We start from the raw sequence: 288358 nt of genomic DNA on the forward strand, positions 1-288358 counted from the left end.
TGTGTATCTTTGCAAGGGTAAAAAAGGGCTGTATCGTCGGCGAATAGTCGAGGTATGCCTTTCAATTTTAATTTGCCAATATCGTTAACGAAGATTAGAAACAACAATGGCCCAATAATGCTGCCCTGTGGAACTCCTGTGCTAATTGAACAACATGAACTATTCGCCTCCCGGATTGACACAAACTGCTTTCTATTGGATAAAAAGCTACGTAAAATGTCGTTGGCAACCCCTCTAATACCACATCGTTCCAGTTTAAGCAAAAGAATACTATGGTTCAAGGTATCGAAAGCTTTACTCAAATCTAAGAACAGTGACCCAACAATTTGTTTAGAATCTACAAAGAAGATTCTACAAAGTTTCTTGTGATCAATAATTTTCTTTGTGAGCAATTGTTTACGTCTTATTCCGTGTAATTTTATGGTGGAGACAATTTGTAGGTGATCGCTAATATCAGTGAAAATGGTGTCATTCCGTAAACAGGAAGCATCACTTGATTTACATATAAAGTGATCAAGTATATTATTACTGTATGGTCGAGTAGCAAAGGTATTAGTGCAGACGAAACCGTATGATGCAAGGAGATTGCGATATCGAAGAACAACGTTATTATGTGAGAGATTTACGGGTACATTCATTTCTCCTATCACATAGCAGTGTTTGTTATTTTTACAGTTTGATGGCCAAGACTCTAGAAGATCATGGAATTTGGCATAATCAAATGAAGGTGATCTGTAAACACATATTAAGTCAAAATAATGTGTTTCAATATGGAGCTTCAGCGGCGTAGCCAGGAGGGGGGGGGGGGGGTTTGGGGGTTAAACCCCTCCCCCCCAAACCAAAATTAATTTGATTGAAAAAAAATTGATGCTGACGAATTTAATTTAATATTCCACAAAATACTTTTGGAAAAATATTCTCTGATCACTACAATGAGAACTGTGTTTAAAGCGTCTTGGGAACTTTTGGAAAATTGTGGGAAGGGGATCTTGTAACTTATCTTTTATCCAAAATCCCATAGTTGTCAAATTACTTCAATGTAAAATAAAATAACTGTCTGAATTATTATGAGCTCATTTTTGGAAAGATGCTTCAAAATATGGATTAGAGACAATTTTTTGAATGGGAATCTAAATTTGAATAGGTTGATTGCATATAAAACATAAGCTTGTTTACCGAAAACTTACATACATTTCAACATTTGCTGAAAATGTATTTTTTTAGATTGTGTAGAGTTTAGACAACAATTCAATATGGTTAACAACAAGAATAACATTTCAGGAACTAGTTGAAAGCTGATGTAATTTTGTTTCTAGCAGGTCAGGATCGGTTTTATGAGCATTGGATTTTTGTTGTATTATCAACTATATGAATAGCCTCTTAGCAGGATGCAATGAATGGCGTACTAAAATTTTGTGTGCTACGTACTAGTACTGCAAGTTGTGAGGTTGACTAATGAAGAAAAGTAAAATTAATGCTCGATACATTTTTAACGGTTACGATCACATTCATTCGAAACTGCCAAATTTCGATGTTAAGTATCATTGAAGAATTTCAAAACGTAAAACTGTTCATCTGCTGATAGAATAATTTTGACGGTTAATCCTCCTAGAAGTTATTATAGACAAGAATTACTCTTCAACCAAATTTGGGTCGAGACTTAATGTCTCCAGCAAAGTTTTCGAAAGTGCTATTTCAAACAACTTTGTCAAAGACAAAAATATCCCACATATTCAGAGTATCGAAATACAGTAGTGGAAAACCTATACAACAAGCTATTCTGAAATTACTGTATTTGATAAATCTCTTCTGCGGTAATTAAATAATAAATTCACATTGCGTTCAAGGTGCCTTTGAAGCTTACAAAAAAATAAGGGAACTGGATTTAAAACAAATAATTCCCAGATATTAAAAGGACTCAAAAACACAAAGAGTGATTCCATTTTCAGGAGCTAGCATCAATTCGGCGCTAGCTTAGTCCGCCCACCAAGTTAGTGTCGGATTCTGATGAGATGAAGTCGAAACGCAAGTTTCAGTTCCATCCATCCATAATTTAGTTATAGGTTTTGTGTTCTCAACTCGCAATGATTGTTTCAAACAATTTTATCCGTAGCGCAGAAAAAAATAGTTTTCACCTAAATTTTTCTTCACTAAGAAGAAATATAGCAGGCCCAGTCCATTTAAATCCCTATATGTTGAATTCATGTAGCCTTCATATTTTCAACAAAATTGTTTGAAATGACATTATCAAAAACTTTGCTGAAGGCACCATGTCTCTTAATATTTTTGAAAAATTAATTCACCATAATTACCTCTATGAGAATTAATCACTAAAATTTCTATATCAAAGCAGGCACTGTTTTATGTTGATAACTTCCTGAAGTTGTCAAACCTTCAAAGTCAAGGATTATTATATTAGATGATCTTGAACGTTGAAATTTTTTAGATCATTTGTCCCACTTTAAAAGATCGCAATTTTTGACTTCATTGACATATTATACAAGAAAATAATCTATAGAGGTTTGAAAACTGTTCCATGTTGATCCTTCTTGTTTGTAGACTGGAATGACATCTGTTAGACTACTTATGTTTTTGAGTTTTCAATAATTTATCAAACTCATATTAAATTTTAGCATTTTTTCAAAAAATTTGCGATTTTCATCAAAACCCCCTCCAAACCAAATTTCTGGCTACGCCACTGTGGAGCTTAACATGAATTCTGTGTAAGCCGTAAGGTTTGTGTGCAACATGGGTCATAATATTGCACATGAAGGTCAAAAAGTTGATTCAAATTATTGAGATGTATGCAAGAGGAACATGGCGGCCTTTTACACTGTTTTCGTTTGGCTTCAGGATGCAGTCATTTCTGCAATGACAGGTACTAACGTCTTAGGCCGGACTAAACTCAGGCCTAAAATCAAAGATAGTACCGTGTGGCGGTACCAACTAGATTCAAGCTTACCGCTATTAGTAAGTTATTCCAAATCAGTCTACCTGAACAGTCCGTATTTAGTAATGAAGGTCGCTATTGGTCTTGATCGCTCGGAGATTTCGATCTGGTAGTATGTTTCCTTTATATTATTTTCGAAAAATGCGCAGCTCCATTCACAGATCCCAATAATTCGTCGACGAGAGGCAAGGGATGAGTTTCTGGAAGTACCGCTTGATTCGCTTGTCTCATATCAATGCAGAGGTGAATTTCTCCCGAGTCTTTCATAATTGGAACCATGGGGGAGACCCAAGGAGATGGCCCCTTTACTTGCTCGATAATGTCTTGTTCAAGCATTGAGCGAAGTTTTTTCTCAATTTCCTCCTCCATTGCAATAGGAGGTCGACGATATGCACCGGTTTAACATTTTCAACATACCACATATCTTCATCGATTCTGTTGAAGCGTACGAAAGCAGACTTCGATCTATGTCCGTCGACATTTCTTGGACTTCCACCCGCTTCCTTAAGTTGTTCCCAAACTACTTTAGTTAGAATATTGGCATCTGCTCCAGAATCGATATTCATCTATACCTCTACCCCACCGATTCTGAAAACAAATACATTCCTACCCATCGCGTAAAAATATAATCCTTTCCTTGTTCTTTGTCAGATTCGTCTGCCACTGCTCGGATCCGCTTCATCTTGGGTCCAGAAATTTCAGAATCTTGACAACGTTTCTGAGCCTGACCGCCAGAGCAATATCTTTTCGCCCAGTGACCTTCTTTCTCACAATTTGAGCATTTAGTTTGTTTCGCTGGGCATTCACTGATCCCCTGTATGTGTCCTCGTCGCCCGCAGCTATAGCATATGAAACGATCCGGACAGGCAGTTCTTCAGAAACGCAACCTTGAGCAATACGATCAGCAATCAGCTCGTCGATGACAATCGGTGCATAGCTACATCTAGCAATCTGCTTGCGGAGGCGTATCACAAAATCGGCAAACCGTTCTTCTTTTCCTTGTACGAGTTGATGAAACAAGTGACGGTCGTAGGTTTTACGGCGAACTGGTTCGAAGTAGCTGTCGAGACATCTGATTGCCACATCATACACAGGTGGGTCAACTGTAACATGTGAGACTTCATCGACTCCCGGAAGATGTCGCAGTAGTTCTTGCAAACTCCTAAATAAGCCAAGTGAGCTAGTTTGTCACGCTGAGATTCGATGCGATGAGCCGCAAAAAATGATTCCAGGTCATGCTTCCAAACCTCCCATTCCGCTGTCAGCTGACTTCTTTCAATCAAGGCGTCAAAATTCTGCAAAATTTTAGTTAGCCTATTTTATAAATTCACTACTTCATATTATCACAAATTTTTTTTTTTGAATTTTCTTTTCTTTTTTTTTTGTTTTTGTTGACCTTCATCCCAGCATTCTTCTCTAAAATAAAATAATTCAACTAGAACCTTTTCTGCAACAAATAATCTATGATTTAGAACATAAAAGAAAACCTCGTGATCAGAACCCGCGTCCGACCAGCATCGGGAAGTTCATTTATTCTCCGAATGAAGCCCTCTACTTCACCTCGCGGTATTGGTACACAACCACATCCAAAAATATGTACATACATCCTGTGGCACACATTCAATGATGCAAAGTCAGCAAGTTGTAGTCAGCATATACGTGTACACCCAGGTTTTTTACGCGGTTTTTTGCACGTTTTTTACGGTTTTTACGCGAATTTTCCAATTAACGTGTTTTTTTATGCAGATTTTCCTATTAACGCGGTTTTTTTTAAGCGGATTTTCCAATCAACGCGATTTTTGCAAAAATATTCAAAGTTCTTTTCAATGCAAAAGACTTAGACTATTTTCTGAAAAAAAAAAATTCTGAGTACTTTTAAACGTAAAGAACTTAGAAGAATTTTGGCAGTTTTTATTTTGCGCGGATTTCGCATTAACACAGTTTCTGCAAAAAATATTCTAAGTCCTTTTGAATGCAAAAGACTTAGAAGATTTTCGAAAAGATGGAAGAGACGGGTCTGGAAGATTCCTTACGGCCCGCACCCCAACAATATGGGTATTTTCGGAAGAAGAGTAGGTCCCAGAAATTGATTTTTGACGTCATTTTGAAATCAAAGATGGCGACTTCCGGTTTGGCGAAATTCGCCATAACTCAATCAATATGGGTATTTTCGGAATGGACTTGAAGAGTAGGTGCCAGAAATTGATTCTTGACGCCATTTTGAAATCAAAGATGGCGACTTCCAGTTTAGCGAAATTGATTTTTAACGTCATTTTAAAATCAAAGATACAATATGGGTACTGTCGGAATGGTCTTGAAGAGTAGGTACCAGAAATTTATGTGTGGCGCCATTTTGAAATCCAAGGTGGCGACTTCCGGTTTCGCGATATTCGCTATAACCTAATCAATATGGATATTTTCGGAATGGTCTTGATGAGTAGTAGACAAAGATCGACGTTTGACGCCATTTTGAATTTCAAGATGGCGACTTCCGGGTTAGCCACATTCACTTAACCCAGTCAATATGAGCGTTTTTGGAATGATCTTAACGAGTAGGTTCCAAAAATTGATTTTTGACGCCATTTTTAAATCCAAGATGGCGATTTCCGATTTCGCGAAATTCGCTATAACCCAATCAATATTGAGATTTTTAAAAGTTGAAGTTGTAGTACAAATAGTTTTAATTAAACAGTTGAATTTACTTAAATTTAAGCAATATGTTTAATTTGAATAAATTCAAACACCCAACCCACACCACATACGTCTCTTTCTTCTCTCTCTTCCATTCTCACCGCAATTCCTGGATGAACACATAAACATATTTTGCATTTTGCTGGTTTATGATTAGATCTTATATTTGAGGGTGATTTAGATGATTGCCCAAATTTTTCATGCGGGCATTTCGGTAAACCGAAAGTCGCCATCTAGAATTTTAAAATAACGCCAACCGTTTGTCTGCTACACGTCAAAACTATTCCGAAAATACTCATGTTGATTGAGTTGTAGAGAATCTCGCTAAGCCGGAAGTCGCCATTTATGATTTGAAAAAGGCCAAGCGCAAAAACGTGAGTGAATGGTCTGTCCATGCTGAGGCAGGTTTGGCGCAGCGACTGGAAACCGCGTAAGGGGTAAACCCAGCCACCCCGAAGCAAGGCAGAAGAGCGAGTGTATAGGCGTATATGTGAACTGCCTCATGCCAAGATGGGAGGGTCGTAGCGTAGTATGTTGGGACTTAGCTATCGATGCCTCGTGGCGTGGCAGAGGAGTGAAAGGGTGAGCATCCAAGTCAGTCTCACACGGTATGTTAAGGGTGAGCACAAAAGTCAGCCTCACATGGTATGGTAGAGGCTAGCACAAAAGTAAGCCTAGCAAGGAATGAAAAAGGTGAGCACACAAGTCAGCCTCGCAAGGAACGAAAAAGGTGAGCACAAAAGTCAGCCTCATGTGGAGTGTTAGAGAGTGAATCAAGGTGCGATAGAGAGAGCACCCAAGTAAGCCTCATATAGGACGTATGAATGCGTGAGCGAGAGTGAATGAGTACATCAAGTACAGCCATCCCCCCAGAAGTAATACCGAGAGGTAGTCCCTGGGGGGAACGATGGCGGAGCCGAATGGAGTTTAGTCGTTATTAATGGCAGCGTCACCATTCGAGCCCGACTCGCCCCCAGTACACCCCGTGTGGTAGCTTGGACCCTACTAATAGCACGTGTACTGGGATAGTATGTAAATGTCTTCTCCATCGTAAAAAGAAGAACCGTCTCTTCCATCTTTCCGAAAATCTTCTAAGTCTTTTGCATTCAAAAGGACTTAGAATATTTTTTGCAAAAACCGAGTTAATTGCGGAATCCGCGCAAAAAAAAACTTCCAAACATATTCTTTTGCTGAGAGTTTTTTTTCGCGTATTTTCGAATTAACGCGGTTTTAATGTAGAATACATTTAAGCTTTCAATATAGGGGTCCCGTTTCAAAATATCGGCTGCGGTGCCGCGTCAGATTTTGAACGTTAATAACTTTTATCATACTTAACAGAATGATTTGATTTTTAGGCCAATTTGTTGAAAATATGTTCCTCTATGCTGTATTAAAATTTTAAGTATGTATAACATGCACTAATAACAAAAAATGTGTTTTGAAAAATCTTTCGAAAACGACTCGGAAAAGTGAAAATTTTCAGCCCATCCCGCACAGAGCCGTCAATATGGTGGACCAACCGAACAAAAAAATAATGAAGTTTATATATACACGCCAAAAAATAATGAAATTTAAACGACATGTAAATCAATACGAATGTAAACATACAACGATTGAATCAAAAATTTGATTGAAAATTGCGTTAAAATCAATTGGAGCATCAAACAGCATACAATTTTACACTTTCATTCGTGTAATATTACATGCCATTCATTTTACAGCAGTATTCGAGTTAAAATACATTGAAGTGCATTGGTTTTCCGTTCATAGAAACTGTAATTTTCGATCCACGTGTAAAATTATAATAAAATTCGTTGAAAAAAGCACGACATGTCGCGTGTATTTGTGGTGAAACTTAATTTTACATTTATATTCATGCTCCAAATATGTGCATGAAAATAAACTTAAAATCACAAAATATTTTTTTCTGTGTAGGTCCACTACATGTTTGTTCCTATGATTATTCGTGTTGAGTTGCTTGACAAGAGCAGTTGGTAGGGGAAAGACGGCATATTCCTTTGGTTAGGCCATTAGAGGCCGGACGGAACGGAAAGGCTCATGCACAGCACGAGAACGAGCGAGAAAGCGATAGTAGTGCATATTAGCGCGATTATATAAATATCTGTCGGTCGGTTTTTCTCATCATTCGTATTCGTTCAAGTACTAGCAAGCAGCCAGTCCACCGGAGGAAAGCAGTTGGCAATGACGAAGGTCCGAAAAAGTGCCCCAGCTACAGGAACTGTCGCCATGCTAGTATTTCGCCCTAACTAAAGGGCAACGTTCAATTACTAGCAAGCAGCCAGTCCACCGAAGGAAAGCAGTTGGCAATGACGACAGTCCGAAAAAGTGCCCCAGCTACTGGTGACCTATCGCAACCAACTACCGATCAGGAACTGTCGCCCTGCAAGAATATCGCCCCAACTAAAGGGCAACAGAGCAACTAATCTGTAGGCTATCGTTCCAGCGTCTGGTTCGTGAGATTGTACAGGACTGCAAAGTCGAGCTACGCTTACAAAGCTCAGTCGTAATGATGCCCCGAGAAGCCAACGATGCCTACTTGGTCGGTTTGTTCGAGGATGCAAAATAGTGCGCCAAGCGCATAACTTTCAGGCCAAATACATTAAACTGGCTCACCGTGTCCGCGGAGAGTGCGTTTGAATTATGCTCCCGCAATAAAACAATAAACGGTTCTTTACAGGACCAATTAATTGTGTTCTAATAAGAGTTAAACTGAAATTTACATTTTATGGTGCATAACAAATAATTTTCTGAAAGCTATATAAGAAATACGATGTGTGGAAAGAAAGAAAGAGAATTTAAATTATCCTCTCTCGCTCATTTTCGTGCACTGCTTTTCCATTCCTTTCTGCTGCTAATACCATCATAATAAAAAAGAATGTGCGTATTCTCCCACCATCCCATGGCTAGTATCAGCGCTAACAAATAAGACAAAAGAATTTAAATTTGTGAAAATCTTTTCCTTCCTTCTTTTCAAATCTGCAACATTTTTTGCAAATATTGTTGGAATGTTTTTATTGAAAAACTGAACTGAAGTTTGCTAGCACTGGCCACTAGATTGAAGGCGATGGAAAGACAGAATATTCGTTTTAGTTATGCTAGTATTGGTAGCCGAACGGAAAAGAAAGGCACAGGAATGGCACGAAAACGAGCGAGAGAGCGATAGTAGTGCTTTCTCGTGTGTTCATATATGAATATTGGTCGGTCGGTTTTTCTCATCATTCGTATTCGTTCTACTAGCAAGCAGCCTAGTACTAGCAAGCAGCCAGTCCACCGGAGGAAAGCAGTTGGCAATGATGACGGTCCGAAAAAGTACCCCAGCAACTGGTGGCCCATCGCAACCAACTACCGATCAGGAACTGTCGCCATGCCAGTATTTCGCCCCAACTAAAGGGCAACGGAGCAACTAATCCGCTGGCTAACATTCCAGCGTCTGGTTCGTAAAGTTGTGTATTTAGGGTTACCAAATGGACTAAGAGCAAATTAAGGACATCCCTGCCAAATCTATTCGGAATTTGAGCCTGAATCATTTGTCACTTGAGCCAGAATACTGAAAAAAGGGATTCTGGCTTATTTTCCAGCAGTTGATCTGGGACAAATTTATATGGTGTAGTGCCAATATTGAACGAAGATAACCACTTTGGCCAAACCTCATATCGAGCTATCCAACAAATTCTGGTTACTGAGTAAAAGAACTTTTGGTTGGAATGAGTCGCAGGGAGTATTCATTAACAAAAACAATCGCTGGAAGTATTTGAAATTGACAATCGAAATTGATTCTCTTGGAATAAAGTTGATCTGAATAATTTAATACATTTAATCATGACGTTTTTTGATCTCGCAAAAATTTGAAAAATTGAGTAAATCGCGAAATATTTATTTGTCAATCGAAAGCACATTTTTTGCCATTTATTGTTTGAAAACAATTTATTTTATATATTGACCATGTTGGCGCTTGAGGTAATCTATTCGACTGGTCCAATTTTTGATGACGGATTTCAAGTGGTATCTGGCTAATTAGGCGAGTAATGCTGGTTTCTGATGCTTGGGAATGTCACCGCCGCTATCTTTTCTTCAATGTGTGCTGGATGTGGTCGATTTGTTCGCTACTCATCCAATAACGAGAATTGCAACTTTTACTCTTTGATTGTATGGCGAATAGTGGAGTCAGTTGGCCGATTTTGTAGACCATATTATTGTCGGAGTACACGAAACACATTTCTCACAGATCGCTGATTTTCGAAATATAGTTGAATAATTTGAAAACGGTGAGCATACTGTGGTGGCACACAATACTAAACTACAATAACATGGCATGCCCTGTTAAAAAAAACATCAAGTTGAACCACCTTGTATATGCCAAGGTTTGAGACTAAAAATAAGGACATTTGAATTAAAATAAGGACGCTTTCCAAAAACCTCGAAAATAAGGACATGTCCTTTAAAATAAGGACGGTTGGTAACCCTAGTGTATTACTTCAAAGTCGAGCTACGCTTACTAAACTCAGCCGTAATAAAGCCAGTGATGCCTACTTGGTCGGTTTGTTTGAGGATACAAAATAAATTCTCCCCAGTAGATCAGCAGGAACTATGAAACATTCGCAATAAAATCATAATGCATGATCAGAATCGTCTCATTCCTTCATATTTCACTATTTCTAATTCTTTACATGTGTTGCTATTAGGGTTCGCAGTACCGACCCTTTTTGGCGAGAACCGGTACTACGGTACTGAAGTCCTCAGTACCGGTAGTACCGGTAAAGTACCGGTACTCGAATATTTTTTTAAAAAATTCGAAAAAAGCTTCAAACTGAAATTGAATGCTCAAACTGCTGATCTTATTCTCAGATGATTGATTTGCGCTGATCAAAAAACATGTTTATTGTTTTTAATTGCTTCGGAATGGCAAGACTGATTTCACAGAAGATAGTTTTCGTATAGAGCACCTTCTTTTATTTCGAAATCTCTGCCACTTTGAAATCAATAACTGCTAATTGGTGCGACTTTCGTCGACTTGAACAGATGGTAAAAGTATGAAACCCTATTAACAACAGTAAATCAAAGCGAGAATGGCAGTAAATCCGAGCAGGTTAATCGCATTTCCTCTCTTGCTTTTCTGAAAATTGGTTTCGACGTTTATGTCGTTTGCCTACTATTCTCTAATGCGTATCAAGGCTTCTTGCTTTCCTGTAAACTATGGAGTTTTGCTGAATTTTCAGATCACCAATAATTAAAAATCGCCCCATTTGAAGCAGTTCACCAAGTCTAAAACTGTTAGCTACTAAATCGCTGTTCGTTCTTTTATAGATAAGTGAATAATGGAAACCAATGGCCCCACCTCATTCCCACACAAAGATGATATCTCAACGATTTATCTAGAACGAAAATTAATATTATTAAACGTTATCTTGCAGACCGATATTTCGAACCAGATCCCCCTGCAGAGTTAACATATTTGTCATAAAAAATTGTATAGTACCGAAAATACCGGTACTGGCTTTTGTTCAGTACCGGTATTGCGGTACCAAAAATAGGTCGGTATTCCCGGGATTTTCGGTACCGGTATTACCGGTACCACAACCCTAGTTGCTATATTTTGGAAGAGATCTGATAACTCTATCTCTTTTAATGGATATTTGTTTGTTTTGTGACAGCCAGAGTAAATTTGCAATGAATAACATTATTCCATCTTTGTGAGTTACCATTCATCGAATAAATGTTTAGTCTATTGCTATTTATAGCAAATTTTATGCTCAACATTTGCCGCGAACAAAGTTTTTTGGTAACTTCTCATGGTTCTGTGTAATTTCACAATTTTCATGAATAGACCCATTGGGTAACTGTGAAACGATGGCGTATGGGGAACAGTGATTTTTTTTTGTTTTTGTGGTCTGTCTCAAAATGTGAATGGGTTCCGATTTTCCATAGTAAATACTACTCATATAGTGCAAAATGAGTAAATTTGAGCAAGTTTTGTAGAAATAGTCTCTTATTTCAGGATTGCAGCTAATATGCATATATGGTGGTTCGATGTTACGCGATAATATAGTGGATTCTTTCGTAAACAAACGATTTATAACTTTAATTCAAAGCGTTAGGATCATTCTTCGTCAAAACAAAAGAATAAAATTTATAAGTAGAATATTTCACTATAGACGACATCGTGTTTCATAGTTCCTACCCATGGGGCACACTGATACATTTTACAACCTACTGTTCATTATCCAAAAAATGTTATTTCCCGTGAATTTTACCAGCTGGAAAAAATATATGTATTAGTTAACAACAGAGTGGCACTATGTATCGCTTTTGGTTACACAAATAACATGTATTATCATCAAAATTAAATTGTAGAAAAATGTGTTTCATTGTTACCCTCTCTCCCCTACGTAACTTTCTCGCAAAAGAAATCAAACTGGCTCACAGTGTCCGCTGGGAGTGGGCGTAAATTACAATAAAAGCAACGGTTCTTTTCAGGACCAATCAATTGTGTTCTAGTGAGAGTTAAACTGAAACTCATTTTAACATGTGTAACAAATTTTCAACAAGCAACATAATACGTTGTGTGGAAAGAAATAGCTTGCACACAGAACAAAAATTTAAATTATCCTCTCGCTCGTTTCGTGCACTGCTTTTCCATTTCTTTCTGCTGCTATTATCAGTATAATCAAAACGAATGTGCGTGTTCCCTCACCATCCCTCTAGTGATCAGTGTTGCTTCAATTGCATGTGTTTAAGAGAAACGTTGAAGTCGCATGCTTCTATTCGAGCTTTTTGGCAGCCTCCGTGAACTAACTGCATTAAATGATTTTTTTGTGCAGCTCCGTGCTAGTAGCAAACAAAATGGCCCTACCAGCGTCTGATTCGTGAGATTGTGCAGGATTTCAAAGTCGAACTAAGCTTATAAAGTTCAGCCGTAATGGTACCCGAAGAAGCCAGTCTTGTCGTTTTGTTCGAGGCTACAAAACAGTTCGCCAGGCACGTAACTATCATGCCAGGGCCGGCGGAAAGCGTGGGTAGTATGGGTAGTGCAACCCACTCGAAATTTTGAGCCATTTCAAAAAATTTAGATGTGCAACGCATGTATCTCGCACTACACACTAGAGTGACAGAAAAAAATGACCCCCATCGGCCTACCCCAGAGTCGATTCCTAGTCCCACCAGGAGTGTCTGCTCCAAATTTGAGCCAAATCGAATAAGTCTAGCTACCGGACCAACGTGCTTGAAGTTTGTATGGGATTTTTCGACAATTTACATGGAGGAAACCCACTTTCGCACATTTTCCCCGCGAGGTAGCACTGTATACATCAGATTATCACCAAAAGTGAAACTTAAGAAGATAATTCTATTATCTACAACTTTGTTGAAGACTGCAAAGCGATCCGACTCGAACAAGAAAAGTTACTAAACTTTTAACGAAGTGATGTCTGAGTCAGTTTTGCATGGGGCCTAGCAGTGCATGGTAGTGTATCAGTACTAGGTTCTAACAAACTAAACATTTTGTGGAATAATGGTTAGATTTAGCTCAATAGTATGTTCGGAAGAATTGTAGTACATAATACGAGTTATGTTTTGGTTAGAAAATTTTAGTTCCACCTGTGACCGCATAGATGGCGCCAACACTAACTTTTCAACGGAGAGAGATAGAAATTAGGTGTCTTCTACAAAGTTGTAGAACAAGCCTTTTGCAGTAATTCTTCCAAACATCTCGATATTTTATCTCTCTTATGTATTGCAATTCTTCCGAACATACTATTAAGCTAAATCTAACCATTATTCCACAAAAATGTATAGTTTGTTAGAACCTAGTACTGATACACTACCATGCACTGCTAGGCCCCATGCAAAACTGACTCAGACATCACTTTGCTAAAAGTTTAATAATTTCTTTCAACAAAGCCGGATTGACTAGCAGTCTTCGACAAAGTTTTAGACAATTAAATTATCTTTCTTATTTTCACTTACAATGATAATACGATGCATACAGTCCCACCTAGCGGTGAAAATGCGAGCTAGTGGGTTTTCTCCATGTAAATTGTCGAAAAATTCCATACAAACTTCAGGCACGTTGGTCCGGTAGCTAGACTTGTCCGATTTGCTTCAAATTTGGAGCAAGTACTCCTGGTGGGACTAGGAATTGACTCAGGGGTGGGCCGAGTGAGTTTTCAAAAATTCTTTATTTTTCTGGGCACTCTACTACACACATTTGAAAACATCGATGTACCACAATTCCATTTGCATAAACGAACGTGATTTAATGTGAATGTAATGTAAGCGTGTGCATTGCGAAAAGGGAAAAAATCCTTACTAATGGACCCCTAACCGTATGCTTTCTACCCACTCGGGTGTAAAGTGTTTCGCCGCCCCTGTATCATGCCAAATATACCCAACGATCCAGCGCATCACCATCAACACCAGCGTCGAAACCAAAGGTTCTTTTCAGAACCACCATTATTACCATAGAGAATTATTTAAAAATTTCCCATTCAAACGTGATTCTGTTGAATATTATTAGATTTAAATTAACGTCTCGAATTGAAGTCACGACGCTCCGGTTATGTCACAGACATTACCCACCCATCTTTTTTTATTGTGACCACGACTAACGGTTTAATATAGACATCCCATTTCAATATTTCGGAAGGAACAGAAAGTCGAGTTTGGAAAGTTTGTAACATTCATTGTACTTAACCAAATTACACAATGTTCGCACTAATGATTCAGAAATATGACCAGGAATCTTGTATAATTTACATGAATAAAGAAAAATTGATTTTCAGGAATCAATTATTATCTGTTCTGCCATTGGCCAGTACTATGCGACTTCCTCATGCTAACAATTCATTTCATCGTTAGCCATCTCCCTCACCAAGGCCGACAACGCCAACAAAAACGGACCACCATCATTTTTGTAAAGAATAATTTGAAATATTCCTCGCCCAAATCATCTAAAATTCCAATGAGTATCAACATATTTGAAGAACGTGTTCGTTATGTATTTTACATCTCTCCGGTTATGTCGCAAACATTACCCACCCATCTTTTTTATTGTGACACAATGTTCGCACTAATGATTCAGAAATATGACCAGGAATCTTGTATAATTTACATGAATAAAGAAAAATTGATTTTCAGGAATCAATTATTATCTGTTCTGCCATTGGCCAGTACTATGCGACTTCCTCATGCTAATAATTCATTTCATCGTTAGCCATCTCCCTCACCAAGGCCAACAACGCCAACAAAAACGGTCATTTTCAGGACCACCACAATTTTTGTAAAGAATAATTTGAAATATTCCTCGCCCAAATCACTTTTTGTCCTAAAATTCCAATGAGTATCAACATATTTGAAGAACGTGTTCCTTATGCATTCTACATCTCTCCGGTTATGTCGTAAACATTACCCACCCATCTTTTTTTACACGGATTTTCCAATTTACGCGGTTTTTTACGCGGATTTTTCAATTAACGCGGATTTTCCAATTAACGCGGTTTTTACGCGGATTTTTTACGCGGTACGTATCCCCGCGTAAAAAAAACCTGTGTGTACAAATAGTTTTAATTAAACATTTGAATTTACTTAAATTTAAGCAATATGTTTAATTTGAATAAATTCACACCCCCAACCCACATACGTCTCTTTCTTCTCTCTCTTCCATTTTCACCACAATTCCTGGATGAACACATAAACATATTTTGCATTTTGTTGGTTTATGATTAGATCTTATATTTGAGGGTGATTTATTGCCCAAATTTTTCATGCGGGAATTTCGGTAAACTGGAAGTCGCCATCTAGAATTTTGAAATGACGCCAACCGTTTGTCTGCTACTCGTCAAAACAATTCTGAAAATACTCATGTTGATTGAGTTATAGCAAATTTCGCTAAACCGGAAGTCGTTATCTTTGATTTCAAAATGGCGTCAAAGATCAATTTCTGGCACCTACTCCTCAAGACCATTCCAAAAATATCTATATTGATTGAGTTATAGCGAATTTCGTTAAACCGGAAGTCGCCATCTTTGATTTCAAAATGGCGTCAAAGATCAATTTCTGGCACCTACTCCTCAAGACCTTTCCAAAAATATCCATAATGATTGAGTTATAGCGAATTTTGCTAAACCGGAAGTCGCCATCTTTGATTTTAAAATGACGTCAAAAATCAATTTCTGTCACCTACTCCCCAAGACCATTCCAAAAATATCCATATTCATTGAGTTATACCGAATTTCGCTAAACCGGAAGTCGCAATCTTTGATTTCAAAATGGCGTTAAAGATCAATTTCTGGCACCCACTCCTCAAGACCATTCCAAAAATATCCATATTGATTGAGTTATAGCGAATTTTGCTAAACCGGAAGTCGCCATCTTTGATTTCAAAATGGCGTTAAAAATCAATTTCTGGCATCTACTCTTCAAGACCTGGGACGGGACGTGCAAAGTGAAAAAAAAGCAAATGTCACCGCGAACCGGCAATAGCCTGTCATTGCGAACCGGACCTATCTTGACGATTTTCATTTTCTTGAAAGCAATAACGTTTGGGCAGTATCGTTATTTCCTGGCAAAGTCTATGACGTATTGAGAACAAAATGTTTGAATTTATAAAATTTGTTTTGAATCTATATGCATATGCTAAAAAACCTTTAGATATATTTTGAAGTGGAAAGAAGTTCCTATTGCTATCAGAATGCGTTAAAGAAGATATTTTTTTTCTATCCGCACTGCTCCCGGTATATTGACAATTAATAAAACGAATAAATATTCCAAATAATTGATTTTGTTACTATGTTTTAATTGCCGCAAGGTTCTACTGTATCGATTTTATTGGTTATTTTCGGCTAATTTGAGACTAAGAGAAACGAAAGCAATGAAATTGAAAGACGGATAGGTACTCTAGAACGTATCAGTTATAAACTTAGAACGGAAAACTAGGACTAGGCAGGCTCATATGGACATGATCGAAAGGAAATGTGATGAATTCTTTGCCTTCTGCTAAGTAGGAGTTGGGCGTTACACCCAAGTCTACTGCATGGTCTATGGTAGAACATAACTTATCATCATGTTTTACCGCTGACGCCGGTAAAACATGATGTGCCACTTTTCGTTTAATTGATTTTACGCTGCTGTAATTGTGCATCAATTATATAAAAGCTCAATAATGAAATTGCCACAAAACTAAGAAAGTTAAGAATTTGGTATCAAAAAATAAATTCCAGGCTATTTTAGGATGCATTTATTAGATTGTTACAATTGTTGCATTATTATATAGATTTTCACGAAAAAAGATAATATTTTAAAAAAATATTACTTTATTTTCTAACAAACAAATAATTCCATTCGTGAGTTTGATCACCCTAGCGACCGACAAATGCATATTTATATTAGACAGTGAAAAATTAATGCCGAATATATTTATTGAAAATTTTGAGGAGTATTTTTTGAATAATCAGTGAGATAATTATTTCATAAAATTAGTTAAACACTATGAAAAACCTTGTGTGAATAAGACTGGAGATTGTCAGATAAATAAATTGTAGATTGAATCATTTTTAAGTAGTAATTGTAGAATATTTTATTAATTTATTCTTTTGTTGATATTTTAATTCATTAAATAATAAAAAAAAAATAATTAAATAAAATTCAAATTTTGTTTGCTGCCACCGAATGATCGGCATCTGACAGATAACAACCCAAGCAGCATTCAATGTTTTATAGCACGCTACAAGGGTAATCTAAGTTTTATGAGTGGCTATAAAACTACCATAAAACTTCAAATGTTACCAGGGAAGGCCGATGTCCAAAACCTATGCTGGGAATAGGAAATAACGGTTAGATATGTTTTCTATGACATGCAGTCAAATTCCCAAATTTCGCTACTAATCACATGGCTGCACTGATTATATACTGTGTCCAGCAGAGTTGAAAATATTCAAATTCATTGAATTAAAATTGATTATATTCAGCCGCAAGCAGCTGAAAACGTTATACGTATCATATGCTTTATAGGCATATGAATATTTTTTTCTATTCACCGCGAATCGCAACAGGTTCATTTTCAGCCGTCAAATAAGAGCTTCGATTATTTTTACCTCTGGTGTCTAGTGTAATTAAGGCGTAAATTACGTCAAGATTTCGTTGCACATTGTTTTTTTCACCGTAAGAGTTTAAATATTTTCAATTATCAACTTTCTAGAAATCCGTCTATTTATCTCAACGATTTCTCTGACGTCACCGCAGAATTCGCGGAGTAGCAAGCCTCGCTTCTGAGAGCTGTGGTAGCACACTTCTGTCAATTCAAAAACAGCCAACAAAATTCTGTTAAATAATCATAGTAACCTGTCTCCGCGTTTCCCGCAGGGAGGAGTACAGAAAATCTAGAACTAGAAGCTCCTTTTCCTCCTATTTTGGGTTGCCATAGCAAAAATAACTTGTACAACTGAATCAACTTATGAAACATTGCGTCTCTCGTTCAAATTTGTGGAAAATAATGTATGCGTAGAAATTAGTTTAACTTTCTCAGCAGAAAGGTTATGCAATTGCTTTGTTTATATCAGACTGGTGAAATTGATCAATCGATTGCGATCTATTAGTCTATGACAAGACAAATTCAAAATTCTTGTAAACAGTTATTTAATTTTCGGTTCAAGGTAAAAAGTAATGTCTCTAGATAAAAATAGGTACAAAACTCTACTACTTGACAGTTACGGGTAATGAAGCAATAATCAGATTATTCATATGAATGATAACATAATTTATGTCATGTGAAAGCTACATCATTTTTCGTACATCATTGGCACAACTTGTACCTCATCTGCACAGCTCTATCATTGACCTTTGCTTGAAATTATATTGTGAGCGAACTTTTCCTTGCAAAATAACAACAAAACCGAGAGGGAAAAAGAAGACCGTCTTCGCATGTCCCGTCCCAGTTCAAGACCATTCCAAATATACCCATATTGATTGGGTTATAGCGAATTTCGCTAAACCGGAAGTCGCCATCTTTGATTTTAAAATGACGCCAAAAATCAATTTCTGGCACCTACTCCTCAAGACCATTCCAAAAATCCATATCAACATTTGAATAGGGCTAATAAGATTTGTAAACAAACTTCTGCTTTGCTGATTTCTCCCAATTTGTTATCATTTCAACACAGAAAACATTTGAAATTAATTCTACCAAGGATAAAGGTATTGATTCATGTGTATTTTTCATGAAATTCAACTCGGTAGCGGAATGATGAGTAAAATAAGTTTGTTTACAAAAGTCTCATTAGCCCTTTTGAAGAATTACTAGTGAAATATTCATTGAGTTATAGCGTATTTTGCTAAACCGGAAATCGCCATCTTTGATTCGAAAATAGCGTTGGGGTGGGGTGTGGGCCATAAGGAGTCTTCCAGACCCGTCTCCGCTAGCGAATGACGGATCTCAATAGTGGCATGTCTGTAATAATATACGTACATGGAACTATTGAGAACCAGAGCTACAGGTCCAAAGCCCTGGTAAAGGAGGATGGTTGTGATGATCTGGGCCGAGGTCACCACGTAAAGCAAGGTAGGGCATAACCCCAATTCCAAGGCGTGAAGCGACCCGTGCCGAGGGATGAGTGATCGAGGGGGTGAAAAAGATGCTCGATCGTTAACGGAGCCTGTGGGGTACCTGGGCAACCCCCACAGTAAGCGTCCCTTACCACGTTAATGCGGAACTCTGGCGTGGCGGACATCTATTCTCGCGCTACTCGTGGGATTTTACATGTAGTTAACAAAAAATAAAAATAAACAGTCGGAGGTGCCAAACCCCTTCGCTAGAGATGGTTTGGCGAGGTCTCCCCCCGTGGGGAGAGTAGTGGAGCGACGAGTGCTGCATCTGAAAGCACCAGTGACCCCCCAGCAGCGGTAGGCAATAGCCCTACCAACGCACCGGACGGGCCATTATCGGCGATGCGCAAAGTGGTGGAGCAGCTCGATGCAATAATCGAGTACACTAGCGCAAAGCAAAACATAAGCAAGGAGTTAAAACAGAGTCTCCTGGAACTCCGAAAAACTGTTCGTGTCGACAGAAACAGCAGGCTTATGCCAAGAGGGTGGAATGTCGGGAGAAGTCCGACAGAGAAACCCAGACAGTGGCCTCCAAGAAGGAGGGAAAAGAGAAGGTCGATACGGGCACTCAGACAGTGGCCTTCACCTTCTATGGAGCAGCCACGTCGCTTGAAGCGGCGGCCGAGTTCCCTCGAAGGGAAAAGGCAAGGGCAAGGGCAATCGCAAGACGGCGTCGAACGCGAAGCGCCCTAGGAAGTCGCCAGGCGAGGGTGCAAAAAGCGACACCACACGGCGTGCAACCGTCAAGGTCAAACGCCGTTTGGGCGAGGTAAGCGAGGGCGAGAGTGACCTCGCTGAGCAGAGTGTTGGTACCTGCAACCCGGCGCGACCTGGGCAGGGGGGCCCAAACCCCTGGACGCTGGTCACCAGGAAGAAGCCGGCACCGACACCGGAGGTACCGCGGCCCGCGAAGAAGGCCAAGGACAGAGGCGAGGCCTTGTGGTTGAAAACCGACAAGGACAAATATGCCGATGTCCTAAAGTCGATGAAGGCGGCCGTAAGCCTTTCGGCCCTTGGGCAAGATGTGCGTAGCGTGGGACGCACCAACACGGGAGAAATGCTTCTGGTGCTGAAGCTAGGCGCACAATCTAGTGCGGTATACAAGGCCTTGGCCCAAGAGGTCCTTGGAGAAGGCGCCCAAGTCAGGTCGCTAGGAGCGGAAATGACTCTCCAGTGCAAGCATCTGGACGAGTTCACGACCACAGAAGACGTCGTCGCAGCCGTTAAGGAACAATGCGACGTCACAATCGAGCGGGCCTCTGTGCGATTGAGAGATGGACCCTCTGGCACCCAAGTAGCCTACCTCAGGCTACTGAAGGCGGATGCCAAAAAGGTAGCCGAGAAAGGGAAGCTGAAGATCGGCTGGTCGGTATGCCCTATTAGTATACCCCAGCCGCCTTCAGTGGATAGTTGCTATCGGTGCCTTGAGTCCGGCCACAAAGCCTACGAGTGCAAAGGCATTGATAGAAGCAAACTATGTCGTCGCTGCGGCGAGGAGGGACATAAAGAGCGGGGGTGCACTAAGGCACACAAGTGCCTTATCTGCACCGCTAAGAAGCAAGCCCATAAACATGCTATGGGTGGACCTTCGTGTCCCTTCGGTGAGTTAAATAAGAAGAAGCCGTGAACGTCACACAGCTAAATCTTAACCATTGTGCAGCAGCCCAACAGCTGCTGTGGCAGTCGGTCTCGGAGTCGAGGACAGATGTCGCCCTCTTATCAGACCCGTACCGCATCCCTGCCGGCAACGGCAATTGGGTGTCGGACGGGTCTGGAATGGTGGCAATCTGTACAACGGGACGGTTCCCGGTTCAAGAGGTAATACATCCCTCCGCCGAGGGTGTGGCGATTGCCAAGATCAATGGTGTGTTCTATTGCAGCTGCTACGCCCCACCAAGGTGGCCAATAGAACAGTTCTACCAGATGATCGACAGGCTCTCGTCGGACCTAGTGGGCCGGAAACCGGTAGTCATAGCGGGAGACTTTAACGCTTGGGCAGTGGAGTGGGGCAGCCGCTGTACAAATAGCAGGGGTCAAGCGCTAATGGAAGCGCTTGCGAAACTCGATACTGTGCTAGCTAATCACGGCTCCGCTAGTACATTCCGTAGAAACGGACTTCGACAGCGAAGCTTTCACCGCGGCCCTGGGACTGGAGGCCAACACCGACAGTCTAAGCGGGGATGCGCTGGTAGCCGTTCTATCACGCGCGTGCGACGCCACTATGCCGAGAAAAACACTGCTAAGAAACGGTAGATGCCCGGTATACTGGTGGAGTGCCGAGATTGCAGCCCTACGGTCAGCCTGCCTCAGAGTTAGACGTAGGATGCAAAGAGCTCGCACCGAGGATGCAAGAGAGAACCGCCGTGAAGTGTTTCGAGCTGCGAAATTGGCCCTCAACAAGGCTATTAAAAGCAGCAAGAGAGCGTGTTTCGACAACCTGTGTGAGAGTGCCAACGCGAATCCGTGGGGTGACGCCTACCGGATTGTGATGGCCAAGACCAAAGGGGGCTCCTCACCCCCAGAACGGTCTCCGGACCGGTTGGCAACGATTATCGAAGTACTCCTGTCGTCTCGAGCCACAAGCCCCTGGCTACCTGCACTACGAGACAGTGCGGGCACGGTCGAAATGGTGGCTCCAGTGACGAATGAAGAACTACTCGCAGTGGCTAAATCCCTAGCAATGAACAAAGCTCCAGGGCCGGATGGAGTTCCAAACAAAGGCTCCATCTCAGCAGTCTCGGCTGCTACCATCCAGATTGCCAGTAGGCTACAGGTAATCTGGCGAACCGAGCAACAGACGACGGGCACGGCTAACTAGTGATTGGTTAGCTGGAGCGAAAAAGGCCAAGCGCAAAAAAGGGAGTGAATGGTCTGTTCATGCCGAGGCAGGTTTGGCGCAGCGAATGGCAACCGCGTAAGGGGTAAACCCAGCCACCCCGAAGCAAGACAGAAGAGTGAGTGTATAGGCGTATAAGTGGACTGCCTCATACCAAGACGGGAGGGTCGTAGCTTAGTATGTTGGGACTTAGCTATCGATACCTCATGGCGTGGCAGAGGAGTGAAAGGGTGAGCATCCAAGTCAGTCTCACACGGCATGTTAAGGGTGAGCACAAAAGTCAGGCTCACATGGTATGGTAGACGCTAGCACAAAAGTCAGCCTAGCAAGGAATGAAAAAGGTGAGCACACAAGTCAGCCGCGCATGGTATGTCAGAAGTGGGGCCTAAGAAAAATGTCCCACATGGCATGCCAGGGGGAGTGGCAAATGTACATTAGAGTGGCACGATTGAGAGTGAATCAGGTGATAGGGTGAGCACCCAAGTCAGCCTCACATGGTATGGGTGGGGCGAGCACAAAAGTAAGCCTAGCAAGGAATGAGTAAGGTGAGCACACAAGTCAGCCTCGCATGGAACGAAAAAGGTGAGCACAAAAGTCAGCCTCATGTGGGAGTGTTTGAGAGTGAATCAAAGTGCGATTGAGAGAGCATCATACAGGACGTATGAACGCGTGAGTGAGAGTGAATGAGTACATTTAGTACAGCCATCCCCCCAGAAGTAATACCGAGAGGTAGTTCCTGGGAGGAGTGATGGCGGAGCCCAATGGAGTTTAGTCGGTATTAATGGCTGGTCACCATTTGAGTCCGACACGCCCCCAGTGCACCCCGTGTGGTAGATTGGACCCTACCAATAGCACGTGTACTGGGCTAGGACATAAAGGTCTTCTCCATTGTAAAAAAAGACCCGTCTCTTCCATCTTTCCGAATATCTTCTAAGATTTTTGTATTCAAAAGGACTTAAAATATTTTTTTGCAAAAACCTTGTTAATTGCGAAATCCGCACAAAAAAACTTCCAAAAATATTCTGCTTTTTGCTTTTTTTACGCGAATTTTCGAATTCCCGGTATATTGACAATTAATAAAACGAATAAATATTCCAAATAATTGATTTTGTTACTATGTTTTAATTGCCGCAAGGTTCTACTGTATCGATTTTATTGGTTATTTTCGGCTAATTTGAGACTAAGAGAAACGAAAGCAATGAAATTGAAAGACGGATAGGTACTCTAGAACGTATCAGTTATAAACTTAGAACGGAAAACTAGGACTAGGCAGGCTCATATGGACATGATCGAAAGGAAATGTGATGAATTCTTTGCCTTCTGCTAAGTAGGAGTTGGGCGTTACACCCAAGTCTACTGCATGGTCTATGGTAGAACATAACTTATCATCATGTTTTACCGCTGACGCCGGTAAAACATGATGTGCCACTTTTCGTTTAATTGATTTTACGCTGCTGTCATTGTGCATCAATTATATAAAAGCTCAATAATGAAATTGCCACAAAACTAAGAAAGTTAAGAATTTGGTATCAAAAAATAAATTCCAGGCTATTTTATGATGCATTTATTAGATTGTTACAATTGTTGCATTATTATATAGATTTTCACGAAAAAAGATAATATTTAAAAAAAATATTACTTTATTTTCTAACAAACAAATAATTCCATTCGTGAGTTTGATCACCTTAGCGACCGACAAATGCATATTTATATTAGACAGTGAAAAATTAATGCCGAATATATTTATTGAAAATTTTGAGGAGTATTTTTTGAATAATCAGTGAGATAATTATTTCATAAAATTAGTTAAACACTATGAAAAACCTTGTGTGAATAAGATTGGAGATTGTCAGATAAATAAATTGTAGATTGAATCATTTTTAAGTAGTAATTGTAGAATATTTTATTAATTTATTCTTTTGTTGATATTTTAATTCATTAAATAATAAAAAAAAAATAATTAAATAAAATTCAAATTTTGTTTGCTGCCACCGAATGATCGGCACCTGACAGATCACAACCCAAGCAGCATTCAATGGTTTATAGCACGCTACAAGGGTAATCTAAGTTTTATGAGTGGCTATAAAACTACCATAAAACTTCAAATGCTACCAGGGAAGGCCGATGTCCAAAACCTATGCTGGGAATAGGAAATAACGGTTAGATATGTTTTCTATGACATGCAGTCAAATTCCCAAATTTCGCTACTAATCACATGGCTGCACTGATTATATACTGTGTCCAGCAGAGTTGAAAATATTCAAATTCATTGAATTAAAATTGATTATATTCAGCCGCAAGCAGCTGAAAACGTTAAACGTATCATATGCTTTATAGGCATATGAATATTTTTTTCTATTCACCGCGAATCGCAACAGGTTCATTTTCAGCCGTCAAATAAGAGCTTCGATTATTTTTACCTCTGGTGTCTAGTGTAATTAAGGCGTAAATTACGTCAAGATTTCGTTGCACATTGTTTTTTTCACCGTAAGAGTTTAAATATTTTCAATTATCAACTTTCTAGAAATCCGTCTATTTATCTCAACGATTTCTCTGACGTCACCGCAGAATTCGCGGAGTAGCAAGCCTCGCTTCTGAGAGCTGTGGTAGCACACTTCTGTCAATTCAAAAACAGCCAACAAAATTCTGTTAATTAATCATAGTAACCTGTCTCCGCGTTTCCCGCAGGGAGGAGTACAGAAAATCTAGAACTAGAAGCTCCTTTTCCTCCTATTTTGGGTTGCCATAGCAAAAATAACTTGTACAACTGAATCAACTTATGAAACATTGCGTCTCTCGTTCAAATTTGTGGAAAATAATGTATGCGTAGAAATTAGTTTAACTTTCTCAGCAGAAAGGTTATGCAATTGCTTTGTTTATATCAGACTGGTGAAATTGATCAATCGATTGCGATCTATTAGTCTATGACAAGACAAATTCAAAATTCTTGTAAACAGTTATTTAATTTTCGGTTCAAGGTAAAAAGTAATGTCTCTAGATAAAAATAGGTACAAAACTCTACTACTTGACAGTTACGGGTAATGAAGCAATAATCAGATTATTCATATGAATGATAACATAATTTATGTCATGTGAAAGCTACATCATTTTTCGTACATCATTGGCACAACTTGTACCTCATCTGCACAGCTCTATCATTGACCTTTGCTTGAAATTATATTGTGAGCGAACTTTTCCTTGCAAAATAACAACAAAACCGAGAGGGAAAAAGAAGACCGTCTTCGCATGTCCCGTCCCAGTTCAAGACCATTCCAAATATACCCATATTGATTGGGTTATAGCGAATTTCGCTAAACCGGAAGTCGCCATCTTTGATTTTAAAATGACGCCAAAAATCAATTTCTGGCACCTACTCCTCAAGACCATTCCAAAAATCCATATCAACATTTGAATAGGGCTAATAAGATTTGTAAACAAACTTCTGCTTTGCTGATTTCTCCTAATTTGTTATCATTTCAACACAGAAAACATTTGAAATTAATTCTACCAAGGATAAAGGTATTGATTCATGTGTATTTTTCATGAAATTCAACTCGGTAGCGGAATGATGAGTAAAATAAGTTTGTTTACAAAAGTCTCATTAGCCCTTTTGAAGAATTACTAGTGAAATATTCATTGAGTTATAGCGTATTTTGCTAAACCGGAAGTCGCCATCTTTGATTCGAAAATAGCGTTGGGGTGGGGTGTGGGCCATAAGGAGTCTTCCAGACCCGTCTCCGCTAGCGAATGACGGATCTCAATAGTGGCATGTCTGTAATAATATACGTACATGGAACTATTGAGAACCAGAGCTACAGGTCCAAAGCCCTGGTAAAGGAGGATGGTTGTGATGATCTGGGCCGAGGTCACCACGTAAAGCAAGGTAGGGCATAACCCCAATTCCAAGGCGTGAAGCGAACCGTGCCGAGGGATGAGTGATCGAGGGGGTGAAAAAGATGCTCGATCGTTAACGGAGCCTGTGGGGTACCTGGGCAACCCCCACAGTAAGCGTCCCTTACCACGTTAATGCGGAACTCTGGCGTGGCGGACATCTATTCTCGCGCTACTCGTGGGATTTTACATGTAGTTAACAAAAAATAAAAATAAACAGTCGGAGGTGCCAAACCCCTTCGCTAGAGATGGTTTGGCGAGGTCTCCCCCCGTGGGGAGAGTAGTGGAGCGACGAGTGCTGCATCTGAAAGCACCAGTGACCCCCCAGCAGCGGTAGGCAATAGCCCTACCAACGCACCGGACGGGCCATTATCGGCGATGCGCAAAGTGGTGGAGCAGCTCGATGCAATAATCGAGTACACTAGCGCAAAGCAAAACATAAGCAAGGAGTTAAAACAGAGTCTCCTGGAACTCCGAAAAACTGTTCGTGTCGACAGAAACAGCAGGCTTATGCCAAGAGGGTGGAATGTCGGGAGAAGTCCGACAGAGAAACCCAGACAGTGGCCTCCAAGAAGGAGGGAAAAGAGAAGGTCGATACGGGCACTCAGACAGTGGCCTTCACCTTCTATGGAGCAGCCACGTCGCTTGAAGCGGCGGCCGAGTCCCCTCGAAGGGAAAAGGCAAGGGCAAGGGCAATCGCAAGACGGCGTCGAACGCGAAGCGCCCTAGGAAGTAGCCAGGCGAGGGTGCAAAAAGCGACACCACACGGCGTGCAACCGTTAAGGTCAAACGCCGTTTGGGCGAGGTAAACGAGGGCGAGAGTGACCTCGCTGAGCAGAGTGTTGGTACCTGCAACCCGGCGCGACCTGGGCAGGGGGGCCCAAACCCCTGGACGCTGGTCACCAGGAAGAAACCGGCACCGACACCGGAGGTACCGCGGCCCGCGAAGAAGGCCAAGGACAGAGGCGAGGCCTTGTGGTTGAAAACCGACAAGGACAAATATGCCGATGTCCTAAAGTCGATGAAGGCGGCCGTAAGCCTTTCGGCCCTTGGGCAAGATGTGCGTAGCGTGGGACGCACCAACACGGGAGAAATGCTTCTGGTGCTGAAGCTAGGCGCACAATCTAGTGCGGTATACAAGGCCTTGGCCCAAGAGGTCCTTGGAGAAGGCGCCCAAGTCAGGTCGCTAGGAGCGGAAATGACTCTCCAGTGCAAGCATCTGGACGAGTTCACGACCACAGAAGACGTCGTCGCAGCCGTTAAGGAACAATGCGACGTCACAATCGAGCGGGCCTCTGTGCGATTGAGAGATGGACCCTCTGGCACCCAAGTAGCCTACCTCAGGCTACTGAAGGCGGATGCCAAAAAGGTAGCCGAGAAAGGGAAGCTGAAGATCGGCTGGTCGGTATGCCCTATTAGTATACCCCAGCCGCCTTCAGTGGATAGTTGCTATCGGTGCCTTGAGTCCGGCCACAAAGCCTACGAGTGCAAAGGCATTGATAGGAGCAAACTATGTCGTCGCTGCGGCGAGGAGGGACATAAAGAGCGGGGGTGCACTAAGGCACACAAGTGCCTTATCTGCACCGCTAAGAAGCAAGCCCATAAACATGCTATGGGTGGACCTTCGTGTCCCTTCGGTGAGTTAAATAAGAAGAAGCCGTGAACGTCACACAGCTAAATCTTAACCATTGTGCAGCAGCCCAACAGCTGCTGTGGCAGTCGGTCTCGGAGTCGAGGACAGATGTCGCCCTCTTATCAGACCCGTACCGCATCCCTGCCGGCAACGGCAATTGGGTGTCGGACGGGTCTGGAATGGTGGCAATCTGTACAACGGGACGGTTCCCGGTTCAAGAGGTAATACACCCCTCCGCCGAGGGTGTGGCGATTGCCAAGATCAATGGTGTGTTCTATTGCAGCTGCTACGCCCCACCAAGGTGGCCAATAGAACAGTTCTACCAGATGATCGACAGGCTCTCGTCGGACCTAGTGGGCCGGAAACCGGTAGTCATAGCGGGAGACTTTAACGCTTGGGCAGTGGAGTGGGGCAGCCGCTGTACAAATAGCAGGGGTCAAGCGCTAATGGAAGCGCTTGCGAAACTCGATACTGTGCTAGCTAATCACGGATCCGCTAGTACATTCCGTAGAAACGGACTTCGACAGCGAAGCTTTCACCGCGGCCCTGGGACTGGAGGCCAACACCGACAGTCTAAGCGGGGATGCGCTGGTAGCCGTTCTATCACGCGCGTGCGACGCCACTATGCCGAGAAAAACACTGCTAAGAAACGGTAGATGCCCGGTATACTGGTGGAGTGCCGAGATTGCAGCCCTACGGTCAGCCTGCCTCAGAGTTAGACGTAGGATGCAAAGAGCTCGCACCGAGGATGCAAGAGAGAACCGCCGTGAAGTGTTTCGAGCTGCGAAATTGGCCCTCAACAAGGCTATTAAAAGCAGCAAGAGAGCGTGTTTCGACAACCTGTGTGAGAGTGCCAACGTGAATCCGTGGGGTGACGCCTACCGGATTGTGATGGCCAAGACTAAAGGGGGCTCCTCACCCCCAGAACGGTCTCCGGACCGGTTGGCAACGATTATCGAAGTACTCCTGTCGTCTCGAGCCACAAGCCCCTGGCTACCTGCACTACGAGACAGTGCGGGCACGGTCGAAATGGTGGCTCCAGTGACGAATGAAGAACTACTCGCAGTGGCTAAATCCCTAGCAATGAACAAAGCTCCAGGGCCGGATGGAGTTCCAAACAATGGCTCCATCTCAGCAGTCTCGGCTGCTACCATCCAGATTGCCAGTAGGCTACAGGTAATCTGGCGAACCGAGCAACAGACGACGGGCACGGCTAACTAGTGATTGGTTAGCTGGAGCGAAAAAGGCCAAGCGCAAAAAAAGGGAGTGAATGGTCTGTTCATGCCGAGGCAGGTTTGGCGCAGCGAATGGCAACCGCGTAAGGGGTAAACCCAGCCACCCCGAAGCAAGACAGAAGAGTGAGTGTATAGGCGTATAAGTGGACTGCCTCATACCAAGACGGGAGGGTCGTAGCTTAGTATGTTGGGACTTAGCTATCGATACCTCATGGCGTGGCAGAGGAGTGAAAGGGTGAGCATCCAAGTCAGTCTCACACGGCATGGTAAGGGTGAGCACAAAAGTCAGGCTCACATGGTATGGTAGACGCTAGCACAAAAGTCAGCCTAGCAAGGAATGAAAAAGGTGAGCACACAAGTCAGCCGCGCATGGTATGTCAGAAGTGGGGCCTAAGAAAAATGTCCCACATGGCATGCCAGGGGGAGTGGCAAATGTACATTAGAGTGGCACGATTGAGAGTGAATCAGGTGATAGGGTGAGCACCCAAGTCAGCCTCACATGGTATGGGTGGGGCGAGCACAAAAGTAAGCCTAGCAAGGAATGAGTAAGGTGAGCACACAAGTCAGCCTCGCATGGAACGAAAAAGGTGAGCACAAAAGTCAGCCTCATGTGGGAGTGTTTGAGAGTGAATCAAAGTGCGATTGAGAGAGCATCATACAGGACGTATGAACGCGTGAGTGAGAGTGAATGAGTACATTTAGTACAGCCATCCCCCCAGAAGTAATACCGAGAGGTAGTTCCTGGGAGGAGTGATGGCGGAGCCCAATGGAGTTTAGTCGGTATTAATGGCTGGTCACCATTTGAGTCCGACACGCCCCCAGTGCACCCCGTGTGGTAGATTGGATCCTACCAATAGCACGTGTACTGGGCTAGGACATAAAGGTCTTCTCCATTGTAAAAAAAGACCCGTCTCTTCCATCTTTCCGAATATCTTCTAAGATTTTTGTATTCAAAAGGACTTAAAATATTTTTTTGCAAAAACCTTGTTAATTGCGAAATCCGCACAAAAAAACTTCCAAAAATATTCTGCTTTTTGCTTTTTTTACGCGAATTTTCGAATTAACGCGGTTTTTTTACGTGTATTTTCTAATTAACGCGGTTTTTTACGCGGATTTTCCAATTAATGCTTTTTTTTACGCGGATTTTCCAATTAACGAGGTTTTTTACGCGTTCTTTTTTTAAGCGGTGCGTATCCCGTAAAAAAAACCTGGGTGTATTCAACCAAGATCAGCTAAATTAATCACATTTTGAAGCGGTACACAACCTTCTTTTTTTCTAATACTGGTGCACAACCAATGGTATAAAATCCTCCAGACTATAATTGGAATTCTCTTCTACTGCTACTAAAGAAATCATTTTCCAACACGGTACATAACCTTCTTATTTTTCATCATAATGGTACACAACCAATTCCGTGGTACAAAACCCAACCGTACTTTTGCCAAGTTATAAATCGATACCAACACAATTACCCACACAACCACCATGATCTCCCTCGTCTCTAACCGTGCTTTATCAGTAATATGCACACGTCCACGCTTCAATCAGTTTTTTTTTTATTCCAATTCCATCTCACAGAAAAATGCTAGGGGAATTGGCAACAAGGTAGAAAAAACTCGCCAGTTCTAGTAGCTTTTCAATCCCTTTTCCTAATCTCTCACCTGAAGCCGTTGGGAAAGCGGAGACCGAGCCCCACTTTGAACGCTGTTTAAACTCCAATCGATGCCACAACACGGTATAGTGGAATTCGTCCCAAATTCACCGTTTTCCAACCAAAAAGTACTTTCAAAATTACCGCTCACGTTATTTTGTTTTTATCCTCCGTCGCCAATGTAATGGGGTTTTTCATTGAAAACCCCCGGGGTGGTGGATTGCAGTGGTGTTGCTTTTTCTAGCAGAAGAGCAGGCAACTAGACGTGTTTCATTCCCACTTCTGCTAGAAAGTGCAAAACCAGTGCAATATACTGCCCCGGTGTTTTTCAATGAAAAGCGACATAAGATTCTTTATTCAGTCGTGAATCACTCGCACGCGTTATGTTCGTCGACCTTATACAAAGCTCATCTTCTTTTTCAGCTCGGACGTGTTGCCAATCTTCGTGGTGTTTTCTCTAAAAGGGCCTACTCGGTTTATCTCGATCCCGACAGACACTACTTAGTGATGACACTTTTATTGCGCGTGTAAGGGTCCCTTATAGACAAACCGACTTAGCCTCCTCCCTTTCACCAAAACAAATAAACATACTAGCGAAATAGCCATAGCAGTACCCTAATAAAAAAAATATAAATGAACTTTAACCCATACAGTCCAACGATTCCACATATTGTATGGATGATACCCTGAACAGGTCTTGGATCATAAGATATTTATTAGGGTAACTTTAGACGTAGAGAATAGGGGCCCTTACACGAGCAATAACAGTGTCATTACTAAGTAGTGTCATTATATGGGAATTTCAACATTACTCGCCTTACACGTTCATTAAAAGTGACATTACTGCTCAGTAACGACACTACTAACGCCTCCTGTACGGGGCCCTAATAATCATGGCGAGCTTTCTAAGCCACGCCCGCTAGAACTAAGTTAGCCATCACATAGGAAAATTAGCTTTAAGATTTACATGTATTAGTTAGTATAAATAGATAAAGTTGGAAAAATAAAGAAACAGTTTTTACAGTTTTACAGTCGAGAGCTAACAGTTAACAATTCACAGGTTAAACAAATGACGTTTTACTATTATATCTACTGTGATGACAGTCTGTCCAAACCGTAACCGGACGAAGATTAACCCATTCATGCCCATGTTGTTTGTGGACAACAACGTTTTTAAGCAGCTATAACTTTTGATTGAGGCAAGATTTGCTCACAAAAACAAGTAAGGCTAATAAATGTGACTATTGGCTTTCATTTGAGTGTGAACAGTTACAAGGATCAGCTCTAGAACTGAAATTATTGCAATTAGTCTGATTGAACTCCGATGGAGCAGTGCTGCCAGGGACAGTTTACGTTGACGACGGAAAATGAATTTTTCATATAACTTTGTTAAGTTGCAATATTAGTGAAAACTGATAAAACTTATCAATTTGGATTATTTTTGGCTACGTTTTCCACGCAGTTGGACTATTATAAATATTCTAGGAGAATTGTAGTGAGCATTGGAAGGTAAAAATTGAGCCGCTTCTAGCACTGCCATGGAAGGACCTACCTTTGAGAAAAAAGATTTTTCGCGTTTCTTGACCTCACCGTTCTCAAGAAAAAATAATTTTGAAACCATACATGCACTAGAAAAAAGTTGGGCATGAAAGGGTTAAAGCGATATGAAAATATCTTAAGGCGTTATATACAAAGTTGAAACTCAAAAAATCGGAAATTTTTTTATTGAATACTCTGAAAGTACATGCTCTTGAAAGTATCTGTGCAAAATTTCATCCAGATCGGAGCACTAAGTTTCAAATTACAGCCATTTGTAGCGAGCTGGTTCTTCAACGAATGAAGTTAACAAGAAATTTTAAACGCAATTATCTCGGAATGAAGTTTTTTGAAAAGTACCGTTGCGGTGAACGTGATATCTTAAAAATTATTCATCCGATCTTCATAAAAAAATTTTGAATTGTTTTTACTTATATTCTCGTGTACTTGAACGGTTCCTTTTTTATCAAAATTTTTTCGATTGTTTGTATTGAATTTTTGTTTAAAATTTGGAACACCAAAAAACTCAATTTTATGGTCAACATGTTTTTTGCAAGAAAAAAAATTTCTATTAGAAAACCGATCCGTTCAAGTACACCACAATACATTTTTCTTCAATAATCATTTTAGTTTTGTAAATCAGGTGAGCTCCTCTGCCTAAAAAACACGCTTCGGGGGATGGGCCATAACTCCGACAACCTTGAATATTTTTTTAATTCAATTTGGTGTTTCTATCTTCGCTAGTACTACCAAAGAACTGTCTTTCGCTTTTCAAATAAGCTTTGCATGAATCACTTTAAAAAATTACGAACTTAGCTCACTTTTTCGCCACAACTTTTTATATAACCCCTTAAGTGATTGAAGTGATATAAAATGTTCCAAGTTATTCAAGTCACGAACAGTTAACATATGATGATGATGGTCCCACCTCATACCCCCACAAAGGTGTGAGCTGAACGATTTATCTAGAAGATAAATTATATTTTAACTCATGACAAGACCAGTTAACAAAAAAACGGACTGGTTCAATTTGCAGACATAGCCTTTCCTTCAAAAGACCGTAACCAGATATATTTCGAATATTCCTTCAACAACCAGGGTCCATCAAGAAAATTTCCATTCCGGGAAGATACTTGATAGAATCGGGAATTGAACCCAATAGCTTCCATTTCTGATAATTCTCTGTGAGACTCCTCCCGCCTGACCAAGACATCGGTACTACCGCCTGCTAAGATAAGAAGTGACGAGCCTAGTGGCAGTGCAGAGTCCAGTCTAGTTATATCATCCACATCAGCCCCTTTATTGAAAGTTGCGTACCACTAACCCAAGGCAATCCAGGGATATTCCTTTCCGGGAATACCCTGGATTGATCGGGAATTGAACCCGATATCTTATTATATCAGAAGAACTCACTAAGCCCTACACTCAACGAACCAACTCCGTTATTACCACTATCGCAGCAATAACCGAGATTAACTCTATTGTCGAGCAAAGCCAACATAACTCCATCATCAAATCAGACCCTGATCACAACAAAAGTCTAAAAGCTTCGATTCAACCCGATGAGCTCTTAGTACTGGTCACACTGTTCGATTTCAAGTTAGTCTGCTTATCGCGCGCGTGGCTCAGACTTCTGTAGACATCTCATTATTTTTTAAAAAAATTTAATAAACAAGTAACAAAAATCCATCATCATCATAGCGAATATAATAACTTAGTGTGACTAAATGCAAATAATAGAAAAGAAAAAAAAAACAATCTTCGTGGTATTACATAGTCATTCAAATCACTCCAAAATATAAAAATTCAAAAAAGATGGGTGGGTAATGTTTGCTACATACCCGAGCAAAGCCGAACATCAAAATTACAACAAGTAGAAATCATATTTTGATAATAGCATCAATTTGAAATTTTATTTTGCTATCAGTTTTATATTTTTTAAACTTGACATCAAATTTTGATCTCATTTTGCTATCCTTCTTTCTTAGAAGAATTTTCTATGTTTATATTTCCTTGGTGAAACATCAAAGTGAATACATATTTTGTCATCAAAAAAAATTTCAACATCTCGATGAGCTTTCAATTTACTCTCATTGATAGCAGAATTAGTTTTCTGCTTGTTGTCATAGGAAATTTTTCTGCTCTCCATTTTGATCTTTTAACTGTTAAAACGACCAAAACGACAACAACCTGAGTAATCATTTGCCGAACATCACAACATCAAGTTTAGTTTTCAATTTGTTGTCAGACTCTGCTCGGGTAACCGGAGAGATGTAGAATACACAAGGAACACGTTCTTCAAATATGTTGATACTCATTGGAATTTTAGGACAAAAAGTGATTTGGGCGAGGAATATTTCAAATTATTCTTTACAAAAATGATGGTGGTCCTGAAAATGACCGTTTTTGTTGGCGTTGTTGGCCTTGGTGAGGGAGATGGCTAACGATGAAATGAATTGTTAGCATGAGGAAGTCGCATAGTACTGGCCAATGGCAGAACAGATAATAATTGATTCCTGAAAATCAATTTTTCTTTATTCATGTAAATTATACAAGATTCCTGGCCATATTTCTGAATCATTAGTGCGAACATTGTGTAATTTGGTTAAGTACAATGAAAGTTACAAACTTTCCAAACTCGACCTTCTGTTCCTTCCGAAATATTGAAATGGGGTGTCTATATTAAACCGTTAGTCGTGGTCACAGTAAAAAAGATGGGTGGGTAATGTCTGTGACATAACCGGAGCGTCGTGACTTCAATTCGAGACGTTAATTTAAATCTAATAATATTCAACAGAATCACGTTTGAATGGGAAATTTTCAAATAATTCTCTATGGTAATAATGGTGGTTCTGAAAAGAACCTTTGGTTTCGACGCTGGTGTTGATGGTGATGCGCTGGATCGTTGGGTATATTTGGCATGATACAGGGGCGGCGAAACACTTTACACCCGAGTGGGTAGAAAGCATACGGTTAGGGGTCCATTAGTAAGGATTTTTTCCCTTTTCGCAATGCACACGCTTACATTACATTCACATTAAATCACGTTCGTTTATGCAAATGGAATTGTGGTACATCGATGTTTTCAAATGTGTGTAGTAGAGTGCCCAGAAAAATAAAGAATTTTTGAAAACTCACTCGGCCCACCCCTGAGTCAATTCCTAGTCCCACCAGGAGTACTTGCTCCAAATTTGAAGCAAATCGGACAAGTCTAGCTACCGGACCAACGTGCCTGAAGTTTGTATGGAATTTTTCGACAATTTACATGGAGAAAACCCACTAGCTCGCATTTTCACCGCTAGGTGGGACTGTATGCATCGTATTATCATTGTAAGTGAAAATAAGAAAGATAATTTAATTGTCTAAAACTTTGTCGAGGACTGCTAGTCAATCCGGCTTTGTTGAAAGAAATTATTAAACTTTTAGCAAAGTGATGTCTGAGTCAGTTTTGCATGGGGCCTAGCAGTGCATGGTAGTGTATCAGTACTAGGTTCAAACAAACTATACATTTTTGTGGAATAATGGTTAGATTTAGCTTAATAGTATGTTCGGAAGAATTGCAATACATAAAACGAATTATGTTTTGGTTAGAAAATTTTAGTTCCACCTGTGACCGCATAGATGGCACCAACACTAACTTTTCAACGGAGAGAGATAAAATATCGAGATGTTTGGAAGAATTACTTCAAAAGGCTTGTTCTACAACTTTGTAGAAGACACCTAATTTCTATCTCTCTCCGTTGAAAAGTTAGTGTTGGCGCCATCTATGCGGTCACAGGTGGAACTAAAATTTTCTAACCAAAACATAACTCGTATTATGTACTACAATTCTTCCGAACATACTATTGAGCTAAATCTAACCATTATTCCACAAAATGTTTAGTTTGTTAGAACCTAGTACTGATACACTACCATGCACTGCTAGGCCCCATGCAAAACTGACTCAGACATCACTTCGTTAAAAGTTTAGTAACTTTTCTTGTTCGAGTCGGATCGCTTTGCAGTCTTCAACAAAGTTGTAGATAATAGAATTATCTTCTTAAGTTTCACTTTTGGTGATAATCTGATGTATACAGTGCTACCTCGCGGGGAAAATGTGCGAAAGTGGGTTTCCTCCATGTAAATTGTCGAAAAATCCCATACAAACTTCAAGCACGTTGGTCCGGTAGCTAGACTTATTCGATTTGGCTCAAATTTGGAGCAGACACTCCTGGTGGGACTAGGAATCGACTCTGGGGTAGGCCGATGGGGGTCATTTTTTTTTGTCACTCTAGTGTGTAGTGCGAGATACATGCGTTGCACATCTAAATTTTTTGAAATGGCTCAAAATTTCGAATGGGTAATTACCCACTCGGTTATTTTCGAGTGGGTTGCACTACCCATACTACCCACGCTTTCCGCCGGCCCTGGCATGATAGTTACGTGCCTGGCGAACTGTTTTGTAGCCTCGAACAAAACGACAAGACTGGCTTCTTCGGGTACCATTACGGCTGAACTTTATAAGCTTAGTTCGACTTTGAAATCCTGCACAATCTCACGAATCAGACGCTGGTAGGGCCATTTTGTTTGCTACTAGCACGGAGCTGCACAAAAAAATCATTTAATGCAGTTAGTTCACGGAGGCTGCCAAAAAGCTCGAATAGAAGCATGCGACTTCAACGTTTCTCTTAAACACATGCAATTGAAGCAACACTGATCACTAGAGGGATGGTGAGGGAACACGCACATTCGTTTTGATTATACTGATAATAGCAGCAGAAAGAAATGGAAAAGCAGTGCACGAAACGAGCGAGAGGATAATTTAAATTTTTGTTCTGTGTGCAAGCTATTTCTTTCCACACAACGTATTATGTTGCTTGTTGAAAATTTGTTACACATCTTAAAATGAGTTTCAGTTTAACTCTCACTAGAACACAATTGATTGGTCCTGAAAAGAACCGTTGCTTTTATTGTAAGTTACGCCCACTCCCAGCGGACACTGTGAGCCAGTTTGATTTCTTTTGCGAGAAAGTTAGGGGTGACTGTGGAGACTTGATCCCCGGGGAGACTTGATCCCATCATTGTAACTCAAAGCCGGATCAGAATACATTAATCGAATATACTATAAAATTGCGTAGTTTTATCTAAACATAAATTTCATTAACACAGAAAAAAGAAATTGGACTTTTGTGTAACCGAATTTTTACCGATTTAAAAAAAGTCTCAGAAGAACTGAAGAAGATTTATTTTTCAAATTTTCAAACTTTTATAAAATTGATAAAATCACCCACTACATACTCTACTTTCGGATACAGAATTACAGGAGAATGTCAATTATATGAATACGTTATGATTGAGCTGATTCTTTTGTTCAACTATATTGTTACTAAAGTTTGCTGAAATAGATGCTATGGGTTCACGTGATCCCTTCAAATTCGTGGAGATTTGCTCCCCTTCGCCATACTTCATACACACCACTGAAAATAACCAAATTCACACCAGAACAATTAAAGTCATTGTTGTCATAAAAAAATGTCAAAAATGAACGCTTCATCGTAAAGAAACATAACTGTAATTGTTTACTACAGTATACGTAGCAACCATTCATCCCGCATTTGACGTTCCTCAACCATAATAAAGACAGCTTTCAAATAATTGCACGGAGATATGGGGAATTCGTAAAAAAATCAGGTGAGAGATGCGTAATATGTAGTCACAAAAATAACAATATCTAATCATAACAATTTAATCAATACTACAATCCATTTATAAAATTGAATGGGGAAATGTGCCCGTTTTTGCCCTATTAAGAAGGGTCCCTCATTATTACTACAATAATTTTATTATTTCAGCTTCTTTGATTTGTTATTAAGGTCCATTTTTTTTATTTCGATTATAGAGGTTTTAACGTTAAGGTCATTCGCCTCTTATTAAGAGCCAATATAATAACAAAATTGTCTTGAGAATGGTGAAAATCTTCTGTTTGAGCGCAGCAAAATCTCTAATTGAGTACCCCCATTATCGCAATACCATTTGAGTCAATGCGTTGAGCAAAGATGGCAGACACTGCTCTAACCAAAGGCTTCAGATGGGTAGGATGATAGTAGAAACAGGGCAAAAATAGGCTTATTACCCTACATGCTCTTTTAAACACGTTTTCATAAAGGAATCAAGTGTCCCCAAATTAGGGATCGAGTCTCCAGTAATCTTAAAATTTTCCATTTTTTTGTTGTTTTCCAGAAATGCTCATAGCTCATGTCCAGTATAATATTTCCATGTAAATTTTTTATGATTACTAGTCATCCCTAGAAACAATATAAAACTACAAAAAAAATACATAGTTTTTTATCATTCCACGGAGTTGGACTGAAAAATAAAAAAGGGGATCAAGTCTCCTCAGTCTCCCCTACGTAGGGGAGAGAGGGTAACAATGAAACACATTTTTTCTACAATTTAATTTTGATGATAATACATGTTATTTGTGTAACCAAAAGCGATACATGGTGCCACTCTGTTGTTAACTAATACATATATTTTTTCCAGCTGGTAAAATTCACGGGAAATAACATTTTTTGGATAATGAACAGTAGGTGGTAAAATGTATCAGTGTGCCCCATGGGTAGGAACTATAAAACACGATGTCGTCTATAGTGAAATATTCTACTTATAAATTTTATTCTTTTGTTTTGACGAAGAATGATCCTAACGCTTTGAATTAAAGTTATAAATCGTTTGTTTACGAAAGAATCCACTATATTATCGCGTAACATCGAACCACCATATATGCATATTAGCTGCAATCCTGAAATAAGAGACAATTTCTACAAAACTTGCCCAAATTTACTCATTTTGCACTATATGAGTAGTATTTACTATGGAAAATCGGAACCCATTCACATTTTGAGACAGACCACAAAAACAAAAAAAATCACTGTTCCCCATACGCCATCGTTTCACAGTTACCCAATGGGTCTATTCATGAAAATTGTGAAATTACACAGAACCATGAGAAGTTACCAAAAAACTTTGTTCGCGGCAAATGTTGAGCATAAAATTTGCTATAAATAGCAATAGACTAAACATTTATTCGATGAATGGCAAATCACAAAGATGGAATAATGTTATTCATTGCAAATTTACTCTGGCTGTCACAAAACAAACAAATATCCATTAAAAGAGATAGAGTTATCAGATCTCTTCCAAAATATAGCAACACATGTAAAGAATTAGAAATAGTGAAATATGAAGGAATGAGACGATTCTGATCATGCATTATGATTTTATTGCGAATGTTTCATAGTTCCTGCTGATCCACTGGGGAGAACTTATTTTGTATCCTCAAACAAACCGACCAAGTAGGCATCACTGGCTTCATTACGGCTGAGTTTTGTAAGCGTAGCTCGACTTTGAAGTAATACACTAGGGTTACCAACCGTCCTTATTTTAAAGGACATGTCCTTATTTTCGAGGTTTTTGGAAAGCGTCCTTATTTTAATTCAAATGTCCTTATTTTTACTCTCAAACCTTGGCATATACAAGGTGGTTCAACATGATGTTTTTTTTAACAGGACATGCCATGTTATTGTAGTTTAGTATTGTGTGCCACCACAGTATGCTCACCGTTTTCAAATTATTCAACTATATTTCAAAAATCAGCGATCTGTGAGAAATGTGTTTCGTGTACTCCGACAATAATATGGTCTACAAAATCGGCCAACTGACTCCACTATTCGCCATACAATCAAAGAGTAAAAGTTGCAATTCTCGTTATTGGATGAGTAGCGAACAAATCGACCACATCCAGCACACATTGAAGAAAAGATAGCGGCGGTGACATTCCCAAGCATCAGAAACCAGCATTACTCGCCTAATTAGCCAGATACCACTCCGTCATCAAAAATTGGACCAGTCGAATAGATTACCTCAAGCGCCAACATGGTCAATATATAAAATAAATTGTTTTCAAACAATAAATGGCAAAAAATGTGCTTTCGATTGACAAATAAATATTTCGCGATTTACTCAATTTTTCAAATTTTTGCGAGATCAAAAAACGTCATGATGAATCACCCTGTATTAAATTATTCAGATCAACTTTATTCCAAGAGAATCAATTTCGATTGTCAATTTCAAATACTTCCAGCGATTGTTTTTGTTAATGAATACTCTCTGCGACTCATTCCAACCAAAAGTTCTTTTACTCAGTAACCAGAATTTGTTGGATAGCTCGATATGAGGTTTGGCCAAAGTGGTTATCTTCGTTCAATATTGGCACTACACCATATAAATTTGTCCCAGATCAACTGCTGGAAAATAAGCCAGAATCCCTTTTTTCAGTATTCTGGCTCAAGTGACAAATGATTCAGGCTCAAATTCCGAATAGATTTGGCAGGGATGTCCTTAATTTGCTCTTAGTCCATTTGGTAACCCTAAATACACAACTTTACGAACCAGACGCTGGAATGTTAGCCAGCGGATTAGTTGCTCCGTTGCCCTTTAGTTGGGGCGAAATACTGGCATGGCGACAGTTCCTGATCGGTAGTTGGTTGCGATGGGCCACCAGTTGCTGGGGCACTTTTTCGGACCGTCATCATTGCCAACTGCTTTCCTCCGGTGGACTGGCTGCTTGCTAGTACTAGGCTGCTTGCTAGTAGAACGAATACGAATGATGAGAAAAACCGACCGACCAATATTCATATATGAACACACGAGAAAGCACTACTATCGCTCTCTCGCTCGTTTTCGTGCCATTCCTGTGCCTTTCTTTTCCGTTCGGCTACCAATACTAGCATAACTAAAACGAATATTCTGTCTTTCCATCGCCTTCAATCTAGTGGCCAGTGCTAGCAAACTTCAGTTCAGTTTTTCAATAAAAACATTCCAACAATATTTGCAAGAAATATTGCAGATTTGATAAGAAGGAAGGAAAAGATTTTCACAAATTTAAATTCTTTTGTCTTATTTGTTAGCGCTGATACTGGCCATGGGATGGTGGGAGAATACGCACATTCTTTTTGATTATGATGGTATTAGCAGTAGAAAGGAATGGAAAAGCAGTGCGCGAAAATGAGCGAGAGAGGATAATTTAAATTCTCTTTCTTTCTTTCCACACATCGTATTTCTTATATAGCTTTCAGAAAATTATTTGTTATGCACCATAAAATGTAAATTTCAGTTTAACTCTTATTAGAACACAATTAATTGGTCCTGTAAAGAACCGTTTATTGTTTTATTGCGGGAGCATAATTCAGACGCACTCTCCGCGGACACGGTGAGCCAGTTTAATGTATTTGGCCTGAAAGTTATGCGCTTGGCGCACTATTTTGCATCCTCGAACAAACCGACCAAGTAGGCATCGTTGGCTTCTCGGGGCATCATTACGACTGAGCTTTGTAAGCGTAGCTCGACTTTGCAGTCCTGTACAATCTCACGAACCAGACGCTGGAACGATAGCCTACAGATTAGTTGCTCTGTTGCCCTTTAGTTGGGGCGATATTCTTGCAGGGCGACAGTTCCTGATCGGTAGTTGGTTGCGATGGGTCACCAGTAGCTGGGGCACTTTTTCGGACTGTCGTCATTGCCAACTGCTTTCCTTCGGTGGACTGGCTGCTTGCTAGTACTTGAACGTTGCCCTTTAGTTAGGGCGAGATACTGGCATGGCGACAGTTCCTGTAGCTGGGGCACTTTTTCGGACCTTCGTCATTGCCAACTGCTTTCCTCCGGTGGACTGGCTGCTTGCTAGTACTTGAACGAATACGAATGATGAGAAAAACCGACCGACAGATATTTATATAATCGCGCTAATATGCACTACTATCGCTTTCTCGCTCGTTCTCGTGCCGTGAATGAGCCTTTCCGTTCCGTCCGGCCTCCAATGGCCTAACCAAAGGAATATGCCGTCTTTCCCCTACCAACTGCTCTTGTCAAGCAACTCAACACGAATAATCATAGGAACAAACATGTAGTGGACCTACACAGAAAAAAATATTTTGTAATTTTAAGTTTATTTTCATGCACATATTTGGAGCATGAATATAAATGTAAAATTAAGTTTCACCACAAATACACACGACATGTCGTGCTTTTTTCAACGAATTTTATTATAATATTACACGTGGATCGAAAATTACAGTTTCTATGAACGGAAAACCAATGCACTTCAATGTATTTTTACTCGAATACTGCTGTAAAATGAATGGCATGTAATATTACACGAATGAAAGTGTAAAATTGTATGCTGTTTGATGCTCCAATTGATTTTAACGCAATTTTCAATCAAATTTTTGATTCAATCGTTGTATGTTTACATTCGTATTGATTTACATGTCGTTTAAATTTCATTATTTTTTGGCGTGTAAATATAAACTTTTCATTATTTTATTGTTCGGTTGGTCCACCATATTGACGGCTCTGTGCGGGATGGGCTGAAAATTTTTACTTTTCCGAGTCGTTTTCGAAAGATTTTTCAAAACACATTTTTTGTTATTAGTGCATGTTATACATACTTAAAATTTTAATACAGCATAGAGGAACATATTTTCAACAAATTGGCCTAAAAATCAAATCATTCTGTTAAGTATGATAAAAGTTATTAACGTTCAAAATCTGACGCGGCGCCGCAGCCGATATTTTGAAACGGGACCCCTATATTGAAAGCTAAAATGTATTCTACATTAAAATCAGTATACAAAGCAGATTTTACGTGTGAAATACATAGTGTTTTGAACTCCGCCAATGTTGCCGCACCTTCAATATGTCTAGGCATCGAATTGAAATAACTTATTCCTTTGTACAACAAGGAGTTCTGTGACCTACTAAATAAAAAGTTAGGTGCTCTTGCATCAGACGCGTTTCTAGTGTTGTACCTATACACATCACTTCCTCTTTCAATTCGATCACACAAATATCGAGGCAGCATTCCATTAATAATTTTAAAAATGAGCACCATAGTCAAGTAATAAATTCTTTGCTTCACAGTGAGCCATTGTAATGCGTCTAGCATGAAACTAGAGGAAGTGTATCTGTTACATTTTAAAATTAATCGCATGATTCTATTTTGCAATCGCTGTAACCTCAATATTCGCCATACTTCCATACTTCATACACACCACTGAAAATAACCAAATTCACACCAGAACAATTAAAGTCATTGTTGTCATAAAAAAATGTCAAAAATGAACGCTTCATCGTAAAGAAACATAACTGTAATTGTTTACTACAGTATACGTAGCAACCATTCATCCCGTATTTGACGTTCCTCAACCATAATAAAGACAGCTTTCAAATAATTGCACGGAGATATGGGGAATTCGTAAAAAAATCAGGTGAGAGATGCGTAATATGTAGTCACAAAAATAACAATATCTAATCATAACAATTTAATCAATACTACAATCCATTTATAAAATTGAATGGGGAAATGTGCCCGTTTTTGCCCTATTAAGAAGGGTCCCTCATTATTACTACAATAATTTTATTATTTCAGCTTCTTTGATTTGTTATTAAGGTCCATTTTTTTTATTTCGATTATAGAGGTTTTAACGTTAAGGTCATTCGCCTCTTATTAAGAGCCAATATAATAACAAAATTGTCTTGAGAATGGTGAAAATCTTCTGTTTGAGCGCAGCAAAATCTCTAATTGAGTACCCCCATTATCGCAATACCATTTGAGTCAATGCGTTGAGCAAAGATGGCAGACACTGCTCTAACCAAAGGCTTCAGATGGGTAGGATGATAGTAGAAACAGGGCAAAAATAGGCTTACTACCCTACATGCTCTTTTAAACACGTTTTCATAAAGGAATCAAGTGTCCCCAAATTAGGGATCGAGTCTCCAGTAATCTTAAAATTTTCCATTTTTTTGTTGTTTTCCAGAAATGCTCATAGCTCATGTCCAGTATAATATTTCCATGTAAATTTTTTATGATTACTAGTCATCCCTAGAAACAATATAAAACTACAAAAAAAATACATAGTTTTTTATCATTCCACGGAGTTGGACTGAAAAATAAAAAAGGGGATCAAGTCTCCTCAGTCTCCCCTACGTAGGGGAGAGAGGGTAACAATGAAACACATTTTTTCTACAATTTAATTTTGATGATAATACATGTTATTTGTGTAACCAAAAGCGATACATGGTGCCACTCTGTTGTTAACTAATACATATATTTTTTCCAGCTGGTAAAATTCACGGGAAATAACATTTTTTGGATAATGAACAGTAGGTGGTAAAATGTATCAGTGTGCCCCATGGGTAGGAACTATAAAACACGATGTCGTCTATAGTGAAATATTCTACTTATAAATTTTATTCTTTTGTTTTGACGAAGAATGATCCTAACGCTTTGAATTAAAGTTATAAATCGTTTGTTTACGAAAGAATCCACTATATTATCGCGTAACATCGAACCACCATATATGCATATTAGCTGCAATCCTGAAATAAGAGACAATTTCTACAAAACTTGCCCAAATTTACTCATTTTGCACTATATGAGTAGTATTTACTATGGAAAATCGGAACCCATTCACATTTTGAGACAGACCACAAAAACAAAAAAAATCACTGTTCCCCATACGCCATCGTTTCACAGTTACCCAATGGGTCTATTCATGAAAATTGTGAAATTACACAGAACCATGAGAAGTTACCAAAAAACTTTGTTCGCGGCAAATGTTGAGCATAAAATTTGCTATAAATAGCAATAGACTAAACATTTATTCGATGAATGGCAACTCACAAAGATGGAATAATGTTATTCATTGCAAATTTACTCTGGCTGTCACAAAACAAACAAATATCCATTAAAAGAGATAGAGTTATCAGATCTCTTCCAAAATATAGCAACACATGTAAAGAATTAGAAATAGTGAAATATGAAGGAATGAGACGATTCTGATCATGCATTATGATTTTATTGCGAATGTTTCATAGTTCCTGCTGATCCACTGGGGAGAACTTATTTTGTATCCTCAAACAAACCGACCAAGTAGGCATCACTGGCTTCATTACGGCTGAGTTTTGTAAGCGTAGCTCGACTTTGAAGTAATACACTAGGGTTACCAACCGTCCTTATTTTAAAGGACATGTCCTTATTTTCGAGGTTTTTGGAAAGCGTCCTTATTTTAATTCAAATGTCCTTATTTTTACTCTCAAACCTTGGCATATACAAGGTGGTTCAACATGATGTTTTTTTTTAACAGGGCATGCCATGTTATTGTAGTTTAGTATTGTGTGCCACCACAGTATGCTCACCGTTTTCAAATTATTCAACTATATTTCGAAAATCAGCGATCTGTGAGAAATGTGTTTCGTGTACTCCGACAATAATATGGTCTACAAAATCGGCCAACTGACTCCACTATTCGCCATACAATCAAAGAGTAAAAGTTGCAATTCTCGTTATTGGATGAGTAGCGCACAAATCGACCACATCCAGCACACATTGAAGAAAAGATAGCGGCGGTGACATTCCCAAGCATCAGAAACCAGCATTACTCGCCTAATTAGCCAGATACCACTTGAAATCCGTCATCAAAAATTGGACCAGTCGAATAGATTACCTCAAGCGCCAACATGGTCAATATATAAAATAAATTGTTTTCAAACAATAAATGGCAAAAAATGTGCTTTCGATTGACAAATAAATATTTCGCGATTTACTCAATTTTTCAAATTTTTGCGAGATCAAAAAACGTCATGATGAATCACCCTGTATTAAATTATTCAGATCAACTTTATTCCAAGAGAATCAATTTCGATTGTCAATTTCAAATACTTCCAGCGATTGTTTTTGTTAATGAATACTCTCTGCGACTCATTCCAACCAAAAGTTCTTTTACTCAGTAACCAGAATTTGTTGGATAGCTCGATATGAGGTTTGGCCAAAGTGGTTATCTTCGTTCAATATTGGCACTACACCATATAAATTTGTCCCAGATCAACTGCTGGAAAATAAGCCAGAATCCCTTTTTTCAGTATTCTGGCTCAAGTGACAAATGATTCAGGCTCAAATTCCGAATAGATTTGGCAGGGATGTCCTTAATTTGCTCTTAGTCCATTTGGTAACCCTAAATACACAACTTTACGAACCAGACGCTGGAATGTTTTACTTTTCCGAGTCGTTTTCGAAAGATTTTTCAAAACACATTTTTTGTTATTAGTGCATGTTATACATACTTAAAATTTTAATACAGCATAGAGGAACATATTTTCAACAAATTGGCCTAAAAATCAAATCATTCTGTTAAGTATGATAAAAGTTATTAACGTTCAAAATCTGACGCGGCGCCGCAGCCGATATTTTGAAACGGGACCCCTATATTGAAAGCTAAAATGTATTCTACATTAAAATCTGTATACAAAGCAGATTTTACGTGTGAAATACATAGTGTTTTGAACTCCGCCAATGTTGCCGCACGTTCAATATGTCTAGGCATCGAATTGAAATAACTTATTCCTTTGTACAACAAGGAGTTCTGTGACCTACTAAATAAAAAGTTAGGTGCTCTTGCATCAGACGCGTTTCTAGTGTTGTACCTATACACATCACTTCCTCTTTCAATTCGATCACACAAATATCGAGGCAGCATTCCATTAATAATTTTAAAAATGAGCACCATAGTCAAGTAATAAATTCTTTGCTTCACAGATAGCCATTGTAATGCGTCTAGCATGAAACTAGAGGAAGTGTATCTGTTACATTTTAAAATTAATCGCATGATTCTATTTTGCAATCGCTGTAACCTCAATATTTATGTTTGATTGGCAAGAAACAAAATGGATGGGCAGAAGTCAATGTGTGGTGAAGTAATAGATTTATATAATAAAATTTTACTACTAATTGGTAAATCATTTTTCAGACGACACAATATACCATACTGTTTGGGAGTAGGACTACATCCCTGGAGCCGCACTCACACGTCGAGTAACCAACCCCCTTGTGTTGGTATCAACGATCCCATTTGGCGGGAAACACGATCGTTTGACGTCGATCAGTGATAAGAGTGTATCGATCATTGCTCTCTTTCCGATCGGTACCACGCTGATAGCGAGAGTTTTTTGTCGGTTTACTACCCCGAGAGGCTAAAGCGACTAGTCAGTCCGGTCCAGATCATAAAGGAGGACGGTCAAGATGCTTGCATGCGCATCTCAGTTTTAATATGTCTTTTCTTGTTTGCATGTAGTTTAGTTAAGTTAAAATATAGTTAAAGTTAAAATATATAGTGTATTCCGTTATATATTGTGTATATCGCGTGTGTTTGTTTTACTGGAGGCCTTTTACCTCCAAACGTCGATTCCGATAATACTGGCCAATAATGGAACAACATAAGGTCGTCGCAAAACACATGCCATTCTGCCCGTTTGGATCTTCTCAACCCTAATCGATGTCGGGAGCCTAGCAACATCATTTGAGCTATCGGAGAAGGTTAGGTTGGTCCCCGACATTATGGTCCTTCGAACCGGATCAAGGCCGGTAAATTTCCACTGTATGCTATTCCATCATCGAGGATCAAACGCGACGCCACCTTTCACGGGACGCCATTGCATTCGTACACTCTAACAATTGGCCTAATAAACTCCAACGAACAATTTTCTGGGCAATAGAAGCCAATATGCACGTTATACACACCATTATTCAGGGTTGGTGGTAGTTGTCGGTGATTATGTTCTCAACTATAACCATTCGGAACGACTTTTATTCGGAAAGGTGTCAATATATTCAATACAAAGGCTCCTTTGTGGAACAAGGAGTGCCATCCGCATTGACCAAACAACAGCCCACGCTACAGAACACCAGCATCGGATTTTACGTAACAAATCAGCTACCACTTATAATTGTAAAAGTGTATACAACACGTTTTCGAGGAACTGGAGCTTCTTCGAGTCCATATTCTCATCGTACACGATTTGAAGTATCATGGTATCGCAAAACCTATCATCAAGGTACATCGACGAAACTGGAAATCGTTCTGGTGTATAACTCCATTCGGAGACGCCATTGCAACGAACAATACCAAAGCCTGCAAACAAAAGCTGTATTCACACTAAAATCGCCATCGCGAATCTTGGCTTGGCTTGGCTATACATCGTATGGAAGATATTCAACCGAGATATTCAATTAATTTGCTGTGGAGAGGATTGGGATTTATTCACCTATCGGAGATGCAACCAGCCAACGAGACCATATTCACATGTGGATGCAATGCATCAATTCCAAGAACCAACATTCACACTGGGTTTTTTGGGAAAACCTTTTGGTATAGGCGACAATATCAAGCGTGACTGGAACACAATTGTGGCATTAATCATCGAAAGTTGAACCAAACAGTTGGGAAAAAGGATCGACTACGCGCGCTGAACCACAACAACCAAAGGCATTATTTGTAATATTATACACTACATCAACAACGGGGCAGTATTCCGAATGTTCGACTACTATTAATGATCAGCAGTCTATTACGGTCATTGGGTTACACTCGCAGACACAACTAAATAATGCACAAAAACTTCACTGGAGCAGTAATCAACTTTGGACGGGGTCGTTTTCTCCAGCTGCTGTTACTGAACGGGCAAGGTCGCCTGTTTTGCCAGGTAAATATTCACATGTTCAGTATATGTCTGGCTGAAGCCAGTATTGCAACCCACTAACACTACATTTCAACATTCTATGGACGCTGATATCGGTGCGATTTGGAGGAAAACAACACAATCGATGACTGTACATTAGGATCTAGGCTAATCAACGATGTCAAGGTGCACTCATCCTCGGGGGATTTCTGCCGTTCAATCTTCGGTTGACATGGAGTCGACGTTAAGGACAATTTACCAATCACAACGATAAGGCTACTGCGGAACACGGAGAGGGGATAGTATCGTTCATCACTTCAGCATAGACCGTCCTCCAGGACTAACTAGCAATCATTGATATTCTGGCTGCGCAATCCAGAGGATAAGCAAGGTTATACAGTGGCGCAGAACTGGAATTGAATGGAACAACTTATCGATTGTAGCTGAAACGATCAGCTGATCTAAGACAGGCTACTCTATCCAATACGGTACTCTACGGATTCAACACGGCGACTGACGGTGTAGAGCATCGTCTACCATTCATTAAAGCTGGCGGTCGTTCATTGGCCCGTATCTGTTCTCTCAAACCACCAACGGTAAATGGACACTAGGAGTGTTCACGAAGCTACAACGGAAATCGCATTCAAGGAACATGTTGGCGGAGGCCGCCGATATGGGTTTTCCTAACCAATTCCAAATTCTATTGGATGGAAAGGTTGTCGTACAGGATGTCGATAACGACCCGGTTTATATGCTCTTTGGTGGGCCAAGGGGAAATGATTGTTATTCATGGAGGCGGCAGTGATTAGGAACAAGGGCAACGTTTCCAATTATCTAACCGAAAATTATGCAGGATTCTTGCGATGGTTGGATATCGCGAGAATAGGTAAATCCAATTCAAATTCCACTGGCTAGGATAGCTAGTTCAATAATCGAAGGCGTTTTCCACCGGTTGTGTAAATCATGGGATTTTACAACAAGACGTCTTCAAACGCGCAAGTTCGGCAATGGAAGCTGGCTTACTGGATTGGTTCTTGGGGAACCAGCGGCAGGATAAGGGGAATCATGATGGATACGGTGCATTGTGCGATACCTTGCAACACCCGGTGATGAAGGAGGTCACCATCATACGGAGATTCCACGGCTACTAAAAAGAAATGTATAATCAAAGGCGATTCGATTTCCGTGCCATGGGATATACGGGTATAAGCTATTTGTCACTGGTAGGGCCAGTGACTTTGGAACATGCACACCAACTGTATGTTTCACAATCCATCCAAAACCTGGAAGTCGAGGCAGGGTTTCGACGACTAGTACACGAGTAAGCAAAATCATCAATAGGGTGATGGTAAGATTTTCGCCGTTTCCCGATGTCACGACAAGATGGATGTTTAGCTTTCCGACGGTGGGTGAGACTCCATTCATATCACACAATGAATTACGGGAACAAGCACAATCTGGAGTGGAACATAGCACGGTTTCGGTCATAGCTGGTCTTGCTCAACACGCGGAGAAATGCTATGATTTATGAGATAATGGCCAAGGAGGGTTCAACGATCACCAAGCATCAATCCGGTTGGAACGTGGCTTCTCAGCAACTTTACTTACTCCGTCAGTTTAGTGAAAAATGGGTATATGTCTAGCGAAGCTAGACTTTGTTTACTACACCTAATTCAAAACTACATTACCGGTACGCTACGAGGTCTTCACTGCTTTATGGATAATTGACGCAATGGAAACATCTATGGAATGGATTGGCAAAAACTCGGTTTGTATCGTTGAACAATGGAGCAACGTGATATACTACGCAGAGACAGATTGACAATGATTCAACTGGAGAAGTATCAGCAGGAGTTTTTCGGCTACGAGTAAGACATTATAACTCACATTGAAGGAAGGCGAGAAAGGCATCAACGTATTACAAAAGAGACGTGGGTCCTACTCATGAGACCGTAAATATGGAAGTAGACATTCTGCAAGGACAAGAATGCGGATTTTACAACAACGGTAACTGAAGAGAATTACAGCGGATCAGACACAATGGATGGATGGCATTTTCATTCGAGAGTCGGTGAATTTCTGGGTGGGTGAGGATGTTTGGGAGTAGGACTACATCCCTGGAGCCGCACTCACACGTCGAGTAACCAACCCCCTTGTGTTGGTATCAACGATCCCATTTGGCGGGAAACACGATCGTTTGGCGTCGGTCAGTGATAAGAGTGTATCGATCATTGCTCTCTTTCCGATCGGTACCACGCTGATAGCGAGAGTTTTTTGTCGGTTTACTACCCCGAGAGGCTAAAGCGACTAGTCAGTCCGGTCCAGATCATAAAGAAGGACGGTCAAGATGCTTGCATGCGCATCTCAGTTTTAATATGTCTTTTCTTGTTTGCATGTAGTTTAGTTAAGTTAAAATATAGTTAAAGTTAAAATATATAGTGTATTCCGTTATATATTGTGTATATCGCGTGTGTTTGTTTTACTGGAGGCCTTTTACCTCCAAACGTCGATTCCGATAATACTGGCCAATAATGGAAAAACATAAGGTCGTCGCAAAATACATGCCATTCTGCCCGTTTGGATCTTCTCAACCCTAATCGATGTCGGGAGCCTAGCAACATCATTTGAGCTATTTGAGAAGGCTAGGTTGGTCCTCGACTAGTTTTTAGCAATCTTTTTGATGACATTGTTGATGTGAGACTACAAGGCTAACTTGTCATCAATGATTATTCCAAGATATTTTAATTCACTAACGCGATCAACAGTCTCATCATTTATTTCAACGTTAAGGTCTGGCCTAGTGTTAGCCGAAGAGATAATCATGTATTTAGTTTTAGCAACATTTAACTTTAATTGTTTAAATTTTAACCAACGAGCAAGGGAATGCAAATCTCCGTTCAAATGTGCCACGGCTTCATCTACATCCTTAGCTGCAATGAACAGAATAGTGTCGTCAGCAAACAAATTTAGATCACAAAATCGTAAAACTCGCCTAATGTCATTTATATACATAATATATAAAATAGGACCTAAGACACTACCTTGCGGCACTCCAAAAGGATTGTCGAGAGGACTAGATACAAAATCGTTAAAACTAATTTTCAAGTTCAAAAATTTTCTCTAATGTGTGCAACATGTTAATGGGGTGGTACTCTTCGGCTTTATCCGTTCCACTAACTTTGGGAATAGGAATCACAAGTGATTCCTTCCAAACTGTCGGCACGTGCCCAGTTTGTAGTGATTCATTTACAAGGTCCAGCAGATCGTGTCCGATGACATGAAAGCAATCTTGTATCACTTTTGCGTTGACATTATCGATACCAGCCGATTTTCCCAAAGAAAAACAAATATCCTTCAACTGTTCAAAAGTGATTGAGTGAAATCCGTCAAATCTACAGTTAATATTAATCGGCTGTGTTATTTCCACAGGTTCACTGACGAGCTCAATACTTTGATTGATCAGTTGGACACTGTTAACGAAATAACTGTTCAATTTTTCAGCTATTCTTTGTTCAGATTGTTCTTCTGCCCGTTAAAAGATATGGATTGCGAGGAACTACGTTTAGGTTTAATTAAATTCTTTAGGATTTTCCATAACTCTTTGCTGTTGTTTTGATGTTGATCGATCTTCCTTTGAATATATTCACATTTTGTCTTCTTCAATGCCCGTGAATAAATATTTCGCGCGTGCGTGTACCCATTCCAAAGACGTTCACTATTAGTTCTGCAAAATTTCTTGTACATTTTATCCCTTTTACGTTTAACGCGCAAAAGATCTAAAGAGTACCAGCTGTTCGATTTATTTGAAATAACAAACTTTTGAGAAACTAAACTAATTGTACACTCTTTTAACAGGTTAGTTAGAACAGCTGCCTTGTTATCCAAATTTCTATTCAATTCCGTAAAATCCATGCATCTCGAAACAAGTTGAGACATAGCTTGTTTCGAATATCTTTTCCAGCACTTGATTTTAACTATATCCTCTTCACGGTTAGGTTCATTCTCCAGCAAAATTGAAATCCTCTTATGGTCTGAAATTTTACAATCGGCCTCTACATACGAATGAACCCCGTCAAAATTGGAATACACGTGATCTATCAATGTTTGATCGTTGAGCCAACCAATATTGAAATCGCCCGAAATTACATTATGTTTACTTAAGTCAACGAAATTCTCCCGTCAGTTTTCTAAAATTTCTAAAAACCGTCGATCGCTTGAACTAGGAGAATGGTATACTACTGCAAAATTTCCCATCTGCATGCATCTTTCAACTGATTTACCCAAGAACCAATTATTATCAACTGCTTCGTTTAACCGAACGTTGAATTTAATCAATTCTTTGGCGTAAATAGCAACTCCACCGGTATGTCTGGAATGAGATAGGCAAAAAGCAACTCTATAGCCCGGAATGCTATACTGATCAAATGCATCAGCATCAACAACAATGGACGTTTGTTTTCTAGAAGATGTCGCATTGCGACAAAGTTTGTAGATAACCTAGCTATATTTAAATACAATGTTTCAGACAACCTCTCGTTTGTTAGTTGCTATTCACTTGACAAAACGTTGCTTTTTTCAATTCTAGCAGTCTCCGATATACTGAACACTGCTTACTAAATGCCGCATGATTTACGTCCAAATTCATTTTACGTTCAATATTCTTTCTAATACAATTCACGCATTTAAAATCAGTTGACTAGCATTCAGATGTTCTATGTGCTCCATTACATCTGGAGCATGTTTCTTTAGTCACGCATCCCGTGTTCTTATGACAATATTCTCCACAGTTGAAGCAGCGCAGCACGTTAAAGGCCTCTGTTAACAGGCTAACAATTTGAACCTTATAGCCACGTACTTCCAACTCCGCTAGCGAATGACGGATCTCAATAGAAGCATGTCTGTAATAACCTACGTACTTGGAACTATTGAGAACCAGAGCTACCGGTCCAAAGCCCTGGTAAAGGAGGATGGTTGTGATGATCTGGGCCGCGGTCACCACGTAAAGCAAAAAAGGTCATAACCCCAAGTCCAAGGCGTGAAGCGACCCGTGCCGAGGGATGAGTGATCGAGGGGGTGAAAAAGATGCTCGATCGTTAACGCAGCCTGTGGGGTACCTGGGCAACCCCCACAGAAAGTGTCCCTTACCACGTTACTGCGGAGCTCTGGCGTGGCGGACCTCTCTTTCTCGCGCGACTTGTGGGATCAATGAGCGACGTGAAAAACAAAAACCAAGAAACGGAGGTGCCGAATCCCTTTACTAAAGGTGGTTTGATGAGGTCACCCCCAGTGGGGAGAGTAGTGGAGCGACGAGGGCTGTATCCGACAGCACCAGTGACCCCCCAGCAGTGGTAGGAAATAGCCCTACCAATGCGCTGGACGGGCCACTATCCGTGATGCGTAAAGTGGTGGAGCAGCTCGATACTATAATCGAGTTCACTAACGCGAAGCAAAATATCAGCAAGGAACTGAAACAGAGCCTGCTGGTGCTCCGGAAGGCTGTTCGTGTCGCAAGATAGGAGCAGCAGGCTTGCGCCAAGAGTGTGGAGTGTGGAGAAAAGTGCGACAGAGGAACCCAGACAGTGGCCTCCAAGAGGGAGGGAAGAGAGAAGGCCGACATAGGTACCCAGACAGGGGCCTTCCCCTTCCCCTTCTATGGAGCAGCCAAGTCGCTCGAAGCGGCGGCTGAGTTCCCCTCGAAGGGTATGGGCAAGGGCAATCGTAAGACGGCGTCGAACGTGAAGTGCCGTAGGAAGTCACCAGGCGAGGGTGCAAAAACCAACACCATACGGCGTGTAACCGTCACGGCCAAACGCCGTTTGGTCGAAGTAAACCGGGGCAAAAATGACCCCGCCGGGCAAAGAGAAGGTACCAGCAACTCGGCGCAACCGGGGCAGGGGGGTGTAAACCCCTGGACGCTGGTTACCAAGAAGAAGCCGACACCGACACTGGATGCACCGCGGCCCGCGAAGAAGGCCAAGGACAGAGGCGAGGCCTTGTGGTTAAAGACCGACAAGGACAAATATGCCAACGTCCTAAAGTCGATGAGGGCGACCGAAAGCCTCTCGGCCCTCGGGCAAGACGTGCGCAGCGTGAGACGCACGAATACAGGCGAAATGCTTTTGGTGCTGAAGCGAGGCACACAATCCAATTCTGTCTATATGGCCTTGGCCCAAGAGGTGAAGGCGCCCAGGTGAGGTCGTTAGGGGCGAAAATGACTCTCCAGTGTAAGCATCTGGACGAGCTCACGACCGCAGACGATATCGTCACAGCCGTCAAGGAGCAATGCAACGTAACAATCGAGCGAGCCTCTGTACGCTTGAGAGGGGGACCCTCTGGCACCCAAGTAGCCTACCTCAGGCTACTGAAGGCAGATGCCCAAAAGGTTACCGTGATAGGTAAACTGAAGATCGGCTGGTCAGTATGCCCAATTAGCATACCCCAGCCGCCTTTAGTGGATAGGTGCTATCGGTGTCTTGAGTCCGGCCGTAAATCGTACGAATGTAAGGGTACAGACAGGAGCAAACTATATCGTCGCTGCGGCGAGGAGGGGCATAAGGAGCGGGGCTGCACTAAGGCGCATAAATGACTTATCTGCACCGCTAAGAAGCAAGCCCGTAATCATGCTATGGGCGGACCTTCGTGTCCCTTCGGTGAGGCAAATAAGAAGAGACCGTTAAAGTCACAATTTTCTATTACATATACAAATAAACCCATTTTTCTGCTTTCCTTACACTCCAAAAATCGAAATTTATCATTCAATACACAGCGAATAGTAGTGTTATCTGAAAAATATGAATATTAAAGAAAACAGATGGACAAACACATTTTTCTGGCAAGCAATCGATTATCGATATTATTTACATTATCGGTAAATAACGAACCACCCTATACATTCTTTTATATACGAAGAAAACCAGTTCATTTTTGACAAAATTTATCATGAAACTATAAAATATACATCCAGAACGATGTAATCACAATATAAAAACACGCCTTTGCCGAAATATTTTTTTTGTATTATTGGCCTATGGGGGACCACTGTGCAACGGGACGGTTCCCAGTTCAAGAGATAATACACTCCTCCGCCGAGGGTGTTGCGATTGCCAAGATCAATGGTGTGTTCTATTGTAGCTGCTACGCTCCACCAAGGTGGCCCATAGAACAGTTCAACCAGATGATCGACAGGCTCTCGTTAGACCTAGTGGGCCGTAAACCGGTAGTTATAGCGGGAGACTTTAACGCTTAGGCAGTAGAGTGGGGCAGCCGCTGTACAAATAACAGGGGCCAAGCGCTAATGGAGGCGCTTACGAAACTCGATGCTGTGCTAGCTAACAATGGCTCCGCTAGCACATTCCGTAGAAACGGGGTGGAGGCATGGATTGACGTAACATTTGCCAGCCCGAATCTGGTTCCAGGCATGGAACGGAGGGTAAACGAAGGCTACACCCATAGCGATCATTTAGCAATCCGCTTTAGGATCCCTGTCAGGTACGCGGGTGGAAGTCCAACCACTTCGACAGCGAAGCTTTCACCGCGGCCCTGTGACTAGAGGCCAACACCGACAGTCTAAGCGGGGATGCGCTGGTAGCCGTTCTATCACGCGCGTGCGACGCCACTATGCCGAGAAAAACTGCCAAGAAACGGTAGATGCCCAGTATACTGGTGGAGTGCCGAGATTGCAGCTCTACGATCAGCCTGTCTCAGAGCTAGACGTAGGATGCAAAGAGACCGCACCGAGGATGCAAGAGAGAACCGCCGTGAAGTGTTTCGAGCTGCGAAATTGGCCCTTAACAAGGCCATTAAAAGCAGCAAGAGAGCGTGTTTCGACAACCTGTGTGAGAGTGCCAACGCGAATCCGTGGGGTGACGCCTACAGAATCGTGACGAGCAAGACCAAAGGGGGCTCTTCACCCCCAGAACGGTCTCCGGACCGGTTGGCGACGATTATCGAAGTACTCTTCCCGTCTCGAGCCACAAGCCCCTGGCCACATGCACTACGAGACAGTGCGGGCACGGCCGAAATGGTGGCTCCAGTGACGAATGAAGGACTAATCGCAGTGGCTAATTCCCTAGCAATGAACAAAGCTCCAGGGCCGGATGGAGTTCCAAACAGCGCTCTCAAGACAGCGATCATAGCGAACCCGAACATGTTCAGGCTAGCTAAGCTGAGATGCCTTGACGAGTGCCGTTTCCCCGATAGATGGAAAAGGCAGAAATTGGTGTTGTTGCCGAAGTCCGGGAAGCCGCCAGGCGACCCATCGGCGTACAGACCAATCTGTCTGATCGACACGACTGGCAAATTGCTTGAGAGGATCATCCTCAACAGGCTAACCCCGTACGCAGAAGGTACGGGCGGCCTGTCAAGCAACCAGCTTGGCTTTCGGAAGGGTAAGTTCACAGTGGACGCTCTCAACTCAGTGATAAAGACTGCCGAGATAGCGATCCAATGAAAAAGGCGAGGTATTCGATACTGTGCGTTAGTGACACTTGACGTGAAGAACGCATTTAACAGCGCAAGCTGGGATGCCATCGCGCTCTCGTTACACCGGCTTAGCCTACCGGTGGCTCTGTACCGGATCCTGGAAAGTTACTTCCAGAACCGCGTACTGCTACACGAGACCGATGCCGGTCAGAAAAGGATTCCGATTACCGCCGGAGTCCCGCAGGGCTCGATACTAGGCCCGGTGCTATGGAACCTCATGTATGACGGGTTCTGGGACTGAAGTTCCCTCCTGAGGTCAAGATCATCAGCTTTGCCGACAACGTAACCTTGGAGGTCTATGGGGAGTCAATTCCTGAGGTAGAACTAACTGCAGAACACGCAATCAACACGATGGAGGAATGGATGAGCGCGAGAGGCCTGGAGCTCGCTCAGCATAAGACGGAGGTAGTTATCGTCAACAACCGCAAGTCGGCACAACATGCAGTTATCCATGTGGGAGAAGTCGTGATCCCCTCACAGCGGAGTCTGAAGTCTCTCGGAGTCATTATAGACGACAAGCTGACCTTCGGCAGCCACGTTGACTATACATGCAAGAGAGCGTCGACTGCTGTTGCGGCACTATCGAGGATGATGTCCAACAGCTCAAAGGTGTGCGCCAGTAGACGTAGGCCACTGGTACGGCGGCCCGTCATGGTCAAGAGCACTGAGGGTAACCAGTTACCTACGGAAATTGGAGAGCACCTACCGCGTGATGTGCCTCAGAGTGATATCTGCCTACCGCACGGTATCACACGATGCATCCTGCGTGATAGCGAGCATGATGCCAGTCGGGCTGGTCATCCAGGAAGATGAGGAGTCCTTTGAGCTACGTGGAAAAAAGAGGAGCCCGCGAGCGCACCAGGGAGACCTCGGTCGCCAGATGGCAGCGTGAGTGGGATAACTCCTCGAAAGGTAGGTGGACCCACCGGCTGATACCGAACATATCGAGCTGGGTGGACAGACCCCATAGGGAAGTTCACTTCTATCTGACACAATTCCTGTCAGGCCATGGCTGCTTCCGACAGTACCTCCACAGGTTCAAGCACGCGGAGGTCCCCGCCAGCCCTGACTGCCCAGGTGTAGACGAAACTTCCGAACACATACTGTTCGTTTGTCCTCGTTTCGACGTCGAAAGAAGAGCAATGCTTGACGTCTGTGGCTGGGACACAACCCCTGATACCCTTATTCAGCAGATGTGTCAATCGGTGAAGAAGTGGAACGCAGTCTCGACTGCAACCACCCAGATTGCCTGTAGGCTACAGGGAATCTGGCGCACCTAGCAACAGACGACGGGCACGACTAACTAGTGATTGGTTAGTTGGAGCGAAAAAGGCCGAGCACAGAAAAGTGAGTGAATGGTCTGTTCATGCTAAGGCAGATTTGGCGCAGCAACCGCGTAAGGGGAAAACCCAGCCACCCCGAAGCAAGGTAGAAGAGCGAGTGTATAGGCGTATATGTGGACTGCCTCATGCCAAGATGGGAGGGTCGTAGCGTAGTATGTTGGGACTTAGCTGTCGATGCCTCGTGGCTTGGCAGAGGAGCGAAAGGGTGAGCATCCAAGTCAATCTCACACGGTATGCTAAGGGTGAGTACAAAAGTCAGCCTCACATGGTATGGTAGAGGTGAGCACAAAAGTCAGCGTCACAAGGTATGAAAACGGTGAGCACCCAAGTAAGCCTCACATGGTATGTCTGAAGTGGGGCCTAAGAAAAATGTCCCACATGGGACGCCAGGGGGGAGCGACAGCGGTGTAATAGAGTGGCACGATCGAGAGTGAACCAGGTGATAGGGTGAGCATCCAAGTCAGGCTCACATGGTATGTTAGAGGCTAGCACAAAAATAAGCCTAGCAAGGAATGAAAAAGGTGAGCATACAAGTCAGCCTCGCAAGGAACGAAAAAGGTGAGCACAAAAGTCAACCTCATGTGAAGTGTTAGAGAGTGAATCAAAGTGTGACAGAGAGAGCACCCAAGTAACCCTCATACAGGACGTATGAACGCGTGAGCGAGAGCGAATGAGTACATCAAGTACAGCCCTCCCGCAGAAGTAATACCGAGAGGTAGTCCCTGGGGGGAACGATGGCGGAGCCCAATGGAGTTTAGTCGTTATTAATGGCTGCGTCACCATTCGAGCCCGACACACTCCCAGTACATCCTGTGTGGTAGCTTGGACCCTACTAATAGCACGTGTACTGGGCTAGTACGTAAATGTATTCTCCATTGTAAAAAAAAGCCACGTACTTCTAATATAATATCCAACATAATATATGCATATGATTAAAAATAGGCGGCGTAAATATCATTTACGCTGTGTATAGTACAGACACCGGGAAAATCCGTGATAAAAATAAAACTCGAACGTCAATCGAGAACATATTTATTCACACTTAGGTGACAGCCAGAATCCTAATATTTGGATTTATTCTTTCCACGTCTTGTAACAGATCGGCGAAAAATTGTGCAGTATGGGAAACTGAGACACAATTATTTACTACCAGCGTAGAATATTTCGCAGGAATGTTACTAAGATATATCACCTTTTTCATGAATTTTGAATGCATTCTACTTATATGATCATTTGATAACTCTCAAACACAACACTTAATTTGCGTAATGTATTTATTTCCTAATACCATGCTATATGGAAAACCACATATTTTCACAAAACATTTTATTATAGGCCCAATTCAAACACTGCGCAGGTCGGGTGGGGTTATTAAACTTTCTTGACTAACGTATGCGGAATGAAATTTGGACAATGCTTCCAGCATTAAAAACGTCATACTTTAGGCACACTTGTTTTAAACATCCAGTGTTGATTTCGACTCGCTAGGAGATACTATGTGAACAAAATGGCAGCGAACGCCCAATCTGTCACCTAGCTATGGTGCAAAAAAATAGTTTTGGCACAATGAAGGATTATGGTATAGGGGAGACCGGGGCTGGTTGGCCGAGTTTTGCTTTCGGAATTTCTGTACTCATTCTGGTTAGGCTTTTTGAAAACCGGTTTGTGCTGTCATGAAGATACAACCCTTGAGCACATATGTAATTTTTTTCATTCATGAAAAAAATAAGAGAAAAACTTATTAGCAAACAAAAGCGGAAAGAAAAATCCAACCCAGGGCTGGAGTAGGTTGGCCGAGTTTGGTGAAATAAGTTAAACACGTCAAATGTATCAGTGGAAAACTTTTAATTAAAAATATCGTTTTTCGTATATAGGTAAAGAAAATAAAATCCACTTTTCCCTTTTTAGTCCTTTTAACCTTTTTGGACTTACCTTTGGCAGCTTTAGTGAACTTTTTACCAGCTCTCGCTGATTTTTTTCCTCTGCCAGCGTACGCTTACGTTTGATTTCATTTGTCTATTCCTCCAATACTGCTTTTATTGGGGAATCGGTCAAAATTTGAGACGATTGGCGTTTACGAACTTGCCACTTCTTCGAATCAGATCGTGCACTCGCCTAAAGAAGAGGTCAGACGTCTTCAGAAAGGCTTACATCTGCAGCAGATTCTATGCTAATGGACGAGTTTTGTTCGGGGCTAGGTCTATCTGTGACAAATCCTGCCAGAAACTCCTCAGGAGGAAAAATTTCAGGATTGTAGCGGCACACGCCAGAGACTCTGAAACCTGCTTGGCATTTAATTCATAAAATATCGGAATCAACTTTTTTATAAACAATTTCCGATTTTTAATGACTCTAATCTCTTATTTCTATTTGGTAATAATTTTAAATTATTTTTATTACTTATTTCTCGTGTATATTTTTCCTTATAATCATCATTATTAGCATAATATCAAATTTTGCTTTGAAAAAGGTTGGCATTTCACAAATATCAAAGTGGACATTACTCTACACTAAATTCACAACTCGGCCAACCAGCCCCGCACAGAAGTCGGCCAACCTGCCCCAATGTATATGTTCAAGAACAATCACGCTTTACACAAACAAATATAAGCTTACACTGGTAACCGTTATACCTGTTTGTTGGGTTTTGAATACCCTTTCAAGCAGTACAAAGTTATTGGAAATCGGATGTAAATTGATTCGCTTTACACTTATTATTTTTCTGAAACAGAAATTTACTCACCAGTGCCGAAAAAAGAACAAACGTGCTCCTGTACAAACGACACCACCAAAACACCTGAAATTACTTCTGTACATTGGTGACCTAATATCCCACCAAAATCATTATAGATGTCGCTACTGCGCATAATAGTCTTTTCATAAAAGACATTCGGCCAACCTGCTCCTTCGGCCAATCAGCCCCGGTCACCCCTACCTTTTGTACAAAAGGCTGATAACACTTCAAATGAACCACAAACCGCGTCCAAATGAGAATTTCTGGGATAATTTGAAGCAGAGAGTATATGCCAATAATTTTTGACCTAAAACTAGCAAACATGATAATCAAAATTAAGAATGAAATTAAGAAAATGCCAACATAATTTTTTTCGATTCCTTTGCAAAAAGTTCCTGCAAACAGTCGTCGAATGGGCTCAATTTTTTTCTACATTATGGTAATAAGCTGACAAATGTTTTTATATAGAGAAAACATTTAATAAAGAGTTTTCTTCAAAAAATTGCCTTTTGAATTTTGTCCAAATTTTATTCCGCATACGTTAGTTGTCACTATTCAAAATGTTGTTTTGATAGGGCGCGTTTGTGATTGAACGAAAATGAAAAGGCATTTTTTCATACCGTTCACTAAATCTTCATGAAAGTCAATCCGCTTATTCAGAAGACTGATATAGCACTGCTAATTATTATTCGTTAGGTTTAAGCAAACAGTGTAAAAAAAGTCTTTTTAATTTTCTCTGATGAACCTATTTCTCTGCTGAACCTCATTCAATGTGAATATGGACTGTATTAGACAATTTCGAAGATAGCCTTCTGGTATACTTACTATAATCGCATATCAGTACCATGTAGATACGAAATTCCATGACACAAGAGACAAACATGCAATTCGACCAATTATTGTATTTATAACAATGTTAGAATACTGCTTAAGACTGACCCTGAGGCAGTGAAACAAAAACAATCTAAATCTTCTGTACTATGCGCTAGCAACGTTTACTACCTATACATCACTTGTTTCTTTTAAATGTTCATTGCATTCTTTGCAAATACGAGAGGGTGTACGAATCCTTAACTGGAATACACTAGGCTCTACATAACAGCATTTGTAACAAAATTCTTGCCTACAGTTTCGACAGCAATTTCTTCGTTCGTAGCGGTTGAATCTGAAAGAAAGAAATTTACATCTGATTAAAAGAAAAGCATTGATTGATGTTATACTACTACCATCACTATAGAATAAGCATAACTACAAAAACCAAGCCCTGCGTCGGGTTCACTCGTTTCTGTATATTCTATTAATTTTTCATCAATCATTCTAATTAGATCAAGGTTTCTGATGCAATTGCATGTTTTTTGTCTAAACTGGGGTGTCCCCCAGTCGTGTTCGTGTTCCCAACATATTTTTCATATTCTATAGAAATAAACAATCGAAGAGATTCTCAAAAGTGAATTTAATCTATAGTCATCTAATTGATCTTGGTAATAATTCTTTATTTATTTTTTATTTAAAAAGGGAAAAGTTTCAATTTTTGTAAAGGTGTGTAGCCATATTTTTATGAAATAGGGTAAATTGGGGAGAGATGCAGCACATTTCAAAAAATCGATCCTGCATCAAAGTAAACCATTGAATATTTTAAAAAATGGTCATTGCGGGAGAGATGCCGCATGTGCGGGTGGGACGCCGCACAGTGGTCACAAATTGAAAAATGGCGAACAAAAGTATTGTTTTGCTCTCGTTGATGTTTTTTTGATTAGGTGTCCAGCAGAGTTTCTTGAAGTTTGATTATACCTATAAATTGGCTAGCACCTACACTTTGCTTAAGAGGTACTACCATTTCTAGAAACATTTTTTTATTCAACATTTTAAAAATATTTCTCTTTCTGTGTAAGGTTAAGTTTGAGTAACTTTAATAAGGGTTCGATTTATCTATATGTTTGTACGAGCGATATATATCTATGTGTTAGTAGGGTTTCTTAAAAGCCGAAAATTCTGTTTCTCCGAACAAACAATTTATATAACTTAGGTTAATTCCTGAAAGATTTGTTTTGAAAAAAAAAACATTAATTCCTTGAAATTTTCGTTTTTATCCCAATATTGACATCACTACACATCAATGCATTCACAAAAATTAGTGCCTGAAACTTTACAGAATAAACCGAAGTAACTAATACTTAGATACATATCGCCCGCTTTAAATATATAGATAAATAGACTCATAATCCTGTATGTTGCTGTGTTAGGTCCGTTAGTTTTTGGATATACCTTAACAGTTATGTGTCCAACAAAAAAAAACACCTTTAACAGCCCAACGAGGGTACCAGGGTACCCCCAAATTGAAATGCTCATAACTATGGCTTCCTTTAACCGATTTGGACACTTTTAGATATTTTGGATTCAGGAACTCGTCCACTTTTTGATTCTGTACAATAAAACCGGAATAATGGATCGGTTTTTTGGTAATCCGAATTTTCCGGAGTAATGTTCCAGTACTAGGATATGATTTGTAAATTTTAATAATGTACTAGCAATTCAAATTGTTTCGGAAGTATGTTTTTTATTGTTACGGGACCTTATGGCAAAAATGGAATTGGAATGGAATGGCCATTCACGGCCCCACGGGAACCTGCTCCGGAATGTCCGTTCCGGGGTCAAATCACCAAATGGTTCCAAAACCACGAGATACAACCTACTGATGTAATTCCAAGAATTTTGATACCCATATTGCTAGTATTCCATTGAAGTTCGCAAATAGTACCCCAGCACTGGAACCTGCTTCCGGAAGCCCAGATTCCCGGGAACCGAATGAAGTAACCCGATTCATTTTTACCAAGTCCAAAATTGGATGAGTTCCTGAATCCAAAACGGCCAAAAGTATCGAAATCGGTTGGATATTACCTTAGTTATGGGCATTTTAGTTTTGTGGGTACCCGGGTACCCACGTCGGCCTGTTACGTAGTAAAAAAAATTCAAGTCCCTCCTCACTCCCACCCTTACTATATCAACAATATTATTAACCCAAAAGCTTGACTTAGTGAAGCACTAAGATGTCACAAAGTTTCAATTTCCAGCTATGGATAAAACATAGGAATTTAATTAATTGAAACTTGAAAAGGTACCCGGGTACCGCGTCGGACACACAACGGGTAACAAGAACCGTAGGGGTTAGGTATTTTTAACATAGGATGTGTATGCAAAGTTTGAAAGAAATCGGTTAAGTAGTTTCGGAATGGAAGGTAACACTGCCAATCGTGTTTTCCAGAGACGTTCTACAAAAAGCTTCATCACCGAGTTTGTCGATATTTTTGCAAAGAAAAATTACAGCATGTTATTGAAATGATATACTATAATTTACAAATGTTTTGATCAATTCGCTTAACGCAAAGTTCTAAAAAAATTGCAGTACAAAGTTTTTTTTACGCTGAAACCCTTAAACACCACCTCTCTCATCCTCTCTTCCTCTCTCATTATATATATATATATATATATATATATATATATATATATATATATATATATATATATATATATATATATATATATATATATATATATATATATATATATATATATATATATATATATATATATATATATATATATATATATATATATATATATATATATATATATATATATATATATATATATATATATATATATATTAGGGTGGGGCATTGTTATATGGAAAAACGTAATCATCACCACATCAACCGAGCACAGCACTTTTTTGGTTCTTTTTGGGGTCCCTAATAACTGTGCAAAATTTGGGGTCGATTGGTTTTGACCCGGCGTAGCGCATTGCGTTTGAAATTTGTATTTATTTATTTATTTATAATTGATATCAACAGACACAGTGTGGTCCTAATGATAATTTCTTAATCTATTTAAAAAGTCAAATTGTAATCTGCTACGTGGAATGTGAAGATCGAACACGGATGACACTCTGTTGAAGGTCCGCTGCAAACCATTGATGGCACCGTTTACTCCATAGTTAGTCCGGCGAAGAGGTAATCGGAGGAATAAATTATTGCGAAGAGCGCGGGGGCGAACGTTCATATTTATCGCACTGAGAAGCTCGGGGCAGTCAATTCGATCTTGCAAAATATCCGAAATCGTCATAGCACGGAATAGATCCCGCCGCACTTGCAATGTATCGAGTCCAATAAGCAAACCCCGGCTTTCGTAACTTGGCAGCTGGTGAGGGTTGCTCCAAGACAATCGACGAAAGGCAAACCGAACAAATCTGCGCTGTACTGTCTCAATTCGATGGACACCGTTAAGATAATGAGGGTTCCACACAACTGAACAATATTCCAGAGTTGATCCAACGAGTGAGCAGTAGAGAGATTTCAAGCAGTAAATATCTGAAAAATGCTTAGATATTCTCATTATGAACCCCAAACAGCGTGATGCCTTTGCGACAATATAGCTGATATGCTGTTTAAACGTCAGTTGTTCATCGAGAAAATCTCCGAGATCTTTGACACAATTCGCTCTGTCAATCGTGGATTCAGCTAGACAGTAATCGAATCGAATTGGCGTTTTTTTCCTCGAGAACGTAATGACCGTACATTTCTTGGGGTTTAGGGTCATTCGGTTGAACTCGCACCATTCCGCAAAGGTTACCAGTTGGCGTTGAAGGAAAGCTGCATCATCAGTATTCCGGATTCTATGGTATAACTTGAGGTCGTCGGCGAAAGACAACCGTGGTCCTTCTAGACAAAAGTTGACGTCGTTGAAATACAGAAGAAAAATCAATGGACCGAGATGGCTGCCTTGTGGAATACCAGATGAAGCAAAGAACTCTTCGGATACACAATCACCTATCTTGACTGCTAGACGACGATCACTGAGATACGATTGCAGCCAACGGAGAATATTAGTACCAAAGCCAAGTCTATCCAACTTTGCCACTGCAATAGCGTGATTAATCTTGTCAAAGGCAGCTGAAAGGTCCGTGTAGATAGCGTCAGTTTGAAGTCCGTCCGACATGGCATCTGTAACATATGTTGTGAACGACAGAAGATTCGTAGATGTTGAACGTTTCGGCATAAATCCATGCTGAGTCTCGGAGATATACTGTTTGCAGTGGCTGGAAATGGGTTCCAACACAGTCATTTCAAACAGCTTAGGAACTGCGCTTAGCGTTGTAATACCACGGTAGTTGTCAACTCCCTTTTTATCACCTTTTTTGTGAACTGGAAACATGAAGGAGGATTTCCAGAGTTCGGGAAATACTCCGGTTGTTGGCGACAATTGATACAAATGACAAAGAGGTTCAATTAGACCGGCGGAGCATTTTTTATAATAATAGTTGGTATACCATCTGGGCCTGCCGAAATTGAAGCCTTCATTTTGCCAATCGCCAGTTGTACCATATTATTGTCGATATTGATAGAGTTCAAAGACTGGTATGATTGAGGTACATTAAGAGCCGTGCGTGAAACCTGGGTCGGTGTCAGATTCTCGTTGGAGAAAACACTCGCGAACTTTTCAGAGAATAGTTGGCAAATCTCCTGTCCTCCATAGCTCATCGTTGAAGGCAACCCGGATTCCTTTCTTTGCTCGTTTACATGCTTCCAGAATGTTTTAGGTTCGGACTTCAACTTGCGTTGCACGTTTCGCAAGTAATCGGCATGGCAACGCTTCGATGTTTTTTTATAGACTTGGTTAACATGAACGTAGTGTTGTCGCAGCACATAGCTCTCAAACTTGGAGTACTTCTTCAGAGCGGCTCTTTTAGTCGCTTTTAACCGTCTCAGTTCCGCAGTGTGCCACGCTGGGTGCTTAGATTGAAGGCCACTTCTTTTGGGTACATAGCGATCGATAGCATAGCTCATAACATTGGAGAAGGTCTGGACTGCAACGTTGACATCATCATTGTCGAGAATTTCAGTCCAGTGGATATTCGACAGGAAGCCAATAATCCTATTATAGTCGGCTTTTCTAAAATTATAGCTGACGGTGTCAGAAGCATTGCAGTCATGATTCACTCGATTCGCTTCAAGCACTATATGCAGGGGAGGGTGGTGTCTAACAGTTTTTACCAGGGGGAATGGTGCTGCGGTAACTTTTGGCGCGTAGTCAGATTTGCTCGAAAAACAGAGATCAAGGATTCTGTTGTTCTCGTTCACCACATTATTCGTTTGGCGCAGCAGATTTAGACTGTAGCAGTCAAGCAAACTGGTGATACCATTATGAAAAGATGACAGTTCGGGATCAGCGAACATAAATCCGTCAGAAGCCGAGCGCCATTTTAATCCGGAGAAATTGAAATCGCCAACAATCAGGATCTCATCAACCGGGCTTGCTTGAGCGGAAATCCGTTCCAGTGACTCAGTATGTGAATCAATCAATGTCGAGTCGCGAGGGCGGTCCGGGGGGAGATAAACCACGCAAAGAAAAAGTGCGTAGCCAGCCAGTTTGATTCGCACCCACACCTGCTCGACACAGACCCCCAAAGTATCGTCAATCAGTTGCGCTTTCAATCGACGATGGATAGCCACAAGTACCCCGCCACCGGTAGCCTTGAGGCTGTTGCGTGAGCTGCGATCAGTACGGAAAACATCGTAGTTGGCACCAAATGCTTGCACTGACAGAGTGCTATCGCTAAGCCGCGTCTCTGTGAGGGCGATTATGTCGAAGCATTCATCCGAACTTGCTATCAAATAATCGTCGATTCCTGAATTCATACCGCCGGCATTCTGATAATATATGTGTAGGTTTGAATGCCGCGATTGACTGGAAGCGAGGAGCTGATCAATGCTTGCATTAACAAAATCAGGTTCGTACTTGCCGTTGGTATCGATTTGGAAGACCCCTTCACCACTCCTGCACACAGGACCGGGACGACTGGTGAACGCTGGCTGCAATGGCTCGACTGTGGCAGGGGGATCAAGGGCTTCCATAGTGCTAGCTGCAGTGCGTCCCAGGGTGCGATGAGTCATACCAGCATAGCATAGGGTGCTTAGTCCTTCTGTGATCGTTGTAGAGCCGAATGTGCTATGAAGAGACGTGCTCGTTACGATGGGATCAAAATTTTGTTTTTGACATTGAAGATTCACAGCGGCGGTAGAGTTGTGTTCATCAGCAGACTGTAAGTGAAATTTACATTGAGGGCGTGCAGCATCTTGTATTGCTTCGGAAGGACATATACCCTTCTTGGCTTTACCTGACACAGAAGAAGTCGCCGATTCGTCCGGTAGACCGAGATTGCTCGCTGGGGTACAATAAGTTCGACAGACGAGTTTATCCGGAACAGCTTGGCGCTACTGTCCACCACCAGATGGATTCTTCTCCGCCGCAATCCTGATGATAGGTCGTTGGATTTTTGAATTGGTCACAAATTCACGGAAGTAGATGTTCTCCGGCCAAGAGTCTTTGGACAGAGCCTTATCCCTGTATGATTTGCTAACGCCAACTTTGAAAGTAATGAAGCTCAGAGATGAGAGTCCTTGTCCTTAGGAACTAGACGAACTATTCTCGGTTGCAGATTCTCCCCCAGACAATCTTTCACAAGGGTAAAAACTTCATCATCCGTCGTGCTGGGATCGAATGCTGACAAGTAAACCCATAACAGCTCCTCAGGTGGTGAAATTGTTTTTATTGTTTCAAACGCAGCTTTGGATCCACGAATATTAGGAATTTTTGTTTTGAGCGAATCATCTTCGCGTTTGCGCTTGGGTGTGTTTGAAACTGGATTAGGGTGATGAGCCTATTTTGGCACCATTATGGAGAGGGTCGCACTATTTTTTGAACAACTTAAAAAGAAGCCATATTACCTATAACCTTTTTCAGAATAAAGTATCAGTGTACTGTTTCTTAAACATCTGTATAATGCTTATTTGGCAGAATTATCTCAATTTTCAGCATAAATGAAAATAAATGTTCTATTCTGTGCATCTATTCCCACCTGAACGTTCCAATTATCGCCTCATGGGTGTGCCAATTTCCACCTCATTGAAAAACAATCTAGTTGAAACGCAATGCCTCATATTTCATTTGCGTCGATTCTAACTAGGTATCCAGATCATGGACGCCAACGCATGATTTGTAAAACGAATCATTCTGCTTTTTTCAGCCGATCAAAACAAACGTAAACATCACGCACACGAAAGAAACTCATCAGCTGTTAGTAGAAGAGCACCCAGAACTGCGCATGTAGGAAATAACCATGCGAAAGTTAACAACTGGAATATAAAGTTTCACATCACACATTACTTCCTCCCGATCCAAATTGTATGTGCAGATGAAAATAAAATATCTGCAATCAACAATTAGTTGAATAGCTTGAAATAATTGATTACTTATACATGAAATTGCATTACAATATATTTTCAAGTTCATGTTTTGGGTTGGCCGCACTGGTGATTCTTTTCTGTAAGATGGATGCAAAAAAATTTGTTTTGATTGTGGTAGTGTATCGGCAAAACATGGCAAAATTATGAACGCCAGTATTTAATATTTTCCTATTATTACACTAGGCATATCCTAGTGTTTGACGAGCGCTTTTAAAGTGAAATAATCGTAAAAAGGTTCTCCAGCTAAAATAAAGGTATGTATCAGTGCAATATTTAATATATTTGTGCCGGAATAACGAGATATGAGGTGGTAAATGCTGGCTCGAAAGTGTTTATTTTGCTAAGCGCCGTTGCGTCCTGTTTCGGTTCACTACGCGAGTGAAGCGGATCAGCAGATATTTCAATAAGGTGATTTTGTTTTAATTAAAAGATGGATTTAGTGGATAGTTCTGAATACGTATGTGCACAACAAATAAAGAATATAACTTGAGCTTATTTTTGCACACCTGTTTTAGCCAAATCGATATTGTCATTATCTCATATGCTTGGTTCGAAACCACGGGGTACGACATAGGGTCACAATAGGCTCTACTGCCATAATAGGCACATCACCCTATATTCAGTAATTCGTTTCCAAGGCGTTATAGTTGGGGATAGCGGTTTTGAGTCAACTTTAACCGAGAGAGCTTTGACGACATCTTTCAAATCGGCTATGTCATTCTTTATAGATTTCAGAGAATTGTCGTCAGGCACTATGTCGCAACAACGCGAAGCCATTCTACGGAAAGTATCATTTGAGAATAAGTCAGCACAGCCGTTGCACATCCAGAATAGATTCCGTGGGTGGGTTCCCAGGACGTCACGAACATCATAATCCATCTTGACGCATATCATGTGGAACGAATTACCGCAGTATCCACGACATGTGATTCGATCAGAATCATTAACCACTTTCGAGCAGTTGTTACAAGCCATGCTTTTGATGTAGAAATAACGCCTAGCGGGTATGCAATATGCGCAGGCAAACGCTAACGGGTAACGTGCGTCAATGGAAGCGAACTTGCACGCAACATGCGACAACTCAGCTACCCACCAGCAGATGTCGCTTTTGGCGAAAAAATTGAGCGTAACGTACTGTGCAGTGATAATGTCAAGTGAAAACAAAAATCACAAACAAAAAACTATCACTTTCACGAATCAACACTAGCAGATATAATCGTACTTGAAGTCACGAAATTTCAATGCGCACGTACTACCGAATAACACGATAAACGGATAAAACAAGAATAAAAAGAATCGCGAGTGTAAAACATTAAAAATATTTAAAAAAAACTATCAGCTCTACTGACGACCGGAATATAGCAAACAGGGTATGGAAATTAATATGGAAAAACCTGCTTTTTTGTATTTTTAATTCTACAGACTACAATTCTTCTTGCAGTATGCCAACAAATAGATATAAGTATGCTCCAGGATATGCTGAACAACTTTGCCTAAGGATGTATGGTGTTAGAATGTCTCTAAACTATGTTATAGCTGTTCAAAGTTCGATACATCGAATTAAATGCCAAAAATCATTTTTATTGCCAACACTGCGGGTGTACCTATGATATTTCATATAGCATTCCAAAATAACATCATATATTTATTTATTTATTTATTTATTTATTTATTTAATTGCAGGCTTTAACCAACTTGGTCATTCGCCTGTTAGAAGAATATAGTTTACATGTCATATGTTTTACAGATATGATCTAACTTACAAAACGAACGAATATTGCTTCTGTATGTTTGGGGTCTGCGATTGTTGTATCTGGCTATGGTTCATCACAGAGTTCTCAAGGTTTGTATTATATTGTCACTTAGTCCAGCCATTATATTTTGTCGAAGAGGTTCGCGTCCTTAATGAAGCATATCATGTTATTCTCTCGCACCGGGTCGTTTGACAAGCTCTCTTTGATGGAGCTTGATATACCATGCCTGTTCCGGAGTTCCTCGAACTCGCGGCAGTTGGAGATTAAATGCTCGACTTTTAGTCGTGTTTTGCAGGTTAGGCACTGTGGGGGCTCCGACCGTGATATGTAGTGGGCGTGTGTCATCTTAGTGTGACCGACCCTTAGTCGGGATAGAATCTTTTGATCTATTCTCTTGTCCCGGTCCGTCCATCTTATTGGTGCTTCTTTTATTTTCTGCAGGTGCCCTTGCTCTGCTTGCCAGTGGGATGTGAATCCTTCTATAGCTTTCCTTCCGAACTCCTTAATGATGTCTGCTGCTGGCACTTCTTTAGTCAGCATTTTTTTGGCCTTTCTTCCCTGTGCTGCAAGTCGATCAGCTTGTATGTTACCTGCGATGCCACAGTGTCCCGGTATCCAGCATATGGTGGTGAAATGGTCCAACGATTGTTCGATGTGCTGGACAAAAGGGTGCTTTGACTGCCCCGTCTCAATGGCTTTGAGAACTGATAGGGAGTCCGAAAAGATTACCGTCCGTGTATTTTCGGGCTTCGCTGCTATGGCCATCGCGATGGCCGCCGCTTCGGCCGAAAAAACAGAGCATGAAGGCTGTAATCTGAGGGCCAGGTCAGTTCCCGCACCGCTAACGCCCACTCCTACCCCCTCCTCGGACTTTGAACCATCCGTAAAAATGCAATTGCAGTTCCGATATTTTCTATTAATTAGATCTAGGAATTCCATTCTAACCACGTCCGGTGCTTCTCCTGCTTTGATATTTCGAGTCAGGCTTGTGTCGATGTTCAATTCGTTATCCGACCACGCACGCGGTCGGGTTCTGTGCATCTTCGCTATAGGGGGTATTGTGCTTCCAGTAAAATTGCTGTATGTTTCTTTGGCGATCTCTAGCATCAGGCAATCATCATCTCCAGATGTTCTTTCAAGAAAGCAAATTGCTCTCCGCAACCTTGCAATTGCGGCGGTCCACTGAAATGGTAGCATACCCGCCTCCACGCATGCTGCCTCCGCTGGGGTACTAGGAAGTACGTTTGAGGCTGACCTAACTGCCCCGTTGTAGACCGGTGCTAAAACCTTTTCCATCCCGGCAGGATTTCTCCCGGTTAGCTCAATTCCATAAAATATTTTGCTGTCTATGATGGCTTTCGACACGTTAAGCACTATTCGTCGATTACATTTCGGGTGCCGTGCACTTATTACTCGGATTAAGCGCTTTCGGCTTTCGCATTCTTTTTTTATTTGTTGAAAATGTGGGAGACAGGTCATCTTTCGGTCAATTGTCACCCCGAGCACTTTCGGTTCTTTTCGAAACGGTATGATGTGTCCGTTTGGTTTTACCGGTCTATCTGTTGCTATATGATCAGTTTCGCAGCAGTGCCCTAGTGCGCACTTATTGACCGCAATGCTGAAGCCAACGGACTCGGCCCATCGCCCAACAGCGTTAACGGCCGCCTGGATTTTTCTCCTGGTAAGTATCTTTGACTTGCCTTTGGTCACAATGATTATGTCATCCGCATACACGAAAATAAATACTCCGTTTGGAAGTGCTGCGAATAGTGAATTCATTCCCACTAGGAACAGCGTAACGGCGAGAACGGATCCCTGGGGAACCCCGTTTACTTCGCAGAACTCGTCCGAGATGCTTCCACCAATCCGTACTCTAAAACGTCGGTTATTCAGGAACTCCTTTAAGAACCGCCCGATGTTTCCACTGATTCCCCATTCATGTAGTTGGCGCAGTATACCTTCTCTCCAGACACTGTTATAAGCTTTGGCGATGTCGAGTATCGCAATATCCGCATGGACCCCATCCTGCGTCGCACCTTGCAGCACCTCGCTTAGCGACCCAAGATGAATTCCTGGTCCAAGACCTTTCCTAAACGCAAATTGCCTCTTGTCTAAGAATTGGTTGTCCTCCAGAAATGTCACAAGCCTGCGATTCACCATCCTTTCGAGAATTTTAGCTGTGCATGATAGCAGGTTTATCGGACGATAATCACTCGCTTCTCTGTTTCCTTGATTCCTTTTTGGAATCGGTATCACTAGTGACTTGCGCCACTCCTCGGGAAATTAACCGCCTTCCCATACTTTATTAAAGCTATTTAGTAATGATCTCTTTGCTATCGGAGGTAGATGTTGAAGGAGAGGGTACCCCACCTCGTCCAACCCGGCAGATTTGCCTCTGGCCGTACTTAAGGCTACCGACAATTCCGATGCGGAAAAAGCCCTATTGTATATTTCGTCGGATGTGGGGGCGAAGACAGTTGGTTTTGCCTCGATTACCTTTTTCTTTTTTAAGAATTTTGGGGGTAGAGTGCTGTCTGAGGATATCTGCTGAAAATACTGACCAAGGTGGTTGGCGATCTCCACCGGATCAATTGTGGTCACTCCATTGCTTGTTATGGAATATCCCGTGTGTCTCCGTTTGCCATTGATTGCATTGACTCGCCTCCACATTTCCGCCGTTGTTGAGTTTGGTCCGATGCCGTCTAGGAAGGCAGCCCAACTGTCAGCTTTCGCTTTCTGGATCGCTGCGCGACCTTCGTTCCTTTTTCTTCGAAATTCTGTCTCTCTTGCGTTTCGCTCTGGATGATCGATTGCAGTTCTTTTGAGAGCTCGCAGCGCTTTTCTACGCGCTTTCAGTGCTTTAGCGACTTCACTGTTCCACCAAGGCACTGCTTTTGTCGGTGGGCGACCACTCGTTTGTGGTATGCTTGCTTTAGCAGCCTGTGCTGCCATTTTTGTTATGTCGGTTGGTTCGTATAAGCGGTCAGGATCAATGTGATTCTCGATGAAGTCCTCGTATGCGGCCCAGTCCGCCTGGTCGTAGAGCCAACGTTTTCTTCTTGTAGTTGTAGGTGGTCGTTTTCCATGTTGGATCACAATTGGAAAGTGATCACTTCCGCAGGTGTCCGGATAAGTTGACCAAAGGCATGAATTTACTATAGATCTCGAGCAAATCGTTAGGTCAATGGCTGATTGGGCCTGATTTCGAATAAATGTTGGTCTACCATCGTTGATCACGATGGCATTCATCTCTTCTACAACTTCCATAATCGCATTGCCTCGTTTGCAGCATCGGGATGACCCCCATGCGGTGTGATGGGCGTTAAAGTCCCCCATTAGAATATATGGTTCGCCAAGCTGATTAATCAGTCTTCTCAGTTTATTGCCGATGTCATCCGTTGCATTTGGTATGTATATTGATCCAACTGTGCATTGTCTGGGATATCTAATCTTCTTTGCCACCACCAATAGCTCGGTATCAAGTGAGACGGATTCGGTCGCTATGTCGGCTCGGATGCCGATACCCACCGTTTGGTATATGTTTTTACCACCAATCCTATCCCAGGAGTAGTGATTACTGAACCATTGCGACGGGTCTGTGTTATTACTCAGGTGCGTTTCCTGTATCGCAATGCATATTGGGTCTCCCTTGATGATCAATTGTTGTAGGTCGCCCAAGTTGGATCGCATGCCGTTGATATTCCATTGCAGAGCAAACCAGTCACTGTTTTGCTTATCGTGCGTGTTCGATTTGCTGAATCGACCGAGCTGTGTTCCAAAATCGTGAGCTTTAGAATGTAGTGTTCGTTGGTTGGAGACGTCGTCGGGTTCAAGGGAGCTCCGTTCGTTTATTCGGGGAGCCACTGCTTCCCCTGTTCCCTCAGTTGCCTTTTGCTCAGCTTCGTCGGTCAGGGCCGTTGTGGGAACTTGCGTGTTTGTAGTGCTGGTGATGGTGTTTTTTCTGCTGTTGGTGACTTCGTTTGTTGCATGTTTGGAGGCAGGATTTCGAAATCTATCCTGATGCCAGGAGCATCCGGCTACTGGACTGGGGCTGCGGCTAGTGTGTGGTCGGACAGAGTGAATAATGCGATCGATTGCTCGTCCCTTTGGTCCGCTCTCAGTAGGGCCATAGGGAGAGCTCGGCTCGCCCGTAGCATCGTGTGTGTCCAGGTTGGACTTATTTGTTGTTTTTGTTGTATCTATGTTCTCCTTTGGCAAGGCAGTTGGATGGATGCGGTGGATTCCGGAGCGGGCGTCCCGCTTACACGGTGCCTCGACGGCCGTCGGGGCAGCGGAGTAGACTATGTGAACCGCCGGAAGTATGTCGACGAGTGGAGTACTATGTTGTATATTTGCTGTTGAAGGGAGTTGAGAAGGAGAATTGTTTCTCGAATGGGTTGTGTTGCTTGTACTTGCCTGGGTGATGCCCAATGGTCCCGCACCAGCAGCCGCCGGGGGTGCATCGGGAGATACCGGAACGTCCCCGGTCAGGGCCAGTGCGGGCATGAGTTTGTTGGTTGCATTATTCGGTAATCCGTTTTTTGACGTTTCCTTGTGCATGGTTGAAGGGTTGTAGATTTAGATATTTGTTGTTAGTTGTAGTGCTGTTGATTGTTTAGTCCGAAATTTCGAGCGGGATTAATCCACATTCTGACGCTTCTCGCTTCGTTGTGGTTGCCGATTTTTTTGAGCTGGATCTTAATTTGGTGTAATTTGACCGGTTATCGTCTGGTGCTGTTGTCTGATAGTTACTTTCGTTATGTCTTATTGGGCTCCTGGACTTATTTTCCGTTTTTCGCTCTTTGTTCCGTTTTCGTTCTTGTTTTGGGTTCTCAATTCTGGATTGACGGGGAGACCCATCTGTGGTGTTCATTTGGTTCGATGTGTCACTATTTATGTTGGTTTTTGGGGTGGTACCAGTGTACGTATTCTGCTTGATTGGTGTTGGCTGGGTGTTTTGTGGTTTTTCATTTTGTTCTTGAGGGAGAGCTTGTTTGCTGAAATCAACGAAAGCACCTCGCAGGGAGGCTAGTTCTCCAAGTACTTCCTTCACCTGCTGTCTTGACTCGGCTAGCTGAGCTTTGAGTATGCGAATCTCTCTATCCTTGCTGTCCTCGGTATGTCGGTTGGCGTTGTTCTGCTTTATTTTATTCAGCTCTTCGCGCAGTAGTTGAATGATTCAATCCTTCTCATCCGTGTTGGGATTGAGCCGCTCTTTGAGGGTGTCAGCGTAGCTGGGGGCTGTTGATTTCTTTATTACTAGCGCTCTAGCTTCCGGGAAGGATATGTTATTTGAAACTTTAACCTTGATGATTCTTTCCTCTTCCTGAAATTTCGGGCACTCGCGACTGCGAGTAGCATGTTCGCCGGTGCAGTTAATGCACTTACTTGTTTTCTTGCAGGGGTTTTCCTTACTAACCTCGTGGTTCTCACTGCAATTTAAGCAGGCCGAAGGGTTCGGACAAACGCGGCTGCCGTGGCGGAATTTGCCGCAATTATAGCACATCATGGGCGCCGGAAGATACTGACGTATATGTGTCCGGATGAGTACCATGTATATAGTCTCAGGCAAATACGATCCAGTGAAGGTGAGCACAGCAAGAGGGGTGTTGACGATTTTTCCTTCCTTCATTTTCGTGATTCGTCTAACAGCTACTACGTTTTGTCCTTTAAGCTCTTTAAGCAATTGATCGGAGCTCATATCAGCGGTGTCAGGATCGTACACCACACCCTGCACGAGGTTAAGGGTGGGATCCCGATCTGAATGAAATAACAAGATTATAACAGAACACAATTTTTGTAGCCTATTGTGTTATAAATTAGGTTTCGTTAGTAGTTAAAATAACAGAAATTTATAACAAGTAACAATGCGAGATATAGTTTTGAAATATTTCTGTTATGTGTTTCTGATCGGGATGGGGGACAATTTCGATCTGTTGTCCATTGGCCAATGATTTCATACCTATTAGTGCGTTGTAAGCCCTTTTGGAGCTAGTACGTAGTACATACCGCGTACCTCTGGCCTCCTTCGTGGCAGTTATCACCTTGGTTGGGTCTGATTGCAAAATCGCACTGATTGATTGCAGGATCAGGAAGGGGTTGGAAGGCAGTCGCTGTTCAGCTTCGTCGCCAACTGGTACTGCTCGCATTAAAAGCGTTTGCCTGTCAATTACATCTCCAGCGTTCATGTAAGGTGGCAGACTATGACTTAAAGGTGGATCCCCACCTTCATTGATAGGACCTGGCTCCGGCCCCATTGTTCGATACAATTTCTACCGCGCAGTCTAGAGTAAAGCAGTTTCAATCTCGTAGTGTTATTCACCACACCCCGCCGAAATCAATTCACTTCGAGATGGAGCTACAGCTACGACACAATCTTGCGTGCAACAGTGCAATTTTCGAACTATTTGCGTCCGGGTGGCTCAGCCCCAGCGTACTTTGCCGATGTGGTTAGCCCACGCTCTCGTCAGAGGGACGACCTATTGTTCTTATTTATCCACTAGTCACTTTTCGTATTTATTAACCTACTTTACTAGATATTTCCGAACGGCTTTCGCCGAATTTCGCAACGTTACACCTCAGTAACAGAAATAAGTTCAGTAAACTCGGTTTGTAATATTTGCCTCCGACACTTCACCCACTAACACGGGATTGGAACACCGACGGTGTAAATGAACCGATCGTAACCAGTGTCCGATTCAAACTGACATCATATATTTCATATTTACCTCATTGGTATGTTTGGATGAATTATTCAAAAGTTAAGCTCAATTTCATGAGCGTAGGTAGTTGAGCAATAGGGCGTAGTGAGGGGAGATTTGATATGTAGAATTTCGAATTAGGGTTGCTACCTCTGGAGAGGCTTTGACCCGGAGATTTTCACTTATCTGGAGGGTGGTGGATTTTGAGTGGAACGAGACAGAAATTGGAATCAAAGCGATTGCTCGGCATTTTAGAGCACTTTAATCGCTTTTTATTACTACGTTAAAGTAAAGCTATAATTTTCTGACGTTTGAGAACGGTTTTATCGGTTTAATGTGGTGTAGTATTACACTTCCCCGACTAAGTGCCAAGAATACAAAAGCACCAGCCACTCTCACTGTAGAGGATAAGTTGGACGAGCATTGCTCTCCTCCACAACTAACAGGAAAAGGAGAGCAAACGAGGCAGAGCTGCGGCATCACACTATGTGTTGTCGGTTATTCATTACCAATAAATTTTCATTTCGGAACAAAGGGGCACCTCTCACACTTACTAAATTTCCAGAAATACTTTTTTTACAATACTTCAATCTATCAACTGCGAATATTTTAACAGATAATCAGAAAATTCGAGAAATTGTTGAGGATTCTTCCATGTGACGAATTCTAGAATATTTCATGTTTTACTAAAATACATTTTCTATTCTAAATTCAATTTAATTTTAAGGAGAAATTTTTCAATATTTTTACATTAAAGTTTTAAGCTATTTCAAGCGTATATATAAATTTATATTTATATATATATATATATATATATATATATATATATATATATATATATATATATATATATATATATATATATATATATATATATATATATATATATATATATATATATATATATATATATATATATATATATATATATATATATATATATATATATATATATATATATATATATATATATATATATATATATATATATATATATATATATATATATATTCAGGGTGTTTGGTTCATGAGTAAGAATCTCTCGAGGGGTGATTAACTGTCATATTTGGAGCAACAAATCGTTCTACACATACCATCAATCTCAACCGTTACAGAGTTATTGAACTTTTTGTGTAAAAAACTTGTATATCTTAAAATACCTCTAACTCAAAAAGTATACCTAGTATTTTAAATCTTTTAGTCCCATTGGAAAGGTGAGAAGATTTTCTATTCAATAATATTGTAAAGTAGTTAAAAGTTAGTGTTTTTGATGAGGTTTTTGTTAATTTTCTCAAAATAATGAATTATGATTATAGCAATATCTATTATCCAAAAGTTGAGTTTGAGGACGATTCATAATTTGTTCTTCAACATAATATTCCTATCTCTTCTCGTTTCGTCAAATTAGACTTCTAAACTTTACCTGTAATTGACTTGCAAGTTCTTAAAAGACTTTAATCTAAAAAATATGCTTTATATCATTATTATCAGGGCTTCATTGGAAAGCTGAGAAAATTTCCTTTCGATGTATGTACAGATATCTTTTAGTTAAGTGTACTATATGACTTTTTACTAGAAAAATACCTCAAAATTTGCGTTTTTTGGTGATTTTTGTAATTATTCTAATTATTAATCAACTAAATTTATCGTCACTATTGTTCATTTGGTGCCCCTTAATATTCTCTATAACTTGTTATTTGACACTTTATCCCTATCGCTTTTCATTTCGCTGCGATTTAATAGTTTACACAGCATGGCCTCATCACAAATGCAGTGGGTTCGAAATCGTTGTTTTTGCATATGAAACGAGAAGATAAAAATGATTTTGCTTCGAAACAAAAAGAGGTAATTGAATGGAGTCAAAGGAAGAATTGTAGAACTTGCTGAGATGCATTAATTTCATCATAATAATGGTAAAGTTAATTATTTACTATTTTAAGAAAATAACGAAAATGCAAATAATAACACTAACTTTAAACTAATTTACTTCTAAAAGAATACTAAATTCACTTAACTGAAAGGTATTAATACATTTTTCTCTGCAAAATTTTCCTGGCTTTCGAATAAAAATAAGAAAAGCAACAATAAGGGCCATACTTTTTCAATAAGAGCTAGTATTAGTGAATATGAGATAAAAATATCCAAGTTCAATAACCCAAACACATGAAAACAAGGCAAGATAAGTGTATCATGTCAAAGAACAAATTATACAACTTTTCAAGACTAACAATTTGAATAATTAAAATAGTGCTGTTAACTATAAAGATTTTCGCGAAGTGAACGAAAAATCGATCAAAATTGTTAAATTTTAAATAAATTACTATGAAAAGATTACTTAACCTCATTAGCTAAAACATTTGAGGACATTTTTCAGGGGAAAATTTTCTCACCTATCCAATGGAACTAAAAGATTTGAAGTACAAAGTATATTTTTTGAATTAGAGCTATTTTAAGACAACTAAGTTTTTAAGACAAAAAGTTCAATAACTTTGTAACGGCTGAGATTTCATGGTATGTGTAGAAATATATATATATATATATATATATATATATATATATATATATATATATATATATATATATATATATATATATATATATATATATATATATATATATATATATATATATATATATATATATATATATATATATATATATATATATATATATATATATATATATATATATATATATATATATATATATATATATATATATCCCATTGAATGATGGCCTCGCATGTTTCAGGTAATGCGTTTAAGTAACCTTTTCAAAGTAATTTATTGAAAATTTAACAATTTTAATCGATTTTTCGTTCATTTCTTGAAAATCCTAATAGTTAACATCATCATTTTAATAATCCAGATTGTCAGTCTTGAAGCGTTACATAATTTGTTCAGGACAGGATACACTTATCTTTTCTTATTTTCATGTGTTTGGGTTATTCAACTTGGATATTTTTATCTCATTTTCACTAATACCAGCTCTAATTGAAAAAGTATGGCATTTATTGTACTTTTCTTTCTTTTTATTCGAAAGTCAGGTAAATTTTACAGAGAAAAATGTATTAATAACTTTCAGTTAAGTGAATTTAATATTCTTTTCGAAGTAAATTAGTTTAAAGTTAGTGTTATTATTACCATTTTCGTTAATTTTCATAAAATAGTAAATAATAAACATCGCCATTATTATCATGGAAATGACGCAACTCAGCAAGTTCTACAATTTTTTCTTTGACTCCATTCAATTATCTCTTTTGGTTTGGACGCAAAATCGTTTTTATCACATCGTTTCATATGCAAAAATAACGATTTTGAACCCACTAAATTTGTGGCGAGGTCATGCTGTGTAAACTATTAAATAGCAGCGAAATGAAATATAGACAAAGTGTCAAACAACAAGCTCTAGAGAATATTAAGGGGCATCAAATGAACAATAGTATCAATAAATTTTGTTGATGAATAATTAGTTTAATTACAAAACTCCTCAAAATCGCAAATTTTGAGTTATTTTATTAGAAAGTAAATCATTTAGTACCCTTAACTGAAAGATATTTGTACATACACCGATAGGAAATTTTCTCAGCTTTCCAATGAAATCTTGGAAATAACGATATAAAGCATATTTTTTAGATTTGAGTTTTTTAAGCACTTTCAAGTCGGTTACAGGAAAAGTTTAGTAATGAATTTCCAAAGAGATGAGAAGAGATAGGAATATGACATTCAAGAACAAATTATGAATCGTCTTAAAACCAAACTTTTGGATAATAGATATTGCTATAATAGTACTCAATTATTTTGAGAAAATTAGCAAAAACCTCCTCGAAAACACTAACTTTAAACTACTTTACAGCTAAAAGGTAATCAAAACTAATCAACTGAAAGATATTAGAACACCATTCAATGGAAAATTTCTCACCTTTCGAATGGAACTAAACGATTTAAAATACAAAGTATACTTTTTAAGTTAGAGGTATTTTAAGACAAATAAGTTTTTTACACAAAAGGTTCGATAACTCTGTAACGGTTGAAATTTGATGGTATGTGTAGAACAATTTTATATATATATATATATATATATATATATATATATATATATATATATATATATATATATATATATATATATATATATATATATATATATATATATATATATATATATATATATATATATATATATGCGCATATGTTCTAATGTTTCCGCTGTATTCGGTGGTTCTTCGTTCCTCTTAAAAAATCATCGAGCTAACAAATTTTTGTAACAATCAAGATATTTGATTCATTTTGTAGAAAATTAAAAAAGATATAAGGCGACCTCTTCAAATTGTTGAAAGATTAATATTTGTGAATATGCTACATAAAGCTATTAATATTTCAAAATGGCCTAGAAATCTCTGATTATATACATATCCCAGTTGGTATTATTGTTCGCTGTTACAATTTAAATAAATTTTAAATAATGCTTGAAATAGCTTAAAACTTTAATGTAAAAATATTGAAAAAGATTTCCTTAAAATTGAATTTAGAATAGAAAATGTATTTTAGAAAAACATGAAATTTTCTAGAATTCGTCACATCGAAGAATCCTCAACAATTTCTCGAATTTTCTGATTATCATTATGATTATGATTATTCGAAATTCGAATTGATTTCAACGCATACCCATATGTCTCTTGAAGTCTGTCCCCTGCTCAATAAAATTCTGCTGGTCAAATTACCACTAGAGGTGGTAACCCTACTTCTATTTGAGAGCTCAATTGGTCAAATGAGTCATTAAAAACTCTTGATATACCAAAAGAATTCGGAATTAATCCAAAAATTTAAATTTGAAATTTAATATATTTGGTTTGCCGTTCATTGATACAAAATCTATAAAAAATCATATTCAGATGCGAGATGATACCGAAACATTTTTGTAAAGGGGTCATACTCAAATGGCGCAGCTTTTTCGGCGATTTTCGACTACCAATTCCCCCTAGCAAAGAGCCCAGGGATGGAAAAAAATAAATACGTTTTACAATTCTTTCAAATACGGCCTTTTGTCAACATTTTTATTATAACAGCAAATTGCGTACACAAAAAGCCTTTTTCGTGACAAGTATAGTGTTAATAGTTTTGTTTTAAATTTTATATGTCATGAAGAATGAAGAGAAGATCTCTCAGTTCACAATCCTGCTTCTGCCAATGATTCTAAGAAGCAACTAAATTGCTAAATTGTGTTTGATTGATTTCGAAGAGAAAATTTAACTCTGCTTCCAAACTAAACCAACTAGTTAACAAGATTAGTTAACTAATGTAGCAAGTTAAATCCGCATACAAAATCTTTTCGTTTTGGAGGAGTGAGCGTGAGATTTTGAACGTCGCTTCCTGAACGTAACGATTTTATTTTTATTTTTGAACTATTTTCTAGAAATCAGTTACAACATTCTTGTAAAATATTTTAAGGGGTGCTAACACACCAACACAAATAAAAGAATAATTCATGTTTTTATAGGATTATGAATGTTTTCGAAACCAGCATAGCGTAAAATCCAACCAAAACCCTTATTTTAAATTTGATCCATGTTTCTCATATTTTTTCCATTTTTTTAATCCTACGCGGATTTTTTTTTATTTTGTTAAAATTTCATTGATCTATTTTTTCAAGTTGTGGATTACATACAAGTTGTGGATTCTACAATTGTAAGATTCTGCCTTCTTATCTGTTTGCATACTTTTATTTTATCCATCTTTTTACGTTCCTTACTTTTGCTTTTTTCTATTGCTATCACTATCACTTACTTTAATTTATAGTTTTTTCTCTGTTATTTAATTTTATTCGCAATTTTTCGAGAAAATCCTGCTTTCTTTATTTTTTTCTTATTGTTTCATATTTTAATACCCTGCTTTTTTATTTTTTCCTTTTGTCATTCCATCCAATTTTTAGAATTTGTTTATTTACTACATTTATACTTGTCTTAGCCTTTTTCTATTTCCTTTTTTTATATTTTTTGCATTTCTAAAAGCAATTTTACTTATTCAAATTCATTCCAATTTATCTTATTGTTTAATTTTTTACCTTTCTCCTATTTTCTTCCACATTTTCTAGTTTTTAGTTTTCCGTTTATCGTAGTTTTATTTATTCCAATTGTTCATTTAATATAATTTTTTTATACCTTTTTCTTAAGATTTAATTTGTTATTGTTATTTCTTCATGTTTTCCATTTAACCTGTTTCGAAAATACTTTTCCTATACGTTAACATTAATTTTTTTTATTTTCCTAAAGAACATTTGATTTATCTTTTCTTGACACTATGCGCATTTTTTCTTAATTTTACATTTAGTTCGTTGTTTGAATTTATTTCAAATTTCATTTCGAGTGCTTTTTCTATTCTTTAAATAATATCCATTTTTTTCGTGTTAATATCTTCATTTTTGTGTTTCTATAGTATGGCTTTTTTCTACTATTTTTCCTATTTTATCTGTTTGCTCCGTTTTTGTTCAATACTTCAAATTTTCTTTACTTTTTCGTCTTCTCATCATTTAAACTTTTCTAGTTTTTCAAAATTTTGTGGCTCGTCCATTTTTTTTAATTTCTATGGTTATTTTATTATTGTCTTCTTTATATACTCCTCTAGTTTTATGCATTCTTAACGTTTTATTTATTTTTTCTATCGCTTGAAATATTTCTTGTTTTTAATGTTAAATAAATTTTATTATTCTTGATTTATCGAGTTTTCCAGTTTTATGTATTTTTTATATTAATGTTTGTATTCTTTTTAGTGTTTTTTTTCATTTTCATTGATTCTATTTTTTTCCTAATTTCCTATCGATTTTCATTATGTTCACCATCTATTCAATAATGTTCGACTTTTTTAATCTTCGCAATATGTTTTTTCTAGTTTCCTGTTTTCCTTTACAAATTTTTATAGGTTTTGTTTTTGGTTTTTCTCGATTAAACATTTTTTGACAATTGACATTTGTTTATGTGGTTGATTTTCTGTTTTTAGCTTTTTTGTACATTCTTTTAATATTTAGTTATCCTATTGTTTTTTATCTTTTTTTAATCTTGCCATTTCCCTACTTTTATAAATACTATTACAAAAATGGCGCTTTTCAAAGTCACCAAAACTGTCGAAGAGGTAATTAAAACTCCCAAAGTATAAAAAACTCTACGTTTTTTCCTTCTTTAGCACTACAAACAACTAGAGCAACAAAATGGTACATAAATATAAAATTTCAGTATGCTATACATAATATCAGTGAACTCCAATGGATTTCAAACATTGCCTTTTTTGTACTCAGGCAATACACAGTGGTGGGGGGCCCGTACGTTGGACCCCCCGGGCCCGTATTTTCTCTCTGCGGCCCTGATCAGAAGTATAACAAATTTTGTTAGGTTCTCCCTCGGCCAATATAGCTTGTATTACCTATTGTATAGTATCAACGAATTTAGCGTACAGGTCTAGAAATAGAATAGAATAGAAAAATGTAGCAGACATGAAGGCGTTTTCGTTTAGAAGCAAAAAACTTTTTATAGTTTGGTCAAATGATTGCATACATGCTGGCGGTTTGTTATTAACGAATATATGGACACGCTGATTGTTATTTGTGGATATAGTGATTTGAGAACCTGGGTATTCTTAGTTTTTATGGTGATGTTTCCTGCATGAACCAACGACGTTGCTTTCGACTGTTGTTTAATGTTAGGATAATATTCCTCGCATCCGATCAAGGGCAAAACGATTATAGATGCAGATGTTTCCAGAACGCACACATTCAACTTTGCCAAAACCTAAGGTCTATTTGTTTTCCTTACCCGATCAGAAAGAAATAGCAAAATTATTACAGACTGTGTTACTTTGTTATGATAACAAGTTGTGTAATAACTGTGGTCTCGTTAGTTGGTAAAATAACAGAAAACATAACAGAAATTCTTCTAGTATATATAAAAAATATGTCAACCTGTGATAGGCTTGTATCAGAATTATAACAAATTTTTTAGGTTCTCCCACGGCCAATATAGCTTGTATTACCTATTATATAGTATCAACAAATTTAGCGTGCAGATCTAAAAATAGAATAGAATAGAAAATAGTTTTCCTTATGTCATACGCTTTGTTTTCATGCAGTTTTACCCACTACTACAGCTGTCTATATTACGATAGACTGAATAGCTTTATGGTATCTTTGCAGATTAGGAAAGTGGCTATTTTTAGATTCTGAATAGTGCACATCGGCGCTTCTCTTGTACGTTAACATGTTTTACACGATTTCTAGTAATAATGTCGATGCGATGTGGTAACATTGAGTGGACAATTTACGTACATTATTTAACGGAGAATTCGGCAAATGTTATTTATGATTCCGAATAGATTCAAATAAACAAATACCATAGTTTTGAGGATTGCTTTTTGAAATTTCAAGAGGTTTTGTTATTAGTACTTTTAATATGGGGAAGATGAAGCCAGTACAATTATCGCAACCTAATAATTTCCAGAATTACAAATGCAATCTATCAACTGCGGATATTATAACAGATAATCAGAAAATTTGAGAAATTGTTGAGGTTTCTTCGGTGTGACGAATTCTAGAATATTTCATGTTTTTCTAAAATATATTTTCCATTCTAAATTTTATTTTATTTTAAGGGGAATTATTCAATATTTTTGCATTAAACGAATGAACAGCGAACAATAATACCAGCTGGGATATGTATATAATCAGAGATTTCTAGGCCAGCTTTATGCAGCATACTAACAAATATTAATATTTCAACAATTTGAACAGGTCGCCTTATTTTGTTTTAACTTTCTACAAAATGAATCAAGTATCTTGATTATTACGATAATTTGCTAGCTCGATGATTTTTTTAGAAGGAACGAAAACCATCGAATACAGAAGAAACATTAGAACATTGCGCATTCAAAGCAATTGTCAGTTCAACCGTAAAATGTCAAACTTATCTTACGTGGAATGAAAAGATATAACAATCAAGTAACTCAAACATTTTTATGCGAAGTTTAAAAAAAATGTAACGCTTTAGTAGTTCGGAGAACGCACAAACTGGCCAATTTTGATTGTTCATGAAAAACCCGCATAAATTGGAGAAATCGGACTGAAGATCCTCAAAATACATAACGATATTGTAGAAATCAGTATACATCAGAAAGTTTTTAGGCTCTGAAAATTCGTTTTCGTAATATGCACACTCGATTAAAAGAAAATTAATCATATAACCATTTGACTAAACCATAACAAATAGTTTTAAAATGATTTTTAATTTCAATTCGCGTTCTATTATTGCATCTGGAGTGCTTGATACTTCCTGCATCTTTTTCAAAATAACTTTTATATGAAAATTATAAACTTTAAAATATCTTGTTGATAACTTTACGATTCCAAAAAATTTGAATAAAGGCATTGAAATCATTAGCCCCATATTCGAAATTGTGTGTCATATGAGTGTCTCAGAAAGTACATAATCTTATAATCAAAATGCAACCAAGTAAGTCAAACACCTTACTGACAAGTTACATCTAAAACTTCGAAAATTTGCTTTAAAAAGTTGAATAACGACGCATGAAAAGAGACCAGCGTATTAGTAAATGGACGGTTATATGTGTAATATAACAATCATTCACAGTTTATTATTTGATTTGTTTATTGGAGCTTTAACCATATGGTCATTTGCCCACTTTACAGTTTACCGTCAGCGTTCAAAGATAATTGTGAAAGAACATATGTATAACTTATTATAACATCATCGTTATATGCGTACATTAATATCATATTAGCAGTCCAATGATATCACCGGAAGATATAATCTTGATATATGTTTGCTTGCCTTGCTGATTGGGATATCACAAAGATAACACAGTGAGTAATAAATATCAACATGAGATATAAATTTGATAGCTTTCTGTTTTGTCTTTCTGATCGGGTTGTGACATACGCTTTGTTTTCATGCAGTTTTACTCGCTGCCTATATTACGATAGACTGAATACCTTTATAGTTTTTTGCAGATTAGGTAAGTGGGGCTATTTTTAGATTATAAATAGTGCACTTCGGCGCTTCTCTTGTACGTTTAAATGTTTTACGCGATTTTTAATATGGGGAAGATTAAGCAAACCATCACAATTATCTCACACCTACTAAATTCCCAGAAATACATTTTTACAAAACTTCAATCTATCAACTGCGAATATTATAACAGATAATCAGAAAATTCGAGAAATTGTTGAGGATTCTTCGATGTGACGAATTCTAGAAAATTTCATGTTTTTCTAAAATACATTTTCTATTCTAAATTCAATTTTAAGGAAATCTTTTTCAATATTTTTACATTAAAGTTTTAAGCTATTTCAAGCATTATTTAAAATTTATTTAAATTGTAACAGCGAACAATAATACCAACTGGGATATGTATATAATCAGAGATTTCTAGGCCATTTTGAAATATTAATAGCTTTATGTAGCATATTCACAAATATTAATCTTTCAACAATTTGAAGAGGTCGCCTTATATCTTTTTTAATTTTCTACAAAATGAATCAAATATCTTGATTGTTACGAAAATTTGTTAGCTCGATGATTTTTTAAGAGGAACGAAGAACCACCGAATACAGCGGAAACATTAGAAAAAATGCGCATATATATATATATATATATATATATATATATATATATATATATATATATATATATATATATATATATATATATATATATATTATATATATATATATATATATATATATATATATATATATATATATATATATATATATATATATATATATATATATATATATATATATATATATATATATATATATATATATATATATATATATATATATGCGCATATGTTCAAATGTTTCCGCTGTATTCGGTGGTTCTTCTTCGTTCCTCTTAAAAAATCATCGAGCTAACAAATTTTCGTAACAATCAAGATATTTGATTCATTTTGTAGAAAATTAAAAAAGATATAAGGCGACCTCTTCAAATTGTTGAAAGATTAATATTTGTGAATATGCTACATAAAGCTATTAATATTTCAAAATGGCCTAGAAATCTCTGATTATATACATATCCCAGTTGGTATTATTGTTCGCTGTTACAATTTAAATAAATTTTAAATAATGCTTGAAATAGCTTAAAACTTTAACGTAAAAATATTGAAAAAGATTTCCTTAAAATTGAATTTAGAATAGAAAATGTATTTTAGAAAAACATGAAATTTTCTAGAATTCGTCACATCGAAGAATCCTCAACAATTTCTCGAATTTTCTGATTATCTGTTATAATATTCGCAGTTGATAGATTGAAGTATTGTAAAAATGTATTTCTGGGAATTTAGTAGGTGTGAGATAATTGTGATGGTTTGCTTAATCTTCCCCATATTAAAAATCGCGTAAAACATTTAAACGTACAAGAGAAGCGCCGAAGTGTACTATTTATAATCTAAAAATAGCCTCACTTACCTAATCTGCAAAAAACTATAAAGGTTTTCAGTCTATCGTAATATAGGCAGCGAGTAAAACTGCATGAAAACAAAGCGTATGTCACAACCCGATCTGAAAGACAAAACAGAAAGCTATCAAATTTATATCTCATGTTGATATTTATTACTCACTGTGTTATCTTTGTGATATCCCAATCAGCAAGGCAAGCAAACATATATCAAGATTATATCTTCCGGTGATATCATTGGACTGCTAATATGATATTAATGTACGCATATAACGATGATGTTATAATAAGTTATACATATGTTCTTTCACAATTATCTTTGAACGCTAACGGTAAACTGTAAAGTGGGCAAATGACCATATGGTTAAAGCTCCAATAAACAAATCAAACAATAAACTGTGAATGATTGTTATATTACACATATAACCGTCCATTTACTAATACGCTGGTCTCTTTTCATGCGTCGTTATTCAACTTTTTAAAGCAAATTTTCGAAGTTTTAGATGTAACTTGTCAGTAAGGTGTTTGACTTACTTGGTTGCATTTTGATTATAAGATTATGTACTTTCTGAGACACTCATATGACACACAATTTCGAATATGGGGCTAATGATTTCAATGCCTTTATTCAAATTTTTTGGAATCGTAAAGTTATCAACAAGATATTTTAAAGTTTATAATTTTCATATAAAAGTTATTTTGAAAAAGATGCAGGAAGTATCAAGCACTCCAGATGCAATAATAGAACGCGAATTGAAATTAAAAATCATTTTAAAACTATTTGTTATGGTTTAGTCAAATGGTTATATGATTAATTTTCTTTTAATCGAGTGTGCATATTACGAAAACGAATTTTCAGAGCCTAAAAACTTTCTGATGTGTACTGATTTCTACAATATCGTTATGTATTTTGAGGATCTTCAGTCCGATTTCTCCAATTTATGCGGGTTTTTCATGAACAATTAAAATTGGCCAGTTTGTGCGTTCTCCGAACTACTAAAGCGTTACATTTTTTTTAAACTTCGCATAAAAATGTTTGAGTTACTTGATTGTTATATCTTTTCATTCCACGTAAGATAAGTTTGACATTTTACGGTTGAACTGACAATTGCTTTGAATGCGCAATGTTCTAATGTTTCTGCTGTATTCGATGGTTTTCGTTCCTTCTAAAAAAATCATCGAGCTAGCAAATTATCGTAATAATCAAGATACTTGATTCATTTTGTAGAAAGTTAAAACAAAATAAGGCGACCTGTTCAAATTGTTGAAATATTAATATTTGTTAGTATGCTGCATAAAGCTGGCCTAGAAATCTCTGATTATATACATATCCCAGCTGGTATTATTGTTCGCTGTTCATTCGTTTAATGCAAAAATATTGAATAATTCCCCTTAAAATAAAATAAAATTTAGAATGGAAAATATATTTTAGAAAAACATGAAATATTCTAGAATTCGTCACACCGAAGAAACCTCAACAATTTCTCAAATTTTCTGATTATCTGTTATAATATCCGCAGTTGATAGATTGCATTTGTAATTCTGGAAATTATTAGGTTGCGATAATTGTACTGGCTTCATCTTCCCCATATTAAAAGTACTAATAACAAAACCTCTTGAAATTTCAAAAAGCAATCCTCAAAACTATGGTATTTGTTTATTTGAATCTATTCGGAATCATAAATAACATTTGCCGAATTCTCCGTTAAATAATGTACGTAAATTGTCCACTCAATGTTACCACATCGCATCGACATTATTACTAGAAATCGTGTAAAACATGTTAACGTACAAGAGAAGCGCCGATGTGCACTATTCAGAATCTAAAAATAGCCACTTTCCTAATCTGCAAAGATACCATAAAGCTATTCAGTCTATCGTAATATAGACAGCTGTAGTAGTGAGTAAAACTGCATGAAAACAAAGCGTATGACATAAGGAAAACTATTTTCTATTCTATTCTATTTTTAGATCTGCACGCTAAATTTGTTGATACTATATAATAGGTAATACAAGCTATATTGGCCGTGGGAGAACCTAAAAAATTTGTTATAATTCTGATACAAGCCTATCACAGGTTGACATATTTTTTATATATACTAGAAGAATTTCTGTTATGTTTTCTGTTATTTTACCAACTAACGAGACCACAGTTATTACACAACTTGTTATCATAACAAAGTAACACAGTCTGTAATAATTTTGCTATTTCTTTCTGATCGGGTAAGGAAAACAAATAGACCTTAGGTTTTGGCAAAGTTGAATGTGTGCGTTCTGGAAACATCTGCATCTATAATCGTTTTGCCCTTGATCGGATGCGAGGAATATTATCCTAACATTAAACAACAGTCGAAAGCAACGTCGTTGGTTCATGCAGGAAACATCACCATAAAACTAAGAATACCCAGGTTCTCAAATCACTATATCCACAAATAACAATCAGCGTGTCCATATATTCGTAATAACAAACCGCCAGCATGTATGCAATCATTTGACCAAACTATAAAAAGTTTTTTGCTTCTAAACGAAAACGCCTTCATGTCTGCTACATTTTTCTATTCTATTCTATTTCTAGACCTGTACGCTAAATTCGTTGATACTATACAATAGGTAATACAAGCTATATTGGCCGAGGGAGAACCTAACAAAATTTGTTATACTTCTGATCAGGGCCGCAGAGAGAAAATACGGGCCCGGGGGGTCCAACGTACGGGCCCCCACCACTGTGTATTGCCTGAGTACAAAAAAGGCAATGTTTGAAATCCATTGGAGTTCACTGATATTATGTATAGCATACTGAAATTTTATATTTATGTACCATTTTGTTGCTCTAGTTGTTTGTAGTGCTAAAGAAGGAAAAAAACGTAGAGTTTTTTATACTTTGGGAGTTTTAATTACCTCTTCGACAGTTTTGGTGACTTTGAAAAGCGCCATTTTTGTAATAGTATTTATAAAAGTAGGGAAATGGCAAGATTAAAAAAAGATAAAAAACAATAGGATAACTAAATATTAAAAGAATGTACAAAAAAGCTAAAAACAAGAAAATCAACCACATAAACAAATGTCAATTGTCAAAAAATGTTTAATCGAGAAAAACCAAAACAAAACCTATAAAAATTTGTAAAGGAAAACAGGAAACTAGAAAAAAACATATTGCGAAGATTAAAAAAGTCGAACATTATTGAATAGATGGTGAACATAATGAAAATCGATAGGAAATTAGGAAAAAAATAGAATCAATGAAAATGAAAAAAACTACTAAAAAGAATACAAACATTAATATAAAAAATACATAAAACTGGAAAACTCGATAAATCAAGAATAATAAAATTTATTTAACATTAAAAACAAGAAATATTTCAAGCGATAGAAAAAATAAATAAAACGTTAAGAATGCATAAAACTAGAGGAGTATATAAAGAAGACAATAATAAAATAACCATAGAAATTAAAAAAAAATGGACGAGCCACAAAATTTTGAAAAACTAGAAAAGTTTAAATGATGAGAAGACGAAAAAGTAAAGAAAATTTGAAGTATTGAACAAAAACGGAGCAAACAGATAAAATAGGAAAAATAGTAGAAAAAAGCCATACTATAGAAACACAAAAATGAAGATATTAACACGAAAAAAATGGATATTATTTAAAGAATAGAAAAAGCACTCGAAATGAAATTTGAAATAAATTCAAACAACGAACTAAATGTAAAATTAAGAAAAAATGCGCATAGTGTCAAGAAAAGATAAATCAAATGTTCTTTAGGAAAATAAAAAAATTAATGTTAACGTATAGGAAAAGTATTTTCGAAACAGGTTAAATGGAAAACATGAAGAAATAACAATAACAAATTAAATCTTAAGAAAAAGGTATAAAAAAATTATATTAAATGAACAATTGGAATAAATAAAACTACGATAAACGGAAAACTAAAAACTAGAAAATGTGGAAGAAAATAGGAGAAAGGTAAAAAATTAAACAATAAGATAAATTGGAATGAATTTGAATAAGTAAAATTGCTTTTAGAAATGCAAAAAATATAAAAAAAGGAAATAGAAAAAGGCTAAGACAAGTATAAATGTAGTAAATAAACAAATTCTAAAAATTGGATGGAATGACAAAAGGAAAAAATAAAAAAGCAGGGTATTAAAATATGAAACAATAAGAAAAAAATAAAGAAAGCAGGATTTTCTCGAAAAATTGCGAATAAAATTAAATAACAGAGAAAAAACTATAAATTAAAGTAAGTGATAGTGATAGCAATAGAAAAAAGCAAAAGTAAGGAACGTAAAAAGATGGATAAAATAAAAGTATGCAAACAGATAAGAAGGCAGAATCTTACAATTGTAGAATCCACAACTTGTATGTAATCCACAACTTGAAAAAATAGATCAATGAAATTTTAACAAAATAAAAAAAAATCCGCGTAGGATTAAAAAAATGGAAAAAATATGAGAAACATGGATCAAATTTAAAATAAGGGTTTTGGTTGGATTTTACGCTATGCTGGTTTCGAAAACATTCATAATCCTATAAAAACATGAATTATTCTTTTATTTGTGTTGGTGTGTTAGCACCCCTTAAAATATTTTACAAGAATGTTGTAACTGATTTCTAGAAAATAGTTCAAAAATAAAAATAAAATCGTTACGTTCAGGAAGCGACGTTCAAAATCTCACGCTCACTCCTCCAAAACGAAAAGATTTTGTATGCGGATTTAACTTGCTACATTAGTTAACTAATCTTGTTAACTAGTTGGTTTAGTTTGGAGGCAGAGTTAAATTTTCTCTTCGAAATCAATCAAACACAATTTAGCAATTTAGTTGCTTCTTAGAATCATTGGCAGCAGCAGGATTGTGAACTGAGAGATCTTCTCTTCATTCTCCATGACATATAAAATTTAAAACAAAACTATTAACACTATACTTGTCACGAAAAAGGCTTTTTGTGTACGCAATTTGCTGTTATAATAAAAATGTTGACAAAAGGCCGTATTTGAAAGAATTGTAAAACGTATTTATTTTTTTCCATCCCTGGGCTCTTTGCTAGGGGGAATTGGTAGTCGAAAATCGCCGAAAAAGCTGCGCCATTTGAGTATGACCCCTTTACAAAAATGTTTCGGTATCATCTCGCATCTGAATATGATTTTTTATAGATTTTGTATCAATGAACGGCAAACCAAATATATTAAATTTCAAATTTAAATTTTTGGATTAATTCCGAATTCTTTTGGTATATCAAGAGTTTTTAATGACTCATTTGACCAATTGAGCTCTCAAATAGAAGTAGGGTTACCACCTCTAGTGGTAATTTGACCAGCAGAATTTTATTGAGCAGGGGATAGACTTTGAGAGACACATGGGTATGCGTTGAAATCAAATCGAATTTCGAATTAAAGTGATCACTTGACAGAATTTTGGAGCGCTTCCATTGCTTTTTATTGTATAAAACACTTAAAAACAAATAAATATGCACTGTTTTATTTCTTATGTAGCTCGCAACACTACGAGGAAAAATATCTTATTCACCGTAGAGTGTAATATTTTGGTAAAGCACTCCACCTTTCTGTGACGTTCACATTAAGTTGTCGCTTTCTCGGATATTCACAAAGAATCCAAAAGCACCAACCACTCTCGCTGTGAAGGATAACCCGAGCGAGCTTTGCTCTGCTCCTCAGTAAACAAACACGGGGTGTGAAATCACACTTCAGTTTCTTTCGAGAATCTTTGTGAGGAACATAGGGCCTGCAACCCGAGGATGATGTTTATGAGGGCTGGGTGCTGGGCGATTCCTGGTAAAGAAAAGGGCAACGCAAAATTGCAAAATAATCCAATGGATTCTTCCGGGCGAATTCAGATTTATCTGAACGAAGACACGGAATTCGCCTCAAAAACCGGTGTGGCAACCCTAAGCAGGGTTTTTTTCTTTCAATAATTACTTTCGATACTAATCCAGCGCTTTCGAAGATTGGAAATTCAATAAATCAAAAAAATCGATTTCAAATTGGCGAAATTTGAAGACAACCTCATGACTTCTAATCAAACCATTTAATTGTTTAACCCTTACAAGTCTAATCATATTTTTGTTTCGATTATAGACATTTCAACCTTAAGGTCATTCGCTTCTTCATTCAGGTTAGGAATTTTCCTATAACAAATCTCTATTCCTGTGTGCGGGGTTGGGATTCGAACCCAGGTGAGCTGCGTACATGACATTCAATGTACAAATTCCGCTATGCCCGCTCGAGTCTGATCTTGTTTCGGTGCGAGATTTACGTTAATATAAACGTAGTTGATATCAAATATGCAGTAGTTTAGAATTTTCTAGTTACCTGATACACAAGATATTGAATTTTTAATTGTATTCTCAAATAAATTTTTGTCGAAAAAGTATTTGTCAAAATTTTAGTTTCTGTTAAAAATCCGGGCCCCCTTCAAAACTCCGGGCCCGGTGGGAAACACCCCGCCTCCCCCCTCTCGGCGGCCCTGCTTCTGATAGAAGCCTATCACAGGTTGTCATATTTTTGATATATATTAGTAGAATTTCTGTTATGTTTTCTGTTATTTTACCAACTAACGAGACCAGAGTTATAACACAACTTGTTATCATAACAAAGTAACACAGTCTGTAATAATATTGTTATTTCTTTCTGATCGGGTTAATATATCCCTTTTCCTTAACTTTTATCAATAAAAGTTAACGTTACAGACTGAATCAACTGAAGTGTCAGAGGATTGCATTAATTTTATTTTGGTTTAATACTTATTATGATTTGATAGCATTCTCTTTTCGATGCTATTCGATCACGAGGTGTGAAGCTAATTTCTGGATTTCAACATGAAACCCACCAGATCCGTAGTTCAACAGCAATTTTTGCTTCAGGTGATCGAACGGCATCGAAATGAGCATGCTATCAAATCATAATGAGCTTTAAACCAAAATAAATTAATGCAATCCTCTGACATATCAACTCGACCTCAGTTGATTCAGTTTGTAACGTTAACTTCTATTGAAAAAAATCAAGGAAAAGGGATACATTATGTCCTATTTCATCGTTACTATTATGCGTAGGACATTGTGTGAATGTTTTGAAATAATTCATCTGAACATTCCAATATTTTAGTTCGAATTAGGGTTGCCACCCCTCCGGGTTTGACCCAGAGACTCCGGTTTTCGGGAGCTATCTCCGGGTCTCCGGGTTTTACATCAATTTCTCCGAGTTTGGTGGGTAGAAGCATAGATTGAATTTTTCGGAATTAATTGATTCTTTACAAAATATTTAAAAAGTCTAAGTTAACTATTACTCTGGTTCAGATTTATTTTGCCCGAATAATCGTCGTTTCAAGGTGGCGAAAATGAGTTCACCAAATATTGCTAATTTCTTTCACAAAGCAATGAAAATGAAAAACAAATAAAATTGCTACAAATTAACCTTCCGGCAGTCGCGCTCTAAAAGTCTAGCGAAATCGTCTTAGGGTACCAGCGGCTGCTCGTTCAGAAGGCCATATGCGCGACTTCCGGAGGGTTAAGGAAAGTAATATTTCGCCAGGTGCTACAATTGAAATGTTGCATTCCACTAAGTCGAGTTCTTCCGGTGTTGTTGCTACTCCGTCAGCGATCCTTAACTGGGCTAGGGAGGTGAGTTTTGCCCCTTTGTTACGAAATGAAAATTTGTTGGTGATGAATAACCGACACCACATAGTGTGATGCCGCAGCTCTGCCTCCTTTGCTCTCCTTTTCCTGTTAGTTGTGGAGGAGAGCAATGCTCGTCCAACTTATCCTCTACAGTGAGAGTACCTGGTGCTTTTGTATTCTTGGCACTTAGTCGGGGAAGTGTAATACTACACCACATTAAACCGATAAAACCGTTCTCAAGCATTAGAAAATTACAGCTTTACTTTAACGTAGTAATAAAAAGCGATTAAAGTGATCTAAAATGCCGAGCAATCGCTTTGATTCCAATTTCTGTCTCGTTCCACTCAAAATCCACCACCCCCCAAATCAGTGAAAATCTCCGGGTCAAAGCCTCTCCAGAGGTGGCAACCCTAGTTCGAAATTCTACATATCAAAGTCCCCCCCTCTCCCCTCACTACGCCCTATTGCTCAACTACCTACGCTCATGAAATTGAGCTAAGACTTTTGAATAATTCATCCAAACATACCAATGTGGTAAATATAAAATATATGATGTTATTTTGGAATGCTATATGAAATATCATTGGTACACCCGCAGTGTTGGCAATAAAAATGATTTTTGGCATTTAATTCGATGTATCGAACTTTGAACAGCTATTACTTGGTTTTGAGACATTCTAACACCATACATCCTTCGGCAAAGTTGTTTAGCATATCCTGGAGCACACTTATATCTATTTGTTGGCATACTTCAAGAAAAATTGTAGTCTGTAGAATTAAAAATACAAAAAAGCAGGTTTTCCCATACTAATGTCCATACAAATATATATATATATATATATATATATATATATATATATATATATATATATATATATATATATATATATATATATATATATATATATATATATATATATATATATATATATATATATATATATATATATATATATATATATATATATATATATATATATATATATATATATTCGTTATGGAGCGTGTTTGTGTGCTATTGGTTGGCGATTATCTGCCCGCTAGTATTAGCTAGTTTATTAAACATACATACCGAATATTGCACCCAACACAGGCAATTGAAGTTCCTTCTTTTGAAACACGTTCAGCAATCACTCTACCAGTTTGATCGGTTACACTCCAAGAATATATTCGTCCTCTGGCGTCACCTGCAAATTGACTTTTTATATCATAGTTCTCATGAATATGAAATGAATTAGCTTTACCAACAAAAACTGTCCGATGGTCATTCGATATTGCCAATGAAGTGATACTTGCTGGTTCAATATTATCTTTACGGTCATATGCTGTGTGCATAGTTAGCTTTGTTCTGAATATCAGTTGCTGGGCCCAGTGAAAAGTTTTTCTAGACTTTTGATTGTCTTCTTTCTTCATTAGTTGTCCACTACCAACTGAACCAAATTGATTCATGTGTCGATCGCTAGATATAGCTTTCATGTTTGACGCAATATTGCAGAATGATTGATTCTCTGAACTGCTACAGCCCGATGGTTGGTTACTTATCCCCATCATTTGCTCTGCAGTACATTTTTGCGTCGCCTGTTGTTCGTATATACTACTAGTCGAAGATGATTTGACGACAAGTCCTTTTGAATTAAAATCATATATTAGATTAGCTAGAAGTAGTATAGTATAGACAAGTATAGTATAGACGAACACATAAATTGCGAAGTCGCAAACAAGGAGACTAAAATAAGAACCAGCCTGGAAATGCTGTAGTAAACAATACGTCCTCAACACCGAAACTGCCAGAAATTCAGGAGTAAATAGGACAGCGGAGGACCAATATTGTCGGAACCAACTGACATGTAAAAAGTTCAATGTGAAAATGCATAAACTGGGACGCTCTTCTGAGCGATTTTGGAGATTTTAGAAGAGGAGACATAACAAAACACTTCTTTCAGATTAGATGGTTACAAAGATGATTCTAACTGCCATTAGAATAAGTTTTAAATAAACTTTTCAATGGCGAGAACTATCACCCAATTTCAAACAAGATTACTAAATACGGTAGAGTAATACCTGTGGTGTGAGTTAATATGGGAATTCGCTGTGTTACCGCACTTTTCAACCCGTAACTTCGGAACCGGAAATCCGATAAACTAAAAATTCAATACCAGCTGAAAGCAGAGTTATACCGTTAGTTTGAAAATAATTGTACAATTCGGTTCAACCACCACTGAGCATCACGTGAGCTTAATGGGGGGGAGGTGGGTTCGGCTTTTCAGCGGAGAAAAAAACACTTTTTTATTTTTTTTTTAAACTTTACGTGAAGTGAATTGATCAAAACTTTTGTACAATTTAGTGTATCGTTTCAATAACATGCTGTAATTTCTCAATACAAAAATATCGACAAATGACTCGGTGACGAAGCTTTTTGTAAAACGTTTCTGAAAAAAAACATGATTTGTGGTGTTACCTGCCAGTAAAGAACTACACAACCGATTTCTTTCAAATTTTGCATACACATTCTATGCAAAAAATGCCCCCTACGTTTTTGAGATAAATTTTCAATAAAAGGGGTTTTTACTCATTTTAAATAAAAATTCAAAAATTTTCAAGAAAAATTCTGCCTTTTTTTAAGTAAACACCCCCTTAATAAAAAAAAAAACTATCTCAAAAACCCTACGTAGGGGTTAGGTATTTTTCACATAGAATGTGTATGCAAAGTTTGAAAGAAATCGGTTAAGTGTTTTTGGAATGGCAGGTAACATCACAAATCATGTTTTTTCAGAGACATTCTACAAAAAGCTTCGCCACCGAGTTATTCATCGATATTTTTTGCAAGGAAAAATTACAGCATGTTGTTGAAATGATATACTAAATTGTACAAAAGTTTTGATCAATTCGCTTAACGCAAAGTTCTAAAAAAATCGCAATAGAAGTTGTTTTTTCAAGCTGAAACACTTCCCCCCCCCCCCTTACAATGATACATACACACGCACACAGATATTTTCCGATCTTGACGAACTGAATCGAATGGTACATGGACGAATGGACCCTCGGCCTACCGAGCATTCGTTGGAAAGTTAATTTTTGGAGTGATTACATAGCCTTTCTTTATATGAGAAAGGAAAAAATCTTGTTTTAATTTTTTAATGTTCAACATAATTGTGGAAATTTCTATTACATTGTAATTACACTTGGCACGTATATACAAGCGCATGACTACCACGAACCTGATAAGCGACATGTTCGACACATTTGAAACAAAGAAATATAATATTTACTTATCTTAATCAGCATGAGTTCAATATTGCTGTCGAGCGTCGGATCGCTTCATGGTACACATTTGCATACGTTTCAAGTTGGTTGAAAGCCTTCATGTATCAACCAATAAATAGCTCAAGGGAGCACTATGTTGAGAGTGGCAGATCGTATCAATCACTCGGAGTGATCGGTTGAGTTCTTATCGCTGTGGCTCTGTGATTTCCCGAAAAAGTTAATACTCGGTTACGCTATCGGGACCTTTTTTTGTTTGCTCGAGCTCAGCCTCCCAGACCTTATCAGCTCGGCCTCCGCCATCCGGCACTTATCATCGTGCCACCGCACGACGAGTGACAAAACCCCAAAAATCAATGTCTTGTAATTCTTTTGTAAATATTTTTTTTATTCTTCTCTCAGCTTGATTAAATGTATCTCAAAATTTTACTATAATCGAATTTTTAACATGTCGTTGAAGCAAGTGATGTCGAGGATTTCTGTTCAATTCAATTAATTAGAATTTTAGTACCTTAGACTTTCAAATGGTGATATATCAAAAACTACACTGCTGATTGGAGCATTTTTAAGTTAATTGAAAAGAAGAATGAATATGCTAAACTATAGATGGGAGATTTTTGTGCAAAACTGATTTACGTTTGTTCTGCATCAAAAAAATCCAATTAAAAAGTTTCATATCATATCAGTAATTTATCTTTATACGTCTTCCAATTTTTGAGATGGTCTCCCATGAGTCACTTTAGTGTAGTTTCAAGATATATATGGCTCATCTTGCGCATTTTTGCGCCGAAGTTGGTATATCTATGTTTTTGAAAATACCCATATGGAGACGCCCTGTAGCTCAGAAATCTCCTTACAAATTAATTGCCTAAACAACATCATATTACTGAAAAATTAGTGATTTTTACTGGTTTTGTCAACCATTTCTGCTATCCGATGAGATTGGCTACTATGATTAATGTTTATATTAACCCTTTAACGACCAACGCATTCAAACGAGTTTAAATAAAAGTAGTTGAAAAAATGAAATACGGAATATCAAAACTGATAGCAGAAATGGATTCAGCGACCCAAAATTAGTTAAAACCCCAAGTTTTAGCCACATAGACCAATTTTTAAAATTTTGTCGCAACTTTGTATGAACAGGTGCCACTGTCCACCGTGGTGATACCTTTACGCGAGTGCAGTGTCCCGTAACGCGGTAATTAGTGCGAAAAAACAAGTGATACGGGCCCCACGCCTCGGCGGGTCTCCGCCAGCCGGAGGGACGATAACAGTTACAAGTACCAGAAGCGCTGACTTTAAAGTAGGTGAACTACTCGCGCCTCCATCGAATTTAAAACGTTAAACGGTGAACAGATAGCGCCTCCATTGCGCGAAAATTCAAACCCAGTAAAAAACCTTGCATCCCCATCAGTGCGAACCGTGTCGGTCAATCTGTGACCGTACGAGAGCGAAGTGACGAACCCCAGACGGGCTTGAAACTCGACGATCCAGTCTGGTGGTACAATACCTTTTTTGGTATACACACACCAATAGTCTGGTTTAAAGGAGAACCAACCACATAGAGGAGACCATCCAACGCAGGATCACACAACTATCAGGTAATTTGTGTCCAAAGAAAACGATTTACTGAACGATTGACTTCATGAGTGCAAACCAATGGCCCCCGAGAGGGAGGCCATCATCCATCCATACAATTCCGTCTTACCTGAACTATGGTGATGACAAACGCTACAAACGCTACTACTGCGCGCGGTTACAGATGAAAATGGGATATGCGGGAAACTTCCTACTAACCCATTCCTGATTCATTTAACCCTCAAAAACGCCCTGGGAATGGAGCCAACAAAATGGGTTTCGGCGGTTAATGAGGCAAGAGGAACCCAATACGCCCTTCGAACTTCTTCCCAGAGAACCCATGACCAACTGTTAAAAATCGATCAGCTAGCCGATGGACAGAAAATTGAAACAATTCCGCACCCATTCCTGAACAAAGTTCAAGGCCTGCTTTACGATGCGGACACCATCAACATGGAAACATCGACCATCCTGGAACAGCTAAAGGGGCAAAGGGTCATAGAGGTTCGAAGGATCACCCAAAAGGTTAACGGTAGCCTTTCAAACACTCCGCTTCTGGTATTCTCCTTTCCGGATCCCACCTACCGGAAGCAATATTCCTAGCTATGGTGCGTGTTAAAATCAGGCGATACTATCCGAGCCCAATGCAATGTTTGCGCTGCGGGAAATTCGGTCATGAATCGAGGGTATGCAGTCAGAAAGAGGTGTGTCTCAACTGTAGCGGAGAACACCAAGTCAACAAGGAAATTTCTTGCAGCGCAGAGAGTAAATGTGTTAACTGCGGCGACAACCATTCAGCCAGAGATCGACAGTGCCCAGTTCAGATGAAGGAAGCGCAACTCATAAAACAGAAAATCGATAGAAATTTAACGTTCCCCGAGGCCAGAGCATTGGCCAACCAAAACACTACCAATAATTCTTTTGCAGACAGTCTTAAGAAAAACCTCAGACCCACAGTCGACGAAAGGGACCGATCCATAAACGTTCTCATGGAGGAAGTCGCCAAGCTCAAGGAACTGGTAGCGAACCGATCACCGACGGAAACCAAGGACATGAAGCCCCAAAGGCTGAAAGAAGAACTAATTGCCACAAAGAAAGAGAACAAGGAGCTAAGGAACGAACTAGCGGCGTTAAGAAAAACTGTTGAGGATCTGAAAAAGCACTTTATAGCCAAAAAGGCAGGTGAACCCATCAGACCGATGGGACCTCCCGCAATCAACCGTGACCCGATCGACAGAATGCAAAATATTCAAGCAACCCCAACAACTTGAAGCATTGGTGAAAGAAGATCCAGCCGAAACAGATACAAGCAAGAACACCGTTCGGACGACGCAGACAAATCCCGCAACCCGATCATCAAAGACCCCCAAAGCAAAGGAACCGAAAACGCACAGGAAGCAACCGCACCAAAAAAACCAAAACCCAATCAACCGCTAAATAAATAAATGGGTATTTACCGAGGGCAGTGGACTTATCTCGGACTGAAAAACTACAAAATATCAACAGCAGCTAGACCTCAAACAAGCTAAACAAAATTATCAACGAAACCATGCATCAAACAGAACAAATAGCAACAAAGACGAAACCAACACAAACAAAGGAAACAAATACAGCTGAACAAAATCCTACACACCCAAAAAACCACCTCAACACCAACAAGCTCATCCCACACCGTAATTCACCCGAGGAAGTAGTCCCCTACAAATCATCCGAAACAGTCAGCTGCTCGGTGAGGGAGAAAGCCTTATCCCCTGCACTGGCCCTGTCCGGGGTAGTACCGACCACAGTTGACGAGCCTCCGGCGGCTGCTAGTGCAGGGGGCCCGGCTTCCCCCCCCCCCCCCCCCCCCCCCCCGGGTAATCAAATCAAATCTACCATCAACGACGATAAGTACGCTCCCGAACCAATTTCAGGTAGCCCACTACACCGTCCCTACCAGCCATCACACCAGGCAATTAACGGAGGGAGACCCATGTCGATCAACGAACATCGGCACAAAGTAACCAACTGAGGATAGTTATCACGTCAGAAGATAAGCTCCACGTCCACCAAGCTCCATTGCCGGATTCCTTTGGTACCAAAATCGTCTCCACACCACGCAACCGCCCGAATTGATGACCAATGCAATCATCTGAGGTTACTGGAAGGGCAGTCCGCTAGTCGACGAGCCTCCGGCAGCTACTAGTGCAGCCCCCCCCCCCCCGGGTAAGTCAAATCAAATCTCCTAACAACGACCAGAACTACGCCTTCGACTCGATTTCACTGTTTGCACTGTCCTACCAGCCATCACACTAGGCAATTAACGGAAAGAAACCCATGCACAGTGGTCGGAAACGCCAAAAACGCGGACTTAATTCACTAGGGGCCAAACCATCGAATATATTCACGGGGTGTCATTGGAGAAATTGTTCGTATGAATATTCTCCATAATATGATAACAATTGAAATTAGGCATGGCTTACTATGATCGAGCTAAAAAAATAACTTTTTGTACTGACGAGGTAGAAAGTAGGTGTCTTCGACAGTTTTAGAAATGCTCATAGTGAAGAATTTTGTTGAAGAACTTGAGCTTGTAGGAATAAAAGTTATCGATTTATAAGGCGTTTTCTATGGCAACCCCCTTAAATCGAATGTTTTTAATAAAACTTTTTTCATTTTGACTTTTCGTGCAAACTATGTTCAAGACAAATGCGTAGGTATCAAAACTGCATAATATTGTCGAAGACTGCATGTAAAAATAGTCATTCGTTTGAAAGTTATTGAGTATTTTTACATTTTTTTACACCAACTTCAACTACGTATAAGAAAGAAAGGTACAAACCAAAATGCACGAACAAGCACTTTTTTAAACTACGCACAATAAAGCTAAGAAGGTTTGGTGCGTGGCACTCTAGAACCCTATGAATAGGGTAAGCTTACTTTATCATGTTTTTTTTACTTTTTCCATACAAAAACAAGCAAAAACAATTTTTAAGTTGTTTCGCCCCAATTTTTGAAATTCTTAGTTTGATATTCAACTACAAGTATTATTTTCACTTATACCTGAATATTTCAGATTTCATAAACGTGGGAGCAAAATGTGAAGTTTTTAATATCATTGGAGATCCCAAACTACTATATACTCAAATAGACATGTCATAATGAATTTAATGCTTACAAAAGGATGCCATATCATTAATTACGAAATTTTACGGAAAAAATAAAAAAAATAAATTTTTTTTCCGATTTTTGTATGGAAAAAGTAAAAAAACATGTTAAAGTAAGCTTACCCTATTCATAGGGTTCTAGAGTGCCACGCACCAAACCTTCTTAGCTTTATTGTGAATAGTTTAGACAGTAAAAAAGTGCCTGTTCGTGCATTTAGGTTTGCACCTTTCTTTCTTATACGTAGTTGAAGTTGGTGTAAAAAATGTAAAAATCCTCAATAACTTTGAAACGAATGAGTATTTTTACACTCAGTCTTCGACAATATTATGTAGTTTTGATACCTACATATTTGTCTTGAACATAGTTTGCATGAAAAGACACAATGAAAAAAGTTATATTAAAAAAACTAGATTTAAGGGGGTTGCCATAGAAAACGCCTTATCAATCGATAACCTTTAATCCTACAAGCTCAAGTTCTTCAACAATTTTTTTAGCTATGAGCATTTCTAAAACTTTGTCGAAGACACCAACTTTCTATCTCGTCAGTATAAAAAGTTATTTTTTTAGTTTGATCATAGTAAGCCATTCCTAATTTCAATTGTTATCAGATTGAGGGGAACATTCATACAAACAATTCCTCCAAAGACACCCTGTGAATATATTCGATGGTTTGGCCTCTAGTGAATTAAGTCCACGTTTTTGGCGTTTCCGACCACTGTGCCATGTCTCCCAAATAGCATCGGCGCAAAGCAACCAACTGAGGATAGTCATCACGTCAGAAGATCGGCTCAACGTCCACCAAGCCCCATTGCCGGATGCTCCTGGTACCCAATGCGCTACCAGACCATGCAACCGCTTGAGCTGATGACCAATGCAATCTCTGTGGACCCTTTTGCCACACCCTCCGAGGTCACTGGAAGAGCAGTCCGCTGGTCCACTGGAACATTTTCAAAAACAGAAACATATCCACCCAAACACCAACAAGCTGAGATCCTACGACAGTCCGTCTGGAGAATTTGTGCTCCCCAACTCATCTGAAACTGCTTGCTGCTTGTTCAGGGAGAAAGCCTTATCCCCTGCACTGGCCCTGTCCGGGGTAGTACCGACCACAGTCGACGAGCCTCCGGCGGCTGCTAGTGCAGGTGGACCGGCTCCCACCCGGGTAAATCAAATCAAATCTCCTAACAACGACCAGAAGTACGCCTCCGACCCGATTTCGGGTGGTCCACTGCACAGTCCTACCAGCCATTATACTAAGCAATTACCGGAAAAATCTGCATGTTTCCGAACGAGCATCGGCACAAAGCAACCAACTGAGGATAGTCATTACGTCAGAAGATCAGCCCCACGTTTACCAAGCCCCATTGCCGGATGCTCCTGGTACCCAATGCGCTTCCACACCATACGACCGCTTGAGCTGATGACCAATGCAATCTCTGTGGACCCCTTGCCACATCCTCTGAGGGCACTGGGAGAACAACCCATCAGTCCATCCGAGCATTCCCAACAACAAAAACACAACCCTCTTAATGGGGAGGTTACGGGAAGGATGTCAGCCAATCCTACTGAGATATAACCAAATAGCCAATCTATTGAAAACACTCCTTCCAGCATCACAAATGAGAAGCTAGTATTCAGAACGAACTGGTGCTCTCTTGCGGTTCAATGGAACATCAATGGCTTGAGTAACAACCTCGGTGACCTGCAAACGATAATCGCCAGAAATGAACCGATATGCTTCACTTTACAAGAGACGCACATCCGAAATAAGTTAGACCCATCGCCATGGCTTGGTGGACGATACGTCTGGGAGTCTGAAAATGGGGATAACTTATACCGGACGGTAGGCCTAGCCATTCGGGCGGATATTCCGTCAGAACCGATAGAACTCAATATTGAACTCATCGCTGTAGCACGTCTCATTAGGAACCCTATCAAATGCATCTTAGTATCAATTTACATCACCCAGGACACCATCGACGTGCGGAACAAGCTAAAAGAACTCATCAAGGAACTGAAATCCCCGTTCATAATAATGGGAGATTTTAACGCTCACCGCACATCATGGGGTTCAATTAGATGCTGTCGCCGAGGCAACGCCATACTCGAAGCAGCAGAGTACTGTGACGCCATCATCTTGAACGATGGAAGCACGACCTTCATGCGTGGACGATCCGCATCATCCATCGACCTTACCATTTGATCAAGCACCATTGCAGGTTTTTGCGAGTTACCCAGGACATGGGAGGCAGCGATCACTTCCCAATATTAATCTCCTGTAACAGTACGCCTCCAACTACCTCCCGTCGTGTACGATGGATTTATGAGCGCACCGACTGAGATGCCTTCGAGGACCATTTTCTGGACCATTTTGACCGACAGAAAAACTACACACCGGATCAACTAACCGAACTTAAGAAGAATGCCGCGGAAGTGAGTATCCCCCGAACTAGCGGAGTTCCCCCACGTAAAGCGGTTCAATGGTGGAACCCCGAGGTGGCACGGGTAATCAAAGAACGACGTAAGGCGCTTCGATTTCTTAGGAAAACGCCATGTGATCACCAGTTATGGGATGAGCGCTCCACCGAATATCGTAGTCTGCGAAACCTTGCTAGGAAAGCAATCAATGACGCAAAAGTAGCAAGCTGGTCTGAATTCGTCGGAGGGATTAGCTCCATCGACAGCTGAGATATGGAGAAGAGTCAACGCACTAAGCGGTAAAAGGCGGCAGGTTGGCTACTCTCTAACAATCAATGATAACGCAATAACCGAACCTACCCTCATCGCTGACGAAATCGGCCGATATTTTGCTCACATGTCGGCCGACGAATCCCTTCCTGTTAGCTTTCTCAGGCTAAGAATTACGCTGGAAGCAACACCGACAACCTTCCCACCAGATCCGAGCAAGGAGTACAACAAACCCTTTTCAGGAATTGAGTTCACAACCGCGCTCAACATCGGACGAGGCAAATCAGAAGCTCTGGATAATATAGGCTACCCAATAGCATTTATCACATGAGGGCAGACGAGCGCTGCTGGATAGTTTTAACACAGAATGGGAAGGTAGGCCCTTCGCTGACACCTGGCTTATTGCCTTAACCGTTCCTATTCCCAAAAAGTGTCAAGGAACTAGAGCACCGAGTGATTTCAGACCCAGCAACCTACTCCCATGCACGGGGAAAGTAATGGAAAGGATGGTGAACAAACGCCTCACAGAATTTCTGGAGGAAAACAATCTTCTAGACAACCACCAGTTCGCGTTTCGGAAGGGTCTTGGTACAGGGACCTGTTTGGGCGCATTCCAGGAGATTGTCAGTCAGGCGGTAACTAACGGACTTCACACTGACATAGCCATCCTTGATCTCGCGAAGGCCTACAACAGTGTGTGGTGTGAGGGTGTACTCCAGCAACTGCACCGTTGGGGAGTGCGAGGGAATCTCGGTCACTTCGTCAAGGAATATTTGTGTAACAGAAAATTCTGAGTTGTCTTAGGAGGATGCCAATCGAAACTCTTTACCGAGACCAACGGGGTTCCTCAAGGATCGGTACTTGCTGTAACTCCCTCGCACTCCCCAACGGTGCAGTTGCTGGAGTACACCCTCAAAAAGAAACCGAAGATTCTCGGCATAACTCTAGACCGGAAGCTGACTCTCCTCCCGCATTTCAGAAGAAATAAAAAAGGACTGCGAGAGTAGAAAAAGGTTAATCCGAACAATAAACTCCCGTCATCCTAAAACTAATAGACAAACTGTACTAAACATCAGCCAGGCGCTTATATACAGTCGACTCTTCTACGGTACCGAAATCACCAGTCAAAATCTAGCAGGAATAACCGACACCTTAGCACCAGTGTTCCATGGCGCAGTACGATCGGCCTCAAACCTGCTACCAAGCACTCCTGCCGAAGCTGCTTGTGTTAAAGCGGGCGTACTACTCTATAGGTGGGCGGTGGCGGTTACCGCTTTTCCTCGAGAGAACATCGGGCGACGATGGTGTAATACAACAAATAGCTGAGGAAGTCTACCACAGTTTCCCCGGGTCTCAGTTACCAAAACTGGCACGTATTCACAGAACTAGGCCCCGGGCCTGGTCGGATCGAAGCCCGAATTTGGATAATAGTCCGTCCAGATCAATTAGAACAGGGGCCCCCCTGGCCCTGCCCGAGAAAACTACCAACAGCTTGTTGAACGGATATACGCGAACCATCAATACATTTACACAGACGGGTCGAAATTAGACGAAGACGTTCGGGTTGGGGTTAGTGGAATAGGAGAAGGCCTTGCATTTCGACTCCCACAAACCTGCTCCATTTTTTCCGCCGAAGCCGCGGCTATTGTACTAGCCATCCACAACAAAACGGCGGACGTACCGGTCGTGATATTCAATGACTCGCTGTCGACAATCTCCGCACTCCAAAACGGTGAATAGCGACATCTCTACATACAGGCCATCGAGAAAAACTGTGACCTACTCACCACAATATGCTGGATTCCTGGTCACTGCGGGATCAAAGAGAAAGAGAAAGCCGACCAACTCGCTACCCTCGGTCGAAGAGCGCGAGCCTTTCTTACAAGAGAAGTGTCGTCGGCCGACATAACAAAGGATTTTGTGAATAAGACCACCGATCATCTTGTGAACCAGTGGAGGAGTCAGTCAGGCCACATCCAAAAAATTAAAGGCTCGATCGCAAAATGGACAGATCACACTAGTAGAACCGAGCAGAAAGTACTTTCCCGACTTCGGGTGGGTCATACACGGGTTACACACGCTCACATGTTCTCCCGTATTGACAAACTAGTCTGCGCGACGTAAGGTACTAAAGCCACGGTAGAACACATTTTGATTAACATGCGGGAGACTCTATCCAATGATCCAGCCCAAGAAGAGATACTGATAGCATTTCTAAAAGAAGCTGACTTATTAGGCTCAATCTGATGCAACTCAAAACACGACAAAATGTAATCAATACTTTTCCTTATGCGGCGAATGACCTGCTAGGTTAAAGCCGCTAAATAAATAAATAAATAAATAAATAAATAAATAAATAAATAAATAAATAAATAAATAAATAAATAAATAAATAAATAAATAAATAAATAAATAAATAAATAAATAAATAAATAAATAAATAAATAAATAAATAAATAAATAAATAAATAAATAAATAAATAAATAAATAAATAAATAAATAAATAAATAAATAAATAAATAAATAAATAAATAAATAAATAAATAAATAAATAAATAAATAAATAAATAAATAAATAAATAAATAAATAAATAAATAACTATGCTGAGAGTGGGCGAATTTCCCAACAATAACAAAAGGCCTCATGATAGCCGTAATTACTCATCGACACTCATGCCCCAAGCATCATTAATTGCACCATTCATACGGTGGTCTAAGCTTCCACCAGGGCCGAGACACCAGGTAAACTGGTGAAAATTATGATAGTAAATCACTTGGCAAGGACCACGAGGAAATACGAAGAAAGCAATTATCGTCCAGAAAGAACAATAGTAATACAACTCTCAGATGGTTGCAAAAATAATAAATCATTTGTGTACGTCGGCGATCCCGGCGAGGCACAAGTACCGCCCACGAAGGTGGTATATAAAAATAATAATAAAAGTTATCTGGCGACGGTCATGGGAAAATCCGACATAAAAATATCCGTTCTAAACCGATGAAAAATTGATTTTTTTACCCGCGTCAAAAGATATAGAATTTATTTGTTTACCCGCGCAAAAGGTTTAGGACTAGAATTGTTTATCCACCCTCAAACAGTCTACCAGGCATGGACTTAATTTGTCGGCCTTACTGAATACACAGTGGTCCAGAATGAAAATTTAGCAGGAAATTTGAGATTTTACTAAAACTAAACAACTTAGCCTTATTAAGTCTTTGGAGAAGTTTTCGTAGTTTATGAGCCTCCCCTTTTTGTTAAAACAACAGTTAGGGTGGTTCTAATTTTACCAAGATCAAAAAAATTAACTTTTTAATCATTCTAGCTAGAGCCAGACGACCTTCAGCGAAGTTGTAGAACGACGAATTTTGGAAAAGTTTGCTGAAGACTTGTAAGCTCTATCTGTCATACTTTTTATTTTACAATAAATTTAAAGTCGGAGCTTAGGGTGTTTCTTCGAAATACAGTTTTATTCAAATAACTTTTGCTGTATTCATTAAAAACTGAAGTAGTCTGCAGACAACTTTAAGATTGTTTCAAGGCGAATAATTTGTTTCATGGCACTATATATCTAGCTATTTGCGTTGAAAAGTTATGAGCACTTTTTCGCCAAAAATGGAGTTGTTTTGAATAACAATATCACTCGTTTGGAGCAAATAAAAGATAATTCTTTTTGAACTATAAATAAGGTCATGATTAGAGTTATAATTGAGCAAAAAATGGCGAAAACGATAATTTTTTAAAATTTGATAAAATTGATTTAAAAAAATCTATTTTTGAAATATTAAGTGCTTATATCTTCTGAACAAAAATTCTGAAAAACATCTGAAGGATAGGTTGTAAAAAAAATGAAAACTGAAAAAGTTATATTAAAAATTTGGTTTTTCATGAATTGACTCTTTGTAATATGTTTAAATTACTTTCACGGTGAACAATATAAAAAATGTAGTTTCGTTTTCATGATAAAATATTGCACTTTACAATACTTTTCTATTATTTTAAATAGTGGGTAGGGTAGCTCTAATTTTTATTTAAAATCAGAAAAATAACTTTTTAATGGTTCGAGATAGAGTTTCGCTGTCTTCCACAAAATTGAAGATAATGAAATTTTGAAAAACTTTGTCGAAGACACTGAAACTCTATGTCGTATACTTGTCATTTTACAAGAAATTTACCGAAAATATTTAGGGTGTTTCTTAAAAAATGGGTTTCTTTGTATAACTTTTGCAGTTTTGATTTTTCATTAAGATCACTTTAGAAATACTTTCAGATATTTTGAAGGAGAACAATTTGTCTTAATATATTGGACCTCTAGCTTCGCTCGTTAGAAAGTTATATATACTTTTTACTAAAAATAAACAATTTTTGAGTAAATATTGCAAGATATAAAAAAATATCGTATTTGCCATTTTTTAGAGATCTATACTACAAAGCATGCTATTTCATATGAAAGCAATAGTATTCAATGTTGAGTGCCCGAATCGAAGATAATTCTATTTGAAAAAGTTATATTTTTTATATAAAAGTTCTTATAACTTTAAAACGAGAAAAGTTAAGTAGTTGGTGTTTAAAAGCAAATTATGCGCTCTAAAATAATCTTTAAGTTGTCCAAAGGGTACTTTTGCGTAAAATAAAAACTTCAAAAGTTATAGAAATAAAACCGTTTTTTAAGGAACACCCTAAAGCTTACTTTTGAATTTCTCGTGCAATGGAAAATACAAAAGCTAGAGCTTTAATGTCTTCAGCAAATTTGTCTAAAATGTGCTGTTCTACAACTTCATCGCAGACAGTAAAGCTCTATCTCAAACCGTTAAAAAGTTCTATTGTAAATATTGCTAAATTTAGAACCACCCTAGCATCGGTTTAAACAAAAAGAAGGGCCTTGCAAAGTACAACAACTTTGCCAAACATGTTGTAAGGCTAAGTCATTTAATTTTAGCAAAAAGTTAAAATTCCTACTAAATTTGCATTCTGGACTACTGTGGAATGGATACCGGAAGGGAATAAACAACACACCACGGTAGGAGTGAGCGAGAAGGGTAGATAGCTAGGACTAAGTAGGAAGGTGAATAGTTAGATTAGGAATTTGTACATATAGCTTTAAGGATTTAAAAATAAATCAGTCGTTTTTTCTTTAACCAAAACAGCAGTAGTCGTTTTTAACACACCACATGGAAGAAGTTGTTTTGGCTCGTTCGAAATTCCCTACAAGCACCAACATCATCAGGAACAGCAGTTAGCACTACAGAGAAGTATCCTCATTGAAACTAAATAGGGTGATGAGCCCATTTTCACCATGTTTCTATTATCACCCTACCCATTTGAAGCCGTTGGTTAGAACAGTGTCTGCCATCTTTGTTCAACGCATTGAGTCAAATGGTAGCGCAACAACAGGGGCACTCGATTCGAGTTTTCGTTGCGCTCAAACACGAGAATTTCACTGTCTTCAGCGCTTTTGTGTTTTATATTGGTTCTTAACAACGAAGCAAAGCTGTTGATGTCAATTTTTACGTATTCCATTGATTGTAGGCCGAGAAATTAATAAATTAGTGACGCACCCTGCTTAGTATGGCGAAAATAGGCACTTTACCCTATTTCTTTCTTTCGATATAATTTTGTTCGGTATGCAGTCAATCTGGTATAATAAAACACTAGCTGTCTATTAATCCGACGTTTCGGCTAATGTATTTTGCCTTCTTCCGGGAATCACTATTAAACAAGTTGACAATCTTTATGTAGTAGGGGAAACCGAGGAGATTCGAAACAGAGGAGAGTTGAAACAGTGCCCATTACTAGCGAAACAGTACCGTTAGGGATAAAACAACAATGCATTTGTTTTATTTATATCGTGCCCACAAACCTTCCAATACACGCCAACTACGTTAAGTAAGTGGTTGAGTATTTACGGCAAACACACTACAAAAAAATGAGCAAAAGTAAGTTTTCGTTATTTTCTTCAAATTGGTATAAATAAGATATTAAGTGATGTTCAATCATGAAAATATCACTATTATGTAGTCTAAGAGTTAACATTTATGAATTGTATGCCTTTCTTTCTATCTTTGCGATGTTTAAATTGCAAATTGTGGATCAAGCCTTACTTCTCAACCTAGGAGAGTTGAAACACCTTGTTTCAACTCTCCTCGCTGATGAACTTCTAGTCTTATTGCAATATTATAATCACATTAACGTCCCTGGACAAATAATAATAATCAAGATTATTATTTCCTGAATTGACAACAGTGATCAACATTCTCAATTTATTAGATCTAGATCATTTAAAACCACAGAATATGCATTTGTTCTAATTGTTTACTCCTATCAGCTTCTGAAGCTTGGAGCGAAGTGACCATAATCTAAAATGCGTTGCGTTGCGTTGCGTTGTGACGATGATTTTGGCGGATTGCACACTGACTTCATCATGTTTGGCTGCTGATTTTCTAATAAGAGTTGCTTAGGAAGTGGTAAGTAGGAATTCATACCAATCCGACCCATATTAAAACCTCAACAGCATGATAGCCATCATTGCCGGCCGCCCCCATCTCCTTCGTTCACGGAGAAGGATAAAGGATAAGGTAGACGGGAAGTGTTGATGCTCCACCTACTTAACGGAAGGACGACGATTCATCAGACTCTTCCATAGGTGTCGCGGAGTTGGTGGTTTGGAAGGGTATCAGGTCTAGGATTCGCTCCAAGCAAACGATGCGACCTGTAAAGCATATTTTATTAGGTAGTTGTTTAGTCTTCGAGTGCACGATTACTCGAAAAAGAGATGATCTTGTTTAGTTTTTGGTTATTTTTAAACTCTGGGCAGCCGGCTACCGAGAGTATACTATGTTCCCTAAACAAAAACAATTTGAACTCCACACAGCCGATCGTGGGAGTATTGCCTGGAAAAGCTAATCTTATCTGCGTAATGGGCCGGATCACTATTTATTGCAACAGTATTTGGACAGAACTCGCTACTTCTTCTCTACGATATATTTATTGGCTTGAAAACTACCAAGTGACAGCATATTATACTGGCAAAAATAGCGCGAGATGTTATAAATCAAGGAAAGTATTTCTTATTTTCCATATCGGATTGTTTGTGGAATACAAGTATACGAGCGATAATACCAAACACTGAAGGGAAATATAAAGGATTGTTAACCTGATGCACGGGCTTGTTAGCAATAACGGAGCTTTAAATTAGGTTCATAAAAACAGACGCGGCGAATTTTCAATACGTATTGACCCGTGTTCATAGATACTAGTCAGATTAGTCGTATTGGGGCTAATTTCCGATCAACTATTCATTTTTACGGCAATGTTTTCTCGACTAGATCTGTTCGCACCCTCTCATTCTGTTCGCACCCTCTCATTCTGCGGTCTAAGGACCAAATGTCATCAATAGACTTAGACTCGCGTGGAGGCATGAGATAGGAAACTTGTAAGAATTTTGCTATCCCACCGTTTGACTACCAGAATGGATGGGAGAACAGTAATACTAGCAAATACCGACTACCATAAGAGCGGTGCAAATTTGAACGAGTGACGTAGAGTACTGCACTGAAAAAAGGACCAGGAATGCGATTTTACGAAGTTTTAGCTTCCGATGGCCCTACATTTTCTGACAAAGTGAAGTTCTTGAATGTTGTGATTTTTATTACTGTTTAGAAAAGCAAAAGTATCATAAAGCTAGTGTCAGGCCTTCATGAGACCTCAAGAAGTCACTTTTGGAGGTATTCGTAAATGTAGATTTGTCGGTAGACGGTTCCAAATATAATAGAAAAATACCTAATTTAACACAACTACAGATCACTTGCAACATAAAAAGCTTTTTGTGAAATTCGACAGCTCCATCTTAGGCCAATTCAATAAATTTCCTACATGAAAGTTTCCATTTTTTTAAAAACGGTTTTTAAACCAAAGCTTTGGAAGTTAAACCTTGGCGTGGAAGTGCCGGTATATTAATATATTCTGTTACTTAGTGTAGAATTAGATTTCGTCATTTACGGCTAATATACAACCGCCAGAAGAAACTTAAAACGTTGGTACACAATCAAGAAAGGCGAATCAGAAAAGGTGAGTATATGTCAGTGATTCACTAAATACAGACTGGAAAGAGAATAATAATATGGAAAACCTTAAGGTCCGTCCAGATTAAGTCTTCGGTACGGAGCAAAACCTCGGCCTAGGAACTCCTAGCATGTTGTTAGTCGCCTCTTACGACATGGGAGCAGTTCCCAGAGGTTCTATTCTTGGTTGAAATAGTGCAAAAAGATTTCAGCCCGCCGGACACCACACGGCTTCGAAGTGACCATAATCTAAAATGAACTAAATACTACCGACATGGATATCAAATTACCTGTTTTCATAAACCCTTATCACTTGTAGTCGTAAATAGTATCACTGGTCATATCAACCATTTTAATAAATGTAGAATGTTCTAGGGGAAGTGGTTAGAAAATAATACATAACTAAATATATGATAAATGGGTTTCAAATTTCATGATTCTAGAGTTATAGTTAATTAGTGGTGCGGTATAGTATCTTACTGTTATTACTGTTGGGATAAGTGCAGAAATTCCTGCATTTGTAACCAAAAACTAACATAAATTTTCAAAACAAGTGTCAGTTTATACATAGATATACATTATGAAAAATATTGAAAAGAATGCATGTAAGGAATCATCTTAGTGTGAACGAATAAAAATGACACAATTGCAACATTTGATGCTTTAGAACGTTTTGATAATATTTAAAGTAACTGGTTACTTGTTTCAACTCACATTCATTGCTGTTTCAACTTACCTTGGCATGAGGAAAGTTGAAACAAAGAGAACACTGTTACAAAAATCAATATACTGATGCTTTGTTATTGATTTTTACCAGTTATTCTGATGTAAATTAATAAAGCATAAACAGAAGTAAGAAATTCAAAAATAAGCAATCATCGAATGACAGTTTTTTTTCGATTTATCTAACAAAAACAAAAAACTGTTTCAACCCTCCTCGGTCTCCCCTGCATGTATGTCTAGGGTATTTCTACTTACTAGGTGTCTGTCTTTAGTCATACTATGTTGTATTGCAACATTCATTCGTCTGTTGTCTGTTCTGGTCGTGCACATAACTGTATTAAAATATTTTTTTTTAATTTATTATTCGTTATTTTGCTTGCTAATGTACTGTTTCATACGTGTGGGGTGGACTAAAAATATCATTAGACAGCAAGATCAAACCATACGCACAGAATGGTATATGAAACCCGTAGCATCGGGCTGCCTCCTTAGTTTCCGTTCTATCCATCCGTTATCACAAAAAATGAATGTCGTATACAACCTAATAGATCGTGTTGTTCGTACTTCCGACTTATGACCTACTAGATTGCCCTCCGGGTAAAAGAAACTTTTTTAAAAAAATTCTCTTTTATCATATCCGTTAAAGAAGCTAGTGCGAAGCTCGGTAATACGTCGTTACAAAGCTAGACCAAGTCGGTTCTAAATCGCATCGACATTTTGGTGGCTCCAGAGAGGAGCGGAGCACAATCTTCTCTAAAATTTGATTAAAAGTATTTGGAATAGTTTTCAACTATTTTAAATTGAGTATTTGAGTTTCTTTCTCTATTATTGGAAAGATTGTTAGAGATCGATTAATAGATACTTCTAAGTAAATATGGAATTCGTGTCAAATCCCAACGGCCATTGTCGGCTTTGCATAAAAAAAGATCGAGCAATGGTCGAAATGATAACCTGCTGCGATTGCGATAGATATTTTCATATATCTTGGGTAAAAATGGATAAACGACCCGCAATACCAGATGTTTGGTATTGTGTAAAATGCCAGCAGCGCACTATGGTCCCAAAGCTGTATTTAGGAAGACAAAACTGTTTGCGCCTAAACTGTTGGTTTTAGATATATAGTATCTTCAGCAAACTTTCTTGAAACTTTCTTGCCGATTTTTTGTACTAGTTGAATCAGGGTGGTCCTTGTGGTTAGGGAGTTCAAAGGATCAACTTCATAGATATGTAAAATTTAGCTACATAATGTTCTACAAAGTTATAAATCAATCAAATTTAAGCAACTTTTCTGAAGAAACTATGTGGCTATCTCTATTGGTTCTTGTGTTATGATTTTTGCAATGTTTAAGGTAGGGTGGCTCTTGAAAAAATGGTTTTCTATAAATAGCTTTTTATGTGTTAATTTTTCGCTAATGCTTTGTTCTAGAGGTTTTTAGAACTTTTGTAAATACACATTTTAGTCGAAGCAATGAAGATTCTATCTCTTTTGTTTGCATAGTTACAGGCGATTTTCAAAACAAAAATAGATTTTTTCAAAGCTATATATCTTCCGAGATTGCAAATGAACTTTCAATATTTTAATTTCATCTGAAAGATCGGAACTTTTTTAGTTTTTGGTGAAAAAACTGCGAGAGCGTTATTTCTGTAAAAAAAATTAATTTTTAAAAATGGTGTGTTTTAAAAAAATCGTTCATAACTTTTCAAATAGACAAGATAAAAACTTTGTTACTTCAGCAAAAATATGCGTTATAAAGTTCTAAAAGTGCTGTAAACAAAGTATTTACGATAAATCAGTGTATGAAATGACAAATGAAAAATAGTGATTTTAAGGGGTCACATTTTCATCGCTCAATCTCTTATGGTAAAATCAACTGAGAAATAGTCTATGTGTGTGATATTTCCGAAAGTCATGGTAATTCTATTGAATTTTTTAACGTTTTTGAAAGAACTACATCTATCTACCGTACATCTAAATGGTTGCGTGGATTTACAGTAGTGTTAGTTGCAAACTATCGTTAATTCTAAATCTACCAACAAAAGTCATCTACGCTCACTTAATTAAATCCTTTTTGGTTTGGGCTAGTACTCAAAATGAGTGCTAGAAGGAAAATGCTTTAGTTCACGTCTTGTTATCTTAAAATGACAGCTTGAAACGAGTTTGTTATTCATAGCAGCGGAAATTGTTGTATGCTTTTCCAACATTTATGCAATGTTTGAAAGAATAAATTAAATATCGATTATAATGACGGCTGTCGGTAAGTTAAGGAAAGATTCTCAATGATTTGTTGCTTCAAAACAAATAAAAGTAAGATGTCTGAAAATCGCTAACCGCGAACTGGTAAAATAACTCATAAAACATAATTCCCTAGCATCTATATAATACATGTTGACTTATTGGCCACCTAATAGATAACTTTTATTTAGAATGTACCATAGTGCGCCATAACAACGTTGGAAATTCACGCTAACATTTAGTTGTACGGTAGACTGTTCTTTCAGAAACGTTTACAAATCCAATAGAATTACCATGACTTTCGGCACTATCACACACATTGACTATTTCTCAGTTGATTTTATTATAAGAGATTGAGCGATGAAAATGTGACCCCTTAAAATCACTATGTTTCATTTGTCATTTCATACAGATTTATCGTAAATACTTTTTTTTCAATTTGTTTATTTGATAAGGCACGTATGCGTTAGCTTAAAGGTGCCATTTTTTCATTGCTTTACATTTTGAATTTCTTAAAACAAGGCTGAAGGGGGGGAGATATAAACTTTCAGTTTCCGGCATCAGGAATTAACGGCCATGATTACAGATTCGAACGGATTTATCAACTAAAACTAGAAGATAGGGGGCACATAAGTTTTGGGAAGATATTCAAGGGGAGAAGGGGTGAAGTCATACATCTGTGTATCAGAGACATGGGAGAGAGGGTGAACAAGGCTGAACGGGGGGATATAAACTTTCAGTTTCCGGCATCAGGAATCAACGGCCAGGATTACAGATTCGAACGGATGTATCAAGTATTGGGACGCCGGGCGGTTTTCCTCGAGTAGGCAGGGGTTCCTCCAGACGATTTCAGATACGGATCCGGAACACACCGCGCTGCGCGTGTGATGTTGTACTGTAGATCTCGTGTTGTTGGTTCATTCGACAGATGTTTTGTCTCGTCTTGGAGTCGTATCAAACCATCGTTGGGGTACGGTAGGCGGAAGAGGGCACTTCTGGAAATGATAAGAGAAAAGATACGGGCATTTAAATTTGGATATTGATGGTTTTGAGGAACGCGTATATAAGGGACATGTAGAGAATATCGCGGCTTGCTAGTACATCTCGAACCGGGACATTGGGTGATCTTCCTCGGGCCCGAAGGGAATCGAATAGTTGAGATCTGTCAGAACAGTACTCGGCGCATGCCCAGACAACATGTTCGATTTCGTGATAACCGTTGCCACAAGCCCAATACGCCGCAGATGTGCATCCAGCGTGTAGTGATTGGACATGAGCCGAGACATCACGCGAATCAAATCCCGACCCACATCCATCCCCCTGAACCAAGGTTTCGTCGATACCTTAGGGATTATCGAATGTAGCCACCTTCCCAGTCCACCATTGCTCCATGAAGTTTGCCAACTTTCGAGGGTTCTCTGATGAGTAATACTGAAAAATTCGCTGAAGCTAATTGGTCCAGTGGCGTAGCCAGAAATTTGGTTTGGAGGGGGTTTTGATGAAAATCGCAAATTTTTTGAAAAAATGCTAAAATTTAATATGAGTTTGATAAATTATTGAAAACTCAAAAACATAAGTAGTCTAACAGGTGTCATTCCAGTCTACAAACAAGAAGGATCAACATGGAACAGTTTTCAAACCTCTATAGATTATTTTCTTGTATAATATGTCAATGAAGTAAAAATTGCGATCTTTTAAAGTGCGATAAATGATCTAAAAAATTTTCAACGTTCAAGATCACCTAATATAATAATCCTTGACTTTGAAGGTTTGACAACTTCGGAAAGTTATCAACATAAAACAGCGCCTGCTTTGATATAGAAATTTTAGTGATTAACTCTCATAGAGGTAATTATGCGAATTAATTTTTCAAAAATATTAAGAGATATGGTGCCTTCAGCAAAGTTTTTGATAATGTCATTTCAAACAATTTTGTTGAAAATATGAAGGCTACATGAATTCAACATATAGGGATTTAAATGGACTGGGCCTGCTATATTTCTTCTTAGTGAAGAAAAATTTAGGTGAAAACTATTTTTTTCTGCGCTACGGATAAAATTGTTTGAAACAATCATTGCGAGTTGAGAACACAAAACCTATAACTAAATTATGGATGGATGGAACTGAAACTTGCGTTTCGACTTCATCTCATCAGAATCCGACATTAACTTGGTGGGCGGACTAAGCTAGCGCCGAATTGATGCTAGCTCCTGAAAATGGAATCACAGTGGAATATCTGGGAATTATTTGTTTTAAATCCAGTTCCCTTATTTTTTTTGTAAGCTTCAAAGGTACCTTGAACGCAATGTGAATTTATTATTTAATTACCGCAGAAGAGATTTACCAAGTACAGCAATTTCAGAATAGCTTGTTGTAAAGGTTTTCTACTACTATATTTCGATACTCTGAATATGTGGGATATTTATATCTTTGACAAAGTTGTTTGAAATAGCACTTTCGAAAACTTTGCTGGAGACATTAAGTCTCGACCCAAATTTGGTTGAAGACTAATTCTTGTCTATAATTACTTCTAGGAGGGTTAACCGTCAAAATTATTCTATCAGCAGATGAACAGTTTTACGTTTTGAAATTCTTCAATGTTACTTAACATCGAAATTTGGCAGTTTCGAATGAATGTGATCGTGACCGTTAAAAATTTATCGAGCATTAATTTTACTTTTCTTCATTAGTCAACCTCACAACTTGCAGTACTAGTACGTAGCACACAAAATTTTAGTACGCCATTCATTGCATCCTGCTAAGAGGCTATTCATATAGTTGATAATACAACAAAAATCCTATGCTCATAAAACCGATCCTAACCTGCTAGAGACAAAATTATATCAGCTTTCAACTAGTTTCTGAAATGTTATTCTTTTTGTTAACCATATTGAATTGTTGTCTAAACTCTACACAATCTAAAAAATTACATTTTCAGCAAATGTTGAAATGTATGTAAGTTTTCGGTAAACAAGCTTATGTTTTATATGCAATCAACCTATTCATATTTAGATTCCCATTCGAAAAATTGTCTCTAATCCATATTATGAAGCATCTTTCCAAAAATGAGGGGTAAAGCGCTTAGCTAAAGAGTCCGCTTCTTCATTACCTGGAATGGAGCAATGCGAGGGAACCCAAACTAAGGTAATCTTGTACGATCTTACAGACAAAGCACGCAGGCGCTCCCAGATTTTCCCCAGAAAATATGGAATGTGCTTTCTAGGTTTCATTGAACAGAGAGCCTCGATTGAGCTGAGGCTATCCAAGACAATAAAGTAATGATCGGTGGGCAAAGTATCAATGATCCCAAAGGTATACTGAATAGCAGCAAGTTCTGCGACGTAAACCGAAGCAGGATCATTGAGTTTGAATGAGGCGGTGAGGTTTTGATTGAATATACCGAAGCCAGTGGAGCCGTCGACTGTATATTTCGACTTCTCGAAATTTACTATGAAAGATGCTTGGGATCACTTGCGGACGTATGTGATCCGGGATTCCACGAATCTCGTCTTTCATGGATGTGTCAAAGAATACAGTTGAATTAGAAGCATGAAAGAGATTGATACGGTTGGGATAGTATGAAGAAGGATTGATATTTTGTGCCATGTAATCGAAGTTCAAGGACATAAATCGGGTTTGAGAATTGAGCTCGACAAGCCTTTCGAAATTTGCAATTACTAACGAGTTCAAGATATCGCATCGGATGAGCAATCGATATGAGAGGTCCCAAAATCGATTTTTCAGCGGAAGGACGCCCGCCAGCACTTCTAAACTCATCGTATGTGTCGAGGGCATGCAACCCAAAGCAATACGCAAACAACAATATTGGATTCACTCTAGTTTGATGAATTGTATGTTCGCAGCGGAGCGGAAACAGAAACTCCCGTACTCCATCACCGACAATATTGTTGTTTGGTACAGCCTGATCAGGTCTCCTGGGTGGGCACCCCACCATATTCCGGTTATTGTACGGAGAAAGTTGATCCTTTGCTGGCACTTCTGTTTCAGATACCTAATGTCACATCCCCAGGTTCCTTTAGAGTCGAACCAGACCCCGAGATATTTGAAAGTTGAAACCTGAGCAATAGTTTGGCCCATTAATTGAAGCTGTAGTTGCGCTGGTTCACGCTTCCTTGAAAATACGACTAGCTCAGTTTTCTCCGTGGAGAACTCGATACCTAGCTGGAGGGCCCAAGCAGACAAATTGTCCAAGGTAACTTGCAGTGGTCCTTGCAGATCGACGGATTTGGGACCTGTAATAGAGACCACACCGTCATCTGCAAGCTGCCTTAGCGTGCAGGAATTGACAAGACATTCGTCAATGTCATTCACGTAAAAGTTATAGAGAAGGGGGCTTAGACATGAGCCCTGGGGAAGACCCATGTAGCTAATTCGTGATGTCGATAAATCACCATGCGAAAAATGCATATGTTTTTCAGACAGCAAGTTTAGCAAAAAGTTGTTTAGTGTCGGTGAAAGACCATGCTGGTGCAGCTTCTCAGAAAGAATTTTGATAGAAACTGAATCAAAAGCCCCCTTTATATCTAGGAAAACTGATGCCATCTGCTCTTTGCTAGCATAAGCCATTTGAATTTCTGTTGAGAGCAACGCAAGACAATCGTTCGTCCCTTTGCCTTTGCGGAAACCAAATTGTGTATCTGACAGTAAGCCATTTGCTTCAACCCAATTATCGAGGCGAAACAAGATCATTTGCTCGAATAACTTTCGGCTACAGGACAGCATCGCAATCGGTCGATACGAGTTGTGGTCGGAGGCTGGTTTTCCTGGTTTTTGAATGGCGATGACCTTCACTTGCCTCCAGTCATGAGGGACAATATTACCCTCAAGAAACTTATTAAATAAATTCAACAAGCGTCTCTTGGCAGAGTCTGGCAGATTCTTTAACAAGTTAAATTTGATTCTGTCTGGCCCTGGGGCTTTATTGTTGCATGATAAGAGAGCAAGTGAGAACTCCACCATCGAAAACGGGGTTTTTTTTCGCGTTATTGTGAGGGGACGCGGCGCGGTAGATCTTCTGTGCCGGGGAGGAATCCGGACAAACCTTCTTGGCAAAATCGAATATCCAACACGGTTTGAATATTCCACGCTCTCATTAGTACTGTTTCGGTTTCGTAAGCGCCGGGCCGTACTCCAAAGAGTGCTCATAGATGTTTCTCTAGTTAGTCCGTCCACGAACCGACGCCAGTAGCTAAGTTTTTTGGCTTTTATCAAACTCTTCATGCGCGTTTCCGCCATCGCGTACTGTCGGTAGCTAGTTGGCAGCCCGTCGTCCCGGAAGGTCTTATACGCAGCGGCCTTCTCTGCGTACACGTCTGAGCACTCTTTGTCCCACCATGGATTGGGAGGACGCCCGCGCGAGTTCGCGTCTGGTACGCGTTTAGTCTGAGCTTGAATCGCGGTATCGAGAATCAAGCCAGCCAGGAACCCGTACTCTTCCTCCGGAGGAAACTCTTGTGTCGATTCTACTTTTTCGGATATCGCGGACGCGTAGCTCTTCCAATCAATATTTCGTGTGAGGTCATACGAAACATTGATTGTATTCGGTGGCCCTGAACCGTTAGTAATATTAATTACTATTGACAGATGGTCGCTGCCGTGGGGATCAGAGACTACCTTCCACATGCAATCTAACCGCAGCGATGTCGAGCAGAGGGACAGATCTAAGGCGCTCGGTCGCGCTGTAGGGGCAGGAATCCGTGTCATTTCACCCGTATTCAAAATAGTCATATTGTCGCAAAGCTCATGGAGTAGGGTAGATCGATTATCGTCATGAAGGCAACCCCATGCCGTGCCGTGGGAGTTGAAGTCACCTAAAACTAGCCTCGGTGCGGGGAGGAGTTCCGCAAAATCGCAAAGCCGTCGGTGGCTAACTGAGGCTCTAGGGATGTAGGTGGAAGCAATGCAAAGGTCTTTGCCTTTAATTCTGGTTTGGCAAGCGACAACTTCATTGCCTGGTGTCGAGGGGAGGTCGATCCGATTGAAAGAATAGCACTTTTTGATCCCCAAAAGTACTCCTCCGTAAGAGTCTTCTCGATCCAAGCGAATAATATTAAAATCGTGAAAGTGTAGGGTTATTTCTGAAGTGAGCTATGTCTCGCATAGGGCAAATGCATCGCATTTCAAATTATTTAGTAAGATTTTAAACGAATCGATTTTCAGGATAATGCTTCTGCAATTCCACTGTAGAACAGTGATTAAATCCTTGACCTCGTTCGATGAATTAGCCATCGAAGGATACAATCGCTGAAAGGAGGGGCCATTTCGCAGTGAACTGCATAAAGAATGTTTTTACTGCGGGGAGAAAGCTTATCAAGATACTTTTAAGGGGGTCAGAAATGTTTAACGCAATAAGAATACGGTCCACAATGTCAGAGAAATTTATTAAGCCAGCACTGTTTTCTTTCTCTGGCTGAGATATGGGAACACTTGGGGTTTTTGATGTTCCTGGAAGTGCTGGGAACTCCTTTTCTGAGCTCAGGTTACTGAGACCGGGAGCGACTTGCTTCGGTTTTGCACCAGTACTTCCTTGAGTAGTTAGTTTAGGGGGGCCATGAAGAGACACCTTCTGGCCTTTACGACGAAATTTGGGAGAAGAAATGTTCCTCTTTTTTCTATTGCTTCTAGGCACAGCAGAAGATGTTCCCTTCTGGGGTTCATCACAGTCGCCTTCGTCAGTAGACAAGTTGGTAAAGATGTTCGTAGAGACAGGTGGCGTAGCTATCTTAAGCATTTCTGCAAAAGATCGCTTAGAGCGTCCCTGAAGGGAACGCTTAAGATTTTCCTCGCGCTGTTTTCTTTATTTATTTATTTATTTACGCGGGACATGAAGAGAGATCATGTGGGTTTCCCCTACAGTAGAGACACTTTTCGACATCTCTACCACAGGAATCATCCGCATGATTCCCACCGTATTTCCCACAGCGGGTTTTATTGCTACTATGGGAGGCTGTGTGTCCCAATTGTTTGCAATTAGTACAGTTCATGACCCGCGGCACAAAGAGGCGAACAGGTAGACGAACCTACGTAGGTAATTGGGCAGGCCAGAGCCGGCGAAGGTCACCCGATAAGAGTCTGAGTTGACGTATATTTTCTTGCCGTCAGCTGCGACTGATGCTGAATGCAAACGTTTGCATTCCAGTATCTTCACTGGCTTAAACTGGCTTAATTAGGCTCTTTGAAACAGCCAGTCCCCTATTTCAGCAGGTTCTCGCAATTCAGACTCGAATCGGAAACGACCCCAGTGACTTCAACCCTGCTAGCTGGAATATACACCCTGTACTCCTTCGTACAGGGCTCGTAGCCAGCAATATCGTTTGCCTGAGTTGCACAGTTAACCACCACCCGAAGCTTATCAGGGCGAATTTTCGATATTTCGATATTCCGTCAGAACTCGAGAAATCTGCAACAGATTCAAACACTTTTTTTCTTTGGTCCGAAAGAAGATCACAAATGGCCCGGTGGCCGAGCTCGGATATACCTTGAGCCGGGGAGCCGATTTTATTTCGACGTCCATCTCACCTTGAGATGAACCGCCGTCAGGGGAAGTCATTTTTGCACGGGCCTATTGCCCAGTGCAGGTTATTACGGCTTACTAAAAGAACACTGCTTCACTTGTCACTGACCGACTAACGGTACTCAGAAACAGAAACACAAAAGAAGGGAAAAAATACTGAAACCTCAACTAGGCGTAGAGTGTGCAAATAATCTTGAACGCGGATTAACACTATTTGTCGCTATAGAGTGTACGGACCGATGACAAAAGACTTCTATCTCGACTGCGTGCTCGATAACGAATGATCGTAAATACATTGTTTGCAGCACTTTCAGAACTTTGCATGGCGCAATTTTTGGTGAAGTAACAAAGTTATTATCTCGTCTATTTGAAAAGTTATGAATGATTTTTTTTAAAATGCACCATTTTAAAAATTAATTATTTTCTTTACAGAAATAACGCTCTCGCAGTTTTTTTACCAAAAACTAAAAAAGTTCCGATCTTTGAAATGAAATTAAAATATTGAAAATTCATTTGCAATCTTGGAAGATATATAACTTTGAAAAAATCTATTTTTGTTTTGAAAATGGCCTGTAACAATGCAAACAAAAGAGATAGAAACTACATTGCTTCGACTAAAATGTGTATTTACAAAAGTTCTAAAAACCTCTAGAACAAAGTATTAGCGAGAAATTAACACATAAAAAGATATTAATAGTAAACCATTTTTTAAGAGCCACACTACCTTAAATATTGCAAAAATCATAACACATGACCCAATAGAGATAGCCACATAGTTTCTTCAGAAAAGTTGCTTCAATTTGATTGATTTATAACTTTGTAGAATATTATGTAGCTGAATTTTACATATCTATGAAGTTGATCCTTTGAACTCCCTAACCACAAGGACCACCCTGATTCAACTAGTACAAAAAATCGGCAAGAAAGTTTCAAGAAAGTTTGCTGAAGATACTATATATCTAAAACCAACAGTTTAGGCGCAAACAGTTTTGTCTTCCTAAATACAGCTTTGGGACCATAATGCAGCGCAACCAGGAAGAGGTTAAGCTGAAGAAAGACTTCGAGATGGTAAATTTTGCAATCCACGCAAAAAATGGCAACAGCGAAATAATAATTGAGTTGATGCAGAAGGACGAGAATGAGAAAAGAGCGAAAGACTTGGAGATGAGAAATGTGGCACTCTAAGCGCAAAATAGATATAGTGAAGCAATGGCCGAGCTGACGCAAATACACGGGACGTTGATGCGAACAAACGAGAAGACAGTATCACCTCTCGAACCTTTCTTTCAGAATAGGAAGATCGTAAAAGGTTTACTTTCCACAGGGTATTTCGGAGTTACAGCAATTTCGCCAAATCTAAAGAGCCTAAGCGCTCAAAGAAAATAATTCGAAGTTCTCTCCAAAAGAAGGAGAGCATTTATGAAATTGGACTGCTTTGGAAAAATGATGATGTCAAATTTCCAAAGAGTTATGCTTAGAACAGATTCAACATAATGAAACAAAATTTGAATGTTTACAAAAAGGTATGGGCAATGGCCACCTTTAAGAACTATGAATCAAAGAGATTCATTACAGAATTGAGCAAGGAGGAAATTGAGTATCCGTTTGAACGAGTACTTTGTATACCTCATTTTATCAATAGTAAAATTCCGTCAAAATTAAGATTAGATTTTTATGCGGCACAAAGGGATCAAGGTATATAGTTCAACTACAATTTGTTGTCGGGACCAGATGCCACAGCTTCTCTATACGGAGTATTATTGAAGGTTTATGGAAACATTAAGAAAATGTTCCACCAAGGCCATATAAGATCGTGTGATCTGCAAGCTCGACGATTTTTATGGTAGAGATGCAACACCGACAAAGAGTGTGATATATACGAAATACAAGTAATAATTTTCGGATCGATTAGCTCGCCGTCATGCGCACAGGTGGTAAATGCTCAAAATAAGCATTTGCGAAAGAAAAGAAAAGGATGCCAAAATATGACATCCAATATGATGAAGAAAGAAAACAAATAAGAGACTATATGCCCAAAAATGATTATTTAAAAAAAGGATATCCCCTCATTGATATCAACACTGGAGTCATGAGAGCGCGAAGTAGATTGGAATACAGATGTACTCTGAATACTTTTTATGTAATAGTTCCAGGGACGACTCATATCCCGCTTATAAGAACTATTTTAAGTGCGTTTCCGCTTGATTATAACGGAATCGATTATTTTGTCCATTCTATTTTCAAAAAGCTAGAAATGTCAAAGAAAATAAATGAGGAGTAATTTTCACTTGTTTAATTACTCGCGAGGAACATATTGAATTGGGCGGAAATATTAGCACCAATGCCTTCTTCCTATGCCGCAAGTGGCGTAGAGGTAAAGTAACTCAGCCTTACAGCAGTAATTTCGTTGAGGCCGAAAGAGATTTAGAGCGGCTTCTCCAGTATCTCAATACAACAGTGAAACGAAGAGTGCCCACGGAGCTTAAAATTTCTTGGGCGTCCAACTCTTCAGCAGCTCCACATTTTGGAGGCGTCTGGGAAAGGTTGAGCAGAGCTATAAAGAAAGTGCTCTGTGGTTTGTCAGTTCGCGTCCAATAATCCATAAAACATTGAAGGATGTGAACGATCAATTTTTGACTTCCTTCTATGCGATTTTAGGAATGGCAGGCGTAGTTAGACAGGCTGAGATCCTAAGCAAAAGGGAAGCGTTTAGACAAGCGATTGCTAAACTAGACGTAGTTTTAGACGTCGAAGGAAAGGTTTTTATTCCAGAATCGAAGAAGAGTAGACAGGAATCAGGGCATAATGTAATGCATGCATCCGAACCTGAACCCTTTAATCCTACTTTTAAAGATCACCGAAATAAAATGAAACGATAAACTGTGAGAATTTCTCAAGCAGAGAAGAGAAAAAGTAATATATTGAATGAGGTAATTAGGACATTCATTCGCTTTTCTCCACGTTCTTTATTCACAGCTATGGTTACTGCGGCAGCAGTTATCAGTATGGCAAATTCATTGTTGGTCATAGCCGTCCAGGATGGAGTATTGATCGACCACATGGGGACGAGTCTGAAGAAACAGAATATATGGCGCACCAATATTGACACAATATATGCTTTATATTGCTCGCTTGTACGCCCAATTGTTGAGAACGCCTCTTTAGTTTGTTGTCCGTATCAATTGACTTGGAGTCTTAGAATTGAACGTGTCCAGAGAAGATTCCTCCGGATGGTATTATGGAATCTTCCGTGGCGTGATCCATTAAATTTTCCCCCGTATCCTCACCGCTGGAAGCTTGATATGTTGGACCACCGCCGACCAGTACAACAGGCAGCGTTTGTCGCAAAATTGAACAATGGAGAGATGATTCTCCGCGTCTTTTATCACTATTGGACTTCAGAGCATCACAAAGGCCACTGAGATCAGTTGTCCTACTACAGCCCAGATTTCACCGTACCGCATTTGGATACAGCGAACTAGTATCATACATGTTCCAGCACCGGAAGTTACTATTCCATCAGCAGTGGCAGTAGTAGCATCAACAATAGAGGTTCTCATCAACAAGAAAATTATCAGAAAAATCGTGACAGAATGTGCCAGGTGAAATACAAAAAGGCTACGTATGGAGCTATCAGAAGAAAAATTGACAGATCCGTTCTTTCTCTGTAGATGAAGACGTTTTCGAATTTCGTGAAAATTCCTATTGATTTAAAAGAGAAATTATAAAACTTTGTGCTGTTTCAAATTAGTATTACGACTTCGTCAGATGGATAGGTATCCCCAGCTGATTAGCAGAGCAAGATGTAGATCAACCTGTTTTGAAATATTGTTGCGACGCCGCTTGGGCATCCCTAACTACTTTGCATAGCTGCAACATGGCAGCTCACACCGAGCGATAGTCGGCAGCAGCAGTAGATAAGCGGGAGTATGTTAGCTTCGTTGTGTGGAAGAAAAGTACGGCAAACAAAAAGCAGTGAATTTCGATAGTGCGTTAGTGAGGTAGAAATTAAGCAAATTGTCGGAAATTGATTTCTTTCGGAGTGACCATTAGACTTAGAATTGGCAAGGTAAGCAGGAATCCATAAAATTAGCATCGGTCGGTTAATCATTGCCTTAAATCCGATAGGTATTTGATTGTAGGTTCAGTATAGCGACCAAATCACCGGTTGCAAATATGGGAGATTTTGCACAGCTCTGTACTTAGTGAAATAGAAGTTAGTAGGCGAAAGGAAACCATTTCTTGTGAGTAGATGTTAAATAAGGTAAAGAATGAAATGTGAACTAATGAATTATTTAAATAAAATTGCAGTTTTAAGCGTTGTCAAAAACCAGTTGACTGCTTGCAAAATTTGGTTTCCCTCCGGGAACATTCTTAAAAAAGAAGTGACACAAACCAAGTGCATTCTTTGAATCGAACCTGTCTGCAAATGACTTCAGATTCTGAATCGGTGAAGGAGCAAGCCATTATAGATCTCACGAATACTCCGTGCGGGATCTTCGAACCATCGACGCGCGATGAGGAAATGATCGGGTGTGACGGATGTTCGGGATGGTTTCATTCCCGTTATGTGGGCGAATGCAGAGATGCGGCTACGAAAGAAAGAAAAAGAGATGCAGCGCGCGTTCGAAAGACAGAAGGCTGAGATGGAAATGAAGATGTGTGCTGAAAAAGAAGTGCAGCAGATAGTTTGGCAAGCAGAGATGCTCCTGGAAAAGAAGGCGCAAATCGAGCGGATGAGAGCTAATTAAGAATCGCTCTTTAAGGTGCCAAAACCGGCGTTGACAAATGTTGCTGACGATTCGCAAGCGGGATGTTCCGGGAAAATCAATCAAAAGGTGTTGATGTTGACCCAAGAGAACGTTAAAAAGCTGACGGAAGACGACGAGGACACCGAAGACGACCATGATAACGACGAGGAAGAAACGGCCGTATCGAGCCAGATCTCCGATTTGAGTATGGAGAAAAATTCCAAAATTCGTTTCCCGCAGAAAATCAAAAACGTAGTAGAAGATACGAGCCAAGACGAGCGGAAACAATAGTAGACTGCACCAAGCTCAGTTCGCCGCGAGAAAAGGGCTGACTTACAAGCTTCCTAAATTTTCAGGCAAACCAGAGCAGTTGCCATTGTTTTACGCGGCCTACAAAGCGTCCAACGATGACTGTGGCTACATGAACCACAAAAAATTTGATGAGACTACAGGAAGCACTCGAAGGTGACGCACTCGAGTTGGTGTATGGTCAGCTACTCCTTCCAGAAAAGATTCCGAGAGTCATTGAGAAATTGCGTCGGCATTATGGCCGCCCGGAGCAACTTCTAGAGAGTTTGTTAGACAAAGTCAATCGACTGGACCCTCCCAAACCGGATAATTTGAAAAGTTTTGTTCCTTTCGGGAATACGGTGGAGCAACTTTCTGGCCACCTGGAGGCCGCCGATTTACGGCAACATCTCGTCAACCCGCTGCTAATAAAATCGCTGGTCGCCAAACTGCCTGATCGCGAAAACGTGAGTGGGTCCATTAATGGGTCACTGAAACGACGCTGCGGACTCTGACTGATTTTCTGATGAATATTGTGGAAGATGCCTGTGAAGCTAACGTTGATGTAGAATTCAAGCTGGCTCAACCCGAGAAAAAGAAGTTGAAGGAGAAGGGTTGTTTGTATTTTCACAGTGAAGTAAGCAATCCTACCGTCACAACGAATGATGCAAGGAAGTCAGTGGCGTAGCCAGAAATTTGGTTTGGAGGGGGTTTTGATGAAAATCGCAATTTTTTTGAAAAAATGCTAAAATTTAATATGAGTTTGATAAATTATTGAAAACTCAAAAACATAAGTAGTCTAACAGATGTCATTCCAGTCTACAAACAAGAAGGATCAACATGGAACAGTTTTCAAACCTCTATAGATTATTTTCTTGTATAATATGTCAATGAAGTCAAAAATTGCGATCTTTTAAAGTAAGATAAATGATCTAAAAAATTTTCAACGTTCAAGATCACCTAATATAATAATCCTTGACTTTGAAGGTTTGACAACTTCGGGAAGTTATCAACATAAAACAGCGCCTGCTTTGATATAGAAATTTTAGTGATTAATTCTCATAGAGGTAATTATGGTGAGTTAATTTTTCAAAAATATTAAGAGACATGGTGCCTTCAGCAAAGTTTTTGATAATGTCATTTCAAACAATTTTGTTGAAAATATGAAGGCTACATGAATTCAACATATAGGGATTTAAATGGACTGGGCCTGCTATATTTCTCCTTAGTGAAGAAAAATTTAGGTGAAAATAATTTTTTTCTGCGCTACGGATAAAATTGTTTGAAACAATCATTGCGAGTTGAGAACACAAAACCTATAACTAAATTATGGATGGATGGAACTGAAACTTGCGTTTCGACTTCATCTCATCAGAATCCGACATTAACTTGGTGGGCGGACTAAGCTAGCGCCGAATTGATGCTAGCTCTTGAAAATGGAATCACTCTTTGTGTTTTTGAGTCCTTTTAATATCTGGGAATTATTTGTTTTAAATCCAGTTCCCTTATTTTTTTTTGTAAGCTTCAAAGGCACCTTGAACGCAATGTGAATTTATTATTTAATTACCGCAGAAGAGATTTATCAAATACAGTAATTTCAGAATAGCTTGTTGTAAAGGTTTTCTACTACTATATTTCGATACTCTGAATATGTGGGATATTTATGTCTTTGACAAAGTTGTTTGAAAAGTGTCGAAAACTTTGCTGGAGACATTAAGTCTCGACCCAAATTTGCTTGAAGAGTAATTCTTCTCTATAATTACTTCTAGGAGGATTAACCGTCAAAATTATTCTATCAGCAGATGGACAGTTTCACGTTTTGAAATTCTTCAATGTTATTTAACATCGAAATTTGGAAGTTACGAATGAATGTGATCGTGACCGTTAAAAATTTATCGAGCATTAATTTTACTTTTCTTCATTAGTCAACCTCACAACTTGCAGTACTAGTACGTAGCACACAAAATTTTAGCACGCCATTGCATCCTTCTAAGAGGCTATTCATATAGTTGATAACACAACAAAAATCCAATGCTCATAAAACCGATCCTAACCTGCTAGAGACAAAATTCAACTAGTTTCTGAAATGTTATTCTTGTTGTTAACCATATTGAATTGTTGTCTAAACTCTACACAATCTAAAAAAATACATTTTCAGCAAATGTTGAAATGTATGCAAGTTTTCGGTAAACAAGCTTATGTTTTATATGCAATCAACCTATTCAAATTTAGATTCCCATTCGAAAAATTGTCTCTAATCCATATGTTGAAGCATCTTTCCAAAAATGAGCTCATAATAATTCAGACAGTTATTTTATTTTACATTGAAGTAATTTGACAACTATGGGATTTTGACTAAGAGATAAGTTACAAGATCCCCTTTCCACAATTTTCCAAAAGTTCTCATGACGCATTAAACACAGTTCTCAATGTAGTGATCAAAGAATATTTTTCCAAAAATATTTTGAGGAATATTAAATTAAATTCGTCAGTATCATTTTTTTTTCAATCCAATTAATTTTGGTTTGGGGGGGGGGGGGGTTATCCAGTCGGAGACGTGGTCGGATTGAGTGCACACATCAGAACAAATTGCACCGTGATGTTCCGGATTGTTCCAGTTCAGCTGTACTGTGGAGAAAAATCGGCTACGGTGTTAGGGTTCTTGGACGAAGGTGCTTCCGGCACGCTGGTGGAGAAAAATCTCGCCGATCGCCTGAGCGCAGTTGGAGTAAATGAACGTCTGACCATCATGTGGACTGGAAACGTTTCGAGAGTAGAGGAATCTCACAGATTGAGCCTGTGGACGTCAGGCACTAGCGCCTGTAGCGGTGGCAAGATGTTACTACACACTGTCCACACAGTCGGAAAACTGATGCTGCCACATCAAAGGTTGAATAGCGAGGAGCTAGCTGCACAGTACGAGCACATGAGCAGGCTGCCTATCGAGTCGTACAATGGACAGCCACAATTGCTCATTAGAGCAAACAATATACAATCGTTTGCTCCGATAGAAGCAAAAGTTGGCACACAAATGGAGCCAATTGCGGTTCGAACTAACCTCGGATGGACGTTTATGGTTTATGGTCCAAGACAATCCACTACGGCCTCAGCAGCCAACTATCTGGGCTACCATCACTGGATCAGCAATAATGACCTATACGAACTGTTAAAGAGCCACTATGCATTGGAAGAATCGGTGATCGCAATACTGCAAGAAACGGGAGAAGAGAAACGCGCCCGGGAAATACTGGAGCGTACAACGAGACGCGTTGGTGATCGGTTCGAAACTGGGTTGCTATGGAAGGTTGACGATCCACGGTTCCCGGACAGTTATCCAATGGCACTGCGACGGATGAAACAACTGGAAAGTCGACTCGTAAAAAATCCAAAGCTGCAAGAAAATGTCTCTAGGCAAATAGCAGAATATCAGCAAAAAGGATATGCACATATCGCTACCGCCGAAGAACTAACCGATACTGCTTCCGAACAAGTCTGGTATCTTCCGATCACTGTTGTCCAGAACCCGAAGAAGCCTGAAAAAGTTCGCCTTGTGTGGGATGCAGCAGCAACGGTACAAGGAGTATCGCTGAATTCGAAATTGCTGAAAGGACCAGACATGCTCGTCCCGCTGATCAAAGTTCTTTCTGGCTTCGGGTTGCATTCGGTGGCGACTTGAAGGAGATATTTTACCAATTGACGATTCGCGCGGAGGACAAACAGAAGCAGCGGTTTATCTTCAGGGAAAATCCGGATGATCCACCAAACGTGTACGTCATGGATGTAGCGACATTCGGATCGGCGAGTTCTCCCTGCTCAGCTCAGTTTGTCAAGAATCGGAATGCAGAAGAGTTTGCTGTGCAATATCCCGAATCTTCTGCTGCTATCATTCATCGACATTATGTCGATGACTATTTCGACAGTGTCGACACGGTGGAAGAGGCAGTTAAGCTGGCGCAGGAGGTTCGACTGGTCCACCTAAAGGCGGGATTCGAGATACGGAACTGGGTATCAAACACACCAGAAGTGCTACGGCGTCTGGGAGAAGATTGCAGGTATTCCAGCACCAAAAGTGCTACGACGTCTGGGAGAAGATTGCAGTTTATTTCGGACGGGACAAGCAAACGTCAAAGGAGAGAGTGCTGGGAGTGATCTGGAATCCGAATATAGACCAGTTTTCATTCTCAACGAGGCATCGAGAAGAGTTGCAGCCGTACAGCCATACGTCCGTTGACATACTTGCCACAATAAACGGACCAATTTGAAGCACTTACGCGGAACCATTTTCTGAGAGGTACAGTGTCTGGTGCAGATATGGAGGCGACAGATTAAATCCAAAAATACCGGATGTTACGGGCTGGGGTGTTACGACGCCGCTTGGGCATCCCTATCTACTTTGCATAGCTGCAAGCGGGGGTATGATAGCTTCGTTGTGTGGAAGAAAAGTACGGTAAACAAAAAGCAGTGAATTTCGATACTTTTGATTGAAAATACCGAAATTGTCGGAAATTGATTTCTTTCGGAGTGACCATTAGACTTAGAATTGGCAAGGTAAGCAGGAATCAATAAAATTAGCGTCGGTCGGTTAATCCCTGCCTTAAATCCGATAGGTATTTGATTGTAGGTTCAGTATAGCGACCAAATCACCGGTTGCAAATAGGGGAGATTGTGCATAGCTCTGCACTTAGTCAAATTGATGTTAGTTGGCGAAAGGAAACCACTTCTTGTGAGTAGATGGTAAATAAGGTAAAGAATGAAATGTGAACTAATGAATTATTTAAATAAAATTGCAGTTTTAAGCGTTGTCAAAAACCAGTTGACTGCTTGCAAAATTTGGTTTCCCTCCGGGAACAAATATGTGATGAGTACAGTATTGATAATTAGTATATTCGAAATATGTAGAATTTATTAGAATTATATTTGAAATATCTATTAATGAAAACAAGATGGATAAGTGTCATATTTTGAAGTATGTAGAATTGATAAGAATTATATATTGAAGTATGTCAGTTTAAAAAAATATAATTTTCATTTTTTTTATATTCAATTTGTTTATTTGATAAGGCAGGTTTGCGTTAGCTCAAAGGTGCCAATCTTGGTTTGTTTTACATTTCAAGTTACTTAAAACTAGTGGATTACATATTGAGTTTTTTTTAACTTAAACTAAGGAGAATTTATAGCTATACATATACACAACGAGGTAATATAATTTTCGTAAGATTTGGGGGGTCATTTAGTTTTTATGGCAATATGGTTTGACATTTTTAGCAGGAAGATTATTGAAGCAAATAATTTTTAACTAATGGGGACAATCTTTATAACTATTTTAAAATTGAGAATAACTAGAGAGCGGGATTTGTAAAGATTCGGGGAGATTGATTAGAGATATTTTTTGGGGTAGTAGAGTTGGTTATTTTCAATGAGATTATATAATATAATAGTTAGAACTAGATGGCAGGGAAGAAAGTTATTAACTTTCAGTTGCAGGCATCGGGAGATCAACGGCATAGGATATAGATTCGGATGGCCTTCATCAAAAAGAATTATGTACAGGGATGCCGGGTGTTGCAGATCGGAAAGAGTTCGAGTTGCGCATGTGATGTTCGTACTGTAGGTCCCGTGTTTGTTGGCTCATTCAACAGAGATTTTTTGTGTCGCCTTGGAGTTCCATCAAACCTTCGTGGGTGTATAGTACAGGTGGAAGATAGCATTTCTGAGAATGATAGGAAATAAGAAGGGGCAGTTAAATATTTATAATAATGGTTTTTACGAAGGTGTATATAAGGGACATATAGAGGACATCGCGGCTTGCCAGCACATGTCGAACCGGGACGTTGTGTGGTCTTCCTCGGGCCCGGAGGGTGTCCATAAGCCAAGACCTGGCGAAACTGTTCTCGGTGCACGCCCAGCCAATGTGCTCGATATCGTGATAGCCGTCGCCACAAGCGCATATACCACTCTCCACGAGCCCAATACGCCGGAGATGTGCATCCAGCGTATAATGGTTTGCATTGAGTCGGAACATCACACGAATGAAGTCACGACCCACATCCATCCCCTTGAACCAAGGTTTCGTCGATACCTTAGGGACTATCGAATGTAGCCACCTTCCTAGCTCCCCATTGCTCCACGAGGTTTGTCAACTTTCGAGGGTTCTCTGATGAGTAAAGCTGAAAAATTCGTGGTCTTTCATAAACGTCACCTTCTAGGGCACATGCCTTAGCTAAGGAGTCCGCCTTCTCATTGCCCGGAATGGAGCAATGAGAAGGGACCCACACCAAGGTAATCTGGAAAGATTTGTCAGATAAAGCACTCAGTAGCTCCCGTATTTTCCCCAAAAAATACGAGGAGTGCTTTCCATGTTTCATCGAGCGAATAGATTCAATAGAACTCAGACTATCCGAGACGATGAAGTAATGGTCTGCGGGTAATGTGTCAATGACTCCAAGGGTATACTGAATAGCAGCTAGTTCTGCGGCGTAAACTGAAGCGGGGTCACTGAGTTTGTAGGAGGCAGTGAACTTTTGATTGAAAATACCGAAGCCAGTGGACCCTTCGAGGTTTGATCCGTCAGTATAAAACATCTTAGAACAGTCGACTTCTCGGAATTTATTATAAAAAGTTTTTGGAACCACTTGTGGGCGTATGTGGTCCGGAATTCCACTAATCTCGTCTTTCATGGATGTGTCGAAGAAAACAGTAGATTCAGAAGTATTTATGAAATGCACACGATTGGGATTGTAAGAAGAAGGGTTAATATTCTGCGCCATGTAGTCAAAGTACAGGGACATGAAACGGGTCTGAGAATTAAGCTCAACAAGCCTTTCGAAATTTTCAATCACCACCGGGTTCAAGATATCGCATCGAATGAGCAATCGATATGAGAGTTCCCAAAATCGATTTTTCAACGGGAAAACGCCCGACAGCACTTCGAGACTCATCGTATGGGTAGATTGCATGCACCTTAAGGCGATACGCAAACAACGATACTGAATTCTTTCGAGTTTGATGAAATGTATGTACGCGGCGGAGCGAAAGCAGAAGCATCCGTATTCCATTACCGACAGTATCGTTGTTTGATACAACCTAATTAGGTCTCCTGGGTGGGCACCCCACCATGTTCCGGTTATTGTACGAAGAAAGTTGATCCTTTGCTGGCATTTCTGTTTCAGATACCGAATATGGCGTCCCCAAGTACCTTTCGAGTCGAACCAGACCCCTAGATATTTTACTGTGAAGACCTGAGCGATAGTTTGACCCATTAATAGAAGCTGTAGTTGTGCTGGCTCACGCTTTCTAGAAAATACAACTAGCTCAGTTTTCTCCGTGTAGAATTCGATACCCAGCTTAATAGCCCAAGCAGACAAATTGTCCAAGGTATTCTGTAATGGTACTTGTAGATCGACAGCTTTGGGTCCCGTAACAGACACCACGCCATCGTCTGCAAGTTGCCTTAACGTGCAGGAATTGTCAAGACATTCATCAATGTCGTTGACATAGAAATTGTATAAAAGGAGGCTTAGACATGAGCCCTGGGGAAGGCCCATGCAACTAAATCGTGATGTCGATAAGTCACCATGCGAAAAATGCATGTGCTTTCCCGACAACAAGTTTAGTGAAAAGTTGTTTAAAGTCGCTGAAAGACCATGCAGGAGCAGCTTCTCTGAAAGAATTTTGAATGAAAAGCCACCTTTATATCTAGGAACACTGATGCCATCTGCTCTTTGCTAGCATAGGCCATTTGAATTTCGGTTGAGAGCAACGCAAGACAATCGTTCGTCCATTTGCCTTTGCGAAAGCCAAATTGTGTATCTGATAGTAAGCCATTTGCTTCGACCCAATTGTCGAGGCGGGATAGGATCATTTTCTCGAACATCTTCCGGATACAGGACAGCATTGCGATCGGTCGATACGAATTGTGGTCGGAGGCTGGTTTTCCCGGTTTTTGGATGGCGATGACCTTCAGTTGCCTCCAATCGTGTGCGACAATGTTAGCCTCAAGAAACTTATTAAATAAATTCAACAAGCGTCTCTTGGCAGAGTCTGGCAGATTCTTCAACAAGTTGAATTTGATTCTATCGGGCCCTGGAGTGCTCAAAGATGTTTCTCTCGTTAATACGTCGACGAACCGGCGCCAATAACCGCGTTTCTTGGCTTTCATCAAACTCTTCATTCGCTTGTCTAACTTCGCGTACTGTCGAAAACTAGCGGGTAACCCTTCATTCCGGAAGGTCTTAAACGCGGCAGCCTTCTCCGCGTACACGTCTGAGCACTCTTTATCCCACCAGGAATTGGGAGAACGTTTTTGTATGTTCGCGTCGGGTACTGGCTTAGTCTGAGCTTGATTCGCACTGTCGAGAATCAAGCCAGCCAAAAAGCTATACTCTTCCTCCGGAGGAAGTTCTTGGGTAGATTCGATATTGTCGGATGTCGCGGCCGCATAGCTCTTCCAATCGATATTTCGTGTGAGGTCATACGAAATATTGATTGATTCCAATAGTTTTGAGCTGTTGGTGATCGAGACTACGATCGGCAGATTCTCGCTACCGTGGGGATCAGGGATTACCTTCCACGCGCAATCTAATTGTAGCGAGGTTGAGCAAAGGGATAAATCTAATGCACTTGGGCGCGCTGGTGGGGGAGAAATCCGTGTCATTTCACTCGTGTTAAGAATTGTCATATTGAAGTTGTCGCAAATATTGTGAATTAAAGAAGAATGGTTATCATCATAAAGGCAACCCCATTCCGTACCGTGAGAGTTAAAGTCTCCTAAAACAAGTCGCGGTGCTGGCAGGGATTCTATGATGTCATATAGCCGACGGTGCCCAATCGCGGTGTTGGGGGGAATATATATGGAAGCTATGCAAAGATCTTTGCATTTGATTGTTATATGACAAGCGACAATTTCAATGCCTGGTATTGAGGGAAGGTTAATTCTGTAGAAGAAATAGTACATTTTGATCCCCAAAAGTACTCCTCCGTAGGGGGTATCTCGATCCAAGCGAATAGTATTAAAATCGTGAAGTTAAGGTTTATATCGGAAGTTAACCAATTTTCACATAAAGCAAATGCATCGCATCTCAAGCTATTTATTAAAAATTTGAAAGGAATCTATTTTTGGGATGATACTTCTGAAATTCCACTGTAGAACAGTGATCAAATCCGTGACCTTGTTCGATGAGTTAGCCATCGAAGGATACAATCGCTGAAAGGAGGGGCCATTTCACAGTCAACTGCTTTAAAAATGTTTTTACTGTATGTAGAAGAGCTAACAACAGACTTTCAATAGTATCAGTTATATTGAAAGTTTTTATTATCCAGTCCACAATGTCCGAGAGTTTGATAATTCCAGTGCCGCGATTATTCTCGAACTGAAACAGAGGAACACTTGGGATTTTTGATGTTCCGGGAAGTGCAGGGAACTCCTTCTCTGAGTTTAGTCCTCCGAGACCAGGAGCTACTTGCTTCGGCTTGGTTGCAACACTTCCAAGAGATGTCACTTTCGGAGCCCCGTCTAGAGACACCTTCTGGCCTTTACAAGGAACTTTAGGAGAGGAAATGTTCCTCCTCTTCCTATAACTTCTAGGCACCCTAGTAGATGTTCCCTCTTGTGGGTCATCAGTCTCGCCCTCGTTAGGAGGCAAGTGAGCATAGATGTTTGTTGGGGTTGGTGGCGTAGCTTTCTTTATCATTTCTGCGAAAGAACGTTCGGATCGTCCCGCAAGAGAACGTTTTGGTTTATCCCCGCGTAGTTTGTACGCGGGACATGCCGAGATATCATGCAGAATCTCTGCACAGTAAGGACACTTCTCAGCATTCTTACTGCACGAATCATCCAGATGATTCTCACCGCATTTTCCACAACGGGCCTTATTGCTACAATGGGCGGCTGTGTGACCCAATTGTTTACACTTTGTGCAATTCATGACCCGCGGCACAAACAGTCTCACAGGCAGACGAACCTTGTGCAAGAGGACGTAATTTGGCAAAGCGGTACCAGCGAATGTCACCCGATAAGAGCTTGATTGGGGATACGTTTTTGAACCATCCCCCGCAACTACTACTGAGTGCAAACGTTTGCACTCTAGTATTTTCACTGGCTGAAGTAAGCGGTCTCTAAAACGGCCTACCCCGTACTGCAGCAGATCCTCGCATGTCAAACTCTCATCGGTGACAACGCCTTCAGACTGTACTTTTACAGCTGCAATATACACGTGATAGTCCTTCGTAAAGTGCTCGCAACAAGCAATATCGTTTGCCTGCTTTGAGTTAGCCAACACGACCCTGACCCTGTCTGAGCGGACCTTTCTTATTTCGGTCGCAGCCGGGAACCGTTCCGTCAGGTCTTTTGAAATCTGTAATAGATTCAACGATTTTGCTTTGGGCCGAAAGAAGACCACAAAGGGACCGGTCGAGAGCTCAGGACATTGTTTGGGGTGGGGGGAGAGCCTTGGGAGTCGATTTGACCTCCATTTGGCCGTCCGGGGAGGGAGCTATTGACACCGTCGACGCACGGGGTTAGCACTCGCGCAGACGAGAAAAAGCCGTGAATGTACCAAAAGGTGTATTTCACTTATCTGTATACTCGTTTCCCACGACGCACCAGTCCAGCTTATATAGCTGGCTATTGATCAATCCTCACTTTGCGAACAAAAGGTTGAGGAATGCGGCCTAACGGTTAACACACGCACAAGAGAAAATAAACGTCCAAACCTCGAAGAGGCAGAGAATGGCAAGATAACCTTGAACACGGATTAATACTGTTCTTTTTCGCACGGACCGAAAACAAAACGCTTCCATCTCGATCGAGCGATGCGTAGAGAATGATAATTTTCATTTATCACGAGTTTAAAAAAGGAACTTGTGCTGCAATCAGAACTATATGACTATGACTATAGAAGAATAATTAAAATGTATGTAGAAGTCTTTAGATGGTTATGTAAAGCCTTTATATCTTGTAATATTGCTATAAAAGTAGATTTAAACTAAAGAAATCAAATATTCAAATATAGTTATTCTAGCGCAAAATTCTTCAGATAACTAGCCGCGTCTGTAGGAGACTAACAAAAGTCTATAGAATACAGCCATGTTTGTAAATCTGGCACCACAATGTAAAACCAGAAGTACAGTTGTTCGTCTGTTTCCACTTCTAGAAACCATGCAGAAAGCTCATTGTAAACAATAATAATAAGTTATAATTATTATAATTAACAAACAATTTAAACAAAGAGAAGAAAGTATAACTATTTTTATATTCACCGTCGCTCGATCATAAACAGTGGTAAACCTTCAGGAAGATTTACGAGGCCGGGAATATCGAGTGCAGGATCGCTTCATGGTACACATTTGCATACGTTTCAAGTTCATGTATCAACCAATAGATAGCTCAAGGGAGCACTATGTTGAGAGTGGGTGAATTTCCCAACAATAACAAAAGGTCTCATGATAGCCGTAATTTCTCATCGACACTCGTGTCCAAGCATCATTAATTGCACCATTCATACGGTGGTCTAAGCTTCCACCAGGGCCGAGACACCAGGTAAACTGGTGAAAATTATGATAATAAATTACTTGGCAAGGACCATGAGGAAATGCGAAGAAAGCAATTATCGTCCAGAAAGAACAATAGTAATACAACTCTTAGATGGTTGCAAAAATAATAAAGCATTTGTGTACGTGGGCGATCCCGTCCAAGGCACAAGTACCGCCCACGAAGGTGGTATATAAAAGTAATAATAAAAGTGATCTAGTGACGGTCATGGGAAAATCCGACATTAAAATATCCGTTCTAAACCGATGTAGAGTTGATTTTTTGACCCGCGCCAAAAGATATAGAATTGATTTGTTTACCCGCTCAAAAGGTTTAGGATTTCAATTGTTTACCCACCCCCAAACAGTCTAGCAGGCATGGACTTAATTTGTCGGCCCTACCGAATGGATGGCGGAAGGGAATAATAAACACACCACGGCACAGAGGAGTAACTAGAACAAATTCTTGGCCAACAACCAAAATTTTTTATTCGATTTTTTATTTAGTTACATTTTTTTAGATACTTTAAAGCATACTGCATATTGTGGCAAAATAAAGAGTATGCCAAAAAATTGCTAAGAAATTTTTGCATGAATGCAAAATGGTGATATTTTAAGGGTTTTTAATCATTTTTTATTATATATCCAGCAAAATCGCTTTCAAATGATGATGACTGTATTAAATAAGACAATATTATAACAAACGTAATAGAACACAACTATTTGTATAACCTCCGCTTAAAAATAACCGAAAATAGTAGTGTTGCTGTTTGTTGGAGCAGCTTTAAAAACACCTTTTTTAAACAAGTTATTCTAAATTTGAATGGTAAAAAGGTTACATTATACGGCAAGATCCGGCAAAGTTGCTGAAACAACATTACAAAACAAGATTCCGGCTATTCAAAAAACATTCAATCTCTTCCGATCCACAAATTCCAAGCGATTTGAAAATATTGATATTTTTACTAATTTGAGGTACGCCAAAATGCTGTAGAGTCAAAAACTATGTTTGGCAAAATGAATCTTTATGAATATGTGCACAGGTATCCCTTTTCTTCTTCCTTTTCCACTGACCAACTGTTCATGCAGCGGAAAAAAACAAATGTATTTACAAAGATCACCTCGAAAATACTAGTATTCGGGAGGATCTAGAAAATTGACCCCTGCACTGGTAAGTGAATAGATGTCAAATAGTCCCAAAAACCAGTTATTTTCTATTTGTAGTTCATATTAAAGTACAATAACAGCAATAGCCGCAATAAATAGTTTTGGCCAGGAATCGACCCCAGTTACTCCTCTGTGCACGGTAGGAGTGAGCGAGAAGGGTGGATAGCTAGGACTAAGTAGGAAGGTGAATAGTTAGATTAGGAATTTGTATATATAGCTTTAAGAATTTGAAAATAAATCAGTCGTTTATCTTTAACCAAAACAGCAGTAGTCGTTTTTAACACACCACATGGAAGAAGTTGTTTTGGCTCGTTCGAAATTCCCTACAAGCACCAGCATCATCAGGATCAGCAGCTAGCATTACAGAGAAGTATCCTCATTGAAACTAAATATTTCTTTCTTTATTTAGGTACATCCCGCTAGGAAAACCGTAGTCATCATAAGTTCGTACTTTCGGCTTATGACCTACTAGATTGCCATCCGGGTAAAAGAAACTTAAAAAAATTCTCTTTTATCAAATCCGTTAAGGAAGCAAATACGAAGCTCTGTAACACATCGTTGCTAAGCTAGACCAAGTCGGTTCTAAATCGCAACGACAGTTGCCTTAATGTAAACATTAGACTTGAACCTCTGAAGTATAACGGTTGTACCGGTTCACAAGCGAAATTCCACCAAACCAAACCAAAAACCAGATCCGAATGAAATGGAATAGCAGTTAACAAGAGTACTGTACCTTTCATTTAAAATCAAGTTTGAAGTTTGCAAAAACCGATCAAGAATTTGTTAATAAATATGTGTGAAAGTTCCCCGGGTGCACCAAGAATTGTCATGGGTGGCCGATAGGATCTAAACTACCATTAGTAACTTATACCCGTAAATCCCAGTAATATTCCATCCATTAGAATATATATATATATATATATATATATATATATATATATATATATATATATATATATATATATATATATATATATATATATATATATATATATATATATATATATATATATATATATATATATATATATATATATATATATATATATATATATATATATATATATATATATATATATAATTTGCTAGGTGACTGCACTCTTCAACCCATAATTCCGGAACCGGAAGCTCAATCAACTAGAAAATACAAGCAGCTTATGAGGGATAACTAACCAAACTCGTACAAATCGGTTCATCGGTTCATCGGTTCTAGGAAACTTGTGTGAATTTGAATGACACATGCACAAATACATACGAGAGGCTGAGAGCAAGAGTGGGTTAAAAATTCACTGCGAGCAAAACGGTATACGTTTTATTAACCCTAGAACGTTGCACCCCCACGCGTTTGGTTGCAATTTTAAAAATACAAGCAACAGAAATGTATAATACATCATTTTCTTCGGTTTTTAATTGCGAAACAGCTGTGTAAGTGAAAGTACGGAATTTATTGAATTAATGATACATAAATTGGTTGGAACAAAAATAAACGGTTTTTTTTTAATGATGAGACATTTCTTGTAACACTTATCACTCTCTTCGGATATTATAACGATTGAGAACATTTACAACATGATGTTTCGCGATGTTTTTGATAACACATACTACATGAGACAGTGGTAGGCCTCACAGAAACGATCAAATCGGATATTATATAGATCAAATTAGCATGGGAGAAATGTTGAAAGTGAAATCAAAATAAAAGTCAACTATCCACTTAATACTAATGCTTTGTGGATAAAATATTTAAGTTCTTCATTCAATATATTATGTATGGAAAAACTGAATTTACTTTTAGTGACCATATATGTGCTGGAGCGAAAATGGAAAAAAATATTGCGTATATTTGAAGTACATATCATTAATAGCGTTTACTCAAACTTTCATGGCGATCTGAGATCTAGAACTGAAATTGCATCTCTTGAAAACACGCCACCTCACCGCTATTATTTCGATATCGACTTTTTCTGAAAGTAACCTCATAGTAAGCAACATATTTCGACTCAATCGTTAGTGGTGGAAAAAAGAATTTGATTTGATAATATTTACACAAGTACTTTGTAATATTTAAACTCTTATTAATAAAAAGTGTAATCTTTAAAATAATCTAATTTTTATTCATTTGCTTAAAATATGCATTAGGGTAATGTGTCCAAATATGGAAGGCGGCAAACTCATATGAATATTCAAATTTTCAATTTTGCCGCAACGCTTGTTCTTTATACCCTGAGTGTACTAAAAACTTTAATTGTGTTTTTCTCCAAACCACTTTTTTGCGGTGGCCGAAAATATAACTCAAACAAATATTTTTTTATCGTTCTGAAATTTTCACAATGTTTTCGAAATTGCTTTCTCCAGCGAGGTACGTAGCATTTCATTTTTATTGCACCTTTTATTGAATAAGCAATTTTATATGGATTTTTATGAAATGTTCAGCGTTGCCATTTTGCGAAAAATCAAAATATCGTCGCTTTGTATCGTTTCAAGGAATCGAAAAAACTTTTGTTTTTGGCTCTATGTCAAAAATTACCGAAGATAGATTTTCGGCAGTGGAGCTTTTCCAAAAGAACTAGAATGTGAGAAAATGTTATCCAGCCATTTTACATTGAAAACACTTGAAACTTTTAGTTTTTGTACATCAAAACTAGTATTATAACTCGCATTTTACGGGGTCTCGATTCATCTTAACATTGCATCAAGTAAAATTTCCGAAATATTCCTATGTTTTGTGTTCTACAGTGCTGTAATCCCTCAATAAAATTTTGCAATCTTGTTTAGAGAAAATAATGCAATTTTCTAATCTTTGTCGATCCGCTACATATATAAACCCTTAACGAGGTGACCTGCTATACAAGATCGAAAAAATCGAGTTTTTGCCTTTCTTGTATAGAAAGGTTATGCTCCAACTTTCTAACCGAGGCTCGGAGGGCCGAGTCCCCTAAACCATTCGACTCAGTTTGTCGAGATCAGAAAAAGTCTGAATGTGTGTGTATGTGTGTGTGTGTGTAAGTATGTGCGTATGTGTCAAAAAATGTCACACATTTTTATCAAAGATGGCTGAGCCGATTTGCCCAAACTTAGTCTCAAATGAAAGATACAACCTTCCCATCGGCTGCTATTGAATTTTGTGTCGATAAGAATTCTAGTTCCGGAGTTACGGGTTTAAGAGTGTGGCCGCACAGCAATTTCCCATATAAACTGGTACCACTATGATATCAAATCAAAATGATGCAAAACTTTTAAATTTAAAATAGGTGCAAAATTATTTGGATTTGCCAGTCTATGCATGAAACACCGATATTTGATGCAATTGACTTTTTTGGATTTTGGCAATTTTTTTGTCTTTCTAATATAGAAAAGTTATGCAGTCACGCCGAACTTCGACTTCTTAATCGAGACCCGGAGGGCCGAGTCCGCTATACCATTCGACTCAGTTCGTCGAGATCGGAAAGTCTGTATGTGTGTGAATGTATGTGCGTATGTGTCAAAAATGTCACTCATTTTCCTCAAATATGGCTGGACCGATTTGTACAAACTTAGTTTCAAATGAAAGATACAAGGTTCCCATCAGCTGCAATTGAATTTCAAATGGATCCGACTTCCGGTTCCTGAATTACAGGATGAGGAGTACGATCATGCAGCATACCCCGGTTTTAACAGTTTTCTGCGATGAATGTAAAAGGTGAAAAATTTTCCAAAATATTATCACATCTGCTTGGATCTGTAGTGCTTGGTCACTAGCCATTCAAAGTCTCTTTGGCCACTTTGGTCCCAATCATCGGTTCTGGAAGCCCCCGCGGAAATAAATTTCATCCCAATCAAAATTCCGGTTCCGAAGTTACGGATTGTGGCGTGGGGTCACATAGAAAATTTCAATTCAAACCGATACCACGATGAATGCCAAAAGGTAAATATTTCACTAAAATGTTTGTAAAATAATTTGCATTTGCAGTTGTAGGTCACTGACGGCTAACCGAAGTCTCATTGACCATATTGATTACCATCGACAGCTCCGGAAGTGCCCCAGAAAAGTAACTACCTATCAAAATTAACACACTCACACCAGTTTATCGGATATGGTTAGGTCGATTTTCACAAACTTTGTCCCAAATAAAACGAATATTTTTCCCATATACGTCTAATGAACTTTCCACGGATCGCTTACATTGTTCCGGAAATATAGACTGAACCGTCCGGTCACATATGAAATTTCCACATAAGCCGGAACTAAACTTTTTGCCTTTCTCATATAGAAAACTTATGCAATTGCTCCAAAAACCGAGTTTCTAACGAAGGCCGGGAGGGCCGAGTGTCATATACCATTCGACTCAGTTCGTCGAGATCGGAAAATGTGTATGTATGTGTGTGTATGTGCGGATATATTAACAAAATGTCCACATCGTTTTGTCGGAGATGGCTGAACCGATTTTCACACACGAATGGAAGGTACGAGGCTCCCATCGGCTGCTATTGAATTTCATTTAATTCTGATTTCCGGTTCCGGAGTTACGAGTTGAGGAGTACGGTTACATAGAAAATCTAGTTATAATTCGTCCACATCGGTTTCTCGGAATTTACTGAACCGATTATCACAAACTTAGTCTTAAATGAAAGGTACAACGTTGCCATCAGCCGCTATTGAATTTTGTGTGGATTGAACTTCCAGTTCCTGAATTACAGGATGATGAGTACGATCACGCAGAAAATCCCGATTTCAACGGATACTGCGATTAATGTATAAAGGTGAGATTTTTAAAAAAATGTGACAACAAGTGCTTGGATTTGTAAGTCTATGTCACTAACAGTCATTCAAAGTCTCTTTGGCCACATTGCCCACCATCGACGAATCCGGAAGCCCAGGCGGAAGTATTCAAGAATAATAATTACATCGGGTTTTCGGAGATGGCTAGACCGATTAAACTAAACTTAAATGAAAACGTTTAGTACCTCATAAACTGCTATTAAATTTAATTCTGATCCGACTTACGGTTCCGGTGTTGCGGGTTGCGGCATGTGGTCACGTAGAAAATTCCGACTCAAAATGATACCTCGATGAAGGCGAAAAGGTAAAAATTTCGCTAAAATGAATATATCTTTGTGTCAAACAAATTGCATTAGCAGTTCTAGGTCACTGACGGCCAACCGAAGTCTCGTCGACCCCATTAACCATCATAGACAGTTCCGGAAGTGCCCCGGAAGAATCGCCACCTATAAAAATTAACAAACTCACATCAGTTTATCGGTGATGGTTGGGACGATCTTCACAACTTAGTCCCAAACGAAAGGTATATAATCGCCATACATGTCTATAAAATTTCATACGGTTCGGTTATATGGTTCCGGAAATATAGACCGAACCCTCCGGTCACATATGAAATTCCCACATAAGCCGGAACATTTTTTTTTCTTGAGGGGACTACATGAAGTTTCAGAAATCGAAGCATCGTACTTTCGATGCCAAATACCTCCAAAATGCATGAAATGACTAGATATTGTGGTATGCCGAAAATTTTTTTGGCTACAATTGAATTGTATGTCGATTTGAATCCGTTTTCGGAGATACGGCTTTAACCCACAAAAAGACAAGGGATCTCAGAGGCCCGGCTAGATACTGTTCTCTAGTTTCAATTAACTTGTAATTTGAAATACAAATGATCGTACGTTTTCGGGACTTCGATTCTCTCACTGAAAAAACGACAAAAAAGAGGATTACGATTTTGTTGGGTCTTAGGAGTGATGCTTCTCGAAGTCACAATTATAAGAGTGCGACCACACATATAAACTGATACCACTATAACACTCTAAATCACTAATGACACCCCAAAGTCGCTTTGACATTGGCCATACACCTAGAAAAAATCGTGTAAATATCCGGCATATACGAGCATCAAAAATGACTTTCTTTTAAGTTTGATTTTAATTTTACATGACGTTGTATTTCGTAAATCACGTAATTTTACTCCACATATAGCGTTTGTTCTGACTGGCAGTAAGGGTGCGTTTACGTAAACCATGCATAAAATGTACGCATTGAGTTTTCATGGAAAATGACTGTTTTTAAATCGGGATTTCAATGAAATATTTAGTAAAACGTATTTAAATAGGATTGACATAAAAATATTAGCATATTATAGGGAAAAGTAATGAAAAAATCAATTTTTAATTTTCATCAATGTTTGCATGCATCTGCCTCAAATGCAAGCATGTAACGCATAACGGTACGAGAAATTTACTCAGCCCTGTTTCACAAGGGTTGGTTGTAATTGAAGTTTCGTGCAGTTTATGTCAAGTTGACGGATGATGGTGGCTGTTTATGTTTTGGTCGATTGACGTTCAAGATAATTTTATGTAGATAGATGATTCGTAGTTTCGGTAGTTTCATCAGTAATTTTCGGAATAGTTCGATTGCATAGCGTTTTTTATCTTACTTGGTAGAGTTTTAACACGCCTTTGCCGATGCAATGGACAACTAAAATTGGATGATACCAGATACCTGGTCTCCTTACGCTTGCGAGTATACGACGATCTGTGTTCTCCGGTGCCCTAGTGTTAAATAGGTTTGTTCCAGTACTCCGGAGCAAAGAGAAATATTTTTTTGCTCCGGAGCTACAGAAAGTAACTTCCCATGTACTGGAACAAACCTAATGTATCTCGTAAGCAGAGAATTCGAAGCTGTCTAAAATTGCTCGCAATATTTATGGAATTGTGTTCACCATTGTGATGCAGTTAAAGGGAAGCATATTCCGGCATTCCGTGCTATTTTCTGCTATTGTAAAACTAATTTATTTTGACAACCAGAGCTAAAAAGTGTTCTAGACCAAAACAAAACGCTCGATGCGAAAATTGTATGTATTTTTCATAGGATCACACCAAAGGGTACATAGCACCAGATTTAAATCTATTATAACCATTTCATCTTCTATCATCGACTATCCAAGTAATCTATGTGAAACTCGTAGGACTCATCGGGCACCCGCTTGTGAATGAACCCGTCTAGAACATAGCGGCAGGCCCTCATCTGTAAAGGTCTAGATGCGCAACAGAGTATCTGTCAGGGTGAGGGTAGATGGAAGCTTTTCATTGTCATTTTTAATTTGGTGCAACGAGAAGTTTGGCTTGCTATTGCAACAGGAGTAAAACTAAAATAATCTTTCAGAAGTGTTCAGGAGCTGAATCGATGAGTCGAAAACCACGATAGCCAGAAATTTGTACTCTCACCGAATGAAGTATGTATTCAATTTGTTCCGATAACGCAGAACTCTAAATCGATGCTTCGTGTAATGTTATAAGAGACATTATTTGTTCCCCATGATCCAGAATTGAGATCTCGATCATTTGGTGGTAGCATTGTGATTTGTGATCACGGATAATTTTTTGTGCGCTTGTTGGTGGTGTAGGAATCTGCCATTGCACACGTTTTCAACATAATAATATTGACCATTGCACTATTGAAAGTGTATATGAACGTTTTTGACTTAATACGTAGCAACCTATCTGATATGGAGGGGAAGTTTATTTGAAAGAAAGAATAGCTGTATAATCACCAAAATTCATTCTTTTTGTATTTTAATTTAGGCATTTAACAAAATCATGGAGAAAGGACTATCCATTCTACCGGACCATCACATCAAATCAAATAATAACAGATATAAGAATAGGATTATAATCATGAATGCGATGACACCTGGTCCTGAAAGCGTGCAAATCCTCTTTTTCGTGGGATTGTCTGCTCTATAGATGTCACCAGACAATATTCCGAATAATACATCACATCGATGATATTAATCCAAGTTTCCCCTGGTGGTGATGGACTGATGAGCAATTGAATACACCTTATTAAATCTTTGCTCAGAGTTGATATGATGAGGTCTGATAAGTTATGAAACACGCATTATTTTATTGAGTAGGATAATGTCTCATGTATCCTGTTTTGAGTCAATGGTAGGAACAGGAACATGTAGGGGAGACTGAGGAGACTTGATCCCCTTTTTATTTTTCAATCCTGCTCCGTGGAATGATAAAAAAACCATGTAATTTTTGTAGTTTTATATTGTTTCTAGGGTTGACTGTAATCATAAAAAAATTACATGGAAATATTATACTGGACATGAGCTATGAGCATTTTTGGAAAACAACAAAAAAATGGAAAAAAAAATTGATTAGTGGAGACTCGATCCCTAATTTGGGGACACTTGATTATTTTTTGAGAATGTGTTTAAAAGAGCATGTAGGGTAATAAGCCTTTTTTTACCCTGCTTCTATTATCATCCTACCCAATCAATTTCATTCTACCCTTTGGTTAGAGCAGCGTCTGCCATCTTTGCTCAACACATTGGCTCAAATGTTGTTGCGATAATTGGGTTACTCGATTAGAGTTTTTGCTGCATTCAAACAGAAGATTTTCACCATTCTCAAGACAATTTTATTATATTGGCTTTTAATAAGAGTCGAATGACCTTAAGGCTAAAACCTATATAATCGAAATAAAAAATGGCTCCTCATAACAAAGCAAAGAAGCTGAAATAATAAAATTAATAATGAAATAATGTGGTACCTTCCCTAATAGGGCAAAAATAGGTACCTAACCCCATTCAATATGTATTGTGGTATTGATTAAATTGTTGTGATTAGATATTACTATTTTTGTTGCTACATATTACGCATCTCTCGCCTGATTTTTTTACGAATTCCCCAATTCTCTGTGCAATTATTTGAAAGCTGTCGTTATTATGGTTGAGGAACGTCAAATGTGGGATGCATGGTTGCTACGTATACTGTAGTAAACAGTTACAGTTAAGTTTTTGTACGATGAAGCGTTCATTTTTGACAGTTTTTTTGTTATTTTATGGCAACAATGACTTCAATTGTTCTGGTGTGAATTTGGTTATTTTCAGTGGTGTGTATGAAACAATGCAAAGGGGATCAAATCTCTACGAATTTGAAGGGATCAAGTGAACCCATAGCATCTATTTCAGCAAACTTTAGTACAAATATAGTTGAACAAAAAAATCAGCTCAATAATAACGTATTCATATAATTGACATTCTCCTGTAATTCTGTATGCAAAAGTATAGTATGTAGTGGGTGACTATCAATTGTATAAAATTTTGAAAATTTAGAAAATAAATCTTCTTCAGTTCTTCTGAGATTTTTTTCTTTAAATCGGTAACACATGTCCAATTTATTTTTTTGTGTTAAAGAAACTTATGTTTAGATAAAACTACGCAACTTTCTAGTATATTCGATTAATGTATTCTGATCCGCCTTTGAGTTACAATGATGGGATCAAATCTCCCCGGGGATCGAGTGTCCTCAGTCTCCCCTACACTGAAGTCTTCTATTAATACGTGAATACTATTCATGTTGTTTTTTGCTAAGAACGAAAAACTTATTTTTACCAATATTTTTTTCTGTGTGTACAATTGCAGACGATACGAGAAATATCCACCAACTGCTGCCAATTGTAGCGGGCTGTGATTCTGATTGTGAAAGTGAGTTTACAGTTCATAAGTAGGGATGTGGAAATTTCATGATTGTGCAAGAACGCGCGTTTATATATTGTTGCAGGAGACCGCGTTTATAAATATATCTCCTAAAACGTTCACTTAATCACCGGGGCGGTTTCATATTTGCGTGGGCGTAGGCGTACGTGGATGTTCGTGAAGTGTTCGAGCATTTGTATGTTAACGTGTTTGATTACGTGAGTGTTTATATGTCGCGTGTGCTAGCGTGTATGTAGCTTCACGTGTATACATTCGAATGTACAACCGTGTGGTCATTTGTATATTCTCGTGGGTTCTTGAATATTTGCGTAGACCGCGTGCCGGATGTTTAATTTTAAGTGCTCGATTCATTTTTTTGGGAATGGTTCAACCAAAGGCTAGGCTGCTACGGCCAAGGGTAGGGATTTCTTAACGTGACCAAATCATCATCGCGTGGGAACGGGGCTTGTAAAATCACACTTGAGACAGCGGTGGTAACCGAGTTTGTATTGTCGCGAGAAATTCGAGTGTTTGTATGTTATTGTGCTCGTTCTTTTTATCGCGTGGGCGCTTTCATGTCGTGTATGCTAGAACGTTTGTAATTTTGCATATGTTAAAACGAGTGGTCGCTGGATACCAAGGCGGGGAAATTAAACTAGATCAAATGTGTAAGGTGGCGGCGGCGGTTGTGTGATCTTACTTTAGATGTTGTGGTACGATCACTGTCGCCAATGCGAAAATCATGTGTTATTTCTGGGACGTCACCATAGTCCACGGGTAGCATAAGGATTAGTGCACTGGGCCGGATACCAAAAGGTTGCAAGTTCGAATCCTGCGTCTAGGAGTGATTTTTTTACCTTATCTAAAGAAAGTATGCAATCATTTCAAAAATCGATTTTCAACCGAGGCCCGAGGGCCAACCCGCATAGATGGTTCCGAAGATTTCTGGAATGGTATTTATTTATACGGGAAGTGTCATATCATTCGATTTAGTTCGTCGAGATCGCAAAATGTCTGTTTTTGCTTTTCTCATATAGAAAGGTTATGCAATCACTCTAAAAATCGTTAACCTAATCCCGGCCCGGAGGGCTGGGAGTCATATACCATTCGATTCAGTTCGTCGAGATCGGAAAATGTCTGTGTGTGTATGTGTCACCTCTCTTTCTCAGAGATGCCTGGACCGATTTGCACAAACTTAGTCTCAAATGAAACGTACAACCTTCCCATCGGCTGCTATTGAATTTTTTATTGATTGGACTTCTGGTTCTGAAGCAATGGGTTGCCGCTGCCGCTGGTTTCAAGCGATGTTTCAGCGTCGACACATAGCATCTCAAGATTATGGCTGTCGATCCATTGTATGTATGTGCAAATTGCACTGAATATGTAATATACATTTCCACCATTATATTGAACATAACCAGCCATGGAATCATAGTTTAGACATGAAAAAGGCACAATTGAACTACAAGGTGCATTAAAACAGGTTTTTATTTTATTTTTTATTTTTTACGGTTTTCACAAACATTTAATTTGTCAATGATAACATATTCGTACAAACACCCTCCCCTAGCTTGATGGGTTTGACGGAATTGCATATTTCTTGGTTCAGTTTAAAGAATCTGACAGCCAATTTCTTTAAGATAGTTATTGCATTACGCCTTGATAGTGATGCAGCAGAGGAGACCGAGAGGGATTATTGTAGAGATGGGCCATTCGTTCGCGAACGGTTCAAATGAACTGGTTCTTCGAAGAGAATGAGCGAACGGAAGAACTTTTTAAAAGAACGGTAGTTCACAATTCCCTTTAAAGCGAATGAACTGAACATCACCAAAAGCCGTTTGTAAAATTCATCAGGCCGATTTTTAGGTGCACGAATGAAAATGAACTGGCTTGCCGTTCCACAAACCGCTTTCGGTGCTCTCCCACTATGGAACCGGACGAAGAACGACGCACAAACAAAATTAAAATATTCTGTATTTCTGTTATTATACTTCATAAAGAACTCGCCACCCTTGGTGAACCCGTTCAGTATACAGAAATATAACAGTTTAAGCGGCAAACGTTCTGTGAGAGCTTTCGCTCAGAAATTGAATTGACTGTTTGGTGCGTTTGTGCCGGCCAAACGGTCGTTTAGTCGAATACCGTTTCGACGAATGTCATTTGGCTGAAAGCCATTTTGCCGAATATCATTTGGTCGAAAATAATATTTACAAAAATCTCCTATTCTTTTGACTTTTTTCCGCGGTTATTCGAAAATCCGCGTAAAAAACTCAGCAAAAGACTTAGAATATTTTTGGAAGTTTTTTTGAGCGGATTTCGCAATTAATGCGGTTTTTGCAAAAATATTCTAAGTCCTTTTAAATGCAAAAGACTTAGAAGATTTTCGGAAGATGGAAAAGATGGGTATGCAAGACTCCTTATGGCCCACACCCCAACAATATGGGTATTTTCGGAATGGACTTGAAGAGTAGCCGACAAAAATTGATTTTGACGCTATTTTGAAATCCAAAATGGCGACTTTCGGTTTAGTGAAATCGATAATACCCAATCAATATGGGTATTTTCGGAATGGTCTTGAATAATAGGTGCCAGAAATTGATTGATGGCGACTTCCGGTTAAGCGAAATTCGCTATAACTCAATCAATATGGATATTTTCGGAATGATTAAGATCATTCCAAAAATACTGTATTTTAGCGTGATATATTTGAAGCGTGATATATTTAAAACAAAACAAAAAAATACATTTAAGCATTAACCCATGTATTTCTATGAACAAAAAGTAATAAAAAGTTAGTTAGTCAAAAAGAATAAATCATAATGGGTAATGAGCCTATTTTTTCCATGTTTCTATTATCACACTACCCATTTGAAGCCGTTGGTTAGAGCAGCGTCTGCCATCTTTGTTCAATGCGTTGGGTCAAACGATATGGCATAAGCGGATAATTTTTCCCCATACAGCTTCACTTTACCGTTTCTTAAGAATCTATACTTTAAGATAAAAAAAAGCTCGACTTTTTGACCGACCTCATCATATATAAACCCTTAACGAAATAGTCCGAAACCCAATAATAGGCTACATGTAAATAAGCAACTCAATTGTAAAAAAATCCTAAAAGTACCAGGACACAACATGTGGCTTAATTGGATCAAAACGTAGTGCGCCTTGTCTGTTTTTCAAAAAGCGTGATATAATCGAGACAAAACCGTGATATAATCGAGGATGATATAAACGAGTATTGATATAAACGCATAGTGATATAATCGAAACATTACTGTATAGCGAATTTTGCTAAACCGGAAGGCGCCAGTTTTGATTTCAAAATGGCGTCAAAAATCAATTTCTGATATCTACTCGTCAAGACCGTTTCGAAAATACACATATTGATTGAGTTATATCGATTTCACTAAACCGGAAGTCGCCATCTTTGATTTCAAAATGGTGTCAAAAATCAATTTCTGGCACCTACTCGTCAAGACCATTCCGAAAATACCCATATTGATTGAGTTATAGCGAATTTCGCTAAACCGGAAGTCGCCATCTTTGATTTCAAAATGGCGTCAATATCAATTTCTGGCACATACTCTTCAAGACCATTCCGAAAATACCCGTATTGATTGAGTTATAGCGAATTTCGTTAAACCGAAAAACGCCATCTTTGATTTCAAAATGGCGTCAAATCCTGGGTGTACTCTATCCCATATTATTTAAAAAAATCAAGTCATACAAACATTTAGCGTATCTAATGTCACCCATCTCAAAAATACCTCAATTGACACAGATTATTTGTTCCGAAGACATAAAAGCTCTAGAACCAATAGTTTAGACACAAATAAATTCTGTATTCGGATCACTGTGCGCTAGTTCAAGACCATCGAAACCAATCAATGATTCGTATGACCTCACACGAAACATTGCTTGGGAGAGCAATGGTGCCATAATATCCAAAATTATTTAAAACAGGTGCTTCCTCCGGAGGAAATGTACAAGTTTTCTCCCTACTTGTTTCTCGATACCACTATTCAAGATCAGACGAAACGAGTATCTGGCGAGAACACTTAAAAATATTTTCCCAATCCGTTAACGAGAAAAACATCGATGAACAATCTTTGGGGCACGACCAGACGTATACGAAACCGAAACAGTAGGTATTAACGAGAACGTGGAATATTCAAACCGTTTGATATTCGATTTCGCCAAGGTTTGTCCTAATTACAACCGGCACTTAAGACCTACCGCGCTGCCTTGCCTCACGGTACCGCGAACAAAACACCGTTTTTTATGATAGAGTTCTCACTTACTCTCTTATCATGAAACAATAAAGCCCCAAGGGCAGACAGAATCAAATTCAACTTGTAGAAGAATCTCTGTCTCTGCAAAAACACATTTGTTGAATTTCTTTAAGAAATTTCTAGGGGGTAAACATTGTCCCACACGATAAAATACAAGTGAGTGTCGTCACCATCCAAAAATCAGCCTCCAATCACAAATCGTATCGGCCGATTGCAATGCTCTCATGTATCCGGAAGTTGATCGAGAAAATGATCCTGTTCCGTCTCGACAATTGGGTCGAAGTAAATGGCTTACTGTCAGATTTTGGCTTTCACAAAGGCAAAGGGACGAACGATTGCCTTGCGTTGTTATCAACAGACATTTAAATGGCCTATGCTCGTTAAGAGCACATGGCATACGTTCTATTGGACATAAAGAAGGTTTTTGATTCAGTTTTTACAACATTCTTTCCGAAAAGCTGCACCAGCATGATCTTTCAATAACTTGGAACAATTTTTTTGCCTTGGAATTTGTTTGCAAAGCATGCAGTGCAGAGATGTCAGATTTGCAGACAAGTTTGCAAATTCGCAGACTTTTAATTTAAGCTGCAGATTTTTTCGATGACGCAGATATTTGCAGATTTTTTAGTTTGGTTGCAGATATTTGCAGATTTTTTAGTTTGGTTGCAGATATTTGCAGATTTTTGAATATTAAGACTTTTAGTTACACTAGCTTTCCTGACAATTTTTGTTCTTCCCAGGCTTTTAAAATTATTATTGCAGACATTTGAAAAAAGTACCTGGCATCTCTGATACAGTGACACAATCTCATATTCGTACACCTCTAGTGTATATGTTTAATATTGTTTCATGAATGTTTACGCTATTTAATATAGGTATTGTTTTGTTAATGTGGTAGTAGAATCACTATCTGTCATTTTCTTATCATTTGTAATCTAAAGTGTGCAAGTTTCCGTACATTACACATAAAAAATCATTACTTGGTGTGAAAATGGCACAATTTCACATTCGTACACTTTTGAAAAGTCAATTAATTTGTCCATTTTAAGGCCTGCTATTTCTTTATTTTTTGTTTTACTTAGAAAAATAGATTTTATGACTACAGAAAAGTGTTCATTGGCACAGTTTTCTCTACACTAGTTTAAGAAATTCCCTAAAACTAACGTAATGGTTAAAAAAAAGTAAACTAGCTGCCATTATGGGACGAAAATTAATTATTACTCACCAAAATGAAGGTAAATTACTTCAAGAAATCTTTGAAATTGTTCAAAGGTTGCGTCCAACTATTTAAAATGTCGTTAAAAGCTTTGATGTGGCGGAACGTAGAGCAGATATTGCGAAAAACTTGAACTGTAAACAATTTACGATGAGGGATAAACAATTTTTAATTAGGAAAAAATTGGGAAAATTGAGTAATTAATGTTATATACATGGTAAATAAATCGAATCATAGCATTAAAGTATAAGTCCGCTCTGGTACGGCTTGTAATGTATGGAGAACGGCCAATTACAATACCTGTGTTCTGAGCAAGAAGCTGTTCATCAATGAGAAGAACAAAGAATTGATTTTTCATTTACTAAACAACATTGAAACATTTTATCGGAATGTTGGAAAGATTTTAAACTTTGTCTACGAGTCCAAATTCAACATCTTTGACTCAAAGGGAGCACGTCGTTTGGCATAAGTTCGTTTGGCATAAGTTCATTTGGCATAACAGTAGGTGACACATACGTTCGTTTGGCATAATGTTCATTTGGCATAATGGTCATTTGGCATAATGGTCGTTTGGCATAATGGTCGTTTGGCATAATGGTCGTTTGGCATAATTTAAAAAATACGTTGAATTTTCTGTTACTAGTCGTTGACGCCTAATGTGGCTACGCCACATCGCTTTAAACCCGGTGCTGTCCGACATCGCTCCGCTCCGTCGGACTTGAACTAGTTGATAGCCCCTATGTTTGAGTAATCCGGGCAAACGAGTGGATCACAGGTTTGCTCGCGAGGGGCCGCCGCCGCACCATCGAAACCCGGCGGATCTCGCTTCGGATCCTTGGTCTCAGTTATGCGACATTGCCATGGGTTAATTGGTATATAGGTTCTAATAACTGCTCATATTAGAAAGAAGAATCAACCCTTATGTTTAAGTAATCCGGGCAAACGAGTAAATCAACACTTTGCTAGCGAACTTATTAAACATGCAGATTAAAAGAGCTGCTCATTTTTGAAAGAAGGAGTCAACTCATAATTTTGGGTAAAACGGGCAAACGAGTATATCACCAGTTTGCTTGCGAGGGCCATTTGGTATGCAAATTTAAAGAACAGCTCATGACTGAAAGAAGGAATCAACCTTCTGGCAAACATACACGTATATATTTACCAGAAACAAGGATTGATTCCTTCTTTAAGACATGAGCAGTTCTTTGAATTTGTATGCCAAATAGCGCTCGCAAGTAAACTGGTGATCCACTCGTTTGCTCAAACTTAGGGGTTGATTCCTTCTTTCAAACATGAGCAGTTCTTTGAATCAATATACCAAATAGCCCTTGGAAATATCGCATAACCGAGACCAAGGGGCCGAGGTGGTCATCGACCCGCCATCAGAAGTGGCTACCTCTCACTAGCAACTCACTCGTTTGCTCGAGTTACTCAAACATAGGGGCTATCAAATAGTTTAACTACCATACTTAAAGCGATGTGGCGTAGCCACATTAGGCGTCAACATTAAATATAAGAGATTTCAATGGATATTTCAAATTATGCCAAACGACCATTATGCCAACCCAAGTAGCACGCTTTGTTACTGTATAGTATTTGTAACTCTCTTGGTAACAACTATGTTATGGAAAAAGCGCACTTTGTTTGTATGTTGTGCAACATGTTCCTAATTGCAGCAAAATTATGAAAACAATAGCTGTGCCATTTGTCGAGCACTGGGTAGTTGGACAGTTCTGTTTTAGGGTGGAATGACAAACAAAGAGGCATTTGCAACTTGTTAGACTGTTTGTGCAAGTTAGCAAAGTTTCTGATTAGTTTCAAAACTGTTATTGATGTTTGCATACTTAACACTATTGGCCAGCTCTATAGTTACATAGTTGCACAATCAGTTTAAATTCCCGTGTAAATTCTTTTCAAATATATCCAACAATAAAAAAAATGTGTAGCCGTTGTGCAACATTTAAAACTTTCAACAAGTTGCAATTGCTACTTGGGAAACGACCATTATGCCAAATGAACATTATGCCAAACGAAAGCATGTGTCACCTGCTGTTATGCCAAATGAACATTATGCCAAATGAACTTATGCCAAACGTACTTATGCCAAACGACGTGCTCCCGACTCAAATGACTGTTGTTTCAAGCAGAGAAAATCGAACTCAGACCTGGACGTTAAAGGCTTATAACAGCAACCAAGCGCAGAGACAGTGGACTTTTTGTATGAGGTATTATAAGTCCACTAGAAATATGGTCTTCATTGATGGAATGATGGATCAGAATGTGTATTTTATTATGAAGATCTTAAAATAAATTTTAAAGCAAGGCTTCCATTAAATGGTACTTTTACCACAGACTAACAGACATAACACTCAAAAACAAAGCTTCGCCCGCTGTAACGCTCATTTTAAATATATTTGTAGTTGGGACTGTGGCCACATTTGAAATTATGGCGCCACTGACATATGAACAAGCATATGGGGGATAGACCACTAGTGAAAAATTGTTCTCAAACCTGAGGGGTAACCAACCAGTAAATGAGTGATTGGGACTGTGAATAAAAGGTGGAGCTAGTGTTCTGGGAAAATTGTCGGATCGATGTTTTTGAGGGAATTCCCTCATAGTGTTATGTATGTTAGTCTGTGCTTTTACTAAGAAATGGTGGATATTGGAAATTCGATCAGGAAAAGAACCTAAAGCATAAGGCGTGCAAAAAACGTTTAGAGTAAATTTATAATTGTTTGAATGTTATGGATTCTCCACTGCGGACCCCGTTTATTAACTGATTCGAAAAATAAATGGGAGTATTTTTTTAACGGGCTGATAGGACTGCAGCTTATAGCTTGAGGGATCTCGGTCCGTCCCGCGAGACAAAATTTGCAAAATCGGAAGGATTAGCGACTGTCCGCCAAATAAACACCGGTCCTCGGGAGGAGGACTAAATTTTGCGCCTGTTTGTCTCGAAGTGTGTAACGTCAAGTTCTCTATTTTGTCTGGTCCAATGTATCCTGCTCCTAACAACGCGTGCTAAATCGTCAGTGATGCAATTAAAACTTCGCATTGATTCCGCTTCTATTTTCTTCCTGATCTACTCATGGGTCCCCTAGGTCAGAAGCGGATCAATCACTATTTGGCGCAAGTTCAGAGCGTGTAACGTCGTGTCATCTAGTCTGTCATCCTATGGAAAATCATCCTACCATCGCCTTGGGGTCAACGTCATATTGGCAAATTTCGCATTGAATCCGCTTCTGTCTCATCCTAATCTCCTTTTTGTCTCCTAGGTCCGAAGCAGATCAATCGACTATTAATTGAAACGGTAAACATACTAGCAGTATTAGTCCTTACTCGCGCATACTTTTCCTTCAACTGTGCTGTTTCTTCTCTATCTTACAACTGTGCTGTTTCTTCTCTATCTTATAACATAACTCGATTATCCCTGTTCTAGTCAATATACATATTCATTACATTATGGACCAGACAAACCCTTAATTTTTCTATTATTATTATCCTGAGTAGCTATACCAGTGAAGGTATTTTAGGATTTCGTTAAAAAGAATCTCTGCCAATAAAGGCGTAAGCAATATTTATCCACATAAAGTTTGCTCGAAACGAATGTCCGCCTGGTTCGACTCGAACAGACCACACCGACCCGAAAGGGTTGCTTATCATTTCTGAGAGCCGGTGTGCTTGATCGAGTTTAATAATCATAAGAACAAATCCTGAATAATTAACTATCTCTTAGGTGCCAGTCCTGCACTCCTTTCCTGAACTAGCCTCATACTCACGATCAAAAGAGTCGACAACTAGTAGGATCTACATGTCCCCCACCCAAGCGAATTGATCAACTTGCAAGTAGGAGCACATATCTACCAACCAGCCAAGAAGACTTCCGAATCAATGAGAATGGACCATGCCAATCGAAGGCCACAGGCCCAGCGCCATCTCGTACAGTGTCATTGTCATTTCTCAGCCCACCCTCTGGCAGACGTTCATCCGCCCATCTAGACTCTGTCAAGATGAGAACCTACAAAGCCTAACTGTTCGTATGTCCTAGTCCGTTTAGATTTTGGTTTGCTGAAACGAAACAAGAAAAGCAAAATAATTGTGATTAGTGTCGTAGTTATAATAAATAAGTAAACGATTTCTCCTCTGTTGTCCGTTCCCTTGTTCGTAGTCCTCCCTCCTGTTCCTGATCTGTTTGGGCCACTGGCTTTCCGTTTCCTTGGCCGTCACGTTCGAACCGCACCAATCCGTTCATATCATGGCAGGAGAAACAAATGAAAAGACAAAACAAAACAAAATGAAAATAAATGGACATCTGCTATCTGTGCCTACATTGATGTTGCTTCTCAGTTTTGCACGACCCAGGGGGGACTTGGCCTTGATCCCAATGCTCTGTCACCGATGTTACGTGATATTCGTTATGGAATATTCTTTGTTTGGGGGCTATTCATAAACAATGTTGTACTTTTTTATCCCTGATCCGCTGATACGTCTAAAATTCATTTTTAGTTTTTATCTCGTTACGTGACGCTCTTCCCCTATTGTCAATATCCAACATCATTTATGAATGGTCCCCTGGTGATATATTTAGAGCAGACAATCCAATGCAAAATAGGATTTTAGTGCGCTCTTGGCGCCTTGTGTCACATCTTCATGTTTGTTATACATATTAAGAATACCAAAGCATGCGATGTGATGACCGGAAGATTAGAGACGCAACTCCTCCCCTTCCCCCAGAAAAATAAATAAGAGTATTTAGATAAAAAGTGTAAAACTATCCGGATTATAATGAGAATGATCTTAGAAACTACTATTTAGAAGAATGGGATAAAATTTAAGTTGAATACACACAAAAACTAGTGGTTAGCATTCCAATACGATTGAAAACTGTAACTACAAACAAAAGCTAGCACATTGAATATTTATTATAGAAATTTCAATAGATTTTTGAAAAAATATGTGTACTGTAGGAATATGAGATTGCGTATATATTTGACTATCTTTAGAATTATGATTATTTTTGAAAAAATGAGCACTTGTAGTACAAAGATAATTATTGTATCTTCCCTATGCTGCCTAGTAAACTATTTCTACATATATAAAATATCTCGTAAACTTAATTTTTACTTGTAAAATACATATAAGTATTCCGCATAGCGGTGTACGAAAATGAGATTGTGTCACTGTATGTACTTCTAGCCTGACGATTCGTCGACGTTGAGATTCAGCTACATAGGTCTTCCCCAGGGCTCATGTGTAAGTCCCCTTCTATACAATGTTTACATCAATGACATCGATGAATGTGTTGACACTTCCTGCACGATAATGCAACTTGTAGACGACGGTGTGATTTCATTAATGTCCAACCATTACACGCAGGATGCACATCTCCGACGTATGGGGCTCGTGGATGATGGTGTCTTCGTTTTTGGCGATGGCCATGACCATATCGAACATATTGTCTGGGCGGTTCCGAGTATTTTCCGCCATGTCTAGGCTAATGGATTCCCTTCGTGCCCAAGGAAGATCACCCAACGTTCCGGTCCAAGATGTAATAGCAAGTCGCAATCGTCTCTATATGCCCCTTATCAATCAATTCCTAAAAAAATCTATATCGAAATTTAGCCCCTCTCAGATTTTTTTTATTGCCTTTGTGCTGCCGATTCGCACCAGAACGGTAATACGTAATCGTCTTCATTTTCACTACTACATCATCTGAAATTGGAGCAGAACAGAATCCAAGGATTGATGCATTTTGAAGGATTCCTTACGGGTCCAAAAAGGACAATCTTACGTCCTGCTACAATTACGTTTTGGCAGTCTAAGGCTGCCAGAAACCTTCAAACTCCAACGGTAACGTGCCTTATCAAATAAACAGACTGAATAAAAAAAATGTTTTACTGTGTTCACCTGTTAGTCTATGATAAAGCTGACACATCAGCATACTTCTTATTCCTGTCATCGTTTTCCAACCTCTCTCCCAAGACGTAATTGGAGCTACTTCTATGTTGAAATTAATCATCCTTGTAAATGTCTTTCCCAATCAATTCGTCTCACATACAAAAGCAGTTTCCAAACTATTACTAGTCTTCAAAATAACACTAGTTTGAAATTTCCCCCCAAACTTTTCATAAAATTCAATTGTTCCCTCTCGTATACTGAGCTGAATTCTTAGTTTTAGGATAGCTATTAAAATGCTCCTCTTAGTATTAATATAAAAAATCAAATTGTAATATCCTAGTTCCGAGAAATTTATAAATCTCTGAAAAATTTAAAATAAAGAAATTGGCACCGTCAAGCAAACGCAAGCATACCGAGTTAACTAAACAGAAGAAATGCAAAATAGGAGTTGAGGCAACAGGCAGTCATCTGTAGCTCTAATGATTCGACTGCGCGCTTAGCCACGGAGTGTGAAACGCGGACAATTCCGAATGTATGTCAGATTTTCAGATTCAGCAAACCTGATTCGTACAGGATCCGTTTAACAGTTATTTTATTTAAAAAAGTTGTTGGAACAAACGATGATTACCATGTAGTTCGTGTGAATTTTACACATTGCGCCAAGAAAGTATTGTAGGGTGTATGTATCAACCTATCGCAGAAATAGGAAAATGATCAGCCAATCTTTTTTTCTTACTTAGGCTAATAAGAAAGACGATATCATCTGAAAATAACATTCTTTAATTGATTCATCACGTTCAGGATGACCGATCTAATTCGCCAGGTGTTACCTCAAATTTCTGTTTCTCCAGTAAACTAGGGGCAAAAAGTTACTGTTTCATTATATGGGCCACTTTCGGTAGCGGCTGATTGTAGAAGTATGGACAGTTGATGATGATGATATATTACTGCCACCTATTGCAGCAGGAGCACCCTCCATAGCACTGGGTAGTCCTTACACTTCAACTTGATCAAGTATTACCCACTTATTATAATCAGCATGTCATTGTACGAAGGGCCAAAAAGGAGTTGGGCGACCGGTAAGCAAATTTCGCTTGCACGTATCATGGGGATGTATTGTAGAAGTATGGACAGTTAAGCAAAATTTACAACATTCCGATTAGTCTAATTTATTATATATGAGAGAATGCTGGTTTCCGTGTATGCTACTAATCCGGATCGGAACAATGCAAATAGTATTTTATATGCGGATGTTATTAAATATTTAGTGCTTGTACCGGACAAGTGTAAATGCGCGCATATAGTATATGAAAGAATATTGTTGTCCTTGCACGGCAGTGAAACGTTACTAAAACAGATCGGAAAGATGTGAATAGTGCCCTAGTCAAAATTTACACCTTTTTCATCCGGTCAGTACCGGCTCCGTCACGTGCGCGAACACCAATATTCACACAGGCACTGTATCGGACAAGTGTAAATGCGCGCAAATGAAGTATGGGGGCGAATATACTATAAACAGTACTCCTATAAGAAAACGAGGTTTAAATTTTGATTTAAGCACTATTTCCACCTTTCCGATCTGGTTCAGTACGTGTACGGACAATATTATTTCATATATGTACTTTATTTGCGCGCCGGCAGCTGCTACAGTTCATAAACAGGTACGACTTGTTCTCTTACGGGGAGGACTGGTTGTGGGCATTTGTCTTCGTATCCGATATACCAATGCGTCACCTTTTTGAAGTGTCACCAGCTGACCATCAGCCTCTAAAGGCGCAGTTACCAGTCCCTGGGTTTGTGCACGGAATCAAACCAATTATCAACCATTAATTTCTCCCGGACATTTTTTCATGACCGCTTAACAATTCCATATTAAATTTGCAAAAGGGCGAATAAGATTTGTAAACAAACTTTTATTTTGATGATTTCTCTTAATTTACTATAATTTCAAAGCAGAAAACAACTGAAATTACTTCTACGAAGGGTAAAAATTTACATTAACGCATATTTTTCATGAAATTCCACTCTGCAGCAGACTAATGAGCGAAACAAGTTTGTTTACAAAAAACAGTTTCGCCCTTTTGACGAATTAATATTGAATTCACTTTGTCGATAAGGTCCTATCGGACATGACCGTTCATTATTTTCAGTTTTACAAAAATAGCGGGCGAACGTCCGAATGCAATGCAACTTGTGGTGCTCTAGTTCCGCATACGCTTAGACAACTCCTTTATTTAGTTGACTTTGTTCGCCTTGCAAATCGGATTGTAGCCGATGGGGGTTCAGGAAGCGACTCTTTTCGATATTCCAGGGAGCTGATGACAAAAAGATTAAGTAATAATCTCTGTTTAGGGATGTAAAAAGCCACTTACCCTCTAGAATGCAGCTTTGTTTCAGGAAAATTATTTAAATTGAACATTTTTTATTTTACAGGCAGATAACAGCAGTCAACAAATAAAACACATCACATAACAAAAAAAAACTTGCGAGCGATTGACACAGCAAAAGAAAAAAAAACAAAAAAAACTGCACGAAAGCATTTGTCAACAAAGCTATACACTGCGGAAAATTCTGTTTTTGTTTTTGGATGTGCGTTACATGCTTGCATCGCAAAATGCATGCATGCACATCGCTACGTAAACGCAGCCTAAGTGTAATTTTATGTCGTTACGCATGGAATGTATATGTTTCATGTGAAATTAAACGGAGCACGGTTATATTTCGTCATTTCCTTAATTACAGTTTTGCCTTTCTCATATAAAGAAAGGCTATGCAATCACTGTAAAAATCGACTTTTAACCGAGGCCCGGAGGGCCGAGTGTCATACACCATTCGATTCAGTTCGTCGAGATCGGCAAATGTCTGTGTGTGTGTATGTGTGTGTATGTGTGTGTGTCATTTAAACTCACACAATTTTCTCAGAGATGGCTGAACCGATTTTCGCAAACTTAGTTTCATCTGAAAGGTAGAACGTTCCCATAAGCTGCTATTGAATTTTTAGTTGATCCGACTTCCGGTTCCGGAGTTACGGGTTGAAGAGTGCGGTCACACAGCAAATTCCCATATAAACTGGTACCACCATGATGTTCAAATGATGTAAAACATATTAAAATTGATGTAACATTTGTAACCCGTCAGGGTAACAATTTAGCACTGGGTGGAAATATACCCTTTCGTGCGTACTCTCTCCGTAGAGTGTATTGTTTACGAAAATTTATGCTCACCGCTGTTTCGATACCGTTCACTTTTTCTTGTAAATTTTTGTATAGTTTCGCGTTTGTGAACGGTTTTGTGCGTACAGATAGGTGTAGAAAATTTTGTTAAACATTTGTCAATAACTAACATAGGGCTTAGGTAGGTTACCGCGCTCCTCTTGCTGTTATATTGGTTGCTGTTTATGCTGCAAAGGAGATGACAGTTATGCGGCGGTGCGGTTTTGTGGTGATGGTGTTTGTTTTGGTGGAGTGGAAAAGGCGGCCATCGTGAAAAGACCAGAAAGTGACGGACCACGGCAACGAAAAGACGTCCAGAAAATTGTTGATTTTTTTCGGGACAGTTTCCCGCCACCGTAACCAACGTTCAGTGCGCGTGTGCGACGGTCGATTTCCGTCGAAAGTGCCGGCCCGTGGTCCGGGTGCTCGTTTGTATAGTGGTGCTGGATCGCCGTCGGGGGAAGCTAATCACCAAGGAGCTTTCGCTTCCCCGGCTAACCGTTAAGGATCCGACGCACCCGCCCCTCTCGCTGCAGAGGATAAGTCGAACGAGCCTTGCTCTCCTCTGCAGCTAACAGTCAAGGAGAGGGAAGCAGGTAGGACAACGGCTCCACCTGGGAAGAACACTGCGGTGTCTTCTGGGATTCCTTGCGGGGAGCAAGCGAATCCGGTGATTAGTCACCAACGTCGCTAGGGAGGTTCCAACAAAGGAGCCAAGCTCACCTCCCTAGCTAATTGTCAAGGACCGCTGCCGGAGCAGCCAACGACCAAAGGAGAACGCGGCCGTTGTTGTCCCGGCCGGTCGGAGGAAACCGCCCGCCTTTCCGCCAGCAGTAGCAGATCACCAGCAGCAGCAGCAGTTGAGAGAGTAGCGGAGAATAAAAGTCGGTAAATTTAATAATTTATTTTGTTTGTTTACTTTTTTTCTTGTGAAACGAAAATCCGAAATTCTGTAGAAGCACCTAGGCCGCCCTGAAAAGAAGGGTTCGCCGGGCAAACAAGAACCCGAGTAGTGGGCAAACCCCTACTTACATTTGGCGCACAGCGCAAAACACACTGAAAAAAATATTTTCCTATTTTGGAAAATATTTTTTTCTTCCGGAGTGTGGGGTGCTTCTACTAAATCAAGGATTTTCGTAGAACAGTGGTGAGGTTTCTTCCGCAATATTGTTCCGCGGTCGTATTATATATTTATTTACATTTATTTATATTTGGCGTATTTTTTCGATTTTTTTTTCCTTTTTATTTTTGTCCGAATTTGTGGATTGCGTTGTTTGTGTTTGGTCTGCCGGACGAGTAGTTTGAAGGTTGTTGTCATTTATTCGGTTGCGGTGGCCAATTGCCTTGAATTCTCAATCCGATTTGAGACATTTTTGGAGCAGCTTGATTTCCTGAAATTTTAAGGGAATCGTTAGTGGGCGAAAAATTGAAATTAATACTGTGTCAGTACTTACATGCTTTGTGTCTTGGTGATTTCTTCCAATATAGCGCAAGTTATGATGGCGTTGGAGAAATTCAACCAAGCGTGTGTGTTCATGCGCGTCGATCATTTACATTTCGATGAGCTGGATTTTGAGTTGCTATCTCGAAGCATTTTTATCTCTCCTGATTCGGATCTTTCGGGTGTCCAGCGGCAGAGGCGTCTTCGGGGAATTTTGTCGCATGAGCGGTCGTCTCGGAGGGAATTAGTTCGCAATTTCCGGGGTGACGTGGGTGAAGAAAAGGAGATCTGCCTTGGTAAATTACTAACAATCAAGGAAGATCTCCAGTACCGGTACCCAAACAAGGAGATTTACCGAACACGGTTGCTTCATTTGGGGTCTAGGCTCCAGGTTATCCGAAATTATGCGGCAGGGGAGGTCAACCAAGAAATTTCGGGGTTGCTGGAGGAAGTTCTAGCAGTTTATTCCAGTCATTTCAGTGACGAACAGGCAGCACTTCCTTCCGACAACCAAGAAGGGGAGGATGGAGAAATTTTGGGAGATTTGCTGAGTACAGACGTACCTGCAATTCCACAGGGATCCAATCCTTCCGATAACCAAGGATCTCTTTCTAAACAGCTCGTAGGGGACGACCTGTTGCGTGTCTTGTGCGAGATGAGGGACGAGATTCGACAATTGCGACAGCAATCCGACGATAATAGAGCCCTAGCGTCTCAGGGGTCTGATGCTTTTTCAAAAGCTACTGAAACACTAATGGGTGGGATTGCTTCACTGACAACCATTTCGTCAGTTTTAAGAAAGACGGTTCAAGAAGTTGTCTCACTTCGTGAATCCGTCAGTGAACTTCGGGCACTAGTACATAAGAAGGAAAGTGCACCCGAGATGGATCTGCAGACCGATCTGGAAGATTTGCGTTTGATGGACGTACCCGATTCATTTGATGAACCAGAGATTCCTCGCCCAACACTGGCGCCCAGTCCCGATCAATTTGTGTTGAAGCGAGGATTCTCGGGTCAACAAAATATATGTCCATCACTTCCAATCGAGAAACCGAAACAGAATACCGGATTCACAGCCCCGTACCAAACTCAGAACCAGCCTCACGTTCCTGAATGGACCGAACAGCGGACGGGACCATCCTATCCGAACTTTTCAATATCTACCAACGCGGGAAACGGATCGATGGCAGCCCCAAGAAATTACTCGCGTAACCCGCAACGCGTCGCTGATTGGAAAATTCGGAAGTATGCTGGAACTGATGAAGGAACGGGACTAAATGAATTCTTGGACACCGTAGCGAGTTACGCTGCGTGTGAGCAAATGTGCGAAGACGAACTTTTCAATTCTGCGATGCATTTGTTCACTGGCAATGCTTTGACCTGGTATCAGGCTATGCGTGCGCAAAACCGGTTGTTTAACTGGAACCATCTTGTTTGCGAGCTCAAGGTAAATTTTGTACATCCTGAACTTGATGCTACGCTCAAAATGAAGGCTCTCCAGCGCCGGCAGATGCGCAACGAATCTTTCCAGGAATATTTCCTGGAAATGGAGAAAATATTTCGTGCGATGACGGTTCCAATGGCACCGAGCGAAAAACTCGACGTGCTCAAGCGGAACCTGAAAGCCGACTATAAACAAATGCTAATCCTCAGGCCAGTGAACACGCTTTCAGAATTGATGAGTCTTGGTAAATCGATCGACGCCTCCAAGACGCCGATTTATCAGAAAGTTTTCGGTTCTTCTCGGGAAGTTGCTGCTTATTCTGATAATCCACCACAAAATAAACAAAAACAAAATAATCAAAACCAAAAGGGAGGTGGACAGAATAACGGCAACGCAAAATCCAAAACGTTTTGGAACAAGAATGCCCAACCGGCAGTTCTTGGTTCAAGCAAGCCTCCTGAAAACCAGAAAAGGAAACAGCAAGGGAATCAGGATGGAAAGAATCTCGAAGGAAACAATCAAAAACCCATAGAACCACCGCAGAAACCTATAATGTGTCTGGAGTATTTGGTGGAAAAGCATCGTCCTCCCGTGCTCGGCGTCTGCTACAATTGTGGAGACAAAGGACACGAACATGAGGAATGTCGGAAGCCAAAGCGGGTCTTCTGCATCGTGTGTGCGTTTAAAGGTTTTGATGTTTCTCGTTGCCCTTACTGCCTAAAAAACGGGATCAGAACCAACTGAAGTCGCAGTTGGCAGTAAAACAGCGCTCCAAACAACAACTCATTATTAATCCCCAGATTTACGACAGTTTTCGACCGGCTCGTGATGAGGACTATGATATGATGACGACCCGTTCGATAACCGTCCATTTGCAATTGTCGCAGTGTACGGCAAATCCTTCAAAGCCTTGCTCGACAGTGGTAGTAACGCCACGATTATGACTAAAAAGCTATACCGAAAGTTTTCGAAAAGTCCCTTGAAAAGTTTGGAACGACCATTCGAACTACGTTCTGCAAGTGGTCAATCCTTACCAATCATTGGACAAGCGTATCTCCCGTATACTTTTCAAAATTTGACAAAGGTCCTATGCACTCTTGTAGTAGAGCATCTGACCGTCAACTCCATTCTAGGTATGGACTTTTGGCGCGCCTTTGGGATTTCTCCTGAGATACAAAACTGTGCTCTGTTGAACTCAGGTCAGGAATCGGAAGACGACGAAGAAGATGAAGTACCGCGTGAGTCGATACTCACTTCGGAACAGTTAGCGCGCGTAGAAGAAGTAAAGAAGTGTTTCCAGGCAGTAGAGCCCGGAAAGCTAAGCCCAACCTCATTCACAGAGCACAGGATTGTCATCAAAGATGAATTCCAAGGTGCGGCACCCGTTTGCCGATATCCTTATCATATGAGCCCAAAGAAACTGTCTAAGGTCTGGGAAGAGGTTGACCGATGGCGGTCTATGGGTATTATCGAGGAGTCTGATTCGGATTGGTCGCTTAATATTGTGGCGGTCACGAAACCAGACGACTCAATTCGCCTTTGTCTAGACGCTAGGCCTCTCAATGAGCGTACTGTACGAGATGCATACCCTCTGCCCCACCCTGGGCGAATATTGGGCGGCTTACCCAAGGCGAAGTACCTGTCTACTATAGACTTGAAGGAGGCCTTTCTCCAGGTACCCCTGGCTAAGGATAGTCGCAAATATACCGCTTTCAGTGTTCCCGGCAGGGGTATGTTCCAATTTACCCGTCTACCATTTGGTCTCGTCAACAGCCCCGCTACTCTGGCGCGACTGATGGACCAGGTTCTAGGACGAGGTAAATGGGAACCTTACGTTTTCGTCTACCTAGATGACATCATCGTGGTAAGCGAAACGTTCGAGCATCACATACAGTTGCTCAAAGCAGTGGCCGATTGTCTAGCAAGAGCCAATCTAACCATCAATTTGGAAAAATCCCGTTTTGGAGTCCCCGAACTAAAGTTTCTTGGTTATTTGTTGAATCGGGACGGACTCAAGGTCAATCCTGACAAAATTCAGCCGATTCTCGACTACGAGAGACCGGTTACCGTGACGAAACTTCGTCGTTTCCTCGGGATGTGCGGTTATTACCGCCGTTTCATTGATCGGTTCAGTGAGGTCACTGCTCCCTTGACCGATCTGCTCAAAACGAAAACCAAGAGCTTAGTTTGGAACTCCGAGGCAGAACTCGCGTTCCTTAAAATTAAGGAACTTCTAGTCACTCCTCCAGTTTTAGTCCCACCAGACTTCTCCAAAGAGTTTATCCTTCAGACAGACGCTAGTGACGTAGCAGTCGCTGCTGTTCTGGTGCAGGAGTATCCCGAGGGTGAGAAAGTAGTTGCTTACTTTTCGCACAAACTGACCACTCCCCAAAGGAACTATCATGCAACTGAAAAGGAAGGTCTGGCGGTGATAATGGCGGTTGAACACTTTCGAGGTTACTTGGAAGGTTATCATTTTCGACTGGTCACTGATTCGTCAGCGATTACATGGATACTGAAGACTAAATGGAAAACCAGTTCACGTTTGAGTCGTTGGAGTTTAGAATTGCAACTCTACGACATGTCTATTGAGCACCGGAAAGGCAAGGACAATGTCGTTCCAGATGCGTTATCCCGGGCCGTAGCAGCCGTTTCCGCTTTGTCCACCTCAGACTGGTACTGTTCCATGAAGTCCAAAGTTATCCAAAATCCTGACGACTATGCCGACTTCAAAGTAGAAAATGATCAACTTTTCAAGTATGTAAACTCGAAAGTTGTTCCGTGCGACTCGCGGTTCAGTTGGAAACTCGTCCCAGCACCCGAGTTCCGTCAAGATTTGATTCAACGTACCCACGAAAATTTGCTTCACGTGGGATACGATAAAACGATCCACGAAGTACAGTTACGATATTACTGGCCTCGTATGGGATCTGAAGTACGAAAGTTTATTCGAGAATGTGGGACGTGCAAGGAAATCAAAGCTCCTTTCGTCCCAGTCCAGCCCGAAATGGGTAAGTCGCGTGCGACTAATGCACCATGGCGAATGGTTTCTGTGGACTATATTGGTCCTCTTCCAAAAAGCAAACGTGGCAATCAACACTTGCTTGTCGTCCTCGACGTCTTCAGCAAGTACGTCATGTTAACCCCCGTTCGCAAAATCGCTAGTACATCACTCTGTACGATACTACGCGAACAGTGGTTCAATCGACATGGTAGCCCGGAAATTCTGCTAAGCGACAATGCCTCCACTTTCACCTCGAAGGAGTTCAGTCAATTCATAAAAGAAACCAACGTCAAACATTGGCTGAATTCCCGCTATCATTCGCAGGCTAACCCAGTGGAGCGAACAAATCGCTCGATAAACACCGCAATCCGGGCATATGCTCGAACCGAGCAGCGCAACTGGGATGTCCACATCACCGATGTGGAGCGCATCCTAAATACTACCGTTCATTCCTCCACTGGGTTTAGTCCACATTTCATTATACACGGGTGTGAAATGGCATCTGCCGATGACTTCAGCAGGATTTCCGGTGAGGGTGACCTAGAAACAAGACACCAACAGATAGACAAAATCCGGGAGATTGTGGTCAAAAATTTGGCAAAGGCAAGCGAGCGCATTCGACAACAGTACAACTTGCGTCATCGAAAGTTCTCCAAACCTTTTGAAACGGGACAAATGGTGTACCGTCGAAACATGAAGTTGTCGAATGCACTCGAGTCTTACAATGCTAAACTTGGACCACAATACTTACCGGCAAAAATTGTCTCAAAAAAAGGTGTATCCTCCTACGAGCTGGAGGATTTAGCAGGTAAAAATCTTGGAGTTTGGCCAGCAAATCTCCTTAAACCAGCATAAAAACTTTTCCGTGCCGTCTGTGGACTGACGGTATGCTTTTATATGGATTACTCACTTGGGAGTTTTCCAAAAGCAGCCGTCAGTTCCCGACGGCAACAACACGGACTTTGGTCCGAATAAAAAAAAAACAAACATTTCTCCGTCTTCTCTATTTTTATTGTGGAAGACCAACTCTGCCGCGAGAAGGTTCTTCAACACCTTCTTGCAATTTTTCAGAGCCACACTCTCGCAGTGTGGTAAACAAACACTCGCACGAAATATATGCTCCGGCCCCGATGACGACTACGGTAGGGTGGAATACTCTATTAAAAAAAAAACACTAATCTTATACCGTGCCGTTCTCCCGGGCACCGGACGCATTTAAATACACTACCTGCCGTGTTCGGCAAACAAATACAAAAAAATTCTTTTGCGCCCCACTCGCGCAGTGAGGTAACCAAATTATCCACTAATTTGCTTTGCTCCGGCGGTCGAGACGGTTACGGTAAAGAAAACTTTCTCACCAAACCAGTACCAGTGTTTGGCAGAAACAAAACGAACCTATTGTACCGTCTTTTTCACCGCCGGATGCATACATATCATTCTTCTGCCGTGTTCGGCAACATAAAATTTTTCAAAAACCCCTTTCTGTGGGGAACACTCGCACCTACGGGTGCACTAAATTATATAAAATCTCCTTGTTTGGAACACAATCTCACAAGAAAATCACTACTCCCTTTTCCAACAGGGACACAACACTCGCGGAAATGGGTTTCCTGCGCGACTACTACTCCGGAGCCGACCGTAAACGAAAAAAAAACCGCGAATAAAAACAGTTTGCTAATCGATTTCGCGAACTGTTTTGTTTTATTTACGATTTTGATGATTCATTCATCATATCGAATGGATCATCGATTTGACACATTCCCCGATGTTCGCATCAATGCTCTGCATCATGCAGGTGTAGCCCGATTTGGATCAGAGTAGTGTGAGTGGAAGAGCGAATGGGGTAAAAAGCGCCTCGCGTCTTCGATTTCGAATCGAATAAAATTTTATTTCGCATAATTTTGGGTTTGTGGTTAAACCTGGGGTGGTTCGTTTGATTCCAGCGGGAATCTTTTTGATCTGTTTAAATTATGCAAAAGACATTCTTTGGTCCCTCTCAAACGTTTCTTTTGCCATGTACGAAGCGTTTTGAGGCGAAAAGGGACGAATATACAAACTTTTTGTCCGGAATGTCTGTGAGTGGGAGAAATGATGACGTGTTAAGCGGTATTGTATGAGTGAATTTATGAGTGCGGAATCGAACAGAGTGAATGAATGCATGTGTGAATGATAAGATAAAATTGTTTTGGGGTTAATTCGAAGTGCTTATCGGAATGTGAATGATCGAGTAGGCCAGTGATTGAGGATGAATGAATGGGATAATTGTATGAATGTATTTGGATAGAAACCCCAACACAAGCGTGTAGTACTGGTACCGTAAGAACACGAGGCATTTCTGGACAGTCGATGATAAAACGAACAATGTAATGCCGACAACCGTTCCCCTGCAAGTTGGAACATTGAAAATTGTCAATGCCACTTGCAGAATTTTGGGAATTTCGAGTTGTTACCAATCTTGTTTTCAGATTGGATTTAGGGTTCAACCCATAGCCGAGTAATGACGATGGCTGATAGCCTCTCGCTTCGCGTATGCTGTCAGTATTATCAGGCCAAACACAGGCAAACTTTTCACCAATGAGGACCGCCGGTCGATTAGTTTTTTTTGACATGAATTATTGATAAATTGCGGAAGAAATAATTAGGTGTAGTTAGTTTTTCTTTGTTTATTTATTTATTAATTTCGTTCATAATTATTGTATCGGTGTTAGGTGTTAGTTTAGAAAAAAAATTGTTGTCAATTTTTTTTCCACCCGGTGTGGGCGAGATTGTAACCCGTCAGGGTAACAATTTAGCACTGGGTGGAAATATACCCTTTCGTGCGTACTCTCTCCGTAGAGTGTATTGTTTACGAAAATTTATGCTCACCGCTGTTTCGATACCGTTCACTTTTTCTTGTAAATTTTTGTATAGTTTCGCGTTTGTGAACGGTTTTGTGCGTACAGATAGGTGTAGAAAATTTTGTTAAACATTTGTCAATAACTAACATAGGGCTTAGGTAGGTTACCGCGCTCCTCTTGCTGTTATATTGGTTGCTGTTTATGCTGCAAAGGAGATGACAGTTATGCGGCGGTGCGGTTTTGTGGTGATGGTGTTTGTTTTGGTGGAGTGGAAAAGGCGGCCATCTTGAAAAGACCAGAAAGTGACGGACCACGGCAACGAAAAGACGTCCAGAAAATTGTTGATTTTTTTCGGGACAGTTTCCCGCCACCGTAACCAACGTTCAGTGCGCGTGTGCGACGGTCGATTTCCGTCGAAAGTGCCGGCCCGTGGTCCGGGTGCTCGTTTGTATAGTGGTGCTGGATCGCCGTCGGGGGAAGCTAATCACCAAGGAGCTTTCGCTTCCCCGGCTAACCGTTAAGGATCCGACGCACCCGCCCCTCTCGCTGCAGAGGATAAGTCGAACGAGCCTTGCTCTCCTCTGCAGCTAACAGTCAAGGAGAGGGAAGCAGGTAGGACAACGGCTCCACCTGGGAAGAACACTGCGGTGTCTTCTGGGATTCCTTGCGGGGAGCAAGCGAATCCGGTGATTAGTCACCAACGTCGCTAGGGAGGTTCCAACAAAGGAGCCAAGCTCACCTCCCTAGCTAATTGTCAAGGACCGCTGCCGGAGCAGCCAACGACCAAAGGAGAACGCGGCCGTTGTTGTCCCGGCCGGTCGGAGGAAACCGCCCGCCTTTCCGCCAGCAGTAGCAGATCACCAGCAGCAGCAGCAGTTGAGAGAGTAGCGGAGAATAAAAGTCGGTAAATTTAATAATTTATTTTGTTTGTTTACTTTTTTTCTTGTGAAACGAAAATCCGAAATTCTGTAGAAGCACCTAGGCCGCCCTGAAAAGAAGGGTTCGCCGGGCAAACAAGAACCCGAGTAGTGGGCAAACCCCTACTTACACATTACTCTAGTTTACGGGTCTGGATCACTAATGATCAATCAAAGCAGCTTTGACCACATTGGCCACCTATGACGGTTCATGACGCCCCCGGGGAACCCGCCAAGTTCCTAAGCTAATATCACACCCATTCCCCAACGAATTCTCTACCGATTTTTACAAACTTGATTTCAAATGAAAGATACAGTAAAACCATTGACTGTTGCTGAATTTCATTCGGTTCTGACTCTTGCTTCCGGAGTTACAGGGGTGTTAGTAAGGATACACTGGAATTTCTCATATAAATCGGTGCAATCGTAATACCTCAGAGGCTAAAAACTATTGAAATGGTCACCAAATTACTTCTAATCGCAGATCTAGATCACTGATTGCCAATCAAACATTCTTTGAATATATTGTCCACTATCGACGATTCCGGAAGTCCGGAATTCCGGGCATATTTCACAATTAAAGTCACATCGGTTCTTCGGTGATGACAACAGATTTTCTCAAACCAAGTCTCAAATGGAAGGCAAAATATGCAGTTGAGTATTGCGTCGCCGCCCCTTCCCCCACTTTGACCTTACACCTCCCTCCTTCATCACTCCGCTCCCCTTGGACCACCCTCACGCCCGCATTTCCTTCATCCACCCCGAATACCGAAATAAGATGAAGGAATTCTGACGCATCCTTCTCTCCCACTCTACTAAGCCCCCATTCCCTCCACTTTCAAACCCATTCCATTCCATTCCATTCCAACATTTCAAAATATAAGCACATGAAGATTACATTGAACTCATGCCGATTAAGCTAATTAAATATAATTCTTTTGCCTTTCTCATATAGAAAGGTTATGCAATGGCTCCAAAAATCGACCTTCCAACCGAGGCCCGGAGGGCCGAGTCTCATATAACATTCGACTCAGTTCGCCGAGATCGCAAAATATCTGTGTGTATGCATGTTTTTTTTTTTTTTTAGAGAGCAGTAAAAAAAATTTCAGAAAAACCCTGAGTGAGGAAAAATGTACAAAAACCCCATTGTCAGGGAACGGGTTTGGGCTGCCATCACCCGACCCGCTAAAAACCACTGCTCTTGCCCAGAACCTGATTCCTCCCCGGCACTACCTTACGGCATTACTTCGTGGAGGGGTTTTTATGTGCATAGCACACACTCTAATTCAACTACTTACTAGTTCGTTTCTTCCGTAGGGTGACAGCCCCACTCCTCTACACACCACCAATTCTCTACCATCCACACAGACTGGCAAGCTCTGCATGGCAGTCGGAAAGCTGGCTGTGAGTCGAGGCTTAGTACTCCTCCCCTACGAGTACAGTCTGAGCGGCAAACTTCTGACTGTCTAATTCACCGAGCCCTGCGGCTCGCTTGTGCCGGTTAGCACCGCAACTCCCTTCTCGCACCATTCAACGCCGTTTACTCTTTGAGCACCAGACTTGTTCGCGAACTACTCGGTCTAGTCCCCGACGATGGACCTAGCCTACTCCGACGGAGAATTCCCCGGCGAGAGAAGTTCTCCCGAAATCGAGCCAACCAACCAGATGTCGAGGTCAGTTCGGCGATTCCGGTGGAGCAGAGCGTCCGGTTCGCTGATGCCCCGACGACCTGCGACTGGTGGTATTTCGTCACGGTCTACTCAGTCTAGTCCCCGGCGGTGGATCTAGCATACGCCGACGGAGAGTTCCCCGGCGAAGGAGGCTCACCCGGTACCGATTCTACTTTTGTTTTAGCACCACAATTGCATGAGCCGTTTGGCTTCCTCTCGTTCCGTTTCGCCCGATCTACTCGATCTAGTCCCCGGCGGTGGATCTAGCCTACTCAATGGGCCATACAATAGGTGCTGAGGTCTATCCGGCGATTCCGGTTGGAGCGTAACTTCCGGTTCACCGGCGCCCCAACGACCCACTGCTAGCTCTGCGACGCGGTCTACTCGGTCCAATCCCCGGCGGTGGATATAGCCTACTCACGAGCTACCCGGAAGGATGTCGAGGTCGGTTCAGCGATTCCGGTGAAGCTTGACGTCCGGTTCCCAGGCGCCCCGACGACCCAACTCGGTGCTACATCACGCACTACTCAACTGGTCCCCGGCGGTGGACCTAGTCTACACAGTTGGAGAGTTCATCGGCGGCGGGAATTCTCTCGAAACCCGATTTGCGGTTTCTTGTTGGTCTCTACGCCACTTCCTCTGCAACTCGGAGAGTATGCTCGAGACCACTCTGTTGACAGCGTCCCAGGTATGTTCGTCACGGCACATCTCTTCGACGATATTGTCCACTGTCATACCAGGTATACCCCTACGAACTTCTTCGAATCTAGGGCATTCGAAGACCACGTGTTCCGGTGTCTCCTGCACGGTCGCACAACCCGGGCAAAGGGGTGACGAAGCATGTCCAAACCGATGCAAGTACTTCCGGAAGCATCCGTGCCCGGACAAAAACTGCGTCAAATGGAAGTTCACCTCTCCATGCTTCCTATGTATCCAGGCCGATACATTTGGGATGAGTCGGTGGGTCCACCTTCCTTTCTCCGCGTTGTCCCACTCCTGTTGCCATTTAGCCAACGAGTCCGCTCGAACCTGTCTCCTAGCGTTACGTGCATTTCTCCGCTGATAGCATTCCACGTCCTCCGCCAGGGTAATGCAGATGGGGATCATCCCGGCGATAACGCATACTCCCTCCGACGATATTGTTCTGTAGGCACTCGCGACTCGTACGGCCATCAGTCGGAATGTCCTGTTTAGCTTTTCACGGTTCCGCTTGGTTTTCAGCGCAGCACTCCAAGCAGGAACCCCATATCGAAGTATCGATGATGAAACAGTAGATAGCAGACGTCTCGTGCTGCTTCTCGGACCGCCGACGTTTGGCATGATTCTTGCTATTGCGTTCGTTGCCTTCGCCGACTTTTCACAGGCGTAATCAACGTGGTTGTTGAAGCTCAACTTGTCGTCGATTATAACTCCCAATTGCTTCAGTGCACGTTTCGATGCAATCACGTGCCCTCCGACGTCGATCTGCATCCGTTGGGCCGATCTGCAGTTACTGACCAACAACACCTCCGTCTTGTGGTGAGCTATTTGCAGCTTGACCCTGTTCATCCATCTCTCGATCGCGTCTATTGTCTCCATCACCGACACCTCCACTTCTTCAAGTGTCTCACCCATCACCGTTAGTGACACGTCGTCCGCGAAACCTACGATTTTCACTTTCCTAGGCAGCTGCAGCGTTAAGACCCCATCGTACATCCCGTTCCAAAGGGTTGGACCGAGGATGGAGCCCTGAGGAACGCCCGCTGTGACACGCAATGACTTCTGTCCTTCGCTCGTCTCGTACAGTAGCACTCTGCTCTGAAAGTAGCTCTTCAGGATCTGGCACAGATAGTCGGGAACCCTCATTCTATGCAGCGCTGCAGCGATGGCTTCCCAGCTGGCACTGTTGAACGCGTTCTTCGCATCTATCGTGACCACAGCGCAGTATCGATCTCTTCTTCGCTTCTGTTTAGATGACTTCTCGGCACTCTCGAGCACTATCCGAATTGCATCCACTGTCGATGCTCCTTTGCGGAAACCAAACTGCATCTTGGACAGTCCGCGCTCACCTTCCGCGAATTTCGTCAACCTGTTAAGAATGATCCTTTCCAGGAGTTTTCCGAGTGTATCCAGCAGGCATATGGGTCTGTACGAGGTCGGGTCGCCAGGCGGCTTCCCTGGCTTCGGCAGCAACACCAGCTTCTGGACCTTCCACATTTCGGGGAGTTGCCTTCATTTAGGCACTTCTGCATCACTATCCTGAACATGTCCGGATATGCCAGGATCGCAGCTTTCAGTACCACGTTTGGTATTCCATCCGGACCAGGGGCTTTCTTTGGTTTTAGGCGCTTCGATGCTTCTACTAGCTCGTCGTTAGTCACTTGCCGATCCATGTTTGTTCCTTCTTCCTCGCCGTGCGGTGACGGTGGCCATATAGTTGGATCGTGCTTCGGGAAAAGACCCTCGACGATTATCTTCAGCTTGCTCGGACACATTTCGGCTGGCGTCGTCGGACCCTTCATTTTCGCCATCACGATTCGGTATGCGTCACCCCAGGGATTGGCGTCTACTTCTCGGCATAGCTCCTTGTGGCACTCTGACTTGCTAAGTCTGATCTCCCGTTTTAGAGCGGCCCTAGCTTCCCGAAACGATGCCTTATGCTCTTCTCTATCTGGCTCCGACCTTGCTCTTTGGGCCCGCCTTCTGGCTCTGAGACAAGCAGCGCGTAACGTACTAAGCGTCTCGTTCCACCAGTAAGCTGGACGCCGTTTGTTGCGTGGTTCCAGATTTCGCGGCATTGTGGCGTCACAAGCCGCCACAATCCTTCTTGTTAGGTCAGCCGCATACACGTTCTCGGTCCCGCCGTTCGGCCGAAGTGCCTCAACAAAGAGGTCTTTGTTGAAGGCTTTCGTCTTCCACTTTCGTTCGCCGGTCACCCTTCTCTGTACTGCCGCGGGGTGTATGAATGTGTGTATGTATGTATGTATGTATGTATGTATGTATGTATGTATGTATATATATGTATGTATGTATGTATGTATGTATGTATGTATGTATGTATATATGTGTGTGTATGTGCAGATTTGTTACAAAATGTCCACATCGGTTTCTCGGAGATGGCTGAACCAATTTTTACAAACTAAGATTCAAATGAAAGGTATAATATTCCCATAGGTTGCTATTGAATGTCATTTTCAACCGACATCTTGTTCCGGATTACGAGTTGAAGAATATGGTTACAAAACAAAATTTGTTGATTTGTCCACATCGGTTTCTCGGAATTTTCTGAACCGATTTTGACAAACTTGATTTTAAGTGAAAGGTCCATCAGCTGCTGTTCAATTTGGTGTGGATACGAGTTCTGGTTCCTGAATTACAGGGTGATACGTACGATCACGCAGCAAATCCCGATTCTATCGAATTCTGCGATGAATGTAAAAAGGTGAATTTTTTTCCAAAATGTAAACACAACTGTTGAATTTGTAGATCTAGGTCACCAACAATCATTCAAAGTCTCTTTGGCCACACTGGCCACCATCGACGGATCCGGAAGCATCCAAATTCAGAAAAACGGTTATATTGGTTTCTCGAAAATGGCTAGACTGAAATGATCAACTTAGTCTCAAATGTAAGGCGTTGCGTCCCCGGAAACTGATATTAAATTCCATCTCCATCCGACTTCCAGCTCCGGAGTTACGGGTTGTGGAGTGCGATCACATAGAAAACTCCGATTCAAATCGATACCGCGATGAATGCAAAAAGGTGCTCTTATATTTACTTAAGAAGTGTAATAAGAATAAAAGACATTTCCATAATGTTATATTGTACGAACCAGCTATTAAATCATAGTTTGGAGAAATGAGAAAGGCACAATTGCACCTCTAGGTGGATTAAAACAGGTTTTGCCTTTCTCATATAAAGAAAGGCTATGCAATCACTGTAAAAATCGACTTTTTAACCGAGGCCCGGAGGGCCGAGTGTCATACACCATTCGATTCAGTTCCTCGAGATCGGCAAATGTCTGTGTGTGTATGTGTGTGTGTGTGTATGTGTGTGTGTGTGTATGTGTGTGTGTCATTTAAACTCACACAATTTTCTCAGAGATGGCTGAACCGATTTTCGCAAACTTAGTTTCATATGAACGGTATAACGCTCCCATAAGCTGCTATTGAATTTTTAGTTGATCCGACTTCCGGTTCCGTAGTTACAGGTTGAAGAGTGCGGTCACAGAGCAAATTCCCATATAAACTGGTACCACCATGATGTTCAAATGATGTAAAACATATTAAAATTGATGTAACATTACTCTAGTTTGCGGGTCTGGATCACTAATGATCAATCAAAGCAGCTTTGACCACATTGGCCACCTATGACAGTTCATGACGCCCCCGGGGAACCCGCCAAGTTCCTAAGCTAATATCACACCCATTCCCCAACGAATTCTCTACCGATTTTTACAAACTTGATTTCAAATGAAAGATACAGTAATACCATTGACTGCTGCTGAATTTCATTTGGTTCTGACTCTTGCTTCCGGAGTTACAGGGGTGTTAGTAAGGATACACTGGAATTTCTCATATAAATCGGTGCAATCGTAATACCTCAGAGGCTAAACACTATTGAAATGGTCACCAAATTACTTCTAATCGCAGATCTAGATCACTGATTGCCAATCAAACATTCTTTGAATATATTGTCCACTATCGACGATTCCGGAAGTCCGGAATTCCGGGCATATTCCACAATTAAAGTCACATCAGTTCTTCGGTGATGACTGAACCGATTTTCTCAAACCAAGTTCCAAAAAGGAAGGTAAAATACGCAGCTGAGTATTGCATCGTCGCCCCCCCACCCCGCCTTGCCCTTACATCTCCCTCCTTCAGCATTACCGTCCCCTTGGACCACCCTCACGCCCGCAGTTCCTTCATCCACCCCGTATAAGATGAAGGATTTCTGACGCATCCTCCACTCCCACTCTACTAACCCCCCATTCCCTCCACTTTCAAACTCATTCCACCAACATTTCAAAATATAATCACATGAAGATAACATTGAACTCATGCTGATTAAGCTAATTAAATATTATTCTTTTGCCTTTCTCATATAGAAAGGATATATAATTGCTCCAAAAACCGACTTTCTAACCGAGGCCCGGAGGGCCGAGTCTCATATAACATTCGACTCAGTTCGCCGAGATCGCAAAATATCTGTGTGTATGTATGTGTGTATGTATGTATGTATGTATATATGTATGTATGTATGTAGGTATGTATATATGTGTGTGTATGTGCAGATTTGTTAACAAAATGTCCACATCGGTTTATCGGAGATGGCTGAACCGATTTTTACAAACTAAGATTCAAATGAAAGGTATAATATTCTTATAGGTTGCTATTGAATTTCATTTTCAGCCGACATCTTGCTCCGGATTACGAGTTGAAGAGTATGGTTACAAAACAATATTTGTTGATTTGTCCACATCGGTTTCTCGGAATTTTTTGAACCGATTTTGACAAACTTGATTTTAAATGGAAGGTCCATCAGCTGCTGTTGAATTTTGTGTGGTTCCGAGTTCTGGTTCCTGAATTACAGGGTGATACGAACGATCACGCAGCAAATCTCGATTCTAACGAATTCTGCGATGAATGTAAAAAGGTGAAATTTTTGCCTTTCTCAATAGAAAGGTATTGCAATTGCTCTGAAAACCGACTTTTTAACGGAGGCCCGGAGGGCCGAGTGACATATACCATTCAATTCAGTTCATCGAGTTCGGCAAATGTCTGAGCGAGTGTATGTATGTGTGTATGTATGTATGTGTGTGTATGTGCGTCTGTGTGTGTGTATGTGACCAAAAATGTCACTCATTTTTCTCAGAGATGGCTAAACCGATTTTGACAACCTTAGTCTCAAATGAAAGATACAACGTCCCCATAGGCTGCTATTGAATTTCTTATGGATCTGACTTCCGCTTCCGGAATTACAGGGTGGTGAGCACGAGCACGCAGAAAATGTCGATTTTAATAAATTCTGCAATGAATGTATAAAGGTGAAAATTTTTCCAAAATATGACCACAACTGCTTCGATTTGTAGTATTAGGTCACTAACATCCATTCAAAGTCTTTTTGGCCACATTGGCCACCATCATCGGTTCTGGAAGCCCCGGCGGAAGTATCCAAATTCAGAATAACAGTCACATCGGTTTCTCGGAGATGGCTAGACCGATTCAACCAAACTTAGTCTCGAATGAAAGGTGTTGCGCCCCCGTAAATGGCTATTTAATTTCATCCCGATCCGACTTCCGGTTCCGGAGTTACAGGTTGTGGCGTGCGATCACATAGCAAATTGCGATTCAAACCGATACTCCGATGAAAGCAAAAAAGGTAAAAATTTCGCTAAAATGTCTCTCAAACAACTTAAATTTGCTCTTCTAGGTCATCGACGGCCAACCAAACTTTCGTTGACTACATTGACCGCCATAGACGGTTCCGGAAGTGCCCGGGAAAAGCGGCCATCTTTCAAAATTGACGTAATCACATCAGTTTCCCAGAAATGGCTGGGCCGATTTTCACAAACTTAGTCCCAAATGATAGCTATGGTATCCCCACAGATGTCTATCGTAGGATTTCTGACGCATCCTTCACTCCCACTCTACTAACCCCCCATTCCCTCCACTTTCAAACCCATTCCACCAACATTTCAAAATATAATCACATGAAGATTACATTGAACTCATGCTGATTAAGCTAATTAAATATTATTCTTTTGCCTTTCTCATATAGAAAGGTTATGCAATTGCTCCAAAAATCGACCTTCCAAACGAGGCCGGGAAGGCCGAGTCTCATATAACATTCGACTCAGTTCGCCGAGATCGCAAAATATCTGTGTGTATGTATGTGCGTATGTATGTATGTGTATGTATGTATGTGTATGTATGTATGTGTATGTATGTATGTATGTATGTATGTATGTATGTATGTATGTATGTATGTATGTATGTATGTATGTATGTATGTATGTATGTATGTATGTATGTATGTATGTATGTATGTATATATGTATGTATGTATGTATGTATGTATGTATGTATGTATGTATGTATGTATGTATGTATGTATGTATGTATGTATGTATGTATGTATGTATGTATGTATGTATGTATGTATGTATGTATGTATGTATGTATGTATGTATGTATGTATGTATGTATGTATGTATGTATGTATGTATGTATGTATGTATGTATGTATGTATGTATGTATGTATGTATGTATGTATGTATGTATGTATGTATGTATGTATGTATGTATGTATGTATGTATGTATGTATGTATGTATGTATGTATGAATGTATGTGTGTGTATGTGCGGATTTGTTAACAAAACAATAACAAATGTCCACATCGGTTTCTCGGAGATGGCTGAACCGATTTTTACAAACTAAGATTCAAATGAAAGGTATAATATTCCCATAGGTTGCTATTGAATTTCATTTTCAACCGACATCTTGTTCCGGATTACGAGTTGAAGAATATGGTTACAAAACAATATTTGTTGATTTATCCACATCGGTTTCTCGGAATTTTCTGAACCGATTTTGACAAACTTGATTTTAAATGAAAGGTCCATCAGCTGCTGTTCAATTTGGTGTGGATCCGAGTTCTGGTTCCTGAATCACAGGGTGATACGTACGATCACGCAGCAAATCCCGATTCTATCGAATTCTGCGATGAATGTAAAAAGATGAATTTTTTTTCCAAAATGTAAACACAACTGTTGAATTTGTAGATCTAGGTCACCAACAATCATTCAAAGTCTCTTTGGCCACACTGGCCACCATCGACGGATCCGGAAGCATCCAAATTCAGAAAAATGGTTATATTGGTTTCTCGAAAATGGCTAGACCGATTTGATCAACTTAGTCTCAAAGGTGCGTCCCCGGAAACTGATATTAAATTCCATCTCCATCCGACTTCCGGCTCCGGAGTTACGGGTTGTGGAGTGCGATCACATAGAAAACTCCGATTCAAACCGATACCGCGATGAATGCGACAAGGTGCTCTTATATTTACTTAAGAAGTGTAATAAGAATGAAAGACATTTCCATAATGTTATATTGTACGAACCAGCTTTTAAATCATAGTTTGAAGAAATGGGAAAGGCACAATTGCACCTCTAGGTGGATTAAAACAGGTTTTTTAAATTCTATCATGGTTGCAATTACGTCAACGAAAAAAATCATATTTTTGCCTTTCTTATATAAAGAAAGGCTATGCAACCACTGTAAAAATCGACTTTCTAACCGAGGCCCGGAGGGCCGAGTGTCGTTCACCATTCGATTCAGTTCGTCGAGATCGGCAAATGTCTATGTGTATGTATGTGTGTGTATGTGTGCGTGGGTGTGTGTGTCATTTAAACGCACACAATTTTCTCAGAGATGGCTGAACCGATTTTCGCAAACTTAGTTTCATCTGAAAGGTAGAACGCTCCCATAAGCTGCTATTAAATTTTTAGCAGATCCGACTTCCGGAGTTACGGGTTGAAGGGTGCGGTCACACAGCAAATTCCCATATAAACTGGTACCACCACGATGTTAAAATGATGTAAAACATTAAAATTGATGTAACATTACTCTAGTTTGCGGGTCTGGATGACTAATGATCAATTAGTGACGCCCCCGGGGAACCTGCCAAGTTCCTAAGCTAATATCACACCCATTCCCCAACGAATTCTCTACCGATTTTTACAAACTTGATTTCAAATGAAAGATACAGTAATACCATTGACTGCTGCTGAATTTCATTTGGTTCTGACTCTTGCTTCCGGAGTTACAGGGGTGTTAGTAAGGATACACTGGAATTTCTCATATAAATCGGTGCAATCGTAATACCTCAGAGGCTAAACACTATTGAAATGGTCACCAAATTACTACTGATCGCAGATCTAGATCACTGATTGCCAATCAAACATTCTTTGAATATATTGTCCACTATCGACGATTCCGGAAGTCCGGAATTCCGGGCATATTCCACAATTAAAGTCACATCAGTTCTTCGGTGATGACTGAACCGATTTTCTCAAACCAAGTCTCAAATGGAAGGAAAAATATGCAGTTGAGTATTGCGTCGCCGCCCCTCCCCTCCGCCTTTGCCTTACACCTCCCTCCTTCATCACTCCCCTCCCCTTGAACCACCCTCACGCCCGCATTTCCTTCATCCACCCCGTATACCGAAATAAGATGAAGGATTTCTGCACATCCTCCACTCCCACTCTACTGACCCCCCATTCCCTCCACTTTCAAACCCATTCCACCAACATTTCAAAATATAATCACATGAAGATAACATTGAACTCATGCTGATTAAGCTAATTAAATATTATTTTTTTGCCTTTCTCATATAATAAGGTTATGCAATTGCTCCAAAAACCGACTTTCTAACCGAGGCCCGGAGGGCCGAGTCCCATATAACATTCGACTCAGTTCGCCGAGATCGCAAAATATCTTTTTTTTTTTACAATGGAGAAGACCTTTATGTCATAGCCCAGTACACGTGCTAACGGTAGGGTCCAATCTACCACACGGGGTGCACTGGGGGTGTGTCGGACTCGAATGGTGACCAGCCATTAATACCGACTAAACTCCATTGGGCTCCGCCATCATTCCTCCCAGGAACTACCTCTCGGTATTACTTCTGGGGGGATGGCTGTACTAAATGTACTCATTCACTCTCACTCACGCGATCATACATCCTGTATGAGGCTTACTTGGGTGCTCTCTCAATCACACTTTGATTCACTCTCAAACACTCCCACATGAGGCTGACTTTTGTGCTCACCTTTTACGTTCCATGCGAGGCTGACTTGTGTGCTCACCTTACTCATTCCTTGCTAGGCTTACTTTTGTGCTCGCCCTACCCATCCATGTGAGGCTGACTTGGGTGCTCACCCTATCACCTGATTCACTCTCAATCGTGCCACTCTATTGTACCTTTGTCACTCCCTCTGGCATCCCATGTGGGACATTTTTCTTAGGCCCCACTTCTGACATACCATGCGAGGCTGACTTTTGTGCTCACCTTTTTCATTCCTTGCTAGGCTGACTTTTGTGCTAGCCTCTACCAACCTGTGAGGCTGACTTTTATGCTCACCCTTAACATGCAATGTGAGACTGACTTGGATGCTCACCCTTTCACTCCTCTGCCACGCCATGAGGCATCGATAGCTTAGTTCCAACATACTACGCTACGACCCTCCCGTCTTGGCATGAGGCAGTCCACTTATACGCCTATACACTCACTCTTCTGTCTTGCTTCGGGGTGGCTGGGTTTACCCCTTACGCGGTTGCCATTCGCTGCGCCAACCTACCTCGGCATGAACAGACCATTCACTCTCTTATTTTGCGCTTGGCCTTTTTCGCTCCAGCTAACCAATCACTAGTTAGCCGTGCCCGCCGTCTGTTGCTCGGTTCGCCAGATTACCTGTAGCCTACTGGCAATCTGGATGGTAGCAGCCGAGACTGCGTTCCACTTCTCCACCGTTTGACACATCCGCTGAATAAGGGTATCCGGGGTTGTGTCCCAGCCACAGACGTCAAGCATTGCTCTTCTTTCGACGTCGAACCGATGACATACGAACAGTATGTGTTCGGCAGTTTCATCTACACCTGGGCAGTCCGGGCAGACTGGGACCTCCGCGTGCCCGAACCTGTGGAGGTACTGACGGAAACAGCCATGGCCTGACAGGAATTGTGTCAGGTGGAAGTGAACTTCCCCATGGGGTCTTCCCACCCAGCTCGATATGCTAGGTATCAGCCGGTGGGTCCACCTACCTTTCGAGGAGTTGTCCCACTCACGCTGCCATCTGGCGACCGAGGTCACCCTGGTGCGCTCGCGGGCTCCCCTATTTCCACGTAGCTCAAAGCACTCCTCATCTTCCCGAATGACCAGCCCGACTGGCATCATGCTCGCTATCACGCAGGATGCATCGTGTGATACCGTGCGGTAGGCAGATATCACTCTGAGGCACATCACGCGGTAGGTGCTCTCCAGTTTCTGTAGGTAACTGGTTACCCTCAGTGCTCTTGACCATGACGGGCCGCCGTACCTGAGGATAGATACGGCAACGCCTGCCAGTAACCTACGTCTACTGGCGCACACCTTTGAGCTGTTGGACATCATTCTCGATAGTGCCGCAACAGCAGTCGACGCTCTCTTGCACGTATAGTCGACATGGCTGCCGAAGGTGAGCTTGTCGTCTATAATGACTCCGAGAGACTTCAGACTTCGCTGTGAAGTGATCGCGACTTCTCCCACATGGATAACGGCATGTTGTGTCGACTTGCGGTTGTTGACGATAACTACCTCCGTCTTATGATGAGCGAGCTCCAGGCCTCTCGCGCTCATCCATTCCTCCACCGTGCTAATCGCGTGTTCTGCGGTTAGTTCTACCTCAGGAATTGACTCCCCGTAGACCTCCAAGGTTACGTCGTCAGCAAAGCCGACGATCTTGACCCCAGGAGGGAACTTCAGTCTCAGAACCCCGTCATACATGAGGTTCCATAGCACCGGGCCTAGGATCGAGCCCTGCGGGACTCCGGCGGTAATCGGAGCCCTTTTCTGACCGGCATCGGTCTCGTATATCAGTACGCGGTTTTGGAAGTAACTTTCCAGGATCCGGTACAGACCCACCGGTAGGCTAAGCCGGTGTAACGAGAGCGCGATGGCATCCCAGCTTGCGCTGTTAAATGCGTTCTTCACGTCAAGTGTCACTAACGCACAGTATCGAATACCTCGCCTTTTTCGTTGGATCGCTATCTCGGCAGTATTTATCACTGAGTTGAGAGCGTCCACTGTGGACTTACCCTTCCGAAAGCCAAACTGGTTGCTTGACAGACCGTCCGTACCTTCCGCGTACGGGGTGAGCCTGTTGAGGATGATCCTCTCAAGCAGTTTGCCAGTCGTGTCTATCAGACAGATTGGTCTGTACGCCGATGGGTCGCCTGGCGGCTTCCCGGGCTTCGGCAACAGCACCAGTTTCTGCCTTTTCCATCTATCGGGGAAACGGCACTCGTCAAGGCATCTCTGCATAGCTAGCCTGAACATGTTCGGGTTCGCTATGATCGCTGCCTTGAGAGCGTTGTTTGGAACTCCATCCGGCCCTGGAGCTTTGTTCATTGCTAGGCATTTAGCCACTGCGAGTAGTTCTTCATTCGTCACTGGAGCCACCATTTCGACCGTGCCCGCACTGTCTCGTAGTGCAGGTGGCCAGGGGCTTGTGGCTCGAGAAGAGTACTTCGATAATCGTTGCCAACCGGTCCGGAGACCGCTCTGGGGGTGAGGAGCCCCCTTTGGTCTTGGCCATCACAATCCGGTAGGCGTCACCCCACGGATTCGCGTTGGCACTCTCACACAGGTTGTCGAAACACGCTCTCTTGCTGCTTTTAATAGCCTTGTTAAGGGCTAATTTCGCAGCTCGAAACACTTCACGGCGGTTCTCTCTTGCATCCTCGGTGCGAGCTCTTTGCATCCTACGTCTAGCTCTGAGACAGGCTGACCGTAGAGTTGCAATCTCGGCACTCCACCAGCATACCGGGCATCTACCGTTTCTTGGCAGTGTTTTTCTCGGCATAGTGGCGTCGCACGCGCGTGATAGAACAGCTACCAGCGCATCCCCGCTTAGACTGTCGGTGTTGGCCTCCAGTCCCAGGGCCGCGGTGAAAGCTTCGCTGTCGAAGTGATTGGACTTCCACCCGCGTACCTGACAGGGATCTCCCGCCCTCGGATGCTGCACACCATAGTTGATCTTAAAGCGGATTGCTTAATGATCGCTATGGGTGTAGCCTTCGTCTACCCTCCATTCCATGCCTGGAGCCAGACTCGGGCTGGCAAAGGTCAAATCAATCCACGCTTCCACTCCGTTTCTACGGAATGTACTAGCGGAGCCATCATTAGCTAGCACAGTATCGAGTTTCGCAAGAGCTTCCATTAGCGCTTGACCCCTGCTATTTGTACAGCGGCTGCCCCACTCCACTGCCCAAGCGTTAAAGTCTCCCGCTATTACTACCGGTTTCCGGCCCACGAGGTCCGACGAGAGCCTGTCGATCATCTGGTAGAACTGTTCTATTGGCCACCTTGGTGGGGCGTAGCAGCTGCAATAGAACACACCATTGATCTTGGCAATCGCCACACCCTCGGCGGAGGGGTGTATTACCTCTTGAACCGGGAACCTTCCCGTTGCACAGATTGCCACCATTCCAGACCCGTCCGACACCCAATTGCCGTTGCCGGCAGGGATGCTGTACGGGTCTGATAAGAGGGCGACATCTGTCCTCGACTCCGAGACCGACTTCCACAGCAGCTGTTGGGCTGCTGCACAATGGTTAAGATTTAGCTGTGTGACTCTCACGGCTTCTTCTTATTTAACTCGCCGAAGGGACACGAAGGTCCGCCCATAGCATGTTTATGGGCTTGCTTCTTAGCGGTGCAGATAAGGCACTTATATGCCTTAGTGCACCCCCGCTCTTTATGCCCCTCCTCGCCGCAGCGACGACATAGCTTGCTCCTATCTATGCCTTTGCATTCGTATGCTTTATGGCCGGATTCTAGGCACCGATAGCACCTGTCCACTGAAGGCGGCTAGGGTATACTAATAGGGCATACCGACCAGCCGATCTTCAGCTTCCCTTTCTCGGTTACCTTTTTGGCATCCGCATTCAGTAGCCTGAGGTAGGCTACTTGGGTGCCAGAGGGTCCGTCTCTCAATCGCACAGAGGCCCGCTCGATTGTGACGTCGCATTGCTCCTTGACGGCTGCGACGACGTCTTCTGCGGTCGTGAACTCGTCCAAGTGCTTGCACTGGAGAGTTGTTTCCGCACCTAGCGACCTGATTTGGGCGCCCTCCCCAAGGACCTCTTGGGCCAAGGCCTTGTATACTGCACTTGATTGTGCGCCTCGCTTCAGCACCAGGAGCATCTCTCCCGTGTTGGTGCGTCTTACGCTACGCACATCCTGCCCAAGGGCCGAGAGGCTTTCGGCCGCCTTCATCGATTTAAGGACATCGGCGTATTTGTCCTTGTCGGTTTTTAACCACTGGCCTTCCTCGCAGGCCGCGGTACCTCCGGTTTCGGTGCCGGCTTTTTCTTGGTGACCAGCGTCCAGGGGTTTGAGCCCCCCTGCCCCGGTCGTGCCGGGTTGCTGGTACCATCGCTCTCCACAGCGAGGTCACTCTCGCCCTCGCTTACCTCACCCAGGCGGCGTTTGACCTTGACGGTTGCACGCCGAGTGGTGTCGGTTTTGGCACCCTCGCCTGGCGACTTCCTAGGGCGCTTCGCATTCGATGCCGTCTTGCGATTGCCCTTTCCTTTTCCCTTCGAGGGGAACTCGGTCGCCGCTCCGATCGACGTGGCTGCTCCGTAGAAGGTAAAGGCCACTGTCTGTGAACCTCTATCGACCTTCTCTCTTTCCTCCCTATTGGAGGCCACTGTCTGGGTTTCACTGTCGGGCCTCTCCCGACATTCCACCCTCTCAACATAGGCCTGCTGTTCCTGTCTTGCGACACGAACAGCTTTCCGGAGCTCCAGAAGGCTCAACTTCAACTCCTTGGCTATGTTCTGCTTTGCGCTAGCGAAGTCGATTATAGCATCGAGTTGCTTCGCTACTTTGCGCATCGCAGATATTGGCCCCTCCGATGCATTGGTAGGGTTATTGCCTACCGCCGCTGGGGGGTCACTGGTGCTTTCGGATGCAGCACTCATCGCTCCACTACTCTCCCCACGGGGGGGAGACCTCGCCAAACCACCTCTTGCGAAGGGGTTTGGCACCTCCGTCTGTTTGTTTTTATTTTTGTTTATCTCCATGTATAGTCCCACGAGTAGCGCGAGAAATATATGTCCGCCACGCCAGAGCTCCGCATTAGCGTGGTAAGGGACGCTTACTGTGGGGGTTGCCCAGGTACCCCACAGGCTCCGTTAACGATCGAGCATCTTTTTCACCCCCTCGATCACTCATCCCTCGGCACGGGTCGCTTCACGCCTTGGAATTGGGGTTATGCCCTACCTTGCTTTACGTGGTGGTCTCGGCCCGGATCATCACAACCATCCTCCTTTACCAGGGCTTTGGACCTGTAGCTCTGGTTCTCAATAGTTCCATGTACGTATGTTATTACAGACATGCTACTATTGGGATCCGTCATTCGCTAGCGGAGTTAGTGAAATATCTGTGTGTTTGTATGTGTGTATGTATGTGTGTATGCATGTATGTATGTATGTATGCATGTATGTATGTATGTATGTATGTATGTATGTATGTATGTATGTATGTATGTATGTATGTATGTATGTATGTATGTATGTATGTATGTATGTATGTATGTATGTATGTATGTATGTATGTATGTATGTATGTATGTATGTATGCATGTATGTATGTATGTATGTATGTATGTATGTATGTATGTATATATGTATGTATGTATGTATGTATGTATGTATGTATGTATGTATGTATGTATGCATGTTTTTTTTAGAAAGCAGTAAAAAAATTCAGGAATACCCTCAGTGAGGAAAAATGTACAAAAACCCCAATGTCTCAGGGAACGGGTTTGGGCTGCCATTACCCGACCCGCTAAAAACCACTGCTCTTGCCTAGAACCTAATTCCTCCCCGGCACTACCTTACGGCATTACTTCGGGGAGGGGTTTTTATGTGCATAGCACACACTCTAATTCAACTACACAGACTGGCAAGCTCTGCATGGCAGTCGGAAAGCTAGCTGTGAGTCGAAGCTTAGTACTCCTCCCCTACGAGTACAGTCTGGGCGGCAAACTTCAGACTGTATAATTCACCGAGCCCTTCGGCTCCCTTGTGCCAGTTAGCACCGCAACTCCCTTCTCGCGCCATTCAGCGCCGTTTACTCATTGAGCACCAGACTTGTTCGCGAACTACTCGGTCTAGTCCCCGACGATGGACCTAGTCTAGTCCGACGGAGAATTCTCCCGAAACCGAGCCAACCAACCAGATGTCGAGGTCAGTTCGGCGATTCCGGTGGAGCAGGGCGTCCGGTTCGCTGATGCCCCGACGACCTGCGACTGGTGGTATTTCGTCGCGGTCTACTCAGTCTAGTCCCCGGCGATGTTGAGGTCGGTTCAGCGATTCCGGTGAAGCTTGACGTCCGGTTCCCAGGCGTCCCGACGACCCAACTCGGTGCTACGTCACGTACTACTCAACTGGTCCCCGGCAGTGGACCTAGTCTACACAGTTGGAGAGTTCCCCGGCGGCGGAATTTCTCTCGAAACCCGATTTGCGGATTCTTGCTTGTCTCTTCACCACTTCCTCTGCAGCTCGAAGAGTATGCTCGAGACCACTCTGTTGACAGCGTCCCAGGTATGTTCGTCACGGCACATCTCTTCGACGATATTGTCCACTGTCATACCAGGTATACCCCTACGAACTTCTTCGAATCTAGGGCATTCGAAGACCACGTGTTCCGGTGTCTCCTGCACAGTCGCACACTCCGGGCAAAGGGGTGACGAAGCATGCCCAAACCGATGCAAGTACTTCCGGAAGCATCCGTGCCCGGACAAAAACTGCGTCAAATGGAAGTTCACCTCTCCATGCTTCCTATGTACCCAGGCCGATACATTTGGGATGAGTCGGTGGGTCCACCTTCCTTTCTCCGCGTTGTCCCACTCCTGTTGCCATTTAGCCAACGAGTCCGCTCGAACCAGTCTCCTAGCGTTACGTGCATTTCTCCGCTGATAGCATTCCACGTCCTCCGCCAGGGTAATGCAGATGGGGATCATCCCGGCGATAACGCATACTCCCTCCGACGATATTGTTCTGTAGGCACTCGCGACTCGTACGGCCATCAGTCGGAATGTCCTGTTTAGCTTTTCACGGTTCCGCTTGGTTTTCAGCGCAGCACTTCAGGCAGGAACCCCATGTTGGAGTATCGATGACGAAACAGTAGATAGCAGACGTCTCGTGCTGCTTCTCGGACCGCCGACGTTTGGCATGATTCTCGCTTTTACGTTCGTTGCCTTCGCCGACTTGTCACAGGCGTAATCAACGTGGTTGTTGAAGCTCAACCGGTCGTCGATTATAACTCCCGATTGCTTCAATGCACGTTTCGATGCAATCACGTGCCCTCCGACGTCGATCTGCATCCGTTGAACCGTTCTGCAGTTACTGACCAACAACACCTCCGTCGTGTGGTGAGCTATTTGCAGCTTGACCCCGTTCATCCAGCTCTCGATCGCGTCTATTGTCTCCATCACCGACACCTCCACTCTTTAAGTGTCTCACCCATCACCGTTAGTGACACGTCGTCCGCAAAACCTACGATTTTCACTTTCCTAGGCAGCTGCAGCGTTAAGACCCCATCGTACATCCCGTTCCAAAGGGTTGGACCGAGAATGGAGCCCTGAGGAACGCCCGCTGTGACACGCAATGACCTCTGTCCTTCGCTCGTCTCGTACAGCGGCACTCTGCTCTGAAAGTAGCTCTTCAGGATCTGGCATAGGTAGTCGAGAACCCTCATTCTATGCAGCGCTGCAGCGATGGCTTCCCAGCTGGCACTGTTGAACGCGTTCTTCACATCTATCGTGACCACAGTGCAGTATCGATCTCTTCTTCGCTTCTGTTTAGATGACTTCTCAGCACTCTCGAGCACTATCCGAGTTGCATCCACTGCCGATGCTCCGTTGCGGAAACCGAACTGCATCTTGGACAGTCCGCGCTCACCTTCCGTGAATTTCGTCAATTAAGAATGATCCTTTCCAGGAGTTTTCCGGGTGAATCCAGCAGGCATATGGGCCTGTACGAGGTCGGGTTGCCAGGTGGCTTCCCTGGCTTCGGCAGCAACACCAGCTTCTGGACCTTCCACATTTCGGGAAGGTTGCCTTCATTTAGGCACTTCTGCATCACTATCCTGAACATGTCCGGATATGCCAGGATCGCAGCTTTCAGTACCACGTTTAGTATTCCATCCGGACCAGGGGCTTTCTTTGATTTTAGGCGCTTCGATGCTTCTGCTAGCTCGTCGTTAGTCACTTGCCGATCCGTACTTGTTCCTTCATCTTCGCCGTACGGTGACGGTGGCCATATAGTTGGATCGTGCTTCGGGAAAAGACCCTCGACGATTACCTTCAGCTTGCTCGGACACATTTCAGCTGGCGTCGTCGGACCCTTCATTTTCGCGATCACGACTCGGTATGCGTCACCCCAGGGATTGGCGTCTACTTCTCGGCATAGCTCCTTGTGGCACTCTGACTTGCTAAGTCTGATCTCCCGTTTTAAAGCGGCCCTAGCTACCCGAAACGCTGCCTTACGCTCTTCTCTATCTGGTTCCGACCTTGCTCTTTGGGCCCGCCTTCTGGCTCTGAGACAAACAGCGCGTAACGTACTAAGCGTCTCGTTCCACCAGTAAGCTGGACGCCGTTTGTTGCGTGGTTCCAGTTTTCACGGCATTGTGGCGTCACAAGCCGCCACAATCCTTCTTGTTAGGTCAGCCGCATCCACATTCTCGGTCCCGCCGTTCGGCCGAAGTGCCTTAACAAAGAGGTCTTTGTTGAAGGATTTCGTCTTCCACTTTCGTTCGCCGGTCACCCTTCTCTGTACTGCCGCGGGGTTCCGTTGACCGATGCGGTAGCGAATCTCCTGGTGGTCACTATGCGTATACGTTTCGCGTACTCTCCAATTCATGTTCGCCGTCAATGAGGGACTACAGAATGTGACGTCGATGATAGACTCTCTCCCGTCTCTCCGAAATGTGCTAACAGAACCTTCATTGCACAATCGTACGTCTGACTTCGCTAGAGCTTCCTGCAGGATACACCCTCTTGTGTTGGTTACTCTACTGCCCCATTCCACAGCCCAGGCGTTGAAGTCACCACCAATGACTACCGGCTTCCGATCGATCAACTGCTCGGTTAACTGTTCCAGCATTAGGTTGAACTGCTCTACTGTCCACCTTGGGGGAGCGTAGCAGCTACATACGAAGATGCCGTTGATTTTGGCTATCACGAAACCCTCGTATGAACGTTCTACCACTTCTTGGATGGGGAATCTTCCCATTACTTGTATCACGGCGGTTCCTAATCTATCCGCCACCCAGATACCGTTATTAGGGGGGACTTGATAACGCTCTGCGATCAAAGCGACATCGCACATAGTTTCTGTCGTAGACTGCCACAACAGTTGCTGTGCGGTATCACAGTGATTCAGGTTTATCTGGGTCACCTCCATCACCGTTTGCCTGCAGTCGCCTTCTTGTAGGCTGGGCATTTAAAGCCACCCGTCTGATGGTCGCTTACTTTCGCTGGGGTGCAGAGCAAGCATTTCGGCCTCTGCGTGCAGTCTCTCGCAAGATGGCCCGTCTCTCAGCATTTCCAGCACATCCCGGATCTGTCCGGACCTTTGCAAGCCCCTGCTAAATGTACAAAGCCTAAACAAGTGAAGCATTTCTCCGCTTGTTTATTTACTCGTGGGGCGGCTCTCAGTAGGCATCTCGACCATCCAACTGTAACTTTACCTACCTCCAGCGCCTTGTCTGCAGCGGTTACCGGTAAACGAATCATCGCTGTCTGCGTTCCTCCGTATCCCTTCCTTAACCGGATCGTCATGTGCACCTCGCCCAGTTTGCACTGCTGCTTCATAGCACCTCTCTGCTCGTCTTCCGTCGTTATTTCGTCGAGGTCCTTGCACACAATTACCATCTCCGGGCTTAAGGCTTCAACTTCTACCTTTCCACCCATTGATTTAGTTATAGTCTCCTGCAAGGCAGAGCTACTAGTTGTAGTATTCTTCTTAAGCTCGAGGAGCATTTAATTTTTTTGGGTACGCCTGACTCTTAACACGTTTTCCCCCAAATCTTTCAGCTCCGGTTCCTCTCTGACCTTTTTGAGCAGTGCTGCGTACGTAGTCTCGTCATTTGCTTTGACGAGCACGGCTTCTCCCTTAGGCGCCTTCTAACGAGCCGAGGGTTCTGATTTCCTCTTCTGCTCCCCTTTTCGCTCTTCCTTTTTTTTGCTGTTTCCCGCGTTTCTCCTTCCCACCTACAATGGTACTCCAGCTTTCTCCCTGTAAGGTGGCGTCCTTTCCTTCGGCAGCAACAGCGTCTTCGAGCGTCTGCCTCTTTGACCCGCCTGGTCTTTCGTCTCCTGGCGAGGATCTTGTCCTCTTTGGAGTTATGGGAACTGGCGTGTTCTTCACTCCAATCTGCCTCTCCTTACCCTGTTTCGGAGGGGCTAGGAGGATAGTGGCCTTAGCCGACGCCGATACTCGCTCAGCTGAATCTGCCCTCTGCGTTGCCGTATCGTACTCTTTTACGGCAGACAGTAGCGCCTTCCGGATTTTGATGACCATCTCCTTAAAGTCTTTGTGGACATAGTTTCTCGTGTACACGAACTTGTAGAGTTCCTCCACCAAGTGCCTCGCTACCACTACCTTTGGCGTTTGTGGGGTGTAGCTCATTCCGCTCTGCTCCGGCTGTTTTTGTTGCTGCTGTTGCTGTTGCTTCGGCTTCCCCTCCTCCTGCTCTTGCTGGATGACTTCAGCTAGTATTGGTGGTGGTGACCTCACCAACCCACCTCTTGCAAACGGATTCACCGTGCTTGCTCCATTTATATCGGTTGCTTGATTTTTCTCTATTTTATTAGGTCCCAACTCCGGGCCGCTATCTCCACTCGCTGCACATAGTCGCCTCTCGCGATCACATGATTATCTATCCTGCCAAAAGGCCCATAGACTCCTGTCCTTCCTGTCCCTGCTGCCCCCTGTATGTATGTATGTATGTATGTATGTATGTATGTATGTATGTATGTATGTATGTATGTATGTATGTATGTATGTATGTATGTATGTATGTATGTATGTATGTATGTATGTATGTATGTATGTATGTATGTATGTATGTATGTATGTATGTATGTATGTATGTATGTATGTATGTATGTATGTATGTATGTATGTATGTATGTATGTATGTATGTATGTATGTATGTATGTATGTATGTATGTATGTATGTATGTATGTATGTATGTATGTATGTATGTATGTATGTATGTATGTATGTATGTATGTATGTATGTATGTATGTATGTATGTATGTATGTATGTATGTATGTATGTATGTATGTATGTATGTATGTATGTATGTATGTATGTATGTATGTATGTATGTATGTATGTATGTATGTATGTATGTATGCATGTATGTATGTATGTTTTACATTTCTTATAAAAGAAATGTATAGAATTCGCTCAAACTTTCAAGATTTTTTCCGAGGCCCGGAGGGCCGAGTCTTATATACCAATCGACTCAGCTCGACGATTTGGGACAATGTCTGTGTGTGTGTGTGTCTGTGTGTGTGTGTATGTAACGGACAAATTCTCATTCGTGTTTCTCAGCAATGGCTGAACCGATCTTATCCAAACCAATTTTAAATGAAAGAACTAAAAAACAGTATGAACGCTATTAATTTGTTTTTGATTCTGATGTTTAGTTTTTAAGATATGAATGTTTGAATGCGTAAAAATGGCGTTTTTTGCAGTTTTTTTTAAATTATCTGCCAGAATTGACAATATAGATTAACAATTTATATGTTTTTAGACAGCTTTAACGAATACCTTTCGAACAAACTATAGATTATTGAAATCGGACTATTATCAAAAGAGATATTCAACAATAAATGCGGACGAAGGATTTTTATCATTTCCCATTGCCAGAAATATGACCAAAAACATGTAATCTATTATTAACGCCAAAACGGCTTATTTTAGGTCAATAGTATCTTCGGAGAATTTAATGGAGGTAATACGCTCTTTCTTTTGATATTGTGCTTTTGCTGATTAATCCCCCTATGAGTGAGATATTTTCACAAATTTTCTTGGAAGTGATTATAACGAAATGATGATATTTTGAATACTTTAAAAGTTATGGCTTGTAGTTTGTGGATTACTCTTCGTCGCCTATTTATTGTTCAATATAGTAATAATCCATTGAAATAAGCCAAACATTATTTCGATAAATCGAATTTTGAATTTCATTTTTCTATCTACAACCGCTAGAAATAATCACCGAACACTTCCAAGTTGTCTGGAAGGAACTTGATCACTTATCAGTGCAAAAATGTTCATTTGTGCGAACCTTCTGACTGCAATTTTTCTAACTTATAACCATCGGATCGATCTGAAACATATCGGAAAATGAAAAGCGAAATAAATAACAAGTAACGGCGTAGCCAAGAGAAGGTTTTGGGGTTCAACACCATACAGCTACCCCCCCCCCCCCCTCACCACACAAAAAAAAATTGGATTGGAGTTGAAAATTTATTGAGGCAAACTGATTTAATTCAATATTACAATAACATTATCTGATCCGTAGATTGATAACCTGTTGTTGTAAACATCATGAGGACTTTTGATAAATTGTCGGAATGGGGTCCTGATATGTAACTGATCTATTGGTCTTGATTTTACAGTTGTCTAATAGCATCAATATCAAATTCCTGCCTGAAAACATTCCAATGGAAAATTCCAGAGTTCTGTAATCAATGATAATCCTCAGATTTATTTTCAAATTTTCAGCTTTTTTCCTACACAATATTACGAAAGCTTATTAATTTTTCCTAATAAGTTTGTGAAAATTATAAACCATTTGAAATTTTTTAATAGTTTTATTTTTTATTTAACCGTGATTTTTTTTAATAAATAGTGACCATCGCTTCACAACGTAGTCTATTTTTCATGGTTTGCGGTGAGCACGATCTCTCGAATTGCTGAACTGAAAATTATGGAATAGAAATTAATTTTTAGTATTCTTTCCAGACCCGCTGGTGCCCTAAGACGATTTCGCTAGATTTTTAGAACACTGTGCACTTAGACTGCCCAGAAAAATGATGAATTTTTGAAAACTCAATCGGCCCACCCCTGAGTCGATTCCTAGTCCCACCAGGAGTACTTGTACCAAATTTGAAGCAAATCGGACAAATCTAACTACCGGACCAACGTGCCTGAAGTTTATATTGGATTTTTCAACAATTTACAATTCACTAGCTCGTATTTTCGCCGCTAGGTGGCACTGTATACATAATATTATCACTGTAAGTGAAAGTAAGAAAGATATTTTAATTGTCTACAACTTTGTGGAAGACTGCTAGTAAATCCGGCTATGTTAAAAGAAGTTATTAAACTTTTAACGAAGTGATGTCTGAGTCAGTTTTGCATGGGGCCTAGCCGTGCATGGTTGTGTATCAGTACTCGAGTCCCGCGAACTATATATTTTTGTGAAATAATGGTTAGATATAGCCGAATAGTATGTTTACAAGAATTATAGTAAATAATACGAGTTATGTTTTGGTTAGAAAATTTTAGTTCCACCTGTGACCGCATAGAGGGCGCCACTACTAACTTTTCATAGAAGAGAGATAGAGTATCAAGATGTTCAGAAGAAATACTGAAAAATGCCTGTTCTATAACTTTGTAGAAGACACCAAATTTCTATCTCTCTCCGTTGAAAAGTTAGTGTTGGCGCCCTCTATGCGGTAACAGGTGGAACTAAAATTTTCTAATCAAAACATGACTCGTATTATTTACTATAATTCTTCTGAACATATCATTGAGCTAAACCTAACGATTATTTCACAAAAATGTTTAGTTCGTGTGAATCGAGTACTGATACACAACCATGCACTATTAGGCCCCATGCAAAACTGACTCAGACATCACTTCGTTAAAAGTTTAATAACTTCTTTTAACGAAGTCGGATTTACTTGCAGTCCTCGACTAAGTTGTAGACAATTCAATTATCCTTCTTATTTTCACTTACAGTGATAATACTATGCATACAGTGCTACCTAGCGGCGAAAATGCGTGCTGGTGGGTTTTCTCCATGCAAATTGTTGAAAATTCCCATACAAACTTCAGGCCCGTTGGTCCGGTAGTTAGACTTGTCCGATTTGCTTCAAATTTGGTGCAAGTACTCCTGGTGGGACTAGGAATCGACGCAGAGGTGGGCCGATAGGGGTCATTTTTTTCCTGTCACCCTACTGTGCACCCAGTGCATTAACGCAAGTGACGGAAGGTTATCGAAAAGTTTCGTGAAAATGAAAATTCCAGTAATGATGATGATTTTCCCAAACGGTTCGTTTTCCTGAGGTTTTTATTTGTTCTTTGGCATTAGAATTAGCGATAATAATTCAAATCAAGAATACTACTAGGAAGTCACCTTTAGAAAAAGTCGATGTCGAAGTAAAATTTGAAACTATGCACGCATGTACTTCAGAGATAGCGTGATATCAGGAGCTGCGATTTAATTTCAACGCTTTTTTTTGGGAAAAGGGCAATACTTACAAATGTAAACATAGGGCTTTTTTCTTACATGCGAATGAGGGCTATGAAACGCAACAAATTAACCTAACATTTTTGATTCTACGATATTGCTTTCTTAAACTACACCAAAAAATACAACGGGCGAAACTGTATTTTTGTTTGTTTATTTAAAGTTTCGCCCTCAACGCTCCATGCAAACAAACAGGGCGATACTTTTTTTGTTAGCAGTTTAGAGGCGAAACTGTTATTTTCGTATTTTTTAGGATTATCAAACTGATACCAGCTGTAAATAGTAACAATGATCTCTATTGAAAAAACCCGGACGAAATCGGTGGTGTAAAATGGTAGTTATTGTAAAAAAACGCAAGGGCGATACTTCAATGCTGATAGGTGGGACCGAAAAAGTAAACAGTCGCCAAAGGGGTGATACTATCATTTTGTCAATTTCAATAGCAAAAGCAAATTTTAATTAATTAATTTCAAATACTTTATGAAGTTTTGGGTTTCGATCACTGAATCATGCAATCTAGGATGTAAAAAACACAATAGTTCTTAAATAGGAAATAAAACCAAGTCTGGAAATATTCACTGTTGATTTTCTTTGAATGGTATCACTGCTAGTATCGCCCTTTTCAAGAAAAAGCGTTGATTTCTTAGTTCTCAGTCGCGTTGGAAATTTGAGTAAAGTATAAACTTCAAATCGATTCAAAAAAAAAATTTCGATTTTTTTGGCTCAGTACAGTATATAACCCCTTTAGGAAAATTCAGTTTTCCCACCACAATATAGATATTTTATTAACAGAGCATTAACAATAAATCGTTGGTATGTCTATTTTATGGGCCATTTTTTCGCTTTCCCATTGATTTGGTTTGTTGTCCTGTTGATGTTGTCCTATGCTGATTTGAGCGATTCTCTGAGTCCTGCCACTTTCCCATGTAGTATGTGTTATCAAAATCATCGCGAAGCATCAAGTTCTAAATGTTCTCAAACGATATAATATCCGAAGAGAGTGATAAGAGTTATAAGAAATGTCTCATCACACTGTTAGGTGGATTAAAACCGTTTTTTATAGTAAGGTTAAAAAAGCTTCAAAAGCCTGGCCTGTAGTGTATTGGCACTGTGTGGGACTCACGACTCACGTTCGTGCCTAACCACTAAACACATTCCTTACTTTTTACGCCCTTCTTCCCCACGGAACTACGTCATCGTATTACTTCGTGGGGGGGTTCGTTGCGCTTTCGTCGCACTTCTTTCTGCTGCTCTATCTCGGAGCCTCGCTTGGTTCATGGAGTGACACGACCTATGAGCTTTGATTTAACTCTCGGTTCCTCTCCTGCTTCTTGTCTCCATCCATTACGTCGCCGTTTATTTCTCGCCCCTGTGGTGAGCCGTTTAGGTGCTGATTCCCTGAGCCATTCAGCTCATGTTTCCGTGAGTCATTCAGCTCCCGGCCTCACCACGATCCGCTTGGATAGTGCTCAACGGTGAACTCATCCTACTCCGACCTATGGTTCCCCGACGGAGGAATTTCCCCCAACACCGATACCCGCTTTCTTGAGCCATTTAGCTCTACTAAAATCTTCCAGCTTTACCGCTTATCCTGCTCCGATTGAGAGTTCCCCGACAACGGAATTTCTTTCGTTACCGGTGTTTGTTTCGTGAGCCAATTAGCTCCCCTTTTCGTCACGACTCTGTCGGGTAGTCCACGGCGCCGAATCAGCCCTATCGTGAATTCCCCGGCGGCAGACTACTCCCGATACCGATGTACATTTCTGTGAGCCATTAAGCTCCCCGCCTCGTCTACTCGGTCTAGTCCCCGGCGGTGGACCTAGCCTACTCAACGGCCAGCCAGCAGATGCTGAGGTCCATCCAGCGATTCCGGGTAGAGCGTAGCTTCCGGTTCACTGGCGCCCCAACGACCCACGACCCGAGCCCGGTGCTACATCGCGTACTACTCAACTGGTCCCCGGCGGTGGACCCAGTCTACACCGTCGGTGAGTTTCCCGGCGGCGGAATTTCTCCCGAAACCCTATTTGTGGTTTCACTGCGGCGTTCTAACCAATGTCGTTACTTTGTTTGTCCCTTCGCCACTTCTTTTGCAGCTCGGAGAGTATACTCGTAACAACTCTGTTGACAGCGTCCCAGATATGCTCGTTGCGGCACATCTCTTCGACGATATTATCCACTGTTATATCAGGGATACCCTTTCGGACTTCTTCGAATCTGGGGCATTCGAAGACCACGTGTTCCGGTGTCTCTTGTACGTTCACACACTCTGGGCAGAGGGGTGACGAAGCGTGCCCAAACCGATGTAGGTATTTCCGGAAGCATCCATGCCCGGACAAAAACTGCGTCAGATGGAAGTTCACCTCTCCATGCTTCCTATGTAACCAAGTAGACACATTTGGGATGAGTCGGTGGGTCCACCTTCCTTTTTCCGCGTAATCTCACTCTTGCTGCCACTTAGCCAACGAGTCCGCTCGAACCAGTCTCCATGCATTACGTTCATTTCTCCGCTGGTAGCATTCTACGTCCTCAGCCAGAGTGATGCAGATGGGAATCCTCCCGGCAATTACGCATACCGCCTCCGACGACATCGTTCTGTACGCACTTGCGACACGAACAACCATTAGGCGAAAAGTGCTTGTCAACTTCGTCCGATTCCGCTTTGAGTTCAGCGCAGCAGTCCAGGCCGGTACTCCATATCTCAGGATTGATGATGAGACATTCGCCAGGAGACGTCTCGTGCTGCCTCTTGCCCCTCCGTGATTCGGCATGATCCTTGCCAATGCGCTAGTTATCCTCGCAGTCTCCTCACATACATAGTCGACATGGCAGTTGTAATTCAACTGATCGTCAACCATCACACCCAGGTGCTTCAGCGCGCGCATCGATGGAATGGATTGTTCCCCGACGCTGATCTTGAGACGCTGGATTTGCTTACGATTGCTAACCAGCACTACCTCAGTCTTGTGGTGAGCCAGCTGCAACCTGACGTTAACCATCCAGGTTTCCACGATGCCTATTGTCTCTGCCGTCAGCATCTCCGCCTCCTCAAGGGTCTCGCCCGTTATCGTCAGGACAACATCATCTGCAAAGCCGACGATCTCCACTCCCCTGGGCAGTTCCAGTGTTAACACTCCGTTGTACATAATATTCCAGAGCGTTGGGCCGAGTATGGAGCCCTGAGGTACTCCCGCCGTTACCCTAATCGACCTCTGCCCCGTGTTCGTTTCGTAGACCAGTACTCGGTTCTGAAAGTAACTTTTCAGAACCTTGCACAGATAGTCCGGAACCCGCATTCTATGCAGCGCTACGGCGATGGCTCCCAGCTAGCACTGTTGAACGCGTTCTTCACGTCTATAGTTACCACGGCGCAGTAGCGATTACCCCTTCTCTTTTGCTTCAATGCTTTCTCCGCGTTCGCGATGACGATGCGGATGGCGTCCACCGTCGATATTCCTTTCCGGAACCCGAACTGTCTCTGCGATAGTCCGTTCTCACTTTCAGCGTAGGTCGTCAGCCTGGTGAGGATGACTCTTTCCAGGAGTTTACCGAGAGTATCCAGCAGGCATATAGGCCGATACGATGCTGGATCTCCTGGTGGTTTCCCTGGTTTTGGCAGTAACACAAGCTTCTGGATCTTCCATCTATCCGGGAAGTAGCCATCGTCCAGGCATTTCTGTAGGACTATCCTGAACATGTCCGGAAACGACAGGATCGCAGTCTTCAGTGCCACGTTGGGGATACCATCCGGTCCGGGAGCTTTCTTCGCTTTCAGCCCTTTTGCCACTATAAGGAGCTCGCCGTTGGAAACCCGATTGTCACCTGCATTTCCACCATCTGCATCAGCGTACGGTGTAGGCGGCCATGCGGTTGGGTCGTGCTTCGGGAAAAGGCCCTCCACGGTAATTTTCAGCTTGTCGCCGCACATTTCGACTGGCGTCATTGGGCCATTGATCCTGGCCATAAGGACATGGTAAGCATTGCCCCAGGGTTAGCGTGTACTTCTCTGCACAGCTCCTTGTAGCAGGTGGACTTGCTTAGCACTATCTCACGTTTAAAAGCGGCCCTAGCCGCCCGGAATGTTACCTTACACTCTTCTCTGACTGCCTCAGATCTTGCTCTCTGAACGCATCTTCTGGCTTTTAAGCAAGTAGCCGGAGGATGCTTAGCCATTCGTTCCACCAGTACGCCGGTAGTTCCTCGGCTCTATTTTGCTCGGCATTGTTATATAGCCCTAGCTATTGTTTCCGACAGCTCATCGGCGCACACTCTCTGCGTCACCGTACGATTTCGCCGACCAATGGTGTAGTGGATGGCTTGGTGATCACTATGTGTGTGCTGCTCACTAACTCGCCAATTCATGTTATCCATCAGCGACGCGCTGCAGAATGTTTCGTCGATGATGGATTCCCAACCGTCTTTACGGAATGTGCTAGCGCAACCTTCATTGCACAGCTTTACGTCCAGCTTCGCCAGTGCTTCCAATAGGCTGTAACCTCGTGCGTTGGTCAGCCTGCTACCCCACTCCACGGCCCAAGCGTTGAAATCTCCTCCTATAACAACCGGCGTTCGCCCGACTAACGAGTCGGTTAATGCCTCCAGCATCCGGTTGTATTGCTCTGGTGTCCACCGTGGAGGAGCATAACAGCTACACACGAATATCACGAAACCTTCGTGTGTGCTATCCACCACTTCTTGAACAGGGAAACCGCCCATCACTTGGATTGCCGCCATCCCTGCACTATCCACCACCCAGTTACCGTTATCGGGAGGGACACGATACGACTCTGCAATAATTGCAACGTCGCACTTCATTTCTGTTGTTGACTGCCACAACAGTTGCTGTGCAATGTCACAATGATTGAGATTGAGCTGGGTAACCTCCATCATTATTGGCCTGCCTTCGCCTTTTTGTACTCTGGGCATAAGAAGCCTCCCGTCATGTGGTCTTTCTCGACCTCATTTGTGCAGAGAAAGCACTTCGGTTGCTTTGTGCAGTCTCTAGCAATGTGTCCCTTCTCCCCACATTTTCTGCACGGAACAGATCTGTATGTATGTATGTATGTATGTATGTATATATTGTGTGTATGTGCGGATTTGTTAACAAAATGTCCACATCGGTTTCTCGGAGATGGCTGAACCGATTTTTACAAACTAAGATTCAAATGAAAGGTATAATATTCCCATAGGTTGCTATTGAATTTCATTTTCAACCGACATCTTGTTCTGGATTACGAGTTGAAGAGTATGGTTACAAAACAAAATTTGTTGATTTGTCCACATCGGTTTCTCGGAATTTTCTGAACCAATTTTGACAAACTTGATTTTAAATGAAAGGTCCAGCAGCTGCTGTTGAATTTTGTGTGGATCCGAGTTCTGGTTCCTGAACTACAGGGTGATACGTACGATCACGCAGCAAATCCCGATTCTAACGAATTCTGCGATGAGTGTAAAAAGGTGAATTTTTTTCCAAAATGTAAACATAACTGTTCAATTTGTAGATCTAGGTCACCAACAGTCATTCAAAGTCTCTTTGGCCACACTGGCCACCATCGACGGATCCGGAAGCATCCAAATTCAGAATAACGGTTATATTGGTTTCTCGAAAATGGCTAGACCGATTTGATCAACTTAGTCTCAAATGTAAGGTATTGCGTCCCCGGAAACTGATATTAAATTCCATCTCCATCCGACTTCCAGCTCCGGAGTTACGGGTTGTGGAGTGCGATCACATAGAAAACTCCGATTCAAACCGATACCGCGATGAATGCAAAAAGGTGCTCTTATATATACTTACCAAGTGTAATAAGAATGAAAGACATTTTCATAATGTTATATTGTACGAACCAGCTATTAAATCATAGTTTGGAGAAATGAGAAAGGCACAATTGCACCTCTAGGTGGATTAAAACAGGTTTTTTACTTATGGCGATAGATAAAACGAAGAATATATCACAACAATATATGTAATTTTTTTACGATTCTAACAAACATTTTGACATTTGACACGGCTCAATGCGTTACCACAACTGAGCCATGGATCATTTAATTTTTTACAATAAGTAAAAATAAAAAACTAAGAATGTCTGTCTGCCAGATCCTGTTGACGCAGCTTGCTGCTGCGTGTTGGGATCCTTTTTCTTGGCGGTGAAGCTGCTTGGGCGTTATTCAGTCAGTCTTCTCTCGCGTTATCGTTCCCGTCCATGTCATCATCGGCACTGCTTTCTTGCTATTGACGATCAGAGTTTCTGTATTGTTTATTGTTCTTACCCGCTGTTGTAAATCCGTCGTCATCGATATTTACTTCTTTATTGACGATGCTAGTTATTGGTTTGGGAGCAGTTGTCGTGGCCGTTGTACCTGCATTATTGGTTAATTGGATCGTTGTTTTTGATTTATCTATGAGTGTCGGTGCCTGCTTGTTAGAGTTGGTTGTAGCAGATGAGTTTTGACTAGTTACTTCGGCGCATGTTTTCCCATAGTGGGTTGTATGATTACAGAATTAACATGTTGGAGTCTGCCCGGGATATATGATTAGCGTTGTTTGCTTACAGGTTACGCCTTCCTTCTGTGATTTACATTCGAGATTCATGTAAGAAGGTATTGGTTAAGTCACTCGTATGCTCATAATACGAATGCCGTTGGGAATGCCGGTGAAAAGATTTCTCCAAGTGTCATTCGCAATATATTCCACTTCTCCGTATTGCGACATAATTCGTGTGCTGTAATATTCACCAGTGCGCGGTGCCAAATCATGGATATGCACGTCCACCGTGTCGTTTTCCATATGCACGGGGATTTTGAATCTGTTATTAAATTCGACCTCGTGTTGCATGTTGTTCTTTGTAATGAAGTTTTCTGCCTGTGCTAAACTTCCAAACGTGATTAAAACACAATTTTTGACGTGGTGTAGCTGAATGTATGTAACTTTAGCTCCATTTTAACTTTAACTAATTGCTCCACTTCCTGAACTGTGGGTGTACCACGAGTTTTATTAAAGTCGATCGAAATCGTATTATCCCGTAGCACAGGCACTTTTGTTTCATTTGGCAAACTCATTTCAATCCGCAGCCGGGTGAAACGATATAATATTGTTTTGCACTGATATAGAATAAAAGGCTGGTTTGCTTCACTAGTGCCTACAACCAGCTATAGCGTAGAAATTTTTGCTTCTGCTTTGTGCGAGGTCAGAAAATAGACTGAACAAACATTTTAACCATATCTGTGGCACGTTAGTATCAAAAATTCTTGTCAAAAAATGTAATTTCTAGAAGACCGCGGAAAAAAACGGGTAGAGAAAAACAAACAGAAGGTATACTTACGTAAATTGGAAATTTTGTTGTTTCATTGATTTCAACCATAACTACCAGCTGTACTTTTCCTACCAGCTGTAAGGAAATATTCCTTTACTCCACCATATTGTGATGTTTTCCAAGGAAAATTTTTATTTCAACTTCTCAAATGTTGTACGAGTATACATGAATTTTCAAAAAGTTAGGACGTTTCTTTCTCTTTCAAAAATCACGAAAACAATCCTTATTTTTGTCTCCCAAAGCAGTCCACCCCCTTCATTGTACTTATTAATTTGGGACACTTTTTAACATAAACTACCCAAACAAATGAACGAAGGGGAGTAAGCTCGCTAAATTTTGGAAGAAACCGTGAAATTATTCTTTTTAACAAAGTACAAAAATTGTGTAGTTTGCTGCAATGGAAAAAAGATATCCTCAAAAATAATCCTCAAGTAGAGAGTATTTGAAAAAATTCTTGTGTTCGAGTTTATATTTAATTACTTTGTTTCCACATACTTTAAATCATTTATTTCGGTTCTCGTTTTCCGAGATATATTTTAGTTCGATCAAAGGGTCATATGTTAGAAAATTAGCTGTCAGAAGGTACTGGCAAATGAAAGATTGCACATTGATAAATGATCAAGACACAATCAGACAACTTTAAATTTTTTGGTGCTTAATCCAAGCGGTGGTAGGTAGAAAAGGAAATACAAAATATGTCCCGATATTATCCTTTTCCGTTTTATCGAAGTAAAATTCGGCTGGTATATTAAAAGGGATCATTACTATATTGAACGATAAATAACATGTTATAGCTTTTAAAGCATACAAGACAGACACTTGATGTCTGATGACACTTCAGCAAAGTTATTCGAAAAAGAAAGAGCTATAGACGAATTGCACGCCAACTCGAATAAATGTTGGCAGCACCTTCTCAGATTTTAATGAAACTTTCTGTACATGAAGACTTTGTCACAAAAAGCCACTTTGCATACTTTGTTTTTCCAAAAATGATCTAGCCTGTCTTTTGAAAAGGGCCAAACTTTTTTTACCATTTTTTTTTCAAATGGCTCTAATAACAAGTCCTACAAAAAATATTGTAGGAGTGATTTTCACAAAATTAGTCAAATTTTTGAACACAAATATTGAAAAAATTCTTCATTGACTCCTACACTGAAAAAAATCGATTTTAAAAAGTTATAGTCGATTTACAAAAAACCATTTTTGATTTGGATGAAATTTTATTCCAAGATAGGTAATTATGTTCCCTACCTACCGTCAAAAATTAATGTTGGGCACTTTCAAGGAAAAAAAGTTATCTGAAAAAAAAACTTTTCCTTGTCCAAACTGAGTTTTTTCAGTGTATTTTTATCGAAAACTAAGCCAATGAAAGTCATAATCATCTCAGGATCCATTTTCCCAGCTGATAGTTGCCTGATACATGCAAAAAGTATCAGTAACGAATTTGGTATATATTCATAACAAACTTGAATGAAGACTGGAAGACTGGAAGATTGGAAGATCGGAAGACTGGAAGACTGCAGTTAATTTGTTCCTCTCAAAACTGATGAATTTTATGAAACAATTGACAAACTTTTCTAAAATTTATTTTATGTGTGATGAAGCAGCAGCACAATACAAAAATAAGAAAAACTTCGCAAGCTTGTGTAGATTGCAGTCAAAGTAAGAGTTAAGAATGGCATTTTGTTGCAGCATCCCATGGAAAAGACCTTTGATGCTATTAGTGGCACTCTCAAGCGAATGGCAAAAAGAACCAATCCTGCTCGCGACTATGGAGTTATATAACTGGGCAGTTGAACAAACCCCGAGAGTTATATAACTGGGCAGTTGAACAAACTGATAAAAAGATCACAAAAATAATTTTCTGCTACATATTCACTGAACAGTACAACAAAATGTCAGAAGAACTCGAAGAGCTGTATAATAACGCTAAAACAATATTTGAAACCCAAAAATTCCACGGTTTCGTGCCTATTCCTGGTGGCAAAGTAGAGACGAAAAGGTATTCTAATTCAGAAGATGAACCAAAAATATTGCATAGAAATAAAACATATTAGCTTGCATGCAGATAGTTTTAAGACAAATGTTTATTTGTTTATTTGGAGTAGGGAAAAGCCTCTTGGAGCTGAAATTCTTGCAACCTTCCAATCTCGCTCTCCAGGCGGCATAAAACCTCCTCATCTTTTGTATCAACAGATTACACATTTCCAAATGATACATTTCATTGACTAATACTATACAATTAACATTAACAGAACCTCATTTATATCTAAGGACTAGTACTAGAGCTATGACTATCGAGACAGGGAGTTTAGAAATAATTGTTTTACAGCACTACGTGACAGGTTAAAATCGAAAACATTGGAGCAACGATTGAATAGACGGCACATGCTAATGAATGGCTGATTATAGCCGTAATTAGTTCTGGCTCGAGGGATTCTTAAAAATGAATAAAATCTAAGAATACGACGATGAATGTCAAAATCCACAAGTTGTAGAAGATCAGAACAATCGATTCTTGATTGAAGCAGATCAGCAATGAAAACTGCCTTAGCAACGTCTCGACGAACAGACAGCAAATCGAGGTCGATAAGTTGACAACGGTCTTGGTAACACGGTAGGTTTAGCGGGTCCCTCCATGGTAGCTTACGAAGAGCAAAGTGAACAAACTTTCGCTGAATAGCTTCAATGCGCTGGACATCGATTTGGTAATGAGGTGACCAAACTACTGCTGCATATTCGAGAGTAGAGCGAACCAGAGCACAATAAAGTGCTTTCAAGCAATGTATATCGCTGAAGTTTTTAGTAACTCGAAAAATGAATCCAAGGAGCTTGGAGGCCTTTGAAATGACGTATTCCATATGATCCTTAAAATTTAGTTTGGGATCTAGAATAACTCCTAAGTCCTTTACAGAAGATTCACGCTTAATAATATTTTTCGAAATATTGTAGTCGTATGTAATTGTCGAGCGTTTGCGGGTGAACGAGATAACAGAACACTTTGAAGCATTCAAAACCATCCTATTCACTGTGCACCAATTAGTGAATATATCTAACTGTGATTGTAAGAATTCAGTGTCTTCGGCATTTTTGATTAGATGGTATAACTTAAAGTCATCGGCGAATGATAGTTTCAGACAATTTACTGAAAGGTTCAAATCGTTGAGGTAGAGCAGAAATATAAATAGCCCAAGATGACTGCCTTGAGGAACTCCAGAGCTGACAGCGAAATAAGCAGTGGTGCAGTCTCCAATTTTTACAGCCATTTCGCGACCGGTAAGGTAAGACTGAAGCCAATCCAATAAAGATCCACTGAATCCGAGCCTATCCAACTTGGCAACAGTTATTCTATGATTGATCTTATCAAAAGCTGCCGAGAAATCGGTGTATATAGCGTCAACCTGTTGACGATTTTCTAATGATCGAATAATGAATGATGTGTATGATGTAAGGTTCGTGGAAGTTGATCGACGAGGCATAAATCCGTGTTGAGTCTCGGATATGTAATTAGAGCAGTTGTGAGTAATGAAATCTAGAACGATTATTTCAAAGAGCTTTGAAACAGCACACAATAAGGCAATCCCGCGATAATTAGAGATAAAGGATTTGTTGCCCTTTTTAAATACTGGGAAGATATACGACTTCTTCCATGTATCAGGAAAAGCTCCAGACTGTAGAGAGCTGTTGAACATGATTGATAATGGTATCAGTAGACTGCTAGAACAGTTCTTCAGTACTACAGATGGAATTCCATCGGGACCAGAGTTTGACGATAATTTTAGCTTAGAACATGCTGTGCTTACCATGTCACATGTAATAATAGGATATAATCCAATTGCAGAACGAACAGGGACGTTACTGGCAGCCTCAGAAACCTGTTCATTGGTTAATGTTTCTTCAGTGAAAACACTGCTGAAGTGCGTTCGGAATAAGCTGCATATGTCGGGCAAAGTAGATGATTGAACGTCATCGAGTATCATGTGAGTTGGTAGTCCAGTTTCATTTCTCTGTTCGTTGACGTGATTCCAGAAGCTTTTAGGGTTAGTTTTCAGATTATTCTGGATGCGACGAAGGTAGGCAAAATAGAGGGCTTTATTCAATCGCTTGTAGCGGTTGTTAAGGTGCAAATAATGCGCTCTTAAATGAAGAGAGGGATGCTTCGTGAGTTTCTTAAGTGCGGACCGTTTGGCACGTTTATAGCCTTTCAGAGTTTGATTGGACCATTGGGGATGGATTGGTTCACGACGGGTTTTTTTTGGTACGAACTGGTCGATAGCATATAATGTTATGTGCGTCCATAACATAGCTGCAGAGTTGTAGTCGCAGTTGGATAATAGAGAGCTCCAGTTTAGTGATGTCAGAAATTGATTCATGGCATCAAATTTTCCATTTCTGAAGTCGTAGTATGTTGTCTCGTCGGCATTATTGAAAACGGCGGGAGTACCTTCCGAAATAGCCATTAGAAGGGGAGGATGATGACGACAAGTTTTAACTAGCGGGGAAGGAGCAGCGGTTATGGTACAAGTATTAAAATAAATAAATAATTATGCAAAATTCAAATGAAAGAAATGTCAAGAAAGTTTAAATTTATGAAAAGGAATAAAGCAATGTTTTCATTACATCAAAATTATAATATTTTGGTAGTACATTTTTCAGTGAAATAAACAAGCATAAGTTTATAAAAAAAAATGATAATTGGCGGAGTTATGGCTTTTTCCCGAAACCCTTTTTTTATTTAAGAGATTTGCGGTGATCACAATTGAAGACCAAACATCTAAAATCCAAAAATTCAAAAAATTCCATTAGGATATGAGTATTCCTCGTACCATAACGATTAGTTGCATAAATAATATTTTTTCATGCATTCGAGAACGTTTTTAATAAAAAAAAGCTGTTTTAAGCTTTAAAAATTGTAATAAAAAATTCTTATCATTGAAACAAAAAATTATGAATAAAAAAGGAATCGTTAAAGTACGAGAAAAATTAATTACGATCAATTAAAAAAATAATAAGAAAATTGATAGAGTAGCCTTTCGGCAATTGTGATCACGGAAAAACCATTTTTAGTAAGACGACATTTCGAGATAATCGAGTTTAAAATTTCAAATTACTACTGCTCTTGGTAGACGAAGCGCACTTGGAAGCGCTGTAACTTTCGATCTATTTCTCGGATCTCTATAAAAATTTGGGAAAACATTCTCAAGTAGTAGTACTTTTAGATAAATTAATAAAAAAAAATCTATTTTATGAAAAATGAAGAAGTAGTTAACCCTAAATAAAAATATGCTTAGTTGCTAAATTAGACAATATCTTCTCACAAACTGAGTTTTATTGGATTCTGAGATGATTGTGATTTTCATTGGTTTAGTTTTCGATAGAAATACAGTGAAGAAAAAAATTCAGTTTGGACAAGGAAAAGTTTTTTTCAAACAACTTTTTTTCCTTGAAAGTGCCCAACTTTAATTTTTGACGGTAGGTAGGGAACATAATTATCTATCTTGGAACAAAATTTCATCCCAATCAAAAATGGTTTTTTTTTGTAAATCGACTTTAAATTTTTAAAATCGATTTTTTTTCAGTGTGGGAGTCAATGAAGAATTTTTTCAATATTTTTATTCAAAATTTGAATGATTTTGTGAAAACCACTCCTACAACATTTTTTTGTAGGGTTTGTCATTTTTAGACTATAGCTATTTGGAAAATATTGGTAAACAAAGTTTGGCCCTTTTCAAAAGACAGTCTAGATCATTTTTTGAAAAACAAAGTATGCAAAGAAACCTTTTGTGCCAAAGTCTTCATGTACAGAAAGTTTCATTAAAATCTGAGAAGGTGCTTCCAACTCTGAATACGATTTAGAGCGAAATTCGTCTATAAATTTGCAGAAGACATCATCTGAATACAATCACTTAAAAGAAAAGAAATGAAAATATCTCACTATAGGGGGATTAATCAGTGAAAATATAATGTTAAAAGAAAGAGCTTTTTAAATACAATAACTTCTCCGAAGATGCTATTGACCACAACTTAGCCGCTTTGGCAGTAATAGTCGATTTCATGTTTTCGGTATTATTTCTAGATATTGAGAAACGGCAGGAATCTGTCACCCGCATTTAATGTTTAATATCTCCTTCGCTAATAGTCAGATTTCCATATACTATAGTTCGTTCGAAAGGTATTCGTTTAAGCTGTCTGAAGATCGTTTATCGTTGTTGTCAATTTCGACAGTAATTTAAAAAAACCCGCAAAAAGCGCCTTTTTTGGACATTCAAACATTCGTATCTTAGGAACTAAACATCAGAATCAAAAACAAATGGTCTGTCTGGGTGTAAGGACTTTCATTTGCAATTGGTTTGGATAAGATCGGTTCAGCCATTGCTGAGAAACACGAATGAGAGTTTGTCCATTACATACACACACAGACATTGTCCCAAATCGTCGAGCTGAGTCGATTGGTATATGACTCGGCCCTCCGGGCCTCGGAAAAAATATTGAAAGTTTGAGCGAATTCTATACATTTGTTTTATAAGAAATGTAAAAAGTAAAAAAAATCGCGATTTTGATTTTTTTCACAAAAATTACTAAAACCTTGCGAATTTTCAACCGATTTTAAAAAAATCAAATGATTTTAAAAATTGAAAGAATGGTCTAGAATCGGCATGAAATGAAATTACGATATTTTTGCAAAAGTGCAATTATTTGGAAGGGTGAAGGTTTAAAAATCGGGTTTTGGAAAATACCACGAAATGGGATGGAAATTTAAATGAAAAAAAAATTTCTGACCTGTAATATATTAGTAACACGTAACGTTACTGTTACAGGATTTACTTGCGCAAATTATACTTGCGAGTCATTGTTTTGAAAAACTATAAAAAATAACAAATAAAACAATATAAATAAGCAAAAATGAGAACGACTTTTTTTCTACTTCAAGATTAAATTAAATTAATTGAATAAATGATTAAAAACGATTTTACAATACTAACTGTTACTTACGTAGTAAAACAACCAGTATTTAAACTGGTATTGTAACGACTCACATTTCCACTGACAGCACGAAACCTGACGAAACGCTAACGGCAACCGTACACTGGAGTACAAATGTACCCCACGCCAACTTTAACACCTGCTTCTACGAAGGCTATAAGCAAACTGGCTATACCACCTTTTCCTACTCTTGCTAAAAACTCTAAATTGAATTATGGTTAGGGTCCCATTAGGCGTAGGGTTCATTTGTACCCCAGTGCAACGTTCTAGGGTTAAGAGCAAAACCGGTTTAAGTACCAGTCACAGCAGAATTGAGATAAAAAACCTTTGCGCAAAAGTGGGTTAAAAAGATATACCACTTTTGCCCTGAGAGGAAAAATATTTCATTTTTATCCAAAGAATGGTTTCAGAAATTATTCATCACAAATCAATGAAACCATCATTAATGTGGAAGTTATTTGAAAGGGGGGGGGGGGTCAGCAAACACCGAAAATTGACGACTACCGCCATATTTTAATCCAAGATAGCGACTTCCAGTTACCATAAAATAGCGAGAACTACCATCAATATGGGTGTCATTTGAAAAAGAGTGGTCAGCAGACACCGAAAATGGACGTGTAGTGTAGAGAAAATCGAAACTCGTCTTTTTCCACATTGTGTTCGCTTCGCTTGATGCGCAATACAATGACAAGCGAAGTGCTACACACTTCCAGATAATCCGACGCGTTATATTTATTGTATAAGAATTGATGAAACATCCCGATCAGAATGAAATAAAAAGATTATAATAGAATGCAATTTTCGTAACATATTGTGTTATAAATTAGGTCTCGGTAGTAGTTAAAATAACAGAAAATTACAATAAGTAACATCGCGAGATATAGTTTCGAAATCTTTTTGTTATGTGTTTTTGATCGGGATGTGTGCGACGCAGAGAAGATTTGAATGTGTTGATATTTTGGGGAATTTTTTGTTGGGACCGTTTCAGTATTAAACGTCTTCCTATTAGAACATTTTTTTCTTATTACCGTAAAAGTATTACGGTCGAGTTTTGGGTGTATCTTTTTATTACTGGCAACAGTATGAATCAATTGGTGTTCGCATCATAGAAATCCTTCAACAATTCACAAAACGAAAAAATTCACACTGTTTTACAAGAGTATGGCTTTTTCAATAGTGTAAAGTTGAAATACCTTAGGGCCTTCTTTGGCTTAGGTGTCTTCGGCTTGTTCGCTGCAAACATCGATGGTTTGGTGGCCCTCTGTTTAGTGGCAACTGCAACCGCCTTTGCAGGGGTATAGCTTTGACCTTCTTCGCAGCAGGTTTCTTAGTGGCAACCTTTGGCTTCCTCATCCCCACTACCAGCATTTTTCTTCTCTCCGGTGGTAACCATTTTCTTCCGTTTTATTTTCGGTCTTCCTTGGTATTAGAATGGCCTGGATATTAGGCAACACACTACTCTGGGAAATAGTCACGCCGAAGAGCAATTTATTCAGCTCTTCGTCATTTCGAATAGCTAGCTACAGATGACGGGGAATGATCCTGGTCTACTTGTTATTACGGGCAGCGTTTACTGCCAGCTCCAATACATTGGCGGCAAGATGTTCCATCATAGCTACCACGTAGACGGGTTTTCTTTCACCGACACGCTCGGTGCAGTGACCCTGGTCTGTCCATCACGAGTGTAATATACGAATGGTGCCACACTCGCATATGACCGACGGTTTTATTCTGAATTCAGTTTTCTTTCGAAGCCAAAGGAGCCGGTCACCCAACAAAAACAGTTTACTTCCGTACTTGATATCGAAGTTTAGGAACCAAGCATGGTGCAGATAGTAACTGCTTTCACAAAATCCATTATTTCCGTAATTTTCAGTTATTAGTTGTTAAGTATATAGCTGAATATTCATACTTCTGTATAAAAGCGTTACTAATGAGATGAATAAAAAGGCGTCTGTCTACCTTACTACAGTAGTGAGTTACTTCATTTGGTAATTGTTTACTTTAGGTTCTTCTTTTCTTGCAAACGGAAAACATGTTTTTCTTTTAAAAATATGCTAGTTTACGTTTATTTAAAAAAATCATTATTATGTTTAAAAATAAGTTGTACTTACTAACCTTGCTCGTATGGTTATTGTGCTCCCGAAAGTAAGGTTTTTGGCAAAACTAGCTTAATGCGGCTATGCCGCATACCCGAGTCCAAGGATCCGAAGCGGCGTAAAGCCGCCGAGGGTACACCGGACGAGGTGGCCGCGTGCTTGTTATCGAAAACGCAGGCAAATCTGCGATCCAATCGTTTGCCGGTATACATAGCGGCTTTCCCTAGACTCAACAAAATGTAAACGTTATGCCTATTGATTCTACACATATATTTTTGCAATTAGCGGAGGAATAAAGACACTATTTGCTGGCACATAAACCTAATGTGTGTGTTTACAAGAAATATTGATCTTACATTAACATTTCATAACTATAAGGCACATAAAACCCGATTCTATAACAATACGCACATATAACTTTTGTGTGTGCATAAATAGTTTATACAATTGACACATAGAAGGTATGTGTGCGCGTGATAACATTAGCATTTCTTCTTTATATGGATTTTAAGTGATTTGAAACAAATGGAATTAACGTTTGGATTTTTAACAGTGTAGTGTTAAGTCCAGCGGCAGCGAAGTCGGACAGCACACGAATGAAACGATGTGGTGTAGCCACATTAGGCAACGACAATATTTTATTTTTTGTCAATAAATACTACCCTATTGTTACTAAATAAGACATTGTTAATGCCTAATGTGGCTACGCCACATCGATTTTTTCTAGTGCTGTCCGACTTCGCTGCCGCTCAGTCGGACTTAAGCTTGCGATAGTCCCTATGTTTGAGTATATCGGGCAAACGAGTGGATCACAGGTTTGCTTGCGATTCCGATGACAAGTAATTAGGCCACCTCGTCAGGCGGATCCTCAGCAGCCTCGGACTCGGCTATGCGACATAGCCGCATTAAGCTAGCTTCTCTAAAAGCCTTACCTTCGGGAGTACAAAAACCATACGAGCAAGGTTAGTAGGTACAACTTATTTTTAAACTTATTATTGAATTATTAAAATTTTCGCCTTCCGCCCCTTTTTTATGAATCTACAACACTAAACTAGTATAACACGAAAACCTGTTTTAATCCACATATCGGTGCAATTGTGCCTTTCTCAATCATGAACACGAGAATGTTTGCGTTGTTTATATCCATTAAAAGCTTTCAAAAGTAGTCTCAAAAAGTGAATTCTTAAAAAAAAAATTCGAGATAACGTTTATGCGTTTTAAAGATGTTTGGCATCAAAAATACGAATCTAATCTGAAATTTCATGTGGTCCTGCCTTTGAAAAAAAACTTTGACCGGCTTCGGTATTGATCAATAAACAACTTCAAGATTACCAGGAGTTGCACATTGAAAGATGTTTCGCTACTTCCAAGCATAATTATCTACTGATTCCCTGTGTAACTTCAGCTAGTCCAGATCAAGCTCAAAATGTCAGAAAACAGTCCTTACGCGGACTGTATATTCTATTCACAGTGTTGTGTACCAAGAGCTATTTGGAAGAAAGAATATTGCTCTAAATACAAATGCAGTTTTAACTAAGAAATATCTCCGATGTATAAGGAAAACATGCAATTAATCGTAGGTGTGTAACGCGTTCGATTGGATTGCTAAAGCCATTGCGACATTAAAGTATTGAGAGAATGTAGTCTTACCGACATCTTCAAGTGAGTAGGTTTCTTCGTCGCTTTCATATTCAGTTTTAGCATCTGAACACAAATCTCCGTCGCTGCAACTTTGGCGTTCTGTGGGTATTTGCACATGATCTAAAGACCAAACCTGTGACATACGGAGAAATGAAATTATCTAGCGTACATGTTGAATCTCATCGTGGTGGTGACTTACCCGTACAACTCCATCCGTTGAGCCAGTTATGATAACATTGTCTTTGTTCCATTCTTCCTTACACGAAAATATAACACACAATATTTGTTGCATACGATCCGCACATCCAATGCTTGTATTGACCTTTGCCAGACAATCGCCGTTGATACTCCATACATAAAGCCACGTAGCAGAGCATGTTGCAATGTCACCCTACATAAAAGGAGAAAGTCATTACTTGAGTTGTTTTTGGTGAAGACACAACTGAGGAAGATCTAATTCAGCTATTGAAATATATGAACCGACAGTGGTTGTGGTTGGAACCAGAGGAGGGAAAATACCGGTTGAGTACCGGTACGGTAAACCAAATTTTCACAAGTGTTTATTTTTCCTTTACAGTGTGTGCGGTCTTATCGCTGGTTGTGTTTATACGAGACACGAAAACCAAACCGAGTTTCGTTTACACAGCACCACGGTTTGGTTTTGATGTTTGTTTACTGGTGCACGAGTATGGAAGGAAACACGAGAATAACGAAACCAAACTTCGGTTGTGTTGCGGTTGTGTATTCGGGTTGATTTTTATCGGCTATGCTAGTGCTGCTAGTATTTTTATTAAGAAATCTAAACAAATTTCTTTTAGGTATAATACAAGGTAGTGTTTCGGTAATTTAATTGATTTTGTTTTTGTTATTTTATTGACATCGCTGATTTCATTATTTTCTTTAATTTCAATTTAAACATTGTGACATTAACATCAATTTGTATGCTCTAGACAACTTTTCCAAATCAAACATATCTACATATCATGGTTCAGCATTGAAACATACATCAATTGTTGAACTTTTAACAACTGCTCAGAACCAGCCATTTCGATATTACCCCATTGACTCTCAACAACTAATTGAACTCAATTCAGTTGTCTATTCGGCAGCACTGCAGACGAATTTACTGCTTCTCCTTTCAACCGAAGCACAGTGTACAGAAAAAAAAAACCAGGCTCGGTTTTCTAAAGCCAAACCGAAACCGCTGCTGAGAATACATCAACACAAGTTGAAATTCGTACACACATGTAAACGGTGCTGAGTGGCTTGGTTTGGTTTGGTAAACTGAGACTCGGTGGAGGTTTTTCTTTCGTTTACCGTGTGAACGAAATCCAAACCGAATACGATGTGCATCACTTGTTTACACGTGTTGAGATTTTGGTTTTCTTACCCACCTCTGGTTGGAACCCGTATAACCTATTTGTATAAACTATTTGAATTTCGAGAACATACATATTTACGAATGGACTGTCCGAAATTGTCCTAACTATGATTTTGTTAGATTGAGATGTATAGTGAATTGTAGTTAGGTTGTGAGAAGAACATCAGAGAGGGTTTGTTCAGTATTGAAGCGATGCAGGTTGTGCCGTATGGGGGAGAGGGAGTGAGCTAGAACGTTATGTAACATGTTTTTACAGAAGAAAAAAAATAGAGAATTTTTTACATAATATTTGTGACAATTTGTTACAAGGGAGATTCAATTTTGGGCAATTTTTGCGTTACGTAATTTACGATGGACCCTAGATATCGGCTCTTGAACACAAGGACTAAGATGAACGGCTTTACTTCCATTTATTTACAAAATGGTAATCTATGAACAATGCAATCACATTTCTAAAAATTAGGTCCTGTGAGGTATTTCGACCGGTTTCGGTTATTCGGGAATTCGGCTCCTCGAACCAAAACTTTTGTGGAAGGTTCCTGTCATGCGACACATCCAATTGGAAAATTGATTGTAATTGACACCACACCCTAACGTGACATTTTTTGAATGTGATTAAATTGTTCACTGTTGACCATTTAATATAATTTGATATGCCGCATGAAAGGTGGTTGAATGTACAGAACAGGATTCCGAAAAACCCGGAATCAGTCGAAAATCGATGATTATGGTAAGATGCGTCAAGAGAGCTGGCGCACTCTCTATATCTCGTATATGGGGTCACTTTTATACGGTAATATGATATTGTGAGATTGTCTTTCGAAGAATTACAACACTGGAGATGCAAAATAATCCTAATTATTAACTCACGAAAATTTCATTAATGATTATGTGCGACCAGAATTTGGCACCATTATTTTTACGACATATTTTGAACACTATTTATTTTATACTTCAAAGTAAAAATGTACAAACGACAATAATAATATAATAATACATAAAACGCACAGTCAAATAATTGAAAAACAATTGAATTGTATGTATTCCTTATTTGGACGTGAGTCTTTGTTTTTTTCCTTTCTTAAGGATTTTTATGAACGTGTTCACTGGAAAACAAACAGAGAAAGAATGCCCGGGACGGTGAGAATGAAGAAACGGTGAAATTTCACCTTTACTGGAAACACTGAGAAAAGATATGTCCTCAAGCAGGAATCGAACCTGCGATCCCCCAGTCACTAGTTGGGTGCGTTAACCACTCCGCCATCGAGGAACTGTGATGATGCCATCACATGTTCCCAACAGTTTTTGTGATCACCGCCGCAGCCTCCAATACCTCCTAATTGACCCATCGACCCCCAATGTATCCTATAAGCAGATCGTCACCTCTCACTCTCACCGATCGGGCAAAATCTCTCTCGTTATCTATTTTTAGGTCCACACGGTAAAAAATTGTCACGTTTAATTTAAATGATTGTACACTTGAATCAGTTTATCATGCATCACTAACAATTGAAGTGATTTAGCATTGATTTTTTAAGGATGTATAACTCTTATCAAAATGACCTGGTCTTTGAAAGCTATTTAATAGAAATGATCTTTAAATTGAAATGAATAGCCATTGAATTCGCTCCACTGTACTAATCTATTGAATTTGAGTGGTTTCATCTTTAATTACAATTGTCAAAGGTACCAAAACACTAAAGTCTTTAACCGATTACAAACATATGTTCGCAAATAGGAGCAAAAATGGATAAGTTGCATTTCCAAAGTAATGTAGAACGTGAGTATTATATATTGTACTTGTGGATAATTTATGCAAATGTTTATTCTCAGGTAACATATTTATAATAGGATATGCCGTAAGAAATATGTATATAGTTGAATGTAAGATCAATCAGAAGCAATGTGCAACTCATTTCAAATGGAAGTGTTTTGCTGTTGATTTCGTAGTGCTTTGATATGATCTATTCCAATAGATTGACACATCGTATAGACTTTTCTACGGCCCATGTACGTACACGCCACATGACACAAATACTACATCACAAGCTGGTGGAAAATAATAAACAAAGACGGCAAAAGTAAATGGGATTGTTTTCAACCAGGAAGCTTCATTAGTGTTCGTGAGATCGGCCGCAAAGAACTCAATTGAAAGGTTGGGCAAGTAGTGCGAAATCAACTGCAAATCACTTTCCATTAGCGTGACGATTTTTTACCGTGCAGTAGACTGTTAAATTCAATTTAAAAATGCATCATTTTCATTTCTTCCGATTCATATTGGCAATCGTGGAATTATGAATCGTTTTCGATGACATTTTCTCAACAGGCGATTTTGATTAATTTGGAGAATTTAAAGATGAACTAATAATACTGAGACCTAAAAACAACCCAAAGATTTTTTTTTTTAATTTTTTTTATATATTATTTTCTAATCAAATAGTTTTGTTTGCATTACATTTCTAATTTAGTATATTTAGTGTTCAGTCACAAGTGGTGACTTTTCATCCCTATTGTTTGCGTGATTCAGTTAATTATTATTAAGTTATAATATGCTTTCGCAGTTAAGTATTTTTTGCAGTAGGATGTTTTAAACCTACTTGTCTTCTGAATAAGGAGTTAAACAAATCTTATAAACTAACTTATAAACTATAAAGAGAGCTGAAGATTGCAACGATTTTTGTCGGAAGTTGCTTATAATACTGTTCATTATAATTTCTATGTTTGCGAGTCTGTGCAACTCATTTGCGCTAAACCAGGGAGGACGCTTCAAAATCATTTTCAGAATTTTATTCTGAATCCTTTGAAGCGTTTTCTTCCTGGTAGCACAACAACTTGCCCAGATTGGCACTGCATATAGCATTGCCGGTCTAAATATTTGTTTATAAATTAATAGTTCGTTCTTTAGGCAGAGCCTAGAATCCCTTTTTATAAGAGGCTATAAACATTTTATATATTTGTTGCATTTTGTTTCACGAATCTTTTCGATAACCTTCCGTCACTTGCGTAAATGCACTGGGTGCACAGTGCTCTGAAAATCTAGCGAAATCGTCTTAGGGCACCAGCGGGTACAATTCAGAGCTGCGCGGCGAGTTAAATCTGTAAAGAATACTAAAAATTAATTTCTATTCCATAATTTTCAGTTCAGCAATTCGAGAGATCGTGCTCATCGCAAGCCATGAAAAATAGACTACGTTGTGAAGCGATGATCACTATTTATTAAAAAATCACGGTTGCATAAAAAATTAAACTATTAAAAAATTTCAAATAGTTTATAATTTTCACAAACTTATTAGGAATAATTGTTTGATAAGCTTTCTTAATATTGTGTAGGAAAAAAGCTGAAAAATTCAGTATTTTCTCTATCTGCAACATATAAACCTTTAAGTATACCAATTAATTGGTATACGAATTGGAATAGGTTCGCCAAATTTTGGAAGAAGTCTATAAAATAACCCCTTGAAAACTACCTAAAAATTGTTGTAGTTCGATGCAATAAAAAATATCCAAAAAAGAAATGTACCTATTAATGTGAAACACAGCGAATAATACATACAATAATGACCCATTTTTATCAGTCTCATCGTGTTAAAATACACAAAATGGGGACATTGACTAAATCGGGCAATTTTTTTCTTTATAATAAACTGAAGCTGTTCAAATATTCTTCTCGTCCCTTGATGTACTCTGATAACTATTTCTGATTATGATGAACTTTTTATTTTCGCATATTTCGCATATCTTCGTGATAAGGAAAACATGCTCAAGAAAGGATTTACTCGAATTCAGTCTTGTTCGTCTGCTAGAGCCCATCAAACATATGTTCATATTTGACTGATAAAATCGGGGTTTCAATGTGTTATAATAGATTAATTATTCATTATTATAATTCAGCATTCGAAGAAGTTTCTTTTGAACGAGCGTAGAACGACTTTGTTTCTACTTACTTGAAATCAGCGGCGTAGCCAGAAATTCGGTTTGGTGAAAATAGATCATACTGTCCAAACGGCATAATTCCGAAACCGTAATTTTTGAAGTTTTAAAATTATGCAGAATTATTTTTTCAGAAAATAGTAACAAAGTTCGTGTCTTTAGCAAATTTGTTGAGACTTTATTGTAGTCATGAATATTAACCTGAGAAAATTAACCATAAATACTTCTTGGACGATATACCGTTAAAATTATTTTATCAAATGATGCGCTGTTTAATGTTTGTAAAACTCATCGAAAATACTAAACCTCCGAAATTGGCGGTTTCAAAATCATGCTATCTTGCCCTTAAATTACTGTTTTTGAACATTTGACCTATACATATAATTGGTCATATAACAAAAATCAAATGCTCATCAAAATCGATCAGAACCTGCTAGAGTCGAATGGAAATCGCTATTTTTCATAAATTTCTCTCTACAACAATGGATCGACTGCCACGATCTTGAGATACTATGTGATACTGAAACATCGCTTGAAACCAGCGGCGGATCATGGAGAAAGATCCGGGAGGTCCAGGTCCTGCCGAAAATTTTCAACTTGTTAAGAAATTTTAAACTAGTTTTAATTTTAAAGTAGCAACACCTCACTGCATATCCTCCGGGCCGGTATGATTAACGATTTTTGGAGTGATTGCATAACCTTTCTATATGAGAAAGGCAAAAATGTGCCAAAGTCCAAAGAAGTCAATTTTTGTCAAACATCTCAATGTTTCATGCATTTTAAAGTCATTTGGCATCAAAAATACAAATTTGATTTTGAAAATTTTTCATTTCAGTTCATATGGGAATTTGCTGTGTGATTGCACTCATCAACTCGTAACTCCGGAACCGGAAGTCCAATCAATAAAAAAATTCAATAGCAACCGATGGGAAGGTTGTACCTTTCATTTGAGACAAACTTTGTGCAAATCGGTTCATCCATCTCTGAGAAACAGAGGTCACATTTTTTTCCACTTACACACTTACATACACACACAGACATTTTCCGATCTCGACGAACTCAGTCGATTGGCATATGACACACGGCTCTCCGGGTCGGGATTAGATTGACGAATTTTAGAGTGAATGAGAAAGGCAAAGACATTTTTAGCAAATGTTGAAAGTTATGCATTGTTTGGTGAGCAGTTCTATGTTTCACAGACATTGAATCAATTTTAACTTCGCTTCCTATTAAATAAAGACCCTTATTACAGTACATTTCTACAAAAACGAGCTCAATTTGAAAATAAATCTGAGGATTATGTTTGATTACAGAACTCTGGAATTTTCTGTTGGAATGTTTTCAGGCAGGAATTTGATATTGATGCTATTAGACAACTGTGAAATCAAGACCAATAGATCAGTTATATATCAGGACCCCATTCCGACAATTTATCAAAAGTCCTCATGATGTTTACAACAATAGGTTATCAATCTACGGATCAGATAATTGTTATTGTAATATTGAATTAAATCAGTCTGCATCAATAAATTTTTAACTTCAATCCAATTTTTTTTTTTGGTGTGGTGGGGGGGGGGGGTTGTATGTTGTTAAACCCCAAAACCTTCTCTTGGCTACGCCGTTGCTTGGAGTTATTTATTTCGCTTTTCATTTTCCGATATGTTCGATCGATCCGATGGTTATAAGTTAGAAAAATTGCAGTCAGAAGGTTCGCACAAATGAACATTTTTGTACTGATAAGTTATCAAGTTCTTTCCAGTCAACTTGGAAGTGTTCGGTGATTATTTCTAGCGGTTGTAGATAGTAAAATGAAATACAAAATTCGTTTTATCGAAATAATGTTTAGCTTATTTCAATGGGTTATTACTATATTGAACAATAAATAGGCGACAAAGAGTAATCAACAAACAACAAGCCATAACTTTTAAAGTATTCAAAATAGATATTTGAAGGCTTTAGTAAAGTTATTCGCAAAAGTAAGAGCTACAAATTTGCTGAAGACCTTATTTCGATATAATCACTTCCAAGAAAATTTGTGAAAATACCTCACTCATAGGGGGATTAATTAGCAAAAGCACAATACCAAAAGAAAGGGCATATTGCCTTCATTAAATTCTTCGAAGATACTATTGACCTAAAATAAGCCGTTTTGGCGTTAATAATAGATTACATGTTTTTGGTCATATTTCTGGCAATGGGAAATGATAAAAATCTTTCGTCCGCATTTAATGTTAAATATCTCTTTTGATAATAGTCCGATTTCAACAATCTATAGCTTGTTCGAAAGGTATTTGTTAAAGCTGTCTAAAAACATTTAAATTGTTAATCTATATTGTCAATTTCGGCAGATAAGTTAAAAAAAACTGCAAAAAACGCCATTTTTATACATTCAAACATTCATATCTTGGAAACTAAACATCAGAATCAAAAACAAATTAATAGCGTTCATACTGTTTTTTAGTTCTTTCATTTAAAATTGGTTTGGATAAGATCGGTTCAGCCATTGCTGAGAAACACGAATGAGAATTTGTCCGTTACATACACACACACAGACATTGTCCCAAATCGTCGAGCTGAGTTGACTGGTATATAAGACTCCGGGCCTCGGAAAAAATCTTGAAAGTTTGAGCGAATTCTATACATTTGTTTTATAAGAAATGTAAAAGATAAAAAATATGAAAGCTCCAGGTTATGATGGAATCTTCAACATTCTTCTTAAAAACCTTCCCGAAATCACCATGAGATACTTGGTCAAAATATTCAACAAATGTTTTGAATAAGCATACTTCCCTGAAAGATGGAAAAATGTCAAGATTATTCCTATTTTGAAGACAGATAAAAACCCAGCAGAAGCATCTAGCTATCGACCAATTAGCTTACTCTCTTCTATTAGTAAATTATTTGAAAAAATCATCCTAACTAGAATGTCACATATCAATGAGAATTCTATTTTTCTTCCTGAGCAGTTTGGATTTCGTATTGGACATTCAACTACTCATCAACTTATGAGAGTAACTAACCTGATAAAGGCAAATATCTCAGTGGGCTATTCTGGAGTTGCTCTTCTAGACATCGAAAAAGCTTTCTACAGTGTTTGGCACAAAGGTTTAATTGCCAAAATGTGGGATTTCAATTTTCCAATTTACATAATAAAGATAATTAAAAATTATCTTACTAACCGTACGCTACAGATTTCTTATCAGAATCGTAAATCTAATAAGCTACCCGTTAAAGCAGGCGTCCCTCAAGGATCAAGCGTCGCACCAATACTATACAATATTTTTACCTCTGATCTTCCAAATCTACCTACAGGCTGTAAAAAGTCACTTTTCTGTGATGATACTAGCATCTCAGCCACTGGGAGGAGTCTTCGTATTATCTGCAGTCGACTATGCTTACTTTCAAACATCGAAGTAGATGCAGCAAGCATTAAGGATTCCAGTTCAATCTTTCGTGAAAACCCGTACGTCAAGGAACAAGGTATCATTCGACGGCGTGGTAGAACCACCCTATGCGAATATGCTACGGCTGACGCTAGAAATCCAATCATTCTTCCGAAGACCCATCATGTTACAAAGCTCATCGTACAGGATTATCTTGAGCGATATCACCATCGTAATCACGAAACAGTCCTAAATGAAGTGAGACAGATGTATTATATTCCTAACTTGCGGGCGTTGTATTGTACAATAAGAGCACAATGTCAAATGTGCAAAAAATGGTGCAGCAATTCCTCAGGCTCCGATGATGGCAGACCTTCCTCCAGCCCGACTGGCGGCATTTACTAGGCCATTTTCACATTTTGGAGTCGACTATTTCGGTCCTCTAACACTGGTCGTAGGGCGTAGGAAAGAAAAACGATGGGGTGTACTCATCACATGTTTAACAGTGTGAGCGATACATCTGGAAATTGCTCATTCTCTAAATACCAACTCCTGCGTGATGGCTCTTAGAAATTTTATGGCAAGGCGGGGCGTTCCAAATCATATCTATAGCGACCGAGGCACGAACTTCACGGCAACTAGTAAGGAACTGGCAACTGCGCTGAAGTTGATGGAGCAGGATAAGCTGATTAACGAAATCGTGAGTCCCCAAACAGAATGGTCTTTCCTTCCCCCTGCATCCCCCCATATGGGCGAAAGTTGGGAGAGATTAGTACAACCAGTAAAGAAAAACATTAGTGCGATTAATCCCGAGCGAAATCTGATGGACGAAGTACTCCGCAATCTTTTGGCTGAAATTGAAAACGTCGTAAACTAGCGGCCACTAACACATGTGCCAGTGGATGATCCGGAAGCCCCAGTTTTAACCCCGAACCACTTCATACTAGGCTCTTCTAGTAGATTAAAGCCAGTAAGTCCTCTCGACGATAGCGATGCAATACTGAGACGTTCATGGAGAACCTCACAATTAGAAGCCAACTTGTTCTGGAGGCGTTGGGTTCACGATTATCTACCGGATATCTCGAAACGCACAAAATGGTTCAAAAAAGTGAAACCAATTAAGATCAACGATGTGGTAGTTATTGCAGACCCCAACCTTCCTCGCAACTGCTGGCCAAAAGGCCGCATCATCGCGGTGTGCAATAGCAGAGATGGACAGATAAGAGCAGCAACCGTACAAACGACAACCGGGATCTACGAGCGACCAGTGGTAAAAATGGCTGTCCTTGACGTTAGGCGCGAAATTCAAGTAAGCAACGAAGTTGGCATACTCGGGGGGGACTGTTGCGACCCCTTGGTCGGCGCGCCTTGCGAGGCCCCACAGACTGAAAGAACAGTTACTGGTAACCCGATTTGATGACAGCAATCATTACTGAAGGAGAACAGACAAGGCTAGAACAGTGTCATACAGTTCACGTGGTTAGGCAAGAAATATTTCCTATTTAACATCATCGATTTGCCATACTGGCGTATATATATATATATATATATATATATATATATATATATATATATATATATATATATATATATATATATATATATATATATATATATATATATATATATATATATATATATATATATATATATATATATATATATATATATATATATATATATATATATATATATACAAATATTGAATTCGATTCATAGGTTACAGCAAGGTCAGGTTAGGAAGATAGGCGATTGCTGAACGTGTAGGTTTCACTGTGCTTTACGCTAATCTCCACCAACCGGCAAGACTAACGGTAAAATACCTAAAAAAGGCTTACTGAATTCTTATTAAACTAATTGTAGAGACAAGTTAAATTTAAAAGGAACATTAAGTTCGATCAAAGTTAAAAAAAGGAATAAGAATACTAAACGTAAGTGAAATTGAACATAACCTAAAACTAAAATCTATAGCATGAATTTTCGACCGTTTTAGGAAGTTTTTAAACCTTCCCTTCAGCTGTAATAAAGGCTTTAAATACTTAGAAAGTTCTTATTCCTCCGACGAAAATCCAACAACTTCCCGTGCTACTGCAAAAGGGATTCAATGTGCGTTTTGAAAAAGATTTTGCTTTCCAGTCTTGCTACCGGGTATATCCCGAAAGCATAGCGAGAAATAACTGTTAGATTTATTCCCAAAGGGGGGGGGGGCGCTCAAGTTTTGAAGAAGCCAAGAGTTTTAGGCCTATCAGCTTAAGTTCTTTTCTTTTGAAAGCTTTGGAACGGATAATCGATCATCACATCAGGAACGTTAGTTTAGTTGAATATCCACTGCACAAAATGCAACATGCATATCCGTGTGGGAAGTCCACGATCACTCTGCTTCACGATGTTGTTTACAACATTGAGAAGACTTTCTCGCTCAAGCAATCTAGCTTGGGTGTATTCCTAGATATTGAGGGTGCTTTTGACAATGTTTCCTTCCAGTCTATTCTGGGAGCGACGCGCGGTTATGGGATACCTGCATGTATCTCGGGTTGGATAGACGCAATGCTTAGTAACCGCAAACTTTGCTCGTCACTGCGACAGTCTGAGTTACGGAAGTTGAGTGTTTGCGGTTGTCCTCAGTGCGGCGTTCTGTCACCTTTGTTATGGAACTTGGTAGCCGACAGCTTGTTGAAGAAACTCAATGAGCTTGGATTTCCAACCTACGGGTTTGCTGACGATTACCAAATACTAATTACTGGATTTTCCATCGGAACAATCTTTGACGTAATTCAACAGGCATTAAGAGCTGTCGAACAGTGGTGTCGACAAGTTAAATTATCAGTTAACCCAAGCAAAACTTCAATGGTTCTTTTCACGAAGAAGCGAATAACAACCGGGGTTCGTCCCTTGCAGTTCTATGATTCTGAGCTACTGTGTGCAGATCAAGTCAAATACGTTGGAGTTATAGAAAGCGTACATGGCCTTCGGGCAGTGCAGACAAAATTTTGGAAAGACCTGGGGTCTCAAACCTAAATACATCTATTGGATTTACACGACAATTGTACGTCCAATACTGTCATACGGATGCCTTGTGTGGGTGCCAGAGAGGAGAGGTGGGGACAGTCCAGTCAAAGCTAAACCATCTGCAAAGAATGGCGCTCATGGCGTTGACTGGTGCTTTCACCACGACTCCGACTGCTGCTTTTGAGGCACTTCTAAATATCAAACCATTACACATACACCTCAAACAAGAAGCACTTCCATGTGCATACAGACTGCAGGTGACTGGGCTTTGGAACAGTAACCATGTTGATCTTGCTACCAGTCATACACGAATGTGATCACAAATGGTTACATGGGGTGCAGATATTCTTACTCCCAGCGATATTACACCCACATGTAGTTTTCCTTACAGGACATTGTGAAGATTCCCTCTCGAGAGGAGTGGTTGTCTGGTTATATGGAAAGACAACAACAAACGCAAGTCGTCTGTTACACTGACGGTTCTCTGATGGAGGGACGTGCTGGTGTCTACGGTCGTGAAATGAGATTGGAACAATCTCACTCATTAGGTAGATACTGTACTGTATTCCAAGCAGAAATCTTTGCGCTTATGTGTGGGGTACAATCGGCCCTTCAACTGAGTTTGTCCGGCAGAGTTATCAACTTCTGCTCCGATAGTCAGGCTGCAATCAAGGCCCTTACGTCAGACAAATCCCGGTCCAAGCTAGTGATCGCGTGCCGAACCCAAATTGAAAAACTAAGCATTATCAACACTATCTACCTTGTCTGGGTGCCCGGACATTGCCGTATTACTGGAAATGAATGGGCTGACGAATTGGCCAGGGCAGGTTCAGCGATTGACTTCGTTGGTCCTGAGCCCGCGCTGCCAATTTCGACAAGTTGGATAAGGAAAAAAATACGGTCCTGGGCTTCGTCCGAGCACCGCAATAATTGGAGAAATCTACAAACGTGTCGCCAAACAAAGGCGTTTCTAGAACAACCGTGCACAGTGTTTTCGAAAAATCTCCAACATTTTTCGAAGCTCCACTGCGGCATGCTGACCAGGGCTTTAACCGGCCACTGCAAACTCAATTATCACATGGCAACTATTCAGCGCGCTGAGTCTTTTTCATGTGATCTTTGTGAATCCGACTACGGAACCTCATATCATCGGATATCCAACTGTCCAGCGGTAGCGCAAATTGCGATTTCGAGTCTTCGGCCGTCCTTATATAGACGAAATCATGTTTGGACGACTGAAACTCAGAGACATACTAAAGTTTCTTATCCAATGTGGTAAAGAGCTTTAGGTTTATTCGCAGGCAAGTTGAACTCCTTATGAGTTTAACTTACCTGTTGTTTATTTTTGTTTTATGCTGTTATTTTCCCACCCTTCCAATTGTACTTCCTCACACCTCCTTGTCCTTTCCTTTCGCTCAGGAAATGATAAAAACACACGGCAATATATTCTGATTCTGATATGAAAGAATTTAATTTACTCTGTCACCATATAAAAATTTATTAACAATTCAGTAAAACGATATTTTTTTACCATTTTGAAAAATGTAATCGGTTGTCGACACCATAAGAAAAGTTACTAAAAATGGAAAAATATTAATGTATATCATCAAGATTCAAAAGGAAAAGAAAATTGATTCATTTCAACTACCATCAAAGGCATTATGAACACCATTCTTCATCAGAACCACAATATATGTATGTGAAAAACTGCGAATATTACGCACTGCTAATGCACTGACGGATCGCATTCACTGCAATTAAGTGAGTTTCAGGCAATCCATTTTTTACCAAAGCTTCACACAAATCAGACAGAAGTCCACGCTGGCACGTAGCCAAAAGGGGAGGGGTGCTACAGGGTAACCCCACTACCCCACCAAATTTTTGGGTCGTGACAATCTGGTATATATAGTGCTGCCTAGCGATGAAAACACGGCCAGGTGGGCTTTCTTCATGTAAATGTAAAACGCTAAACCGGAAGTCGCCTTCTTGGTTTTCAGAATGATGCCAAAGATCGATCTCTGGTATCTACCCACATTGATTGGGTTATTGAGAACTCAGCATACACCACTATTCTGAGCTTTTCTCATCAAGCTGTTAATTTTTCGCGTTTCTAAACCGTTTTGATGATGTATATAAGTGTGAACTTTCAACTCCCCGGATAGCGATAAAAAATAAAATAACTCTCGCTGTGAAGGATAAAACTGGGTATGTTCCAGTAACACTTGTGCTCCAAAGTGCAAAGCCAGTGAACTCCACTACACCGATGCACTACCATCGAAAACGGCATCTGATAGCGACGAATGTCTTGCAGGCTAACGATTTCTGACCGGTATCAATGCTTATCCTTGGCTGGGGCAATTTCATTCCGGTGGATCGTACTGCTCCTGTTCGGCTGCTTGCTGCTATTGACGACGGGTAAATGAATGATTAAAAATTCAAACAGGCCTTATGTCTTACGATCGTTACAAGGTTTAACGTTGTAAAAAGGTGACTAACAATAAAATGAAATGCTAGCATGCGCGGGACGAATAATTCTGGCCAATCATGACACAGAAAATAATTGATTTCGGAACATCCATTTTACTTTATTTTTGTAAGTTATACATACTTACAAATCTAATAGAAGATTCATGGATATTTTTTCTGGCTGATTAGTGCAAATATTGTGTAATTCCGGTTTGGATTCAGATCCAGATGAATTTAAACCAATGCACTAAAAGGTCTGACAGAATGGTTCATCACTGACTGTTGAAAAATCTGGTAAACCATGGATTGTTTTCTGTTGCGATCGAGGCAATGTAGTGACGACACTCTGAAACTTTTCAAATTCAGGTTCATCTATTTTAATTTAACATTGGGTACTACAGGCTCGAATTTTTGTATATCCGGGACACCACGCAGAACTAGGGGTTTGCTCAGAAACACAAATAGTGTTTTCGTTTTTTGGTGCTAGCGTCAATCTGACGGTCCTGATACTAAGTTAGTGTCGAATTCTGTAGATTTTTATAACTGAAAAGCAAAGTATCTCACACGAAATTAAATAATCCAGTTTGTACTTTTTTCCTGCAGAGATCATTAAAATTTTACATAAAAACTTCCTTTACTGATACAAATAGAAGTTAAAAAAGCTTCATTTGCTGTTAACAGTTATCACAAAACTCTAGGGAGTTTCCCGACTCTGCAAATCGAACTTACTACTAGAAAGTGAATTCTGATCAATAACTTACCGTGAGTTCGTTTATGTTGACGGCAGCAATGACGCCGACATGATTAGACAATTGCCGTACATATTTGTATCTTGACATATCCCAAATAATAGCTGATCTGTCTTTAGAACCAGAAACAATTATGTTATATGCTGTACTAGCAGCAAGGGAAGTGACCGCATCCGTGTGTCCATGCAAAGTATGCCTAACGTACAATTGTTTGTGCTTAAAATCTATATCACAGACAGTTACGATGGAATTAGTGCCAGCCATAATTATTGTTTTTGCGTTTGGACAAGCACATGCCAGAATCTCTCCAGAATCTGGAGCAACATTTTCACACACAAATAGCGCTCGATCAGAATCATACATGCCAACTCGAACAGAATGGTCAGCATAACCCCATGCTATGTAACGACTGTAATTTGAAGGCATTAGAATCTTATTCTGTTCGACAGCTAATACAATCTTGTCTCCCTGTATTATATGCCCGACTGGGCCCTTGAGTTCTGCAAAATAGAAACGGCATTATAACGAGTAAGCATATTAAATATGAGGAATTCCACGAAGATCCGTCCGAGAATCTTTAAAATCGTGACCATCTTAGATTCCGATGAAACTTTACACATTTCACCGGCATGGAAGACTAAACATTTTCCACAGGTAATAAGATTATTTTGACTCAAGAGCAACTTTTCAAAAGGGCGTATACGTTCCCACGTGTATGAATTTCAATTTTTTTTTGTTCGATTACCGTATTTTATACATCAAAACTATCTGAGAACGAGTTACAGAGAATGAATACTTCTGTCCGAAAAAAATATATACTGAAAAAAATGTTGTGTCATTTTTCAACAAAATAAAAATTTCTGTTAAAAAATTAAATTGCGAAAAACCAATTTTTTTTAAATTTTTATATTTTGTCAACAAAAACCTAAAGAGAAAAGAAACATTTTGAAGGTGATTGCATGATGGAGAAAAAATCGGTAAAAAAGTTTTTCTAACAATTACTTCAAACATGTTTTTAAATTCCATACTAATTGACATACAAAACTGTAATTTTTATTACAGAATATGATTATAAGCATAATTTAAAATCAAAATGCATTTAACAAAAATCTTCCAAAATGAGATAGTTTTCGAGATATTTGGAATTTTGCTCCATCAAAAACAATTAATTCGTGTAATTATGCTCTTTTCAAAAGTTATTCGAGTTACCCAATCACAAAATCTCAAAAATCTAATGTTTATCGTTTTAAAAACGTAAATGCAACTTTTTCAGTGTATTTGGATCATGGAGAAGCTTTCAATAAAAAAGTTTTCCTAACAACAACTTTTGACATATTTTTATAATTTATACTATTTGCAGTCAAAAATACAATTTTCTTTTTGAATTTGGTTCTATACGCCATTTTGAATCGAAATGCCCATTACAAAAATTTTATGAAATGTAGTAGTTCTCGAGATATTTTAACTTTTGTTTTAACAACACAATTATTTTGTTTTATTACGACCTTTTCATAAGTTATTTGCGTTTCTCCATCAACAATAATAGGTTTTTCAAAAGGCCCATAAACTTTCCTGCAACTTTTTCTTTGACATCAAGGCGATATTGTAAATCTTTTGAAAGTTACATGAAAGCAACCAAAATATGATTCAACTATATAGTTTAATTATCAGACCCTATGGTTAAATAATATTTTGGTTACTTTCATGTAGCTTTCAAATGGTTTACAATATCGCCTTGATGTCAAAGGAAAAGTTGTAGGAAATTTTATGGGCCTTTTGAAAAACTTATTATTGTTGATGGAGAAACGCAAATAACTTATGAAAAGGTCGTAATAAAACAAAATAATTGTGTTGTTAAAACAAAAGTTAAAATATCTCGAGAACTACTACATTTCATAAAATTTTGGCTATGAGCATTTCGATTTAAAAAGGCGTTTAGAATCATATTCAAAAAGAAAATTGTATTTTTGACTGCAAATAGTATGAATTATAAAAATATGTCAAAAGTTGTTGTTAAGAAAACTTTTTTATTGAAAGCTTCTCCATGCTCCAAATACACTAAAAAATTTGCTTTTACGTCTTTAAAACGATAAACATTAGATTTTTGACATTTTATGATGGGGTAACGCGAATAACTTTTGAAAAGAGCATAATTACAGGAATTAATTGCTTTTGATGGAGCAAAATTCCAAATATCTCGAAAACTATCGGATTTTGGAAGATTTTTGTTAAATACATTTTGATTTTAAATGATTCTTAGAATTATATTCTGTGATAATATTACAATTTTGTATGTCAATTAGTATGAAATTTTAAAACATGTATGAAGTTATTGTTAGAAAAACTTTTTTACCGATAAGTTCTCCATCATGCAATCACATTCAAAATGTTTCTTTTCTCTTTAGGTTTTCGTAGACAAAATAGAAAAATTTAAAAAAATGGGGTTTTTCGCAATTTAAATTTTTAACATAAATTTTTGTTTTTTTTAAAAAATGACACAACATTTTTTTCAGTGTATATTTTTTTTTGATAGAAGTATTTATACCCTGTAACTCGTTCTCAGATAGTTTTGCTGTATAAAATACAGTGAACGAACAAAAAAAAATTGAAATTTATGCACGTAGAAACGCTTACGCCCTTTTGAAAAATTGCTCTTGTATCAAAATATTCCAATTGCCAGAGAATATCATGGAGATTCATACACCGAACACACCTGCAAAGTTTCGTTCGAATCTACGATGGTCATATTTTGCGGTCGGCCGGTTTCTCATGGAATCCCTCATATGTAAGTACCTACCTTTTACTGGTTGAGAACATGGTTTCAACATTTCAAGATTATGGAAGAATAGTTTATCATTCATATTTCCCAACTGTACTGATGTTGTAATGGGACTCGATTCTAATACTGATGAGGACTTGGAAAAGGATGATTTTTTAGCTGGATGAGCTTTTCGGAACAGTTGTTTGGGAATTTGCCCAAAATTATTTATAAAGCCGATAGTAGCATTTTTTTTCAAGGGATCGTCAATACTGAAAAAATGATAAAGTATTATTTTATCTAAAATACGTCCTATATTATACCTGTAAATGTCAACATTTCCTTCGTAGAAGAGATGATGAAAGACATTCGCAGCCTCTACCGCTGCTTGGCCACGCTGCTTATAACCAAATATCAAATCGATCCACTAGTGCGAAATGGGATATAAAAAATCATATTTTAATAATACGAAGTAAGATACATATAACCTGAGCAAATTATTACGATAGCTGACATCATATGCCTCGAACCAAACTAGGGTTGTTTTTATAAATTTCGAGATAAATTTGATGGGACTACTCTTAACCGATTACAACTCACCTTAACGTGATACAATACTACTAAAGTAGGGGAATTATGGTTAAAACCGGCACCTTAAGCATAAAAATTGTTCTGGGTTACCACAAAACCAATAAAATTATATTTTCTAAGCAGAATTCTGCTGCAGAAAATTCTTAAAGGCTTAATTTTGTCAACGCTTCAAAAATATTATTTCATTAAAAATTATTGGTTGCAAAACTTGGAAACCAAAGTGATTTTTTCTAGGCACTTCGGGTAAAACCGACACCCCATAGGGGTAAGATCGACACCCGCTTCCACTTTTTTAAGTGATATATGCGTGATTAATAAAGTGTGAGTATGTGTGGTGCAAATATGTGGGACCATCATGTTATAAGGGGAAGAGAGTTCGAAAGCGTAGTGTTATAAACAAGAGAATTTTATGCTATAGGATTATTTCTTGGTATGGATGTTTCCAAGTAATCCTTGCACACATCATTGCAACTTTCAGTGTCAATTTAATTCGTTAGAGAAGATTTCTATATTAACTTTTGAATAGGGCTAATGAGATTTGTAAACAAACTTTTGTTTTGCCGATTTCTCTTAATTTGCTATAATTTCAACACAGAAAACATTTGAAATCCCTTCTACGAAGGGTAAAGATGTAAGTTAAAGCGTGTTTCTTTTGAAGTTTCACTCGGCTGCGGAATAATAAGCGGAACAAGTTTGTTTACAAAAATTTCTTTAGCCCTTTTGAAGAATTAATATTGATTTGCAAGTGTTCTACATTTTGCTAATAGGATTCATTAACTTATAAGTGACACACACTTCTTAGTAAAACTACCTGGTTCAGACTCTTGTTTTTCGGGACTCTAATCATCAATGATCTACCGGGGTAATCGAAAGATCATTATCTCACTGTAATAAAGTTCATCTACTAAGCGAACACTAGACATTCAGTTTGATGAGCTTTTTGCAAAAATAGCAAACGCTGCGATAGAATCTGATAACTAAAAACTCCAATTTTTGATTTTTAAAGAGACTTATAAGAAATAAGCACAATAAAAATATTTCTGTGTATTTCTGCTATTACTATATAGTGTTTTAATAGTGTAATTGAAGTGTCACAAAGTTCCCCAGCCTTTTGTAATGAATCGCAAATAAACACAACCATCTTAACAGCATCGAGTGTCCTCAAAATTGATTTGAAAAAGAGGGAAATCACAGCTATAAAGAACAATTGGAGTACCACACCTGGACTACGACAATCAAAGAAATTTATCTAACCCAACTAGAAAAAAAGCCTGGAGTTGCTTAGACTAAACAAAAAAGAGCTAAGCATCATGACAGGAATACTTACCGGACACAGTCCGAGTAAATATCATCTTTAAAAACCTGTTTTAATCCACCTAGCGGTGCAATTGTGCCTTTCTCATTTCTCTAAACTATGGCACGGAGGCTTTTTATGTTCAACATAATTGTGGAAATGTCCATTACATTCTTAGTACACTTTGCACTTATACACAATGGCATGCCAGCCACGAACTTGATGAGCTACGTGTCGACGGTGAAACACTTGAAACAAAAAAATATCATACTCCATTAGCCTAATCAGCATTAGATCAATGTTATCTACTTGCTAACTCATTTTGTCATGCGGGGGTGGGTATGTGAGGAGGGCGAAAGTCCCATGAACGAACGACTCCCCAGCTTAAATTGGTATGCTTTGTGATATAGTGGTGGTTTAAAGATGATGGGGTTGAAAGGGAGGGGTATGAGGGCTGGATGGGGTGGTGGTCTGAGGGGTGATTTAAGGAGATTTTTAAAGGAGGGGAGTGAACAGTAGAGGGGGGGGGTGTAACCCCTCTCCGTAAACCATCAACTACGCTCCTGTTAAAATCCACAAACCCTATGCGAGTCGAAAAAAAAAATTGGCCGGGATTAGGTTGACGTTTTCCAGAGTGATTGCATAACCTTTCTATACGAGAAAGGCAAAAATGTGCCAAAATCCAAAAAAGTGAATCGTAGTCAAATTTTTTTTCGAATTTGCATCAAATCTCGACGTTTCATGCAACTTGAACACATTTAGCATCAAAAATAAAAATTCTATTTTTAATTTTTCCTATAGTTTGTATGAGAAATTTCTGTGTGGCCGCACTCTGAAACCCGTAATTCCGGAACCAGAATTCCGATCGATACAAAATTCAATAGTAGCCGATGGGAAGGTTGCACCTTTCATTTGAGACTAAGTTTGGGCAAATCGGTCCAGCCATCTCTGAGAAAAATGATTGACATTATTTGACACATACGCACATACATACACACACACATACACACACATACACACACATACACACATACATACACACATACACACACATACAGACTTTTTCCGATCTCGACGAACTGAGTCGAATGGGATATGACACTCGGCCCTCCGGGCCGGGATTAGGTTGACGTTTTTCAGAGTGATTGCATAACCTTTCTATATGAGAAAGGCAAAAAATGGGTGGGTAATGTCAGAGACATAACCGGAGTGAAGTAGAATACACTTAGGATTATTTATATGGATATGTAGGTTATCCACGGGATTTTGCGGAAAAGGGAAAGCCTTCTAATTAATTCTTCATTAAAATAATGGCGGTCCTGAAAAGGACCGTTTATGTTCGCTTTGGCGAATGACGCCCTGGATTCGATTCTCGTTGGATGCTGCTGACTTCTGCTCTTTATTTCCGGATTGAACTGTTGTCCATGGGTGCGATACGGACATGATTGGTGTAGCTGTAGCGTTATAAATCGTTTATGATTTCTTTCTGCATCGTATGGTGAAAATATTAAAGTGCTGGATCAATCAAAGAAAGATGGCGTTTGGAAATTTTCAAATGATTCGTTATGATAATTATGGTTAAGAAATTAAAATTAAAAATTTTAAATTGGGAATTGTTTTCCATCGTCAACTAGTTTTCTTCTTTTCAAATCTGCAACATTCTTTGAAAATATTGTTGAAATTTTATTGATGAAACGCTGAAAATGCGTTTGGCAACACTGCCCACTAAATGGATGGTGGGGGTAATACACGTATTCGTTTAGGTTATGCTAGTATTAGGAGGAGAAAGTAGAAACGAGCGAGCAAGAGAGTGATAGTAGTGCGTATTCGCGCGTAAATATTGGTCGGTCGGTTTTCTCATCATTCGTTGTACACCAGAAAAGCAGTAATTTCCGCGCCATAGCCCGTACCAAACAGACCGTCCGCAAGCAGACAGCAACGAAAACCATCTCAACCGCTGGTGACGTTGAGGAGCCAAATGCTACGGAACAGGAACTGTCACCCTGTGAGAAATTCGCCGCTATCGGAAGTGAACGGTATTTTCCTCCCACGATAAAACAAACCAATGGTCCTTTTCAGGACCAATAAATTATATTCAAGAATTTTTAATTCAAACTCCATATCACTTCGGTTGTCAGACTTTACATTAGCGTGACAATAAAACGACCATTTTTTAAATTAATAATCTCCACCCCCTAGCGTCGTTTCAAATCATGAAAGAAATGACACTGTCCAAATTTGAGCGAAATTGGTTAACCCTAACCCCTCCCCCAACGAGCTTAAAGTTTGTATTAGATTTTTGGCCAAAATGTATGGGGAAACACTCACAGTTCACATTATCACCCCTAGAGGTCGCTGTAAACTTCCGAACACGAACCTAGGAAGGAGTTAAGCTTTTGAAGATACGCCGAACAAGTTTGTCGAAGACTGCAAGACAATCCAACCAACCGTTAAAGAGTTATTAACGTTTAAAGTTGGATACTGCTGCTTAACATTAGCAAAGGGCGTTTTCTGCTTGTCTCATATATGTGACCCACATGCAAAGGTGGGGCGAGCTTAGGAAAAACTCATATATCTCTGAACCGACGAGAGATAGAAAGTTATGATGTTCCACAAAGTTGTAGAGAAATAAAAGGACTTTTTGGTTTCACTGGAAAGTTTCAGGATTTCTCCGCATGGTGGTGGTAATGAGCCAAGCAATTTAAAGGGAATGCTCCTATCTGTACAACGCTAAGAGATGGAGCATTTGGATGTTCTACAAAGTAGTAGAGTAGTAAAAAATACTTTATTCTCTCATTTGAAAAATGCAAAATTCTACCACATGATGGCGCCAGTGAGCAAAATTAATTCAAGGTAATACGCCTATCTATACAATGGTAAGAGATAATGCAATCTGATGTTCTACGCAGTTGTAGAGTATTTCAAAGGCTATCGTGTCTCGTTATAAAAATTGGAATTAGGCCGCATGATGTATATGAAACTAAACAAATCGCTACTAAAGAATTTCATTTACGCCAAGTTGATACCTGTAAGTTATATGAAAAATATACTATTTTCCAAAGCAAATTGACAGTTTACGCCGTGTTAAAATGAACGGCTTCTTGAGACACTTTGTGGATGATTTGTCAAGAGAGACATCTTTGGGTACTCTTTGGAACACATGCAGAAGAATCCGGAATCGAAAGAAGACGTTTGTCCAGAATCTAATACTGTGTAGAATATCATTCAATATGCTCCCACAACACTGTGGTCTAGAATATGAATTTAGCAGCAATTTTAACTTTTTGCTAAAATTAAATGACTTAGCCTTACAACATGTTTGGCAAAGTTGTTGTACTTTACAATGCCCTTCTTTTCGTTTAAACAGATGCTAGGGTGATTCTAATTTTAGCAATTTTTAAAATTGAACTTTTTAACGGTTCAAGATAGAACTTTAGTGTTCGATGTAGAAGTTGTAGAGAAACACATTTTAAACAAATTTGTTGAAGACATGCAAGATCTAGCTTTTGTAATTTTCATTGCACGAGAAAACCAAATGTAAGCTTCAGGTTGTTCTGTAACCCTTCGCCAGCTAACAAAGCTAGCAAAACTGTGTTGGCACACCAGCGGCTGCTCGTTCATTGGGCCACTTGCGCGACTTCCGAAGGGGTAAAAACGGTTTTATTTCTAAAACTTTTGTAGTTTTTATTTTACACTGAAGAACCCTTTGGACAACTTGAAGATTATTTTAGGGCGCATAATTTGCTTTAAAACATTAACTGACTACTAAACTTTTTTCGTTTCGAAGTTATGAGAACTTTCATATAAACACATTTTTAATCCACCTAACAGTGTGATAATACATTTTGTATAACTCTTATCACTCTCTTCGTATACCATATAGATAGAGAACATTTATAACTTGGTGCTTCGCGATGTTTTTGATAACACATACTACATGGGATAGTGGCAGGACTCAGAGAATCGTTCAAATTAGCATAGGACAACATCAGTGCTTGAAATCTCAAATGCTAAACCAAATAAATGAATAAGCGGAAAATGGCCCATAAAATAGACATACAAACGAATTATTGCTCTATTGACAACATATCTAAATTTTTCCATGTATTGCGTGGGGAAAACTAAATTTTCCCAAAGAGGTTAAATAAATATCTGTTGTGCTAAGCCCGAAAATCGAAAAAAGTTTTTTTTGAATCAATTTGAAGTTCATACTCTCAATAGCGTTCAGCCTTGTTCGTCTGCTAGAGTCCATCAAAAATGAGGTTGATAAAATGGGGGCAGACTAAATCGGGGCACGATCAAAACCGGGTCTTCAATGTATTATAATTGATAGGCAGTATTCGAAGAAGTTTCTTGGGGACGAGTGTTGAACGACTTTGTTTCTACTTACTTGGAGTCAGTGGCGTGGCCAGAAATTCGATTTGGTGGAAGTTTGATGAAAACTTACTGTCGAAAACGCCATCTTTGAAGTTTTAATATTATGGAGAAATAATTTTTAAAAAAATAGTAACACAGTTCGTGTCTTTAGCGAATTTGTTGAGACTATCATTTAAAACAACTTTATTGCAGTCATGAATACTAAGTGTAGGGACTACATCAAGTTATAAAATGATATTTACGAAATGTTCCGTAATCTATTTTTTTAAATCACTTGCTATTGTGAGCTTCACAAACTCAAGCTTTGGATAAAATGTTAAATTTATTATTTATGAACAGTGGAAGAGATTTATCATAACAGTATAGAGATTACTGGGTAGCGAAAGTTATGAAAATTAGAGCCATAGTACTCAAGTGAGAGCAAGGATGTGAAGTAAACAGATCGGAAAACTAGAAGTGGCAGGGTCATTAGAACAGGCTTAATATCGTACGGGCTTAATTTGTGTCTTCTGCTAATGAGGGTCGAGCTTAGGCAGCATAACTACGAACCACCCGAGTTCACTAGCATGCCCGATCAGAAACACATAACAAGAATATTTCAAAACTATATCTCCCGTTGTTACTTGTTATAGGGTGATGAGCCTATTTTGGCACCATTAGGGAGAGGGTTGCACTATTTTTTGAACAACTTTAAAAGAAGCCATATTATCTATAACCTTTCTCAGAATAAAGTATCAGTGTACTGTTTCTTAAACATCTATATAATGCTTATTTAGCAGAATTGCCTCAATTTTCAGCATAAATAAAAATAAATGTTCCATTCTGTGAATCTATTCCCACCTCAACGATCCAAATATCGCCTCATGGGTGTGCCAATTTCCACCTCATCGAAAAACAATCTAGTTGAAACGCAATGCCTCATATTCCATTTGCGTCGATTCTAACTAGGTATCCAGATCATGGACGCCAACGTGTGATTTGTAAAACGAATCATCAAACGAATGCTTTTTTCAGCCGATCAAAACAAACGTAAACATCACGCACATCAATGAAACTCATCAGCTGTTAGTAGAAGAGTGCCCAGAATTGTGCACGCAGAAAAAAACCATTCGAAAGTTAGCAACTGGAATGACAAGTTTCACATCACACATTGCTTTCTCCCGATCCGAATTGTATGTGCAGTAGAGTGGGACATGGTTACATGAAAAAAAATAAAATTTGGCTCCGAGTAACTTTTTGGGTTCCATTTAGCTACCAGAACTACTCTGCAAATTTTTAGCTCGATCGGTGAAACTATGTTTTTGCGCCACTGTTTAAAGTTTACATGGGATTTCGTATGGGGAAATTGTCTTTTGCAAATTAATTCTTTCAAGAGTCGCCCGTTATCTCCTAAAAATAAGTAGATGTCTGATTTTTATAGGAAATTTGTCAAGGAATTGTTATTAAGCAAAAACCGATTGATGCCCTGAAGATTGATGAAAATTTCACTTTTCATAGCATCACTGCTTTTGACGATCTAATTATATACAAAAATTTTAACTTTTTCTTATTATGTACAAAAGAAGCCTCAATTTATCCCTCAAAACCTTTCGAAGTGGCCAAATACTATAGATAAACGATTTAGACACATTAAGAGAGGATTAAAACAAAATTGCGTATAATTGGACAACTAACAGCAGTGGTGCTAGAAAAAATGAATATTGTATCAATCGTCAGAGCATCGATCGGTTTCTGCTTAATAACTTTTTTCTCAAGCGTCAGATCGTTTCGTGGTTTTCGAGACTTTGTTTCTTTGTTAAATTTTCTATAAAAGCCACGTAACGATTTATTTTTAAGAAGTAATGGGCGACTCCTAGAGAAATTATTTTGCAAAAGTTCATTTTCCCATACAAAATCCCATGTAAATTTTAAACAGTCGGCGCAAAAATATAGTTTCACCGATCGAGCTTAGATTTTCCACAGTTGTTCTAGGACCCAAATGGTACCTAAAAAGTTACTCGGAGCTGGAATCTAATTTTTATCCCACCCTAATGTGCAGATGAAAATAAAATATCTGCAATCAACAATTAGTTGAATAACTTGAAATAATTGATTACTTATACCTGAAATTGCATTACATTATATTAACAATTTCATGTTTTGGTTAGGCCGCACTGGTGATTCTTTTCTGTACGATGGATGCAAAAAGTTGGTTTTGATTGTGGTAGTGTATCAGCAAAACATGCCAATAATAGGAACCCCCGTATTTAGTTTTATCCTATTATAACACTAGGCCTATTCTAGTGTTTGACGAGTGATTTTAAAGTGAAATTATCGTAAAAAGGTTCTCCAGCTAAAATAAAGGTATGTATCAGTGTAATGTTTAGTATATTTGTGCCGGAATAACGAGATATGAGGCGGTAAATGCTGGCTCGTAAGTGTTTGTTTTGTTAAGCGCCGTTGCATCCAGTTTCGGTTCACTACGTGATTGAGGCGGATTAGTAGATATTTCAATAAGGTGATTTTGTTTTAATTAAAAGTTGGATTTTGAGGATAGTTCTAAATACATATGTGCACAACAAATAAAGCATATAACTTGAGCTTATTTTTTCTCACCTGTTTTAGCCAAATCGATAGTGTCATTATCTCATATGCTTGGTTCGAAACCAAGGGGTACGAAATAGGGTCACAATAGGCTCTACTGCCATAATAGGCACATCACCCTAATTTTCTGTTATTTTAACTACTAACGAGACCAAATTTATAACACGATATGTTACGAAAATTGCATTCTGTTATAATCTTGTTATTTCATTCTGATCGGGTGTGTATAGGCAGACAAGTCTATCTTTACCGTGACAACCGACCCTGCCACTTCTAGTTTTCCGATCTGTTTACTTCACATCCTTGCTCTCACTTGAGTACTATGGCTCTTATTTTCATAACTTTTCCTACCCAGCAGTCTCTAGGTAATTGAATGTCGTTAAAATGTAAAAAAGAAAACGTGACTAACATAGTCGAAATAAAAAAGTAAATTTTAAAGTAATTGAAAATTTTTAATAGAAATGACGGAAGGTTATCAAAAAGTTTCGTGAAAAAGAAAATTCCAGTAATAATAATGATTTTCCCTAACGGTTTTCGAGAGTTTTTTATTTGTTCTTTGGCATTAGGATTAGGGATAATAATTCAAATCAAAGATACTACTGGGAAGTCATTTTTAGAAAAAGTCGATATCGAACTAAAGTTTGAACTAGGCACGCATGCACTTCAGGATAGTGAGATATCAAGAGCTGAAATTTCAATGCTTATTTCTCATCCGCATTGGGAATTTGAGTAAACGCTATTGAGTATGAACTTCAAATCTATTCGAAAATTTGTTTTTTCGATTTTTTTTGCTCAGCGCAACATATATAACCCCTTCAGGAAAATTCTGTTTTCGCTACACAATGCATTGATTGAAGAATTTATATATGTTATTACGGGGTATATAAATTCTTCAATCAATGCATTGTGTAGCGAAAACAGAATTTTCCTGAACGGGTTATATATGTTGCGCTGAGCAAAAAAAGTGTATGTTATTAACGGAGCATTAGCAATAATTCGTATTCTACGAAAAGTTGAACCGCTCGCGCAGGGGCCACGTACCACAGGCCGACATGTGCAGAGATACAAACGGGAATCTTCTCACGGACCAGTGTGAGGTGATCCAGAGGTGGCGGCAGCACTACGAAGAACACCTGAACGGCGATGCAGCAGACGACGAGGATGGCACGGTAACGCACCTGGGAACACGCGCGGAAGACATTACACTACCGGCTCCGGATCTCCAAGAAATCCAGGAGGAGATTAGCCGGCTCAAAAATAATAAAGCCGCTGGGGTTGACCAAATACCAAGCGAGCTACTAAAACACGGTGGCGAGCCACTGGCTAAAGCGCTACACTGGGTGATTACCAAGATTTGGGAGGAGGAGATTTTACCGGAGGAGTGGATGGAAGGTGTCGTGTGTCCTATCTACAAAAAGGGCGACAAGCTGGATTGCTGTAATTACCGAGCAATCACCCTGCTGAACGCCGCCTACAAGGTACTTACCCAAATACTATGCCGTCGACTATCACCAATTGCAAGAGAGTTCATGGGGCAGTACCAGGCGGGTTTCATGAGCGAACGATCTACCACGGACCAGGTGTTCGCTCTTCGTCAAGTACTGCAGAAATGCCGCGAGTACAATGTGCCCACATCATTTGTTCATCGACTTCAAAGCCGCATACGACACTATCGATCGAGATCAGCTATGGCAGATTATGCACGAGTACGGATTCCCGGACAAACTGACGCGATTAATGAAGGCGACGATGGATCGGGTGATGTGCGTAGTACGTGTCTCAGGGACGCTCTCGAGTCCCTTCGAATCACGCAGAGGGTTACGGCAAGGTGATGGTCTCTCGTGTCTGTTATTCAACATCGCGCTGGAAGGTGTAATAAGAAGAGCAGGGATCGACACGAGTGGTACGATTTTCACAAAGTCCGTTCAGCTACTTGGCTTCGCCGATGACGTTGATATTATTGCACGAAACTTTGAGAAGATGGAGGAAGCCTACATCAGACTGAAAAGAGAAGCCAAGCGCGTCGGACTTGCCATCAACACATTGAAGACAAAGTACATGATAGGAAGAGGTTCACGAGAAGAGAATGAGAACCGCCCGCTTCGAGTTTGCATCGGTGGCGACGAAATCGAGGTGGTTGAAGAGTTCGTGTACTTGGGCTCACTGGTGACCGCCGACAATGATACCAGCAGAGAGATTCGTAGACGCATCGTGGCAGGAAACCGTGCTTACTTTGGCCTCCGCAAGACACTTCAGTCGAACAGAGTTCGCCGTCGTACGAAGTTGACCATCTACAAGACGCTGATTAGACCGGTAGTTCTCTACGGGCACGAGACCTGGACCATGCTCGTGGAGGACCAACGCGCACTTGGTGTCTTCGAACGGAAAGTGCTGCGTACCATCTACGGTGGAGTGCAGATGGAAGACGGCACATGGAGACGGCGAATGAACCATGAGTTGCATCAGCTGTTGGGGGAGCCGCCCATCTGTCATACCGCGAAAATCGGACGACTACGGTGGGCCGGGCACATAGCCAGAATGTCGGACAATAGCCCGGTGAAAACGGTTCTCAATTGCAATCCGACCGGTACAAAAGACGTGGCGCGCAGCGAGCACGATGGATCGACCAGGTGGAAGACGATTTGCGGACCCTTCGCAGACTGCGTGGCTGGCGACGCGCGGCCATGGACCGAGTGGAATGGAGGAATCTTTTGTATACGGCACAGGCCACTTCGGCCTTAATCTGTTAATAAATAAATAAAAGCAATAATTCGTTTTTATTTTTATTATATGGGCCATTTTTCCGCTTTTCCATTAAATTGGTTTGACCTTTGAGATTTCTTGCACTGATAGAGATTCTGGTTTTCTCGGCACTGTTTCGCCTGCCAACGCCTGACGGCAGAATGGCATGGATATTAGGCAACACACCATCCTAGAAAATGGTCACGCCGGAGAGCAATGTTTTAAAATCCGGTTTTCGTCGTGTATACTACCCTCTAATCAGAAATGAAAATAATTGCCTCTGCTAACACAAACAGATTCATCCACCAGCCGTGTTCAGCTCACAAATAATTCTTTCTCGATATTGTACAGCCCTTTGAGGACCCTGTACGCTCTAAACAGTTCAACACAAAATGAAACAAATCTACAGTGGACCTATATTTAAAATTTTCATCATTTAAGTGTTCGATTGGTGCATCATATTGACGGATCTGACCGAGATGAGCTGAAATTTTTTGCCATTTCCGAGCAGTTTTCGAATAATTTTTCAAAACAGTTTTTGGCATGACAACATTGTTGAACTTATTTTCGACAAAATGGCAAAAAAGTTATTAATTATATGCAGTACAGCAAAAGATATAAGCGTACTAAACCTTACACAACTTTCCTGCCGAAATTTTTAAAAGGGCCGGTATATTGAAAGGTAAGTCGTCAGTCACGATAAAAATGGAGCTTCATTGTATAAAGAGCTCCGCCGCGGTATTGGTATTTAATTAGCCTACTTTGGGGACCTTAAAATAATATCACTGTTGAGTTACTTAGTACTTTGGAATGGTAATCCATGTTTTCATGATCTCACATGGACTACCATTCCAAAGTATTGATTTGTATTGTCCAGTTTAGAAGTTATGTGTGGTACCAGGTGTGATGAAAAATTGACCATTAGAGTGAGACATGGTCACATGAAAAAAAAATTGGCTCAGAGTAACTTATTGGGATCTATTTAGCTCCCTCTGCAAATTTTTAGCTCGATCGGTGAAACTATATTTTTGCGCCCACTGTTTAAAGTTTACATGGGATTTCGTATAAGGAAATCGTCTTTTGCAAAATAATTCTTCCAAGAGTCGTCCGTTACTTCCTAAAAATAAATAGATGTCCGATTTTTATAGGAAATTTATCAAGGAAATAAAGTCTAGAAGACCGCGAAACGATCTGAGGCTTGTTAAAAAGGTAATTAATCGAAAACCGATTGATGCTCTGAAGATCGATGAAAATTTGACTTTTCATAGTATCATTGCTGATGACAGTCTAATTATATACAAAATTTTTGACTTTCTCTTATTATGTACAAAAGAAGCCTCAATTTATCTCTCAAAACCCTTGCAAGGTGGCCAAACGGTATAGATAAATGATTTAGACACATTAAGAGTAAATTAAAACAAAATTTCATATAATTGGACAACCAACAGCAGTGGTGCTAGAAAAAATGATTTTTTTTATCAATCGTCAAAGCATCAATCGGTTTCTGTTTAATAACGTTTTTCTCAAACTTCAAATCGTTTTGTGGTTTTCGAGACTTTGTTTCTGTGTTGAATTACCTGTAAATGTCACATAACGATTTATTTTTATGAAGCAATGGGAAACTCCTGGAGGAATTATTTTATGAAAGTTAATTTTCCCACCCAAAATCCCATGTAAAATTTAAACAGTAGGTGCAAAAATATAGTTTCAGAGATCGAGCTAAGAATTCGTACAGGTACCTACAAAGCTGCTCGGAGCTGGAATCTAATTTGACTATTGTCCATCCGGTATTCAAATTGCCCTAGCACCCTTTGCTTACTGCCGAAGTATCAGTCCCATACTCGTATAACCAATATCAATTGAGTTGGGTTCGCAGCACATGGCAAGTCTCGAGGCGACCAACGAGCATCAACGACAACAACATAACCACATCTCTGCGGCGATAGCAAACAACTTGCGCGATGAAACGCACAAAGCAAAATGACACTACCCAGCCGGTTGTCTCTACTACGACAGAGCGATCGACGAGCGCCGGCAGCAATGTTGCAGCTATAGCAGGAGACGATCCTTCCTTGCCGGAATAGTCGCACAAAGCAAAATTCAAATATCTGGTGATGTACCCCCGACTGGGCAGGCAGCGCAGTTGACATGCACGCTTTGCTTGTTTGCAAGGTGATAGGGGATGCTGATTATAATATGAGCACAACGCGAATTGGATTGTAGCATACTTAGGTGTATTTATCCCAGGCTGCATTATTAGCGGAATGTAATGTTTAAGCCTAGTAGTCCGCGTAAGGTGACAGAATATATTTTGAGCTCTATTCCTAAGTTATAAATGAGACCAGATATGATGAAAAAGTCACTAATTGGCATTCGAATGACCCTAGTAGTTCTCACCTATCACCAAAATATCAGCCCTGTAATCGTGCAACCAATGCCTGTCTAAATGAGTTCACGGCGCATAGAGTACGCTTCTTCTGCGGGAGGCAATCAACGAGCACTGACGCGCGGCACTGTTCATGACGTCTTTGAGGAGAGAGCGTTCGTAGAATTAGTCAACAGTTGCTTTAAAAAATTAAAAAATGGTTAATAAATGAGGCAACAGGAGAAATATCAAAGCGATTACAAAGAAAGTCAAGAATATAGATGTTATTATAACCTGAGAGTCTTAAAAAAACTCTGTAACATGTTATGTATAATAAAATAACTCTGCACAAGAAATAAGAGTATTATTTTAAACTAGTTTGATTCTCTAACGTTATTGTGCGGAAAAAATAGAAAACATTCAAAAGGTGTATTAAAATATATTCATTCTCGATAATATATGGATGTTAGCACCCCTATGCGGCCTAAATTATATTTATACACGAAAGCCTTTCAAATGTTCTACAACTTCGTAGAACGTCAGATTTCACTATCTCTTACCATTGTATAGATAGGCGAATTACCTTGAATTAATTTTTCTCACTGGCGCCACCATGTGGTGGAATTTTGCATTTTTCAAATTAGAGAATAAAGTATTTTTTGCTACTCTACAACTTTGTAGAACATCCAAATGCTCCATCTCTTAGCGTTGTACAGATAGGAGCATTCCCTTTAAATTGCTTGGCTCATTACCACCACCATGCGGAGAAATCCTGAAACATTCCAGTGAAACCAAAAAGTCCTTTTATTTCTCTACAACTTGGTGGAACATCATAACTTTCGATCTCTCGTCATTTCAGAGATATATGAGTTTTTCCTAACCTCGCCCCACCTTTGCATGTGGGTCACATATATATGAGACAAGCAGAGTACTCCCTTTGCTAATGTTAAGCAGCAGTATCCAACTTTAAACGTTAATAACTCTTTAACGGTTGGTTGGATTGTCTTGCAGTCTTCGACAAACTTGTTCGGCGTATCTTCAAAAGCTTAACTCCTTCCTAGGTCCGTGTTCGGAAGTTTACAGCGATCTCTAGGGGCGATAATGTGAACTGTGAGTGTTTCCCCATACATTTTGGTCAAAAATCTAATACAAACTTTAAGCTCGTTGGTGGAGGGGTTAGGGTTAACCGATTTCGCTCAAATTTGGACAGTGTCATTTTTCATGATTTGGAACGACGCTAGGGGGTGTAGGTTGTGAATTTTTTTTTCATGTAAATCGTTGTCACCCTACTTTACATGTTCGTCTTTTTTATTGAAACTGAAAAGTGCATAATCTGTTTGCCGGTGAGAAAAATCCGCTAATTATTATCACTATTTGAATTATTGATCATCGTTGAAATCAGTTCGTTTGTCGCCGGCGACCCGCTTCGTTAGTTCCTGGAAGGAATACTCCCCGTTAGCAGCAGCAAACAAAGGCGCTCTCAAAATTGGCTCCATCACTAGACGTGTACAGAAGTCGCATTGTTTTTGCATGGAATCGGCGATATACTCACAACAAACGGTCCTTATTAGGACCACAAAATCGTTCTCAGAAGAATTACAAATGAAATTTCCATTTCGTGCTTTGGAAAATAGCTTCCCTCTTATCGGGTTAGTTATTTTCTATAATAATATCCGAAAAATGTGCGATAAAACAAATGAACTGACCAATTTGACGGAAGCAAGAAAATACCTACAAAAATTTGAATCAGAAAAGCGATATTAACGGGAAAATAATTCGATCGTTTCAAAGTGTTTGACAATTGAAGTTGCCGTTGTTTTTCAACGTCAATTATTTGCGCGGTGCTGTACGGAACAAACAGTTTTTCGCGATTTGTTTGGAAATAATCAAAACAATTGTGTGGTAGATTCCGTAGAGGATACGATTACCGTAAATTTTGATAGAAATGATTTTGTAAAAGCAATAATTAGCCGTGCTTTGATTGGTGATTTACTTGTTAGCGCCACCTTTTTGACGATGAAGCACATCTGAGATAGGTAAAACGAATTGTCTATAGGAAAATGTTTTCAGTTTGCATTTGATCATCGTTGATAGCAGTTCGCTTGTCGCCGGCGACCCGTTTCGTTAGTTCCTGGAAGGCGGAGGTTGAAAAGCTCTAAAAAAGCCTTACGTAATTAGTGTCCCCAAGTGGACTTCTTGCTGAAACCGACTGAAATGGCAATTGAAGTTACCGATTTGTTTTCCAACGTCAATTATTTGCGCGGTTGGCGAAAGAAAAGATTTTCAAATTTAATTCTTTCTAATGGAATGATAGCGCTGATAAGGGATAATTTGTTTGCCGAAGAAAATATTCTCCGGGTGGGAGATTTTTGTTCCTGCAATGTTGATAGAAACAAATCTGCAGCGGACCTACAGTGACACAATCTCATATTCGTACACCTCTAGTGCATATGTTTAATACTGTTTCATAAATGATTGCGCTATTTAATATAGGTATTGTTTTGTAAATGTGGTAGTAGAATCATTATATGTCATTTTCTTACACTCAAAATAATCCACACGTTAAAGCTACGTGAAACATCACTTAAATTCAAGAAAATGCTATTTAATTTCAGTTTATCTGACAACGGTAACAATCACCGGACAACTAATAAATATGAAATGAAACGCTCGTAACTTTCATTGAATTGCCGCATAACTCTTACGTAAAAATCACATACTCTCTTAAATTCATTTGGACAGAAGCGTATTGCGTTCATTCTGTAATGCAGGTAATGCATGAAAGCAAAATGGCGCTTGTTGAAGTACGAAGCTGTTTCGCTTACTTACTTGCCGAACAACCAAAAGGAAAATTATTAAGAAAAACCTGTTTTAATCCACCTAGAGGTGCAATTGTGCCTTTCTCATTTCTCTAAACTATGGCACGGAGGCTTTTTATGTTCAACATAATTGTGGAAATGTCCATTACATTCTTAGTACACTTTGCACCTTTACACAATGGCATGCCAGCCACGAACTTGATGAGCTACGTGTCGACAGTGAAACACTTGAAACAAAAAAATATCATACTTCATTAGCCTAATCAGCATTAGATCAATGTTATCTGCTTGCTAACTCATTTTGTCATGCGGGGGTGGGTATGTGAGGAGGGCGAAAGTCCCATGAACGAACGACTTCCCAGCTTAAATTGGTATGCTTTGTGATATAGTGGTGGTTTAAAGATGATGGGGTTGAAAGGAAGGGGTATGAGGGCTGGATGGGGTGGTGGTCTGTGGGGTGATTTAAGGAGATTTTTAAAGGAGGGGCGCGAACAGTAGAGGGGGGGTGTAACCCCTCTCCGTAAACCATCAACTACGCCCCTGTTAAAATCCAGAAACCCTAAACGAGTTGAAAAAAAAATTTGGCCCTCCGGCCGGGATTAGGTTGACGTTTTTCAGAGTGATTGCATAACCTTTCTATATGAGAAAGGCAAAAATGTGCCAAAATCCAAAAAAGTGAATCGCAGTCAAATTTTTTTTTCGAGTTTACATCAAATCTCGACGTTTCATGCACCTTGAACACATTTAGCATCAAAAATAAAAATTCAGTTTTTAATTTTTCCTATAGTTTATATGAGAAATTTCTGTGTGGCCGCACTCTGAAACCCGTAATTCCGGAACCAGAATTCCGATCGATCCAAAATTCAATAACAGCCGATGGGAAGGTTGCACCTTTCATTTGAGACTAAGTTTGGGCAAATCGGTCCAGCCATCTCTGAGAAAAATGAGTGACATTATTTGACACATACGCACATACATACACACACACACACACATGCACACACACATACACACACATACATACATACACACACACATACAGACTTTTTCCGATCTCGACGAACTGAGTCGAATGGGATATGACACTCGGCCCTCCGGGCCGGGATTAGGTTGACGTTTTTCAGAGTGATTGCATAACCTTTCTATATGAGAAAGGCAAAAATGTGCCAAAATCCAAAAAAGTGAATCGCAGTCAAATTTTTTTTTCGAGTTTACATCAAATCTCGACGTTTCATGCACCTTGAACACATTTAGCATCAAAAATAAAAATTCAGTTTTTAATTTTTCCTATAGTTTATATGAGAAATTTCTGTGTGGCCGCACTCTGAAACCCGTAATTCCGGAACCAGAATTCCGATCGATCCAAAATTCAATAGCAGCCGATGGGAAGGTTGCACCTTTCATTTGAGACTAAGTTTGGGCAAATCGGTCCAGCCATCTCTGAGAAAAATGAGTGACATTATTTGACACATACGCACATACATACACACACACACATACACACACACATACATACACACACACATACAGACTTTTTCCGATCTCGACGAACTGAGTCGAATGGGATATGACACTCGGCCCTCCGGGCCGGGATTAGGTTGACGTTTTTCAGAGTGATTGCATAACCTTTCTATATGAGAAAGGCAAAAAGTGAATCAAAGCAGCAGATAATACAGCAGAAATCGCTGAAACAGGAAAACAACGTTACTCTGATTTTAAAGGTAAGATTCAATCGGTTTCATTTCGTTAATGATATAGTTAATATTACTTGTCTGTGTATATCGTGTATCAAAGAATCAGAATCACTAAATTCGACTTCGTATCTCCATCCTTAGGTTATAGTTGCCGAGAATTGGTCGTCGGATCTCACCAACGGTGCATCGATTCAAGCCCTTGATGACGGGCTGTACCCGCTGCACAACGCCTACTCTTTCGGGCTCACCGACGGCGTACGTCTGTTGCTGGAGGCCGATACCAAACCGAACATTAGAGACAATTGGAATTACATTCAAGGGAAAGCTAGATATTTGCATTGCAGCTCCGTACTGAATACAGAAAGTAGGAACTGTTGGAAGTGGCTCGGGAGAGCGTGTGTTGGAACTATTGACACCGCTGCATGTAAATTGTCATGCAAGTGACTAGCGCAAAACCACCCACTTGATCTGGATGCCGGTTACAATCGTATACGGGTCGTGCAGATTCTGCTTCAGTATGATGCCGACGTTCGTGCCAAGGACAAAAGCGGTTCCCTTGCACAATGCCTATGTCTATTGTCTTTGAAATGACCGAACTGTTGATCAAAAATCGTGGCAACGTTAACGCCAATGATCTCTGTGCTTTCACTCCGTTTCACGGAGTATGCAGTCTGCTGCATGTCGGGGGAGCTGATCCGACGCTACTAAACTGCCATAACAGATTCGGCCCCGACGCGGGAACTGGAGGACAAAATTACATGCGAGTAGTTTAAACTATAAGATATTGCAACATATTGAATGCAAACTTTCAAATTCAGCGACTGAATGGCCCTCATAACCGATAATGTTTACGTTGTACACCTGTACAGTGATGACACCATTACACGCAGTAGCTCACTCGGTGTACCCGACGCGAAAACAAGTTCTCAAAATTTTGATTCGTGAAGGTGCTTAGTTGAACGAGAAAAATAGATTTTTAATACCGCTGCACATTACAACTGATAATTCAGATTACGAGATTATGGATGTGCTTCTGCGTCACGGTGCAAAGGTAGATGCGCTCGCTGGATGCTGTAAAACAACGCTACAGAGATGCGCTAGAGGATAACATTCAAGCCTGTCGAATGTTTCTGTCGTACAACATCGATACCAGCATTGTATCCCTGCAGGGTTACACTGTAGCCCAGTTAGCTACGTGTGAATCCGCCGTCAGACCCAGTCGATCTAGAGTGCCAACTCTTGAAAACGGCTAAAGCCTGTGATCTGGGCACGGTTCGACGAATTGTGCTCTCTCATCCGATGACCATCAATTGTCGTGATCTAGATGGGAGACATTCCACTCCTATTCACTTTGCTGCTGGCTATAATCGTGTTCCAGTAGTGGAGTTTCTTCTGGAGCACAGTGCAGTTCACACTTCCGACAAAGGTGGGCTTGTTTCGCTGCACAATGCCTGTTCCTATGGGCACTACGAATTGACCGAACTGCTAGTAAAACATGGAGCAAACGCAAATGTAGCCGATTGATGGAAATTTACTCCGTTACACGAAGCGGCCGCCAATGGAAAATATGAGATTGTAAAATTGTTTATTAAGGCGAAAGGTTACAGGATCGGCTGCGGCGCTTTTTCGAATTTTTAAAACTTTTACGTAAAAGATATCAACAATCCCTCTCGTGTAAAGTTGCGCAAGGAAATAAACTATTTTTTGGTATAACTAAAATTTTAAAATTTTGATGATTACTCACGGCTAGCATTTTCTAGTTCGAACCAAAATATCTCAGATATTTTATTCAAAAGTACTCCATATTATTGCATAGGATTGTAGCTTTCTTTGTGTAGAATTTTTCGTTCGCTTACATTACATAGCTACGATGCTTCGTTTTTGAGTTATTCATATTTTAGTAAAGTTGATGAAATATCCATATTTGCAGCCGCATTTTTACCAAATGCCGTATGTCCATTCTAACTTCAATGAAAATAAATACAAAGCGAACGCGCATGCATGATGTCGGTTTTGTGCCAGACCGGACTAAGCGATATTACATTGATACAGAGAAAACGTGTACAAAGATTGAATCTTTGCATTCTTTACGGTATTATTCGCAATGGATTCATTTCATAAGTCATGCTAATGATAATATTTTTCAAATCTGGTGCAAATGAGAGGTAGCTGAAGAAGAAATTCTTGATTCAATCCTATCATCATCTCATCTTTTGAGATTGTGCTGCTTAGTCCTGTCTGACTTTACACCGATTATATAGCAGAATGGTGAAACAGGTAAAAAAACACAAATGACGGTTGGCCGCATGCTACCGCATGGTTGTTTATGGAGAGCCACGTGTTTCCCCACTGATGATTTCTATAGTCTGACTGTTGATTTGAATATTTCATGCTTTCCGATGTGTTATTATAGTTACTAAACTGCTTGGGCGTTCAATAATAAGGAATGCCGTTGAGGTGGAGCTTCCATATTGCATTGTCAGTAGCTTTTCGCAAGTTCTTGAGAGGTGAAAATTTGGTTACCCACCCACTAATGAAGAATAAATAGAGGATAAACTGCTTGCCGGGGAAATAAACGCACAATTCAAATGTTTATATTTATCAGGCTTATGATGTCAACTTGTGAGAATTATAGGTACATAAATTAGTGATTCTCCATTATATGTTCATCCAAGACTGCCTGCTGAAATATGCTTTCTAAAATGTGATTCTGTAAATGTTTGGGAGAAGAATTCTACACTCTATGTTTGAATGAAGAATTTTTCTCCCAAACATTTACACAAAATGACATTTTAGAAAGCATTTTTCAGCATTGTATGCATATGTAGCATTAGTCGTTTGTTCGATCTAGTAAAAGCTTTTGCCAAATCGAGAGAGATTTTGAAAATGGTTGTAGTTTTTAAACATCCGTGTTTGTTTTTGCAGATATATGTTTCCCTACAGCTTATTTATCTTGTTGAGTGATGAATTCGTTATTGTTGCTGGCTTGAACATTTCGAATAGAAATTCGTTCAGTATACTCTTCGTATAAAGTATGGATTGTTGCAAGTACCGATCAATCACATTGCTGAAAACCGCCTACAAAGTGTTCACCGCCGTCCATAGAGAAAAATGGGAAATACAGAGCAGGTTTTACTGGGGAATGCATCACAACAAACGAAATGTTCTCGATTCGACTAGTCTTTCAAAAATGTTGTAATTACAACGTGCCACCTGTTTATAGATTTCAAAGCCGCATATGATACAATCGATTGTATGTCGCTTCCCAGAATTCCATTTCCCGGAAAACCATTCCCCGGAATGTACTATTTCCCGGAATATCATTTCCCGGAATGTCCCATTTCCCGGAATATCGTTTCCCGGAATGTACCATTTCCCGGAATACTATTTTCCGGAATGTACCAATTCCCGGAACGTACTTTTTCTCGGCAATTTGTTATACTATTGAAATCTGAAGTACTTTGAGAACATTTGCATTTAGAACTATGTTGCTACTCAAATATTTGTTTGGTTCCCTTGTCTTTGCTCGCTGATCATGTTAGGGAATTTAAAAATACTAATTCTCATGTATATGTAATTTTATTTGAAATCATTATCAATCAATCGAAGGTCCAGAAAATAGCTTATGCTAAAAGAAGGCGATATCAAAATCGTAATTTAGTTTAAAATGAATAGCATTTCAAAAATATATTACGAAAATTTTAAAGAAGGCATATGTATTTATTGTATTGAAATCAATAAAATTTCAAAAATTATTTCCATTGATTTACTATTGTTCCAAAGAAGGCTAATTCACGTAGAAATTTTTAATACGAATTGAAATTTAAAATAACTGAAGGCGTTTTCAATGCATTGTTACTGTAAACAAATATTAGTGCGAATAAAAATCAATAAAAGTCCAAGCGTATTTTCAACGAAACTTCATATAGATAAAAATAACATTCTACATAAAAATCCAAAGAAGATTGCATATTTTTAAGAAGGCAGCATCTCAGACAGATACATTCACAATCTATAAAATTTCAAAGGTTCCAAAAATATTTATAACTGAATTTTAGGAAATATTTATATTTTTTCGTTACCTTTTACCTAATCTTCATAAAAATCAATCAACGTATTCAGGGCATTTTTAGAGTACTAATGAACAAAACACTGCCTTTTCAATTTCAAAGATGGCTGCAATTCAAGGCGTTCTAAATTGATCGTTAGGAATTTAAACCATTATAAAGTACGGTATAAGCATATTTCTATTTGCGTAATAAGGAGATGAATCAAGATCCCAAAATGGGATCCATAATACGACTTATGCAGCACCAAAAAATATTAATTTTAAGTAATTTGTTCAGCATTTTCCCGCCAGCACGTTTTTTTTTAATCCGAGCCCGAAATCTATCTCCTGTAATGTCTGACCTAGTGTCAAAAACTAAAGTTTTTTTTCGATTCCTTAGAACGATAGAAAGTGACTTACGTAGGATTTTTTTCGCTATTTTAATTTTACGCGAAACGCTGAAAATATCATTAAAATCAACAATCAATTTTATTGCTTTCGTTTCTCTTAGTCTTAAATTTACCGAAAATAGCCAAGAAAATCAACTCAGACATAATTTATCAACTAAAATCCTTCGTACGTTGCTGGAGAAATTAATTTAGAATATTCTGTGAATATTTCAAAGCTCGTGGTTTGACGTGGATTTAAAAAAACGCGTTTGAAGTTTTTAGTCCGCTTGGAGTTTACCTAAAAACGATAGGACAGAATTGATAATATATACAATTAGGTATTCTGTTCGCCTTCCATTTTCTGTTATATCATTTTATTTCAATAACAAAATTTTCAAATCTTAAAAATTCTACAGTGGTGTATTATGCTTTTCACCGAAGATTACCACGCGACGGAATCGATTCTTAATAGTAAAAGAATTGAAAATATACAATTTTAACTAAATCCGCAAAATTTGGAACAAATATAGGGCAAAATATAGGGCCTGTTAGTCAGGATGTAGACGGTCATGAATTTATTCACCCCTTCACTACCAGCGGTGGGAAAATTGGAAAGTATTTGTTACTATTGTGCTACCAATTTAATTCATTGATATCCCATCCATTGGGGTGCTTTTTATTCCCCACACGATTTTTTTTATTCCTTCCAAGTTTCTTCTTGGTTCAAAACCAAAAGCCGTCCGTAAGCTGTTCACATTAATTATTTTAATTAATCATTAGATTCGATATTCCGGGATATGGTACATTCCGGGAAATAGTTTTCCGGGAAATGGAATTCCGGGGAATGGTATTCCGGGAAATGACGCACAACCGATGCAATCGATTGAGATCATCTATGGGATCTAATACACGAATATGTGTTTCTAGCTAAACCGACATATTTGATCAAATCGACTATGGATCGAGTGATGTGTTACGTCCGAGTATCGGGGACACTATCATGTTCTTTTGAAACTCAGAAAGGACTACGGCAAAGTTGTGGAGCCTCTTATCTAATGTTTAATATCTTCTTGAAAAAATGCTGCAATAAATTGTAATAAATATGTACACGAGAGCAAGAGGCTCGAAGGAAGAAACATTACACCTTATGCTCATATGTTCGGTTCTAAACCAGGAGGCGTGTCAATCATTATTTCAACACTCCATTAACCAGACCTCGAAAGCGAAATTTCCAACTCGTTACATCTTAGCAGTTTAGAAAATATTTCAAACTACTATTTTTTGGGCTATCTAGACTACTGTATTACTACTACTGCATTTAGATGCGACCAAAGTTGAATTTTCTGCGACTAAAAAGTTGGTGCAAGTACTACAAAACACTGAAAATTACAATTATGTGGAAGAATTTGAATCTATCGTGAATAATCATGAATGATATAATCTTAAATTATTTGTATGTGAGCGAAACATTTCTAGAAGACAGTTGATAGTTTCCCATGTAAGGAACAAAAATATCTTCACAATACAATACAGAAAATTTATCTTCACTGGATTTATTATGAAATTAGTATGTATATGAGTGAGACATTTCTAGACTATTGCTGATAGTTTTAACTCAATGAGCTTCATATATAGTTCAGAAAATTTTCTTATTTTTAATTCAGATTTGTTATTTGGCCGAGTCTCATATACCAATCGACTGTGTGTGTTTTTTGTTTTTGTTTTTAGAGGATAGCAAAAAACTTCCAAAAAAGCCATGAGACTGCAATAAAAAAAATATACAAAACTCTAACGTCTCAGGGAACTGGTTTGTCTGGCAACCCGAATCGCCAAAAACCACTACTCTTGCCCAAAACCTGAGTCCTCCCCGGCACTACCTTACGTAATTACTTCGGGGAGGGGGTTTTTATGAGCATAACACCCACTCTAATTCCACTACTTAGCAGTTAGTTCCTTCAGTAGGGTTACAGCACTACTCCTCGACGGTGATGTGTTCTTCACCATCAACACAGACTGGCAATTTCTGCATGGTAGTCAGAAAGTTAGCAGTGGGTCGAAACTTTATGCTCTTCCCCTACGAAGACAATCTGGGCGGCAAACTTCAGAGTGTCTAATTTACCTAGCCCTTCCCTTGTGCCACTCTGCACCGAAATTTTCTTCTCGTACGATTCAGCGCCACTTTCTCGTTCAGCTCCGGACTTGTTCGCAAACTACTCGGTCCAATTGGATCTGGCCTACTCCGAAGGAGAATTCCTAGGCGAGATTCTCCCGATACCGAGCGGTAGATTTCTCCCGATGATGATGTTCGTTTCCGTGAGCCAATTAGCTCCCCGCTTTGTACCGATCTACTCGATGTAGCCCCGGGGATGGACCTAGTCTACTCTACAGACCAGCCAGTAGGTGCTAAAGTCCATCCAGCGATTCCGGATGGAGCGCAGCTTCCGGTTCACTGGCGCCCCAATGATCCATTGCTAGCTATTCGACGCGGTCTGATCCTCGGCTGTACATCTACCCTACTCACGAGCTATCCGGTAGGGTGTTAAGGTCGGTCCGGCGATTCCGGTTAAGTCTGACGTCCGTATCACTGGCGCCCAGATGACTAGAACCCGGTTTTACGTTGCGTACTACTCAACTGGTCCCCGGCGGGGGACCTAATCTACACCAACGGAGAGTTCCCCGGCGGCGGAATATCTCTCGAATCCCAATTTTTGGTTTCACGGCGACTTTCTAGTCAAGGTCGCTACTTTGTTGGTCCATTCGCCACTTCCGCTGCACCTCGGAGAGTATACTCGTAACCACTCTGCGGACAGCGTCCCAGGTATGCTCGTCGTGGCTCATCTCTTCGCCGATACTGTCAACTATCACACCCTACGAAAACTTCTTCGAACCTAGACCACGTGTTCCGGTGTATCTGCACGTTTACACACTCCGGGCAAAAGAGTGACGAAGCATGTCCAAACCGGTGCAAGTACTTCCGGAAGCATACGTGCCCGTACAAAATCTGCATCAAATGTAAGTTCACATCTCCATGCTTCCTATGCACCCAAGCTGTCACATTTGGGATTAGTGCTCAGCCATAGTGATGCATTTTCGGGATCATGCCGGCGCTACTACATCCGACGATATTGTTCTGTAACCACTCGCGACTCGTACGGGCATCAGCCGGAATGTCCTGTTCAGCTTTTCACGGCTCCGTTTGGTTTGCAGCGCAGCACCCCAGGGAACCCCATATCGAAGTATCGATGTGTTGCTTTCGGACAGCCGAAGTTTGGCATGATTCTTGCTATTGCTTTTGTTGCCCTCGCCGAATTTTCGCAAGCGTAGTCGACGTGGTTGTTGAAACTCAACCAGTCGACGGTTATCACACCAAATTACCACAGTGCACAGTGGTCCCAAAAAGCAAAAAAGGGGCTTTTAGATTGCATCAAAACTGTTGACTATAGTAATGAGAAAGTTTCTTGGAATGGAGCTCCCCTTCTTTATGTCTTATCGAATTGATGATTAATCCCCCTAGTAGTGAGTTACGAAATTTATTTTCTTCAATAATTCAGATAGATAAACACTTACTTCAGCAAACTAGTGGAGACACTCATTGCAAACATTTTACCTGAAGACTTCAACTCTCTAGCATTTATGCTTTTTGAGATATAGGGCATTATTTGTGAAAGGCCCCTTAAAAGCAGTTTTTAAATCATGAGTTTTCTTCTAGATTTTTTCCACTATATAAATGTTCTAAAACATTGTTTAGACTGTTAAACTGCATTACTTTGCCAAAGACGGAAACTTGATATCGCTAGTATGTGAGGAGATATTCACGTTTCTTGATTGAAAACAGCTCTTTTACCAATGCGGATAACTTTTAAGCGGGCAACAACGAGCAAACCACTCGATAAACAAATTAAAATTGCAAGAAAAGCACAACCAATGCTGGGAAAACCAGATCTCCCCAAGGCGGATATCTCTATTCCGCCGCCGGGGAACTCCCCGTTGGTGTAGATTAGGTCCCCCGCCGGGGACCAGTTGAGTAGTACGCAACGTAGAAACGGGTTCTAGTCATCTGGGCGCCAGTGATACGGACGTCAGACTTAACCGGAATCGCCGGACCGACCTTAACACCCTACCGGATAGCTCGTGAGTAGGGTAGATGTACAGCCGAGGATCAGACCGCGTCGAATAGCTAGCAATGGATCATTGGGGCGCCAGTGAACCGGAAGCTGCGCTCCACCCGGAATCGCTGGATGGACTTTAGCACCTACTGGCTGGTCTGTAGAGTAGACAAGGTCCATCCCCGGGGCTACATCGAGTAGATCGGAACAAAGCGGGGAGCTAATTGGCTCACGGAAACGAACATCATCATCGGGAGAAATCTACCGCTCGGTATCGGGAGAATCTCGCCTAGGAATTCTCCTTCGGAGTAGGCCAGATCCAACTGGACCGAGTAGTTTGCGAACAAGTCCGGAGCTGAACGAGAAAGTGGCGCTGAATGGTACGAGAAGAAAATTTCGGTGCAGAGTGGCACAAGGGAAGGGCTAGGTAAATTAGACACTCTGAAGTTTGCCGCCCAGATTGTCTTCGTAGGGGAAGAGCATAAAGTTTCGATCCACTGCTAACTTTCTGACTACCATGCAGAAATTGCCAGTCTGTGTTGATGGTGAAGAACACATCACCGTCGAGGAGTAGTGCTGTAACCCTACTGAAGGAACTAACTGCTAAGTAGTGGAATTAGAGTGGGTGTTATGCTCATAAAAACCCCCTCCCCGAAGTAATTACGTAAGGTAGTGCCGGGGAGGACTCAGGTTTTGGGCAAGAGTAGTGGTTTTTGGCGATTCGGGTTGCCAGACAAACCAGTTCCCTGAGACGTTAGACTTTTGTATATTTTTTTTATTGCAGTCTCATGGCTTTTTTGGAAGTTTTTTGCTATCCTCTAAAAACAAAAACAAAAAAACACACACAGTCGATTGGTATATGAGACTCGGCCAAATAACAAATCTGAATTAAAAATAAGAAAATTTTCTGAACTATATATGAAGCTCATTGAGTTAAAACTATCAGCAATAGTCTAGAAATGTCTCACTCATATACATACTAATTTCATAATAAATCCAGTGAAGATAAATTTTCTGTATTGTATTGTGAAGATATTTTTGTTCCTTACATGGGAAACTATCAACTGTCTTCTAGAAATGTTTCGCTCACATACAAATAATTTAAGATTATATCATTCATGATTATTCACGATAGATTCAAATTCTTCCACATAATTGTAATTTTCAGTGTTTTGTAGTACTTGCACCAACTTTTTAGTCGCAGAAAATTCAACTTTGGTCGCATCTAAATGCAGTAGTAGTAATACAGTAGTCTAGATAGCCCAAAAAATAGTAGTTTGAAATATTTTCTAAACTGCTAAGATGTAACGAGTTGGAAATTTCGCTTTCGAGGTCTGGTTAATGGAGTGTTGAAATAATGATTGACACGCCTCCTGGTTTAGAACCGAACATATGAGCATAAGGTGTAATGTTTCTTCCTTCGAGCCTCTTGCTCTCGTGTACATATTTATTACAATTTATTGCCGCATTTTTTCAAGAAGATATTAAACATTAGATAAGAGGCTCCACAACTTTGCCGTAGTCCTTTCTGAGTTTCAAAAGAACATGATAGTGTCCCCGATACTCGGACGTAACACATCACTCGATCCATAGTCGATTTGATCAAATATGTCGGTTTAGCTAGAAACACATATTCGTGTATTAGATCCCATATATGATCTCAATCGATTGCATCAGTTGTGCGTCATTTCCCGGAATACCATTCCCCGGAATTCCATTTCCCGGAAAACTATTTCCCGGAATGTACCATATCCCGGAATATCGTTTCTCGGAATGTACCATTTCCCGGAAAACTATTTCCCGGAATGTATCATTTCCCGGAAAAACCATTTCGCGGAATACCATTTCCCGGAAAATAAAAAAACTCGTACCTCACCGACCAAACTTATTTTTAGAAGAACTGCTATGCAGCTAATTGTGTTCTAGAAGATTTTACCTACTTTAGAACATGAAAAGTTGTTTGAAAATATTTTTAAATTTTTTTTTTTGATCGAGTGGTTATTGCGGTAAAAAACAAGATAGCGATAAGCTTGGAAAACTGTCATTTTAAAGATTTAATCTTTTCGATTCCGCGATGTTAGGAAAAATTATTTTAATTAATCTAATGATTAATTAAAATAATTAATGTGAACAGCTTACGGACGGCTTTTGGTTTTGAACCAAGAAGAAACTTGGAAGGAATAAAAAAAAATCGTGAATCGATTCCGTCGCGTGGTAATCTTCGGTGAAAAGCATAATACATCACTGTAGAATTTTTAAGATTTGAAAATTTTGTTATTGAAATAAAATGATATAACAGAAAATGGAAGGCGAACAGAATACCTAATTGTATATATTATCAATTCTGTCCTATCGTTTTTAGGTAAACTCCAAGCGGACTAAAAACTTCAAACGCGTTTTTTTAAATCCACGTCAAACCACGAGCTTTGAAATATTCACAGAATATTCTAAATTAATTTCTCCAGCAACGTACGAAGGATTTTAGTTGATAAATTATGTCTGAATTGATTTTCTTGGCTATTTTCGGTAAATTTAAGACTAAGAGAAACGAAAGCAATAAAATTGATTGTTGATTTTAATGATATTTTCAGCGTTTCACGTAAAATTGAAATAGCGAAAAAAATCCTACGTAAGTCACTTTCTATCGTTCTAAGGAATCGAAAAAAAACTTTAGTTTTTGACACTAGGTCAGACATTACAGGAGATAGATTTCGGGCTCGGATTAAAAAAAAACGTGCTGGCGGGAAAATGCTGAACAAATTACTTAAAATTAATATTTTTTGGTGCTGCATAAGTCGTATTATGGATCCCATTTTGGGATCTTGATTCATCTCCTTATTACGCAAATAGAAATATGCTTATACCGTACTTTATAATGGTTTAAATTCCTAACGATCAATTTAGAACGCCTTGAATTGCAGCCATCTTTGAAATTGAAAAGGCAGTGTTTTGTTCATTAGTACTCTAAAAATGCCCTGAATACGTTGATTGATTTTTATGAAGATTAGGTAAAAGGTAACGAAAAAATATAAATATTTCCTAAAATTCAGTTATAAATATTTTTGGAACCTTTGAAATTTTATAGATTGTGAATGTATCTGTCTGAGATGCTGCCTTCTTAAAAATATGCAATCTTCTTTGGATTTTTATGTAGAATGTTATTTTTATCTATATGAAGCTTCGTTGAAAATACGCTTGGACTTTTATTGATTTTTATTCGCACTAATATTTGTTTACAGTAACAATGCATTGAAAACGCCTTCAGTTATTTTAAATTTCAATTCGTATTAAAAATTTCTACGTGAATTAGCCTTCTTTGGAACAATAGTAAATCAATGGAAATAATTTTTGAAATTTTATTGATTTCAATACAATAAATACATATGCCATCTTTAAAATTTTCGTAATATATTTTTGAAATGCTATTCATTTTAAACTAAATTACGATTTTGATATCGCCTTCTTTTAGCATAAGCTATTTTCTGGACCTTCGATTGATTGATAATGATTTCAAATAAAATTACATATACATGAGAATTAGTATTTTTAAATTCCCTAACATGATCAGCGAGCAAAGACAAGGGAACCAAACAAATATTTGAGTAGCAACATAGTTCTAAATGCAAATGTTCTCAAAGTACTTCAGATTTCAATAGTATAACAAATTGCCGAGAAAAAGTACGTTCCGGGAATTGGTACATTCCGGAAAATAGTATTCCGGGAAATGGTACATTCCGGGAAACGATATTCCGGGAAATGGGACATTCCGGGAAATGATATTCCGGGAAATAGTACATTCCGGGGAATGGTTTTCCGGGAAATGGAATTCTGGGAAGCGACATACAATCGATTGTATCATATGCGGCTTTGAAATCTATAAACAGGTGGCACGTTGTAATTACAACATTTTTGAAAGACTAGTCGAATCGAGAACATTTCGTTTGTTGTGATGCATTCCCCAGTAAAACCTGCTCTGTATTTCCCATTTTTCTCTATGGACGGCGGTGAACACTTTGTAGGCGGTTTTCAGCAATGTGATTGATCGGTACTTGCAACAATCCATACTTTATACGAAGAGTATACTGAACGAATTTCTATTCGAAATGTTCAAGCCAGCAACAATAACGAATTCATCACTCAACAAGATAAATAAGCTGTAGGGAAACATATATCTGCAAAAACAAACACGGATGTTTAAAAACTACAACCATTTTCAAAATCTCTCTCGATTTGGCAAAAGCTTTTACTAGATCGAACAAACGACTAATGCTACATATGCATACAATGCTGAAAAATGCTTTCTAAAATGTCATTTTGTGTAAATGTTTGGGAGAAAAATTCTTCATTCAAACATAGAGTGTAGAATTCTTCTCCCAAACATTTACAGAATCACATTTTAGAAAGCATATTTCAGCAGGCAGTCTTGGATGAACATATAATGGAGAATCACTAATTTATGTACCTATAATTCTCACAAGTTGACATCATAAGCCTGATAAATATAAACATTTGAATTGTGCGTTTATTTCCCCGGCACGCAGTTTATCCTCTATTTATTCTTCATTAGTGGGTGGGTAACCAAATTTTCACCTCTCAAGAACTTGCGAAAAGCTACTGACAAAGCAATATGGAAGCTCCACCTCAACGGCATTCCTTATTATTGAACGCCCAAGCAGTTTAGTAACTATAATAACACATCGGAAAGAATGAAATATTCAAATCAACAGTCAGACTATAGAAATCATCAGTGGGGAAACACGTGGCTCTCCATAAACAACCATGCGGTAGCATGCGGCCAACCGTCATTTGTGTTTTTTTTACCTGTTTCACCATTCTGCTATATAATCGGTGTAAAGTCAGACAGGACTAAGCAGCAAAATCTCAAAAGATGAGATGATGATAGGATTGAATCAAGAATTTCTTCTTCAGCTACCTCTCATTTGCACCAGATTTGAAAAATATTATCATTAGCATGAATTATGAAATGAATCCATTGCGAATAATACCGTAAAGAATGCAAAGATTCAATCTTTGTACACGTTTTCTCTGTATCAATGTAATATCGCTTAGTCCGGTCTGGCACAAAACCGACATCATGCATGCGCGTTCGCTTTGTATTTATTTTCACTGAAGTTAGAATGGACATACGGCATTTGGTAAAAATGCGGCTGCAAATATGGATATTTCATCAACTTTACTAAAATATGAATAACTCAAAAACGAAGCATCGTAGCTATGTAATGTAAGCGAACGAAAAATTCTACACAAAGAAAGCTATCCTATGCAATAATATGGAGTACTTTTGAATAAAATATCTGAGATATTTTGGTTCGAACTAGAAAATGCTAGCCGTGAGTAATCATCAAAATTTTAAAATTTTAGTTATACCAAAAAATAGTTTAATTCCTTGCGCAACTTTACACGAGAGGGATTGTTGATATCTTTTACGTAAAAGTTTTAAAAATTCGAGAAAGCGCCGCAGCCGATCCTGTAACCTTTTGCCTTAAGGTAAGATATTACGCTGGCTATATATCTAGCCAAACATGTCAAAAGGTTTTAAATGAAAATGACAGTTTCTTTTACTTTCTCTTCGGTTAATAACTCGGGTGCTTATATGTTTGTTGCTTACTGCTTAGTACAATAAGCTAGTCGAAATCAGTCTTTTGATATATACTGAAACAATATTAGAAAGTTTTATAATGACGCTGTAATAATCGAAAGAGAACGTAAACAATGAGAGGCTCTCGTTTGCTTTTAGGACCATTCGACATGTTTGTCTAGAATATGATTTTATAAACGAATGAAGCAAAATACGCTGTGTTACTTTCTGAGGCCCAGCTCGACCGAAATGACATATGTTGCGCTCTTTGTTTACTTGGCTGTTCACAGGTTTTCTAAAGAACAACTGATCAGCCAAGTAAACAAAGAACGCAGCAAACCAAATGTTAGTCCAGTTGAGCTGCGCCTCGGAACGGAACGATACGTAACTTCGTATTTTGTTTCTTAATAAAAAAAAATCAGTAGTAACTTGCATGATGCATAGCTCCCGGTTATCTAGATGTCTTAGATCTAGATGAACTCGAGTTAAGCATCATACAAGTTTCTATCATGTGTAAGCACTGCAAATTTAAGTTTAATGGAAATTATTATTTTATACAGCATTTAGATGTAGCGGATCTACTACGTGATACGACAGTGGTTTTAGATGCAGTGAAGAAGAGCAACCTGGCTCGTGTTCAACTGTCGGGATGCGTAAGGCAGAAATTCGACTCCACTCCATTTAGCTGGTTAGTTTCTTGATTTTAGAGATTATTCAATTCGATTTGCTAAATTCATTATTTACAGCTGGTTACAATAATCTAAAAGTGGTCGAGTATCTCCTACAACATTGCGCTGATGTAAACGCACGACAAGGGAGGTTTGATTCTTCATATGGATATTTGGATATAGCTACTTTGCTTATCAAACACTGCGGTTAATGCTATGGACAAATGGGGCTAGAGCCCATTGCACGAAGCGGCCCACAAAGGTCGAATTCAGCTGTACATTACTCGTAAGAATACCATTGCTCACCAATTCATCAAAACATTCTAAACGTTTGATACTGTTCGCTTACGGTGCCGATCTGTTCATGAAAAACCAGGAAGGCAAAACTAGTTTGGATTTGGCAACTGCGGAAAGCGTCAAGTATCTATCGTCTAAAATGTGGTATCAATCGAATCATCCGAGTCCGCTTGCCTTATTAGACTACAGCTGAAACATTTAATTGCACTGGTCGAGCGAGAACAGATTAAAATTGGCCACGAAGATCTGAAACAGGTTGGTGTCTCGGCGTACGGTTTTTGTCATATGATACTGAAAGGGATTGCTACTTTGCGTACGACATAACATGAATCATCAAACAAATAATTGTCTGGGATTAACTCCAAATCCGAGTACTGTTCTGGTTGATCTTCTTACCGATGAGTAAGAGTTTTTTGCCGCCAAAAAAGAAATGCAAGCCACTATAAGAGCACCAAGATAACGGTCACGCTAGCGCTATTTTCACCCGATACTACATTGTCAGAGTAGGTGAAGAAATTAAGTACTGGTCTACAGTACATAATGCATATGATTGTAGGTGCAAAAAGTATAGAATCTAAAACTATGAGAGCGATACGTCCACCCTCGCAAGGAAATCTTGAAAGAAAACGGTCGCCAAGCACGCGAATGAATTCTGTTTCATGGGTCATCCTTTATCAATGCCATCGTGCAGAAAGTGCAGAACCAGTATGTTTTCGGAATCAGTGGCGCATAAGGATAATCATGCTATCAGTGTCATAGGTAACTAGCGTTGCATTAATAATTGGTCCAAGTGAGTTCATTTCCAATAACGCTGCTTATTTATCATCAGAAAATTGCTGCTCTGCCGAGTGGCACTAGGCAAATCGTTCCTGCAGTTCAGTGTAATGAAGATGGCGCGTGCGCTACCTGGGGACAACTCCGTCATCGGACGACCCTCGGCTGGTGAGTCGCACTTTCCTGAATACGTTGTATACCGAGGTGAACAGGTTAGTAAAACTGGTAGTACCACAAATTCAGCATTATTTTTCAAAAGGTCTTTTGCGCGAATGAGAGCTTTTGTTATATACTTTCCTTTTATTTATATTATAACGACCGTTTTCTTTTCTTTCCGATTGCTTCCTTAAACCTTGTATAATATGTGAATCGAGATCATAATATTTCGATATGTGCTGGCAAAATTGTATGATGGAACTGTAATAAGCGAAATCTAAGGTAAACAAGGAGAGGCTCTCACTTATACATAGTGTTATTTGAATAATAATTATTTAGCTTAAAATGAACATTTTGAAGCGCAAGGGTGGTAATAATCGATTTGGCTTCCCCTGTAAGCGGAAAACATGTTTTTCTTTTAGAAATATGCTAGTTTAGTGTTGTAGATTCGGGGCGGAAAGCGAAAATTTTAATAATTTTTTAATAACCTTAAAAAATAAGGTGTACCCGAGTTCAAGGACGGGGTGATCGCGTATTCGCCATCGGATACGCAAGCAAACCTGTGATCCACTCGCTTTCCCGGTTTACTCAAACATAGAGACTATGGCTAGCTTATGCTTGTTAGATACTAAATACTGTAACTGTACTACTGTAACTAAACGAAACTTTGTCATTGCCATATACCATTCATATACCATTCGACTCAGTTCGTCGAGGTCGGCAAATGTTTGTATGTGTGTATATATTTTCTAATCTCACTCATTTTCTCAGTGCTCAGAACCAAATTGCTCAAACTTAGTTTCTAATGAAAGGTGGCTCCCATAAACTGCTATTGAATTTTTTGTTGATCGCACCTCCGGTTCCGGAGTTTTTGTAAGTGCTATCGACTTAAACTTGCCATAGCCCCTATGCCTGAGTATAATGGACAAACGAGTGGATCACAGGTTTGTTTGCGTTTCCGATGGCAAGTACGCAACCACCTCGTCCGGCGAATTCTTGGACCTTAGATTCTTGGACGCGGCTATGTGGCATTATGCTAACTTCGCACACAACCTCACTTTCGGGAGTACAAGAACACTGTGAGCAAAGTTAGAAAACACAACTTATTTTTTAAGTTTATTAATAAATTGTAATTTTCGCTTTCCGCCCCTTTTTCATGAATCTACAACAAACTAGCATATTTCTAAAAGAAAAACATGTTTCCGCTCACAGAGGAGGAAAGTATCTAAAGTAAACAATTACCATCGATTTTTTTATCATCAAAAATCAGGATCACTAATGGTCACTTCAGAACCCTCACAGAGTGGTTAAATATATCTTAACTATAGATAATAGAAACATCGTTTACTCATTACTCAGTCAAACAATCAGCAGATGGGTCCAAAGCGAGAGAATGATGTTATATAAAATGTGATTTTTGCCTTTCTCAATAGAAAGGATATGCAATTACTCGGAAAGTCGGCTTATTAGCAGAGGCCCGGAGGGCCGAGCCTCATACACCATCCGACTCAGTTCGTCGAGATCGGCAAATGTCTGTATGTGTGTATATATTTTCTAGTCTCACTCACTTTTCTCAGAGATGGCTTAACCAAATTGCTCAAACTTAGTTTCAAATGAACGGTATAAGCTCCCATAAGCTGCTATTGAATTTTTTGTCGATCGGACTTCCGGTTCCGGAGTTACGGCTTGATGAGTGCGATCACATCGCAAATTTGCATACAAACTGGTACCACCATGATGCACAAACGATGTAGTACATATTAGAATGGGTGTAACATTAGTTGGATTTGCTGGTCTAGATCACTAATGACCAATAAAAGTAGCTTTGACCACATTGGCCGCCTATGACGATTCTTGATGCCCCCGGGGAGCATGCCAAGTTCCAAGTTAATGACACGCTTATTTTCCAGCGAATTCTTGACCGATTGACCGATAAATTGATTCTTTCACATATTTCATGATATTTGTTTTGCCAAAAGTTGGCGATGGACACCAATCAGAACCGATTACATTATCGTCAATTCGGTTCTTGCGGATTCTTACTATGACTTTCACCAATCAACTCGTATATTGTTTGTTGATTTTAATCGGCAATTTTATTACTTGTGTGTTTAAGATAGCTTTAATTCGATTGAGCTTAGCTGTGGTTTCGTTTTAGGTATAACACTTATCTTTAGAAAAAACACTTGTAATCTAGCCAAATACAGTGAAGACCCGATTTTATCAGCCCCCGATTTTGTCAGCTTTTTGACCCGATTTTGTCAGCATCATATGAAAATTGATAGTAGTTTGATGGGCTCTAGCAGACGAACCAAGTTGAATTCGAGTAAATCCTTTCTTGAGCATATTTTTCTTATTTTAGAGATCCGAAATATGGAAAAATAAACATTTTGATTTTTTTTTTAATTTTGCTCTTTAAGGGAAATTTAAACTAAATAATCAAAAAGGGTTATGAGGCTATATCTAGGGACTAAGGAAAAGTACTACAAGAGCTTCTGTTTTTTAGAAAGAAAGAAAAATATATGTCCCCGTTTTATCAGCCTAAAATTCATCAAGGGGCTGATAAAAACGGGTCTCTACTGTATTACAAGACGTCTTTCCATAATTAATTATCGAATTAATAAGTATTATTGCTTTGTCAGATTAGTGTCGACTATCAGAGTGCTTCATCTGCATTTAACTTTGCAAATTCTGTAGCATAAGCATCCAAGTTAACTATATACCATTCAATTCAGTTCGGATAGACCGCTAAATGTCTATGTGTATGTTTGTCAAAAAATGCCACTCAATTTTCTCAGTGATGGCTGAACCGATTTTCACAAACTTAGTTTCAAATGAACGGTTCTAACGCGCCTGTTGAATTTTTAGTCGATCCTACCTCCGGTTCCGGAGTTACGGTTTGAAGGGTGTGGTCTGCAAATTCACTAAAGACCAATCAAAGTAGCTTTGACTATATTGGCCACCTATGACGGTTTTTGAAAACCCCGGAGAACTTGCCAAGTTCCAAAGTTAATGTCACACCTATTTATCAGGAAATTCTTGACTGATTTTTACAAACTTGCCTTCAAATGATAAATACAATAGTCCCATTGACTGCTGTTGAATTTCATCCAGATTTGACTTTTGGTTCCGAAGTTACAGGTTGGTACAATGTTGGTTAAACCGGTACAATTGTATTATTTCAAAGGTTAAAAATCCATTAAAAAAACATCAAATTATTTCGATTTACAGGTCCAAATCACTGATGGCCAATAGGGATCTTTAACTTGGAAAACTTAAACTTCAATTATTCTTTTCTGATCTTTAAATTTAAAAAAAAAATCATCTGACAAACTAACAGTTGTCTTACTAAATGACGTATCTGCAAGCATGTTCGTTCGCCTTATTGTTAACCGGGACACCACCCCACACAGCATGATCCGGTACTTTTGCAATCTGCTAGCAGCTTGCAGTCCCAAGTTTCATTTGCAAACTATAGTAGATCTGATGAGGCAACGTATAAAGTTGTATTAGTCTCATGGGTTTGGATATGTTATAGTCCTAAAAGGAAACAAACTAAAATTTTTTTGTTCAATAGTTTCGGTCTTAGCAATAAAAAGCCATGTGGTGCTCGGCGGGCTTAATTTTTTTTGCACTATTTCGATCAAGAATAGAACCACAGGGAACCTGCCTATGTCGTAAGAGGCGACTAACAACATGCTAGGAGTTCCTAGGTCAAGCTATTGATCCGTACTGAAGATTCAACCTGGAGGTTTTCCATCATAGCCTTTATCCATTCTATCGAATAGCACAAAAAGTTTTTTGTGTGGCAAGCGATCTGTAGGTGTGTCAAAATAAGCCAGTTTTTTTTTATTAAATCTGGAACCGTCTACCAACAAATCTACATTGACGAATATCTCTAAAAGTGACTTCTTGAGGTCTCATGAAGATCTGATACTAGCTTTGTACTACTTTTGCTTTCCTAAGCAGCGGTAAACATTTCAACACTCCAGAACTTCACTCTGTCAACAAATGTAGGGTCATCGGAAGCTTCGAAAAATTGCACTCATGGCCCTTTCTTCAAAATCATCCAGTGCAGTACTCTGCGTCTTCCTTTCGAGCTTGAACCGCTGATGTGGTAGTCGGTCTTTGCCAGTATTGCTCTTCTTCCATCCATTCTTCTTCTGGGCCGCCGATGGATCAAGCGCCCTTGTCGTTGGGTTTATTATATTTATTACCCATAATAAACATGTCGTTTGCAATTTGGCATTTAACTAATTATGGAAACGTGTCTAATAGGAAGAGTTGAGATGTCAACTTGTCATTATCATTTCACAGTGAATTTCTTCACATTAATTTGGGATATCTTTTATACTTTTTGTACGCTTGCTTTGTACTGCAAACTTTGGAAATGATCATGGAAGTGTTAATATGAATCAATACTCCCGATGGTCAGCTGTTCGGAGTTTAAATTGCTCGTTTCGAATTATCGGAAATTGATCGCGAGCGACTCTCGTACATATTGCTAAGATCATATTGTCTTCAGATGAATACATTTTCACAATTATATTAAACAACCAGTTATTGGCTAAATGAAAGAGGTACAATTACATCGCTAGGTGGATTAAAACAGGTTTTATTTTGTACTGACTGTCGAGGCGCACGATTTGTTTTTCATACAGCACAGTGCTTTAAAAGAATTTAAACTTAAGTTATATTTTTTTTCTATTGATCAATGAGCTTTCAGAATTGTAATACTCGAATAACACTAAAATAATGCATTCGGCACAGCTTAATTTTAGTTAGATTTATTGATTGTGATTTATTAGAATGTCAAACTAAATTTTATGCGATTTAATTCGAAATTGTTATTGTTTGGTATATGCGCAATAATCACTGTCTTTTCATTCTTCCAGATATCCCAGGCATCAACTAAGAATAGAGAGCTTTTTGATATACATCATTCATCTACTGAAACGGGATACCGGGGCGCAGTTTGAATCAGCTGTTGTTGTCAACCGACGCATTCTCAGCAATTAATCAGGAAATAATTATAATCCCATATACTGCCGCTAGAAGCATAATTGTCCCATGTGTATAGGGATTCCCATAGCACATGGGACAGTTATGCTTCTAGCAGCAGTATACTACCTTGGAAAACTCCAGATTGTCACTGATATCGGAGTTACTGTATTAAGATCCAATTGATATGTAGAGGATCGGGGACAGTAGTTAGAAGACGAGCGCGGTATTGGTAATGTACCGGGTTACGAATACGCCGGAATTACAATGGTGGGTTTATCATTGCAAGAGAAAATTTAGAGAACCGCGCCAGTGACGGTGAGTTGTGTTTTAGGCAACATGCTAGCGTACAATTTATAGGGCGAAAAAAAGATCAATGGAAACCAATTATTAACAATAACGATGTACGAAAGATTCAAAATACTCGTTTTGCGAAGAGTCTGAAACAGCAAAAAGAATATAGGAATAATTTTGAAAAACAGAGATAAACTATCATACATTAACATTTCGAAACAAACATGTTTTACCGTTATATTGACATTTTTGTTGGCAATAAATTACTAAAACGTTTTTACCTCTGTATACTATTAATCTGAATTATGTCAGAAAGGGTCGTAACAGTGAACCTATTCATGGATAGCATTTTTTTTTTTTATTTCAATTATAGAGGTTTTAACCTTAAGGTCATTCGCCTCTTCGGGTTAGAAAAATCTCTTAGGAAAAATTTCTAACCCTATGTGCGGGGTGGGGACTCGAACCCAGGTGCGCTGCGTACAAGGCAATCGATTTACCAATACGCTACGCCCACTCCCATGGATAGCATTGTTTATGGATTTCAAGATAGCCTTGTTGATATATTGTTCAATAAAATAGTGTAAACACAATGCTGTTTATTTAGAGAGAATAAATGTTATAATCAAGTTTTATATGCTAGTTTGATGTCTTTTTTTACATTATTTAGGTCTATTAGTTGAACAATTTTCCAATAAGAATTTTACAATTTATAAATTAATTGGAAAATAATGCAGTTATTTTATTCTAGTTGCAGTTGAAAATCGAAATATTGTACTTGCACTTTTCATTTATATACTACTTACAGCGTGCGCACTGAGGAGGAACTAGTGAGTATTATTCGCATGCAAACAATGCTCACTAGTGCGCATGGTGAAAATAGGAGATGAATGAAATGCGTATTAAGTATTATATTTCGATTTTCAACTGCAACCAGAATAATAAATAACTCAATAAATTTCCACATATCACAAAAGGTAAAATTTACTACAAAAACACATACTTTTCATAGATTCATTGATAAAATTTACATGCACAAAATGTAACTTCTATAAAAATACTTCGTAAAAGTTACCGAAAAAATCACGTAAGTATTATGTGAAACACTAGTGGAATAAGTTCACCGTTTTTTTTAATAAATATTACAGTAACATCATGTAGGTTCTATTAAAATATCTTGTAGATGCTACGTGAAAAGTCACGTAAGTATTACGAAAAAAACTCTTATGAAGTTCATGAGTTCATTCTGCTTTACCTGTGATCCACGTAAGTGTTAACTGAAAAGTGCGATGAATGAAAACCACATATGTTTTCACGTAGCATTAACGTGTGGATTATTTTGAGTGTATTATTTTGCAATCAAAAGTTTGCAAGTTTCCGTACACTACACATAAAAAATCTTTATTTGGTGTGAAATTGGCACAATTTCATATTCGAACACTTTTGAAAAGTCAATTAATTTGTAATTTAAGATTTGTTATTTCTTTATTTTTTGTTCTACTTAGAAAAATAGATACAAAAAAAAAAGATTCATTGGCACAGTTTCCTCTACACTAGTTACAGAAATTCCCTCAAATTAACGTAATGGTTAAAAAAGTAAACTAACTGCCACCATGGGACGAAAACTAATTATTACTCACCAAAATGAAGCTAAATCACTTCATGAAATCTTTGAAATTGTTCAAAGGTTGCGTCCAACTATTTAACATGCCGTTAAAAACTTTGATGTGGCGAAACGTAGAGCAGATATTGCGAAAAACTTGAACCGTAAAAAATTTATGATGAGGGATAAACGATTTTTAATTAGTAAAATTTGGGAAAATTGAGTATTTAGTGTTATATACATGGTAAATAAATTGAATCATAGCATTTAAGTATAAGTCTGCTATGGTACGGCTTGTAATGTATGGAGAACGGACAATTCTAGAGAAAATTTTCAATAGGATGTAAGTAACAATGAGAGATTCTCTTTGAGGTCTTTCTCTTCTGTTCATTACTCGGCCATTTCAACATTTACTACTCTACTTTTTGCATAATATTGTAGTAAAAACCGTCGGCTTTCGATATGTACTGGAAAATTAGTACAAAGTGTTATAATGACGTCGTAATAAACGAAAGAGAAAGTAAACAAAGAGAGGCTCTCAATGTTACTTACGTCCTATTGAAAATTTTCTTTAGAATTACAATGCCTGTGTTCTGAGCAAGAAGCTGTTCATCAATGAGAAGAACAAAGTATTGATTTTTTATTTACTAATCAACATTGAAACATTTTATTGGAATATTGGAAAGATTGCAAACTTTGTCTACTGTAGAGTTATAAATAATAATAATAGTGTTCAGGAATCACCGGCTACATCCCTGATTAATGAGTATCAGTATTGGTGTCACATTAGGGAACGAATGCCGGTAACATATTGAGAGAGTGTCATTCGTTGAAGTATACTACTGGCGAGTGGACGTGCGGAGTAACTGGCTGGAGGAGAACGCTACAACTGGCACAGTCGGTAGGATTCAAAATGGTAGGTATTCTTTTTAGTTTGTCAGTGCATTGGTCTTAAACCCAATTGTGCGAAACAAGAGGAGTTATGAAGCTAAGCTTAATGAGTGAATATGAAATGTGATGAAAAAGCCAAACCAGTATTCACTGAAGGGCATGGCGAGACCGGATTAAAACAGTCCGTAGCGTTACACGTAATGCTGGTCCAAACGTAGTTTGAAGAGCAGCAAAAGATCCGCAAAATCACTGCGCAAAAAAAAAAAATAATATTCGGATGCTAGGCCAGCTATTAGCTGTAGAGCAAGTGAAAAAGCGAGTCCGGTTTAAACCGTAGCGCATTGAGACGAACAGATTTTTAGCTAGACCAGCTGGGCGCTGTAGAGCATAAAGAGGAAAAAATACGGCTATGCGACGACGTCAAATTCACTCACGTTAATTTCATCGAACGAGTGTAGCGTGGATACACACAACGGATGAGGTTGAGAAGCTTTATCTCACGTGTGAGGAAAGGCACAAAATGTAGAGAAACTGGTAAAAAGAGAGACAGAGAGAGGAAGAGCGGAAACAAGCTTGAGCGCGAGAGCTGGGTGCAACGTCGAACCAACCAAATAAAGGTCTATCCGCACTAGACCGATCCGATCCGATCCGACCCGACTTTTTCATCTTCGGATTCGCTCGGGTTGTTGATGTAATGGTATTGGTAGCATGTCGGGCGTCCGACGCAAAAAAGAATCGTTGCCAACGATATTCCTCGAACAGACTCTCCGACTTTTTTCTGCTTCTCCACCGACCGGCTCGAACAGAGAGAGAGAGAGAGAACGTGTGAGGCAACCAAAGCAGGTAAAATGATTCTTCTGCTGGTGTGGGACAGCATGTCGTCCACTCAGAAAGGAAAAATAATATCGTCAATAACTTTTGCTTCTACCCATGCTTGAACGGCTTGACCAGAGGCGCATATGAGATAGCGGACAGATTTGTTTTCCAACCGGTGCGGAATTGATTCTATGCCGGGATAGCTAGGATTTCTTCCGATTTTACTTTCAGGTTGTTTTTGTTGCCGAGCTGGATGTTCAAATTTGTTTATGAACACCGTAACATAGGATATTTGTGCTATTTGCGGGTCCCGGTTGAATTTTGTACATCGGTAGGAAGAATGTTCTCGATTTGTTGACAAATATATCATTTTTGCTTGAAGCGAAACTGAGGCATGTTCTAACCCCGACTGCTGTTAAAATGCGTTAGGGTTTACAACCAGACTCAGTTTCGCGGTCAAGCAAAAACGCTCGAGAAAGGAGGCTGACAAAATCGGGTCAAAAAGCTGATAAAATCGGGGGCTGATCAAATCGGGTCTCCACTGTACCAACTTTTGAACAAAGTTTTCCTATTTAAGATTTGCAGATTGCGAAGTTTATAGATGGCGCAAGATAATAATTGACTCTTCTTTGAAATCCAAGAGGGCGACTTCCTGTTAACTCAAAACGCTGGAAACAGTCATCAAAATTTAAAAACCCAATATTAGAAAAATTTAAACATTTTGAAACCAAGAAATTTATAATTTCAACGATTCCAAGCATTTTCAAATCAAAAAGACTGAGAATTTAAAAATCTAAAAATCAGAAAAAAAATCAAAATATTCAAATTTAATAATTTAGAAATCCAAAAATTTTAATATCTTAAGATTAAAAAATTTAAATACAGCGAAGACCCGTTTTTATCAGACCCTTGGTGAATTTTAGGCTGATAAAATGGGGACATTGATGAAATCGGGACATATATTTTTCTTTCTTTTTAAGACACCGAAGCTCTTAAAATATTCTTCTTTGGTCCCCAGATATAGCCTCATAACCTTTCCTGATTATTTAGCCTAAACTTCGCTTAAGGCGGTCTGACAGAGCAAAAGTTAAAAAAAATATTTTTTTCGGATCTTTAAGATGAGAAAATATGCTCAAGAAAGGATTTACTCGAATTCAACTTGGCTCGTCTGCTAGAACCCATAAAACTACCAACTATCATTTTTCATATGAAGCTGATAAAATCGAGCAAAAAAGCGGATAAAACCGTGTGCTGAGATTTTTAAACATAAAAATTTTAAAATTCAAGAATATAAAATTTTCAAAAATTGAAATATGTGAAAATTCATTAATTTAAATTTTGGATTTTAAGAAATTTAAAAATTTAGATCTTTACATTTTTAAGAAATTAAAAATAAACTGATCCTTTCGTTGGAATAAAACGGAATCAAAAATACTCATACTCATCATTCTCTCATTAGATTGCCAAAATTTCGCGGTCTGTGTAGGTGAGTGGTTTTTTAGGAAAATCACGATGTTGCTATTGAAGAATTGCAGATGGAGAAGTTCACAGATGACGGAAGTTAATAATTTGCCTTAGCTTGAATTTAGTGCTTCTAGAAAACAGCAATGTTAAAACTTAATCCGTATGAATTTAAATCAAATAAAATTTGGAATTTTTAATATATTATCCAATTCATGAACTTCAAAATTTAAGCATTTAAAAACTAAACAATTAAAAAAAAATTAGGATGTAACATTTTTAGAAACGTTAAGATTTAAAAAGTTCAAATCCAAAATAAAAATTTGGAAATAAAACAATTCGAAAATTTAAAAAGTTAGAGGGCTTAAAATTTTAAAATTAAAAATTCAAAATATTAAAAAATTAAAAGGTTAAAACTTTAAATATAAAAAATATGAAAATTTAGAAATAGGGAAATTCAAAAATTTAAGAATTTAAAAGACCAAAAATTAAAAAATTAAAACATTTAGAATTTAAAAATTGCAATATTTGCAAATATAACAATTTTAAAATTTTAATATTTAGGAATTCAAAAATATTAAAATTTAAAGGTTCAAAAATTTGGAAATTTATGAATGTAAAGATCCAAAAATTTTAAAATCCAGATATATAAAAATTTAACGATTCAAAAATTTAAAAATTTATGAATTTAAAAATCTAAGAATTTAAAAATTTAAGAATATGAGAATTTAAAAATTCGATGATCTAAAAATTAAAAAATTTTGAAAGTTTAAAAATTTAAAAATTTAAAGATTTAAATATTAAAAATTCAAGATTTAAAAATTTAAGAATTCAGTTATTAAAGAACATTTAAAAATCAAAAATTTAGAAATTAAGGAATTCAAAAGTTGAAGAATTAAAAATCTAAAAATTTATAAATTTAAAGATTTAAAAATTTGTAAATTTAAAAATGCAAGGATCGTAGAATTTGAAAATTTTATGTTTTAAAAATATTAAAATTTAAAAATTCAAAAATTTGGAAATTTAAGAATCTAAAGATCTAAAAATTTAAATATTCAAATATTCTAAAATTTAAAGATTTAAAAATTTAAAAACTTAAGAATTTAAAAATTCAGTAATTTAAAAATTTAAGAATTTGAAAATTTTAAAATCTGATTATTTAAAAATTCTAAAAGTTTAAAAATTTTAAGAAATAAAAATTTAAAAATTCAAGGTTCCAAAATTTTAAAATTTAAGAATTTGAGAATCCAAAAATTAAAAAATTTGCGGATTTAAAAATCTAAGAATCTAAGTTTTAAATGTTAATATTTTAGGATATGAAAATTCAAAAATTTTAATATTTAAGCATCTAAAAATTTAAAAATTTTAAAATTTAAAGATCCAAAAATTTTAAAACTTAATTTTTTAAAAATTTAAAAATCTAAGAATTTAAAAATCGAAAAATTTATAAATTTAAAAATATAGTAATTTAAAAATTTAAAATTTTAAAATTCATAGATTCAAAAATTCAAAGATATGAAAATTTAAAGATCTGAAAAATTAAAAATTTAAGAATTTAAAAATTCAAAGATTTTATATTTTATAATTCCGAAATTTTTAAATTGTTTGAATTTTCGGATTTTAAATTTTTTTATGCTTTGAAATTTTTAAATTCCTAAATATTTAAATTTTAGAATTTTTAAATATTAAAATTCCCAAATTTTTAAAAATTTAGAAATTTAAAAATTCAAGAATTTAAAAATTTAAGAATTTAAAAATTCAATCATTTAAGAACTTAAAAATTTGAAAATTTAAGGATTTAAAATTTTAAAGATTTAAAAATTCAAAAATTTAAAAATTCGGTTATTAAAGAACATTTAAAAATTTAGGAATTCAAAAATTCAAAAATTTATGAATTTAAAGATTTAAAATTTTGTAAATTTAAAAAATCAAAGATTTTGGGATTTGAAAATTTTATAATTTAACAATTCAGAAATTCAAAAAGTTAAAAAATTTAAGAAGTTAAGAGTTTAAAAATTTAAAGATCTAAAATCCAAGTATCAAAAATTCAGAAATTTAGAAAGTTTAAAAATCAAAAAATTTGGAAATCTAAAAATCTAAAGCTTAAAAAATTAAAATCTAGAAGTTTTAAAATTTAGGAAGTTAAAAATAAAAATATTAATATTCAAAAATTTAAATGCTTGTATATTAAAAAATCCAAAAAATTGTGAATCTAAAAGTTTAGAATTCTTAAAATTTGAAAATTCAAGGATTCAAAAATTTGAATATTTTGAAATTAGGACTTTTAAAACAAGAAATAAAAAAATTTGCATATAAAATTTAATAAACCAAAAAAAATGTACATTCAAGTGCATCAATTTCCAATTTTTTTAAATGTTATGCTTTTGATTGTTTAACCTTCCACATCTAAAGCCTCTTGCGTTCGTATGTTGAATAGCAACCTAAAAGGTACCCTGTTCTTAATTAAATGTATTTCCATCTAACCGCAATTAAAGGAACAACATGCAAAGCAAGGAGGAAAATTGGATTAACCCTAAGCGGTCTAGGGGCTAAGCGCACAAAGCCGTACATTCCTAAACGTTTACTGTCGCCAACTTGTTTCTCAAACCATCCTACGATTTACTAACGTTCAAAATCTCACTCCTATTTTTCCGATCTCCAAGCTTTGTGAACCCATTTTTTCTTTATGACGGATGCTTCTTCATATTCAAGTGCTACTACCATTATCAATAGGTCTTCTTCTGTAAACTTTTCCTTTTTCTGTATACTAGCTATAGTATTATAGGTTATTCTTTCAATTTATCACTACGCTTTTCTCCAAAATGATTTGTTTCTTTGTTTTTACAACACTATTTTATGGCTAAATGATCGACAACGGCCAACTCGGAAACGCCATCCGATTCAGTTTAAATACCATTTCTTCGACTCGAGCTTTCCAAGCCACTCTCACATCAAGGATCTCGTAGTCATCATGGATTCGGCACTAATACGCAAACCACACACCACGTACACTGGTAAAAATCACTATTGCGCACAGGCTCGCTCAACACTAGAATATTATTCTGTTGTTTGGAATCCGTACTATATACCAGAACGGCGTTGTCACAATCGAGGCCGGCCAACGCCGGTTCATACGCTTTGTACTCCGACATCTTCCTTGGCAAGACAGATTTCAGGGTGGATTGTCCTATAATCTTCGGACGCCTGGATCTTCAAGCCCGCATTTGAGCTGTACGCAATAACTCTCTTTTGCGATTACCGTTCTGGAGAACCAACTACGATCGCCAGAGCGCTGTTACCGAAGTTCAGTGTATTGTTAACAGTGCAGTGTGGCGACGGCTTTTGAATCCAACCTGACGAGGAATTTGATAAAAGCTGAAATAGGGGTGGGCGTAGTGTAGTTGGTAAATCGATTGCCTTGTACGCAGCGCACCTGGGTTCTAGTCCCGACCCCGGAAATAGGGTTAGAAATTTTTCATAAGAGATTTTTCTAGCCCGAAGAGGCGAATGACCTTAAGGTTAACACCTCTATAATCGAAAAAAGCTAAAACATTTGCTATCCTGAAATGTAATTAGTTTAAGCAACCAGCATTGAGGCCAAAGGGTCTGTTAGTGACGATACAACAAATAAGGGACCATCAATATACCACGTTGACAATTAAGGGGAGGGTAGGGGTCACGCGAAAGTTCACGCTTGTCCATGGGGAACGGGTGGGGGTATTGAAAATGTCCACGTGGACTTATCATTATAATTTTGTCTTTTATAAGAAAATGAAATAAATTTGTAATGTCATTCATGAGTGCGCTTACCTTCAAATTTTTTCATGATTTTGAAATAATCAAAGTGCCTATAACAGCATAGTATGTAATAGCAAATCATTAAAAAAAAATCAGAGGAAATCGTGCGAAACAAATTCTGAGAAAAATGCTCTGTCCGAATCATTTGATTCAATCTTCTGTAACTCGGTCAAATACCTCTAGTTTTAGATTTGAAAGCGCGTGGTTGAAATTACGAGGCCAATTGAAGAATCCATACGTTACTTCAATTTTATGTTATTATGATGAATCTTTAATACATAAATATAAAAGATTATAATTTCGTTCAGAAATGAGATATTTCCATGAAAATTTGGCAAAAGACGGAAGCAGTAGAAGTTTGAACGATTTTCATTCACCTTCTTCGCCATAGTAGTCTAAACTTTTTGAAAACTCCTTTTTTATTAAATTGCCCAAAAAATGGGAAACTCCACGTGGACATAGTATGGCGGGCGGGGGTAGGGGCAGATAGGGATAAAGGATTGTCCACGGAGGGGAGGAGGAGGGTAAAATGACGTTTTTTTTGTCCACGTGGTATATGAACGGTCCCTAACAAATGAATGGCTGGCGTCCACAAGGGGCTAATCCA

The 288358-nt window shown here is 39.5% G+C and overlaps 1 protein-coding gene, 1 non-coding gene and 1 pseudogene across 2 annotated transcripts; 1 reads left to right on the forward strand and 2 right to left on the reverse strand.

Annotated features, from left to right (window-relative positions):
- Window positions 1-59426: 59426 nt before the first annotated feature.
- On the reverse strand, window positions 59427-239826 carry LOC131693321 (WD repeat and FYVE domain-containing protein 3-like). Its single transcript, XM_058981044.1, has 8 exons — window positions 239712-239826; window positions 239428-239660; window positions 236643-237130; window positions 221912-222103; window positions 221722-221845; window positions 98240-98620; window positions 98068-98182; window positions 59427-62309 (listed from the first exon to the last, which is right to left on the reverse strand). Exons 2-8 carry the CDS (start codon window positions 239489-239491, stop codon window positions 62147-62149), a joined length of 1527 nt encoding a protein of 508 aa, XP_058837027.1. The 5' UTR covers window positions 239492-239660; window positions 239712-239826; the 3' UTR covers window positions 59427-62146.
- On the reverse strand, window positions 224291-224363 carry Trnat-agu (transfer RNA threonine (anticodon AGU)). The gene has a single exon. It is a non-coding gene; the product is annotated as a tRNA-Thr (tRNA).
- A 17967-nt stretch (window positions 239827-257793) lies between the features above and the next one.
- On the forward strand, window positions 257794-279533 carry LOC131687475 (poly [ADP-ribose] polymerase tankyrase-2-like; annotated as a pseudogene).
- Window positions 279534-288358: the final 8825 nt, after the last annotated feature.

This window comes from Topomyia yanbarensis, chromosome 3, assembly GCF_030247195.1.
Source record: "Topomyia yanbarensis strain Yona2022 chromosome 3, ASM3024719v1, whole genome shotgun sequence".
Lineage (NCBI taxonomy): Eukaryota > Metazoa > Arthropoda > Insecta > Diptera > Culicidae > Topomyia > Topomyia yanbarensis.

Bases quoted from the DNA above. Each gene is read 5' to 3' on its own strand.
- LOC131693321 (XM_058981044.1), bottom strand. From the start codon at position 239,491: ATGAATGATAAACTATTCTTCCATAATCTTGAAATGTTGAAACCATGT. The intron at 98,621-221,721 runs GTAAGACTACAT...TTAATTCAAAAG, and splicing joins CTACTCACTTGAAGATGTCG to GACTTGTCGTCAAATCATCT. The intron at 98,183-98,239 runs GTAAAGCTAATT...GTCAATTTGCAG, and splicing joins CCATCGGACAGTTTTTGTTG to GTGACGCCAGAGGACGAATA.